General features: G+C 45.5%; 6 protein-coding genes, 1 long non-coding RNA gene and 1 pseudogene across 15 annotated transcripts; 6 read left to right on the plus strand and 2 right to left on the minus strand.

Moving 5' to 3' along the window:
* Positions 1-1,707: 1,707 nt before the first annotated feature.
* LOC149874121 (protein Aster-C-like) lies at positions 1,708-54,869 on the plus strand. Its single transcript, XM_090040994.1, has 7 exons — positions 1,708-1,812; positions 2,865-2,993; positions 8,176-8,241; positions 33,741-33,825; positions 52,067-52,170; positions 53,919-54,014; positions 54,855-54,869. The coding sequence occupies exons 1-7, from the start codon at positions 1,708-1,710 to the stop codon at positions 54,867-54,869; spliced, it is 600 nt and encodes a 199-aa protein (XP_089897120.1).
* Positions 54,870-63,545: 8,676 nt separating this feature from the next.
* LOC149874122 (protein Aster-C-like) lies at positions 63,546-98,851 on the plus strand. The gene is made up of 13 exons (XM_090031589.1): positions 63,546-63,980; positions 67,105-67,223; positions 68,501-68,624; positions 74,397-74,559; positions 85,920-86,060; positions 87,374-87,492; positions 88,140-88,282; positions 90,593-90,696; positions 91,271-91,447; positions 93,014-93,071; positions 93,750-93,860; positions 95,646-95,751; positions 98,271-98,851. The coding sequence occupies exons 2-13, from the start codon at positions 67,180-67,182 to the stop codon at positions 98,346-98,348; spliced, it is 1,368 nt and encodes a 455-aa protein (XP_089887715.1). The 5' UTR covers positions 63,546-63,980; positions 67,105-67,179; the 3' UTR covers positions 98,349-98,851.
* A 2,910-nt stretch (positions 98,852-101,761) lies between these two features.
* ZDHHC23 (zDHHC palmitoyltransferase 23) lies at positions 101,762-111,503 on the plus strand. Of its 3 annotated transcripts, none has more exons than XM_090056488.1 (4): positions 101,762-101,918; positions 103,320-104,030; positions 104,896-105,063; positions 106,580-111,503. In XM_090056488.1, the coding sequence occupies exons 1-4, from the start codon at positions 101,779-101,781 to the stop codon at positions 106,845-106,847; spliced, it is 1,287 nt and encodes a 428-aa protein (XP_089912614.1). In that variant the 5' UTR covers positions 101,762-101,778; the 3' UTR covers positions 106,848-111,503. The 3 variants fall into 3 exon arrangements, with proteins under 3 accessions (XP_089912614.1, XP_089912624.1, XP_089912630.1); XM_090056498.1 differs by having other exon boundaries at positions 103,320-103,997; XM_090056504.1 differs by having other exon boundaries at positions 101,769-101,837.
* A 448-nt stretch (positions 111,504-111,951) lies between these two features.
* Positions 111,952-158,823, minus strand: CCDC191 (coiled-coil domain containing 191). 2 transcript variants are annotated; one of them, XM_090056454.1, is made up of 16 exons: positions 158,676-158,823; positions 153,979-154,120; positions 152,162-152,308; positions 151,452-151,630; positions 150,737-150,960; positions 139,274-139,424; positions 134,456-134,646; positions 132,686-132,935; positions 130,690-131,153; positions 130,024-130,121; positions 127,075-127,157; positions 125,004-125,105; positions 123,661-123,804; positions 119,352-119,504; positions 118,819-118,973; positions 111,952-114,100 (listed from the first exon to the last, which is right to left on the minus strand). In XM_090056454.1, the coding sequence occupies exons 1-16, from the start codon at positions 158,730-158,732 to the stop codon at positions 113,968-113,970; spliced, it is 2,673 nt and encodes an 890-aa protein (XP_089912580.1). In that variant the 5' UTR covers positions 158,733-158,823; the 3' UTR covers positions 111,952-113,967. The 2 variants fall into 2 exon arrangements, with proteins under 2 accessions (XP_089912580.1, XP_089912581.1); XM_090056455.1 differs by lacking the exon at positions 158,676-158,823 and adding an exon at positions 154,509-155,467.
* LOC149874125 (uncharacterized) lies at positions 140,053-150,743 on the plus strand. Its single transcript, XR_016443418.1, has 3 exons — positions 140,053-140,528; positions 140,745-140,888; positions 150,611-150,743. It is a non-coding gene; the product is annotated as an uncharacterized LOC149874125 (long non-coding RNA).
* Positions 158,824-158,834: 11 nt separating the features above from the next.
* QTRT2 (queuine tRNA-ribosyltransferase accessory subunit 2) lies at positions 158,835-179,068 on the plus strand. Of its 6 annotated transcripts, none has more exons than XM_090056456.1 (10): positions 158,868-159,008; positions 160,153-160,460; positions 163,842-163,897; positions 165,954-166,030; positions 169,404-169,613; positions 171,062-171,261; positions 174,796-174,947; positions 176,401-176,518; positions 177,867-178,094; positions 178,779-179,068. In XM_090056456.1, the coding sequence occupies exons 1-10, from the start codon at positions 158,871-158,873 to the stop codon at positions 178,795-178,797; spliced, it is 1,506 nt and encodes a 501-aa protein (XP_089912582.1). In that variant the 5' UTR covers positions 158,868-158,870; the 3' UTR covers positions 178,798-179,068. The 6 variants fall into 6 exon arrangements, 4 of the variants coding, with proteins under 4 accessions (XP_089912582.1, XP_089912584.1, XP_089912583.1 ...); XM_090056458.1 differs by having other exon boundaries at positions 158,958-159,024; XM_090056457.1 differs by having other exon boundaries at positions 158,963-159,024; positions 160,226-160,460.
* Positions 179,069-193,718: 14,650 nt separating this feature from the next.
* On the minus strand, positions 193,719-214,565 carry DRD3 (dopamine receptor D3). The gene is made up of 6 exons (XM_090056527.1): positions 214,284-214,565; positions 200,080-200,192; positions 198,654-198,796; positions 197,158-197,354; positions 195,484-195,823; positions 193,719-194,117 (listed from the first exon to the last, which is right to left on the minus strand). The coding sequence occupies exons 1-6, from the start codon at positions 214,563-214,565 to the stop codon at positions 193,921-193,923; spliced, it is 1,272 nt and encodes a 423-aa protein (XP_089912653.1). The 3' UTR covers positions 193,719-193,920.
* Positions 194,752-194,924, plus strand: LOC149874128 (U2 spliceosomal RNA; annotated as a pseudogene).
* Positions 214,566-226,140: the final 11,575 nt, after the last annotated feature.

The following is a 226,140-nucleotide window of genomic DNA, read 5'->3' on the forward strand; positions in this document are numbered from 1 at the left end:
TTAGTGTCAGGTTTACTCTGTTTCTACACAGGTGCCTTTGGCCAATGTTCTCCCTGTGACTGGCCCTTTAAATTGCAGAGAAGGCAGCAGCTGCAGCCCTATGGTGCACCCTTTTAAGGCAATTAGCTTGCGGGTGGCATCTTTCTCCTCTCTATGGTAAGCTGTTTGGTTCTTTTTCTCTTAAATTTTTGCTTCTTAGGTTTGCTAGGTGCCTGCTCCTTTGAATTGCAGCTTTGAAGCCACCTGGCTTTTCAGCCGCAGGTTTCAAACTCTGTGTTTGTGAGACCCAGCACTGACATTGTTTGCTTCTGCCTGCAATGCCAGCTGCTGTACTGTTGTTGCCTTGCCAGCTGGCTACCCAATAGCAGCTGCTAAAGCAACAGGCTGCCCAGGTAGGACCTACTGTGTGGAGGAGGGTATAGCTGGCGGTCCCTCATTTCCACTGTCTTGCAGGATTGACTGGCTGGGTTTGGCCACCTGCTCCACAGAAGAGAGCCACTTTGTTTCATCACCTGTCTTTATGGGCAGGGTGGGGAAGCTGGCTTCTTTCTCCACCTCTTCATCCCATATATACAGATGCTGTCTTCTGAGGAGTGGGTGGCCTGTTTGCACCAGTCTGTTTGTAGCACATTGTGAGACAGTGCTTCATATGGGGGCCTGAGGCTTGCTCATGTGGTACTGCTGTGCTAGGAAATCCCTGGATCCCGGTGGTATGATATGGCGCACTGTTGCTTAAGCCTTCTTGCTGCTGTGTTGCATAGGGTTTTTAGATGCAGTTAGGCCACACCTACATTCAACAGGACTGTTCGGCATTTGTGCTGCAAGCACCTATATATTATATTTAAAATAAATATCTCTTTAGTGACTCGAATGCTGGTGAAGCTATCAGAGGTGTGGTAATATGCTGCCTGTCAAGTGTTCAGCATGGGTACCAGCAGTGTCTGCTTCCCCACCGCCTGTTTTGGAATGAGTGAATAGATCACTTTTTTTTTCTGGTGTAGTTGCTGAGCCAATTTTTTTTGATTTCTGCTGCCCACCAGAGGTGTAACGAACTCTTGATGCCCTGGGCAGAACAGAGAGAGGGGAGAGAGGATGTTGTGTAGAATGGGAGTAAGTCTCCCTTCATCCAAGGGACTCAAAGACCTGGGCTCACTGCATCTTGACTGCAGCAATTGTGGTGGCATGGGCCCAGGGTTTCTGCTGCTAGATGTGGGGTCACTGGCTGCATCAGCTGCCCTGGAAGGGTTTGGACTGCTGCTGCAGCACAGGCTTCATGTAACAGCTTCAGCACCCCTTGCAGCAGGGGCTTCTTGAAGGCCAGCCTTCCCATGCCCACTCTAAGCCTATATCCAGAGCAGGTACCCACCTAGACTTTGCCTAGTTGCACTGATGCCCGCTACAAATGGGCGTGAAATTGTCTGCTCCTTTTTTGGAGGTCATCAGACATCCGGCAGTTGGTGCTGTTGGGTGTTAATGGCTGAGGCTAGATTCTAAACCACCAACCTAGTGGTGAATGATCCCAGAGCCTTTCTAATCTTCCAGGCCACCCAGGCTTCCCAAAGTGAGGCTTTCCATCTTCAGCTGCCATAAGCTGGATCATGAAAGACCCTGCTGTAATAAATGTACTGATGAGAGAGGGGGTGTGGAAATGGAGTCAGGGCATTCAAATTTGTATTGCATAAAGCTTTTGTGTGTGATGCATAGATAATGGCAGTTGTGAATGCGAGTAAAAGTATGTGGGGGAGACATCCGGAGAACAAAAACTTCTTGTATTCTCTCTCATCCTGTGACTCGTGGAATCTCCTCATGAAGGTGAGAGGATCTCTGCTTTCTCTCTCCCCTGATTTCCTCTGCTCTGTTATGAGTTCTTACCTGAGGACAGACAGCAGCTGCCTCTTGAAGCATTCTCTCTCTTATTAAGAAGGAGAGAGCTGGTAATAGGCATTTTGTTCCCCTTTATGCTTGGAGCTTGCGGAACATGCGAGCGCTGTCTGTAGAAGCGAGCAGAGGAAGGAGTGCTCCCATAATTGTTTCTTGGGAACCTCAGAAGAGCCTGCGATTTTGATCAGGGCACCCATTTTGCAGAGAGAATTGCTCAGCAGCTCAGGACCCCCTTACCTGTAGTGTCTACTCCTGTTAAGAACAGAACAGCTTTTTGTCTCTTATGGGCGTTACTGGGTAATACAGATAGTCTGATTTAGTGGGTAGGGTTCAGATAAGGATTCAAGGTCTAGGGTCTAGACCCTAGATCTGCTACTAGTCTACTGGGTGAACTGGAATGCATTCCTTTTTCTTTGTGCCTCAGTTTTCCCATCTGTAAAATGGGAAAGAAACTGTAAAAGAATATTGGCCTCCTTTGTAGAGATTTTGGAGATCTACTGATGAAATGGCACTGTATAATGAGCTAGGTACTACTAATAATGATACAGTTCTACATTCCTGAGTGGCTGTGTTTAAATGCCTGTGTTAACAGTAAATAACTAAGATTTGATCACTAAAATTACACCCTTTCTTTAAGAGTTCCTCTGTATTTTTAAACTTGTATAGCTTTAGTTAGGAAGTTGTATGGTATTTTTTAAAATAACACTTATGACAGTGTTTGTAACTTTCATGAAACGTGCATAGCCTGAGGGGTGCTGAAGAAATAAAACATTGATGTTCAAAGTATAAAGAACATCAAAAAGGGCCATTTATTAGTTTATAAATCAGCAAGCGCGAAATGTTTTCCCATCACTTATTCCTAGCAAATCTAGGCATGTACGGTTTTATTTATATTGTCCACAAATGGAGCAGCTCTCCTGATTATTCCAACACCTTTCACCTGCATTGTCAAATTTAAATTTTGCTTGCTTGCTTGTTCACAGGAAGTCTATGAAGAGGATCATGGTCTTGTTAACCCATTGGAGGCAGACTCGGAGGAGACTCTTGGCATGTGTACAGAAAAAATTCAGGCCCCTACTCCATACAGCTGGAGTACTGATTGGAGTTTTTGGGTAAATGAACGAACTTTTCTTTTCCCTTCTCCCCAATTCATTTTATATAGCACTTTTCATCCAAGGATCTCAAATTGCTTTACATGCATTAATTAATAAAACCTCCCCACCCATCTTGTGAGGTAGGTAATTTATCGTTATCACTTTACTGAAGGGTAAACTGAGACACAGGGAGGTGAAGTTATTTACCCGATATCATGTATCAAGTCAATGAAAGCTGGGTATAGAAGCTGGGAGTCCTGACTCCCTGTTACCTGCTTGGCTCATTAGACCATACCAGGTCTCTGTTCCAGGCTTCTGGAAAATGGTGGTGGTTAGTTTTTCCTCAGTAAGGGGCAAATTTCAATTCCTTTCACAAGAGAGCTGTTTCTGATGGAGTTGTTGGGGCATGTGACTAAAAATGAATATTATAAGCCTTCTTTGTGAAAAAGGTGAATAGGCTTGCCATGCTTAAAGGCAAGTCATTGTCTGTTGTGTGTCAGTGGGATTGTGCGGGATAGTTTCCCCCCCCCCCCCCCCCCCCGTGCCGGATGACTTAATGGCAGGGGAGGGTATAATAAGAATTGATTGCTTAAATATTTTCCAACCACTTGCTGATTGTTGAAATAACATCAACAGAAAGGTTGAGAGGTTCAGAACTAGTGTGCTAGTTTGCAGGAAGGTCATAGATAGAGGCTTCCTATTAAAGGAGGAAAGAGGAACATGCAGTGTACCTCAGCCAGGCAGATTTTTCTGGGGGGAGATGTCCTGAATTCCCAAAGGGCCCAAGTTTTCACTGCAGACCTCTGTTGCTCCAAAACCGCTCATGCCCCACATCGTGTGGCAGTGTAGCCTGAGCAGTAAACAAACATCCTATAGCTCTAGGTTCAGGGAGAGTATCTGGACCAGTCCTGACAACTTCCTCGTGAGCTGAGAATGTTGCTCACAATTTTCATCTGACAAAATTGAGTCAAAGGAGGTAAGTGACTTGCCTAAGGCCATGTAGTGAGTCAGTGGCAAAGCCAGAAGCAGCAGTGAGGTTTTTGATTGCTACCTCCATATTTGTATGTTTATCCCTTTTGTTTGTTTTACTACTTTCTGTCTGATCTGGAATGGGATGTTTTAATGGCCAAAGCATTGAGCTAACTACCTAAAGATTTCCTTGAACTGGTAATTCTGAAACCAGCCAGGGTTGACACTGTTTAATACTCCATTCCTCAGCTTCCAGAAGAGACTTGTGTACTGTACTGTACTGTACTGTACTGTGTATCCAGTGAAAGCATACAAAGGGCCTTTGTATTCTGCGTGAACGTCAAGGTGACAACTGTGTTCTCTGGTAAAGTTTTATGCAAAGTGCTTGCTCCATGTTTATCTTCCCTGTGACTTGAGGTCATGTATTCAGTGTAGAATTGTTTTTCTGATGGTCACCCATGGCCTTAGAGGACTTTGAAAACAAAAGCTTGTCTTTGGACACGTTTTTCTTTCTTGTCCATTTTTGGTCTAGTGTGTGTTGTCATTTATGCACAAATTACTGCTTTCTATCTTGGACATAGTTGGATTTTAGTGCTGCTGTACATTTATAAATTGTACAGTGGTTGCATTTCTTGCTGTGATAAAAAGTATTAAGAAAATATGAGGTATTATGATATGTGATGTGCTTATGTTTTGCCTAGTGAGAAGTCAGTTTCTTCTTATAACTTGCATAGATATTTTCCTGACCCTCTTTGTATAGTTAAGTCTGTATTTCATATTTGTCTGTTTTTATATGCCTGTTTTTCTTGTATTTAACTCCTATAAGTTGAACAGTATTTTAGTATGCTTCTTCTCTGAAAGGCATTGCTGTGGTTTATAAAATGATAGCTGTGCTGTAAGAGGTTGGTATGATTATAGATTAACACAAAAGACTCTTATGTAAATTTCAAATGGGGCATTTTTCAACACCTGCTAGGTGGCTGTGGGAATGAGAGATTTTATTTTCCACAGCCAAGGCAATGGCCATAATTGGCATGGAGAGGTAACAGGAGACAGAAAAACTATGTTATGAGTTATGAGCTAAAATGAAGGAATTGGAAACCACAGCCACTAAAATGTTATACCGTTTTCTGCTTGCTATGTTGTTGCTGAATGATCTGTTGGACTTTCAAATTCATTTATCTTGGATGCTGAGAGGCATAAACGGATAATGCAAGCAGTTCATGACACTACATAAAGTGTTTGTCATTAACATTCAGCCAAAGGTGATTCAGCTTCTTGTGACAGGTATCGACATCCAGGAGGCTCCCTCCCACTGTCTTAATCAATCGAAAAAGGAGGAAACTTCAATAAAAGCAGGGCTGGTTCTTCAATGTTGGTACCTCAGCACTGCATGGATGTCACTTCTGTTAATTGGACGATTGCTGTAAGAGACTGTACTTTGCTCACTAGGCACTGACTTGTTCCATAGGACTCTCCTTGGCAAGCTAGGTATCACAATTCCTTTGAAGAGGAACACCTGGCACTAGTGTGTAGATCCTGATAGATCTTTTTATGTTTAAATCATAAACTTTTATAGACTTGAGTGAGAGTCAGAGTTGATCAGCAGCTCTGAAATTCACTCCAGAAGTACCAATTAATTCTATGGAGGCATCATGATGTAGCAAACTAAGTACAAGATTCAGAATAGGGTGCTCCTTGGTTCTTGTTTTTGGAGGGGGTGAGGGGAGGAAGACACTGCACCTCTCTGTGCCTTGTTTTCTCTATTGAAGACTAGAATAAAACTTTAAGAGGTATTACGAGGAGGAATTGGCTAGATACCCTTCCCACTGCTAGTCATTTTAGGTGAGTAATCCTTTGGACTGCTCTCATGATTAAGGGTTTGTCCTTGGTATCTGAATCAGTCATTTCCTATCTGCCTAATATTCTGTTGCTACAAATCAATAAGAGATGTTTAGTTGACTCACATGCATTGTTTGTTAAAATTGGTGCACAACCTGGTTTGGAGGAAACAAATACTGGTTTATCAGCTCCTGCCTCTGATCCAAAAAAGCCTGTGTGTGTTTAATTTCCAGGGTTCCATTTTTATCTGAATGTACATACTTCTAGGTTCTGGTTCGGGTATAACTTCATGTTTACCTCATGAAACAATTTTATAAGTAAAGCCGGTGACACGCATCATCCCAAAATCAGCAGTAGCTCCAGGATTCCTTCCTTTTGATCTTTTCTTTTTTTCTTTTTTTTTTTGTTTCCCCTCCTCTAAGGATGTTGAATTTAATTAAATTACGGTGTGAACATATCAAAAACCCAACACTCTGAATACTTAACTTAATTATGGAGATCTCAACAAAAAGGAGGAAGCTAGTGAAAAGGATTATGAAGTTAAAAGTATGGACACTAAAATCTGTAGATTCAGCAGAGTCAAGTTAATCATAACCTGATGGACAAAAGGTGTATATATTTCCTAAATGAAAAAGGAAGCAGGTTTGCAAAGAGGAACAAACACCTGGTACTCTCCAAGGGCAAGGCCTGTGAAATTTATTTGAAGCAATCAGGCATGTTTCATAAAATGCAAATCCAGTGGTAAAAAAAGTAGGAGATTCAGAGGGAATTTAAAGAGTAAAGAACCAAATATGTTAAAATAAAGAACAATAGATCAGCATATACCTATAGTTTATTTAAAAGAAATCTATAAGAATGGATATAATAGAGCTATATAAAGTAACTATACAGAAAAAGTAAACCAAGTTGCCTGTTACCCCGTCTCATAATTTTAGAACAAATGGATGTTCAATGCTGTTGAAAGCAAATACGTTTAAAGGTAATAAAAATAAAAGTTATCTTTATGCTATCAAGGATTAACCAACCTCTGGAATGCTGTAGTAAAAGATAACATCTAGGCCAAAGATATGGCAGAACTGGAAAAGAATTAGATGTTTATATAGATAATACAATGTCCACAATTACATTGGGTGGGATGACTTTACTTTTTTTGTAGCAGGGATATGAGTGCTCATGTTTTGAGGCATGAAACTACTACTAACCAGCCAGCATTGTTGGCTCATTGTTGTCATTCTTTGCATCTTCTCCCAAAGACTAATACTTTTCCTAGAGACTGCAGGTTGGACTACTTTTGGTTTAGTGAGGTACATCTGCTCCTGTGTAGTATGGTGCTAGAGGCCTTCAGCTGGTTCCCCTCACATGTTTTGTTCTTTGTGTACATAACATGTACATACGTTGTGTACTTTGTATAGATAGCATTTATGGATGCATATATGTGCTCTGTGTGTATATATGCACTGTGTATATATGTACTGTTATCGAAATTTGTAATGATGAGAGAAGCTATTGCTAGTCTAATGGTTGCTTTAACTTGGATTTGATTTTGATAGTTTGCATAGTATAATATTAAAAAAAAAAGGGGGGAGGGGAGCAGGATGGAAAGATATAAGAGGGTAGGAAACTAGAGATCCAGAGGCATAACTGTTGGTTTTGTATTGTGAAACAAATCACCCCAATATGTCAATCTGTTGCTGTGGCTTCCAAACATGTTTATACTAAGGCAGAGGCAGCATGTAATGTAACTTAATTATTTGGAAGTAATATTTGCTTATCTTGGCTATTGAGTGAGTGAGCATTTTAATAGTTTTATATGATGGCATCTATCCCCAAGTAAGAAGAAATGGCTTAGTTAGCTGTCTCTGCATCAGGCTTTTTGTAGGAATATCTCTGTTCTGCCATTAGTGCAACTCCAGGGATAGTAATGATGTAACTCTGCATTTTTGTCTGTTATTGAATATGCTCTAAGCAGAGTTAGGAGAGTAAAATGGTAAAAATACTAGTGCCCTATCTAGCACCGATGGCAGTGCACTGGCCATGTTGCAGTGAGGTGTGTGTTTTACTTTAAAAAAATAAACAAACTGGTGTAGGCACTACTCTTGGAGAACTTAATATCAGATTTTTAAGTTTTTTAAATAGATGGAAAAATATTTTCTAGGCTTATAGCTTTGTTACTTTTTCAAGCGCGGCCCTTGGGAACGAAGATCCATCAGAAATATAAGTTATTTTCGGAGACAAACGGAGTTCTCTGAGTACTCTTGTTCCTTAGTAATAGGATGAGACTCCAGAACTTATCAAAGAAACATTTTAAAACAGCACTGAATATGTTTTGCCTCTGTGTAAACTATTTATGTTTGCAGCTTAATTAAAACTTTAATATTCTGTATTACAGCAAGGAAGCAGCAACAAAATAGCTTCCCATTTAAAAAACCAAAAAACCCAAAATGGATCATTCCAGGTAAGCAACCTGTATCCCATTGGGAAAGCAGACAGATAAGCAGAGAACTGCAGCAGATGTGTTTGTTTAGTGTTACTTTTCCGATTTAATGATGTGTCATTAGCAACTAGAAGCAGTAGTCTCAAAAGATAGGTAGAAAAGATGCTGTTTTTCTGACTGTATATTGAGAGGAGTTGAGGTGTATACCTACTCTGTGATACAGGTAAGAACGTTAAGACAGGTTCTTGGCTTTTAATTTTTATTTATTTTTTAATATGTGGTACTCTGAAATTTTATTTTTACATTGGGTAGAATTGTTTAGGATATTCTCTGTGTAGCTTTTCTGTAGTACATGATACACAGATGTTTCTAGTTTTAAAATATTACTAATATTACAGATTGTGTGGAATAAGTAAGGTTTTGGGCTTTTTTAGGTTTAAAAAAACCCCCTTTGTTTTGTGTTTTAAGATCAACTGCATTGGTGTTACCTTTTGAATCAATGAATGAAAGCCCAATAAGTGGTCTGTTTGCTATAGCAGTAAGCAATAGAAACCTTTCTGAGACCTGAATTCAGTTACTAAGCCAGTCTGAGGTTTACAGATAGAAATTTTCATCCAAACTTAAATGTACAGTTAACTGCTGTGCTGCATATCCCACTGCTGAGTCCTAAAATGCAAGGAAGCTACCTTAACCCTTCAACACCCAATTTACAAACCTCCTCAATCCATTTCCCTTCTCATTCCTTGCTGCTTTTTTTTACCTTCTATCATTCCCAGCCCAGGTATTTCCACACTCCTGAACAATGAGTAGGCACCCTTGAACTCCACCAGGTTTCAGTTGTATGTTTAGATGACTGCTGTCACGTTGCTTTTGTTTTTATAAGTTATGTCATATGCAGTTCTGCTTGTTATTTGATATTGGTGTATGTAAGTAGGGTGGCTGGGAGACCTGTTTTTTCCTGCAATATTTAGAAAGGGTTCTATACGTTTGATCACAATTATAGTGTTTGATTGATTGATTTTAATTATTTGTTAGCAATTTTTATGAGAAGTCAGGAATTTTAAATTCCGTTTTTTAACTCTGATATCTTAGGAATATTGAAAAATATTCAGTGAAAGATGATAAATATTTGTGAATAATCAAAATATGCATTTAGCAAGGAATGCAAGCCCAGGCCCAAATTGAAATATATGAGTAGCTTGATGGAGTTTTATGGGGTTAAACCTATTGGATTGCTCTGCTGACCTGGGGCCTAAATGGAAAACACAGATTATGGTTGATAAAATAGAAATCCTTCAGTAAACATTTTTTAAATGGTAAACTGCATTGATGTGGCCTTGGATTGATGAATGAAAGCTCAATAAATGGTCTGGTCTAAAATTAACCTCCAAAACATGTTTTTCTCTATATCTCCATAACTTGAATGGGTGTCCCTATTTAATACTGTTATGCTGATATTTGCAGACAGACATTTGTTTGTTACTGAATTCAGATTGCAGGATGGGAGACTATACCATTCCAGCGCTGAGGTCAGCTTACATGTTAGGCCTGTGCAAAGCAACTAGTATTTGCTTCAGTTTTGGGGGACAGTGATTTGATTTGGTGATTAAAATCACTGTCTCAAATTGATTCAGCTACTGCCAAATTGGCTGAATCTCCAAATCAGACAGGCCCCAGCCCCAGCCCCCTGGCTCTTTTAAAAAAACAAACAAACAAAAAGCCTGGCACACACTGGCTCCTGCCTGTTTGGGGGGTGATCCCCGCTGCCCCCACTGACCTGTGCTGCAAGGGAGGTTCTGCCATGACCCGTCCCCAGAAGCCCCCAGGCTGCTGCAGAAGCTGGTGAGTGCGGGTTGTTTTGTTTTGTTTTGTGTTGTGTTTAAGGAGCGGGGAGCTGGGGTGGGGGGGGGGGCAGCAGTGGGGGGGGCTGCAAGAGCAGGTGGGGGTTGGGGGGGGCTTGTGGCAGAGCCTCCCCATATAGCTGGGGGGCAGTGGGGATTGCCCCCGCACCTGGCAGCAGCTGGTGAGTGGGGCTTTTTTTAAAGAGCTGGGAACTGGGGTCAGGTGGGGAGCCATGTGGGGCTGGGAGAGCGGGCGGAGGTATGGGGGTGCTCGGGCAGGTTAGGGGTTGGGAGAGCAAGCAAGGGATGGGGCCTGGCAGGGGTCCCCCCGTGGTCCCCTTCCCCAGGCCCTCCTGCCCACTACTTACCAGCACAGAGTCTGGGTCCAGCTTCCTGCGGCAGCAAGCAGGGTCTGCCTGAATCTCTGAAGCTCTCCAAATCTTTTCTGAATTGATTCAGAGAGCTTCGAATTGATTCAGACCTTTTTACTGGTCTCCTGATTTTGATTTGGATTCAGAGATTTGGCGGCCGAATTGGCCCGAATCTCCTCTGAATCAAATAATCACCCAAAGATTCGCACAGCCCTACTACACATGGGGATGCCTAAGGGGGTGGGGGAAAGGAATAGTGCTGACGTACTTTTGATTTTTATTTCTTTTAATGCTTCTTTCATTGCCTATTTGTGTATATATATTTTTTTTTAAATCATAAAAACAAGGGTGGAGATTTATAAATTAAAGCTTGAGTTGCAGGCTGTACAAGTGTTACAGGTGTTTATCTTGTTGTTTTGTTTACTTATTTTAATCCCTGCCCCCCCCCCCCGGCATTATTTCCACACATGCACCTGCTTCATGGATAAAATATAGCTAAGGGAGAAGTGGAGTTTAAATGCACTTTTTTTCTTTGCACATTTAGTGAAAGAGCAGCTAAAGGAACAAGTCTAGTCACAAAGAATATTGCTTAATAGTCCAATTTGAAGGGCAGGGTGGAACGTGAGTCAGACAGAACTACTATTGTAAAAGGAATTTAGGATTTTTTTTTTTTTTTTTAATTATTTATCCTAAATGAAATCCTGATCTTGACTGAGCTGGATCCCAATGCAATATCAAGTTGTTAGATTTTAAGACTGCCAGAGCCAGGAGTTATATCTATAGGGCATGGAGTTAAACTGAGGATGTGGATACATTTGAGTTATGTCAAATGGACTGAGCCAGCAGGAAGAAGCAAACTGTTTTGGCAGTGAGAGTAAAAGGACCTTTTCTGCCATGCGATGCAGGTAATATTTCAGCTTTCTATACCAATATTGAGGGCTAATGTAGGGATGTGTCTGTGGTCATCTGTCTTGGCAAGTTTTGTTTAGACCTCTGTATTCCGTGATTTTTTTTTTTTTAATTACACTTCTCTAGTTGTCAATAAAAGATTATTTTTAAGATGTCCTGAATTGATTTATTGTTGACAGTTTTACTTGGGGTATTTGCTAAAATCTCATGAGACAAAAAGAAGAGTTCCTTCAGCAGAGGCAAGAAGTATCTGACAGCTCTGATACAAGGTCACAGGCACAGAGAAGACTCGCACTTTTTTTTTTAATAGTACCCCCCTATTGTAGTTGGGGCACAGATTTGGGCTGAATGATTTGCAGGGAGTCAGACTTGTGTTCTGTTTTAGGTTAATACTTAATGATTGTTTCATTTTTGTCTTATGACATTTTCAGTACACAGAAGTGTATTCAGAATAGTTGTTTTATGAACTCAGGACTTCTGCTAGTCAGAAGGTTTGTAATGGGATAATGGAGCTTTTTTATCTTGGTTAGGGGCACATGATGCCCTGTAATGGTTGTCAGAATAGTGGCTTGTAGTCCAGTATCACAGTGGTTGATGAAATAAAGGAGAAGAATAGGATAGTTAGATAATGCACCCACAGGTGAAACCCTTTTGGTTTGAATGAAAGATGCAGAATCTGTTTTTCACCTCTTGTTGACTCTGAGTTCTCATGATTTCAAATGATATTGCAGAGCATCTGAGCATTATGTGTTGTGGCAGTTAGGAGAAGTCATGTAATTTTTTTTACTTGCACATGTGTAGCAGTCTGATTCATAGAGCCAGTTTTCAGACTTGAGTTTTGTTTGTGTTGTGAACATCAGTGTTATTGCAGTATGTGTAGGCATACTCAAACTAGTGCTAACCTTGCTACTTCTATACAGATAGCAGTGAGACCATGGTGTCTTGGGTTATGACCACCAACCGACTGTCAAGAATTGTGGGTGGGCTTGGATGTCCTGCACTTCTTCTCTGCTCTTGGTACCAAAGCTAGCTAGGTTTCAGCTAACTTGAGTACACTTACACATGCCATAATCGCATCTCCACATTTGCAGAATTGACGTAACCTGAGCCCAAGTTGGTGCTTATTGCTGTAGGACACGGCTGTCCAACTTCTTGGCAGCTGGGGCTCCACACTGCAGGGTTCAGGAGGCTTCCCAGACTATGCACCGCACACATGTATGAGTGGGCACTCTCCCCAACCATTGCCTCTGCCTGGCACAGTGCCCCATCTCCCCACAGCTCCCTGTAGCACTGTGCTGCATGGTTCACCTAGCACCATGGACTGTACCATATCATCCTACCCTATCCTATCCTTCCCCCTGGAAGCTGGGAGGGGGAGACTGAGTCCCAAGACCCTTGGGCAGCTGGAGCAAGGGGCAGCGGCAGCTAGGTAGTACCCCGACAGCCACATGTTAACCCTGCACGGGCCATCAGTTAGACAGGCCTGCTGTCAAACATGGAGGCATTTAACAATTTTAATATGCTTTAAGGGAAAGGGTTGAAATCAAAGTATAGAAGTTGCATGGTTCTCATTACACTAGAAACTAATATATATTTCTTGAGCTTACATGGGACCCTTATTCTAGAAGATGATTTGCTAAACCAGATCACCTCCACTATAGCTCACATCTATGCCAGAGGAGATGGAGAGGGGTTTTGCCGTGTATCAAAGCACCCCAAATTCCATAGGATGGTGGTCTGAAAGCCTGGATGAAGAGACTTTTGGTGATACTTGTGCTGGAACATATTTTCACCCTTGACTGTGCCTGAAAGCTTGCCAAAACCTTTTTTCAGAAAAAGAGCAGACTTGCACTTGACCAAGCCTTTCACCTCTACTTCTAGTAAACTTCACTCCCTTCTCTAGCTTTCTGGACATGATAAAATTGTGGTCTGTTGGAGATGGAGACCACAAACTTGAGGGACACTGTACAGCTACTGTAGCACCGCCTGCAGCTGGTGGTGGCCAACCACACTGAGGAGGCAGCAGCAGCAAGGGACTTTGTGTTCCCAGGGCAAGTAAGGCTGACCTCCCTCTACACGTGCCCACCAGTGCTCTCTGGCAGGGTTTTACCGAAGGCTTAAAACTTGTTGGATAGCCCTCTGTAAGATACCATTCAAGTGAGGAAACGATCTTGGTAGAAAGCTGCTGGTGTCCTTTTGAGTGCTGACCAGCTGGTGAGACATAACGCTACTTCTCCCTTATACTTGGGCAGTTCTCTGGTATCCTGCCAGTGAAGAGCAAGGGTAATGATGTTTGTTTCAATGCCCCCAAGTGCATTAATACTATTTCTCCAGGCAGTTCAAAACTTCCTCATCCAATGACACATCTGCCTTCCTTACATTTGGGTGATAACATCTGGCAGGGTTTTAAATTCTCCTTTTTGTATAAGGTTTCTGGTTGACCAGTTTTTTTTTTTATACAGCCATTTTTATACAGCCTAAAGGGAGCCCTGTAAAACTCAACATGGTTATAACCAGCTTTTACCAGTTTGGGCTCTTTCTTTTATATTGCTTGTATAAAATTCTCACTTGGACAAGTGAGGTTATTGAAAATAACACTGAAACTAAATAGTCTTTGCACTCCTGATGCCTACAACACTATGTTGATTTCTAACCATGGAGTCTTCCCCTGCATTTTCAAAGCCCACTTGGAGACTTTTTTTCTTTTTTGGAGTCAAATTAGTATTTGGACATTTAATATTGATATAATACCCTGAGGGTACTTTGTGCATACAGGTGTGTTTATGAACCATATTCTTAGGGAATAAAATCCTCAGACTTTCACCTTGGAGTTAGCTTGCTTTAAACACTTCATGCTGGGAGGTCAGATGGGCATAACTGCCTGAGCACAAGCGAGAAGACATAAACAGGAAGTGCTCTCAAGAAGCTGTCATTATCCCCATGCTCGTGGCGTAATTGTATCACATTGGTGTCCTGGTAATAATAGTTTTGTTTCCTGAAATTTAACTTCTGGATGCCCAGCACCTTCCCAAAATGAAGATGATACCAGGGCAAGTATTTCCTGTAGATAAGTCTTGAGTCTGCCTTCCTTGCTGGTAATGCACTAAGATTACATGGGATGTATCCAGCCAGGCTTTGTTCCAGGAAGGTGTTTATGGATACCCTGTTTACCTGGAAAAACGAGTTCTTGTCATTGCATAAGTAACTGGTTCTGACATCAGAATAAATCTTGATCTATTAAATTATCACTGCTTTGTTAAATATAAATCATTGTGGATTTAATTTAAATCAAATTGATTTTTAAATTGCAGGTCAGGAAGCCTCAACTTAATCATTGTTTTCTATAAAAGGTGTATTCTTGTTTGATACAACTTTAATGCATGTTATTCACAACTTGGAGAGAGATGTAGATTTCATTTTTAGAAGCTGGATGCCATACATTTTAAAGCAATGATTTATTTTGATATTTTTTCAGATCAGTAGCTTTAAAATTAAATTGTGATATTTAAATTTGTTTTGTATAACTAAAATGAGCATATATATCTTGAATATATTTCTTCAAAAACAAACGTATAATTTTAACAAAACAAGCATATGTATTTATGATTTTTTTTTTTTAAACTATTTTAGTTGTGTGAAAGATTATTTCAGCCAGGTCAACATGAGAAATACTGGGTAATGCAGCAAACTGAGTCTTCAACTTCCTCTTTCTGTTTGTTCATAAACTGGAAGAGGCAGACAAACTTCCCTGCTTTTTCAATTCCCAGGTGGCTTCTCAATTTAGAATGAATTAGTCCAAAAGAAGAAAATATACTTTCTACATCTGCAGAAGAAGCTACTGCTACTGCTGTTAAAAGCTGAATCATTACTTCAATAGGCTCTGGTGGATTCAGGTGCTTAAGTGGCTTCTACCAATTCACTAGTATGACTTCCTTTAAAACCTCATCAGCAAACATATATATATATATATCTTGAATGGCTCACCCTTAGCCCTAAAATTTACTCTAGTTGGTATTATTGGCATTCAGCAATCATCCCTCTGTCAGCCTTCTCTTCTTCAGCAGTTAAGGACTGACCCTGGTACTAAGCATTGAGAATGTTGGCAAGAAAATAAGCTGGAGACGGGGGAACATGCAACCCCTGAACATGGTGGTGCTCCCCTACCAAAGTGTCGGTGGTGCCTTTTGGGCAGTTTCCACTTGCTGCCCTTCTGCCGATACTGCTGGCAGTTTCTGTTGGTGGTCAGCAATCCCCGCTGGTCGCTGCAGGTGGCCGCCAACCCTTGGCTGGCACTCGCCACCCTCCCCTGCTGATAGCTCCAGCGGCATCTGCAGGAGCTCCCCCACTTACTGCCATCATGCTCCCGCATCCGCTGGGGGCATGTAACATTTATGGCTGGAGATTATGGTTGATCCATTATTGTTATATATATATATATATATATATATATTTTTAACTTTGTCATTGTATATTTCTCTCTTCAAAGTCTCACTCAGTTTCTTCCAAATTTCAACAACATCAGCAGTAAAACAGTGATTTTTCCCTGCACTTTGTTCAAGGCTATGGAAATAGGCTTTAAGATAGCCAGCATATGTTCTACATTTCTCTTTAGCCCAATATTGAGAACTTTGGCTATGACTGTTCCATCTCTTTTGTCCATGATTTTGTTTGCAAATTGCTTCCAGTTCTCAATATTGCTCAAAACAGTCCACTGAGTTCCATTGCACATTTTGTGGGAGAGTTAGTTTGATTCCTCCTGCTTTCTTTCAAGCAACTGCTGCAAAGTGGTTGTTTACGGAAGTATTTTGCAATTTCAACCACATTAGCCTTTACTTCTATTGCACCGAAGTCTTTGCCTAAGAGGTGCATCAAATGAGCACTGTAGCCATATGTTGTTAGCTTGGGGCTTGCTTCTAGATTTCTTCTCATCATTGGTACATTTGTAGTATCATCTGTGATAAAGCTGCATATTAGACATTTTGATTTTTTTTTTTTCCAGTTTGTTGTAGCTTTTACTGCTACTTGTAAGTACTCTAAGATGTGTGCATTTCCTGATGTATCAGTTCTTTCTGAAAGGTAGATGGTCCCTTTTTCTGTCACACAAGCACGAATTACTGGATTATCATGGACACTGCTCCACCCATCAAGACTCAGGTTAATAATTTCCCCTCTAGACTTTTTGTACACTGTTCAATTTTTCTCGTAATTTATCCAGCAATATTGTCTCAGACAGTATATAATTAGTTGTTGTTATCCCTATTCCACAATGATATCTTTGAGCTTTAATGTGTCTTAAATTAAAACCATCTGTATATAGGATTTTTTTAAAAAAGCATCTTAACAAAATAAAATATGATTAAGTAAAGAATCCTGATTTAAAAAAAAATTAAAATTAAAATCGTTGATTTTTATCCACCTTGATATAAATTAATATTTAGATGATAGTAAACTTCAGTTATTGTCAACCGAGTGATGATAAATCCAGCCCCTTTTTAATACAATATCTGCCCTCTTTCCTTAGTTGAACCTGACTATTGCAGTGATTTAAAATAAATTGCACTGTTTTCCTTTTTTTCCTATGTCTACTAGGAATAGGGAGCTGGATATCCTTTTTTGTCATGTGCATTATAAACTGTTGTGTGTGTGTGGTTTTTTTGGGGGGTTTTTTTTTTTTTGGTTTTGTTTTTTGTTTTTAGCCAAGTCCTAGAAAGGAGTTGATCCCACCTGGATGTTCAAACATATTGATGAGTTAGAGCAGAGACAGCAAACAGAGCGTTACTTTTTCTTGTAGAATTTAAAAATGTAGATTAATGCACATGTGTGCGCACACAGATGTGCGCTTATAATGGGGGTGGGTCTTTCTGTGCTATAATCTTGGCCCAGGTGTGGTGGGGGGTAGATGGTAGAGGTGTACTGATATATTGGTCCATATAGGATTGGCACTGATAAAAGAAAAATTGACATTATTGGTAATTGGCTTTTTTTTTGGGCTGGTGTAGCTGATAATGTCACTGATTTTTAAATGCTGCCTGCATGCGTGCAGCTGCACTTCTGCACATGGCTAGGAATGCAGTGTGGCAGCTTGGAGAGCAGTATCTGACCAGTGAGTCAGTGGGGGGCAGGGGAGGGCCTGGGGGAGGGAACAGGCATGTGTGGGAGCAGATTAAGGTCCCCACAGTGAGGGAGGGATTAGGGGTGGAGCAGGGGCAGGCACTGCCCATCTAGGGTGGGGCAGAGCCATGGGCAGCTGCCCGACCCTATTCCTACCAGCACCCGGTGGTGCTGGGCTCTACCTGGTGCAGATGTTGGGTTAGGGCTGCACGTGGGGTGGGTGGTGGCGGTGCAAAGAGGGGTTACGGTGAACTTTGGGGTGACTGCTGCTCAGCCCCCCCCCACTGGTAACAGCTCGATTGCTGCTCCAGCCCACAGCAGCAGTCCACCCATGCCCTGCGTGCAGATCTGGGGACACATACTACCCCCCAAACCCCCTCAAGGTGCACATAGCAGTGGGACCCCAGGAAATCTTTCAGTGCACTCCTATTAATGACATTGTAAGGAGGGTGGGGCAGATTTCCAGAATAGCATCAGTCAGAGTTGGCAACCTGTGTGCGTGCGAGAGAAAACTTTGAGCTGGGGAAGGATAATATAATCTTGACCTGTGTGTGTGTCTGTGATATAATCTTGGGTTGTGCTGGGTAGGTGTGATGTACTCTTGTTTTGTGGATGGGTGGGGGGGGGTGCATAATGTACTGTATTCCACATGCATGTGGGTGGGTGTAATGTAATATTGGCTCACGTGTGTATGTGTAATGTATTTTTGGCCCACAGGTGAGGAGGAGTGTGGTATAATCTTGGTGTATGTGTGGGGGGAATATAATCTTGGCTTGTGTGTGTGAGATGCAATTTAGGCCCATGTGTGTAATATAATCATGGCCCAGGGTGTGCATGCGTGTGTGTGTATAATAAAATCTTGGCGTGTGTGATTTATAATCTTGGTTCAGGTGTGTGTGTAATACAGTTAATACACCTTGCCTCCCATTTCTTCTCCCCCCCACACGCTTGGGCCATGATTATAGATTCTCATAATGGAGTGTGAGAGAGAGAGAGAATCTTGGCATGTATGCATAATATAATTTGGAGTTTGGGGGGGGGGGGGGGGGGGGGGGTGAGACATGATCATGGCCCAGGCATGTGGACCTGCCCTCTTACCCCCAACACATGCCTGGGTTATGATTATAGGTTCTCATAATGGAGCTTTATGGTGGGTGTCTGTATCATTGTACAGGAATAATATATAAATATAATCTTGGCTGTGGGGGTGGTGGGTATCTGTGTTTGTAATTATAATCTTGGGTTGGCGGGGGTGGGGAGTAGGGTGTAATAGTCTTGGCCTGGGGGGAAGGGTGTAATATAATCTTATTCTCTGTGTGTGTGGGGGAGTTAATATAGTCACAGTTTGTGTGCATGGTTGGGGGGGAGAGGGGAGTTAATACACCCCAGGCCTGGGGCCATGACTATAGCTTCTCCTAATGGCACTTAAAGTGTGTGTGTAGTATAATCCTGGTGTGTGGTGTTTTATTATATTTATATATATCGTGCACACTTTTTATTTATTGATTTTTATATTTATGTGCATACTTTATATTTATTTATGGCTTCCTGGTACACCCACTTACTTTATGTTTATAATCTTGGCTCAGGATTTCATTATGGTAAGCACTATCTGAAAAATTTAAATACATTACCCACATCATAAGCCACTCCCTGAAATGCAAGACGGTAGACAATAAGTGAAAATGGTAATTTGATGGTGGGGGGAGGTAGATGTAAGATAATGCTGAGGCAAGGAATAGTTGGATGAACAGGGAATATTTAGTTGGGAGAAGAGAAGACTGGGGTAGGGAGGAGACTTGATACATCTGCAAATATGAGAAAAGGTACTGCTAAAGAAAAAGATTTATGAGTATTCCTAAGTGCACTGGACCCTGTAGAGCAGTGATTCTCAACCAGGATGTTATCAAGGCACCGCAGGGTGCCACATCCTTTCAGGAGGTCCTTGTGGGGTGGCCATTGATTCTGTTTTATACCTGACTCTCCTTGTTTTAAACCCTTTGTACCCTATCAATTTCTAAATGAGGAACAGGCTGTAAAAAGTCCTGTTTTTCAGTTCACTGGTGGAAATACAAATTGGTGGTGGTCCCTCCCCGAGACCCAAGGGGATGTCCTGTATTCTTAGGATGCATCAGTGGCTACTGTAGTGCCTTGAGATCCTTTTAAGGGTGCCACAGGATTCTATGCAATGTTAGCCCTGTTAGGTGTATAAACATGATTCACAAGATAAATGCAGATTTTTTTTCAAACAGGAATCCATAGTGTTCAAATATGTGGACCTGCTGTCATTGCTCTACAGGCAGGCCTGAGACTTATGACTTGATTGGTTCCTGAAAACCATGTCTTAAGTCAAAACGTTGTAAATTGGAACCAATTTTCCCATAGGAACAATGTTATAAATGGGTGATTTTTGGTTCCTTTTACTGTGCTCAATACAGCTGCATGCAGCTGATAAGTCTGGAAGGGGAAGGAAGGAGCGGGGGACCAGATCAATGCCCCTGTAGCAAAGGGGGGGGTTGGGGTTGGGGCAAGTGCTGCCCAGCCGGGGCAGGGAGATATGACATGAAGGCACAGCTTGTCTCAGGGGTGTGGGGAGGCAGCTCCCACAGCTTGTCTGGAGGCTCCTGCTGCTTGTCTGGGAGGGCACAGGGTGGGGTGTGTGCCCCCAAATCTGCATGGGGTGGGCAGGGCCAGTGCTGCGTCCCGCTGTGCCCTGCCTCGGCTTGCCCATCTGGGGTGGAGTGCTGTGCAGCTTCCGGATGAACAGTGTGCACCCCTGCCACCCCCCCCCCCCGACAAGCCATGGCTCTGTCCCACAGCTGCCCGACTCCAGCTGGGCGAGTGGTGGGAGGCATGGAGTGTGTGCGTGTGCCCCTGGATCAGGGTGGGGTGGGCGGCAGAGCGGGGGTTATGGCGGAGCTGCAGGCACCCAAAAATTCATCGTAGCCTGCCCCTGTCATTCGCCTGGAGCACATCATGGTGATGGCCCCCCCATGCTCTCCTGGATGAGTAGTGAGAGCAGCTGCAGGAGGGACCAGCAGCACATAGTAGTGGGAGCCGCCCCCCCCCCCCCCCCCATACCCCTCAGACGATCGTGCCTTCTTCCTGCACACTTCCCCCTGCCCTGCTGGACAACACTTGCCTTAGCCCCAATCCCTCCTTTGCTGTGGGGGCGTTGATCTGCCCCCCCCGCTCAGTCCCCTTCCCTCCCCACTCCCCTTCCAGTCTTACCAGCTGGACACAGCTGTATCTAGTGTCATAAAGTCCAAACCCTCATCAAAACCTCAAGACATGGTGTTAGTTTATAAAGGTTGTAAGTGCTGTTCGTCATACCTTTAAGTTGTAAGTCAAGGACCGCCTCTGTGTGTGTGTGTGTTTATTTTAAACTACAGAAAAATAAAAGTGAAAAGTAACAACTGGCACTTCCTACAGAGTACTTTGTGTCTAATGAAGTTGAGAACCACTGCTGTAGGCATGCCCGCATGGAAAGTGGGTGGAAATGGAGATTGGCAGAGTGCTCCCATTTCTGGCTGTCATCCAGTGTCTTAAGAGCAAGTGGCTGACAGTCGAGATTTCTGAAGCACTTGGGGCCTGTGTAGATTCATAGATTTCATAGACATCAGGGCTGGAAGGGACCTTGGGAGATCATTGAGTCCAGCCCCCTGCCCAAAGGGCAGGAAGTCGGCTGGGGTTATAGGATCCCAGCAAGATAAGCATCCAATTTATTCTTGAAGGTGTTTAATGTAGGTGCTTGAACCACCTCCACTGGCAGACTGTTCCAGACCTTGGGGGCTCGGACAGTAAAGAAATTCTTCCTTATGTCCAGCCTGAAACGGTCTTGCAGGAGTTTGGCCGTTCGACCTCGTCATCCCTTGGGGTGCTCTGGTGAACAAACGTTCCCCCAGATCCTGGTGGTCACCCCTGATAAACTTATAGGTGGCCATCAGATCACCCCTGAGCCTATGCTTTTCCAGGCTAAAGAGTCCCGTGGCTCTCAGCCTGTCATCGTAAGATCTGTTTTCCTGACCTCTGATCATGCACGTGGCTCTCCTCTGGACTCTCTCAAGCTTCTCCACATCCTTTTTGAATTGTGGAGCCCAAAACTGGACGCAGTACTCCCAGCTGTGGCCTCGCCAAGGCCGAGTACAAGGGGAGAATGATGTCCTGGGATTTGCTCAAGAAGCATCTATGGATGCAAGCCAGTGTTTTGGTCGCTTTACTAGCCACAGCATCGCATTGCAGGCTCATGTTCATCTTGTGGTCAATGATGACCCCCAAGTCTCTTTCTTCTGTAGTGCTATCCAACGTAGCACTGCTGAGCCTATACGGATGCTGCAGGTTTTTCCTCCCAAGGTGGAGAACCTTGCATTTTTCAGTGTTAAACACCCATCAGGTTCTTGTCTGCCGATTTGCTGAGCCTGTCCAGGTCAGCCTGGATCACCCGCCTGTCTTCTGGCATGGATGCTTTGCCCCAAAGTTTGGTGTCATCGGCGAACTTGGCCAGTCCACTCCTGACTCCAATGTCCGCATCATTAATGAAAATGTTGAACAGGATGGGTTCCAGGACAGGGCCTTGAGGGACCCCACTGGTCACAGGGCACCACGATGAGTGACTGCCATCAATTACAACCCCCTGGGTCCGACCACGGAGCCAGTTTCCCAGCCAGCGGATCGTCGTGGAGCCAAGGCCACAACTGGGCAGTTTGGCCAAGAGGTGATCATGGGATACCAGATCAAAAGCTTTTTTGAAGTCAAGATATATGACATCAATCTCTTCTCCCTCAGCAGTCATCAGCATGTTCCCTGTGCTGTGTTTACTTTTAAATTAGTTGAGGCACAATTTAAATTTTTAAAAGCAAGCAAAGTTTTTATGTTCCTCCCTCAGGTTAAGTGTGTTCCAAATATGAAGTTTTATATCCAAATGTTGAGTTATCAAAACACAGCAGTATCTATTTATCTATATATTTGTATCTTTGTAGGGTATTGTTTTGGGGGGTTTTGTTTTGTTTTTTTTTATCCACATAGAAAAAAAATCCTATGTGCTCTTACCTGTGTGCCAATCTCATGTTTGTGAGAGAGCGCTATAATATTCTTTATAAGAGGTTTGAAAGAGTGCTATTTCAGCCATGGTTGAATCATCTCTATCATGTTCCCAGCAGGGCTTAGTACTTGTATGCATGTGGAGGATAACTTTTATTTCTTAGGATCTGTATTCTTATCCTTGGAAAGGGGTGTGGGTGTGGAAATATACAGTGAAGTGCCATTAGTATTAGTGGATATAGTTTCATACTTAAATTCCACTTGCGTTGAGCAGAGAATAAAGCCCAATGAGGTTACTTATAGAGCTAGTCAGAAAAGCTTTGGCAGAACCATATTCCACTGAAGTCTAAATTCTTTGTGAAATCAGGTCACTTTAATTAGAATTGCATGTAGGGAAAGAAGACTAAATTTTAAGTTCTGACCATCTTGTTCAAGAAATGAAATGTTTGGGCTTTTTTTGTTTGTTTCCTTTTTTTTTTTTTTTTTTGAAATTGGCTTTTCATATACAAATATTTAATTTTGTGATATGCTGTAATGTGAAATAAAAATGGAAATATTTCTTTTCAGTCAACATAAAGCAAAAGGTTGGTTGGTTGGTTTGTTTTAATTTCCTTTCAAGAATTTTTACTTCATTCCAGATTGAAAGAGTTTCTTCCCTGCTCTCATTTCTTTTTTTTCACTTCAATCTCATGCATTTTACAAAATGCAACTCTTATTCTCTGTTCAGTGTAGCTAAGTAGCCTGTTTTTTTTGGCCACTTGCTTTTATTCTATTAAGCAAGGCGTTTTCTCTCTGTATATGTGACTGGGCACCTATGCACAAGCACAGAGGCTGCTTTGATGCATTGGAATTCCAACACATCAGAGCAGACTTGATTTAGTTCAAGTACTCCCACTGCCATTTTGTGGCACTTTAATTAGCAGCTCTTGGAGCTGCTAGGATGCCCACAGTGCCCATAGTTGATGATGTTCTTAAATATGTTGTTGAACCTTAGAAGCTATGATGTAAGGCCTGGTGAGCTATGTGAGGTAGGAATTGAAAAATCATGCCAAAAAATACCTTTAAGGATCAGAGCCTCAATCCATCTGATCTAGAAGTTAAATAAGCTTGAAAATGGGTTGTGCCTACATTGGCAACAGTTATGACCTTTCGCACCACATCCCAAGATAGCTTCCTTTTAGCAAAAGCATAATCCATGGATGGGTACAAACTGTTCAGGAATAACAGGCAGGGGAGAAGAAGAGGAGTTACACTTTATATAAAAGAGCCATATGATTGCTCAGATCTGCAGTATGAAACTGGAGATAGGCCTGAGAGTCTTTTGGTTGGGGTCAGAGGGGAAAGCAACAAGGGTGATGTTGTGGTGGGTATAGGTAGTGGGAGGAAAATATTGGTTTTTTTTTTGGGGGGGGGGCTGAGTAAATATTTGAGGGGGCTGATCCCTGCCCTTCTTCCTTCCTTCCTGCAGGGCTGTTGTGGGGCTGGCGTGTGCTGAGGCGCAGCTCTGGCTGCATGCCGAGTGGCACCATGGTGGTGCTGCTGTTGCTGGCTAATGCAAAATTAGTTGGGGGGGACTAAGCCCTGTTAGCCCCAGCTTTCCACTCTGGTGGGTGTCTGCTACAGACCACCAGACCAGGAGGAAGTGGTCAATGAGACTTTCTTCAAACAACTAGTGTAAGTTTCCTGATTGCAGGCCCTGGTTCCCAAAGGGGACTTCAAGCACCCTGACATCTGCTGGGATGGCAATACAGCAGTGCAGTCAATCCAGGAAGTTTTTGGCATGTATTGGGGACAGCTTCCTGGTGCAAGTGCTGGAGCAGCCAACTAGGGACTGTATTCTTCTTGAACTGCTGCTCACAAGCCGGGAAGAATTGGTGGGGAATGTAGTAGTTGACGGCAACTTGGGCAGCAGCAACCATGAAATGATTGAGTTCAGGGTCCTGAGGAAATGAAGGATGGAGAGCAGAAGAGTAAGGACCCTGGACTTCAGAAAAGCAGACTTTGATTTGCTCAGGGAACACATACATGGGCAGGATCCACTGAGAAGCCAGTCTGAGCAGGAGAGGAGTCCAGAAGACTGGCTGTTCTTTAAAGAAGCCTTACTGTGCTTCCTGCACGTCAGCATGGCTTGTTCGTACATCCAATTATGGCAGAAAACCAGCTTGGCTTAGCAGGGAACTCTTCAGTAAACTAAATTACAAAAAGGAAGCTTGTAAGTGGAAACTTGGACAAACAACTGGGACAGACTATAAGAGTATTGCTCAGGCAGGGATGAAGTCAGGAAGGCCAAAGTGCAATTGGAGTTGCAGTTAGCAAGCAATGTGAAGGGTAACGAGAGGGTTTGTACAAATATGTTGGTAGCAAGAGGAGGATCAGGGAAAGTGGGTCCCTTTCTGAATGTGGGAGGCAACCTAGTGACAGGATGCAGAAAAAGCTGAAGTGCTGCTCACTGCCTTTTTTTGCTTTAGTCTTCACAGGTGAGGTCAGCTCCCAGACTACTGCATAGGGCAGCACAATTTGGGGAGGAGGTGAGCAGCCCTCAGTGCTGAAAGACCAGGCTGGCGACTACCTAGAAAAGATGGACATGTCCAATCATCTGAGACCTCTCCTGATCACCATGAGTTATCAAAGATAATGGCCAGTGGCTCTGCAGTCACATCAGCCAACTCCCTCAGCACCCTTGGGTGCATCCCATCTAGCCCTATGGACTTGTACAAGGGCAAACATAGTGTCCATATTTAAGAAAGTGGACAAAGGAGGATCCAGGGAACTACAAACCAGTCAGCCTCACCTCAGTCCTTGGCAAAATCATGGAGCAGGTCCTCAAGGAATCCATTACTAAGCACTTGGAGGAGAAAAAGGTGATTAGGAAGAGTTGGCATGGATTCACCAGGGGCAAGGCATGCCTGACCAACCCGATTGCCCTCTATGATGAGATGTCTGGCTCTGTGGATGTGGGGAGACCAGTGGATGTGGTGTACCTTTGGATTTTTAGCAAGGTTTTTGATATAGTCTCCCACAACATTATCACAGGCAAGCTAAGGAAGTAGGGGCTGAACAAATGGACTGTAAGGTGGATAGACAACTGGCTAAATCATTGGGTTCAGAGTAGTAATCAATGGATCAGTGTCTAGCTGGAAGCTGGTATCAAGGGGAGTGCCCCAGGGATTGGTTCTGGGTCTGGTTTTGTTCAATGTATTCATCAATGACCTGGAAGATGGCTTAAAATGCACCCTGAGCAAGTTTGCAGATGATGACAACAAGCTGGGGGGGAGTAGTAGATATGCTGGAGGGTAGGGCTAGGATTTGGAGTGACCTAGATAAATGGGATGATTGGGCCAAAAGAAATCACATGAGGTTCAACAAGGGCAAATTAAAAGTCCTGAACTTAGGATGGAACAACCCCATGCACCAGTACAGGCTGGGGGCTGACTGGCTGGGCAGCAGCTTTGCAGAAAAGGACCTGGGGGTTACAGTGGACAATAAGCTGAATAAACAGCATGCCCTTGTTGCCAAGAAGGCTAATGGTATCTTGGGCTGCACTGGTAGGTATGTTGCTTGTAGGTCAAGGGAAGTGATTGTTCTCCTTTCTTCAGCATTGGTGAGGCCACATCTGGAGTACTGTGTCCACATCCTTTCTGTAGTTGGGGGGGAGGGGAGGGTCCAACACTGAACAAATTGGAGAAAGTCCAGTGGAAGGCAACAAAAATGGTCAGGGTCTGGGGCACATGATTTATGAGGACAGGCAGAGGGAACTGGGCTTATTTAGTCTGGAGAAGAGAAGACTGAGGGGGGATTTAACAGCAGCCTTTAACTATCTGAAGGTTGGTTCCAAAGAAGATGAAGCTGGACTATTCTTAGTGGTGGCAGATGATAGAACAAGAAGCAGTGGTCTCAAGTTGCATCAAGGGAAGTTTGGGTTGGATATTAGAAAGGATTTTCTCACTAGGAGGGTAGTAAAACACTGGAATGGGTCACCCAGAGAGGTGGTAGAATCTCTATCCATGGAGGTTTTTAAGACCTAGCTAGACAAAGCCTTGGCTGGGCTGATCTAGTTGGGGATTGTCCTGCTTTGAGCAAGGGGTTGGACTAGATGACCTCCTGAGGTCCCTTCCGACCCCAGTTTTCTGTGAATCTATGAATATACTGTAGAGTTAGGACACCGGTGCCTAACAGGGCTGTTATAGCATTAGTACTCAAGCTTAAGAATACCTAGAGCACATCACTGTGTGTGGACACCCCAGGGATGGACTTCAGAGTGGTACTAAGCTGAGGATGGAAGTGCATTAGTAGAAATGATGTAGTTGAATGAAACCTTTGAATTCTGACTGGAGAATGTTCCACCAAACACTGAAAAGTGAGTCAAAGTCTGCTTTTTTTTGACTGAAGGAGAAAACGATTTCTCTCGCCACTTTCTCTGCGTAGTTAATCTGAAAACATTTAAAATCTTTTTTCTCCTTCAGCCTCTGCAAATAAGAGGGGGGCTGGGCCAAAGAAGGGGACATAATGACACTAGTGCACAGACCTGTGCCTGTCAGTGGCCTGCTGGAAGAGTGCACTGGGCTTATGAGACACTCCTCTCCTGAGCAGCTCAGGGTGAATGAAGAAGGGCAGAAAATGAATGTAAGTAAAAGGGTCCTGGTTCTTTAAATGCTCCCTTGAGTGGGTATTGACATGCTTGCATTTTGTTCAGTGCATGTGATGTTCTGGTGAACAGGTTTCTACACATCGTACAGGGTATGTCTACTGCTACCATGGTGCTCTCAAGACCACAGTTAGGAAGTGGACTCTGCCAATCCTACTCCTGCTGCATGCATGCCACACCTGGAATAGAGGCGATGGAGCCTCCCTGAGGGCACTTCTCAATACCACTTCCAAGATCTAGTGGGAATGGAAGTCTTCAGAGCAGTCATGGCTGCATTTGTTGGGCTGGTGTGTGTGTGCGTTTGGGGAGCTGGAGCAGGTGGATGAAGTGTGCGTCTCAGCAGTTTTCAAGAGTGCCCGGAAGTAGAGTAGACAAACCACTGATGAATGGGAAATCCTGTACAGCAGTGTATTCTCTTTCCTTCTTATGGGTAAAAAACTGTTTTGTTACTGGTTAAATTTTAAGATGGCACCTTAATTTAAGAAAAGGGTTAAATCATGAGTATATTGCCTCTCCAGGAGGATTTTGGTACCACCTTTGGTTTGTGTGTGCCATGACAAAATCATGCTCACAAAGGTATCCATTCCGTCTGGGGTCCTACTGTTCTGTCTCTGATATTATGGAAACTGCCATTGTCTTGGAAGTTAGGTAGAAAGTTAAAGAAATTTTGAACAGGAAACGTGTTTTCCCCCCCTTCACTGGAGAGTGGGGAGAGGGGGTTGGTTGGTTGTTTGGGGGGGGGTGTTGGTTTTTGGTGTGGTCTTTTAGCCAAGTTTCTGTGTAGATTTGCATATACAGGTGATGCTTTGGAGTTAATTGTAGTTTGATCCTAAGTAGTATTTTTGAATTGTTTCTAGACAGTATCCAGGAATTACAAACGAATGCATTTAACCTCTGCTTCATTAACCCTGAGAACTGGTGTACATCTGGTCTCTTCAGCCCACTCTTTTCATACTGGATCACTCTGGGTGGTACTTCTTTCCTGACTTCAGTGCTGTACTCTTCCTTGCTTGACTTGATGGCCTTAAATTCCTGGTGGGGTGGCATTGCTTTGCTTGACTGTAGGCAGAGGAGAAGAAATGATGCAATGCAAGCCTGGTAACAAAAATGATGAGGGGGCTGGGGCACATGACTGGTGAGGAGAAGCTGGGGGAACTGAGTTTTTATTTCTTCTGGAGAAGAGAAGACCGATCAGGGGGATTTAACTGCAGCCTTCAACTACCTGAAGGTGGTTCCAGAGAGGATCCAGCTAGACTGTTCTCAGTGGTGGCAGATGACAGAACAGGGAGCAATGGTCTGAAGTTGCAGCAAGGGATGTTTAGGTTGGATATTAGGAAAAACTCTTTCACCAGGAGGGTAGTAAAATAGGCTACCCAGAGAGGTGGTGGAATCTCCATCCTTGCAGGTTTTTAAGACCTGGTTAGACAAAGCCTCGGCTGGGATGATCTAGTTGGGGCTGGCCCTGCTATGAGCAGGGGGTTGGACTAGATGCTCTCCTGAGGTATCTTGCAACCCTAATTTTCTATGACATCTTCATGGCCAAGTGGCTGGCTTAGCCCTAAAGAAAGAATAGCTTAGGCTGCTTGCCTGAGGTCGTGATAGAAGCTGAAACCCAATGAGCAGCTCTGAGTTCTTAGCAATAGTTGGCACTAAGGTCAGAAAGTTCAGTTGGAGGGGGAAGAGAGTATTCAGTTCTACTGGTGAAACCTGAATACCTGTCAAATACAGGTCCTACTGGTGCTGGGGTCATCCTATATTCATTGAGATAGACTAAGATCTGTAAAATAAAATGCAGAGAACACAAGATGCCAGCTACTGTGTGTGATGTGGTTTGTCCTTCTGGCTTTGGGACACTAAAAGTAATAATAATAGGCAAATATTAAAGTAAAGGATTCTTCTCCTAGGCCCAGTTTCATCAGAGTTCTTGTGTGTATTAAGGACAGGCAAGCTACTTGCATGCTAAATTTACATATACCTAAATCCTTTCCTAATTTCTTGGGCTTTTTCCCCCACCCTTAATTGAAAGCATTGCATCGTACAGAGACTAGTTTTTAAATAATTTGGGTTACTTATGGAGTGCGATTGGAAGAACAGCATGGAAAACAATGTGCAAGTGTAAACAGTGTTCATTTTAATGAATGGAACCTTTTACACCCTACATTAGTGCAAAGAGTCAGTTGTACACCAGTGCAAAGACTGGTTGTGGAAGCTTTGTTTTAGAGTTATATATTTTATGTCATATAAAAGGGTGTATGTGTGCACACATGCATACTCTTAGGTAAGTAATATAACATGAAAGCACAATTTTTTATTTTATTTTTTTAATCTTCAGCTCACTTTTAAATAGGAAGTTTGGCAGGCTCCTAGATTACTTGAGTGTATACTGAGGCAGCTGGGTACTAGAATATCTTCTTTAACTTGTCAGTTCTGGAGAGACTGTTTGACCACAGAGTCCCTACAAACTGTGTGGCACACTTAAGAGAATGTATGTAAGGGCTAGAACAGTGTCATTAAAATGTTACTTGCCCTCATTCCTTGTAATTATTAAAAATGGTGGCATGGCAATACATAGCTTAGTTTTGTGAGCTCTTCTCTATGTATAGCTAGCTTTTATTATGGTATTGTCTTAATACCTGGCATTATATGATTATTAAATTGGGGGAGGTCTGGACTTTACAAAGGAACATTCCCAATTTTGGCATTCTCCCTGTAAGTGGACAACTTCTGCCTTATCTATGCCCATCTTCTTTGGAACTTCTGTAGTTGTTTTGAATCCTAGAGTGGAAGCTCCTCTTTTTCTAAACGTATAACACGCATGCATACATGTGTCTATGTGAAATGTAGTGTTTGCTGAACCTGAAATGCCTTGAGATTTCTGTGTTTGGTTTATAGATATTTATTTTATTTTGTGTCCCAGTTGCCGTTTTCCAACCTAACTTGCCTCCTGTTTGTGGCCCGATGAAAGGATTCCAGTCCTAGGAATATAAGTTAATTGCTGAATGAAGTGAGGAAAGAATAAGATTGAGAAGCCAGAATTTCTTCTACTGGAACTGGACTGACCAGGATACAAGTGCAGAGCAGTTTTTGTCAGTTGAGAGTAGCTCAGTGTACAGTCTGCAGCAATCAAAATTATCTCTTTGTTGCCCTTTGTTTGCTGACTGGAAAAACAAATGTGATTTTTCTTTTATACCAACAAAGGAGTTTTGGGTGAGAGATGAAGAGGTAACAGGTTTTATGCCCAAGAGATAGAGGTTATTTAGTGTGCTAGATTCCAGAGACTCTCTAGTTTTCCATCTCGGGGTTGTTGCTAGCATTGAGGGAAGCAGTGTTCAGCTTCTACAAACATGCCCACATTTTGCTGTTTATATCCTGGTTCCCTTTCTTGAATAACTTCGGCAGCAGCACCTAGCTCTTGCACAGCTTGCATCTGGTTTGTTTGAGGAAAGAAACAATGGTTCTTTAAATCAGTGCTGAAGCCTGCTTGAAGGTCACTTAAACACCTGTCATGTGTACAATCCCCGAAGTTTTATTCTATGCCCCCTAAATTGAAATGGTGGGGGATAGAATAAAACCTAGAGGAATAAACCGGTTCAATTTTTTCTGTCGTGTTATGGTGAGGGGCCCGGTCATTTTCTTTCTTTTTTTGTCAGAGCTGAAGCCTGCCCTTGGTGGGGTGCAATGGTGGGCTGAGTGGCCCCTGAGCTACAGAGGGCCCCAGTCCTTCCCTCTGCAGTGGCAGTGCTGCCTGGGGCAACCTGGGTGGGCTGCTAGTGGGCACTTGGGGAACACTTGGATCCCAGCTCTTCCCCCACCCCCAGGAGAGGCAGGCACGCTCTGCTGGGGGGGAAAAAAAGAAAGATGATCAGGCCCCTTACCCCCTTTACCTTCAGCAAGCTGCAGCTGAAGCCAGAAGTGGGGAGGGGTCTAATCTTTTTCTTTTTTTCTGTGGAGCCTGCCCGCCTCTCCTGAAGCCAGAGGGCAAGCTGGCAGCTGCATTGTTGCAATTTTGAGTGCTGCAAAATAAACTACATCCAGATATAGTTTTGAATGCAAAATTGCTTAAAACCCCCAGAAATCTTGCATATGTATGCTGTGATGCCATTAAGACTGATCTTTTCATCAAGTGTACATATTAATAGCATCATGTGTACAAGTGCCCATCAGCTGCATCTTGTTTTTTGTAAGCCATTTAAGCACTTTTTTTTTTTTTCTAAATGCCCTAGTGCTCCCTCTTTGCAAGCTCAAATTCTAAGTCCTTAAGCATCAGGTTTAAGGTTAAGCTTTAGGTTAAGCGTCTTGTGGCTCACTCAAAATCACAGCAGGGTTGACATAGGTCTTCTGGGTTCATCGATAGACAAATTGACTTCCTTGCCGTTTCCATCAGAATCAAACCTTAAACGGAAGTTCTCACAAAGCATAGTTAGAATCTTTCATGTGGTGATTTTTAAATCCATGTCCTTTCTGATACAGGGGACCAGATTCTGGGGCAAGGATACCTACTTCTCTAATTAATGTTAATCTTTACAGGCTCCGACAAAATAGCCAAAATAGGCAGCCTTGTAATCATGTAACTTTAAAGGTTTGTGCTTAAGTTTGTTTTGAGACCTGCCCCAGTGATTTCCTTTGCCATTTTTTGTGATTTAACAACATACAATTTCTTGTTGTTGTGTTTGGGGGTTTTTTGTTTGTTTTTAAGAACATGCATGGGTAGTTTTGTGAGTTTTTAATCCTTTTCCCTACTGCATCCCGAAAGCCTCTCAGGAAAGAAAGGGAGAAGCAAGCTGTAGCTGAAGTTTTGTCGCTTGTATACATTAAAAAGACTGAAAAAAATATCCCTTTAATTCTGTTTTTGGAATAATTGTAGGTGATTATCTAATGAAAGAGAAATGAAAAATATTGAAAAGAAGAAAGCTTTTGTGAACTTACACAGGTTTTTCTGTGTTTTGTTTTTTTCAGTTTTTTGTTTTTTAACCTATCACCTCAAGGTAGCTTTTTATTACCAGCTACATGAGAAGAAAACCTTTGTCCTGAAAGTAGACCTACAACATGATCCTATATATTATATAGCTAACCAAAGACTTGGTGCTTAGGAGCAGGAGTCGCAGTTGTGACTATCCAAAATCAGAAGCAAGAAGACTTGCCTAGAACTAATGAGGTTGGGCATTATCATGTGAAGAAGAGACTTAAATCTAGTTTTGGACTGGAATTTGCTTTGCAAGTGTAGATGGAATTTACAGCCACAAGGTGGTGGCTGTTAACTGATAAAGCACACAATGTAATAAATGTTTGCAGGGAGGGAATGAAGGTTTACATAGCTAACTGGGACTAAAAGGGCAAAGCTGCATATGCGGACATGTGTGTTGTATTGTAAGTATTTATGTTTTGTGTTGGCTTATTTTACCAGGATTGTTTGGGTTCTGTACCATTGTAGCAATGTGCAGAACATGTTGAACTTTTGTTGAGGTGTCTCTTTGTTTAGAATAATTGGCAATGGTCCTGTACTCATTTAATCCCTTTGGGGTGGGGTTGGGGGGAAGTACTAATTAAATAGAATGAGTTTTAATGGTATATTTATACCCCATTATTGGGATACCTGGAGGTGACTTTTTTTTTTCCTGTTTCAGCTGTAATGCTGCTGAGGCATTAAATTGCACAGCAGAGGTTTTGGTTTTGTGTACATTTTTAAACACCCTGTCCTCCACTTGAAGAAATGTGACCTTGCTATTTAAAATGGAGTAGAGTACAATGTGTTTTTTTTACACTAGAAGCTTATCCTGGAGATGTATTAATGTTCTTCCTAGGCTAATGGATATGAGGTCCATATTTAAAAGCCACCATCGTTCTTTGTACCAGCTGGCCCCTTTACTTCCAGAAAAAGCTAAAAGTTGAAAGGAGTCTGGTGAGTGAATCGCCATGTTAGCCTTAGAGCTAGGCCCTTTTAAATATGGGGTTATACATGTACATTAGGCAGTCTCGTGGTGGGAGCGCCGGTGCTGCAGCTCTTGGTGTTGTACCCGTGTTCTATGATGAGAATGCTCATACAGAGTTTTCATAAAGTCCTTGTGCACTTTAAAGTTTAATAACTTAAGTTGTGCACAAGGACTTTATGAAGACCCGGTATGCAAAGTCTACAGCCCAAATCCTACTTCATATCTAGGTGCTGTCCTATTCCATCATGCTAGAGATCATAGAGGAAAAAAAATAAGTATGTCAACTTTTTAATGGCAAAGATATTCGAAAAATACTTATGAGGGGAGGGAAAAAGGAGGGCAGCCACTTGCTGTAGAGGTAAAATAGGATTTGAATCTACCAGTAAGTACTGAAAATGGCCAAAATCTGGGTTGAACTGTCCTTGGCTGTCTTTCCATGACAGTATTGTGCATGATGCTTCAGATTTGTTTTAGGTTCTAGAACCACATCATTGCACCTTACTAGCAGGGTGGCAATGACTAATGCATCCTGCTATGACCTATCCTTTGCCAGATTTCTGGTAGTAATTTTCTTTCTTGGAGAGACATTAGCACAGTGTTCTGCTAGTATGAAGATAGTGGGGATTGAAATTAAACTGACTTGCTCTAACCTTTACGCCTTTCATTGTTGCAGCTCTCAAGTTCCACTTACAAGTATAGGAGTGAAGAGTTTAAGAGACAGTTTTCACATCTGCCAGATTTGGAGAGGCTCATAGTAGGTAAGATGTGACCCTACCAATAAAATTCTGTTTCCTTACTGATGATGTCAAATTGTAGCAGTAGTTATTTGTACAGCAAATAATTTAAGCAATCACAGTGAAGTCTGTTTCTCTGCTCCTTCCTCTGGGCTAGCAGCAAACTGCTTCAGAAAGAAGAGCATCCCAGCTCTCTTTGTAACACACATTTCTGTAAAAGTAGACTCATGCTGGAAAGCAAACATCCCCCAGCACCTGGGAGTGGGGGGAGTATTAAGGTAAAATGTCCTACCCGTTGCCATTTCAACTTCTCTGCGTTCAACTTCTCTCTTGTATACTCAAGTACTAAATTAATGCACAGTAACTGGTGCATGCCTTTTTAATAACACTACTGTATAGTGGCCAATAGCTTATTAGCACTGTATGTTCTGTGATGCACTACTATGTGGTATTATTAGGTTACTGTGCAGTTAGTGTTTCAGTAGATGTGCCCTATAGGTGGCAAAACCTATTTTGGCAGCATTGGGTATGTAACTTAGCAGCTGTTGCAGACCGTCATGACCTGAAAGGTTTGGACAGCTTGCTGAACAGATAGACTCTGAAATATGTAGATTATTACAGGCGTGCATCTCAGAGGGAGCATGACAAAAGCAGAGTTAGAATCAAAATGTGAGAATGCTGGGCTGTATTGTAGGGCTGTCTTTCTGATGTAGACAGCTGATTTCATCTTAAGCTTTTGCTGCTTTATAAAGTAAGTAGGCCTAAAATGAGAGGGAGGAGAAGGGGAGAAATTTAAAAAAAAAAAAAAAAAAAGAAGAAAAAAAAAAAAAAGAAACAAGGATTTTTCTATTTAAATCAGGATTTTTTTTTTTTTTTTTTTTTTGCTGGTAAGATGCTTTAAAAAAACTTTATATAAAGATAGTTTATAGTTTGAATGTAAGATATGTTAAAACTCAAAGATATCATCATGGAATATGAATTGCAACTTCTAATTTATATATTTGAGACAATATATTCATGTAACCTTTTTAGAAGTTTTATAAATAGGTCACAACAGGACATAGACTATAGTAGGGGCCCAATCTTATGGGGTTCCCAGAGGTTCCTTCTATAGATTAGTAAAGATTAAAGAAAACCACTCAACCCAGTGGGACTCAGTGCTCAGTTTAGAAGATCCCATTAAGCATCTGTATGATGTTTAATTTTAGTTCTCAAACTGTGGATTTGTGTCTCCAGAGAGAACATCCTTGTTAACAGCAGTATATGGAGATGAGAGAGAACAGACCAGATTACCTACCCAGCAGCCCTATTGTCTCTCTGCAAGGTTGTGTGCACATGATCAAACTCTTGCCTTTCTCTAAAAGTGCAAAGTTTCAAGAAGTTAAATGAATAAAAGAGATCAAACAATAAGAATGTACAGGTTACCTTCACTTTTTTTATGTGGGTTCTGTATATGCAATTTTGCTTGTATGCAATGACCCTTTTTACAACCAAAATTTGTTATATGCAAGGTAAGTCTGTAGGACAAGGAGCGGGGGAAGGTATATGTTGGCCTCTCCCGGGGTGGCAGCAGCAGGGAGCAAAGCAGAGGGAACTGTCAGTGGGTGCAGGGCAGGAGGGCATGGCTCTTGTGCTACAGACACCCTGGAAGGGGTGTGGGCTAGAGGGCTGTGCTGGGCTCTTCCCAGGGGGTGGGGTGTGCTCCTGGATCTGCGCGTGGGACAAGAGCAGGCTGCCACCGCAGGCTGGGGCTGATGGTGGCACTGGACTCTTCCTGGCACTTGGGGAAGGCAGGTTGGGGGGGGCTATGGTAAATATTGGGGTGGCTGCAGCCCCCCTCCAAGTGCTGCCACTGCCCACCCTGAGTGTCGGGAAGAGCCTGGTGCGACTGCCAACTCCAGCCTGCAGCAGCAGCTTGCTCTCATCCTGTATGAAAATCTGGGGTATGTGCCAGCCTGGAAGAGCCTGGTGCAGCCTCTCAGCCTGCATCCCTCCTGGGATGTGCATAGCAGCAAGAACCATGCCCCCCACTCCCCTGCAGCCACTGCCAGTTCCCTCTGCTTTGCTCCCTGCTCCCGCCCTGGGAGCGGCCAATGCCACCTGCCTGCAGCCGTAAACTGGGCTGCGCCATGCTCCTCCCCCCTCCCTTTCCCTGGCCCCAGCCTTACTCCCTCCCTCACCACTGGGAATGTATCCCTCTTTGTTACCTTATAAACTGGGTTCCCGTTATGCAAATTTGGTTTATTCACAGTTTTCCAGGAACACATGTACTGCATAAAGTGAGGGAAACCTATACCTATACCTATAAAGTGAGGGAAACCTTCTTTGTGGAAACCAATGTTTAAATTGAGGCTTCCTGATTTAGCAGTTCAAACTAATCCATCCTGATAGTCGCCAAGTTAAATGCGTTTAACAGGCTGATGCAAAAATCTAAACTTTGGGTGTGTACGGAAGTTGCTTTCTTGCCATGATTTAACAGAAGTGAATGGCTTTACAGGACTTTAAAAATGGTTACAGAGCTTTTAAATTAACCCTTGTTAAATGAGGTATTACATCTGAAACGCTGTATTTTACAGCACTTTAAAAGCATTGCAGGTTGATAAGTAACTTATCATAGAATTACTGAGTCGGAAGGGACCTAGACAGATCATCTAGTCTGACTCCCTGCCATGGGCAGGAAGGAGCACTGGGGGTGACAGGGGTCATAAGGCCCCAGCCAGGTGCCTATGCAGTCTTTTCTTGAAGATCTCTAGGGAAGGAGAGAGCACCACCTCTCTGGGAAGCCTATTTCAGGCTCTGGCCACCCTTACAGTGAAGTAGTTCTTCCTGATATCTAACCTAAGCCTATCCTCCCTCAGCTTGTGGCCATTTGTTTCTAGTGACTCCAAGGGGGGCCCTGGTGAATAGACTTTCCCTGAGTCCCTGCTGGTGGCCCCTGATAAGGTTGTAGGCAGCCACAAGAGGCCCCTTTAGTCTCCTCTTGCAGAGACTGAAAAGATTCAGGTCCCTCAGCCTCTTCTCATAGGGCTGGCCACAGAGGCCCTCAACCATATGAGTGGCCTCCTCTGGACCCTCTCCAGGTTCTCCACGTCCCTCTTGAAGTGTGGCGCCCAGAACTGGACACAGTACTCCACCTGCGGCCTGACCAGCGCTGCATAGAGTGGGAGCAAGACCTCTCTGGACCTGTTAGTGATGCCCCTGGTGATGCATGACAGGGTGCGGTTGGCTCTGCCTATTACTTCGTCGTATTGGCGACTCGTATTCATCCTGGAGTCAATCCTGACTCCAAGATCCCGCTCTGCCTCTGTGCTGCCAAGAGGGTCAGCCCCTAACCTATGACCATAATGCTGGTTCCCTCTCCCCAGGTGCAGCACCCTGCACTTGCCCTTGTTGAAATGCATCCTGTTCAGGTCCACCCACTTCTCTAACCTATTCAGGTCTGCCTGGATGCAGTCCCTGCCTGCTGGTGTATTCACTTTACCCCACAGCTTGGTGTCATCAGCGAACTTGAACAGGGTGCACTCCACACCCTCGTCCAGGTCGCTAATGATGTTGAATAGCACCGGCCCAATGACTGAGCCCTGCTGCCCACACCCTCCCAGGTCAACATCGACCCGTCCACCACCACCACCCTCTGGGTGCGCCCCTGGAGCCAGTTTGCCACCCACGTGACTGTGCATTGGTCAGTGCCGCAGTCCCTCAGCTTGCCCACCAGAATTGGGTGGGACACTGTGTCGAAGACCTTCTGGAAGTCCAAGAAGATGACATTGACTTCCTCATTCACATCTAAGCTCTCTGTTACCTGGTCATAGAAAGAGACCAGGTTAGTCAGGCAGGATTGGCCTGGCACAATTCAATGCTGGTTACCCCTCAACCTCACTTCCCCTGCAAGGCTCTCACAAATGTGGCCCTTGATAATTTTTTCAAAGACCTTCCCCAGGATAGAAGTGAGGCTGACTGGCCTGTAGTTGCCAGGCTCTTCCTTCTTCCCTTTCTTGAAAATAGGGACCACATTGGTCCTTTTCCAGTCCTCAGGGACTTGGCCTGAGCACCAGGAGTCCTCGAATAGCCGTGCCAAAAGCTCCGCAATGACACCAGCCAATTCCCTCAGCACCTGTGGATGAAGGTCATCCGGGCCCGCCGACTTGGACACATCTAAGCCCTCCAGGTAATCTTTAACTAGGTCTGAACTAACAGTTGGAGGACTCGCATCCTTCCTGGGCCTCTCCATGCTATCACCCAAGAGCACCCCATTGTCAGCGGACAGGAACACGGAGGCAAAGAACTTGTGAAGAGTTCTGCCTTCTCTCGCGTGTCCGTCACCAACTGCCCTGCCCTGCCTCATCGGGGTCCAATGTTACCCCGAGACTTCTTGCTACCTGTATACTTGAAAAAGGACTTTTTGTTATCCTTAATCCCAGAAGCTAATCTAAGCTCCAGTGCTGCTTTAGCCTTCCTTACCAAATCCCTACAAGCTCGGGTCAGGGAGGTGTACTCGTCCTTTGTCCCTGCCCCCTGCTTCCACCGCCAATATGTTCGTTTTTTTTCCTTGGCCCTCAGGCCAGCCTGGATATCCACGCTCAGCCATGGAGGTTTCTTGGACCCTTTTCCCGCCTTCCTGCGCAGAGGAATTGTGTCCTGCTGTGCCCTAAGTATAGCCTCCTTGAGGAAGGACCACCTTCCCTAGACCCCCATACTAGCTACCCCCGGGCTCCGAGTGCCTCCCTGACTACTGCCCTGAGCACATTAAAGTTGGCTTTCCTAAAGTCAAGCATTTGCACTGTGCTAGTTTCCCTCCCCACCCTTCTCTGAATAGCAAACTGGATCATTTCATGATCACTGTCCCCTAGCCTCCCTTGTGCAAGCAAATTCCTGACTAGTGGAGAAGTCCAAGGAGGCTGCAGAGTGCCCCCTGCCTCCTAGCCTGGAAAGTGCAGAGAGGCTTAGAGCTGCCGCCCCTCTCCCTCCTCCCCCCAAACACTGCAATTCTGTCCGTTCTTCCTGATATGTGGCTTTAAAATAATTTTAAAGATCAGAAGTCTGATGTGACAGGCTGGCTGGCAGTGACCTGGCCCAGGGCTTTTGAAAGGGCAAAAGGTGATTGGAGGACTTGGGATTCCCTTTCCGCACCAATTGGGCCCCAGAGACGACTCCTTCGCGCCCCCCCCCCCTCCCCCCGATTTGGCCCCTTGGGTCACCTGGAGGGGGATAAAAGGGGCAGCGTGGGCTGACTCAGGAGAGACCAGCGAGGGACAACAAGGAAGGAGCTTCACAGAGCTGGCAAGAGCTGAGCCAGCGGGGCAGGAGCAGTGCCCCAGAAGAGCCTGAAAGAGCAGGACCCGCAGGCAGCAGTGGGACCCTCAGCAGCGCGGCGTGTGGCCAGCAGGAGAGGCTCCCCACTGGGCTCCAGGATCCCCTGGGAGAGGCTGCAGCCAGCAGGAGAGGCTCCTTTCTGCTTCAGCAAGGATCTGAGCAGCGACCTGAGAAGTTCCCAGCTCTGCCTCCAGCTCCTCCAATCAGATGCCAGGCAGCTCGATGTGAGGCCGGGGCTCTGGGAAGGTCAAGACCCCTAGCAGGCTGGAGCAGTGCCACTAGTGGTGGCTGTGTGGCAGCTTCCCTTGCTACCACATAGATTTGGGTTTGAGTCCTAGCTGAGGTGACTTGGGGTGAGTAAACTAACAAGAAGCAAATCTGGGAACGCATGTAGTGGAAAGGGGCCATTGTGTTCGCCCCCATTTCTCCCCCTCCAGGTACCAAGGCCCTATGTTTCCTTGTCATTTGACATTTTGTGCCTTTTTTTTAATATTTCACCAACCCGTATCATTTGTTCTGCTGTTTGTGTCTTGTATTTTGTTAACCCTGTTTTTGTCAATGATTGTAAGTGTCTAACCTTTGTTGAATCCTGCCCCTTTGGGGCATTGCAGTGTCCACTATACCCTCTGATTTTATGCCTGTTCTGTTCTCACTATTAAAAAGTATATGGTTAAATCCCCATTGGTGGTCTGGCTCCACTCTATAGGGGGAGGAGAGTCCCTACACCTCCCACAGTGCTTGTGCACCTGCTTTGAGCCCTTCAGTTGGAGAGAGGGTACCTCTTGAAGTACTGCCCAGGTTACACTAATATTTGTGCTGGATACTTTTTCCCAAGGTCCTTTCCATGTTAAGATAAACTGTCTGTCATACATGAGCTGATTCTGGCATCTGCAGGTCAATGGTGGCTTTGGCAGAAGGAGGAAAAAAGGGAAATTTCCCTTTGCAAAATGATGTCCTGTGGAAATGTGTTGCTAAATTCAGCTCGCCTTGAGGCAGAATGGTGAGTGGGGAAAAGATGGAGAAATATACTACTGAGGTCTGGAAAGACTGGAAAAAGAGAGGGGGGCTGATGTGACAATTAATTAGATGGTTAAAGGGACACTTTCAGCTGAAGAAGTAGGGAGTACCTGTTTTCCAGTTACGTGATGCCAAGCTAATGTTAAGCAGAAAAGAGAACTTGAATGCTTTAAATTCATACTTGTGCCCATAGAAATAACTTGTCAAATCCATATGGGTTTAAATATAAGGGTATTTTCATAGTTTCATAGTTGGTGATCTGCTCAGGTCCCTTCTGACCCTACCAAGTCTGACCCCCTGCCATGACAGGAAAGAGTACTGGGCTCAAACGACCCCAGCCAGGTGTTTGTCTAGCCTCCTCTTAAAGACCCCCAGGGTAGGAGCCAGCACCACTTTGCTTGGAAGTTGGTTCCAGATCCCAGCCGCCCTGACTATGACGTAGCGCCTCCTGATGTCTAGTCTGAATCTACCCTCTGCCAGCTTGTGAACGTTACTTCTTGTCACTCCTGGAAGTGCTCAGGGGAGCAAGGACTCCCTCAATGCCTGCTGGTCCCCTCTGACTAGTTTGTAACAGGCCACTAGATCCCCCTCAGCCTTCTCTTGTGGAGGCTGAACAGGTTCAGGTCCCGTAGCCTCTCCTCATAGGGCCTGCTCTGCTGCCCCCTGATCATGGAGTGGCCCTCCTCTGGACCCTCTCCATGCTGTCCACATCCCTCTTGAAGTGTGGCGCCCAGAACCGGACGCAGTACTCCAGCTGCGGCCTGACCAGTGCCGCATAGAGGGGGAGGATCACCTCTTTGGACCTGCTCGAGATGCATCTGTGGATGCGTGACAAGGTGCGGTTGGCCTTCCTGACTGCATCCACACACTGCCGGCCCGTGTTCATTTTGGCATCAATAATGACTCCAAGATCCTTTTCTGCCTCTGTACTGACAAGAAGGGAGTTCCCCAGCCTGTAGGTATGCTGCTGGCTCTTCCTCCCCAGGTGTATCACCTTGCACTTGTCAGTGTTGAAACCCATCCTGTTCTCATCTGCCCAGCCCTGTAACCTGTCTAGGTCCAATCGTGGCCTATTTCTTCCTTCTAGCGTGACACTAAGATGTGGGGAGAAGTGGGCATCAGCAAATTTGGACAGGGTGTTTTTTACCCCCTTGTCCAAGTCACTGGTGAAGATGTTAAACAGTGCGGGCCCGAGGACCGAGCCCTGGGGGATCCCACTGCCCACATCCCTCCAGGTCGAAAATGACCCATCCACCACCACTCTCTGGGTGTGGCCCTCCAGCCAGTTGATGCCCCGTTTGACTGTGTGGGTGTCAATGCCACAGTCCCCCAGTTTCTTAATGAGAATGGGGTGAGAGACAGTGTCGAAGGCCTTCCGAAAGTCCAGAAAGACTATGTCCACTGCTACCCCTGCATCTAAGGATTTGGTGACCTGGTCATAGAAGGCCACCAGGTTGGTCTGACAGGACCTGCCTTTAATGAACCTGTGTTGGCTGCCCCTAAGCATAATCTCCCCTGCTGGCCACTCGTGGACATGCGCCAGAATAATTCTCTCAAAAAGCTTGCCCAGGATCAAGGTAATACTAACTGGCCTATAGTTTTCTGGGTCCTCCTTCCTCCCTTTTTTTGAAGATGGGAACCACGTTGGCCCTCTTCCAGTCCTCTGGCACCACATCAGAGCACCACGAGCGCTCGTAAAGCCGTGCCAGGGGTCCCACAATGACCTCAGCTAATTCCCTCAGCACTCTGGGGTGGAGATCATCCGGACCAGATGATTTAAATGCGTCCAGTCCCTCCAGAAGTTCCCCAACTCGTTCCTCACTAACCCTTGGCCTGGGTGCACCTCCCCTGGGGCCTAAGGGGGTCCTGGTGAGGGGGCTGATCTGGTCTCTGCTCAGGAAAATGAAAGGAAAGAAGTTGTTAAATAGTTTAGCTTTGTAAGGGTGCATCAATAAAGATTTTGATGGCCAATACCAATAGCTGATTATTAGGGCTGGGCGAAGCTTTGGTGGCTGATTCGATTTGGAGGATATTAGGTCTGATTTGTGGTCTGAATCCAAACAGAATCAGGAGACCAGGTAATAGCTCCAAATTGACTCAAAGCTTCTGAATCGATTTGGAAAAAGATTCGGTCATAGATTTGTCAGCTGCCTGTTTTATTCTGTTGGGACTGGGGGAGAGGGTAGGGGCAAGGGTGAGGGAGGGATTCGGGCTAGGACAAGCTGCCCATCCACAGTGGGGCGGGGGGTGCAGGATGTGGGCGTGGCAGCACTGGGAGCGGGGGTTCTGCCCTGTGGGGCCGGGGGGAATGGGATGCGGGCGTGGCTTGCTCCAGGCAGAAGGGGGCAAGTGGTAGCAGGGCATAGCCTCTGCTCCCAGCGCTGATGCGGATGTGGCAGCACTGGCAGTGGGGAGTATGCCCTGCTGCTGCCTGGAGCAAGTCGCACCTGCATTGCACCGCCCCCTCCCCCCCCACCAGCTGGGCAAGCAGCAGCAAAGCAGAGCCCCTATGGCTTCCCTGCTGGGGCAGACACAGGCACAGCCAGAGGAGCTGTGGGAGAAGCCCTCATAGCTGTGCTGCCTGGCCCGATTCCCCCACCTGGGCCCAGCCTGGTCCTGGTAGTTTTTTGTGGGTTTTTTTGTTTTGTTTTATTTGTTTTTTAAAGCCCTGCACCCACTGGCAATTGGGGCCTCTGGGCACTTGTGGCAGAGCCCCCACCCTGTGCAGTGGGAGAGAACAGGAATCGTCCCTCCCTTCCCTGCCTGGCTGCCCCATGGCCTGGGTGCAGTGTGGCTCAGCACGGCACTGCGTGCTGTCTGGGAGCTGGGGCAGCTCCACCTGTCAGCCAGAGCTCCTAGTTTGCTTCCCCAGCTCTCTGATCATTCTTCCAGCTCTTCCCGTGGGGTTTCAGCAGGCTGCTGCTGCCAGCTGGAGAAATAGCCCAGAGCTGCTGCCTTCGCCACCTGGCAGCAGCAGCCTGCTGTCATCTGGGGGCCCATGCCCCCTGGGAGGGGCTGGGGGAAGTGATCGGGAAGCTGGGGAATCGAACTGGGAGCTGGAGGAATGTTCAGGGACCTGAACACTTATCCAAGCCCCTGGTTTGATTCATCTGGGAGCTGGTGTGGCTCCACGTGTCAGCCAGAGCCCTGGAGCGCACGGCCCCAGTTCCCAGACAGTGCACAGTGTCCTGCTGAGCCGCACTGCATCTGTGCCACGCAAAGCGGGGGCAGGGGGGTCTCTCTGCTGTGAGCACCCAGAGGCCCCAGTCGCCACTCCTGCAGCTGGTCACTGTGGGGCTTTTTTAAAGTTCCAGGATTAGGCTGGGGCTGGGCAGGGCAGCCATGGGAGCTTCTCCAGTAGCTCCCCTGGCCTGGGGAGAGGCAGCCACAGTTGGAGGAGCTGTGGAAGAACCTGTAGCTGCCCAGCTGTGCCCGTCTCTCTCTCCAGCCGATCTGAATCACCAAATCTCTCTGAATCAGCACCGAATCTTCCAAAGCTGATTGGGCCAAATAGATTCAGGATAGTGATCTGAGTCTCTGAATTGAATTGCTGTCCACTGAATCCGAATCCAAATCAAATACTTCCCTATTTGCACAGGCATACTGATTATTAACCAACCATGTTGGCTGATCCAATAACTGATGTACTTTAGAATGCAAAGCATAATACTGACATAAATGCACTTCTTTTTTTGGCATGCTCCAGCAGCCTCCTGTATCACATTTATTAGTGTCCTGGCACTTAAAAATGGTGGTGGGGCTGCCTGAACTAAAGCTTGTCAAATGAGCTTTAGTTTAAGTGCCACTGCCATCATTTTTAACTGCAAGGATGCTTTTAAGTGGAGCAGAGCCAAGTGGGGCGAGGGAGGATGGACTGTCTGATGTTGGCTCAGGGCTTTCCATTGCCTGGCTGTATTCCCAGCCATGTGCATGCATGTGGCTATGGCCATGCACATACAATTGGCAGGCCTTGTGTCTTGCTCCTGGCAGCCCCAAGCAGGACCCCTTGCAAGCTAAAATGCTTCCTGCCTGCAAGGGGAAATCTGCTGTTTCCTGAGGGCACTCAGCCCTGGCCCCACAGGGGAGAGGAAATCCAGGTGGCCAGAGCCTTGGCCAGAAGGCATAATTATTAGTAAATATGGTTTGCAATGGCCAAAGAAAAGCCAATAGCCAATAATGTTATTTCCCTTTTTATCAATGCTGTTCTAATAGTCAACTAATATGTCAGTGCACTTCTAGTATTTTGGTTTTCTTGAGGTGACTCTTAAGAAAGCCACAATTACCATGAACGCTTTCCCTGCTTCCTAAAAATCAGCTTCAAGCCTGAATGGAAGAGCGGGAACTTCCCTGTGAGGTGATCTGAACAATTTGAGGCCACTTGAAGGAGTCTTCAGCCAAAAAAACATGAACTGGGACTCAAACAGGGAAAATAAATGAACTGCAGTTGCCCCCAGCTCACTTGCCTCAACTGCTGACACAGAGCATAGTGGGGAGCCAATTCCAGTTGTTTTATAGAAATGGAAAGAAAGCTGAATGTGTATAAACTGCTCTAGTATTCATTGTTTGGTAGAAATTGTAAAATGGATAAGCTTTATGCTCAGCAAGGGGAACTCCAACCATTTATACTGTTCAGTGAACAGCAGTGGGATGGCAATAGCAGGACTACTATATTGCTCAGGTTATACATGTACCTTTTTTTATAGTTCTTTTGGAAGGATAAATTTTATACTATTTGTATGTGGGGTTGACCCATAATTGGGCCCCTGGCAGTCTTGACTCACAGAATTTTTGTATGCACAATAAAAATATTGAGCCATTTTTTTTTTCATGCTGTTTTTAACCTTTTTGGGGTTTTTTTCCTTGGTGGTTTGATTTCCACCCCCCACCCCCTCCAAGGTCCTGCTTTGTAGTTATTAACTTGTATTCTGTTGGGATGGTAGGGCAGGGGAGGAAGGAAAAACTCTTTCCTAAAACTTAATCTGAAAATGTGGGGTTGGCCTTTGATAATTGGTAGCAGTACTGTACAGAGAGGAGAAAAAAAGGGCTCAACTAGAAGAAAGCAAAGGTTAATGAGAAGTGTGTGTGTGTGTGGGGGGGGGGGAAATATCAAGCTGCTGGCTATGCCTGATGGCCCTGATGCATATCTTTTGAACCCTCATTTCCTACTTTGCTAGACATTAACAAATGGGAAATAAAACCAAGGAGTCAGCTCCCACCTGGCCCCTTGCCCCTGCTTATGTTGATAGCTATATCTGGTTCTTTCAACTTTTTCTTATAATTCATGTTTCCTAGACCACTAATCACTTTTGTTGCTCTCTGTTAGCCTCTTTCCAATTTATCTACATCTTGGCAGTGCCCAAAATTTGGATGCAGTATCCCAGGGAAGGCCTCACCAGAACTGAATAGAGAAGAATTTATTTTTCCTGACTTACAAATAGCTTATTAGTAGAGCCTAAAATGCTGTCTTGTTCCTATTAAGTTGATGGTCTATTATAACCTCCAGGGCCTTTTCTGCAGTACCATAGTCTTTCTCAGTCCTCCTTATTTAAAAAAAAAAAAAAAAAGTTTTGATACATGGCACGTTCTTGATGATAGAAACAGGCCACTTCTCAGGAGAGAATTCAGTGCTAAAGAGACAAAAGTACCTAAGAATTTTTCAGGTCTCTAATATAAAGTTGCTCCAGTGCAAGTATGATTAAGAAAGCAACTGAACAAATTCTGTGCAACATAAGTTCCATGAAAAGATTACCTGGGATTTGCAGACCAGGCTTGCTGAGGGTCTAAGCCAGCCACTGTTGCACCTGCTCAGTCAGAAAAAACCATAAAGCCTTTATTCCAGGTAACTACTCCATAGGTGCATCTGCACTGCAATTAAGTCAAAGCAATAAATGCTGGTGCTTATCATGCTGGAATGTTTCCCACGCATCATGTTTACGTGTGCACCCAGGACTGTAGTGTGTTGAGTTGGGTCAGAACAGCCTGGCTGGCAGGAGGCCTAGTGGGTGGTCAGTGTGCCAGCCATGGCTGCTTTGGCCCAGCTCAGCGTGCAGTGGAGGGGCTGACTGGGGCATGAAGGTGGTACCCCATTGCATGGCTAGCCAGCAGGTAGCTGCCACAGTGCAGCACCCTTGTGCCTGGGTTGGCTGCATTGGTGTCTACACATGTACTGCTGCAGAGTTATAAAACAAACAAACTCTGCAGCAGGATAGTATTTGTATTTGCAAGTACTATGCTCCTGTGGAGTTAATTTACTCCTGCCTAATAGCATTGCATGTGTAGATGCAGAACTTTTATGCTGAATGTATGTGCGCTAGTGGTACTGACTACTTTACCCTTTGAGTGTATGTTGTTATACCACGAATGTCTGTTTACCTATATTTATCCCTCCTCTCTGGCCCACTGGCTGGTGACCATAATCCCTAGGATTTTCTATATCAAAGTGAGAACTGATTTTGGCTGTGGAGTTTGTGCCTGACGCAGCAGGGGTTTGGTACAACTGGTGATGGTAGTGGGATTGGCAGTCACAGGCCATAGGGCACAGAGTAAACTGTTGCAGTGAGTGCATAATTTTGTGTGGGCTTTGAGCAAGGGAGTTGGATGCTGCAAGGGGAGGAGCAAACTGGAACACCCCCTGTGAGAGGGGAAAACACATGTGCCCCATCTTTTTGGCTGAAGGCTACTATTCAATCTAGCACCCTATGGTAGAGAGGAACAAGAATGGGATGACTGGCATGAGCAGTTTTGAAGTGGCAACTGAGTTAGCTGGTTGGGATGAAGCCACTAAATTCCTGAGACTCTCTTGCTCACAGAGAATGCTAGGGCTGTCTACTGTGGGCTCAGTAATGAAGCCAGGCAAGGTTACAAGCACCTGATGGGGGGCCTTCAGGGATGCCCTGGAACCAGATGCAGGTCTTGGCTGAGCCAGTACCACTTTTCTTAATGATAAGAGGATGTCAACTGAGTTGGCACAGGAGTTTGGCCTGACTCTAAGACGGCTAGCTGTAAAGGCCTTCCCACAAGCCAGCCCAGAGGTACAGGATATGCTGGCTCATGATCACTTTGTCAGTGCCTTTAGTGGGGAGGCACGGGCTCAGCTTTGGCTAGAAAAACCCCAGAGCTTGGATGAGGCTATCAAGCTAGCCACGGCGTTGGAGTTAGCAAACAGCTGAGGGCACTAAGTACCTAGGATACTGAGAGAAGGGTACCTATACATGCCAAGGAGGAGAGAGGCAATTCACACCCAAAGCCCAGAGTTGTCATTCTTACAGATGATGATGGAAACAATGAAGAAAATCCAGGGTGAACTGGATCAACTCAAGAGTATGGAAACCCAGCCCCAAGGTAGACTGGTCAGTAGAGACTTCCCACAAACCATGTTGGCTGGGGTCCCATTGGGGGGTTGCTGACGGATGTTGGCACTGTAGTGACTGCGACAATTTCCTGAGGTGATGCCCAAAAAGAAGGTGGTGTTCTGGGCAGGGAAACGAAAGCAGGCAGTGGAGAGGGGCCCATCCACTGCTGGTGAACTCAGAGGCCGACAGGATGAGGTGGTAACTGTTGGTGCCTCAGGGTTTGGGGTACTAGCTGGAGGAGAAGCTGAGAGAAGTTCCTTTCTAATTTCTCCTGGACACAAGTGCTCTGGTATCCTTTGTACATTGCTGAGTACGGAAACAAGGTACAACAGGAACAGAAGCCTAGTAAAGGCTGTCAAAGGGGAGGTGCTCCCAATTCTGGGGGAGTGGAGTGCAACCATCAACTTCCAAGACCTGCAGCTGCTATGGACATGTGTCATATTCACAGAAGTTAGGGGCTGGAAGAGAACTCAGATTATCAGGTCCAGCCCCCCTGCTCAAGGCAGGAAAGACTGTTGAGGTCGAATGATCCTAGCAAAGTGCGTGTCCAGTCGTCTTTTGAAGATCCCCAGGGAAGGTGATTTGTACCACCTCTGGGGGGAGTCTGTTCTGTATTCTGGACATGCAAACTATTGAAGGATGCTGGTCGAGATGCCCTGTTGGGCACTGACTTCCTAAAACAACTGTGAATCACGATAAGCTTTGCTGACTTTTTTCCTGTTCATTTCTGGGATGACGATTTCCCATGTATACCACAGATGGTCACACTGGAGTGTGTGAAGTGGTAGTGGAGGAGAGTCTGGCAATACCTCATAGAAGTGAAATGATGAGCACTAGCAAACTGAAGAGATGGTGCTGCAAGGATGAGGGCGGCTTATTTGAACCTTCAACGGAGTGACTTGCCTTACTTGGCAGTAAACGCCTTGTGTAGACGTGTCCCCTATGTAATTACTTTCTACTCCATGGAAGCAGCATTTATTTAAAAGGACCTTTTTGGACCTCCAAGCGTAGAACTGTTCCTTTGAGTGATGGAGGAGTTTCACAGGCTTTGTAATAGCTTATTCATCTACAGATACTTAAAGTAGCAGTTACCTGCTCGTGGTTATCAATACAAATGTGACTGCTGCTGTTTATTGCGGTGGTTTTCAACCTTCTTTGGACTTGAAGCATCTCTCATTGTACTAAAGACATACCTCCATAATGTTAATGAATTGAGTGGCACCCAATTTAAAAAAACAACTAATTTTTAAATATCCGTGTTTACCTCCTTGCAGAGGGCCGGGTAGTGGAGGAGTGGGGGGGATCCATTCATCAGGCAGGGACGAATCTGAGTCTGTATGTATCTGCTCATCTTCTCGCACCTTGTGGCACTCCTCAAAGGATCTGGTAGCATCCCAGTGTGTCCCACCACCCTGCCTGGAAATTGCTGCTTTATTGCTTAGTCTTTTATTTGTTCTTATAGCTACTGTTGTGCATTTTATGAGAATGATAAAGATTATGCAAAATAAACAGTTCCTCATCTAGAATACAATATGTTAGTACAGTCACTCACGGTGTAGGAATCTAATTCAAAGGGGCACCGTTATTTTCTCCCTTCCTCCTCAACTTTAGAAGTGTATCTTTTTTTTCATACACAACTTAGCCTGGTTTTAAAATTCTGTTTATTTCTGAAACAGGCATACAAGCTGTTTTTAAACTGGTTTAAAAATTCCTGGAAAGGTTGAAAAGTGTACGTGAAAAATCAAGTCCATTCTTTTGTTTTGTGTTTAAGGCAGTTCACTATGAACTCCTTCACTCCCTACTTTTCTACTTTAACTGTGCCCCCTCATTATGCCCCCCAGCCCATGGGATACAAAAGCATAGGCCCAAGTATGCATCACTACCTCCCTTCAAAATCAGGCAAGCACTCTGCATTGTTTGGTCACTTGCAGGCTATTGAAATTTATTGAATTCATGTTTAGGGGAGAAGGGAAAGCAGAAAAGTGAAAGGGGAAAAAAAAAAAAGCAACCACCCCCCAGCCACAGGTCACGCACCATGTGTGACTTGCAAAGTGTGGGTGCAAGCATACCCTTTCTAACTTGCCCATTGCAAGGCATGCTGAACTGAATGCTCACTTCTACCCTCTAGTGTCAGAGCCACAGCACCTTGCCCACTATTTAGTTATGTTTGTTTATTTAGGTTTATTTCCTATTGCATCAAAAAGTCTCAGATCAGCTTACAATGAGCGAACAACTCAGGGAAATGGATTCCCTAAACAACACCCCAACCCCCAAGACTACCCCTACCTCCCAATCACGACCTATCTGCCCAACCCCAATACAAGCAGATCCTTCCACTGATCCCAACCGCTCGCATCCAGTTTCAGGGAGCCACTGACAGATACGATAAAAACAAACCTAGTTTAGTTAGGTGTTCTCACCCTTCAAACTTGTAAAATAGAGATGACCTTTATCTTGCAATGTCCAAGTTGCCTATCTTGTGTGTTTTGACATCCCTTTGTGTAAAGTCAGTTGCACTGTTCTGCTGAGGATCACTTAGTTCACTGTCATTCATGTGACACTCTAGGGCAGAGTTTTTCAACCTGTGATCCACAGACCCCTGTGGGCTGCAGATTGTCTAAGGGGTCTGCAAAAGATGAGTGATTAATCAAAATTGTGCGAATACCCACACTTACAATTCAGAGGGGTCTGTACCTCTACTCATTTTTTTTGTAGGGGTCTGCAAAAGAAAAAAGATTGAAAACCACTGCTCTAGGGGAAAGCTCACTTGCCTTCTCTCTGCAGGCTCTGAAGATGGTGTTTACCAACAGCAGCAATCCTGAAGTTAGTGACTGCTGGATGGCTTGTGCCAAGAGACAGGAAAGAGGCATTGAGAGGTGGTCCAGCCATGTTAGGGGGGTCAGTCTAGTCTGGTCTTTTCCAAAGATTGGTTGAAAAGCAGCAGACGAGCTGTTCCAACTTTTCGTTTTCGTTTTTGTTTTTGTTTGTTTCTGGACTCACTGTTTAAAAGTTGCTCCGTCAAAAAGTGCAGCTTAGAAAACGTCTATTGTTTCTGTCTCTTTCTATTTTATTTTATTTTTTGCTGTTTAGGCTGCCTGTTTCAACTGAAAGAATTTTGAGTTTTTTAGGTTTTGTTCCTTGGCATTTCCTCTTTCCAGTTCTTTGCATGCTTGGGTTGTAGGGGTCACTTTTATTTCTTCTCTCCCTGCTCTCTCTACTCCTCCCCACCCCCAAGTTTTTTGGGAAAACCATTTTTATTGGCCCTCCATTTGGAAAAATCTGTCTTGTACAAAAAATTAATTTGGGCTTCATTTCAATCTGATGATTTTCCTTTAAAAACCATGCTTCTGTCAGTCTTATGTACTTTTGTTTTGGGATGGGTGGCACATTATCCAAATAATGGATAACACTAACATCCTACATCTGAAATGGAACCAACCTGCTACTTGTATCATTACTTACTTTTTAGTGTGTGGCTTTCGGAAGGGCTCAAGTTTGACCTAACGTTGCTTGCTCCAGATAGGGCTAATAAGAGAGAGAGGGACATGCCTGTGGCAGACCACTTTAACTTCCCTGGACAGTGCATTGCAGATCTGTTTTCAAATAACTCTCCGTTTTATATGCTGCTCTTTGCATGTTATTTATCAGCATTGAATGTGTATGTGTATGTATCTAGATCTGATTCAGTTATTTTATAAAGTGCAAATCTACCCTGCCTTTTGCCTGACTTCATTCAGGCTAATGTAGCTAACTATATCTCTGCTAATAGGAATTTTACTATTGACTTTAATGGGGTTAATTAGCTTGATGCTGAGATTTCTGAAAATTACAGATTCTCTCTCTCACTGCATCTATTATGAATTTTATGCAGCTTTCAATCATAGCTTTGCCACCAAAGGGAATGAGGGGTGGGGTGGGAAAAGTTCTTGCTTTAATTAAGACACCCATTCATGGAGCATTTTAAATGCAGTGGATTCCTAGCAAGGATATGTCAGCCAGTAGATGCTTCTTACTGATAATGAAGATTGAATGAATGCTTGAAAATGTACTCCGAAGAACAGAAATGGTTTCAAGCTGTCTGTTGGACATTAATTCCCTACTTAACAGATACTAATGATGTGATCTCTGGAGTGGAAAATTACTACTTTAATGTATAGCGCAGTATGTTATGGTGTATGCGACCAGTTGAATATATAATATTTGGTACTGTGAATTGCCTCTGTAGTATGCCACTTCATTAAAATAATGACATGTAGCTTTGACTTGCAGTATACGCTTACAGTGCTTTACTTTAAAAATTAGCTGGGGACTGATAAACATACCTGGTAAGGCACAAGTTCTACTTCAGCACCATAGGAAAATAGTAATAGATTGAATGATGATTGCTTTTGTTTTTGTGTCCTGATCCCCACACAAGTGGATATATTTGCATGAATACAGTGAACAGGGTATATCCTAATCAGAGTTTAATTTTTCTCAAGGTTTCATTTGATTTCTAAAAGAGAGATGGCATTATAAAAAATATGATTTAATTCTATAGACATGAAATAAGGGAATAACCTCTTCCTGGTCTCTTTATGTAGATTATGCCTGTGCCCTCCAAAAGGATATCTTCCTGCAAGGACGCCTTTACCTCTCCGAAAACTGGCTCTGTTTTCACAGCAATATTTTTCGATGGGAGACCACAGTAAGTTGTTTTATACATTTTTGAGTATCTGATCACTTAATCCTTCATTTCTTTTGGTTTTTGGGGAACCATACACTGACTTTTGGGCATCGTATCAGTGAGTCTCATGGAGTGTTGTCCTTTGATACTATAACTGCAAAAGGCAGCTTGCTATCCTGACTGGAGTTTAGAAAGCTCTGTTGCATGGTAAAATTTAAGCAGCAGCTGGAAAGACATTTGTTAGCTAAAAATCAGTCCGCTGAAAACCCTCTCTTACATTTGATTGCTTGATTTGATCTAATCCTTTAAATGTTTCCCCTTGAGCTGTTCTTTCATTCACATTTTCAATCATTTAACTTCCTCTTCCAAGAAAAAGGCCGTCATGTGGATTATGTTTTCCTTCTATATTTTAGAGAGGTATGAGTGTATTTCAGTAGGTGTGATGGGAAAGGTTCCCATCTTTCCCCCGTGTGTGTGTGTGTGTTTTGTTTTTTAGCTGGTTTGTTTTGCCACTTTTCTTGTTGCACTGTTGCTGATTTTGTGGTTAGCTGATCTTGGGATACAGGCTTGTTGCTCCAGAAAGATAGATTCCCTGCAGAATAAAGGACTTGATTTTCACAAAAATAAAGGCTTCTGAAATACCAGTCTTCAGCTTTCTTGTGAACTGAGGAAGTCTAGATGCTCATGTGTTTCTGCCTGCTTCTCTTTTATTTCCAACCACAACCTTACGTTCAAATGCAGTTAAATAGCAGGGATCGATCTGACATGGGACATGTTCATGTGACAGGTAAGTTTTATGCCAGGCATCAAGTGTGCTGTGCTACTCTTTGTGGACTACTTCCTGAGCCACAAGTAGGCATAGCCACATTTTGTGTAGTGTCACAGGCATGCTAGATAGTGGTGCTGAGTGACTGGGCAAGTTAGCCTGTTTGTGGCACTGTGAACACAGCTACTTTTGCTGTTTATTCAGGGGCAGCTTAGGCAGAGCATTGTAGTATGTTTGAAGGTGCCTGTGCCTGAGCATAAGTTTGTCATGCAGACACATTTAGCCATTTATTTTGAAACATCTTCTAAGGATCATGATGGAGTATCGCTAGTCCAATTTCCATGTTCAGATCTCAGACTCCAAGTGTGTATAAGCCATGCAAAAAACTATGTCTAGTTGAAGTCATACCATACCTAGTGACTGAGATGAAACAACCTTCCTTCTGACCACTGGGTAGAGCAGCTGTGCTTTTAACATGCAGGACACATACATACAGCCTGATAGGAGGACTCGGTCTCCATGCCAGCTGGCAAATGCTCCTACCATTGGACTGCTAACTACCATAAAGCAATTTTATAGATTGCTCGATTTAATTTTGTCTGTCCCTTGCTTCTTCAGACAGGGTTAGCATTCAGTTGTGGGGCCCTAAACTGTGGATGTGGGGTTCATGCCATGAATCGCCCAGTTCTGCTCTGTGGGTGGTAAGTGGGCACTGCTGAGTTGCCTGAGGAAACTAGACTGAGCTGAATTGCAAGGCACAAGGGTCCTCATGATTCAAGCTGGTCCTGGTGGCATTATTCTCTCCTTTACTTCATTCCAGTATTTTGGGATGCTTTTGATGTTGAACTCCTTTTTTGTTTTAAGGGGGTGGAGGTATGTGGGTGATTTGCATTCAGTGGTTTTCTGGAATCTAATGACTTTTGATATGGCTGTCTTTCTTTTTTTTTCTCTCTCCCTTCTTTCTCTTTTTTTCTATCTTCCTTTTTATTTAATCTTTGCTCAGATTTCTATTGCCTTGAAAGATATTACTTTTATGACCAAAGAGAAGACTGCTCGCCTCATTCCAAATGCCATCCAAATTGCAACAAAAGGAGAGAAGGTAAAAAAAAAAAAGAGGGGAGGGATCCCCACTCATTAGCATTTTCTTTGAAAATACAATTCTTGTCAGAGCATTTGTCTGTCCCCTTTAGCTGAGGTACCTACCTCTTCCAGTTGCATTCTTAAACTGCAGCCATAATTAGAAATGTAACTTGAAAAAAACTTATTCCATAGGCCTGCTTCTTTGTGTAGCAGTCGCATCAGCCAGCCCAAGTAACTGAACTGGGTGTGGATTGCATTTTATTTGGTTCAGCATTGCTATGTCTGCTCACCTGTGATAAGGAAACACAGAATGTATTTTGCATCATAAAAATAGTCAGCTAAGCTTTTGTTGAAAAATCTTTGGTGACATATATGAAGAAATGAATAACCAAAACCAAAGTATTTTGTCCCCTATGCAGCTAGCAGAAAGCTAGCACTTCATACAACCTGTGCTCCTATTTTTTAAGTGATCATTAATGCCAAGATTTTTGAGAGGGTGTTTTATTGGGTTTTTAAGTGGAATAGGCCACATCATAAACATCCTAGGACTGTTTAATTTTTAGATGAAACTGTACATTTCCTCGGGCAGAAACTCAATAAATCAAACTGCATCTTTTTTTCTTTTTTCCCCCCCCCTTCCCTGTCCCCGCCCCATAGTTTTTCTTCACATCATTCAGTGCTAGAGACAGAAGCTACCTCAGTATCTTCCGCTTATGGCAGAATGCATTGCTAGACAAGGTAAGTTTTTGTTTTTGTGTCGGAATCAATGCCGTTAACAAATTATGAAAGAGATTATTTTCTGGAATAGACTGACGATACTTTAAAGGGTAAGTATCATTTTTTCTTTTCTTTCGTTTAGAAAGAGCAGTTTTGATTAGAACACTTCATTAAGAAACAGGAGTCTCATACCAAGAAGAAAAGTACTGGTATTCTCCACACTCCATCCTCTTGATATACCAGAGTGAAACTCCAGTCAAAGTAGAGCTTTATAACATGTCCGTTCCTCTTCCCTGTATTGACGCTAGAGGCATAACAGGGCAGCTGGGTGCCTAGAGCAGCAGTGGTTGCGGTGACGGTCATTATTTTTCTTCTGGTGTCACACCTAAGTTACACTACTGATTTGATGCTTTAAATGTTGTCACCTCTGCAGTTAATGTTCACTCTGCTTAAAATTACAGGACCTCTTTACACCTAGCTATGAGCTGTTACTTAAGTCTCTGTAGAAAGTTGGGCATTAACTGAATGGGGGTATGTTTGGGTTCCATTGTTAAAAGGCAAAAAACTTCTGTAAGGAAAGCTTAGGTGATAAATAGTAGCATCTTTTCAAAGATAAGGTAGCTGAACCCTTGCCAACCTGCTCGGTGTGCATGCCCATTTTTGTTGAATAAATGCAACAAGATGATGGTTGATTTATGTGAAAGTATGTATTGGCAAATTCCGCTAGTTAGCAGTGATTTGTATGACGGTTGGTGTATATTTTCTGGTTACTGGACATGCATAACACTTTTTGTTGTTGTTCCAAATAATCATTGTAAATAAAAGTGCATCTGTTGAATGGTTTCTGTTCTGTTTTATAGTTCTCACTGTTTTCCATGTTTGAAACCTGTTGCAGCTCACTACCACCTAGGTATGCATAGATAACTTTGGAATGAAGTATCCCCTAAAGAGTTTAAAAAATCTTGAGGGCCAGCTCCTGCCTGTCTGGTAACTTATATAGTTATTTACATCTGTTTAGTGAGATGCTACCAAATCAGAATGGTGGCAGTGCGCCTTCAGTGTCATCAATTATTCTAGCTCCTCAAATTCTTGTGGACTTTACCACTCTTGGAATAGACAACATGGCCTAATGCAACTCACCATTTTTTAAAATAGGTGTCAGTACAAACTGAAGAAAACCAAGTTGGCAACCTTGTAACAGAGGCATTATCTATCTGTCTACATGTCTCTATCCTCACAGGCAAGGGCAGCTCCCAGACTACTGCATAGGGCAGCACAGTTTGGGGAGAAGGTGAGTGGCCCTCATTGGTGAAAGACCAGGTTAGGGACTTCTTGGACACATCCAGCTTTTCTAAGTCCATGGGGCCAGATGGGATGCATACGAGGGTGCTGAGGGAGTTGGCTGGTGTGATTGCAGATCCATTGGCCATCGTGTTTGACAGTTCATGATGATTAGGAGGGGTCCCAGATAATTGGAAAAGGGTAACCATAGTGCCCATACCTAAGAAATAGAAAAAGGAGGATCCAGGGAATTCTATAGACCAGTTAACCTCACCTCAGTCCTGGGAAATATCATGGAGCAGGTCCTCAAGGAATCCATTTGTAAGCACTTGGAGAAAAAGGTGATTAGGAAGAGTCAACATGGATTCACCGGGGCAGGTCATGCCTGACCAACCTGATTGCCTTCTATGATGAGGTGACTGGCTCTGTGGATGTGGGAAGACTGGTGGATTTGGTGTACCGAGATAGAGAGATCTTTTCTTTTTTTTTTTTACCAAGGCTTTTGATATGTTCTCCCAGGCAAGATAAGGAAGTATGGACTGGATGAATGGATTGTAAAGTGGATAGAAAACTGGCTGGAGCATCAGGCTCAGAGTAGTAATCAATGGCTCTATGTCTAGTTGGCAGCTGGTATTAAGTGAGTTGGTCCTGGGGCTGGTTTTGCTCAGTGTCCTTGTCCCATTTTCCAGATCAGTGATGGAGTGCAACATCAGCAAGTCTGCAGATGACACCAAGCTGTAGGGAGTAGTAGATATGCTGGAGGGTAGGGCTAAGATTCAGAGTGGCCTAGACAAATTGGAGGACTGAACCAAAAGGAATCTCATGAGGTTCAACAAGGACAAGTGTAAAATCCTGCACTTAAGAGGGAACAGTCCCATGCACCAGTTCAGGCTGGGGGTTGCCTGATTGGGCAGCAGCAGTGCAGAAAAGGACCTGGGAGTTGCACTGGACAATAAGCTGAATATGAGCCTGCAGTGTGCCCTAGGTGCCAAGAAGATTAACAGCATATTGGGCTGTGTTGGTAGGCATGTTGCCAGTAGGTCAAGGGAAATAACTATTTCCCCCTCCCCATTCAGCACTGGTGAGGCCACATCTGCGGTACTGTGTTCAGTTTTTGGGCACCCCACTACAAAAAGGATGTGTGGATAGAATCCAGCAGAGGGGGACAAAAATGGTGAGGGGGCTGGGGAACATGGCTTATGAGGAAAAAGTGGAGGAACTGGGTTTATTTAGTCTAGAGAAGAGGAGACTGAGAGAAGACTTAATAGCAGTCTTCAACTACCTGAAGGAGCATGGTTCTTGGTGGTGACAGATGACAGAACAAGGAGCAATTGTCTCAAGTTGTAGTAAGGGATGTTTAGGTTGGATATTAGGCAGAATTTTCTCGCTAGGAGGGTAGTAAAACACTGGAACAGGTTACCCAGGCAGGTGGTGGAAGCTTCATCCTTGGGGGGTTTTAAAACCTGACTAGATAAACCTTTGGCTGGGATGATCTAGTTGGGGATGGTCCTGCTTTGAACAGGGGATTGGATTAGATGATCTCCCTGAGGTTCCTTCGAACTCTAACTTTCTATGATTCTAATTTCACTTCAGTATGGTACCTAGAAGAGCATGCAGAAGGGACCTTATGGCACTAGAGAACTGGGGTGCTCACTGGAGCAAATTTGTTAGATGAAGCAGTAGGCCTTGGGGACCTGTCCTCAATAAGTCAATCCTTTCTCCACTTCAGCCTGCTGCCACCCTCTGTACACCTTCCCTTCTCCATACCAATCCTCCTGGTGACTTTTCCAGGGAGGTAATGCTAAAATAGGGTGTTTTGATCCCAAATTTTGCTCAGTTCAGTCTCCCTGGGGTTTCCCTCTTCCCTCTATGCTTATCCAAGGGAGGCACTGATGAGCTGAGTTTTTAAATGTTCCTAATTATGGCTTCCTTTTTTGTGGCTCCTGAATACTACTGTGAAATGGGTCAAGTGTATATGTACAGTAGGGCAGGGGGAGGGAAGGAAAGGCATTGGTGAGATTCACAAGTTCAGATTTCCAAAGACTTGGCTCCTGTGGCTTTCTGGTACAGGCAGCTGTGATGTTGCTGAAAGGAAGCAGCTGATGGATCTGTCAGGTTTTTTTTTTCCTTGGCAAAGAGCATAACATTTTGAAAAATGCCTTGTTCCTTAAAGTGAGTGTGTTTGTGTACTCACGTGTATATACCTGAAATCTGAAGTCTGTTGCCAGGAGGAAGGGATGGGTTGGAATCCTTTGAAATTTGAATGCCATGGCAAAATACAAGCTAAGCTCTGTCTGTAATAAAAAATGCAATGTTTAAAGTGTTTCCTCTGTGAGTGAATAAATAACTTTGTAAGATTGTGTGGAACATTCAGTTGCCCTCTGAAGTACTTGCACTAATATGGAGACCAAATTGTAAAATGAAGACTCTTTTTTTTTGTGGTTCTGTTATAAGTACAAATTGATGCTTAATTGTCACATTCCTGGTGAAGGCTCCACTCTGATTCCCAGGCGCTACCCACAATGCTCTGTTTGTACCTGCACACTTGGGAGTGCTTTTAAACTTACCCTTTGGTCAGAAGTGGCATTAGTCACCATCTCTGGATCTGGCATCTAAAGTAACCTTCCTGAACATTAGTGTCTATCTGTTAAATCTTCATGAAAGTAGAACCCTACAGCCCAGGTACCTGTGTCTCTAGGAATCACATTGATCAACTCCCCCTCCCCATGAAGACTCCCCAGTAGTCTAGGCACACTGTCCCAGACCTCCACCTTGTAGGCACTTTGGTTTCATTGGTTAAACTGTTAAGAACATATGATAGTTGAAGCAAATGGATGGGAACTTTTTCAGAAGGATTTCCAGAAGCAATTCCTCTTTACTTTAGACCAGTGGTTTTAAATCTGTGGTCCATGTACCCCTGGGGATCCACAGACTATGTCCAAGGGGTCTGCAAAAGGTGACTATAACCAATCAGATGTATGTGAATACCCACACTTACAATTCAGATGGGTCTGTCCCTCCATTCAAAATTTTTTAGGGTTTCACAAATGAAAAAAATGTTGAAAACCATTGCTTTAGACCATCCATGAAGTGTATAGATTGAAATAAAACAGTCAATGTCTGTATGCCATTCCCTCCTTCCACTTCCTCACCAGTTTTGAGCTGCTTTTGGGATTTGGGGTCAGGGTCCTTCTCAGGGTTCTGGGTTGTCTTGGCTGATTTGTGTTTCTCCTTCCAAACATGGAGTCACTTATTTTGACCCTGCAAGTCAGTGTCCTTGAGCTTTTTTACTAGGCTTAAGAGTCAGCAGTTTCCTTCTTCCTTCTCAGGTTGTACTTTTTTTTTTAATTTCCCTTTCTTAGTAGAGTGTTTTAAAAATAAAAAGACTAGTACCTTGGCCCTCTTTCATAGTTTCATAGTTGTTAGGGGCTGGAATGGACCTTGCAGATCATCGGGTCTAGTTCCTCTGCACTTGGGCAGGAAAGACTGCTGGATTGGATGACCCCAGGTAGGTGGGTGTCAAGACACTTTTTGAAGATTGCCGGGGGGAGAACTGTACCACCTTTGGGGGGAGCCTGTTCTAAACTCTCGGCACTTGACCTGTAAAGAAGTTTTCCCTTGGGTCTAGCCTGAAGTGATCCTCAATCAGCTTGTGCCCATTTTTTTTTTTTCCCTCCCTTGGGGGAGTCTTGGTGAATAGATGCTCCCCCAGGCCCTGAAGTATGCCCTTGATTATACTTACAGGCTGCCACCAAGTCCCTTCTGAGTCTTCTCTTCTCCAGGCTGAACAGTCCCAAGTCTTTCAGCCTCTCCTCGTATGACCTAGTCTCTAAGCCTCTAATCATGTGCATGGCCCTCCATTGGACTCTCTCAAACTTTTCCACATCCTTCCTGAAATGCAGCACCCAGAACTGGACACCCAACTCCAGCTGTGGTCTCACCAAGGCAGAGTACAGAGGGAGGATAACATCCTCAGCCTTTGCTTGAGATGCCTCAGTAGATGCATGCCAGTGTTTGATTAGCTTTGCTGGCTATGGCATCGCATTGGTGGTTCATGTTCATTTTGTTGTCTGTCACAATGCCCAGATCTCATTCAGATGTGGTGCTAGCATGTGTAGCACCACCGAGCCTGTAAGTGTGTTGTGGATTAGTGCTCCCCAGATGGAGCACTTGTCATTTAATACAGAGAAATGTAATCAGGTTGAGGTCTGCCCACCTCAAGAGCCTGTCCAAGTTAGCCTGTAGTGCCAGCCTGTCTTTGAGCGTGACCACACTCCCCCCATAGTTTGGTGTCATCAGCAAACTTTGCTTTTTAATACCTGAATCCAAATAATTAAACAAGTCAAAAAGCACTGATCCTAGTACTGAACCCTGAGGGATGCCACTGGTCACCTTCCACCAGGATGACTTGGTTCCGTCAGTTGGTAGTCTCTCGGTCCTACCACAGAGCCAGTTACCTAGCCACCGAACCATGAAGTAGTTGAGGCCGCATTTTTCCAATTCTTTCATGAGGACATTGAAGTCCAGGCATATGACATCAACCTCATTTTCCCCCTATCTAGGTGTTGAGTTACTTGATCATAGAAGGAAATGAGATTGGTCTGGCATTACCTGCCTGTAATGAAGCCATGTTGGCTACCTTCAGCATACTGCCTTCCGCTAGCCTGTCTGTATTGGATTCTTTGATAATTTTCTCCAGAATTTTACCAGGGATTGAGGTCAAATTGATTGGCCTGTAATTTCTCAGGTCTTCCTTTCTTAGACAGACACCACATTGGCCTTCTTCTAATCTTCTGGGACTTTTCCTGAGCGCCATGAGTCTTCAAGTAATTTTGCTATCGGTCGCACAATGACATCGGCCAGTTCTTTTAGCACCCTTGGGTGTAATTCATCTGATCCTATTGACTTGCAGACATTTAGACTTTGTAGGTGCTCCCCTGCAAGATCTGTGCCAAGTTTGCGGGGGGGTGGTCACTCCCACCATGATCATCCTGTATCCTGTCAAGCAGGCTAACACCCTTGCGCTGGTGGAATACTGACGTGAAGTATTAATTCAGGAGCTCGGTTTTGTCCTGAGTGTCGGTTATCAGTCATCCCATTTCATTCATCGGGGCCCTATGCTTTGCTTTTTTTTTTTTGCTTTTTTTTCCTCTGACTTCCTATGAATCTAAAGAAGGACTCTTTGTCCTTGATTCCAATTGCCAATCTGTATTTGGTTTGTGCTTTTGCTGTCCTGATCTGCTCCCTACAGAGAGCTGTTGCCGAGTACTCTGGCAGCTATTCCTGACTTCCATCCTTTGTAGGCTTCTTGTTTTAATTGCAGGAGGTCCATGACTTCCCTGTTGAGCCAAGGGGGTCTGCCCCTCTGAAATTCAGTTTAATCATTGTGTGTTTGTAGAATTACTGCCTCTTCCTATTACTAGCTCTTTTGAGCTATGGGTCTGGATTTGTAACTGGATGGGTTTATTGCAGGAAGGAAGGAGTCAAATAGTCCCTACCCTCATGGGACTCCTGAGACCTTGCCAAAGCAAGAGCTCTACTACCTTTGCGGACTGACAAGTTGTCAGGTAGGGTGGGAGATGAATGGAGAGAGGAGGAGTGATCTCTTTCTGCTGCCCTTTGGGCTGTTGTAGAGAGCAAACGGGGAGTAGAGCAGAGATTGCTGTTGTTTTCAATTGTGCCCTTACACAAGGCTGGCCAGTGGAGTGGTAAGTACTTGTGCTGTGAGAGGGAAGGAGAGGCCTGGCTGGCAAAAATCTGACCATTAAATTCTATCTTGGAAAATGGTGTAGATACACCAAACAACCCTTTGTTTAATAAATTTGTCCAAACTCCTGCACCTGTACCTATACAAAACTTCTCTACGTACTTGCTCCAAAAATATCTTGTATTGCAGAATGCAGCATGTCAGGCAATTCAAGGGGTGTTGTGAATTTGGAAACTATATCCTTCTAATGCCAAAGGAGGAAAAGCATTGTTTGAGCTGCAATTTGGAACTAATTCAGTCTTAAACCAACCTCCTCTTGGTCCCCGTATCCCTCTCACCCCCAAAAAACCCAACAGAAAACCCCAAACCCCTCACATATTTGTGTTAGTCTGGCTTTTTGTATGTGGTGATAAATCATGGTCAAATGGCAAGTGCTTTGTTGTCTTCAGAATTTCATCTACATTTTACCCCGCTGTATCTCTAGTATGCCTGGGTCTGCAGGTAAAGTACAAGTGAAATAAGGAGGAAACTCAGAATTTGAGGCATTAGAAGTAAGCAAATCAAAGAGCTGTTCTTGGAAGAACAGTACTGTGGCCCCAAAACTGTCCTCTTCTGAAACATAAAGCAGGCAGGAACTGATATTGTGGGGTAGGGGCAGGTTTGATATCTTGTGAAACATGAGGGTTAGATGCTGGAGGGTTGAAAGTCTCTCCTTTCCAACTGTGTAAAACTTATGCTTCCTTGATGTAGTAGATTGTAATATCAGCTTTTCGTAGCACAGGGTATTATGTAGCTAACTCTGTAATCAAAGAGACTTGATATATTAACTAAATATTTCTCCTTTCCTCAGTATAGTTGATTTGCTCTAGCACCTCCTATAAATTTATGGGTCTTCCTGTAAATTATGGCATTAAATAAATGCTGTGATATGTATGTATAAATAAGAATAAAAATCATAGTACATCACTAATTTAATACTATAATATACAAGTATAATATTGAAAGTTGTTAGTAGAATTGGCTTCCTCCCAGTTGTGCCACATAGGGATGAAAAATCCTGCAAACAACCTAAATCTGGATATGTAATGTAAGGAGGTGGTGTTGCTATATACAGCAGGGAAATAGTGTGCAGTAGGGAAATGGTGTGCTTTTTCTCAAGACTCAAATAACTGGTTTCTGAATATATAAATAAGAGATGTAATTTTAGTTCTGAGCAGGTGAAGGGGATGAGATGCATGGAGGATGCTCACTCTTCTTGTGGGGTTAGACATACTTATGTGTCCTGCTTTTTGTTTAAGATCTCCTGCCTGTGTGCATGGACTGACAGTAGTGAGGGGGTTAATGAGGACTCCTGATAAGGGATCTCTGGACTGTGGAGGAATGTCATTTTTTTAAAAAAAGCTTCTCCTATTGCCATAAGCAGTGGCATAACCTGCTCTCGGTGAAGCAGTTAGTGGCAAAAGTAGCCCCTTCTGAAGTCACTCCCTTGAGGCACTGTGTGTGTTTGTGTGTTAACACTAAAAGTATTCTCAAATGTCTTCATACTTTAAAAAAAATAAAATTTGTGGCCTTTTTTAAACAGGGAAAGGAGTTGTCTGTCTCCAGCTGTCCCATGCTGTAAAGGAACTTTTAAACAGTAGCTTGATATGCCATCTCATAGGAAACCCAAGCTGTGTCTGTTTAATGAATCCTGCTTACCTGAGCTTTTCCTGAGTGGGAGCGGCCTAGAAACTGGTTGGGAGCTGAGTACAACTACCAGTTCAACAGGCAGACCAGCCCACTTGTGACCGGCTCTGATACTGCCAAGCAGGAAGTCAGGAGAAGCAGTTTCGAAACGGCAGGAGAGCTCGTCCTCAACCTGACAGTTTAGTTCAGTAACTAACAAACAAAGCTGCCTGTTTTAACCCCAGGAATTTTGCTACTACATAATGGACTTTCCATGGTGAGGACTTGAGGGGCTTTTGGTCTTGGTTAGAGCCAAAGTGGACTACTTGGGAATCACTCTTCTGATTTGGAATCGGCTGTCAACTCAGCCTGTGGCTCTCATGGCTCTCTGAAAAGATGATAAATCCCCTTAAGGTGAAATGACATGCTTCTGACAGGATGGCTTCTGCAGCCCTGGAAGCCCACAGTGCTGTCCGTCTTCCCTGAGGATGTGGGCAGTTTCCTGAGCATCAGTGTGAAGTTGGCTGAGTAGAAGAGGAGTTCTCATCAGTTTCACCAAACAGGGTTGGAGATAACTAAGACAGAGTGAATGTGATCAAAGGCCATTCTTCCATAGTAAGAAACCTGCTAATAGTTTTAAGTAGTTGGAGCTCAAAATGCGTTCTGCATTGGCTGAAATCATGTGGCATAAGAAATGTATTCAAGAAAAGCCAAAATGCATGCATGTGTGGTGTGTATATCCACTTATATTGGCTTGTGTTGCCTCTTATGTGTTTAAGTTGCTGTTAGTATAATGCAGTTCTACTATTTGCATAAGTAAGACAGCAGGGTTTTTAAAAATGTCTTTAAATAATGCATGATTATTTAATGGGATCAGTTTGCGTAAACAGTAAGTTGGTCTTATGTTACTATTTCATTAGGAAAGTTCAGTTCCCTCCATCTATCTGTATGAATTGTGGCTGATGCGTGTTTTCCAGTGCAGTAAGTTTCTTTAGAAATCATCAGTGTCACTTTCTTTCACATTTCATTAAATCCTTAGCTCTTTCTTGTTCTTCGAGCCTTTTTCAGCAGGGCAAGAGGACTTTGAAATCAATTGTAAACCAGTATTTGCAATGTAAACATGTCCTAATCCTTTTACTTTCTTAATGCTCTTGAGTGTCGGAGAGGACTTGAATTGTTTGAAGTATTAGGTTGATTAGGGGGTGGTGAGGGGCACTTTTTTTTTTTTTTTTTTTTTAAAGCAAAAGAGAGAAACAGGTTGCAGGGTTTTTAAAAGATTTGAGCCTGTTCCCAAAATCTAAAGCCTCTGTTCCCACCCTAACTGTAATATTTTGTATTTGTCTAATTGCATTGCCACCTCCTATCAGTGTCCCGCCATTCCAGCAGCTTGCCTCTGGTTTTATTGAGGGCCAGATACTATTAGGGACACAGATCCATTGCTTTTCAGCTCAAAACACTTACATAAGTGGGTAAACATTGTGGGGAAACTGAGGTGCTGAACTTAAGTGACCTGTCTGGCAGAGTCAAGGAAAAAGTCCATGTCCAACTCGAGTCTAGTGCAGTGTTCATTGGGACTTCAGGAGGGTTGCTGAGAGATCCTTCTGCCCTGAGCAAGTCCAGGGGAACATCAGTGATGAGTGAAGGGAGATGAATGTGAATGTTAATATGTTAATTGCTTTTTTTAAACCGTTTTAAATTGGCTTTTTTATTTGCAATTAGCTGGGTGTGCTAACAGTGTTTTGATGGAACATGGAGCAGAAATTTTTAGAGAACATGGAGTAAAAATTTTGCAAAGTGCCAGTTTCAAACTTGAGGGTAGATACTTGTGTTCCATAGCTGTGTTAAATGCTTCTGAAAATTTTAACTTGAGGTACCTTCCTTAGTCTCAGTGTTTTATTAATATTACAATAACAGGCAGAGACTTAGAGCTCTATTATAGTGGCCTTGTGCTATACAAATATATAGCAAGTGGAAAGTCCCTGCCTGGAAGAACTCATCATCCAGTACAAGGGGATTTGCCACCAACAACTTATTCAGGCATTGCGTCGTTAGTACACAGTGGCCAGCATTGGTCAGGGCCATGGATCCTTTGACTTGGTACCCAGTGCACTGTGAAAGCTACCAGAACCAAATATAGCTACTTAGAAATAGTAGAGACTGAGGGGATGCAAAGTAAAAGTGTTTGTGGGAGGAGGTGTTTGAAACATGAGGGAAGTGTTTTGTTTCCCTGGGATAGAGGAGGCATGGGCACTGTAGGCAACTCCCATTAAGGTGCTGTGGTATATGAAAGGGATCAGAAGAGAGCCTCGGGTGGATTAATGAAACCATTTTTTACCATTCTCACATTCACCTTGATCACACCTTTGTACCCAAGGCCAGCCTAAGAATTGAGGGAGTTATCAAATAACTCCCCAGAACATGTCATTTTGCTGAGCATGCTTCCAGCACTGTGCGTTGTGGGTTTTTTTAGCAGTCTCTGCAATAGAGAGGGGCCAGATCCAGTTTTTAAACTGGTGGTAATAATACTGTATAAAGAACTGTGTGCTTTTGTTGTTACTGATAATGTGCATTTGATTAGACTGGAAACTTTTGAATGCCGGCAGTCTCTTAATTTGTTCTTGTACCATGCTTGAAACAATAGGGGCTACGTAGGGCCTGTGATACAAACATCAATTCCTAGAATTGGGGGAAGCCATTTGTCGTGCTCTGTTTTAGTACAGCATGAGCACACAAGTTAACAGCATGAATGCAACTTTAAATGCATGTGCTTGTATGTATAATATAAACAAACGTTCAAGCAACGTTCAAATATTCAAGCAACGTTCAAACCAACACGTAAAAGGGGCAGTTGTCCAAATAAACTGGGTTTGTGTGTATGATAGAAGGAAGTCTAGCTCCTACAGTGCTTCCATAGTTAGTCTTTGCTTACTACTTGCATCTTCCCTTGTGAAGTAGGTTAAGTGTGAGCATCTTCATTTTCTAGATGGGGAAATTGAGGCACAAAAAAAAAAAATTGGCTTGGTTGTGGCTCATAGGTGGTCTGTATTGACCTGTCATTTTGAATGCAGAGGTCCCTTGTTCTTTGTCTTAAAAGTTGCTAACTAGACCATTCTCTCTTGTACTGCTGAATTATCTAAACTTGTGACTGTAGCATCTGATGAAGTAGGCTGTAGCCTATGAAAACTCATGCTTCTGAACGAGATAGCAAGGTGGGGTGATACCTTATAGACTGTCTTCTGCTTATAGTTCACCCTGGCTAGTCAAGCAAGGTTTGCTGCACACAGATGGCTAGCACCCTGCTGTCCACAGTGACAGCCTGTATGATTCAACTCTTACTAAAAAGCTGCAGAGAAAAGTCAAGGGTCCTACATCTGTACAGTTTTCATGGGCCACCAGAGATCAAGCTCTGAGTCATAGGTGAGGCAAGGAGAAGGAAGTAAATCCATTTTGTGATCTTGAAGGAAAAATGAGTGACAGTTTTTCTTCCCCAGGTCTCCTTGACATAGGGTTACATTGACCTTGGCTAGAAGGTTACCTCTTCTCACTCGCAAGCAAATATTTTTTTCTTTTCCCAGGGGGCTAGCAACTTCAGAGGTGAGGGCCAAATGCTGTCTCACTTTCAGTCTTAGCAAATAGTTTGCTTCCAGATTTGTTATCATGAAGTGTGCTCATGAGCTCAAGAGCTGGCTCATCACTGCTATTTTTGACTGATTTTTAGCAGTACTTTATCTTTTTTCAGAGACTGACAAAGCAGGAATTCTGGCAGCTGGTCCACCAGAGCTATGGCTCTGAGCTGGGCCTGAACACTGAGGAGATGGAGAGTTTTCACTCATCATCTGAGGATAATGGGCCATCTCGGTAAGAAAATGCTTTTATGGATGTAATATGCTACTTCCATGAGTTTTGCCTTCAGAATCTTCATTCAAACCTGCCACCATAATTGACGAATTTTGTATCCTTTCTAATAGTCTTAGCATAGAGACTGAGTGAGCAGGCAAAGACTTGATTTGCCCTCACACAGTATTGTAGATGGATCACAGCTGAGGTTCCTTCATGAGGAGAGAGATGAGCAAATTTGCATTTCCACTGCTCTTCCTGGATTGGTTCAGGTAAAATAATCTACGAATTGCATATTTAAAACCAAGATAACACTCCCCCTTCCCCTTCCCCTCCCACCACCACATCAGTTATTGACACCTAGATCTCAGCCTTGCCTGTGAAAGATTTTCACCATTCCCCAGTTCCACTGTGCAGTATGGGGAGAGCAAAATGATAGTGACTCAACATCTCTTTACAATGCCCAAGGTGAGACCCCCAGTTGTTGAGACCTGAAATATTTTAATAGTTAAATTTAACAAAATATAAATATTAAAACATCATCTGCTTTGTTTTATAGGTGTTCTTAATGCTTGCTTTGTCTTCTAGTAATTTATTCAGCTTAGCCAGCAGACCTGTCAACATCCCTTGCTGGTTTTGATAGTTTCTTGGCTGACTTCATATGCCTTTGAGCTAATTTGTTAATGGTCCACATTGTACTGCAAACAAGGTGTCTTTAAATTTTGCACATGCACTTACATAAACATATATTCAGTAAGGACAGAACTACTGCTCTAGCACTTAGTGCTGTTACTTTTAATCAAAGCAGTGGGGGAAGTGTGTATCAAATTATCCTATTCGCTGCCAGTTTTAAGGCATGCTTTCTTTTATATGTCCTTATATAATCTGTAAAATACTCTGACATGGGACACTCATCTCTAAAACAACTTAAATCTTTCCAATTATGAGCTTATGCTACATGTCTCGAAACCCCCTACAACCTTAATTTTCTCTTTGGTTTGCCAGAGCTTGGATTGTTTGGTTGATTGTTTTTTGTTATTTATTGGGGTTTTTTTATTTATTTGGGTTTTTTTTTTTTTTACCCTAGGCATAGTAAAGGGCTAGTGAAGAGGTGGTTTGACCTAATGAATGGAAAGATTAAGCTGGAATTTGTATATGGCAATTCAATTCATGGTTGGAATATATTTTGTGAATGATGTGTTTGATTAATACATTTTTTAAATTCAGCAATCTAAACTAAGTAAGGCTGAGAAACTGAAATAAATTAATTCCTCCTATATTATCTTTGGCTTGGACAGATCCAGTGTGTGTGATGATTCTGGGGAAAAGGATGAAAAATTACCCAAAGCAATCAGCCCCACTCGAGAACCTGTCGCGCAGATGATAGAGGTTGAGCCACAAAATGGAAATGTGTTGCCGGGGGTAATTATGTACACAGCTTTTCCTTGTATGTATTAAATATGTGTATATGGATTGTATGTGTCTAGGGATTGCTTCTCAAGAGGATGCGAAGGGAAAGACTGTCTAGAAAGCTAAGTGAACAGTTCAAGGATTGCTTTTAACTGTTAAACATTTTAGGAGTTTTGCCCTTCTGTACGTTACTGGTTATGAGAAATGAATTGCTTGCAGGTCTGCAAAACCTTTTATTTATTATTGGCGTAGACCATAGGGGATCAATGCCTGTTCTTCCATTAGTTCATTGCCTGACCTTGGGCATGTTGCATCTCAAGTTCCCCCAGCTCTAAAATGATCATAATTGTAAAGCATGTTGAGCTACAAGTATAAAGTTTATTCTGTGTTTCATACCTTACATTCCTACCTGCTCTCCTATGATATTTTTTCCAGTTATAGTTTATGCTCAAGCTATCCCTTTGCAGTTGTCCTAGGTTGTTAAAAGGAGCTTTGTTTTGAATCTCACATTTAATGAGGTTAGTCCAGGCCATTGTAGCAGGGGAAAAAAACCCTTTTATTTTCAATTTTAGAAATTCAGATAGAGGAAACAAATTGAGGAAAGCATACTGAGCAGGTAATCAAGATGGATTCTTTTCTAGTTCATCAAGAGAATTGAAAACGAATAAAGTGCTCATGTTACTCATTAGGATGAGTGAATGTAATGAGTTGATGGGAAAGGGAAATAGAGTAGTAGCAACATTTGTTGTATTTATACAATGCCTAGCACAAGAACCAGAACTCTTAGGTGCTACTGTAATACAAAAAAGAAAAAGCATTCCTTTGGTTGGTCCTGACTTGAAAGCCTGTCCCATATAACGGATGCCAGAAAGCAGATTTTCAAAGCAAAAACAGCAGTTAATACAAAACTCTAGAACTCTTGGTTCAGAGGTGATACCTTTTATTAGACCAACTAAACTCGAAAATAGGTTTTTTGCTGTTTTCTAGTTGGTCTAATAAAAGGTATCACCTCTGAACCAAGAGTTTTTTAGTTTTGTATTCCTTCTGGTCTCAAACCAACATGGCTATAAAAACAGATCCCTGAAATAGTAGTTATGCATCTCTCACTAAAAGTCACTGAAGCTTGGTCTCTCACTAAAAGTCACTGAAGCTTGGCACCTTGTTTCTTGTTGCCAGTAAAGAATATCGGGGTTATTTGTGATATTCTTCAGGACTATTTATTATGTGACCCTCAGTTTACTCTGGTGTTTGCTAATGGATAATGAGGCCTTGCAGGAATGGAAAGTTAATGCCTTAAGATAGCTAATCTCTGGTACTTAACAATGTAGGTGTCAGTTCCTTTTAACTTTACATGCACGTGCTCTCACCAGATGGTTGGGAGGGAAGGGAGCAAAAGGAGGGATTCCAAATGTGGGTAATAAATAAGAATTTTGGAAGGGTTTAAAAACCTTTGCACTAGTGGGTGGGGTGATGGGGTGGGGAGAAACTGCCTATCCACAACTACAGTTGTGGGGTATCTGTGTTTACTCTAGGAATGTGTGGAGGTTTCTTTGTTGGTTTAACCCTTTCTCTGATTCCTGTCTTACTATGGATAAATATGTAGAAGAGGCTGTTCTGTGTTGTGGGGGTCACAGCTCACAAAGGGAAGTATCTTGCTGGTGACAAATCCAATTCTACCCTGATTGAGTGCCCCCTTTCCAAAGATCTTAGAGGGGTAAAAGGTAGAGCTTTGACCATGGCATTGCCCTTTGAAAATTTGACCTGAGTGTCATTGTGTAGTTATTGTGTGTCATCACCATTTGCATCCCCAGTTGCATGTTTGTTGAAGTATTTCATAACATCAGGGCTCACTAATGTTTGTCTATGAACCTGAGGGGTTTCTTTTTCTTTTATTTCTGAATGCAGCTTTCAGAAATATAAATGTAACATTTATAAATAACTAAATGATAGAACTTCTGTATCCTGGGAGTACAGAAGGAATAGAAAAATTACAGTAGGTGTTAAGAGTATCGCTAACTTAAGATGTATGAGTAAAGTCCTAAAACTTGATTAGGTGGTTTCAAGGTGATATACAGAAGACAGGTGAGGGCAGGGAGGAGGAGAAAGGTCTTATTCCATTTGTTGATGTATAAAGTGTAGATTAAAACTCTTTTTAAAACAATAGTGTTGGAGGATTCTGCTTGGGTTTGTTCCTAGAAATTCAAGTCATATCCATTTTGGCAGAACCTATGGATGAAGGGGGAACTTGGTTGGCTTTTATCATTGCTGCCACTGAAGTAGCAAAACTTTGATTAATCTAGATGGGAAGCAGTTTTCATTTAGTTCCCAATGCACAATTTGGGTCATCCAAGAAAACTGCAAAAACAGGCAGACAAGAGATTTGATAATCCTGATATTAAATAGATTTTTATTTTGAGGCCAGAAAACACCATTAAATTATTTACTCTATTTAATACAGGATATGGAATTTCATATAGTTACCCTTGTAACTTGAGGGAAGAAGGGAAAAGGGAGACTTCATGCCTACTTTATTCCCCCTAGAGAAGAAAAACAAAGGGTATCAATCCCAATCTCTCTCCCTTTTTGTAGGTCATATTTGCCAAGAATGTAACTGTCGCCTTTGTACCAAGACAGAAATGGTTAGCTGTGTTAGTCTGAAGTGAGGCAGAAGGCAGGGAGGGGGTGGCACCTTTTATAAACTAACTTGTTCAGAGAGGCATGAGTTTTCATAGGTGACAGCCTACTCGTAGCCAACAAAAGTTCGAGCCTCTCTGAATGAGTTAGTCTATAAAGTGCCACTTTGCCTTGTCTTCTGTCTATTGTACCAAGTTTATACCCTGGACTAGAATGATTTTTGCTCCTGTCATTCCAAGTGGCATTTCCAGCTTGATGCAAGTGTATCCAGTATGTCTTTTTTTAAAATCCTAAATGCATCCTTCAAGTATGTTATCATAGCAGTTTATTCAGTAATCAATAATTCAATAGTCATACAGAATCAGGATACTGCCACTCAGCACTGCTGAGGGTGAAGATGGGGAGATGGTTGGGAAAGTGTATCTTGCTTCTATTAAGGCATTTGACAAAAGATTCCAGAAAGAAATAATCATCATAGAAACTGCTATGAACCCAAATGATCTTTCTTTTTTGCCAACGTTAGAATACAGCAAATGGTACTTGTCAGGCTCCTGAATAACCATCCATTTCAATTTCTTTGTCAAAAGTATTTCTAGGAATTTTGTATCCCCTAGTAATATTTTACAATGGCTGCTTGGAAAAACTAGGAATTCATTTTCATTATGTTGTTCTTAAAGGAAGTGCGTATCTCATGAAATGTACGCTTCCTTTAAAATATATAAAAACACCAGTGTACTTCTTAAAGCACCAAACTGCTTTAAAATTTCCCCATCTCCAGAAATTGGTGCAAAATGACCTTTATTTTGTTTGCCTGTTTATTTTAAGCACTCACACAAATTGCCTAAATAGATTCCCACTCCTGGACTTTATTAAGTACAAATAAAATGAGGAAAGGTGGTAGAGCAGAGCTTGCCAAAATCAGTGCCCACTTTGCTGTTAAGGGTATATGATGACTTGGGGAACTACTTGTATGTTCCTCTTACTTAAAATTATTATTTTTAGCAAAAGAGGACACTTTTTTTTTTTTTTCCCTTTTGGAGTGTGTGTGTAAAACATAAGTCTGCTAAGGCTGAAAGGAAGAAACAACCTTTAGTTTAAAAGGTTCATGTCATTATGCATAAATACTATCTCAGATGGTCCAATACATCTTTAAAGAGCTTTCTTCTAGGCAGCGTGATGCTTGTTGATCAAGGGCCTTTGTACACACAGCAAGATTGGCCTTTAAAGCAGGTTAATTGCCCTTTTGCACTGCTTTAATGGTGTTGCTATTTACATGCTTGGCAGCGTATTTCACTTTAAATGACTGTTACATAGCAAGGTAAAACCTATCTGAGGTGTGTTAGTTTGCTACGTAGTGAAGTGCAACAGTGCAAGGGCTCTGGAAGCTAATGTGCTTGGGGAAGCTTGGGTTTGGCGGGTTTCCAGCACCTCATGTACTGTTCCCATCACCACCTCCCGCCTCCCAGCACACCCAACCACCCTCCTACCACCTTGCAGCTCTGCTGGTCTCAAGTGATGGGGACGGTGCACAAGGTGCTGGAGCTTATCTGCCTCTCTCCATGGTGGCAGCACTTGCCCACTGGCTTCCAGTCTGGGAGGTCCCGGGGTACACTTCCACTGTGGAAGGAAGCGCGGGGCTCTGTGCAGCTCAGGGGCTGTGTGACCCGGCAGGAGCCTGTGCAGGCAGGCTTGACTGAAGGAAAAAAAAAAAAGCGGCGAGAAACTCCCCACCCCACCTCCTCCTTCCATCCTCCCAAAGTCTTATCAAGCTAGCCCACAGAAAAGACATGAATTGGCTTTAGCTCCTCCCTGTTCTTCAAATCTATAGCTTTTCTCCAAAAGGCATAAGAGATCCTGGCAACTATCACATTTGAAAGGTGCTGGGTCCTATGTTGCTCTTTGTAAGTGTGTACTGCAGACAGCTATGAGGTCTAGTCATAGTTTCTGTGTCTGTGTAGCACTAGGCTCATTGGTTGTCTCAGATTCGTGACTAGAGTATAATAGTCTCCTCCAAAGAAGTCTTCCATTTGCTTTGGCCTTGGAAAAACCTTGCCTCTTCTTGTTGAGGGTCAGAAATTCAGCGATAGCTCCTAGACTCTTCAGTCATCCACCTTTTTATATTTCAAGCATCTCAAACAAGGCTCAGGCCTTCATTTTGGTAGAAGACCTTCAAGGAATAAATGGCCTAGTGCTACAGGAAAGCAGGGATGATCATTCAGATGAATTCCTTGTGAATCATCTCCCAGAGATTTTGATCTCATTAAGTATAGCCAGGATTATAGCATTTAGGGCCACATTATAACTCTAGATCCACAGCTGTTTCATAGATTTCATAGACATAGGGCTTGAAGAGACCTTGCAAGATCATCAGGTCCTGCACAAGGGGCAGGAAGCCAGCTGGCGTCAAATGATCCCAGCAAGATAAGCATCCAATTTACTCTTGAAGGTGTTCACTGTAGGTGCTTGAACCACCTCTGGCGGGAGTCTGTTCCAGGCCTTGGGGACTCGGACAGAAAATAAGTTTTTCCTTACGTCCAGCCTAAAACGGTCCTCCCGGCAGCTTAAAATGGTCTTCCTGGCCCACACTATTGCCCCGTTGGAAGATGTGTAGTTTGCAAGGAGACCAACTGTTGAATCTGGTTCTTATCTAGCATGACTGAACTTTAGAACCACCATTATCCTTACTGTTTGTGCGTTTTGGTCATCTTGCATAGAGTTGGCAGGTTTGTGTGCACATCAAGAAATGTGCAATAGTGTGCCCAGGTTATGACACTTGTGGGCCCAGATTTTTATATGTTAGGCACCTATCTTTTGAGGCTTCTGGCTGTATCAAATAATGATACATTATTTCATTTTTGAAAGGTTACTTTCATAAGAATAGCAATTAGGCACTGATTTTAGGTAAAGCTTCCTTCCGTTCAGCAAAATATCTCCTGGGAGCTTCATAACTTTACATCAGAATGACTGACTGGCTAGAAGCAGTGGGATTTGAAATCCAGTGTTAAGAACAAACAGAATTTGAACAGCTAGCTTGTTTGCTTTACTTGACGTGTGTGACTGTATGTATATACATATACAAATATATACATTTAAGTTATTAAGCTCAGTTATACCATATGCTCATTATTGTTTCCTTTGGGGTCTGAATAGGAGGAATCCCAAAATGAGAAGCCAGACAAGAGAAGCCCTTTTCTGGCTTCAGAAAGAAAACTTCTTAATCTAATCAGAAGCCAGTCCTCAGAGAAGTCCCTGGATCTGAACGAGAATGAAAACCTCCAAGAGAAGAGCAGTGCTTCAGATAGCAATGACGAAGGCAAGTCTATAAATCCAACTGGGAACTTGTAATATGAACAGTACTCTCACTCTCTGAGTACTCTCTGTTCTTACTACCCCGCCAGTGAGGAAAACAGGGGGAGTGGAAAACTTCTTGGGAGATTTGTTTTCATTGAAGAATAAGGCTTTGTAAATCACTCTAATTTTTTCTTCTACAAAAAAAAGTTTTTATTTTTTATTTTTCAGTTTAACTGTGAAAATATTTTGGAAATTACTTCTTAGGAGTTTTTTGCGAATATTAAAATATGTGGTTTTGAAATGGCTCCGTTTCCTCATATTTATTCCCCATTATGCCCTCCCATCCAGTTTTCTGAGTTGGGAATCAGTAACAGTGTCAAAAGTGGCTTTCTGAACAGTGGCACTTATGTTTTAAAAGTAAAATGTGTTTTCTTCCACTTTGGGGGGTGTTGGTTATATCCATGTTGGTCAAAGGACACAGGCAGAAGGTTCTCTGGGTAATTGTGATATCTTTTATTAGACCAACTAAATAGTTGGAAAAAGGAAGCCGCGAAGAAGCTTCCAATGATTTTCCAACTATTTAGTTGGTTTAATAAAAGATATCACAATTACCCAAAGAACCTTGTCTCTCTTCTTCCACTTCCCACTCCATTCTCTATTCTTAACTGTTTCCACTGGAGGGCAGAGAGAGTGAAAAAAACACTTTTCCATACTTTATCATTGGGAATTTTTTTTTAAATTTTGAATAGGCATTTTTATGTCAAGTATTTATGCAAAAATACATGTTTTCCAGCCTATTGGTAGTAAATATTCCAGTCTTACTGGGTGGAGAAACTGCAACTAAGGGCAAGCAATTGATCTGTGAAGCATCAAGACTCTGTAACTCAGATAAACTAGATCTCCGAAATCCTAAAAGTGCAATACTTTTACTACTATTCCACATTTCCCTTTGAATCTTTCCCATCTTCAAAGAGAAGGAAAAAATGGTAGGAAATCTGTGGAAAGAAACTACACAAAATGTTTGAGACTTAGTTTATTACCTAGTAGCAAGCTAGTGTTGCTGTCTACAGGTTCTGGTAATGTGTTCATTTTCATGGTATCTGAGCACCTTCTAGCACTGTACTGTACTGGGAAGTGTAGCTAACATCTGTTCCATGTTTGCTCTAGTCTTCATCCAGGAAAAGAAGCATATAGTTGATTGTCTTGCTTTGGTAGAGCTTTTTTTAATATGTCTGTTGCTAAGTATTTATATCAGTGAAAATGATGTCAAAGAAGTGAACTTAGGTCACCGTCTTCTCAAGATGGCGTGGAGTCTCTTGGCCAATAAGAGATAGTGATAAAGCATTGCTTAACACCAGATAGCAGCAGCCTTGAGGATCCAGTTAAGGATTCAAGAAACACTTCTGAATTATAGGTTGAACTGTTCAACTTGGGGATCTGTACTTTCAACCAGAGCTGACTCCATCGTATCTGGAAAGTTGTCAAAATGCTTTCTCTTGCCCACCAACTTCATCTCTCCCTAGCCTTGGTTTTCAGCTTATGCTCCCCAAAAAGGTGTATACAGTATAGTGGATATATGCTTGTATTATGAATGTACAGGCTTGCACAGGTTGTTATAGTAATGCTTAACCCTGTACACTTTGTGCATTCCCTAAGTCACCTGCCTCCCTCATCTAGAGTTGTAAAGAGTTACAGCCTCTAACATGTTTGAGTCATTTGGCAGTTTCTTATAGATCCTGAGCTTTTTACAACCGCTGGCATTTTCCAGTGCAAAGATCTTTCCAGTGTAATCAGTTTCCATTTGTTCTGTTAACTCCAGATAAGCAGAAGACATTTAAAGACATTTTTTCTCCTGAAGAAAAGAGGCACTTTTTTAGCAGTGGCGTCATGGGCCTAGCTGTGACTTTCATTTTCGGTATTAAGCAAACAAACTTTGCAAAAGCAAACTTAATTAGAGCTGGGACCATCTTCTGTTTTAAAATGAGTGAGCTTCCTATTCATGATACTTTCTGTGCTACTTTTTGTAGCCTGTCTTCTTTGAGACCACAACTTTTTGGCCTCACTACCTGGGTTGGAAAGATAATTAAGAATTACACTAGTCGTTCTTGGAATTCCTCCCCCTCTATTTCCCAACCTGGTCTATTCTTGTGCAGTGTTGCACAAGCTCTTGAAAGCTGAGTCTCCTTCAGGAAAATTGAAATCAATTGTACCAACCTTCAACCCTAGCACATGACAGTACAAGCCGTACCTGTCTTGCTTAAGACATCTTTTGTGCCTTTTGGCTAATCTTGTTGACTCATCTGCACTGTGGGATGGAGGCCTGCTTCATGCTGTTGTAGCAGGTGAAGTGAGAAGTGGGCCCACGGCTATGTTTCCACCAGCTTCTGGGGTTTTGTTTGTTTGTTTTTTCTTTAAAGCTGCATCAATGAAACCTGAGGGTCCAGAGCCTTGCCTACACTAGGACTCCCCTTTGTTGCTATAACTTGCTTGCTCTTATTGGTAGTAGCAGCAATGGAACTTTTTTAAAGATTGCCCAGTGCGTGTTTGGTAACTTTACAGTGTGTGCTTTTACTTGGTGTCAGAAGCCCTGAGCCTAAATCCTGAGAGAGCCCAACATATTGCCCACAGTTGTATAGTTTTCAAAGATTCCAATCTCGAGCACAGTGTTTTTGTCTGTTTTTGTTTTTGTTTTTTTACCTCCTCAACAAGGGAGAAATGTGCCATAGACTCCATGAATTTCAATAGGGCCGTTACTTTTTGCTGTTGATTTTACATGGAAGACATGCACGTACTACCACGATTTCATAGACATTAGGGCTGGAAGGGACTTTAGAAGATCATTGAGTCCAGCCCCCTGCCCAAGGGCAGGAAGTCAGCTGGGGTCATAGGATCCCAGCAAGATAAACAAACATCCAAATTTCTCTTGAAGACGTTCAAAGTAGGTGCTTGAACCACATGTGGTGGCAGGCTATTCCAGAACTTGGGGGCTTGGACAGTAAAGAAGTTCTTCCTTTTGTCCAGCTTGAAATGGTCTTGGAGGAGTTTGTGACCATTTGACCTTGTCATCCCTTGGGGCGCTCTGGTGAACGAACATTCCCCCAGGTACTGGTGAGCATCCCTTATAAACTTGCAGGCAGGCATCAGATCACCCCTGAGCCTACGCTTTTCCAGGCTGAAGAGTCCCATAGCTCTCAGCCTCTCATCATAAGGTCCGTTTTCCTGACTCCTGATCATGTGCGTGGCTCTTCTGGACTCTCTCAAGCTTCTCCACATCCTTTTTGAATTGAGGATCCCAAAATGGGATGCAGTACTCCATCTGTGGCCTCACCAAGGCTGAGTACAATGGGAGAATGACATCCTGGGATTTGCTTGAGAAGCATCTATGGATGCAAGCCAGCATTTTGCTCACTTTACTAGCCACAGTATCACACTGATGGCTCATGTTCATCTTGTGGTCAGTCATGACCCCAAGTCTTTCATCTGTAGTGCTAGCCAGCGTAGCACTGCCGAGCCTATAAGGATGCTGCGGGTTTTTCCTCCCAAGGTGGAGAACCTTGCGTTTTTCGGTGTTAAACATCATGAGGTTCTCATCTGCCCATTTATTGAGCCTGTCCAGGTCAGCCTGGATTGGCCTCCTGTCCTCAAGCGTGAATGCTTTACCCCAAAGTTTGGTGTCATCAGCAAACTCGGGCAGTCCACTTCTGACTCCGATGTCCACATCATTAATGATGTTGAATAGTATAGGTCCCAGGACAGAGCCTTGTGGGACCCCACTGGTCACAGGGCACCATGACGATTGACTTCCGTCAACCACCACCCTCTGGGTCCGACCATGGAGCCAATTCCCCAGCCAGCGGATCGTGGTGGACCCGAGGCTGCAGTTGGCCAGTTTTGCTAGGAGGTGATCATGGGATACCAGATTGAAGGCTTTTTTTAAAGTCAAGATGTATCATATCCATCTCCTCTCCCTTGTCCAGGTGATAAGTCACCTGGTTGTAAAAGGAAATAAGATTGGTTAAGAATGGTCTCTTTTGATAATCTTTTCTAAGACCTACCCTGGGCTGGAGGTCAGGCTGATAGGCCTATAGTTTGCCAAATCCACTTTCCTCCCTTTCTTGAAGATAGGTACCACATTGGCCTCCTTCCAGTCTTTGGGCACTTCACCAGAGCTCCATGAGTTCTTGAAGATCCATGCTAGGGGTTAAGCTATGATGCCTGCCAGCTCCTTGAGTATTCTGGGGTGTAAGCTGTCAGGGCCGGCTGACTTGAAGGTATCCAGCCTCTCAAGGTGTTCCTTCACAAGGTCAGCATTGATGGAGGGTAAGGAATCTCCCTCACCCTGGCCTTCCCATCCTGTAATGGGCAGGGGCGTCCCTTGGGACTGGTGAAAAACTGACGTAAAGTACCCATCTGGCAAGTTGGCTTTTTCCTGGGCGTCGGTTGTCAGTTGTCTCATCTGGTTTAGCAGGGGTCCAGTGTTTCCTTTGCTTTTCCTTCGGCTCCCCACAGATCTACAAAAGGACTTTTTACTGTCCTTGATACTTATAGCCCATTGGAGTTCCATCGCAGCCTTGGCTTTCCTGGTTCGCTCCCTGCAGGTCTGGACCAGAGCAGGGTATTCCTCCTTAGTGATGGATCCTGTGATGGGCTGCTTTTTAAAACCTGAAGATCAATAGTACACAGAAAATACTCCTCTCTCTCCCTCTCTCTTTGTTAATGGCTTCATACAACATGGGGATAACTGAATTTTTTGCTTAAAAATTGTGATGCATGTAATACAGTTTGATTTTAATATTCATATCTAAAATTGCTGGTGACTAGCATAACCCCTAGCTTTTCCAGTTGTGCCTATTTTGTACAGAATATTCACTCAAAAATAGCCCCAAGGTATTTTAATACATGTTTAAGTCTAGAAAAATATCACCTGTGGGCTAATTCACATAGTCGAAGTACAGGGACTTAGAAATGAGTGCCCACCTTAACAACAATTAATGTTGCTGATGTGACCTGAATCTATGGTTTGCTTGGGGTGTCTATTTGTATGACCGAATGCTTGAGCGTTCCTGTATATGAAGTAGTTTCCATTTGTTTTCATGACAGAATCCAAGTTGTATCTGGTTGTCAAGTTCTCTGTTCAATGTATACAGCATGGGTGACACTACTGCTCCATTAGGGTGAAAATCTGTTCCGCATCTTTTCCTTAGCCATTTCTGGTTGTCAGGGTCCCTCTGTGTATAGAGTGCAGCTGATATATTTTTCCAGCCAAATGAAAATCAATTTCTTATTCCGTTGATTTGATATACCCTATTTTTCTTACTTCAGCTTCTTTTGAAGCTCATTTGGGTGGTTTGTATTGGGTCTCTTGGGTAGCTTTTAGTAGTTAATGGGATTTGAGTTAAGACTTGGTTTGAAAGAGAACAATTACATTGTGTTTTTTTTTTTTTTTTCCACTGCTTGAGTTGGTTCTCAAATGTCTAGCTTTTACATGAGTTTTTTCCTCCCCTCTTCTCTCTTCTGCTTGACTTCATGCAGCAAATCTTTTGAACAAGAGGGAATAACAGCATAATGGTTCTGAGTCTCTATTGCCTTGCGCCGTATGTTTCCCTTCATGTAGGTGGTGACTTTGCACTGTTGTAAATGCCCCCACAAGGCGTGAGGCAATTGAAAAGTTGGGTCATTAGTGGTTGACTGCACCAGGATGTTGGCAGTGATGGGTTGCTTCAGGCTTTTGTCACAGGAATCTGGTATCTTAAGCCCCCAAATTAGTGAGGTTCTCTTGTGTTATGTCTGCATGGTAAGTGTACTCTTCCTGGCAGTGGTGCCCTCACATGTGTAGTGACAGGAGTAGTTAGCTTTTCTGCAGAGCTAAGCAGACACAATGTGCAGCTTCTGGTTTAGAAGTTGTCTTTGGAAGAGTAGTGTGGCCTGCCTGCTAGTGCTGCTGTTGAATTTTTATAAGGGAGGTACAAGAGCAGTGATCAAAGCTGTAGGGGTCGCTGCCCCCTTCCAGTCTCTTCCTCGCCCCTCTCCCCCAACACTGGTAGGCAGACCATACTGTGGGAGTAGCAGTTTGAGATTTCTTGAAGTCCCCAAAGCAGGTAAGAATCCCCCCACCGCCCCCCTCCCGCTCAGAGACGCGTCCCTATCCTTCTCTCCCATTTCTGTATGTGGGGCTGGGCTCAGTTTGGGACAGCAGCAGTGGCAATGGGGGGGGGGGGGCTGGTTTCCCCTCCCTGTGCCCGTTTCCAAACTGGTAGGAAACACCCAGGGGGGTGCGACCAGGCTGGGGAGGGGGGAACCTGCTTGCCCACAGCTACTGGTGGTGTGGGCTGAGCCCAACCCCTGGGCAGCCCAGCTGGAGTGGGACAGGAGCTCCCCTCACCCTTGGGACAGTGAGGATGCAGCAGCAAGTTGGAGAGTAGACATTGAGAGGGAAGGGAACATGGAGGGGGAGGGAAGGGGGCAAGTTCTTATTTTCTTTGGGGACTTGATGTTCTTGGCTTCTGTTCCTGTCAAGTGATCAGGAAGGGGTGTGTGGTCATGGCACCTTCTTAGATTTGCCCCTGGACAGGTACATTATCATAAAGTAACTCTTCCATGTAAATCTGTGTGGGCCAAAAGAACTGAACAACTGAACTTGGTCATAGTGCTGAAGTGGTGATGTAGCTATGGTGGTCCAGGAAATGAGGCAAAACATTTTGTGGATGATTTCATAGATTCATAGATGTTAGGGGTCGGAAGGGGCCTCAATAGATCGAGTCCGACCCCCTGCATAGACAGGAAAGGGTGCTGGGTTCAGATGACCCAGCCAGATGCCCATCCAACCTCCTCTTGAAGACCCCCAGGGTAGGGGAGAGCACCACCTCCCTGGGGAGCCCATTCCAGACCTTGGCCACTCTAACTGTGAAGAAGTTCCTCCTAATGTCCAGTCTAAATCTGCTCTCTGCTAGCTTATGGCCATTATTTCTTGTAACCCCCAGGGGTGCCTTGGTGAGTAGAGCCTCACCAATTCCCTTCTGCACCCCCATGATGAATTTATAGGCAGCCACAAGATCGCCTCTCAGCCTTATCTTGTGGAGGCTGAAGAGGTCCAGGTGCCCTAGTCTCTCCTTGTAGGGCCTGGCCTGCAAGCCCTTAACCATACGAGTGGCCCTTCTCTGGACCCTCTCCAGGTTATCCACATCCCTCTTGAAGTGCAGTGCCCAAAACGATGCAGTATTCCAACTGCGGTCTGACCAGCGCCCGATAGAGGGGAAGTATCACCTCCTTGGTTCTGTTTGTCACGCAATCTGCTGATGCATGATAAAGTGCAGTTAGCTTTGCTGATGACTTCGTCACACACATTTCTTTTTACTGAATCCCAGCCATGCAGTTGGTCAAGTCAGACAAGCTTTTGGGTATGACGGACCCAATTCTCCCAATTCTCCCTTTTTAAGCTAAACCTTGGGACTGGAGTCATAGCTGAAGTTGTAAATTCACCTTTTGCTTCTAGAATATATATATTTTTGCAAAGCTCAGTTTGGGCTGTGAGTGTGGTGGTTTGCCAGCACTGTCCTAGCAGACATCTGTGCTACAATTGCCACATGGATTTGCACAGGAGAAACCAGGGAGTAGAAAAGCAAGGATTTCTACAAACAAGTATTGAGGAATGTAAGCAGACCTGAATGGACAAAGGCTGCCCAGCATTCTGACTACCCCACACCAGTTCTAAGATTGCCTCATGGATATCAAATTTGCAAAATCCCTCTTCCCGTCCCCTGACAACCCTTTCACCCCAACACATGCTATGGCAAAGAAAAAAGGCCTCTGACCTCCCCAAGAAGAAAAATTGCTTGAATCCTAATGCAGACAGTGGCTGATGCTTCATATTGCATCAAATTAAAAAGTGCATTTTCTGAAAATGTTTTTAATTAATTGGTGTTAGAATAACACCAAAAGTACAAAGAGCTGAGATGTTTTAAAAAACATTTTTACTTCTACTCTCCTTTTTTTTTTTTTCTTTTGAGTTGTTTCCTTTTGTGTAGTTGATTACCTTTTTGTGTTTTTTAGGTCATGTCTATATGGGAGTGCACAGGAAGGTTGAGGCAAACTTAATGTACATGCTTGGTTTTCACACCTTTATTAACATGAACCAAGCACTTATCAAGCATGTGCTCACATTCAGGAGTAAAATGTTTTTTATTTGCTGTAATTGAAGCCCCACAGTGTTGTGTGTGGATTTTTCTCAGCAGTGGAGGGGAGGGCTATTTTTACATCCTGCTGCAAAAACCACATATGGCCAAGGTTTTGAGGCAGGGGCAGGACCTGAAACCACTATTTGCTTTAATTTTAATAAAGTAGATTTTTCAAGAGAGAGTTTCCCTTGAAATATTTGGAGGTGATTACTCAAGGATGTTCCAGGCCACTTGAGTATCAGGAACTCTTATCTCAGTTAACCAGAGTTTATACTAGGGCTGCGCAAAATGGCACTGTTCCATTTCAACTTGAGTTTTGAGGTTTGGACAGAAGAGTGTTTGTTTTTTATTTCACGTTTCATTTCGAGTTGAAACAGCTGTTCCATTTTGCTTTGTTGAAACTGAGACTGTTTCGACGTTTTACCCATTGGCTATAATGGCGATGCTCGAAACAGCCTCTGTCATCTGGCAGGCAGATCGAGACCCAACCCTAGGAGGGCTGCCAGGGCTGTGCCACTCCTCCCGGGGCGGAGGGCCCCCGATCTGCCTGCTAGATGAGGGAGGGAAGCCAGTGCTGTCTCCTGGGACTGGGGAAGGGAACTGAGCTCGAGTTTTTTGCTCAGTTCCCCTCCCCAGCACAGAGATGGCCAGCTGAGGTTGGGAACTCAGCTCAGCTGGGCTGAGTCCGTTTCCCCAGCACGATGGTCTGGGGAACAAAACTGAACAATCCAGCTCAGTGCCCTTCTCCAACCCGGTTTGCAGCACTGGGGAGGGGAACTGAGCCAGGGCTCAATTCCCTTCCCCTGCACTGTGATTGGCTTCCCCTGTGAGAGGTGGGGAGAGCCAGGGCTACGCTTCCTGCCTGGCTGAGCCTGGAACTGTTGGGAGCACAGCCCTGGTTCTCCCCTGTCTCTCACCAGCTGGTGGCTGGCTGCTTTGAAACTCAAAACGTTTCGACTAGCCTTGTTTTTGTTTCAAGGCTGTTTCAAAGCCCTTTGTTTCATTTAGATTTTGCTGTTTCAAGCTTGAAATGAGTCGAAACAGTGTCAAAATGAAACGGCTGGTGATATTTCATACAGCCCTAGTCTGTACCCAAAGATTACAGGTCTTATCTGCTGTACCGTTGTTCATGTCTCCACTGAAAAAGCTGACTCCATGTAGATGGCACTGGCACCCCCTGTGGTTAAAAGGAATTGTTATACAAGAGTGGTAAAATATTCAGACCTGGGATAGGCTTAGATGTTAAAGATGTTTGGTCTCACATCACGTACTTGACTTTACTAGAGTCTTAGCCCTCGTGAAACCTAGGTTGAATACTGCACCTGAAACTTGCACTGAATATTGTTGCACAAGCTAAAAATGCACTCAGAATTCCTGGTTCCTTGCCATGTGTTTCACCACAGCAACTCTATCACAGAGAATAGGCATCCTAGCAAATTGGTTAGTTACATAGACATCTTGTTAAATACAGCCTGCACTTTCTGGTTCACCCTGTAATCATGAATGGGAAAGCATCTCTCATAATCAGAACATAACATGGTAAAAGGAGTCCTGGTGTTGTGTAAACCTTTGTTTTCATCCAGGTTATAAATAGGGCAATTATGTTTGACTTTTTTGTTGATTTTTGCTCTGCTTTGCTTGCTTTGCTTTGGGGTGGTTTGTTTGCATGTCACAGAGTTGGTGGGGGTGTGTGTGTGTGTGTGTGTGTGTGTGTGTGTGTGTGTGTTTGTTTGGTGTTTTTTGAATGGAGCAGGGCCAGGACTGGACTGGTGGTTTACTGGGGAGCTTACACAGCGTTAGTTTGCACCAAAGAACAATGGACAGGTGTTGACCAACATTACCATGCAGCAGTCCTTCAGATTATTGCAATATGTGTATGCAGGCAGACTGAAATATATCTTGGCATCAGAGATTCTTTTTTTTTTTTTTTTTTTTATGTGACAGTTACTGGTGGGTGTTGATATTTTAGTGGTGCCAACTGTGTGACCTTTTCAAATCGTCAGTCTTACAACTTTGCAGAATTAGATTCATATGACAAATTGTATGTTCTGTGGGCATTTGCATGTTCAGCTGAAACTACTCTTCCCCTTGCACCAAGAGACCAAACCCCCAAAACTCCCTCATAATTGTAATCAGAGAGGCAGAAAAAGATAGTTTCATAATAGAGTAAAGCTGTACAGCAGCTTGGGAGCAAAACTAGGACCTGTGAAGGTGGTACCTGGAAAGTTATGCTTTAATGGGGAGAAGTAAATAAGGGCAAGTACCAGTATCCTTCCCAAAAGCACAGATTTGGGAGGTGAGGGGTTGTCTTACTGGCAAGGAAAGAATTGGATCTAAGAATAGGAAACAAAACTACATATTGAAAAAATCCAATAGGAATATCTTAATTTCCTGCAATGTTGCATACTGCAAGCACTGCAGCATCCTGTTTAGCATTGCAAGCTAAGAAGGTTGCTAGAAAGCTTCACATTATAAACAAGTGAAAGTGAGTCTGATTTTTTTTTTTTTTTTTTTTGTCTGAACTGCTGTGCACATGTATGCCCACTATTTGAGCAACATTATTCAACTGCTTTATTTATTAGGAATTAAAAAAAAAAATCTGGATGTTTCTCATATGGATGGTAAAGAAGGTATGCTAGATATTTTAACATAACAGGAACTGCAGTTGAAGGGCAAGTGGGCTATTTGAAAGGCCCAATTGTTCTTAGTTGACAGTGGACACTAGGTGAAAATAATGGTAAAATGAAATGAAAAACAGGTTAGATTAGCTGGGAAGTTTGGGAAAGCGTGGTTGAGGTTTAGCCAGGGAGTTTATTCTTAGGGGTGATGCACAGAGGAGCAAGAGTTGTGGGGGGGGAGGGGGAACATGCTCAAGTTTTGGGGTGTTTAGGGAGTCTATATGTTGTTTCTTACCTAGTGGGTTTTGTCATCTATTGTAAGTTGCCCTCAGCCTTTCTAGGTAAGGTTGGATATGTGGTTAGTGATATTAATAAACTCTGGGCTGTAATTTTAAGGGCATGCTTATCAAATATTGTACATTATCTACTGTTGGATATATTGAAAACCTGTATTGGTTTTTTTGTTGTTGGTTGTTTTTTTGGTTTCTGGTTGAATCTTAAAGGTTCCAGCATTAAAATGTCTCTTTACAGGGTGCAGCCCAGGGGACTGCCTGTTTCCTTAACATGTTCTTTCTGCATTACCTTAACAGCCAAGGACACTCCTGAGAATGACCTCCAAGGTAGACTTGTTATAAACAGAGTTTTCCATATCAGTGCAGACAAGATGTTTGAACTCCTTTTCACCAATTCCCACTTCATGCAGAGATTTTTCAGTTCCAGGAACATAGTAGGTAATGTATTTTTTTTTTCCCCTCATTTCAGTTCAGGTCAACATTCTCACCCTTTTGAAAGAAAATAAGGATCAATAAGCTAAAAAAGTGAAGAACCCAAGATCAACAAACTGTCCCAAAAGGACTTGTAAAGAGGAACTAACTCTGCTTTGAAAGATAAACTGGTCTTATCCTTCTTAAGAAACCAGTCACTTTTTCAGAACAGAACCTCACTTCATGGTGTACTATAATGTTACAACAGTGAAGTCCATCACACTAAATTATTTAAATGCTCTGTTTTACTGGTTAGAGAATTGGTTCAATAGCTTAGGTAAATCAAAATATATGCAATTTTATGCATAGACTAAACAGTTGCGTTCTCGTAGATGATGCTTACTGGGTTCTAATTTTCCAGGCAAGATATGTTTTAGTCACTGAAGGTGCGTTTACACATTCATTAATGCGCATTAGTTACTGGACATTTGAGTGCTTGTATAATCAAGTACTCAAATGTGCAGTACCATATTAGCACAATTTATGCTGTGATGTGCTACTGCACAGTGTTACAAATGACTGCGCATTAAGCATCTTGTGTAGGTGCACCCTGAGATCACTGGAACAGAAAATTAAAATCCTAGAGAAATTAATACTTGTTCAGTGACAAACTTAGTCAAAGCAGCAAGAACTTCCAATAATGCCAGATTAACTTTGTAGTCATTTTAGGCAGATGGGGACAGTGTTTCAGTTTCTTTACTGGCTATTTTCCACTGGTCTGCTCTGCTCTGCTTTTCCAGCAGACATGGAGGCACTGGCTATGATCCCTTTGCTCCCAGGTTCAATAGACTACAGTTTCCCTTTTCTTTTTATAAACTGCCTGAGATCTGAAATGGTTTCATGCAAGTCTTTCTATGGGAAAACACCCATAGCACATCTCAAGGCAGTATTGGGGATAGTCTTATATCCTGCTTCTTTGTAAAGGTATTCCCTCCTGCCCCCCTGCATGGTCTCGCAGACACGCTTCTGAACTCTGACCCTTGAAAGCCTCTGCTCCCTTGCCCTCATGCCTTTGCTCACCTCTCTGATCAGAATGACAGCACTTTGCAGTCACTGAAAAAATGACACAAGGTGCAGTGTGAGAGAGAGTTGGGCTTCCTCATGAATCCCTCATTGAGTAATATCTGATCCTGCATTCCTACATGGCAAGTAGTAAAGATGGAAACTTGATGGTGGGTGGACCTATACAGTGTTCTTTATGCTAACATTGATGTTCCCCAGTTTGAGGGCTGAAACAGCTCTCAGCAAGCACACTAGTCATTGTGCATTTTGTGACTTAGATGCAGTATCCACTCCTTGGAACAGAGATGGCAGTGGAAATCAATTGAGGACTATGACCTACACTGTTACGATTAATAATCCACTCTGTGGCAAGTTCACAACAGCAACAGAAAAGCAGGTAGTGTGTGTGCGAGTATGTCTCTATGACACTCTTGTCTTCACAAACTAAGGGGAAGCTTCACCTCAGAATCTGCTAACTGGACTGCAGAATTTAGGAGTTTGAATGTTACTCATGAGTTACATTTGGTATTTATGAAGCAGAAATGTCATCCTTTCTCATCTTAAATAATCAGCTCTTTAGTAATGCCTTCCATCTTCACAGAAGATTATGCCCCCTCCATTCTACCTCTGTCCTATGGGAATAGGCAGTAATATTATTTATGGGTGAAGAAGCTATGGCTACAGGGAAGTGACTTGATGAATTACTTTAACAGTGAGTTAGAGGCAGTCAGGGATAGAATTTAGGAAAGAGTGGCACCCAACCCTGTGTTCAGGGATCCAAATAAGCAGTGCTCATCCTTCAGTCTAGCAATGTGGAAAAAATGGATGTTTGGTATGGGAGGGTGATGGTCAGTTTTTGCAAACACTTTGGGTTCTTCAGACTCTGACACTGACTTATTTTGTTTTCTCCAACTTGTCCAGAGTCTCTCCCCACTTCCAGGAATTTTTAGACTGGCTGGTCTACTGGAATGAAGAATCCAAAGCCCACAGGAGGAAGAAATAAGCATGTGTATTTAAAATGTCTTTTTCTCGTTTGATGGGTAGATCCTGCATAAACAGAGCCATAAAGGACAGTCTTACCTGGTAGATGCTGAGGTGTTGACGCACGATGTTCCTTATCATGATTACTTCTACACTGTGAAAAGATACTGTATCACCCGCACAGCCAATCAGAAATGCAGATTACGGTGAGCCAGAGCAATAAATATATGGAAGGAAAGACTATACTGTAGGAACTAAAATTTTTACTGAAAGACTTGCCATGCAGCATGGCAAAATTTAATTCCTTTGCACAAATGTCTTCTTTTGAACTGTAATTCCACTTGGGTGAAAAGTTTTATATAGTAATGGTTCTTTTTGTACCATATTTGCTTACTGTGAACTAGGAGAATCAGAGGAAATGAGGGTTAGAAGGGACCTCAGGAGGTCAACTAGTCCAACCGCCTGCTCAAAGCAAGGCCATCCTCAACTAGATCATCCCAGCCAAGGCATTGTTGAGCCAGGTCTCAAAAACCTCCAAGGTCCACCACCTCTGTTTCAGTAGTTTACCACCCTCCTGGTGAAAGTGCTTTTCCTAATATCTAACCTAAACCTCCTTTGCTGCAACTTGAGACCATTGCTCCTTGTTCTATTATCTGCCATCAATGAGAATAGTTTAGCTCCATCCACTTTGTAACCCCACTTCAGGTAGTTGAAGGCTGCTATTAAATTCCCCAAGTCTTCTCTTTTCTAGACTAAATCAGCCCAGTTCCCTCAGCTTCTCATCAGTCATGTGCTCCAGCCCCCTTACCATTTTTGTTGCCCTCTGGTGGACTCTCTCCAATGTGTCCATGTCCTTTCTGTAGTGGGGAGCCCAAAACTGGCCTCAGTACTTCAGTTGTGGCCTCATCAGTGCAGAATAGAAAGGAATAATCACTTCCCTCAATCTGCTGGCAGTGCTTTACTAATGCAGCCCAGGATGCCATTAGCTTTCTTGGCAACAAGGGCACACTGCTGGCTTATATTCAGCTTATTGTCCACTGTAACCCCCAGGTCCTGCAAAGCCATTTGGTCCCCAGCCTGTAGTGATGCATGGGATTTGTTCCATCCTAAGTGCAGGACTTGTTCTTATTGAACCTCATGACATTTCTTCTAGTTCAGTCCTCCAGTTTGTCTAGGTACCGCTGAATCCTAGCCCTACTCTCCAGCTTATCTACTGCTTTCCACAGCTTGGTATCATCTGCAAATTAGATCTGGTTATTTTAGTAACAAACACACCAGCTTTGCCCTTCTGTCTTGCAGGTCCAACCTAGCTGTAAGGGTGAGTCTGGGTTTTAATCCTCCTTGAGCATTTTAAATAAACTGTTCACCAAGGTTCGGTCAGTAGACCTGTGCAGGTGCTCAGAAGCAGAGGGTTGCATAGAAATCTGTCTGCAGAATGTTTTTATCATGGGTATTGCTGGTGGAGTTTCATAGATGGAACTAACAGTGGAATGTATTCCCCAATGACGTATATTCCTGAAGATGGTGCCCAAGAGAGAAATGAGCTTGTGTGACACAGATTCTAGGCTGATTTTTGGAGTCTGGGAGGTCTCTGCCCTTTTTTGGAGAAAAAAGTGTATGTGTGCGCACATGTGGTATGAAAAAAATATTGAAATAAAGGAACATGAAGCTTGAAGATGCCATCTGTATTCACTTCTCAGAGTTGAGCTAGATGCCATAAGATTAAGTCTAGTATCAGTTAAACTGAGCACTGCTATGCAGAAAAGCTTGGTTGGATTTCAGTCTGTGATTTGTGGCCCTAGCAGGTCTTAAAGGGTGAAGGCTTGGGAAATGGAATGCTTTGAGTAAGTCTGCTTGCTGATTTGAGAAACAGCATTGACCGACCCAGAAGGGGGATCCTTTTGATCATGACCTCTTAAAGGGAAAAGGATATTTGGTTTGAAAGCAACTTGGGCAGGGTGTATGTGAAAGACAGATAGCAGGTGTTATAATGCAGGATTATTTGTTGAGGTAGTAGAAAGGTTGTTTTTGCATTGGAAAATGCTTTTTTTGTCAAACTGATGCTTTTCATGCCAAAACCGGGAATGTTATCAATAAAAAGATATCCTTTGAGGTTGAAACACTCTGTTATGACCTATTCAGAACAGAATTCTGACTTATTTTATAATTAATTGTACATTAAGAAAAGCTTCAAAAGTTTTGCAGAAAATATGACAATTCTTTGCTTTCACTTTGAAGCAGAAATGAAAATTAAGTTCAAAATGAGGCAATTTCCCATGAAAAATGGTACAGGGATCAGAATTTCCATTCATGGCTCTTCTGGAACCATGTTTCTTTCGTAACATTCCAGTGTGAGTGGTGTGGATGGCAGCGCCTTGACTCCTTATACTCGTTGTTTTGGATTGTGGATACAGGTTAAAAGTGTGTTCCTGGTAAGCAACAAGAACCTTGCTACTGGTGTTTTTATAAGTGATGCATTTTAGGTTGCCTTACCATTCTGTTTTGTTATATTGCAGGGTATCTGCAGATGTGAAATACAAGAAACAGCCATGGGGCCTCATCAAGTCTGTAATTGAGAAGAACACTTGGGGAGGGATACAGGAGAATTTCAAACAACTTGGTGAGGGTTTGTCTTTTTTTGGTAAGAAAGGGTGATAGCAGCAACTATGTGAATCAGTCATGTAACTGTACATTTACTTCTAAGAGGGTGTGAGTACAGGATTTTGTCTCCTACAAGTGAAAAGTTTTTCTCCTGACTTGGGGGTATAATAAAATTGGATTGCAAGGGCTCCCAGAAAAACATTCTGAGCAATAGTGTTGTGTTATGGGGGTATATACACCTAGGAAGGTATGCAGAACAGAAACATTCATTAACTGGGTATTGAATTTTTAAAGAATTTTAATTGGTGCTCTGGTTATGAGAGGAGATGGCCATACTTGGTACTCCTTAGCATGTTTGTCTTGCTGGAGAAATGTGTATTTCTTCCCCCCCAACCTGTGATCACGTAGAAGCTTAAGTGATCTTATGTAAATTTACATGCATTTCCATGTAAATTTACATGCATTTCCAGAAAATAACACCATCATGCCTCATCGTCTGTTGTATCCTCCATCTCAAACAGACAGTGTGAGTGTTTCCATTTTAAGAAGCGAAGGGGGAAAAAAACCTTTTATTTATTTATTTTAAACTGTAGAATCAGATCTGCTAATGGAGGAGTATGCAATAAATCAATCTCTAGAAGATCCCGGCAAACTTGTTGCCATCAGACGACGACGACGGACTTTACACCGGACTATGGGGGAGTTGCTTCCCAGGCGTTCATCCCAGCATTCCTCAGGAGATGTACTGGAGTCCCAGGGCAATGCAATAGGTGGGTATAACTAGGTGCGACAGGAGGGCTGAGGAGGGGGAGGGAATGTGCCATGGCAGCTCCTTGTCCAAACTGTGCATACTAGAGAGGATGCTTAATCAGTAATGGAAGTTAAATGCAATGCTGATTGAGTTTACTAAAAAGCTAGCGGTATTTATTTTCTATTACTAATCCTCCAAATCCTATGTGTACAAGCTTTTCTGATCCCTTTGCTGTGATCAGTACAGGGAGAATTCAGGTCTAAGCTATAGTGCATTCTGCTCCAGGAGAATGCTAAACGTGGTACAAAGCCTGCATGGGCCAGGGTGAGAAGAGATTCAACTTGGAAGGGAGAAAAGTGGGAGAACCCTATTTTAAGCATGCTGTTGGTGGAGGGGGAGGAAAAATAATTTGATGGTTTTGAATCTGCAGACATGTACCTGAGAACAATTACTTTAGTACAGGTGCCTCCTGGTCTCATCACTTATGTCTGGTTTTCATTAATCTTGCTCCTTTTTTTTTTTTTTTTCAATCTCTTGTCTGCTTCAGTGATTTCTGGGGCACTGATGCTTTTCCTGCAGTATCTTGCTCCTTACAAACCAGTAGGCAGAACAGATTGACTTGAAAGTGCACATGGTGTTCAGTAGCTACCTCTGCAGAGATGAGGAACATCTGTGCTCTGAAGCATGCCAGAATTGCTCTGAATTGTATGAAGCAACTTTTTAAATCATAAGCACTGAACCAAGAGTGCATGCTTCATGCCAGGCAAAAGCCACTGGAGACCCAGGAGACTTTTTGGGCTAGCACCATATGTAAATATTTTGTCAGTGTAGGCCAACTTCTACATTTCCAGTGTGTCCACCAGTGCTCCAGCTGTCCAGGTGAGCGCCTCTGCCTTGGTATACAGGGCAGCCTGAATATATATGTTCCTTTGTCAGGTTAGGAAATCTGAATGTTAGAAACTATTTTAGAGATTGGCTAACTTACATGATTCTAGGTTGACCCACCTGCAGTGGTGAATGATACTCATTACATCTGAGATGATGTGCATGACACTCATTGAATTCAAGATGATGTGCACACTGTGTCCTACCCCTACCCATGTCTAGGTCCCCATGCCTACAGACAGGGAGCTGGTTTTACACTCACTTGAATGAAAGTGATTTCTTCAGGAGGATGGTTACTAAAACCAAGTTGACTTGGGGATAGACAGAGGAAAAAACTGGAGTGATGACTGGGTAGGTCAAAGTGAGGCAAGTTTCTATTGGGTACTGCTTTCTCCAAGGTAGGAGCAGTATGTCACAGTGCTGCTTAGCAAGTAGCAGAAGAGATTGCTATGTGAACCTGTCTCCGTCAGCTGATTTCTCCCTTAGGACAGGTACAAAAATAGCTTTTGCTTTGTGTCCAAGTGGGCACGTGTAGCATGTTGTATGCTTCAGATGTCAACACGTATACAAAGCTAATCTGTGCATCCATCAGGGACTGCCATCTAATTTAGTTTGCATTGTTGATTTATATTCTTAAATCAGATTTAGGCAGATTAACATTGAGCATTTTCTAACCTGGTCTCTCTTCCATGCCCTGTAGGAAGGAAAAGGGCTGCCACAAGTAGGACCACAGCCATCATTGTGGCAATGAGTGTCTTGTAAGTACTCCCTGATGCTAAACCATAATTGAATTGATGATACCTGAGAACTTGATCTTGGTTATGGCTGTACAGAAAGGTGGGAAGTGGAGATGGGATAGACTTCATAAAGTCCAGGAGTTGCCAAACTGTTGGCACATGGTCCATCCACTGCAGAGTAAAGCTTTTTGTCATCTTTGATTGCAAGGGACTGTCTTTCACGTGTCATGCAGTGGAATCCTAATACTTTGTAGGGTTTCTGCACAGTACTGGAACACACAGTTTAAATACCTGAGCCACAGCTCTTGGGTTGCTGAAGTGTAGGTTGAGGGGGTAGGGATGGGAAATCCATGGGAGGATTTGCATGTTGTGTTATGTGCAGAATGAGAAGCTGAATCATTAGAGTAGTCCATCCTCCTGCTTCTGTGGCATAGTTTCTGCCATTTAGCCACAAGGTTTAAAAATCTCCAGTGATAGGACACCTTAGCCACTGCCATCAGTGGAGACTGTCCTACAGCTTAATCTTACTATGAATTTCTTGAGTGACTTTATGTTTATACATGACTTTCTCATGCATTTCCCTGAGGACTTGTTCAGGTGGCATTCTCTCTTCATTTTAGCAGTTATATGCCATCTGTTACAGAAACAAAATGGTACAGCAAATGCTTAACTGATTTTTCTTTTTATTTCTTTACCCAGCTTGCTGCTCCTAGTTTTGCTGAATGTGACACTGTTCCTCAAACTGTCAAAGATTGAGCATGCAGCTCAGTCACTCTACCATGTCCAGCTTCAGGAAGAGAACTCTTTAAAGCAAGTGAATTTCTGTCTGAATTTTCCCACTTTCTAGCCTTAATATCAGAACCAGATAAAAATTGACCTGTGATGCAGGGGGCAAATAGACAAAGGTTTTGACTTGTATTTATTTCTGCAGTCCATGGTGGTGTCCAGCAAATGACTGTATATTGCCTCACTGGATTTATTTCTCCCTCACCTGTTTTGGAATTAGCTAGCTCCAATCTGCATATTGTACTCTGCCCTACATCTCTTCTCCCTTCCTGGAGACTTTCACAGAATTGCAGTCTCCAATTTCTATTGGTCCCGACAGGGTCATTGTTTAATAAGCCCCCAAAATAGGAGTTGGGGGAGAAGAAAATGGAGACAGAGAGAAAAGGGTTGAGAGAACTAAATGTGTTTATAGTTTTGAAGAAGAGAAGAGTAAAAGGTGGGTGGATCGGGGGAGGAATGGGGCATGATAGCAATTTTCAAATACTTGAAAAGCTGCCATAAAGAAGAGCCAGAACAATTGTTCTTCCTTGCTGCAGAAGGCAGGAAATGAAGTCATGGATATAAACTTTTAAAAAGAAGATTCAGATTGAATCTCAGAAAAAAAACTTCCTTACTGTCAGAATGCTAAAATAACAGAATAAGCTGTCCATGGAAATCCTGGAATCTCCTTTTATTGGAGGCTTTTAAGATAAGGATTTGTTGGGGATAGTGGAGGAATAGTGTGTCGTCCACTTGGGCAGGGGATTGAACTAGGTGGACCTTGAGAGGTCCCTTCCAACCTGATGATTCCATGAAAGGTCAAGATCCATTTTTTCTTTTCTTTTTTTAAAAGCTTCCAATCTGGAAGCATGAAGTCATTAAATGCTTATCACTTCCATTGTACGTTACAGTTTCAAATCCTGAACATGCAATCTAATTGAAATGCAGGCTGCTGTTTGCAAATCCACTTGATATTCTTAGTAATCAGGCTTCTGAATTTGACTGAGTAAATGCTCTGGGAACTGGTGTGCCCTTATAAAACAGGATTTTTAGAGCTGGACAGGGCTGATATGCTAATGATCTTATGATGCTGTTGGTTACTCCTCTTTCATTTGTGTAAATGCAGACTTTGACATCTGTCTTGCTTCAGCTGAATTGGATTATATTAATGGCAGTTTCCAAATCTACTTTGATTTTGAGGAGAAGGGGAGAGAATGGCTAAGGGGTTCAGGCCAAGAAGGACCTTTGCAACCCAAGACTGGCAGAAATAGATCATTTTCACTTTCCTTCTGATGACAGATGTTACTCCAGTTTTAAAGTCTGAGGGAAAATGTATTGGTGGGCATGGTAGTCCTTAGTATGTTTTAGGCAACAGATATTAAAAGCTAAGCTTTTAAGAAAGTGGTCACATGGGGCCAGATCCTATTCTACTTATTAGGCATCCAAGTGAACTTACATGCATATGTGCTTTTCTGTTTCGCTCTACTTGAGTTCTGAAAATCCATTAATGCATCTACTTTTGTTACATATCTTCATCTTAGCTTTAAGACTTGAGTCACAACAAAGCAGTGAGGAGGAAGTAGAACCCACTTTTTCAATCAACTAGTTTTCAGCAACTCTAGCAGAGTGAAATGAAATCTCATGTAGGTGCCTAAGTCCACTTATGTGCCTAAGAGGTGAAATAGAATCTGCCCTATAGTTTCACATAAGTATAGATAGTTTCATACAGTTCACACTACCGGTTGCCAACAAGAACTGGCACAGAACAGTGATCATTGGATATGGATGAGCTAATGTTCCCTGAAACTGAAGATCTTGTTCTCTTTTCAGCTTGGCCCCTGATGTGATATCCAGAGAAGAAATCCCTCAGTATGACAAGGAACAAGTTCAGCATGTGAAGGGGGTATTGCGGGACTCTATTGCAATGCTTGAGCAGGTAGAGCTCCATATTCTCTCATGGACTCTCTCCCCCCATCAATGCAATTTTATTGCCTTTTGAGATCTGTGAGAAACAAATGGGTCATTTGAAAAGGGTTTAACATCCATTTGAAAGAGTATCCTGCTCCATGAAGTAAAGAAAGCATGCTGCAGTAGCACAACTTCAGGAAGAGTATCATTGCAGCAGTATGGGCAAAGAAAATGCAGTTGCATCTTTGCACCTTGCTTTTCCTTTGGAAGATGCTGCTTTCTCTTCCTATGCACAGTGTTTCCTTCCCTCAGCACTACATATTTCCAGAGATGTGGCAGTAGAATAATAAGTCCTTGGAGTCTTACAGTCACTTTACTCCTAAGAATTAGAAATGGAACACACCTATTAAAGAACATATTCCATTCTAATGCCAGGGCAGGAGTGTTCCCTGTACTCCCTTGAAATGAAGCAAGCCATCAGGGTTGGTCACTTCCTTTGGGATGACTGTTCCACAGCTTGGTAATGACAAATGTGGGTGTCTAAATTTACTTTTGCAAAAACATCCAATAATTTTTATAGTTCTACTTGCTTGGCACAAGGGAAATCCAGGCAGAAATCCAGTCTGCGAGCACAGAGAATGTTAAGAGCTTGATATGGATCTGCTTGCAAATGGCTTTAAAGGGAGTTTAAGGAGGGAAGCTTAAATTTGCTTTAGTTGGACCTAGAAATCAAGTCCTGGCAGAAGGAACCAGAAGCTGCTGGATTTAAATGACTTTAAGAAGATGGTAAGAGACTTGAATAGAGAGTGAAAAGTTTCTTGCTCTAAGGAGTTACCTGCATACTTCAAGATAAATGAATTCAGACTGGATTGGCTGCCTTCCTGATAGCAGTTTGTGCTGGAGTAATGACAAACCTGACTTCCTCTCAGGCTAAAACCTTGCTAGCTTTGCTCATTGAATTTCTAGGAGGTGTAGGAGGACTCTGAGCAGTAAATTCTAGTGGGAAAACTTTTGTTTTTTGCTGATGGGATGGAGTAGAGATTAGAGCATCACACTGACAATGGTTTAGGCCCATATTTAAACTCTTTCTTGATACTGGCAGTGCTTTCCAGTGATACCCTGATTTCTAGCTTTCCTCCCTTGCTTTGAGGAAAGTAATAGTGAGGCAGCCTCCTGTGTGATCTGGAGTCCTAAGATGACTTTACTACCTTCTGTTTAATTTACAAAAATGGTGCCAGTCTTCCTGGTGGATTATGATGGACAAAGAAAGATCAAGTGTCCATGCCCATTTGGTCTGTCAAGAATTTTTGTTAATTCATATAAGGTGGCATGGGTATATTTATAAACCCTGGACAAGTTAAGATTAGGTTTCCTTTTTGTATGGCTTCATCCTCTTGTCTGCAAGAGGACTCAAGGGACAGTACTAGACAGTAATTTCTCCCTCAGTGGCTTGGCACTGTTCCTCCCCCTACCCCCCTCAGATTTTCCCTATACCATCTTATACTATCTTACACAACAAGTGTTGGGTTTGTTTTTTTTTCCCCTCCCTGCTCCTATGAGATGGAGGCTGCAGATTTGTTGCTGGGTCGAGAAGCAGTTGTTCACTGAGGAAAGGACTGAATCAATTGATTCTGATTTTGTAATCTGTAAACCCTCTGACTTGAGTTCTATCACCATTTTCTAGCACTTGTACAGAAGTTATGTTTGTGATTGAGGGCACCATGGAGGAGCATGTAACTCCTATTCTCCTCTTTAGTACCTCACTTTTCCCCCACACTCCCCGGGGAGAATGAAGATAAAATAATTTTGGGCCTGTGTCTTACTACCTGCCTGTAAACTGCTGCTGCCCTGATATTACCTACTTCTAGTACAGCTGGAAAATAACCTTTATTGAAAGAGGATAGAAATTTCTTACTCTTTCCTTCCCTCTCCCCTTTCTGAATCTCCAGTGTCTGCTTTCCGAACTCTCTGCCAGTGAAACAGTAACTAATTCCAAACTGTGAAGATGCTATTTTAAAGAGCAGGCAAAATGAAATATTTAAATGTATGGAGCGTGAATGTTAACTACTTTTCTGATCTGACAAAAATCAGCACTTTTTTTCAAACTCCCCTCTAGAAGTCCTGACACATTTTAAATCCATATTATATCTTATCCTGTATAAGTGGCTAGTGCCTCAACATACAGCAGGAGGCACTACTGTAATGCCCACCTTGTGGTGGGCTTACAGTATTTGCCTTGTGCAGGAGCAATATCAAGAATAAGAGTGGTGTCACTTATTTCTTCCAAGTAGCTAGTGCAGCTTCAGTATAGTTTAGCAGGGTACAAATGCAAAGAGTTTAGTAGCTGTATAGAAATGATGATCTATATTGTGGATTGTGCTTGCTGGGCAGCTAAAATGTGATTTAACTACAGACTACTGTTAATATGAAGGGGTGGCAGGGAATTAATTTGACTGAAAAAAAAATTAATAATTGATGTTCAAGTTTTTTTATTATTGTAGCCTTGTAACTTAAGTGTTTTGGGTGGCGGGGGTTGTATCTCCACAGCTGAAGAGCTCCCTTTCTCTGCTCCAAAGAAGCTTTGACAACCTGAACAAGACCCAGAATAGCAAGACTGAGAGTTAACCTCACAAAAGCCTACAAAAGAATGAAGATGCGAGGGGTGGGGTTGGTGAGGTTGGGGGTGGACATTCTGCTGTCTCAGGACTTTTTTTTTTTACAATTTTTGCTCAGCAGGTGCCTCTAATAAAGGTCTCGGGATAAAACAAGGTGGATTTGGATCTCCCCTAGCTCTGAGAAACCTTCCTCAGTGTTCCCCTAAATATGCCTTTTGTTTTTTCTTGTGAACAGTGCACAGCTTGGAATTCCCTAGTGTGAGTGAGAACTTTTTGTACTGTACAGTAACTGTGATGTGCAAATTACAAGATGAAAACCAACTTTGGCAGAACAGTGTTTGTATCTGAATGAAATCTAAACTTCGGCTTGATATGAAGAATCTTACTCTGACAGAGAGAAATAATGGGGTGGTTTGCACCTGCAGGATATTTGTATGCTTCCTCTGATGCATCCTGTACAAAACAAGACACCATTTTTAGAGGGCTTTTCAGTTTCACTCGGCATCAGCTGAAAAATTCCCTGACTTTTTAGGTCTATCTCTGTTCTAGCCCATTTTCCCCTTTCCTGTGCCACACCAGTCCCCAAGAAAGGTTTCTTCTCCTCTCCTTTTGTAATTCCTATCAGAGGTGATGTTTTCTTACCTCCTGGCCTAAGCTTTCCCAAATGGCTTGAGTGGGGAAACTGGAGGAGCATTTTGGTCAAGGAAACAGTGTTACCAACTTGGCGGTCTTTTCCTTTCTCTTTTTGGTGCCTTTTTCTTGGTCTCTTTCTTTTCTTTCCTCCTTGGTCTCCTTCTTTTTTTTTTCTTGGTTACAGTCTGTCTTTTCTTTCTTATCACGTGGGTGTTTCTAGAATAATGCCAGATCTACATTACAGAAACAGCTAAGTGTAATCATCTTAGGCTGGGCTGCAAACAAGTTTTTTGTAACTTTATAAGGATGGGCTTTCATGCCAGTATAGACTTTGGTGGGGAGGAGCATGACCAAGATGCATGTAATTTCAAATACAGGTTTCCCTCACTTTATACAGGTTCTGTATTTGCTGTTATGCGATGACCCTTCTTATACCAAAAATTCGTTGTATGCGAGGTAGATTTAGTGTGGTGGAAGGCCGCAGTCAGCTGCTTTGTGCGGTGCATTGTGGGAGTGACGTGCACCAAAATAGTTTCCTGTGTGGATCTGTGCTCTTTGTTTGTTGTCTGTGAAGTGTCTCTGTAGTTGCCATCTCCACTATGGTAACATTCACCACCACCCTGTGCTTATGTGTCCTGTCTGCTGTTGGCGAGTACCAAAATTGTCTTGTAAAAATGGTAGAAATGGGTCTGGGGGGTCAGTCGAAGTCTTGGAACGTATCCCTATTTGTTGCATTGTAAAGTGAGTTTCCTTTATGTAAATTCGAGTTGTACATGTGTTCCCGGAAAATGGTGCATAGCATAAAGCGAGGGAAACCTGTATGTTGAAGATGGCTATTTTATAACATAGGCAGGGCCACTGTTTTCTTCACTAGTGTATGTTAGGTTTGACTGGAACAAACCTGTTTACTGACCTGATGCGTAGTATAGTACTTGAATTCTTTTAAAGCAATATATCCGGTTGAAACTTAGGCCCTCTTTTAAATAACATATACATTTCTCCCATAGTCAAGGTTTATCACTGTCCTCTCATCCTCTCACTTTTAATTCTTTCCAGTGCAGATAAGATTGCTTAAGTGATTTTAAAATTAGAGTAATTTGGCTATAATTTATATCTAAACTAACAGAGCTGCGTTACAACCTTATTGTCCTAGGATTCTTGCCAGGTCTTCTGACAGGGCTATAGTTGTAGTTAATATGAAGTAGAAGACATGGCACTGTGCGGCCGTGGAAGTGTGAGCTCAATGCTGTGCTCCGTATCCACTCACCGGAACAGGCCAAGTTGGTGACACTTTTTTATTAAGGTATTATTTCCTGCTGTTGCTATATCGGTGTGTCCTTTCGTATGTGGGTGGATATTAGCAGCTATGTTTAGCAGCTAAGAGGCGAGGCTGCGGTTTGTCAACCATTGCTTGAAACATTCTGGCTTGTTTTTTTGGCCATACGTTATACATGCATGCCAATATGTTGTCACTATGAAGAGTGAAACAATCTGCTAGCAATTTTTATTGATCAGGAAAGATTTTTCTTTTTAACTGCTCTCCTTCCCCTGTACCTCCCCCCCCCCCCCCTTTTTTTTTTTACAGACTTTGGAATGTGCGCCTGCTTCTGTCTTTTTTTATATAGAAGGTTGTTTTAATAGATTTTTTTTTCTCCCTATTATAAGTTCTTCCCAGAATGGTAGTGTTATTTGGGATGTTCTTGTTGAGGAGCTGCTGCTGCTGTTCAGGTCAGTTTCCTAGGTGTCTTTTGAATGTCATTAATGGAGCCATTGTGTGGCCTAGTTTACACTCAGCTGAATCTTTTATTTTTGGGTTTTGTTGTGTTGTCTTTTTTTTTAACAAAAGTGGGTAACGTTACAAGAACTGTATCTGGAAGAGTTTTGTGCATGGCTGTTGATCCACTTCTTGTTTTGACGCAAGAGGCAGCATCCATACAAAAGCAGTTATCTCAGTTTAACTGGATCCATGAAACAGCACACCTCGTGTGAAGAGGCAGGGGGTCAGCTGTGGCAGGCTGAAGTTGGGGCAGAGCAACACCATGGAGACGAGCTGGTTGGGAGACGCACGAGCTTTCGTCATTGCAGCCACCAAAGTAGGTCGTTGCTTACGAAAGGCTTGAAGGTGCTGCCCTGCCATCTACCTTTTAGACAGACCCCGACTCTGGAAGGAGGACGAGGGTCAGTTGGGGGTGGCCATGAAGAAGGCTTTAGGTAGGGAGAGGGTGAAGCCCTGAGGGGCTACCTCCTGGAGGTGGGTCAGCATGGCCTCCATGCACAGGGGCCTGGGATTGACCCCAGTGTTGTCAGCTCTCATTATTTTTGGCATTAAAGTCTACGCTTCGGGAATGTGAGTTAGCTCTTTCTTTTATATGTCCTGCTGGACTCGGTGTGGCGTCCGGAGGAAGCGCCAGGGGCAGAGGCCTTGAATTCTGGCCAGGCGTGGGGGGGGCCCTTGTGACGTAGCTCTGGCTGGAATGTGCCCCTGTGACGTAGCTGTGCCTGGAACGTGCCGGCCGGGATACCTATGTGACGTCGTTGCGCAACAAACTGGCACCCTCTGGGCCCCCCCCCGCGGTATAGCCCCCGCAGCCTGACACTCCCCTAAGCTGCCAACTGTTGCGTTCGCCCTTCAAGCCGGCTTGTGTGACGTCACAGACGGCCCAGTCCCGCCTCTGCAGCGCTAGCATTGGCCCGGGCAGTGCTCGGCGTTCGGATGGGCGGGGCGGGGACGGGGCCCGAGCCAATCGGCGCTTCCCGTGCGTTCCGCGGGGCGCGGCCTGGGTGGGGTGGCCGGGCAGAGCGGGGCCATGGCCGGCGGCGCGGGACGGGCTGGCCGCGGCCCGGAGGAGTCGCTGTGCTGCTGCGAGTACGTGGCCCGCGGCGGGGAGCGCGCGCATCTGGCGGCGGCACTGTGCGACTGCCAAGACCTGGACGAGGGCTGCGACAGGTAGGGGAAGGGGCAAGGGGAACGAAGGGCAGCAGCAGGCAGAGCAGAAGATCAGGCAGGCTGTGTGGGGCATGGAGCAAGAGGGAACAGGAGATCAGGTGGGGAGCAGGAAGCAGAGCAGGAGGTCAGGCAAGGCTGCGTGGGGCACAGCAGAAGGCGGTGTAGGAGATCAGGCAGGGACGTGAGGCAGGGAGCAGCAGAAAGAGGAGGAGATCAGGGAAGAAGTAGACAGAAGAGCAGGAACTCGGGGAGCACAGGGCACAGTAGAAAGCAGACCAAGAGATCAGGTGGAGAACTGAAAACAGAGCAGAAGATCAGGTAGGGAACATGGGATGGGGAGTAGAAGGCAGCAGCAGGGTGTATGGGGCGGAGAGCAGAGCCAGAGGTCAGGCAGGGAGTGTGAGGCAGGGAGCAGAAGGCAGAGCAGGAGATCAGGCAGCCTGCAGGGCATGGAGCTGTCTGCAGGAGATTAGGTGGGGAGCAGAAAGAAGAGCAGGAGATCAGGTAGGGAGCATGGGGCAGGGAACAAAGCAGCAGCAGGTCAAGCAGGGGCATGAGACGGACAGAAAGCAAGAGATCAGGCAGGGAGCAGAAAGAGCAGGTTGGGCAGGGAGCACAGGGAAGCGTATCAGGCTGGGGAGGGGGATCAGAGGGAGGGGGCAGGGCTAATTTGTGGTACGCCTTTGCAAAAGGCTGGCTGCTGCCGCTCTAAGCAAAGCCCCATGCCCCACTAGCGTGGCGGCTGGGCGATGGGTGCTGGAGGGCAAAGCCAGCCTAGCCCCAGCCCCCCCAGTTCTGCTTCAGGAGGTTTAGGGTGGTAATGTGAGGCTGCTGGCGTTGGGCTGGAGTCTCTCTGCATCTGGAGGCCAGAAGCCTGCTCCCTTGGGCTACTGAGGTGGCCCTGGGGAGTGGGAGGAAAGGGCTGTGCTGGTCCTCTCCTCCAAGACACCCACCAGTTGCTCTGAACAGGCACTGCAAGGTGACGAATTGGCTGTGAAAACACCCTTGCGTTAGAACTGGTTTCTGGATCCAGGTTGGGTTTGTTAAAGTTCACGGTTGGAATCGGACATGATGGAGACTAGGGGAAAAATGGGGATCTGGTTTTAATAGAGCAATAACCTTGCATTGATCTTTTTAGAGAGGGTTTTTTTTTTTTTCTTCCCCAGAGGCACAGTCTGTGTCCCAGAAAGATTAAATCTACAGCAGAGAGACTCAGGCTGTGGAAGTGGGGAGGGATCTGTGGCATGAGAGTTAATGTGAACCATTTACAAAGCACTGGAGCCTCATGGTGTTTGCCAGGTTTTGAGGAGAGGCTGAGCTCCGGGAGGAGCAATCAGCACAGAAATGTTCTCTTGGCTCTGGAGTGGGATGTGAACAGATGCCTGTGCTTTCCTCTAACAGGTTGCTGACGTGCAGATCTCTGCCCCCGGGAATGCTGGAACGAATCGCAGACACTGTCTCAGACCGCTTCCGCATCCCCTGGTTTACAGGGGCTGTAAAGGTCAATGTCAGCCTCATCCCCCCTCTGGTCTTGCTGCCCGTCTTCCTCCATGTTGCAGCTTTGCACTTCCTGTTGGCTTTTGTCATCCTGACATCCCTTCCTATCGTGGTGCTGTGGTACTACTACCTCACCCACAGGCGGAAGGAGCAGACTCTCTTCTTCTTAAGCCTGAGCTTGTTCTCCCTGGGCTACATGTACTACGTGTTCCTCCGGGAAGTGGTGCCCCGGGGCCACGTGCACCATGCTCAGGTGGCTCTCCTCACCTGTGGGCTGGTTCTCATGCTGGTGGCCTTGTCTCGAGCCAAGAGAGACCCTGGCTACCTTCCCAGCTGTACAAGCAGTGACAAATCACCGTGTCAAGGCAGCACCGAGTTGCCAAGCAGGAAAGTCCTGGGCATTGCCAATGGGCTCCAGGGAGCAGCTGGGCCTGGTGTCCCCAGCAGCCGTGTTGTGAACGGGGACACCAAGGGCTATTCCCGAACACCTGCTGAGGGATCCGCCGAGGCAAAGGAGGACTGGTGCCCCAAGTGCCAGGTGGTTCAGCCAGCCCGAGCTGGGCACTGCCGGCTGTGTGGCAGGTGTGTACGGAGACTGGACCATCACTGTGTCTGGTAGGTTCTGTGAGCTGCTGAGATGGCTTTTTGTGGTCTCTGGTCTGCATGACAGATCAGGCTGCTTCTAGCGAGGGACTCAGACTTTCCTTTCTATATTCAGAGCTGTTCTTTGCCCCATATGAGGTGACCAGGAGCCACTGATGTAGCAGACTAGTGTTTGGTCTCTACACCCTTCTTTGCAGGAAACCCTTCAGCTGTCACCGAGAGCTGCACTAAACCCTCACAGTGGGATTGGACAGAAGGGACATGGGCTTCTTGCTGCCTTTCCAATGTGCTCTGAACAGGAGCAGATGTGACCTGCTCAAGTGCCTGCAATTTGCACTGCCCTGGGAGCTGCCTTAGTGTTACTGCAGTAGAGGGGAGAGCGTAAAGCACAGGCACCTCTGACAAAGTTGCCACCTCCCTCTCTTAGGGCCCCCTCTGTCAGGCAGTCTGCAGTGTGTGGATGACTCCCATAGGAGTCCTTTGTATCTAGATACCATGGACCTAGATGAGTGGTTCCCAACCTTTTTAGACCGTGGACTGGAAGTGACCATGGAAGCTGCAGTCCAGAAATGACCGGCATACTGCGAAGCAGCAGCCAACCTTTTTTTATACTTGGTAAAAAAAATTGGGCTACTGGTCCACAGTATGCTGGTCACTTCCAGACTCGTAGATGAGCAGCCAACCCTTTATGGCCCAGTTACAGGGCTGTGGCCCGGGGGCTGGGAACCTCTGACCTAGATCGCTGCCCAAGGCCCATAAACGATTTTCTTTGCCTGTTGGCTGTTTATATAGATGCACCTTGGAGCCAGATTTCCTGACAGAAGAGAATGAGGGCGATGCAAAGTATTTAACCCCTTCCTTTCTTTGCTCATTGGAGGATTAACAACTGTGTTGGGGAGCAGAACCACCAAGCATTCATCCTCGTACTCTCCTTCTTCCTGCTCACTGCTGTGTACGGGATCGTGCTGACCCTGAACACCATCTGCAGAGGCCAGGCCACATTCTTGGCGCTGTTCTACTGCCCAGGGGTCTATTCGGACTACAGGTGAGAAATCTGCTCTGGGCCAGGATGAGGGGTGGGGACTTTAGGCTTTTCCTGAGAGGTCGTACTGTGGAGCTCTGCTCCCTTTTCTCCTGCAGCTGCTGAGAGGTTGCCCCTCCATCCCCTGTGGTCAGCATCATGCCAAACATCCCATGTATTTACCGTGCCACAGCTCCAAGCAAGCACTCTGCTCATTTTACAGATAGGGAAGCTGAGGCACAGTAAATTTGCTGGTGTCGTATAAAAAAAGTCTTTGGCAGGATTTGAAAGTAAGTCCCCTGTGCCTTAAACAACTTGGTCCTTTCTTCCTGCTCTGTCCTTTCTCCCATCCTCAATGTGTGAGGCTTCCAACCCAATGTTTTCTCACTTAATTCCTTTATAGTCCCTGCTCCTAAAGTCCCAAGCCTTTCCACCATCCCCCCCACAGCCTTGGCGTCTTCACCTTGGCTGGCTGCATCTTATCATCCCTTCCCCTTCTTTCTTAGTTTGTCAGTATGTGTGTTCCAGTATCTCCTAAAACCTTAGAACCAGATCAGGTTTTCAGTAAGCTAAGCACCTAGGAGGAGTTAACCCTAAACATCTGTGAACTTAGCTTCAAAGGGCTTATGGTCTGAATAAGAGGGTGTTGGGGGCAGGAGGATTGGGTTGGAAGAATGGAAGGAAGTAGTCAGGGTGACAGTTAGCAAAGGAAGTACCAGGCCCAAGTTTTGGTAGGGTTTTTAAATGTGTGGTGTAGCTGGGCAATGCCCAGGAAGTAGGGAAGAGAAGGGTTGATTGGAATGAGGAAGAAGTTGTAGGAAAGGCTGTGAGAGGGCAAGAGAAGGGTGTTGCCGTGACTAGATCAGAGTCCAACACAGATGGAGGTGACAGTGGCTGGTGCTGGCTGCCGCCAGGTGGGGTGGGACCTTTCTGTTTAGGATGACAGTCAGGTAAGTCAGGTGTCCTGGTTCTTCTCCCTGTTTCCCCCCATGACTTGCTGTATAACCCATGGCATATAAGTTCACTCCTGTGGGCATCCGTGTGTCCACCAAGAAGGACGTGGAGTTAATACCCCTCTCTGTGGGAGGTGGCAAAGGGGCTGGCCTAGTAAGAGAGCACTGGGCTGCACCGCAAGGGCACTTGGGTTCTACTTCTGGCTGGGCCACTGGCTCCAAGTGCCTGTGGGCAAGTCGCTTCACCTGCCTGTGCCTCAGTCTCCCCATCTGTATAATATGGGTCCGAGTTTTCCTGCAAAGAGCACTGTGCGAGAGCAAGGCATTGTTTCACCTTTGCCCTGTGTCAATTTAACTTGTGATGCAAATGTCATTGCATTGTTATGGAGGGTTGCTGTGAGGTTTTAATGTTTGGAAAGGCCTGGGCTCATCGGAGGCAAGGGGCTGCAGAAGAACAACACCTGGCTGTTGTAAGTGGTGAGGAAAGGGGTTGAAGGGTTGTGTTACAAAGGGAAAGCAACTGTGCCAAAACCTAAAAGGCTGCCATCTCCCATCTCTCTTTCTCTGTCTTTTATCCTTGCTGCCAGTTCTGCTCTGTCGTTTACCTGTGTGTGGTACTGCACCATTGTGACGTCTGGCATGGGCTACATCCTCCTCATCCAGCTGCTGAACATCAGCTACAATGTGACCGAGAGGGAAGCTCGGATGGCTCTCCGGGACAACACTGGGCGTCGACTTTTGGGCGGGTTGGTGGTAGATACGGGTCAGTATAACCGAGGTTTCCTATGCAACTGGGGCCAGTTCTTGAGTCTGGGGTCACCTGCCCCACTGCGCTGTGCTGAAGACATTGTGTGAATGCAGCCTTCCTGCTGACCACATCGACTTGCAGTGGAAGCGAATGCTGCCTTCCTTCCACTGGGCTCCCAACACCATTCCATCCTGGGTTGACTTGCGGGCTGCTCATATCATCAGCGTCTAAAGAGGCACCGAAAGGCAGATGCTTCTCACAGGCTGGCAGCCAGCAGCAGGTAGCATAACCAGTTAAGCCATACACACAGACTGTGGGGTTGGGGAGAAGACACCGTCCTTCTTTCCTGCTTATCTCCATCATAAAGTGATTTGTGCACAAGGTTCACCAGGCTGGCACAGGACTTAGAGCCCGGGGTCTGGCAGGTCTGCACTCGTGCATCAAGATCGATGCCATCCAGTGCCGTACTTCAAGGCCTCATTGTAGAGGTCAGGATGAAGTCCCTTGCTGTTCCTCCCGCCCCTTTTTCACCCACATGCAATATTTTGCAGCTGAGTGGATGCCTGGAGCTGAGAGCAAACCTGCCCACTGCCTGGGGTAGGGTTTCAGATAGCTTGGAGGATATTTAAAAAGGGCACCATCTAGTGGTTGCTTTTTTTTTCCTGTTGGACCCCTCCCTTCTCTCTTGTGCATCATTCTCCATCTTTCCTTCCATCCATCCGTGTTAGTGCTTCTGTTAAGTGCCTTTGTGAGCAACACAACTCTAGGGTTGTCTGAAACCGTCTCGGCTCTTAGCCTGCCAAAAAGTGTTATTCTGTCTCTGTCTGTGACAGAGTGAGAAGGGAAGACCAGTCCCATTTCATGCAATAGTCCTTTATCATCTCTGTGGCTCCCTGGGGAGACTGAGTTAATCCCAGGACTTGACTTGACTTCCTTGAAATATTTTTAGCTCCGTTGGCAACTTCAGTCATCAGAGAACTGGTAAATATTTTCCAAGGAGGAAAGCTGTCAGTTACTTAGGAACTTAGTAAGTAGTATGTTGTAGCTGTAATGGACCAGGGAGATGACAGAAGCAAGATTTGTGACATGAGATCATTTCTTTTCTTGGCCCACCTTGTAGAGATGGAAAGATGACATTTTAGGCTAGAAGTGTTGCGTCAGGACTGGCAGAGCAAGTCACATTCCAAGCTAAGGACAAGCAATTAAAATAATTGCTTTAGTTTAACCAAATTTGGTTAATGAATTTGACCATGTGAAAAGGAGGGGGGGTGTTAGTCAACCGTGGGCCACTTCCCTCAGGTGGTAAAGTTCATGAACAAAATTCTTCTAACATGCTTTCTGTTCTTAGTTCCCTCTTGGAGCGTGACTGCCTCTGCCTCTTCCCCAGACATGATGAAGTTTGCATCCTATCTCTCCCAACTGTATAAGTAGGTCTAATAAGTAGTTCTGGAGAGGAGCTGATCTTTGAGGGTGGGCAAATAGTCCCTTGTCTGATGATGCTACTGCCTTTATAATGACCTCTGTCCTCATCAGGAGGAAGTGTGTGTGTAGAGGGTGGTGGTGGTATTGGGGTTGTCTTCTCCTGATAGCATTGTTTCGATCCTTCTGTTCTATGATTTGCGGTAGATGGCTCCCCATAGAAATTCTGCATTTTTGGCTCCTTCTCTTCCATTCATTGAGAACTTGTATGGGTCCTGATAATCAACCTGTTTCTCAAAAGAGCCACAAAGGTGAGAACAGAATGATCCCAGAAGCAGGGCCTGAAGGAAGGACCCCAGAGGAGGCATCTGAATGAAAACACCAGCTTGGTGTGGTGCTAGATGATCTGATGTCTTGCTTCACCTGCACTTCCTTGGGCTCCTGTTTCAGGCAAAATGTGTGAGCTGGTGCGTTTTCAATCGGTATGTGTATGTTTATGAAACACCTTCATAATTTGGCATATGTGGCTAGAAAAGCCCAGGACTTTAAGAGCAAAGCAGTACCAATGAGCTGAGCAGAGCTGAGACGCAAGAGTAGAGATGGGAGGAATTTTGCTCTAATTACTAATAAATGTCCACTACATTACTTAGTTACCTGTGCTGGAAGATAGCATGGGGCTGCTTGGAGACTGGAATTTGGCACAAGAGGCTGTCCCTTCCAAACAGCTGGTTAGAGGCCTTTGGTAAAGAATCTGGAGGGCCAAGTTTGTCTTACTACTGTAACTTTGGCCCCCAGAACTGTCAGCCCAACACCTTTCGCAACCATTGTACGTACTTGCCAACACACTGCCTAAATTAAGTTGAAATAATGACACTTTGCACTGTTGTGTTCCTTGTAGCAGCGTGTGTGCTTTCCATAACACAGAGGTAATTGGTGAGTCTTAGCAGACTGCTGCGCTTGGAGCCCAGAGATGTGGAAAGAGCTTTTATTTGATTTCTTTTTTTTTGTGAATAGTTTTCTCACTTCCTTCCTCTGACTGGGGATGACCCAAGGAAAATGGAGACTCCAGCCCCCTGCTGATCCCTGATGCAAAATGAAGATCAGTTGCACATCTCGTGTTAATCCCTCCAGCAGCTAGGAGGGGCTCATTTCATCAGGGACTGGAAGTCAGCCCAGGGTCATGCTTGCATCAAAAGCTTTATGTCCATGCTAATTAGCTGCAAGTGTTTCCATAGCAAGAATGTGTATAGAGGGGGCCTGCTGGGATATGCTGAAATCAAGGGGGAGCCTGTAGGGAGGGGAATCTTTATGGCACTGCACTGATCTCTCTACCTTGGCTCGACCAGCAGGGAAGTAGTTTGGCACACCTCTTTCCTGTTGGGACTTTGGAAAGGCTTGAGAGAGAGATGCCTTCTGAGCCAAAAATTTTAAAAAGGTACTTTGAAGCTGCATAGTTTAGAGCACAGAATGGGGGGTGGCTTCTCTCAATCAAATGGGGGAACCAGTGCGCTGGTTTGTATGCACAGCATCCTTCTGTAGTGGGAATCAGAACTGCCTGGACACAGCCTGGACTTTTGCAGCAGCAGATCTGTGGACTCTCTGTATGGAGCAACAAGGCCATAAATTGCACCCTGTTTTTGTTTTTTTTTTTTTTTAATGGCCACTGCCTTGTTTACAATCCAAGCCTTTCTCTTGGAAGATTACCTCATGAATGCCTTTTGGAGCTGGAAAGCACAGTCTGAGCAGAAATAGGCAGAAGAATGTGGCCGCATTTCTGATTGTTGGACCTTCCTCTGAATACCCACAGCTATTAGCAGCAAGTCAATGAAGGGCAACTACCCCACAACGTTGGTAGGGATGGTGGACCGTCTCGTGTGAAGAATGCTATGTTTTACTCATCTTGTCTTGTTTGACCCCATGTGGCCTCACTGGTAGCAGAAAGCTAATATCTGGTACGGTGTGGTGGGATATCAGGGATTGGCTTGGGGTCTGGGAGGAAAGGGCAGCAGCATGAGACTAACAGCCTGTTGGACCACTGTGGTGTAGTAAGCTGGGTCACAGAGGGAGGTTGGCTGGAGAGGTGGGCTTCAGGGTGAGATCAACTGATGCTCAAGTAGAAGCTCCTCAAGGCAAGGTCATGCTTTTGTCTGAAGTATCATGGATACATGTATAGCAATGAAGAAATATAGTCCATATATAGTAATATAGGCCCTTCAGAGTTCTTCCTGTGCAGTGGCGGAATTTAAAGCTGTTCCAAAAACCACCCCCAAACAAACCAGGGAAGGACTTCAGCCATTTTTTTCCCTTTTAACTTGCTTTTCCCCCATCAAAATGTTGGAATGGATGTTTTATCCTCCCCCCACCCTTGAGGCTTGTACTGTTACTCTGTGGTGGGCATTGTGCAGGCCAGGGTGAACCTGAAAGAGCCAAGACTCTCATAACACTTGCCTACTGTTGTGGTATCCAACCCATGCACAAATACTAGTGCCCTATTGTTTGGTGAGTTCAGTGCTGCTGATGCACTAGTTGCATGTTGTGAGCGATAATTTGGCATTCTGCCTTAACTGTGTCTTCTCAACCATGTGTTTGTTCTGTGGCAGACACTCTTGTAGACCAGTCCTAGGACTGTATGTAACCCATCCCCACCACTTAACCTTTAGAGTTTTTTTTGTTTTTCAAATGACAGAAGTCACTGCTGACCAAGAATTGCCACTGCCAGTGATTCTAAACACATTTCTGCCTCCATGCTGTAATGGTGCTTTTATTTTTTTCAGTGTAGATTGTTTCAAGTGTCTTAACCTCTTACAGCAAATTTTATTTTTTTTCTAGAGTGGATACTACCTGACTGCCTAGTACCTTAAGAAAGTCAATGAGCATATTATTGTCTATGAATGTATATTGCCTTATTAGGGCAGGAAGCGTACATGCGTTTGTGTATGTGTGTGTTTGTGTGCAGTCATGAATGTGTGTTCCTTCTACTGTTTTCAGTGAAGCTGTTGGTTCCCTAAGACTTTCTTCCAGCCCCAGGATGTTTGTAAAGGGATGATTCTGCAAGAAGCAGATGAGGTTCTTCCTGAAATTGCAAATTGGACTTCTCAAGAGCTTGTGTCTTTATAGAACTGTTTTTAATGATACAGTGAAAGATACAAGATCTACAAAAATTGTTTCTACTGAAGTGCGTGTTGGGTAGGTTTTTTCCTCCCTAGGTTTTGGGAGGATTCCTAACATGAAATGCTGTACGTGTGAGCTTTATTGAAAGAAGTGTGTTATGTGTCCACTTTGTAACATGGCCAGCATGTTGAGATGGATGCAGTTCTGATTTTCAAATAAATAGTTATCTATTATCTATGGCATGGTCTTGATTAATATACCCTCTATTACAGGGGTCAGCAACCTACAGCTCACGGGCTGGATCCAGCTGGTTTGAGCAGTGAGGGATTCTGCTCATGCTGCAGCCAGGTTCCTGGGCCTTGATAGAAGGCCCTGTGGTAAAACGCAGGGGGAGGGCAGCAGTGGTGGCCAGGTCCAAGTGCTTGCGGGTCTCAGACCCAAGCTGGGTCATTCTGGCCCCCTGCTGGAAAAAGCTGCTAACCCCTGCCCTATTACCTTACAAGGCAACTGCGTGCTTCAGGGCAATTCTGCTGTATTCCAAAAACCTACATTTCCATTTAGATTCAGTAAAGCCAATAGTGACTGAAAGTTACTTACTGGCCTGTGGTATTTTCAACTCAAAAGGTAATTTTTAGAGAGACAGAGATATTGGCTGATATATTTAGAAAATAGGAAGTCTCCTTGAAGGAAAAAGAATAAGTTTTAGTTTTTGGTTTTGTTTTACATTAGGACACGGCCTGGATTTTTGCAGCAGCAGATAACTGGGATGTTTGGGGGTTTTTGCACAGATTTTTTCCAAAATATAGAGTCTGTTACCATGGTGTAACCAGGTGACTAGAGTACTTACTTGGGATGTGGATTTTCTGAATGACAGTGTGGTCCTGAACCTGGGTCTCTTGTATCTTGGGTGAGTTAGTAACTTCAACCTTCAAAGGGAACTAACAAAGGGAAGATAAATGGGGACTTGATTGTGCTCATGGCTAGGCACAGGTTGTGCAGTCTTTATAGCTGTATCATGGAGGAACCTTTAATGTACACTGAATTCTCCATATGTATGATCTCAAAAATAGTATGGCATTTCTTTCTCATGAAAGAAATATGGAGAGGCCTAAAGGCCAAGGCCAGGGGTAGGGCACTTGCCTGGGTGATAAAGGGGATAGGCTCAGCTCTGGTTGTTATGCCTTCAACTTGGCTATCCAACCTATAAGACTTCTTTTGAAGTCCCGTCAAGACAGTTTCCTTCATGGGCATATAACTTGAGAATTGTTGCATCTGAGTAGATCCCTCCAATGGTTCCGTTTTTGTAATGAATTTTTCAGACAGGCATTTTTAGCCTGGCTTTTTACCAAATGTCCAATGGACAACTGGCAACCCTGCAGCCTAGGGGAACACTTGCAGAGGCAGGGGGATCAGCTGACTCCTTCCCTGCCAGTATCAGCCCTTGTGACCCACCCATAGCACCTCCACAGCCCACCATTGCGAACCACTGCTCTAGAAGACTGAATCTTCATTCTGTTTTAACTCCTGTGTTATAGGCTTATTTTGACTAGGTGGTTACATGCAGTAGTAAATCACGTGAAATAGCTCCTAGTCAAAAGCCTTAATCAACAAAAGGCTAGCTGTGTTCAGTGCTAAAATGCTCAAATAAAGCCTCAGCGGGGAGCCTAAGCTTTAGCATGAGCTGTGCTGGGGGAATTTAAAGTGCAATTTGCCCTGTCCTAGGCTAGCTGTCTAGGTGTTAGACTTTCATAGCTCAATCCTCCACCATATGCATCTTTAAGTCCAGGCTAATTTGAACAAGCTGCCTGAGGAACCAGAAGTCTTACCTACATTAGCACAACACTCCACCCAGGATATATACTAGCCCTTGTATAGATGGCACTGCTCTGACATGGTAACATTGCTTCTGGGACTGAAGCAGCTTGTTCAGAGCTAGCTCAGGTACCTCTGCATAGCACTGCACTGAGCTATAGGGTTAACCCTCAGTTAATTATCATAATTTCTATACAAGTGCTGGGTGGCATATATAGAGTTATGTTAGCTGTCATAAAGGGTACCATTTTCCTCACCCCAGACCCTGTGCCTACAAGTTTTTAGCAGCTGTCCCTCATGGGCTGGGTTCTGTGCACTGTTCCACAGCACAAGGGCTGTTCAATGACACTGCTGTCTTAGATTGTCAAAGGACTCTGTTTATTTATCCTTGCATAAAGCCACAGTGTGTCACCTCATAGAGGTTATGAGCTACAGAAAGGTACTTAGGACTCTGCTCCAGGATATAAAGGCACATTTTGGTTCTAGGCTGGCTTTGCCTTAGGGCAGATGTTCGAGTCTCACTTCTACAGCCAGAGTCTAACTACAGCAAAAACAATCCCCCTGTGGACTGCATTTCAGCTGGAATTTATCCTGCACAATATCTCTCTACCTATCAAGCAAGGTGTTGCTGTTCCATTGTGGGGCTCAAGGTAGAAAGCAAAGCCAACAGCCTGGTTGCCAGTGTTACTCTCAGTCTGGAAACAGAAGAACCAGAAAGAGGTTCTGGTAGCTTATCCATCAGCCTACCAACCCTCCTGCCCCACATGGGGAAGACCTTGGGTCCCTCAGACGTGTGAGTTTGCTCCCTACAGATGCAGCCTTCCTCTTGCGTTTGTTCTGCTCATCATAGAAGCCGCTCTTCTGTCCCCGTTTTGCCCTAGTTTGTCATGTGCAGAAGTCGGGGAGAATTTCAGCAACTCTCCGCCGCAGCTGCTCCCTCCTTGCCTCTTTCTCTCTTTCCTCCTTCATCAGGGCTGGGTATTGTCTCCAGGCATGGAACATGGTCAGAGTCATTCTCCTGTGAGAGACATAAAGATAGAAAGAATGGAAATGAAATGGGGGGGAATGGAATGGATGGTCTTGTGCCCACAGGCATCAAAAGCCTCTGCGCTATCACAGTTTATCCATAGTTCTTCCCATAAAACACAGAAAGGATTAATCTCTATTGCTACAGCTAGGGCAGTGAGAGGTTACAGTGACCTAGTGCAGGTGTCTTAATTGTACCTGTCAGTCATTCCAGAATAATAATGTACTACTCGGTCACCTGTCCTCAGAGGACCTAGCTCATCTTTCCGGCTGGATTCATTTGACAGTGTTTACTCAGTTCCCTGAAGAGAGAGGATGCTACAAAAAGGCTAAAACGGGTCCTATAAAGTGTAGGAGGCAAGAAGGACAACTTTTCTTAATGTAAACTGCTTGCTAACAAGCCCACTTACTTTCCCTTGGCCTGGGTCCTTCTCCACACCTCCAGTTTACTATGACTGTTATGCTGATCCAAGCACCTTCTTAACTCTACTTATTTAGCCATGTAAATCCACTCTGATGTTGAACTGAGAGAGTGCTCTTCATTGACAACACAATTTTTGGGTTTGGTTTCCCTGGCTTGTCCCAGGACCCAGCAGTGGAGCTTGTCTAGGCTGATCCTATGTTTACTATTGTAATGCATCTGTCTACACTCTAAATATTATTGGTGTAATCTAACTTGGTGTAAAAAAAACAAAACAGTGTAAGTTACGGTGATGTCCACAGCCAAGAGGTGACCAGCTCTTCCCAGGTAGTTGCCCACAGCAGGCAGTAATACAGTACCTTGCTACCAGGGACAGGTAGCTGATTCCACTCTGTTTGCATCAAGCAAATGACTACCGTGGAACAAAATTGATGAGAGCTGAAGCTATGCCAGTGTAACTTAGGTTGCTGTATCATTATTCCAAACTCTGAGTAACTCCCCCAGTGTAGATTGATTTACACAGGTATAGGACTGTACACTATGTCTACTCCATCTTTACACTGGCCTAAAGGAAGACTACACTACTGTAATTGTGTTGTGTATCTGCATATAGAAAAGTGAATGTGATTTCTACATCTCTGCTCTGTATGGTCTTTGGCACTGGACAGGTAAAATATTTAAATCAACATTATCAGCATTACACCAGTGTAGGAGAAAAAAAAAGTGAGCAAAAGATCCAGGCCTCTAAACTTGGGTAACTTTCTCCTGAAATAATCGGGATAAATCTTTACTACTGTAAGTTACACCACTCGATGCTGTCAGTCCACATCCATCCTGGAGTAGCTGTTAGCTACAGGTAACCAAGCTGTTAGCTCATCTGCCCCCTAGTGGCAAAGCACATTAACAGCCACCTATTGTGTATTTTACCCTGGGATCTATGCACATCTGTCTGTTCCTAATCCAAGTGTAATTCAGATGTATGTAAAAACAATCTAACCTACAAAGAGGTATGTGTTAGTCTCCCATGGCTGTTGACATTTTGTTACAGCCAGTAAAGCAAACTGCTCAGGGCACACACCAACTAAGCTGTGGCCGTTCAGCTTTATCATTAACAAAGTCATTATTTCAGATTCCTTTGCAGAATCAGGTACTGGCAGAATCGTGCAAGAGCAGAAAAGGCAGAGAGAACCAGCTGGATTCTCAGACTGCAAGTGGAGGTTACAGCTAAGCATGTTTGCATTTGTAAACTGGGCCTACTTCAGCCTAGGATGTTGCTGAGTAAGACCAGTGCTGGAGATCACATAATATTATTCCTTGACACATTCTAATGCCACTTTAAGGATTCTCTAAAATATCTTTTTAAACAGAAGCCATGCAGCCAAATCCATTAGTGGGCTTTAAAAGCTTTAACCATTCACTTCCTGCTGCCTTTTTCAGCAAATTCAGAACTGCTGGAAAGGGTAGGGGCCACTCCCTCCACTCATACTCATCTGCAGGTGAAGCCTCACCTGAGGCAATCACTGCTACTGGCAATTCAAGGCAAGTCATGAGCAGGGCCCTGAGGAAATTGTGGATTTTTTGTAGAAAAGTCATGGCATATGCATTGCTAAAGTACAACTTTTTTTTATGGAATATTCATGAAACTACATTGATCTTGGCAAATGGGTCCCAGTAGTTCTGTGAATATTCTATGAAAAATGATACTTTAGCCATGCATGTGCAGCAGGTGTGCACACCATAGGCACTAGGTCAGGGCTAATGGGGCTTAGCCTCCCTCAAATGCAGGGCAGTAGTGGCACAGGCTCTGGGTAGCTGCAAGGGGGGGTGGGGGGAGGCATGCACTGACAGAGCTGGGATCACAGCCCAGCAGCATGCAGAGCAGCACCCACCACAGCAGGCAAGTCTGTGAAGGGGAAGGGGTGTGGTGGGGGAGGGGCAGGTCGAGGGCCCCAGAGTGAGGGGGAGTGTGGGGCAGGGGTGAATGAGGCCCTGGGTGGGTTGTGGGAAGTTTAGAGCCTGAGCAGCTTGTCCAGGGGTGTGGGGGGGAGGGCTCCCACCACTGCACATGCCTCAGGGGAGGCACAGGAGGCACATACCCACAGGGTTTGTGTGGGGTGAGGATGGGCTACTGCTGTGAACTGGGCTCTGTGCCCTGCGCCCTGCTGCCACTGCCTCGGAAGCTTTACGAGCACTTGTGGTGCTCTGGTGAGGTGCCAGAGGACTGGAAGATGGCCAATGTGGTCCCCATTTTCAAAAAAGGGAGGAAGGAGGACCCAGGAAATTATAGGCCTATTAGTTTTACCTCAGTCCTGGGGAAGCTCTTCAAGAAAATTATCTAGGAACACATCTGTGAGGGACCAGCATGGGAGTATATGCTTAGGGGCAACCAACACGGGCTCATCAGAGAGAGGTCCTGTCAGACCAACCTGGTGGCCTTCTATGATCAGGTCACTAAATCCTTAGATGCAGGCATCACTGGATGTAGTCTTTCTGGACTTTAGAAAAGCCTTTGACGCTGTCTCGCACCCCATTCTCATTAAAAAATTAGGTGATGGTGGTGTTGTTCCCTAGATGGTCAGATGGATCACTGATTGGCTGCAGGGCCATACTCAGAGAGTGGTGGTGGATGGGTCATTTTCAACCTGGAAGGACGTGGGCAGTTGGGTCCCCCAGGGCTCGGTCCTTTGGCCCACACTGTTCAACATCTTCACCAAGATGATGTTGAAGATGTGACTTGGATGAGGGGGTGAATAGCACCTTGTTCAAATTTGCAGCTGACACTAAGATGTGGGGGGAGCTGGGCATGCTAGAGGGCAGGGACAAGCTGCAATCAGAGCTGGACAACTTACAGAGGTGGGCAGGTGAGAATATGATGGGTTTCAATACTGACAAGTGCAAGGTGCTGCACCTGGGGAGGAAGAACCAGCAGCATACCTACAGGCTGGGGAACTCCCCTTGCCAGCACAGAGGCAGAAAAGGATCTTGCAGTCAATAATGACTCAAAGATGAACATGGGCCACCAGTGTGGGGATGCAGTCAGAAAGGCTAACTGCACCTTGTCATGCATCCACAGACGCACCTCGAGCAGGTCTAAGGTGATCCTCCCCCTCTATGCAACCTTGGTCAGGCCCCAGTTGGAGTACTGTGTCCAGTTCTGGATGCTGCACTGCACTTCAGAAGGGATGTGGACAGCATGGAGAGGGTCCAGAGGAGGGCCACCTGCATGATCAGCAGGCAGCAAGGGAGGTCCTATGAGAAGAAGCTACGGGAACTGAACCTGTTCAGCCTCCACAAGAGGAGGCTAAGAGGGGATCTGGTGGCCATCTATAAACTGACCAAGGGAGACCAGCAGCCAATGGGAGAGTCCCTGTTCTCCCGAGCACTACCAGGAGTAACAAGGAACAATGGCCATAAGATAACAGAGAGCAGATTCAGGCTAGATATCAGGAGGCACTACTTCAGTCAGGGCAGCTAGGATCTGGAACCAATTTCCAAGAGAAGTGGTGCTGTCTCCTACCCTGGGGATCTTTAAGAGGAGGCTAGATGTACACCTTGCTGGCGTCAGATGACCCCAGCACTCTTTCCTGCCTGTGGCAGGGGGTTGGACTTGATGATCTGCTCAGGTCCCTTCCAATCCTACTAACTATGAAACTATAAGCCATGTGTGATGCCATATGCGTGCCACCTCTGTGCCTCTCCTGGGGTGTGTGCAGCAGCAGGAGCCCCCCTGCCCCCCGATGAGCTACCCAGGTTCCAACCATCCCATGACACACCCAGGGCCCCACTCCTTCCCTCACTGTGGGGGCTTCGATCTGCCTTCCCCCCCCCTCCCCCAATCCCTATAGACTCACCTTCATTCGGCTGTCTGGCTGTGTCCTGGCTGCACCCCCAGCAGCCGTCTGCAGGCTGCAAAAGCACAGGTTTCCCTTTGCAGGCTGGAATGTTGCTAGCCTGCAAAGGGAAACCTGTGCTTTTGCACGTTTTTCTGGCACCGGCTTGCAACCCTTAAAAGTCACGGTGTGGGGCTAATTTCACAGTATCTGCACAGTCTGTGAAATCTTGATTTTTTTTTTAATTTTTTTTTCCTCAGGGCCCTATTCATGAGAGCAGAATATCAGAAGCAAAACAGCAGGCCTTTCTCATGGTACTGAGGGCAAAGTACTAGTTTCAGGACAGTAGGATGAATATTGCAACTAAAATAAGACTTGAAAAGCCCAGACACTCAAAAATGCCTACAAGGTGTATTAAACACAAGTTGAAACCATCTCTCAAGAAGGAAACCTATTCACCTGTTGTTGTGCTCAGCTGCAATCTTCTGCTTTTCCCAGAATGCAGTCCTTTCCTCATTGACTAGATCAAACCATGCCCAGAAGAACAATTTCTTCAAGGAGGCTGCATGAAACTTGCTTGCTTTCTCCTCCAGGATAGAGAGGGAAGCCTTGTACTGGGGAATGGATACAGAAAAATAGGTGAGAATGTTCTCCTGAGCCCAGGGTTGAGAAGAAAAGGAAGGAAGGGCTAGGATTAAGTGGGACAGACAGCAAAGAGAATGCAGAGATTGAAGGAGTGAGGAAAGGAGTATTAGGAAGGATAGCGATGAGTGGGGAAAAGGGCTGGCAAGTGAAGCCGGAAGTGTTGGGAAGCAGAGGAAGTGGATGACGAAGCTGAAAGGGACGTCAATGAGGCAGCAGACAGACTGCGTGTCCATGTGAGGAAGAGTTTACCTGGAGCCTGCAGGTGCTTATGGGCTGCAGCTGGGCTCTGGAATACAAGAGCAGGTGCTTAAATGAATAACATCCCCACCCTTTTGGCCTGAACTTACCTTTAACCAGCTCCTGAAGCCCCTTCTGAGTAGCATACAGGAACAGAACTCCTCAGCTCGAGCCATCTTCCCAGCAAGGATCTCCTGTGTGTGTTGAAGCCAGGCCATAAGGCATTTCCTTTGGAGCCCCAAGCAGTGGTGCCTTTGTGCCATCTGGGCAGAGTGAGAAGAATGGCCTGTTATCCAAAAAAACATGTCCTGGGGCTGCAGCTAGCTCTGGAACCTCTGCCATAAAACTACCCTGGCTTGAATGTAAAGATCCCAGTGGGGCCCAGCTTATGTGGGGTTTTACCCAAACTGGAAAGCTTCATATATCTTCTGAAGCATCTCTCTCCCCATTGTAGCTCAGACAAAGTCCTGTCATTAACAACGACCATTTCTGGGCATGACCTCTGAGACAGAAAGGTGAGCAGCTTCCTGTGAGGAAGTAGGCTATAAGCAAGGTCTATTAGACTAAAGAATAGTGCCATGAGGAAATAAGAAGCCTATCACTGAAGGTGTTAAAACTAAATTGGACAGGATGCTAGTGAGCATATTGAAGGGAGGTTGTCTGTTACCATGTGCAAGGACTGACTGGCTGAAGTTTTGTGGGGTAGGGTTAGGGGTAGTAAGTAATGGCTGAGCTCTGAAAGTGTCACTCAGGTCTTGGAGCATGTCTGGGGAATAGGTCTGCTGCAGTTCTGAAAGGCCATGTAACCTAGGCCACAACTCCAGCAGGAAAGAGAGTCAGTCCTGCTAGGAGAGCCTGGTTTGGTCACACAGCTTCTCCAACCCTGAAAAACTCTGTATCCTCACTCTGTATCCTCAAAGCTCATCCTGGCAACAGCTTGCTCTAACTCGGTCTTATTTTAGCTGGGAACGATACTGTAATGAAGTTGCTGTGGGATTCTTTATAAGGAAGATACCTTAGCAACTGTGAGACCTAACGTTCCAGAAAGTTGATTTTTTTTTTTTCGTATTTTTAATGTTCCTTGTTTTTCTGCTTCCTTCCTCTTCAGTCTCTTAACAGTCCACAACATGGACCTATCAGACTGCTGGTTGACAATGTTTGCTAGGGTACCAGCTTTTACTGCCAAGGGAATGGACTGGACCTGGAACCTTATCAGTCTGTTGCATCACTGGCTTCTATGATACTGGTCACCAAGATGGATTTACAGAGCAGGTGCTTGCCACTCCCTCTCCCTCCTCACCAGATGCTCACACGTGTGCAGCCAAATTCAGCCCTGCTGTAAGTTGGTGCAACTTGATGAATTTAAACAGAAGCTGTCTGCTTCCAGCAGAAGTTAATCTGGCCAGTGTCCTTCATGATACACTTGAGTTTTCCCATTCCAAGAAGCACTTCACGGTATGCCATGGCTTGGCATACCGCCATTCAGACACTGGTTTCCTTAGTGCAGTGTATGTGGAGGACTTGGAAGCTGCTTCCTACTGTTTTCTGGAATTCTCCCTGCCTGCCTAAAGGAGTGGAGGGATGATCATATTGGAACAGGCCAATAGTCAGTCTGGCCCAGTCCAGATTTGATATTTTAGAGAAGAGTAGAGGTCCCATAACACAGTTTCTCAACCTGTGGGTCGTGACCTGAAAATGGATCACAAGAATATATGAGAGGGTCGCGAGCAAACTTTCAAAATGTATCATATGTTGCATACATTTTGAAATGCATGCTTGTGCTTCACCATATGATAATGCTGGCATACTAATAAACAGGAATCCAGGTTTTCTGTTTGCCATGGAAAAATGTGGATTTTCTCCTTTAAAGGAGAAAAACATTGAAAACTGGGTTTCCCTTTTCAGGCTGGCAGAATTCCAGCCTGCAAGGGACTGCTTAGGGCTGGGAGGAGGGCAGTCAGGCAGGGGGAGCCATGTGTGTGTGCATGCGCACAAATACATGCGGCAGCCAGGCAGCATGGGGAGCAGTTTGCATAGTTCCCTGCAGGTAAGTCTATGGGGTATTGGGGTGGGGGGACTGAGGGCACAGGCAAAATGCATCGAGGAGCATGTTCCCCCTGCTCAGATGTATGTGCCCACAGCAGAAGCAGGCCTGCAGCCTAGCCAGACCAATACAGCCAGGAGGTGCTTTCACAGCCCAGTGGGTTGGACCTGGCATGGGAGGATGAAGCACGGCAGTGAGATTTATTGCTGCTGCTGCTGCAACAGAGACTCCTGCACTAGCTATGTTGCCAGCAGCACAAGGAGTAAGGGATGGGGGGGGACGAGGCACACTGCCCTTGCTGCCTCCTGCTACCATGTGCTCATGTGCTGGGCCTCAGCTGCACCATGCCGTCATGCCCTGGCCGCTGCTGCGACCACCACTGCTCTCCTTAGGGCATCTGGCTGCCAGACACCCCATCTCCCTTCTGGCGTAGAGCTGCACCCTGAAGGAACTGGTGGTGGCAACAGCCAAGAGATGGCAGCAGGGTAGAGCTGTGGCTCAGTGTGCAAGCAGCTGGTGGCAGAAAGAGGTGAGGGCAGAGTGCCCCCCCATCCATTACTCCTTGTGCTGCTGGTGGCATAGCTGGTGCAGAGGTCCCAGCGATGGCAGCAACAGTCTTGCTGTCCTGCTCTGCCTTCCCATGCTGGGTCCTGCCCATTGGGCCGTGGATAGCTTCTGCCTGTGCTGGTCTGGCCAGGCTACAGCCCCATGCCTGTTGTGGGCACACATCAGGGGAGGCATATACCCTCCACCCCCGTCCCACACACCCCCTCCCCCATACACTGTGGGGCTGGGGCCCAGGGGTGGGGAACTGTGGGTTGGAAGTGAGGGGCACTAGCAGGGCCAGGGGGCTGTTTTCTATTTAAACTATTTACTGGGTTGGGATTGGCAATCAATGGTTACAAACAGGTCCTGGTACAAAAAAAGGTTGAGTAGCACTGCCATAACACACCAGACCCAATCATACTAGATCTGCATCAGCCTGACAATATCTTCTTGCACAAGTGGCTGACTTGCTTTGCCCTAAGTTTTAAGGACTGGCATGTTTATGGTGGTATAACTGTAGAGGTTCTCTTGCCGCATACATTATGCCAGACTTATTATTTAGTATAAGCTTGACCTCTGATCACATGGCAGTGAGTCCCAGGGTGAACAGCAGGACAACCCAAAATGACTTCTTTTGATCAGTTTTTAAATGAGCTGTTTTGGGTTGTGGACAGACACAGTTTTCAACTGCTTTGAAAGGGGGGAGGGACTTGCCCGTTGGGAGCAGGCATCAGTGATTAGGATGCAACTATAATTTCTGTTTCTAAAGCCATGTACGTGAGCTAAACAACTGTAGCTTTAACACTGAATGAAACAGGGTTAAAATTACAATGGCCTTGCACTTATGTAGGAGCACGCAGATTGAACAGTTAGAACAGCTTATAGCAATATCATTCCATACTCATGAAACCCTTATGTCTGTATATACTCCTTCTTTCATGGCCTGCTTGTAAGTGGGGAAACCTTTTGTTATGTCTACACTTCATTATCTCTTTCACCTCTGCTATGTTTCCTCTTGCTCTTCCTTTCAAATTAAATAAGTGGAAGTCAGATTTGCAAAAGGTCTGCATGTCACCAATTTTCAAGAGGACTTACAGGGCTAGAATATTTATGATGTTTGTGAAATTGGACTTAGACTCCTGAGTAACCTAGGCACCTTTGAAAATGTTCACTGTCCCCTACCCCACGTAGCCTCTCTCACACCCACATGCTTCTCATCTCTCTCTCTCTCTGCCCTTTCTTTGACCAACTGTGCCTTGTTTTATCAGGAGAAGGCAGCTAAATTGGAAAGCCATATTCAGAGATCCAAAAAAAAATCAAAGTCAAAGGCTGGCCCAAGCCTAACAGCCCACTGAATTAGCAGAGTTAAGGCCCACCAGTTTCTATATCCAGAGGACGTAGAGTACTAGAGGAATGATAGGGTTAGCAATGCATCCAGCTGTCTTGGATTCACCAGCCCCACAATGATCAAGCACCTACTTAGAGCTAGGTTTGATTAAGGGGGCAGATTTCAACACAAGTCCAGGGTACAGCTTCAAGCTCACCCCTCTGGAGCTCTAGCAGGATGCACCACACACTCTGCTACTCTGCCATGCTACAGTCAAAGATATCACATGTAAAACCTACTGCTGCTTGAGTGTACCATCAGAAATGCACTCTAAGGGGTGAGAAGGCAGGATAAAGCTCCTGCGTGGGGATGGACTTAAAGCAGATTTTCTCTTGGTCTTGCAGTCCATTACTTTTTCCCCATCCCCACTAGGCTGCTGCTCCCTTCCCTTCTCTTCCCCAAGAGCCTGGTTCCTCCACTTTGTTCTCAGTTGGCACTTTACCACCATGTTTTCCTGGGCTTGTTTTCTCAGCCTCTTCCAGGGATCTAATCCCAGCTTTCTCAGCAGGACCTTCTCATAATATGTTCTGGCTTGTGTATGAAGCTGCTGCTCTCTCTCCAGCCTTCTCTGCTTCTCCAGTTCTTTCTGCAATTCAAAGAGCTGAGGTTTAACTCATCCTGGTAACCTACATAACCATAGTCTGTATACGGGGAGCCTAAGCTGGCAGGAAATGGGACTCTGTGGCTCATTTTAGTAGTAGCATGAGAGTGATCAAATAGCTCGGCAAACACACACATCAGCTGCTTCTGAAATGAGTCAGCCAGCCAGGGCCATGTGTTGCAAAGGCATCAATCTCTCTTCCTCACATCATTGGGAAGGATGGTCATGTCTACAGAAAGAGTTACTCCAAACATTTAAGTCAAAGGAACAGAGAACCCAGGGCATGGGCTATGGACCCTGATTGCTGCTGCTGTAGTATCACTTGTTTGTTCAGGTGCTACCAGGGCTCACAGCATCATGACAGAGTGCCCATGGCATACAAGCTTACTACAACTTGCTCATATAATAAGACCCTATTTCTATTACTTGTATGGACACTGCATCCCCACTTGCACGTGTCTGTAAGCTGCATCAGAATTCTGCATCAGTTAAGTGCCATGGATCAACTATGAACCTTTATGAGGAAAGTTCCTCAGTCTGAACATTAGTTCTGAAATCTAGGCCTAGCTGCTTGGGGGATGGTAGACATTTTTGAAATGTACAGTGGTCTGATATACAGGAAGAGAGGCCAGCATGCCTCATTTTTGCTCTATGTAGAACAGTGCATCTAGGTCAGATTCCTTTGAGATTTAAAGCATCATGTTATTTGAGTTTTTGGCACAGCTCATTTCCTCAGCAATAACCTTGAGGTGGCAGCACCTGGGCATAGCAGAGGAGGTGCTCCCATTCATTGAAAACTTTCTAGGGCTTATTTAGCGTGGTCTACACATTTAGGAGTGATACAGCTGTGTGAGAGTTGGGGACATGAGCAGAAGAAAACAACCCAAGTGAGATGGAGTTATTGCACAGCCCACCACACAACCTGGTTTACTGGTGTACCTCACTGGAGAGAACATCTGGGGACAAAAGGGCCCTGTATGACCCATTCCATCCTCAGTACCTCTACCGAGACTGCCAGGAACAAGCTGACAACTGTAACACATAGCTTTGTTCTGCAAACACCAGTCTCTCCACGAAGATCTTCAACCTATTTCAATCGGGCCCCTGAACAGCCATGAAAGAGTTACAGCACTTGCTCTCTAGTGTTGTGACTGTGGGCCAAATGCATGCCATGTTCTGTTCACCAGTTTCTGCTGTCTCTTCTCTTCTCGCCTTTTCTCCAACTGGGCCTCTTTTTCTGCAGCCTCCTTTTTCTGACGTTCTTCTTCTTCAGCCTTCAGTTGGGCCTTAAAAATAAGGAAGTGGGTAGGTTTGAATTGGCATTGCCATATTTGATTTTTTTTTATTTTATTTTATTTTATTTTTTAGAGGGAGGTGGTACTTTCAGACTACAAGTCTACCAAGGTAAGCACTTTGTCTCTAATAGGGACCAGTAATGAGCTTCAGAGGAAGGCAGAAAACCCCTCTGAATGCACATGGCCTTTTGCGCAGTGATCTGTAACAAGGTAGGGAAGAACACAGCATCAAACACCCTGGAGTAGAATATTTGACCACATGTCTCTAGGACTGGTTAACTTTACATGTTAGTGATAGTTACTCAGCTCTAGCCTCCCATCCAGCAATGAATTCCACAGTCCATATCTGCAACCTGTGAAGTTCCACTTTTACTCCAACGCAGAAAGCTACTGAAGTTATGGTTTCTTAACTGTCTTTTCCCCAGTGCACCACAACTGCTAAATCAAAGATGTTTAACTGAGGCAGCATTCATGAGGTGCCCTTCATAATACTGCTTATTCCTATCGAGAATCTCTTCTGTCTGCATCATGGATTGGTTTCAGTTCAACAGTAGTGCTGCCTTTGGTTCACACATCAAATAGCTGAAAACCACACTACAGCTCCCATCTCTACCACTGCACTGCCTAGTCCCTTTAAGCATGTTAATTGTAGATTGGCAAGCTGATCTGGGTCCTCGCCCGCCTCCAAGTTAAAGCCACTTCTAAGGGTTGGGTTATCTTCCTGCATCTGTCTCTCTCTTAGAAGGTACAAAACACCTCAGTTGCTGGTGGATCCTTATTTTGGGTGTCCTGATGTTTGTGCAGCTAATGTCACCACTTTCAGAAGGTCACGCTGTTGAAGGAAAAAATTCAAGCATACTGCACAACCTAAGGAGAGCCCCTGGGACAGAAAAACTGACATGGCCTCCTTCTGTTGCACCTGACTCAGATCCTTGGATGTTCCCCTCCTGGGAGGTAGCAGGGCCAAGGATTTCGAACAGATTACCTGCTTTCATGGTTTTCAGCATGTATTTCCCTTACAATATGGTATTTCACAACTGAAAAAGTCCCTTTCCACTCCAACATTGCTGTAATTTGTTCAAAACTGATACCTTGTGTGTCTCTTAGATCTAAGATGCTTAGGGTAGAGTGGGGCTGACCTTATTAATTGCAAACACCCACAGTGTTGCTAAATCATCTTTTCACTTTGGGAGAGGTTTAACAATAAATAAAAAGGTAGGGTTTGCTGTGCTGGATCAGATCAAAAGTCAATCCAATGCTGTGTTCCCCTGATGCTACAAAGGAAGGTATGAATGTGTACAATGCACGTGGCCTGATGTGCAATGAAGCATTTAAGTGGGTAGAGGAGAGAAAGGATTCCTACTCAACACCTGTTTATGACACCAAAACCCAGAAACCTAATGACACTGTAGGGGAGATGAATAGAAAGAGATTACACCACCCTGGATAAGTGCAGATCTTTACTAACTTCCCCAGAACCATTATACCATTTCTTAGGTGGGTTGAAAATGAAACAAGTCCACCCTTGGACTGTGGAAGGCAGAGACTAGTGTTCCTCTTCACTCAATCGTGAGCCCTGAAGACCATTCAGGAATGGCACTGATAGGCTCTGAAGAGATCCCATGCAAACCTCCTTGGATGAAGGTATAGTTGCACAACATGGGGCTTTAAGTAGAAGTTGGGAAAGAATGGGTTTCCAGTGCTACAGAAAGGAGAACACCAACTCAACAGGTTGCATTTGTGTATGTCCTGTTGTAGTCTAGCAGGGTTAGAGACATGAGGGAATGCTCCTGCAGAAACTTTTGTGGGGGTTCTTAGTGCGCATATCAGCCACTGACCATTTCACGGTGAAAGCCCTTCAAGCTCAAGTTTGCAATTGCAATTGCGATGAAGGACCTTTTCCAGCCCTTGACTATGAAAGGCTTTCTTTTACAGTAGCTCTCAGCTCTGCTTTACTTACCAGTTTTTCCTCCTCTCGTTTTCTCTTTGCCTCTTCCAGTTTCCTCCTCCGTTCAGCTCGCTGAATTGCTCTCTCTTCCATGGCTAGACGGTAAGGAACAATGGTACATAGAGTAAATAAATGTCAGGGCAGAAGTTTGGGCCAAAATGAAAATGTCTCACACCTCCCACTTGTGCCTGGCCTAGCAGTGTTGGTGTGGAGAAGCTCAGGCCCCACCAACTTTTTAGTGGAGGAAGAATGCTCAGTCCTTTATGAGAAGAGTTGGGGTACCTCACTCTGACTAAAACTGACCCTCACTCACAGCAACAGTGGTAGGCTGTGGAAGCAATCATTGCTACCACATCTAGCTTTTAAGGGGATGAGGTAAATGCAGACAATCCCTGCTCCTTTCTTTCTCCTATCCCCCTGAGACACACAAGAGCCTTAGGAAAAAGACATATGGGGCCAGGATATGATAAAAATCTGGAGCAGAAAATATAACATTGGAGGTTCTATATTAGCAATAAAGACAGTTTCGCCAGCAGCATCTCTGGGAATGGCTACTTCAGAAGCAGCCTGGAATTTCCACTGATTTCCCTTGAGAAGGGAACCAGTGCTTTTGTGCAGCACTTGAGGGAGTCATTCAATCAGGTTATGAATCTTTCCAACATTAAAAACAGTCCAACATATCTAGTCAACAAAAATTATTTGCTTTCCGGATAATTAATACAAAATAAGCTTTCCAATCCCCACAATGTCTTTTGTCTTTACAATACTGTATTTACTAAAAGGCCCATTCATGAGAACAGACTCTTCGTGCCATGGTCAGATTGGTATGGACCGTGTGGGTTTTTACCTTCCTCAGTAGCAGGGGACATGGCCCTTTACCTGGGATCTCCTGAGCACACAGGTTGTTAATAGAAGCAGGAGGTTAGATGTTATGGTCCCTCTGTTCTACCTGCAGCAGGTAGGGTGTTATGTCTTGTGTTATGTTAGGGCTGATGGTAGTTTCATGAATAGTTTAGATTATGGATCATACAGGGTGGTTTGGATAGGGATGATCCTGCCTCAGGCAGGAGGATGGACTAGATGACCTCTGGAGGTCCCCTACAGCCCTGCTTCTATGCAGGAAAAACTATGCCTAAATGGTCAGCCAAAATTCAAATCCTGGAAAGCCCTTAGGGGTATTAGAGTGAAGAACTGCTACTAGATCAGAATTTATTCCATGGCAAAGTATGAGAACTGGGTTTTGCTCTGAGTCATGTAGCAGTAGACTCAGCAGAAAGCCTGAAAAAGCCAAGATAACCTCCCAGGAAAGAGCAGTTTGATACAAGCTGTGATAGCAAAGCTACAAAGCTCTTCCTCAAGTAGAATGGAGTAGGTTTTAGACATGACTGGTGAAGTCTTTTCTCTATAACAGCATCAAAAAAGTGTCCAGGAATGAAGTGTACATAGATTTGTGTTCCCTTTGTAGCAAATTAAATTATGCACAAAAGGCAAGAAGCACAGAGGGTCAGAATTCCTAGAATTACAATCTAAGGCTAGCCATGGAAGCCTGTATGAGCCCCAAGATCTAAAATATCTTCAAGGGCCAATCCCTGCACCAACAACAGCTGGGGCAGTTCCTCCTTTACCAATATTGGTCAGACTTTGAGAGTGTTGGGAAAGAATTTTCTCCATGACTAATCTGGATGCTGAGGCATGAGGCAGCTGATTTAATGGCCACTGCAATGAGGTTTCAAAGAAGCCTTGACAGCTAAGCTGGTAAGAAGGGCAAGAGCCATGATTAGTGGAGTGGAGGTCCAATCCTCAAGTAAACTCAGTGGCTTACTCAAAAGAAAACTTCAGGATGGAGTTATTCCTCTTGATGCATCACAGAGGTAACTTGTGCACATCTGCCAAGATTGAGATATTACTGCTCTTTAATGCTTCTTTTGTGAGATCAGTTGAAATGAAGTGATCTGATTGGTCAGCACAGGGTAAAACCATTAGAAGGATGACACAATGCTGATGACCTCATCCCTTAAGTGAGTTTTGTGAGAACACGTTCCTGCTCCTTAGTGTTATCGTAAGGCAGGGACAGGGTTGATCATAACAGGCCAAGAGCAAATTAAATCTTTGCCTCACAGTAAAGAAATTGCCTTCCCAGGTCTGCCAGGGTTCTCCCAGACAGGGGAAAATGGTCTCGGTGACAGTTTACCCACTGGGATCTTTGCAGAGAAATCTTCAGGCAGCCTGGGGTGGGGCTCACTGGCCTAGAGCACCAGAGATTCTCAGCAGAGCAATGTGTGGAGTATCACAGCTGATGCCTTGTGGAAGTTGAAGATACACTCTGGTGAGAAAAAATAGCAGGCAATGTCTCTTCTCCAAAGCCAAAAAAATCTGGAGATTCCCCAGTCTGTAAAATTATTAGTGTGCCCACATTTAAGGTGACCTTTCAAGTGTAAGTTAATACAGAGCAAAAGGCTTCAGAAACAGCCAAAGGAACCTGATGCTGCTACCCTAAATGGAAAAAACCCAGATATGCCCTGGTGTCTGACATTTATATACCATGCCAGGTTGTCGGTGGGGGTGTGTGATATCAGCTGGGCTGGCAGATGGAAAGGGGGGAGTGAGACTACTTTAATCTGTAGCGAAAGGAATTAAGCAGAGAGAAGAAAATATGCCCTCTCTTGAATTTCTACAGTGGAAAATAATCCAGCCCTTTCTTTGGGAACAAAAATTACTGACCCCCAAGCCCAGGAGATTGCAATAAACCATATTCTACAAAGCCCTGACCTGGATATTAAGGGGCCAAGCCAATCTTGCTTAAAACAAACACAAAGTTAGTAGCTTTGATCTTGCTGGGAGAAGTTTTGCTCATTACACAGTGTGGCTTAACACTATGGAGGAGAGGTGTGGATGGGAAGGAGATGCTGTTTTGTGGAACAGGAAAATGAAAGAGGCAGGGGTAGCCCAGCAGTATAATACCTTTCAGTATGGGATGGGCCAAGACCAGCCGGCTCTGGTTCCTCTTGTTCTGAGCTGCTGCTGGCTTTGGGCACTCTGGTTCCAAAGGGACAGGTGAGCTGTGAAGTGAAAGAGAAAAGATACTAGCGACATTACCTAACATAGGTCTTGGGTCTATGGCACAAGGCTACAGTCAGGATTCAGCATCACTATGCTCAGTCCTGCCATAGTCTCCTCATGCGAGTCTTGGCAAGTCCCCCAGCTCCACCCCTCTGTAGTACTGGGTTAACGATGTGTTCCCACTTCAGAGAATAAGTGGCTGGTCTGGGTTTTGAGATCCTTGGATGGAAGGCATTACAGAAGCATGAAGTACTAGATGGCGCTGTACTAAATAAATACATTTTACTCCTATTAACAACAATGTAGCATCTTCTGTCCTAAACTACCTCACAAGTTTATCACAGAACCAATGCAAGTCAAAGAAACTGGAGCAGTGTTAAAGGTCTGGTCTAACTAACAAACACCATAGGAAGAATGGCACCGAATGGGTCATTAACACTGCTTTCAAGAATACCGAGGTGTTCCCTGGAGGGCTCCCATGCAAGCGTTGACCAGCTTGTGAGAAGGAAGAATATGCTATGGAGACTCCAGTTCTCTCACAACCATGGCTCGTGAAGGCCACTGTACCTTAAAGGTGCCATATTCTTGCAGCTTGATTGCTTCAGCTTTTCCTCCCCTGCTTTTGGGACCAGATTACTGAGTGCCCTGGTGACCGCTGTGGCTTGCTCAGCTTCTTCCTTAGCTCTCCTCAGCCTCTGCTCTTCTTGAAGTTCAAGAATCAGCTCCTGCTGTTCTTGCAGCTGCCTCTTCTGCTCCTCAATCAGCTGCTGCTGAACGGCATGGCGGTGCTCAAAGCGACCTCTGACAGCAGAGGCCATTTTGTGTCCAGGTGCTGCAGACCACTGGGTAGGAAGGACTGTTTGACTACTGGGCTCACCCTGGCCTGGCACATCCAGAGCAGTATGCTGAAAGGTGATCGGTCTGGGCTGCTTGAGTTTCTGGCACGAATGAAGATGAGGTGTCCGGGTAGCCTCCCAACAGCAAGGTTCTGCACTTGTCATGGGCGCCTCTTGAAGTGGTGTTTCAGTCACCTGAAAGGAAGGGCTTTGATACTCATTTGAGTCAAGCTCTCTGTTGCCCTTACCGAGTAAGGAGCATTTTTAACAAAACAAAACAACAGTGAAGCGAGTCTGAGAAGGAAGATAATTCCGCATGTGTACTCTCGACACAGCTGCTAGCAATCGTAGAGATGTCCAGAAATACATGCCAGTGAGTCTGCATCGTCTGAGGATTTCATGAGGCATAAAGGATCCTAAATCAGCCAGCTCTACCTATATGGTAAGTAAATTACCCCAGGGGGACTGGAAAAGGGCCCTACTGGGGAGGTGCTTCAATCTGGATTCCTACCCTAACACTGGGTAACTAAAGTCCAAGGTTATGAACAATCTCTTTTGGATTCATTCACCGAAGACTAAGATAATAAGAAAAGCAGCAGTAAAAATGTGGCCTACGGGACCAATCTATAAGGCTAATTTAGAGAAAATCCTGTTTTAAACAGAGGAAGTCTTAAAGAGCCATTGCTCCAGCTCTACAGAACTGCAATGATAACAAAATAAATAAAGCATTAGAAAACTGGTCCCCAATTCTTTGAAATGTGGTTTTTCTTCTGGGAGGTGTCCAACCTATTAAGCACGTAGATCTGCTGTGTAATTCCCAAGCCAAAATCCATCCTCAGATATATCCTTTGAATGGATAAACCAGTTTCACTGGTGTATCTGAAGGAGGGAACGGATCTATAGGGGCTGTATAGGTGTAATGGAGGAATTCTCCCTTTCCTTACTATCATGTAACCCCATGTGACAGGATCTGTCTTCATCTTGCATGTGAGGGTTCAGCCTTCATGAGGATTTTCCCTGCGTGCTGCACCCACATACCCAGGCCCTGAGGGGTTACCTTGTCATTGATGCCCATTGGTCTCTCTCATACAAGAAGTCACTCAGACATTTGAAGGACTCAGAGAAACAGCAGTGTGCTCTCCCTTAAGATAGGCTATGACTGTCCCGTATCTGATACTTGCCCTTCACAACACAGGCTTCATGGAAGCCAAAGTTTGATCCACAGTGGGTTTCTGTGTACATATTATTCCTCATTTGCATGCTGTTAGTGCATACAGGCTCCACTCAGGATCAGGACCTTGTTATACTAAAAGACACACACGTATGCACGCACGCACGCACGCACGCACGCCAGTTGGGTTAGGGACAAACTTATTCTTGAACTTCCTCATGATGCGTCTTGCCTCAAAACTTCCTGAGACAAATTCTGCTCTGCTGTACTCTTTAAAAGTCAATGGGGTGGCACTTGTGTAACTGAAAGCAGATGCTGGCTCCTTTTTTTGTAATGCCATGGTTGTAACTAATGTATTTTTGCTGTTCAGTATATTGAGACATAAAACCTATAACTTTAATTCTCCCTTGAAAAGCAAGCCAGATGCTGCAAGTCTCAGTATGGTAGCTAGTAGATAGAGAAATTATATTCTTAGAAATAACCTCCACAGCTGTTAGACTCCTCCACCCTTCTAATTTGCCTGTGGGCTTTAGAGGCTGTCTATTATAGAATTTACCTTTTCTTGCCTCTTTCGTTGATCCTGGGTCATTTTTCTTGCCCCAGGCCTGCTAACATGGGATGATCCATCTGGGCCTATCTTCCCCAGTAATACTGCCCCCAGCAGATGCTCCATCCTCTTTCTGGTCTCCTGTTTTCTGCATTGTAGCTTCCTCTTTTCTGCCTCTGCTTGGCTCCAGCACCGCCACGCTACAAAGCAGCAATGCAAAACCCGTCTCCGATTATACTCAGAGGCAGACTGTTTTTTCCTGGAAAACAGAAGCACTTCCATCAAAATCAGGGAAGAGGTCAATTAGCCAGGTTGGAAAACCTCTCTCCTAGTCTACCAGAGATTACCAGGGAGGGGAAGCAATATAGAGCATGCCATGGATGAGGTTTCACACTTTCCTTAGTTCTGCTTGACATTACTACATTTGGGAGATTTCTGAGCACTATTTCCTGTTCCCATTAAAGGTGACAGGAGGCTTGTGGCTGACAGAGACTGTACTTTTTTCTTTAAATACTTTTGTCCCTGCTTGCTGTTTTACAGTCCCCACCTTCATCCTTGTGCAATGGGGCAGGAGTTAAGAGGATGCACCCTTGTCTTCTCCAGCCCCACCTACAGGTTTGCCTACAACAGACTTCTGCTGTCAGTGGGAAATCCAACTAGTGGGCTCCTCAAAACACTGAGCCAAACTAGTCCCTGATGTAACCCCAAGAAGTTAGTGGATGGCTGGATTTATCAGAGACAAATTTAGCTTGCTGAGACTTAGGGGCCTGGAGGAAGGACGAAGTCAGTGAGAGAGGCCCTAGGAAGGACACTTATAGACAGAGCAAAACAGGGATTTTTGGAGAAAATTCTTCCTTTGAACCATTCTTATTTCAGTGTGCATGATAGTGTCTCCAACAGGTGGTAACTGATGAGCAGGGAACCTGGTTTTCCATTTCCCACAGAAAACCAGAGAAAATCATGGATTTCACCTTTTAGCAGAGAAACCCGTGGATTGCTTGCTTTTGCAAACAGCTCTGCAGGCTGGTTGAGCTCCAGCCTGCAAAAACTGTTTGCAAACAGGGCAGGAAACCCACAGCTCAGCCCAGAGGGGAAGGGCGGGGCCTGAGGCTCTCACTCAGCCACAGCTCCGCTCAGCTCAGCTTCACTTTACTTCTGGATCCTGTGAGGTAAGTGGGGCTTTCAGGGGGCTGGGGTCCCCTCTAGCAGGCTAGGGGGTTGCAGGTCATGGCTGGGGGCACTGGCAGGGCTTGGGGGAGGGAGCCAGGAGCTGGCCCCAGCCCCACCCGAGCAGGCAGAGCAGTAGGGGAGCCAGCTCCATGCTGCTTCTGCTGCAGATGCCTGCTGTTGGGGGCAGGGAGCTGCAGACTTGGGTCCCTAGCCACATAGCCCTGGTAGCTGGGGGCCCCCTCCAGCAGGGCTGGGGGGCAAGAGGTACGAGTAGGGCAGGGGGGCTGTTTTGGAGGCAGTGAGGGGCACCAGCAGGGCTGGGGGAAGCACTGGAGGGGTGTGAGGGCCACCAGAAGGGCTGGGGGGCGGGCACTGCAGGGAGCTTTCAATTTTAATAATGGATTTTGGGGGTTTTATCAGTGAATTTGTGATTTTTTGTCAGAGAAAAATCAGGATCCCTGCTGATGAGTAGATTTACTAAGGACAAAGGTTTTCTCATTCTTGTTAATAGACTATCCCATTTTACAAGCTTCCAGTTACCACAAGACTGCTTCACAGCTGTTAGCTTCTCTGTGAAAAAGAGACATTACATGGTCCAGGAGTTGCTACCTGTTTTGATCCCTGAGATGAGTCTCCAACTTCCGAGTCTCCTGCTCCAATTTCTGGGCCCAAGTATAGTCTCTCCAGGCTCGTAGGGCCTTTAGCTGGCACTTCCAGTCAGCGAGGGCCCTGGCTTTCCCGATTTTAATCCTGTGCTCCAAAACGAGCTTGAACCATGCAGAGAAATGCTGCTGTAGGCACTGCATTGGGAAGGTTAACAAAACCAGTGAGTGAGTATACTTTAGCAAATGAATACTCATTGGCTCAGGCCTTCCGTTGGCTTTTCCCTGCAGGAAATCTTATGTTTCTAAACCTGCAGCAAGTGCCCCTGAAGGTTGAGCAGTGATGCGAAGATAAGTTATGCATCATATACAGCTGTGGTTATTCAAGTACTAAATTAAATGTGCAGTAACCACTGCACATTAATGAAAGCGTAGATGCACCCAGTGGCTCCATAGCAAAATGTGATTAGTTTGCAAATGTAAAGCAGAGGTGCTTAACCTTTCAGCTTCACAGGCCAGAGGAGCAGCATGGGACCAGTTCATGTGCCAGATCCTTTCTTGGTTCATTGTGTAGGGTTGGTTCCTATGCCACCCTAATCAGGCCTCACGTGCCCAGATCAAGCCCTGCACTGTCCCAGCCCCATGTGCCCTGTACTACCCCAGCCCAACACATTCAATCTGGCACACTGGCCCATGCTATCCAGCTTGTTTGGCTTTCCCCTGGTCCATAAATTTGACAGCGGGGGGCAACAATTAAGGCTGCCAATGCTCCTCCAACACCAAATTTTCAGACCCATGGGGAGCCCGGCAGGCCAGATGACATGGCTCGGCAGGCCAGATCTCGTCCATGGGCCAGGGCTAGAGCACTCCTGGTGTAAAGTGAAAAATAGAAGTGAATACAAGTGAAAAATAGAACTCCTAGAAGGAATGTTGTCTCCAAACTGGCAAGAAAATAAGATGCCAAAGATGGGACTACCTTTACATGGAATTTATGCCCCCCCTCCCCATTTGTCAACAAGCCGTCAGCTGCTTTTTAAAGACTAGACAAAAATCTAGCCACTTCCTGGTGCTAAAATTTATGACGTGACCTAGAGTTGCCCTCTTTCCACTAGGAAGTTAAAGCATTTCCCTGTGGTGTAATCAGACTCGTTGCCTCCGGGAGTGATTTACATTGCACAGAACAGCAATTTGCTATCTAATCTACCCTATAATTCTAGCCCTGTCACTGCAGATGCTGTTCATTTTGATCCTCTAAGCAGGTCAGCTTGGAGGACTCAGCTGCTTCCCTTTTGGGCATAATGGCCTGTATTAATTGCATTTATCTCAGTCATGGCAATCTCCAAACAGAATTAGGAAGAGGGCAAAAAGTCAATATATTGGTTACTTATTTCTGTTCTAGAAGAGTCAGTGGTGTTATTGCCTATATCAGCTCTGTTACAGTTCCTGCCCTTGAATATGCCCAGCTTATATCATACAAGCCTTGAATCTGTCCACAGTTTCATTTGGACTATTAATGTTCCATCTCAGCTTGTGGTGTAGTATTGTTGTGCGCTATTAAACAATCTCTTTGCTCCGCTCCTGCAGTGGTGGCATACGAGTTGTACAGCAAGTGATCTTCAGGGACAGCTGGTATAAAAGCTAGGGGGTACTTGTGCATGAATTATTCCACACATACATAAGATGATTAACAATGACAAATGATCTATTAATTTAAAATAGAGTGCCCTGCCATTTATGACACAGGGCCTCTGTTATAAGCCTACAGCTTACGCAGTGAGTGCAATACAAATGCCGTTTTTAAAAATTTTTCAGATACTGAATAAACATTTCCATAGTCTCAATAGTGAAGAGATATTTTCCCTACTGTTCTGTAAACTCTGGTCTTTGACACTAAGGAGAAACAGCAAGGGAAATATGGGGGGAAACATAAAATTTCTGTGCCAGGGTTAGTATTTTAGCAAGACACTCTCAGCATAAAACTGTCCTTTTAGTTTAACAACAAGCTGTTTGCCATGACAGATTTAGGCTGTGCTAATCAAATCATATCATCTGAACTATAACTTAGCATTAACAAGCAAGGGGATTGGGTTAAAGGCCATTAAAGAAGACTTACTTCACAGGCATTTGGCACTCTGTTCCTGTAATGTTTGCATTATCCTGGGGGGTAAGAGAATTGCTTCACTGCATAAATCAAACAGGAAAAAAGTCTCTCTAGATTTCTAGTATGCACCCTTAAAACCTCAATGCTGGGTGCTACAGGGCATCTGCCATACCACTATCTCCTTGGTAGCTTGACACTTTGGGAGCAGAGAGCTGGGTAGTGATAGGTGAAGATAAGACGGTGTTGTACCTCTGACACACAGCATATACCTCACAGCCCAGAGGCAGTGTGTTGAGATGGCTTTAAGCCACCTCCTCTCCTGAGCTACTCAGAGGGCTGGAGAGAAGCTTATCTTATACTAAATTATGGCAATCTCTTGAGGCCCTGCTATAGGAACCAGCGATGCCTAGAATCACCACATATGCTCTAGCTCCACAAACCTGATATAATCTTTCAACCCAAGCCCTGCCCTCAGAACATACCCTTCCCCTTGCAAGAGTCTTTGAAGAGAAGCTTTACAGATGTCTTTCATGGTACTGGTGTGACGGGGCTCCTCCCCCAGGGCAGACCTAAGAGCTGAAGGCCCCTTTATGCCACTACAACCCTTTTATTTGGAACAAGGGGCCAGAGAGGGTAAAAGAATCTCACCCTGAGTTTTCAGAGGTGCCCTATGCATCTCTTTTTGTTTTACCTGTCAGAATGGGTTGCTTTATGCCTACAACTGCTTCAAAAGCCTAGTATTACCCACCACTTTCACTGAAGTGCATGGATGGGGAAACTGAGGCACAGAATTTACAGGACTTGCCTGTGGATCCAGCAGCAGAATCTGTATCAGTATTCAGGAGTCCCTTGCCCCCACTGCAGTGTTCCAATCACTAGATCACCAGCCTCTAAAACTTCTCCTTTCCTCTGCTCTCTCCCCCTATCTTACTTGCCCTTCATGCGACAACCAAGAAGAATAGCCACCAGCCAGTGTTTGTGGCTTCAACAGGAGTTTCATAAGTACTGTGTTTACTCAAATCCAAGACAATGTTTTCTTCCCAAAAAAACTAGGGGGGAAAAAATCCTCATCTTAAATTCAAGAACCAGCCCAGGGCAGGAGGTGACTCAGCTCTAGCTTTAAAGTCAGGAGGCAGGCATAGGCATGGGGTGGGGCAAGGGTAGAAGGCAGTTGGAAGGCAAGGATAGGCAACAGGGGTCAGGCACAGGTATGGAGGAGATAAGGGACAGCGGGAGCAGACAATGGTCGGGGGAGGAAGGGCAGACACAGGCAAGGGGAAGTAGCGGGTAGGCAGTAGGGGGGCAGCTACTGCTTTTCCCATCACAGCAATAAGGGGAAAGAATTTAGAATGACTTTCTTGTAACAGGGAACCCTAACTCTTACTGTGAGAGAGAGAAAAACAAAGAGGTTAATTGTATAATGTGGATTGGACCACTAGAGGGTGTACAAGATTGTACAGGGTGATTTGGTTAGGGATGGAAGGGGGTTGGACTAGATGGCCTCTGAGAGTCCTTTCCAGGCCTACTTCTCAATAGCTCGATGAAGAAAAACTAGCAAGTTTTAAGACCAGAACTTTTGTAGCCTGCGGAAGGGAGAGGACAAGTAACACCAGCAGAGAGCAGTCTTGGCTGAGCCACTAAAGCAGAGGAGATTCCAGCTGCCAGGATGAACACCTAGCTGAATAAAAAGGGGCAAGCTTCCTGCTTCAAGTGAGGGCAGCGATTGCCCAGTGAGAGCCAGCTGGCTCTGGGATATGGACTTGGCTCTTGCAGAGCTCAATCTGCAAATGATTGGCTGCAGAATGGGGGGAAATTACTAGCATCTGGGCCCCATGAACAGGAAGCCCGGTCAGCTGACCAGCATGTTGGGGCTGACTAGTATACAGATTCTCCTCCAGGACAGAGGAGCTGGCTGGCCCAGGTGGTAGAAAAGGACAAAGCACTCTTGGGAAAAGGGAAGAGCTACAAGCCCAGCATGGGAAACTTTTGCTGGTAGAGAGTGAGTGCATTTAAGGGACTAAGGATTTGATTAAGGGCAGTTCCGGTATGCAGAAAGGGTTGAGTTTTCTGTTGAAAACTATTTGTGTTAACTCAGTAAGGGTCTGTTGTCTTTTTGTTTGCTTGCTAACACCTGGTGGACCTGGGCAGCTATGAGGGGAGGTTTGGAGGCTACAGAGCAGAGTGCCTCCCTTTTTGGGAGGGAGGTAGGCTATAGCTTAGACGATGCCAAAGCCCAGACATTCTAGTCTGGGCTCCTGGCCCAAGGCAAGGCTGAAGGCTGGGAGGGGCTAAAGTCCAGGCCAGAGTGAGATAGGGCTAGGAGCCCGGGGGGGGGGGGCAGAGAGAAGCACAGTCTCATTCAGGCTAGTTGGACTAGTAATAGTCTGGGGAGGAGTGGAAGGAGGCACCAACAGCTGAACTCTGGTTGCCTGAAGGCAGCCTCCTAAAAATATTATACTAATTCTAACATCAAGGGCATGGCAAGAATGCCAAACTGGGGGGCTGGCATAGGAGGATGGGTATAGTGTGGCCACCCCTGGAGATTCACCCCAGTTATACTTCCACTAATTGGATTCTGTACATGGAAAATTGAAATTTATCAATTTGCATGTATAGAATCCAATCAGTGGGGTGGGAGGTCATCTAAGATTCAAAGTTGTCTTGTATTCAGGTAAATGTGGTACATAACAGATAGAATACTGAATAAAGGAGGAGGATGCTCACTCGCTGGTTCTGTATATGAATCCTAGTCAACCACTCCTTCACTTTCCTCTGTTTTTCTTTTTCTTGCTCTTCCTCCTGATCAAAGGGGGTTGGTGTCTGTTCTGCCACCATCAGCTTCTGGGTTTTTACTGATTTTTGCCTCTGCCTCTCCCTAAAAACAAAATAAACACCAGGAAGCACAGTCAGATAGATAGTAAGTGAATAAGACACTGCAGTATCTTTAACAATTTTCAGAGAATGACCTCTGCTGTGGGAAGATGATAGCTACCTAAACCCAGCTCTCTTAGCAAGCAAAGTTAGCTTTGAGATTTAAAGACCAAGTGAGCACAAACCACACAAGATTCAACCTGCTCAGGAAGGGGGTCCAGAACATGGCAATATTAAGAACACAGGTCTGGATGAGGCCTCCTGAGCCATCACTTTCATTCTCCTGCCTTCCCATTCAAATGTTAATGCAAAGCATCCTCCTCGGGAGCCAGGAGCAGCGGGGAGAGGAGGGATCCAGGCACACGCATGTCCTGCACGCACATGTGCCCCCTTACCAGACCCAAGGCGGAGGCAGACGCAGCAGCACAGCCAGCAGCAGCTGATCCCCTTAGGTAAGTGGGCAGAGGGACCAGACGCAGCTGAGCCGGATCCAGAGGGGAAGCCCCCCAGATCCCTCCTAGCTGAGTCGGTAGGGAGCCATGCTCCAGAGCCGTGCCAGGAGGAGGTTAGCAGGCTGAGGGGAATCAGGGAGGCAAAGGATGAAATTGATGGCTATTTCCTTTCCCTGCAGGGCCACACACCCAAGGAAGAAGCACCTCAGGAAGTGCCCTCCACTGCAGAGTGGCAGACGGTCACCTCCAGAACCAGGGCTGCTCGCAACACAGCAGTCCGGCTGGAGAACTGGTAAGAGGCCCTGGCAACCCTGGAGGAGAAGGAGGGAGAGGAGGCAACTCCACGCTCTCCACGCTACGAACAGGCCAAAGGAGCTAAGCAGTCCCAGAGGAGTAAGCGTTGAGTGATCGTCATAGGCGACCCCATCCTGAGAGGTACAGAGGGCCCCATCTGTCGCCAGGACCCCTCGACATGCGAGGTCTACTGCCTACCCGGAGCAAAGATTCAGGATGTGATGGGGATGATCCAGGCCGTGATCCAGCCCACCGATTACTACCCCATGGTCCTAATCCATGTGGGTACTAATGATGCAGCCAGGAGAAGCCCTGATCACCTGATGGCAGACTACCACGCTCTGGGGGGCGTGCTGAAGGAGGTAGGTGCACAGGTGGTATTCTCCTCTGTTCTACCAGTGAGCAGACATGGAAGACGGCATGAGACGTGCATCGCAGAGACCAACTGGCGGCTTCGGGAATGGTGTCTTGAGGTGGGCTTTGGCTTCCTTGACAATGACCCGCACATCACGATGAGACATGCTCAGGTGGTATGGGCTCCACCTTTCCCCTAAAGGTAAGCGTGTGTTCTCTTCTAGGTTGGCAGATCTCCTCCAGCAGGCTTTAAACTAGGCTTGTCGGGGGAAGAGGAAGACAAGGGCGGAAGAAGACTTGGACTGCCAAACTAAGCAACACCCACAAGTATAGTGCAGTCTAGACTGACGAGCGGAACATATACATAGGTAAGCAACAGGGGCCAGGGCAATGCTGTGATTAGGGGGCCAGTGCACGCATCCATAGGAGGCCTCTAATGCCTCTACACAAACGCTTGTAGTATGGGAAACAAACAGGAGGAACTTACTCTCCTGCTGGCTGACCCCAACCCAGACATAGTGGGGCTCACTGAAACGTGGTGGGACGCAATGCATGACTGGGTGGTGAATATCAAGGGCTATAGTCTGTACAAGAGGGACAGGACAGGGAGGAAGGGCGGAGGTGTGGCACTCTACATTAAGGAGGAACATACATCCTCACCAGGTAGCAAAGTCAGAGGAGGGGCACACGGAAGTGCTCTGGGTTAGAATACAAGGCAGTCGAAGGGAAAGAGACTCAATGGTGGGGGTCTACTACAGACTTCCCAACCAAGGGGAAGAGCTAGACCAGGAATTCTTGAATCAGCTTACGGAGGTAGTTAGGTCAAAGGACGTGGCCATCATGGGTGACCTGAACTTTCCAGACATCTGCTGGGAAAAGCAGTCAGCCAGGTCTGACCACTCATGTAGGTTCCTAGCCAGAATGCAGGACCTCTATCTAACCCAGGAGGTGCACAGCCCCACCAGGGGAGATGCCTTGTTAGACCTGGTGCTGGCCACCAGTGACAACCTGGTGAGGGGGCTGCAGGTGCTCGACCACCTGGGCAACAGCGATCATCGCCTGCTGGGATTCACCATCCAGCGCAAGGTGGCAAAGGCCCGCAGCAAGGCAGCAGCTCTAGATTTCAGGAGGGTGGATTTCAATGAGCTAAGGAGAATAGTCAGGGAAGCACTGAGGTCCAGGAGAGGAGGGGAGCCAGGTGTCCAAGAAGAGTGGTCGCTCCTTATGGAGACGATCCTCCAAGCCCAAAGGGAGGTAATCCCAACACGGATCAAAGGGAGCAGGAGGGCACAAAAGCCCCCATGGCTCACCAAAAGTATCTGGGAGTGTCTCCTAGCTAAACGGGAGGCGCACACCCAATGGCAGGGAGGGGCCATCACCAGGGAGAACTATACTGCAGTTATTTGGGGATGCAGGGGGGCAGTCAGGAAGGCCAAGGCAGAGATGGGACTGGGATTAGCTTTCCGGATCAAGGACAACAACAAGTCCTTTTTTAAATACAAAGGGGGCAAAAAGAAGGTAACGGGTAACATGGGGCACCTGCAAGACATGCTAGGAAATTTGGTCATCACACCAGATGACAAAGCTAACCTATTTAACAACTTTTTTGCCTCCATTTTCCTTAGCAGGGACCGGATCAGTCCCCCCACCGGGCCCCACCCCCAGGCCCCAGGGGACATGCACCCAGGCCAAGGGTCAGTGAGGAACTAGTTAGGGAACTTCTGGAGGGACTGGATGTATTTACATCAGCTGGTCCGGACGATCTCCACCCCAGAGGGCTGAGGGAATTAACTGAGGTCATTGCAGGACCCCTGGCACAGCTGTACGAGCACTTGTGGTGCTCCGGTGTGGTGCCAGAGGACTGGAAGAGGGCCAACGTGGTTCCCATTTTCAAAAAGGGGATGAAGGAGGACCTGGGGAACCATAGGCCAGTTAGTCTTACCTCGATCCTGGGCAACCTTTTTGAGAGAATTATTCTGGCACATGTCCACGAGGGGCTGGCAGGGGAGATTATGCTTAGGGGCAATCAACACGGGTTCATTAGCGGCAGGTCCTGTCAGACCAACCTGGTGCCTTCTATGACCAGGTCACCAAATACTTAGCTGCAAGGGTAGCAGTGGACATAGTGTCGAAGGCCTTCTAAAAGTCCAGAAAGACTGTCTCTCACCCCATTCTCATTAAAAAACTAGGAGACCGTGGTGTTGACACCTACACAGTCAAATGGGTCGCCAACTGGATGGAGGGCCGCATCCAGAGAGTGGTGGTGGATGGGTCATTTTCGACCTGGAGGGATGTGGACAGGGCTTGGTCCTCGGGCCCGCACTGTTCAACATAGATTTCATAGACATTCGGGCTGGAAGGGACCTTGGGAGATCATCAAGTCCAGCCCCCTGCCCAAAGGGCAGGAAGTCAGCTGGGGTCATAGGATCCCAGCAAGATAAGCATCCAATTTACTCTTGAAGGTGTTCAATGTAGGTGCTTGAACCACCTCCGCTGGCAGACTGTTCCAGACCTTGGGGGCTCGGACAGTAAAGAAATTCTTCCTTATGTCCAGCCTGAAACGGTCTTGCAGGAGTTTGTGACCGTTCGACCTCGTCATCCCTTGGGGCGCTCTGGTGAACAGACGTTCCCCCAGATCCTGGTGTTCACCCCGATAAACTTACAGGTGGCCATCAGATCACCCCTGAGCCTGTGCTTTTCCAGGCTAAAGAGTCCCATGGCTCTCAGCCTGTCATCGTAAGATCTGTTTTCCTGACCTCTGATCATGCGCGTGGCTCTCCTCTGGACTCTCTCAAGTTTCTCCACATCCTTTTTGAATTGTAGAGCCCAAAACTGGACGCAGTACTCCAGCTGCGGCCTCACCAAGGCCGAGTACAAGGGGAGAATGATGTCCCGGGATTTGCTCGAGAAGCATCTATGGATGCACGCCAGCATTTTGGTCACTTTAGTAGCTGCAGCATCGCATTGCAGGCTCATGTTCATCTTGTGGTCAATGATGACCCCCAAGTCTCTTTCTTCTGTAGTGCTATCCAACGTAGCACTGCCGAGCCTATAAGGATGCTGCAGGTTTTTCCTCCCGAGGTGGAGAACCTTGCATTTTTCGGTGTTAAACACCATGAGGTTCTCGTCTGCCCATTTGCTGAGCTTGTCCAGGTCAGCCTGGATCACCCGCCTATCTTCTGGCGTGGATGCTTTGCCCCAAAGTTTGGTGTCATCGGCGAACTTGGCCAGTCCACTCCTGACTCCAACGTCCACATCATTAATGAAGATGTTGAACAGGATGGGTCCCAGGACAGAGCCTTGAGGGACCCCACTGGTCACAGGGCACCACGATGAGTGACCGCCATCAATTACAACCCTCCGGGTCCGACCACAGAGCCAGTTTCCCAGCCAGCGGATCGTCGTGGAGCCAAGGCCACAACTGGGCAGTTTGGCCAAGAGGTGATCATGGGATACCAGATCAAAAGCTTTTTTGAAGTCAAGATATATGACATCAATCTCTTCTCTCTTGTCCAGGTGATAGGTCACCTGGTCATAGAAGGAAATGAGATTGGTCAAACAAGACCTACCCGCAACAAACCCATGCTGGCTGTCCCTTAGGATGTTAGCTTGGGCCAGTCCCTCAAGGATGGCCTCCTTAATAAACTTTTCTAAGATCATCCCCAGGATAGAAGTCAGGCTAATGGGCCTGTAGTTAGCCAGATCCACTCTCCTCCCTTTCTTGAAGATCGGCACCACATTGGCCTTCTTCCAGTCTTCGGGCACTACACCAGAGCCCCAGGAGTTTTCAGAGATCCGTGCCAGGGGCTGGGCTATGACACTTGCCAGCTCCTTGAGTACCCTGGGGTGAAAATTGTCAGGGCCGGCTGACTTGAAGGTATCCAGCTTCTCAAGGTGTTCCTTCATGAGGTCAGCATTTAGTGAGGGTAGATCCCCATCACCCGGATCTCCCTGTCCCATAGCAGGCATGGGCATCCCATGGGACTGATGAAAGACTGATGCAAAGTACCTATTTAGTAGGTTGGCTTTTTCCTGGGCATCAGTTGCCCCATCTGGTTTAGCAGGGGTCCAACATTGCCCTGGCTTTTCCTCCGGCTCCCCACATATCTGAAAAAGGACTTTTTGTTGTCCTTGATGCTTGACGCTAGTTGGAGTTCAGTTGCAGCCTTGGCTTTCCTGGTTTGCTCCCTGCAGGACCGGACCAGCGCAGAATAATCCTCCTTGGATGTGAATCTTGTCCTCCATCCTTTGTAGGCTTTCCTTTTTAGCCGCAGGAGGTCTGCTAGGTCCCTGGAGAGCCAGGAGGGCTGCTGTGCCTTCTTGCTGCCTTTCCTCCGTGTTGCAATAGATTTAGCTTGTGCACTGAGGATTGCTTCCTTGAGAAGCAACCACTCTTCTTGAACTCCCATCTCCCTGGGGTCACGATCCCTGAGGGCCTGACCGACAAGCCTCTTGAGCTTGTCAAAGTTGGCTTTTCTGAAGTCAAGGACTTCTGCGTTGCTGACTGACTTGCCAGCTTTACGGCGGATGGTGAAGGTGATCAGCTCGTGGTCGCTGTCACCCAGCTTCCCATCGATCACTAGGTCGCCGATTAGGTCGTCCCCCGTAGCCAGTACCAGGTCGAGCAGCGCTTCGCCTCTCGTTGGCCCATAGACTTCTTGAGTCAGGTAGAGGTCATCCACGCACGAGAGAAAGCTTTGCGACCGCTCGGATTTTGCTGAGTGATCTTCCCATGAGATGTCCGGGTAATTGAAGTCCCCCATGACAACCAAGGTCCTGGAGCAAGCGGCCTCAGTCAGTTCCCAGGCGAACTCCTGGTCAAGCTCAGGACCTTGAGTGGGAGGTCTGTAGTAGACTCCCACCATTGTGTCCCCTGTGCCGCATTCCCCAGGAATTTTTACCTAGAGTGTCTCTAGCTGTCCATGCTGGTTGCCAACATCAGCTTGCAGGGACATGTAGCTTTCCTTCACATAGAGAGCTACACCCCCGCCCCTTTTGTCAACACGATCCCTCTTGTACAGGGTATAGCCCTCTATACCTGTGGTCCAGTCATGGGTGGAGTAGGTCTCCGTTATCCCAATGACATCATAATTCTTTGCATCAGTGACTTGGACAAGGGGATAAAAAGCACCCTGCTCAAATTTGTTGATGACACTAAGATGTGGGGGGATGTGGGCACACTAGAAGGGAGGAATAAGCTACAATCAGACCTAGACAGGTTACAGGGGTGGGCAGATGAGAACAGGATGAGTTTCAACACTGACAAGTACAAAGTGATGCATCTGGGGGGGAAGAACCAGCACCATACCTACAGGCTGGGGAACTCCCTTCTCATCAGTACAGAGGCAGAAAAGATTTTGGAGTCATCATTAATGCCAAGATGAACATGGGCCAGCAGTCAGGAAGGCCACTGTCACTTCACATCTTCACTCTAAACTACCCCAGTATGTAAGTTTCAAGAAAGCCCATGTAAAAGAACATAGGTTACATGACTGCCTTCTGGCGATAGAAGTGGCAGTTCCAGCACCCAACAGGAACTGTGGTTCTGAGGCAAATGTGAGACCCACTGATCTCCTGAGCTCAGTGGAAGCTGGGCCCAGGCTCTGCAACACTTTTGAGGTCTACTAGCCAGTGACATTTCTGTCTCTCTCTGAAGAAAGCAAGTCACTGATTTTTAAATGACATGTACAATTCTGTAGGTGTTGGCATTTGAGTTGTCATATTTTTATCTGTCGGTTTCTGGGTGATAAATTTCATAGATTTCATAGACATTCAGGCTGGAAGGGACCTTGGAAGATCATTGAGTCCAGCCCCCTGCCTGAAGGGTAGGAAGTCAGCTGGGGTCATAGGATCCCAGCAAGATAAGCATCCAATTTGCTCTTGAAAGTGTTCAATGTAGGTGCTTGAACCACCTCCAGTGGCAGGCTGTTCCAGACCTTGGGGGCTTGGACAGTAAAGAAATTCTTCCTTATGTCCATCTGGAAACAGTCTTGCAGTAGTTTATAAACATTCAACCTCATCATCCTTTGGGGCACTCTGGTGAACAAATGTCCCCACACATACTGGTGGTCACCCCAATAAACTTATAGGTGGCCATCAGATCACCCCTGAGCCTGTGCTTTTCCAGGCTGAATAGCCCCATTGCGCTCAGCCTGTCATCATAAGGTCTGCTTTCCTGACCTCTGATCATGTGCGTGGCTCTTCTCTGGACTCTCTCAAGCTTCTCCACATCCTTTTTGAATTGTAGAGCCCAAAACTGGACGCAGTACTCCAGCTGCGGCCTCACCAAGGCCGAGTACAAGGGGAGAATGACATCCTGGGATTTGCCTGAGAAACATCTATGGATGCAAGCCAGCATTTTGGTCACTTTAGTAGCTGCAGCATCGCATTGCAGGCTCATGTTCATCTTGTGGTCAATGATGACCCCCAAGTCTCTTTCGTCTGTAGTGCTAGCCAGCGTAGCACTGCCAAGCTTATAAGGATGCTGTAGGTTTTTCTTCCCAAGGTGGAGAACCTTGCATTTTTCGGTGTTAAACACCATCATATTCTTGTCCGCCCATCTGATGAGCCTGTCTAGGTCAGCCTGGATCGCCCGCCTGTCTTCTGGTGTGGATGCTTTGCCCCAAAGTTTGGTGTCATTGGCGAACTTGGGCAGTTTGCTTCCGACTCCAATGTCCACATCATTAATGAAGATGTTGAACAATATGGGTCCAAGGACAGAGCCTTGGGGGACTGGTTACAGGACACCGTGATGAGTGACTTCCATCTATTACTACCTTCTGGGTCCGACCACAGAGCCAATTTCCCAGCCAGCGGATCATGGTGAACCCAAGGCCACAATCAGCCAGTTTCGCCAAGAGGTGATCATGGGATACCAGATCGAAGGCTTTTTTGAAGTCAAGATATATGACCTCAATCTCTTCTCTCTTGTCCAGGTGATAGGTCGCTTCACTGTAAAAGGAAATGAGATTGGTGAAACCCGTGCTGGCTATCCCTTACGATGTTGGCATCGGCCAGTTCATTAAGGATGGCCTCTTTAATAAACTTTTCTAAGATCTTCCCTGGGATAGAACTCAGGCTAATGGGCCTATAGTTAGCCGGATCCACTTTCCTCCCTTTCTTGAAGATTGGCACCACATTGGCCTTCTTCCAGTCTTCGGGCACTACACCAGAGCCCCAGGAGTTTTCAAAGATCCGTGCCAGGGGCTGGGTTATGATGCTCACCAGCTCCTTGAGTATTCTGGGGTGTAGATTGTCAGGGCCGGCTGACTTGAAGGTATCCAGCTTCTCAAGGTGTTCCTTCACGAGGTCAGCATTGATGGACGGCAGGGGATCTCCCTCACCCGGAACTCCCTGTCCCGTTGCGGGCATGGACATCCCATGGGACTGATGAGAGAACGACTCAAAGTACCTATTTAATAGATTGGCTTTTTCCTGGGCGTCAGTTGTCAGTTGCCCCATCTGGTTCAGCAGGGGTCCAATGTTGCCCTTGCTTTTCCTCCGGCTCCCCACATGTCTGAAAAAGGATTTTTTATTGTCCTTGATGCTCAAAGCTAGTTGGAGTTCAGTTGCAGCCTTGGCTTTCCTGGTTTGCTCCCTGCAAGACCGGACCAGTGCAGAATAATCCTCCTTGGAGGTGAATCCCATCCTCCATCCTTTGTAGGCCTTTCTTTTTAGCCTCAGGAGGTCTGCTAGGTCCCCTCTCCCTGGGGTCGTGATCCCTTAGGGCCTCACTGACCAGCCATCTGAGCTTGTTAAAGTCAGCTTTCCTGAAGTCACTATTGCTGACTGACTTGCCAGGTTTACAGTGGGTGGTGAAGGTGATCAGCTTGTGGTCGCTGTCACCCAGCGACCCAGCTTCCCATCGATCACTAGGTCATCGATTAGGTCCTCCCCAGTAGCCAGTACCAGGTCGAGCAGCGCTTTGCGTCTCGTTGGCCCATAGACTTCTTGAGTCAGGTAGAGGTCATCCACACACAAGAGGAAGTTTTGTGACTGCTCAGTTTTTGCAGAGTGATCCTCCCATGAGATGTCTGGGTAATTGAAGTCACCCATGACAACCATGGTCCTGGAGCATGTGGCCTCAGCTAGTTCCTGGGTGAACTCCTGGTCAAGCTCAGGACTTGGGGTGGGAGGTCTGTAGTAGACTCCCACCATTGTGTCCTGTGCCATGTTCCCCACGGATTTTAACCAGAGGGTATCCAGTTGTCCACCCTGATCACCAAGATCAGCTTGGAGGGATATGTAGCTTTCCTTAACATAGAGAGCTACATCCCTGCCCCTTTTTAGCTACACGATCTCTCCTGTACAGGGTATAGCCCTCAATACCCATGGTCCAGTCATGGGTGGAGTCCCACCAGGTCTTCGTTATTCCTATGATATCATAATTATTTGCACTGAGCAGGAGGACGAGCTCCTCCTGCTTGTTCCCCAAGCTCCTGGCATTTGTGCACAGGCAGGAAAGTGTCCCCTTGGAGGCTCATGCCTTGCCCACAGATTGCACCAGGGCTGGGGCAGGGGTGGGCTCTCTCAAGTGCCTTGGCCTGCTGGCTTTGCAAGGGTTACTCAGCAGGCCAGCAGTGGTAGTAGTCCCCATGTCCCCTAACGGGCTTAGTTTAAAGCCCGATGCAGCAGGTCAGCCAGTCTGGCTGAGAAAAGCCTCCTCCCCAGGGGAGAGATGTGGAGATCTCTTCCCAGCACCTCGCTGTCTGTCTCATCAAAGAGCGGGCTGTGGTCATGGAAGCCAAAGCTTTCCCGATGACACCAGCGCCGTAGTCTTTGGTTGACTATGTGGATCCTCCTCTCCCTCCTCAGCCCATACCCCGAGACTGGGAGGATTGATGAGAACACCACCTGTGCCCCCAGACCCTTTAGCCCTGCTCCCAAATCCCTGTAGTGCCTCGTGACCTGGCTGGGAGCACTCCAAGCCATGTCACTGGTGCCCACATGAATAAGGAGCATGGGATAGTGGTCTGTGGGCCGGAGGAGCTTAGAGATCTTCTCTGCAATGTCCCAGATGCGGGCCCCCGGGAAGCAGCAGACTTCCCGGACTAAGGGGTCAGGGTGGCAGATTGCCCCCTCAGGATGGAGTCTCCCACAACAAATACCTTACATTTTGTCTTGGGGAGAGCGAGGGCAGTAGCTGCAGTTGAGCCTGTGTTGCCTGTGGAAGCCAGCAACTCAGCAGGCTCTGCTGGAGCAGCAAGAGGTGCGTACCTGTTGCTAAGCTTTGGTGGGGCAGGGGCCTTGGTGTGGCGGGCCTTAGGGCCCTTGACCACCTTGGTCCGTGCCCCTGACTGGACAGAGCGGGAGGTCCCAGAGTCCTCCTTTGTCCTGGCAGGAGACTGTGGTCTACCCTCCAGCTCCCGGGGGAGAAGGGCCTGGCACTAGGAGTCGATCTCCTGCTCACAGTCGCTGATGGTGCGCAGTCTCTGGATTGTGGCCTGGAGCTTCTCCAGCTGGCGTGCTGGAGCCCCCAAAAGGGAGCAGACCCCACAAGGGGAGATGGCCATGCTCCCGGGCCCCAGAGCCTGAAAAAGTGACAGGCAGCCCCCGCAGCTGAGAGCTGTGTGGATCCTGGAACCCTGGGCTCCGTCTGGGTGGCTGTCTCTGAGGTGCCGGGCGGAGGGTGTCATGCCTCTGGTAGGCTAGCTACGGCTGGGACTATCTACCCTGGGGGGTTCGCAGGCAAGGTCTCGGGCCCTCCTGCGTGAACTCTGCGCTAACTCACCTGCCAGCAGACAAGCGCGCCTGTTTGTGCAGCCTGTTTGAGCGGCTTTGGTCGCATGGCTCCCTGGGGTCTGGGCGAAGTACGGGCCTGGGTGGGGCTTGACCCAGCCTGGCTCCACTGAACCGCCTCCTTCCACTCACTCAGGGGTTAACCCCCTCCCACCACAGGCCCCGCTTGCTTCCAGCTGTGCTGGGGGTTGGCAAGGGGCTCCACAGCTACTGGGGGGTCTTTGGGGGGCTTCAAATGATGAAGAGTAATGCCTCTGTGTCCAGAACTATTTAAAAATATAGATGTTAGGAACATACACGTCTCCAAGAGAGCTGACTCTCCTTTATAACCACAATGCTTTATATTTTTTAGGCAGAGTTTACTGCAACCTGGAGTTGGTGACAAGAGAAACGTCCTGTCATTGGGATTCAGAGCCCCTGTGAAAGGCATGATTAGCTGCAGGGGTTGACTTCCATGTTCTCCCTCCTCCCCTCTTACATTCTTTGCACTTCTCCCATGATGTGCCTCTTCTCCGCCATTTCCTTCCGCAACTTCACCATCTCTCTCTGGATCTCCTCCTCCTTCTTCCTCGCCTTCAGGTCCTTCCTTCTGTTCTCCTCCTGCACTAGCTGTTTAGCTTCAGACAGAGCTAATTTCTTCAGGGCCTTCTCTTGCCTCTGGAGCTCTAGCTCCTTCTGACGCTTTATGCGGTTTTCCTTGACCTGGAAAGAGAAAATACTGCAAAGGGTCAAAGCAGTTCCTCCTCTCTGGAGGCTTGAGGATGGTGTTAGGCTGAGAATGTGGGTCTCGAGCAAGTTCCAACTGAAAAGTATCCAAAACACACAATCTATCATCTCTATAATAAAAAAGAACTGGATAGGATTATGGTCTCTGACAGAGCAGAGGACGACTCAGGAGTTCTATTCAACAGAGTGGCATTCCACAAGTGTAAACTCAGTGTCTAGCTGTTGTGTCTTTTTTCCTGTCAGTCCTGATAAAGGAATCAAAATCTTAATGGATCTAGAAAAGAGATGGTGGCTTAAGTAGCTATGAAATGACTGTATTTGTTATGCATATTCCTTTTGAGAAATGCACTAAACTGCTTGTGCCCATGATATGATGTTGCATGAGATTCCATGGGTTAATTATAGAACTCCTGCAGCAAATGGCATTGTTTCCTTTAGCACTTTTAGGTGTGGGGCCTGTTCCTCACCTGCTTGTGTCTAAGCTCCATAGTAACTCGTGGATCCCTTGGTTTTTGTTTTTCCTTGAGGTCTTCAATCCGGAGGTCTTTCAGTATACCATGGTCCACCATTTCACTTTGTAAAAGATGGTGCAGAAAGTCTTGAACAGTAGTGCTCTCCAACTCCTGTTCCAGATAGCCACACAAGTCTGGAACAACAAATCCAAATCATCTTGACCCCCCCTGAAATGCATAAACCCCACAACTTACAGCCATCAAGCCTGAAGTAATCAGAGATCCATTTCCCAGATTAATTGTGATGAAAGCAGCCACAGTGTCTGCATTCAGTGTAGCTCCAAAAAGCCTAAAACATCCTCCCATTCACTAATTTAAGAAGTAAGATTTTGCTACCTTTTCTCCCTTGATTGTAAAGATCTCAAACTATTGTACAAACCTGACAGGCCTTGGAACATCTCTGTGAGTCAGGAAAATGTTAGCTCTATTTTATTTGTGGAGAAACTAGGGTGCACAGAGTTGAAAGGGCTTGCTTATGCAGTGACACAGCAAGTTGGTGCAAGAGCGAGGAAAAAAGTCTAGGGCTCTATTAACCTAGGTTATTCCTATTGCCTGGTAACAAAGAGGATTCCTGCTTTTCAAGCCTATCATCTCAGCAGCAGGCCAGTCTGCCTGTCCAGAACAGCCTCCAAGGTCAGCTAGGAATGGTTTTGTGATGCTCTCACCATCAAACCGCTCATACTTCATAAAGTCAGCCAGGGGCGCTTTAGAAGGATTAGAGTCTCCTGCAGACTCTCCAACATCCTCTTCTATGTCACTTGCCAGCTTCAGTCTCAGTTTGGAATTCATCCAATCATTGAGCAGCTCCTGGGCTACAGGGGACAGACAGAAAGATGGATGGGTTTATTAGGATGGGAAGTATTGTTGTAAGCATACAATAGCAAGACTCTGTCCCCTTGGAAGAATTGCATAACAAGCTGTTTTGTGCATTTGAAATGACTGCAGGGTGATATGTAAAGGAAAATGTAATTAGATCACTACTTCCCCTGATCCCTTCTTCTCAGTATACAAAAAACCTAGAAGGTGATTGTTTTTTTATTCCATCATAACTGAGCCCCGGAATAAAAAGCCATAAGTCTTTTTTAGGGGAACAGGGCTATAACTTTTAGCTTTTTCATTTAATTCAAAGGCCTAACAAACCCTTGGAAGAAAAATTCTTTTGTAAAAACTCTTCTTTCTAGTGTGAGAGACAAGGAAACACCCACACCAAATCTCTGGTATGGCAACTAAGTTATACAACAAAATAAAAGGGTACTCAAGCAAATGTATTATATATATATATATATATATATATATATATATATATATATAAATACACAAAGAAATGGGGAAAAAAGAAGGCAAGAGCAACAAAAATGTAATCTGTTACCCTGATTTGCAATCTGTCATTAGGCTGATTCATAAGCAATGCTGTTTATCTAATAACAGATGAAGTCCGCTTATCTTATTGGGGCATTCTTTAAGAGAGCAATGTGGACTCATCACAGCTGGAGTAAAGGAGCTTTACATTTTCTTTGTCAGTATTATTGGTAAATAGTTACTGCAGATGATAATCTTGGGTATTATAATTCTGGCTTCTAGCTAAAAGCTTTCAGGTTGTGCTCGACTGCTCAGGAAAGATTATTAGGTGTAAAAGGATGATAAAAACAAGACAAACAAGAAACAAAAAGTGCTAGGAAAGCACTTTCAAATTTCAGACACTTGTCAGAAGTTAGCTCTATTTTTCAGATATAGCATGACAAGTGAAACCGCTGACTTGGACATTAGCAGAATATAAGCTCTTTCAAGGGCCCTGCCTTTCCATCTGTTCTGTGTGGCGTCTTGCTGGCTTGAGTGCTGTAAAATAATTAGTCATGTGTAAAGATCCAAGTTGCTTCTAACATTTCATGCTGCCTGTGCAGCATCTGCATTTCCTTTACTTAGGACAGCAGAGATAATGGAAATCACTTCCTTTTCGCTTGCAGGCATTTGTCACATTCAGGTTGGTAATACTGCATGGTTTGGGCTGTAGCTGCAATACAAAGAGCTTTTATTAAGTAAACTTTTCACTGGAATTCAAGAGAATGAATAAAATTATTCATAAATATTTTTAGTGCCAACTATAGCGCAGGCCACAAAATGCCTTTCAGCTCCTTCTACAGTGAGGCCAATAACTTGTGTTTGATTAAAGCATGGCTTCCAATAAAGGCAGCTGTCCAGTCTTCATCTGAAGTGTCAAAGAAATAAATGGAGGATCTACCATTTCCTTTAGTAGTTTGTTTCAGTAATTGTCTAACTTCAGTTTCAACATGTTGATTCTCATTGTGCCTTTCTCCACTAGGCTGTACAACTGAAATCTAACCCAGTGTATGAACTACTCCTTTTGGTCCTAGATTCAGTAAAAGCCTATTTATAAAAAATAAAAAAAAATCCGCTGGGGGACATGTTGAAGCTGACAACATGCAGAGTTGAAGGGGGAAGAAGGGGGGGAACTTAAACTCACCTTCTGCATAGGCCTCGTCATGATCCTGTAGCTGCTCTGTTGTTTCCAGATCCAACACAGGACCATGTAGACCTTTACGGTATGCTGACTTGTTAAGGGAAAAAGCTTCAGAAACAGCAAACTCAGAGGCTTGTTCCACTCTCTTTAAAATAGATAAAGGAGGCAAGAAAAATTGTTCATGACTGATACATCCTCCTTTTCAAACATGATACATTCTAGATTCCGATTCTATGCTCCATGTTAGGGTACTCCTGCAGATTCCCAATAACTTCAGCAGGTGTCCACATGAAGAAAGAGTTTATCTATACATTATTATAATCTCATAACATCATGCTACCAAGTAGGTTTATAAAGCACTTAGACCTGTTTTTAGGTGCTTGCAACTTAAAAAAAAAATTTTTTTGGATGTCAGTCAAGCTTTTGGGCACACAGTATCAGAGATCTGATGTGCCCGGAAGTTTGTCTAACATATCTCCTAAATATACCGTTGGTCCAATAAAAGATATCTCCAAAAAACCCTTGCTTCTCACCTATTTCCTGCACCATTACAGCTACTATAATGCAACCCTACTACTAGTTAGAGGGAAATTTCTGAACTTTGTGTTCAATCCGGAGGTAACAGTAGGCTTCCTTGTGTGTGATGGGAGATAAACTTGGGCACATTCCATTCAGTTGCTTCTAAGATAAAGAATGGAAAAAAATGAGTTTAGATAAGGCATTCATTCAGTGTTTTTTGTGTGCTCAGATTTCTAAAAATGACTATTTTATCTCATAGCAGTGCTGCATCCCCTATTCTGAAAAAGGACAGGGGACTTTACAGATTGTACTAAAGAAATATTTCAACCATCATGCATCAAGCTAAACTGCAGACCCCTCTCCTTGAAAGCCTTAAAAATGTAACTTGGCATCTGACCTCATTTCTTTTAAACAATAATAAATGTTTAGATCTTGGGAAGATCTAGAATACTAAAATCAATTGTTCAGCTTGAGAGAAACAAGCCCAAGTGCGTTTCACTGTTGCAGCAAAGGCCTCGAGTCTCCTACACACTCAGAAGTGGGGCAGCCCTACCACAAACTACTGATACTGCTGGGAACCAAGATACATTTACCAAACTGGTATTTGGGTAAGACACTGGGTTTAACGTGTATTCCTGCCAAAGGTATCACTGCATTTTTAACACTCACTAGCAGTCAGGACCTTGAAGATACATTTCGCATAAAAGAAGGTGCTTCCAGTAGCACAGAGACCCTAAGCTTCTTGCTAGACTAGGGGAGAGTACTGACCCTAAGGGAACAACATGACCTATCTACTCAACAGCATCACATCCTTCATTACCTAGGTGAACCTTAAAGGCCCTCTATCAGAATCATAACTGGTTTAGCCCAATCAATTTAGACAGGATCACAACACAAGGCAATATGGCCACCACAAGCAATCATTTTCTTTGGCAGCTTCACTTTTTTTACAGGCTTATTGTCTTTAACTGTTTTAAGGATTCTAGTTCATAAATAAGTACTGTATTTACCCAAATCCAAGATAACTTCAAATTTAAGATGAAGTCCCCAATAATTAAATTCTGTGCATGGAAAATGATAAATATGTTATAATTTTCTACATATAACATCTAATTAATGGAAAGTCATCTTAAATTTGTACCCACCCTCCTCCCCCACTGCTGTGGCAGGGAAAACAGTGATGTGGGGCATGGGACCAGATTCTTGCTCCCCTGCACCACATGCCTCTGCCAGTCCTTCCCCCATGTCTGCCACCACCTGCCCCTCCATGCCTGTGCCTGTCCCCTGCCCCTGTGCCTTTATCTGCTCCCCCACTCTGCCTTCCCACCTCCTGCTCCTCCCTGTGGCCTGCCTTCCCCACCTCCATGCCCATGATTGACCCCTGTTGCCTACCCTCCCACACTTACCTTCTGCTGCAGTTCTGCTCCTCCAGGGCAGTCAGCAGCAGTGTGGCCCTGGCCTGGCCACAGTCCAGCCCAGCCCAGCCCAACCTGGCCAGGCAGAAGCTGTACCCAGCCAGGTGAGGTCAGGGCTGGAGAGACCAGAGCAGAAAGTAAGGGGGGAGGGAAGCAGCAGGTGAGGGGGAAGGCACAAGCATGGGGGTCAGGCTGCAGGTTCTCTTTTCCCTGCATGCTCCCCTTGGCAATGGGCCTCTTCCTTCGCCCAATGAACCATTCTGACCTGGGGCAGGTGGCAACTCAGCTTCAGCCCTGAGCCACTGCCTGCCCCAGTACAGTACTCAAATTAAAGAAAAGGCTTTCTTCCCCTCACAACTCTGCCACCACCGATACTGATTGGGCAGGGGATGGGCCTCATCTTGGATTTGACTAAATACACTAAAATGAATCTTGGTGGTAGATTTTAGACATCTTCACTGGAGACTTGACAAAGAGCTATCCATTTATGTCCCAGAAGCTACTAAGCAATTATCAACAGACACAAACTTTTTATCATAAGCTCTACCAGATGCAAACTTAAGGATGAAAGACTTTTAGTCTCATTTTCAACCTGCTGAGCCATGCCGTTCCCTGACGCCGGCATGTCCCTGTTTCATAAAGTCCTTTGTTTATGGGTTTACCTTGATCCAGTGCTCCACACTGTCAGAATCAAACTTTGGCTAGAAAGAAGATGCAAAACATGAATGTAAAAATATCTCTGCTTATATATTTTTTAAAACTTGGTTTAATGTGATCAAGCCTAGGACCAGTCACTTGAGTCCCATGAAAGTTTTTGCTCTTTCACCAGTGATATCAACACTCTAAGCTTCCTTTTCATTTCTAACTCAAATGCTTCTGTGCTTAAGAGACATGGATTCACCTCAAATATTGCAAAGATTTCCTGTGTTACCTTGTGCAAGTTAACTGATTCTCCAAAGAGTTGATGTTATGAGTATGACTAGTCCACCTAACTTCAGTAACACCATTCATCAACACAAACTTTGCAGGATTGAAGTTCACATCTTTCTTTTTCTCAGTTCCCTCTCTGCAAATAGAGATGGCATTTCTATTCCTGCCATCCTTCCTTCCTCCCACTCCCCACCTTTGTTTGCAGTCTATTTACACCAAAAACTCCTCAGGGCAGGGGATGCCCTTTTCCTAGGTATTCTCTACATGCATGTACATGACTAAGACAATAACTAAAGACTCTCTGTATGCTATAATTCACATGTCAAATAGGCCTCATAAAGGTGCCACTTCTGCTATTCTAGGGGAAAAAATACAAGCTTCCCCCACTTACAACACAAATTACAATTTCAAAAAGCTAATTTTGGAGGGAAAGTTGCACATGGCATGTAAGCAGATACAGTAACACCAAAAGTCTAGATTTGCCTGCCTGGTTTATAACCCCCCTGCCACCCTCTATTGCCGCAATTCAAGGCTGGAGCTGCTTTACTTATTCTTTGTTGTTTAAATTTCAAGTCCCAGGTGAAATCAGCCAATCAGTTCCAAAACCTATCAATTGAGCAGAACTCAGGTGTTCAAATTCACATGGTGCTACCACCAGCAAGTATCCTCCCTCCCAGGCTCATCAACCTGGGGTTTCAGATATGTCCAAAACCATGGCACACATCCTACAAGCAGGCTCAAGCCCAGAGGTCTTGGGGTTCAGATGTCCCCCAGGTGTTGCTTGCCCTGAACCAACGGGCCAAAGAGCAAGTTAGGGGGAAATCCCCCAGCTCCATAAAATAGGTGTGTAGTCAAGATTGCTCATGGTGGGGAGGGGGCTGCCTGCAGCACAAGGACACATCTCCACTCTATTCTACATATAGACGTTGAGAGGTTAGGAAGAAGGGAATCTTTCTTTCCAATCATGTCAGGAAACCACCTGGACTGATTTTTTTTTAATTAATATATTTTGTGTTCCTGGTCAAATCAGCCAAATCATAATGATTAAGCAGAACTCAGTTGTTCCATGAACCAGACCAATTCAGCAGGTGGAACTCAATTGTTCAAAACACCATGTATGGCGCTACAACTGGCGAGCATCCTCCATCCCAGGCTCTCACCCTTGGACTTCAGATACTCCCAAATCCACTGGCGGGCATCCTATATGCAGATCCAAGTCTAGAGGTCTTTGGATTCGGATGCCCCCATTTGATCATGGTATCTTCCTTGCCAGGCACCTACTCTTGCAACTCTCACCTCTTGCTGTGGCTCCAGCTCTTGGAGTTCAGTAATGGCCAACTCAATGAGAGCTTTCCTAGCCTAACGGTAGACAAACTCTTGCATCCTCATTGCTACAGAACAAAGCTGAAGGCAGCAGGGGCTACAGCCAGCCTGAGCCACACAGGGACCAAAGCAAAGGAGACGCACCCCAGGGCAGGGGAGTCATTGATGACAGTGGGTTCCCCTAGGCTCTTGGAGGCTGGGCTGAGGCAGGGGCTCAGCTAGGTAATGCCAAGCCCAGGAGGGGTGGGAGCAAACAGATACTAGTGCCATTGCCCATGCCCTTGCTCATGCCCACACAGCTCCTCCACCGAGCGGCATTCCCCAGGGGCTGTATAAAGCGGGGGATGAAAGGTGTTTTCTGATTGGCCAACAGTGCCCCCGATGCCCCCTATATGGACAGAGCCCTCTAATTGGCCGCGACAGGGAGGCGGGTGAACCCCATTGGTGGAGGGGGAGGTCCCCTCCATAGGGGCCGCGAGAGGCTCGTAGCTGCCCGTGGGGGGTCACGGTTACCTTAGGCCGGGCCGCGGCACCGAGGCGCTGCCAGCGGTACAGCCCCGAGAAAGCCATGGCTGGGGAGGGTGGTGCTCGCCGCCGCGAGGTATGCCGGGAAGCCGAGTCCCCCGGCGGGCGACACCGCGGCAGCTCGGGCTGCGCGGACTACGCGGCCCACAATGCACTGCGCCGCCAGCGTGCGGCGGCTTCACCATGGCAACGGCACCCCTACGTAGCCACCCCAGAGGGGAGTCCCCAGCGTCCCTTAGTGATGACATTGCGGGCGCTAATTGGGCCAGGGCCGCGGCCGGCCTGCTGCGACGCAGACATGTGGGGCCCTGGGAGAAGCAGGTAAAGAGGGTCTGCGGTGAGTTCCCTCCGCGTGAGCCCAGAGCCAGTGTCTAATCCCGGGCGACGGGGGCAGAAGGGGGCGGTGCCAGGCCCAGTGACTAATCCCAGTGGGGCGGGACCAAAATCCAGGGCCGTGCCCCAATGAGGGGGGAAGGGTATGGGGGGTACCGTGCCAGATGCCCTGGTCCAGTCCTGCTCAGGGGCCCACAGCTAGAGCAGCAGCCCCGAGGCTGGTGCTGAGCAGTGCCCAGGGGGTGTGGGACGGGCTTGAGGAAGGAGACCAAGAACTGTGCCACTTCCCCAAGTGCAGCGCCCTGCTCTCCTGAGTCCCAGCAGTCAAGGGCCAGTGGGTGCTGGCTGGTGGGTGACCCTGGAGTGCCCATTACTAACCTGTGACTCTGTTTTCGCACGGGCTGTCCCATGAACTCATGGCTGTGTCCCCTAATTCAGCTTCCCTAATTAAGGAAGGCTGAATGCTTCCCTAGTCGTCCTTGTCACTGCTAAAATGGGGCAGCACTTAGGCTGGAGTCCTTCCAGACTTGGGCTGCACACATGCATTCAGATAACCTTGGAGAATTTGCCCAGGTTTGTTCTCCTTGTAGAGAAGCTTACCTAGAGCCATGAATACAGAGCAGAGGGCTTGCCATGCTGACATGGTGCAGCCAGAGGGACCCCTGTGCATGCATCTCCATATGTTCTGCAGGCTCCCTTAGTCTGCCTGGCAGCAGATGACAGCAATGCATGGGGCAGCCTTGCTTGGCTAACAGATGGCCCATGGTCAGCCTGTGTTGTCAGCAGGCACAGACAGTTGATCCCTCAGGAGACACTCTTCTGGAAGTGGTTTAACCCTGATTGTGCACAGTTTATTTTTTTTCCCTTAAGCAGCCATTTTTTTCCCTTAAGCAGCCATTTTTACTCTAAGAGAAAAGCTTGAATATCTGTACATTTGTGCTTTCTCCTGGGAGAAGAGCAACTCTCCCAGGAGAAACTGAATGTCTGTACAAGGTCTAGGATACCTCTTTTGAGAATGACTTCTTATTTGGCAGCCATAATGGATACTCCATTGGCAGCTGCATTGCACAGGGAAATTGCTATTAGCCCTAAAAATAAGTGGTTTAATTTTCCATTTCCCTCCATTTCCTAGCATTTACAGAAACAAATAGAAACCCAGCCTTTTTGCGGGGGAGAGCCTCCCTCACCGATCTCTCTGCTTAAAGAACCTAGACGCAGTTGGCCAGGAGAGTTTAGCAGGATGAAGTTAAATCTTTCCAAGGTGGTCGACAGATGCCGTCTTGGGAAACTGACTAATCTTGGCAAGAAAGGGGCTCAAGTTCTGGAGTTTCCAGGTTGCCTGCTGTATACCAAGACAGGATCCCCACCACATCTCACGCATGACACGCTGCAGGTGATCAAAGGGGTTCCCACTGTTGCACAGATCACGCTTTCAACCCTGTAAGTACGAAGCCCAGATGGACACCTGCTTTTGTGCAGTTAGCTTCCCAATTGGAAACAACACTTCATTTGGACAGGGGTGGCCAACCTGTGGCACAAGCAGCACAGGCAGTCTCTGGATATGGTAGGTGAGGGAACGAACAGTAAGAGCAGGAGATCGGGTCAGGAGCTGAAAGTGAAACAGGAGACCAGGCAGAGGAAGGGGGTTGGAATGGCACTCAGGGAGGGTGCATGGCTAATTTGTGGCATGCCTGTTAAATAGGTTGTTGCCCCACCCTCACCCTCTCCCGGTTACAGGTTTATCTTATTAAAGTGTGTGAAGCGAGAAGCATCTCATCTGGCTCAGCCCAGTAGCACCTCTAGCCCAGCATCTTGTTCTCCCCAGTAATGGTGAGAGTCAGATGTTCAGGTTAAGGTGCAGGAAATCCTAGAATGAATGATTATACAGCCCTAAGCAGTTCTCAGGAAGAGAGAACCTGCTGCTTTGGAACTATGAAGGGCTTGGCCTATAAAACACCAGCACCTAGCTATGGCAATGCTCTTTGTAAAATACAAAATTTGAAAATGCAAACAGAAAGCTTGCAGGATAGTTGCCAGTGGGATTTCTCACTGAGGACTTGTTGGCATTATGGGGCTTTTGCTGCTGTAGCTGTGCCAACAGAACTATGTTTGCAGAGTCCCCTAGTGGAGACAAGGCATATTGCAGCAAAAGCTACACCAATATTTTTGCTGTGCTGAAATATTGCAAGAGAGCCACACAATGGATGGGCAAATGGGGTCAAGAGATCTGGGTGTGGCTTAGGGTTGGAGGGTGCCAGAATGGAGCTAGGGTGTGCCTCCCCTCCTGCCCTTCAAGCTCACACCCTGCACCTCACCTACAGCAGCTCTGACAGTGGGAGGGCAGAGCATCAGCAAGAGACAGCAGTCAGTGTTTAAATGGCTGCTTGACACCCATTTGCAGCAAGGGTGACACTATAAGCTTCCTTGCTGGTTTTCTGGTTCTGACTGGCTCCAATTCCAGTTTCCAATCCTGGTAAGACCCTTGATATTCCATGATTGCAGTTCTCAGTTCTTGATCCTGATCAGACTTTGACTTTGGTTTTTAGCTCCTGATTCTGGTTTACCCATGGCTTGACCTGTCTTTGGCTTCTAATCCTGGCCTGCTTTGACTTTAGCTACAGCCTCTGAATCCAGTTCTGACACCAGACTCCTCCATACCCCCAGCTCCCTGGGGAAACAGTTGGGACCACACTAGTGTTTTACGCATTTAACCACTAGGCAAAACTGTCCACGTCCTGGTTTTCTAATATATAATATAATATAATATATAATAATAACACTTTGACTTGTACAGAATCCTCTTGTAACTGCTCTGGTCAGGATGCAAAACAGATCTTTCTCATTCTGATCCACAGACTCCATTACAGTCCCAGCTGGGGATCCTTGATGCCTGTTTAACAGTAATAGTAGCTGATTGTTTTAGGTCTGAGGTCCCAGGTTCTGTGCAGTATGCCCATTACAGTGTCAGCCATCACATTCCCCTTGAGGGTTTAGATCAGGGAGTGCCAATTAGCCGCACACCCATCCCAAGTGCTCCTTTCCCTCCAGTCACCTCCTTGTATCTGATACGTTGCTTTGCTTTCTGCTCCCTGCCCTGTGCTCCCAGCTTGATCTGCTTTTCTGCTGCTCCTTGCTCAGTGATCCCCATCCTTTCTGCTGCTATGCTTTCTGCTCTCTGCTTCATCTGCTGCTGCTGTGATGCCTGTCCCCTCCCCAGTCTGCTGTGTGCCACTTTACTTGTAGCATGCATGTCACAGTTTGGTCACCTTTGGTTTAGATCCTTGGGGTTGAATAGGTTCTACATGAATTATGTATGCGTGAGAGCTCAAAGCAAGTGTTGTGTTTTTTCAGTTACAGGTCAAACTTTTTTTTTTTTTAACTCTCCAAAAGAACCATAAAAATCACTTGACTTATGCGAGTGTAACAATAGTTATGACTCTGACAATCTTGACTTTTGTTACCTGCAATATTTTTATACATGGAACAAAAATACTAAGAACTATTATTTTTCACATCTTATCTTGTATATAGCCTGCACCCTTCTAACTAAAACTGGCTGGTGAAACTTAGTATGCAGTATATGCGAGAGATCCAGAAATTTGGTAGTAGGGGAGTGTTGGCAGAGTTAATTGCCATGGCTAAGGGAGCCATGGCAGTTGATGTTGTCATCATTCCTCTGCTGCCAATTTTCCAGACTTGTGGAGATCACCTTGGCCAGACGGCTTCATGTGCCAGTGTGGGGCAGTGCACAGGATCATTCTGTGTCTGGGCAGTCACGAGGCCCTGGACCCAAAATGTGGGGTCAGAACCAGCACATGGTCCCAAACTCTGTGCTGGGTCACAGTCAACATATGTATATTGACTGTGTGTGCTGGGTATTGGCTCAGTTTACTGGATCCATCCGCAGGCCCCATCTGGCACAGGCCTTGGGAGCAGCCAGAGACAACCATAGGGGAGTGTGGAGCCCAGGGCAAATCAGCCTGTGCAAGACCCCTTTAACACTGCAAGGGGCGGGACTGCAGCCACTCTGCCCAGCTCTGCGGGGCCCCCAAAGCGTAAGGCCTGGGGCGGTTGCCCCAGTTTGCCTCTCACAAAGGACAGAGCCCTGGGAGTAGGTTTGTCTCCCTAGCTGCTGCTACTTGGTGTCTCCTAGGAAAATTTTATTATCTTCACTCTGCCTCTTAAAATCAATGTGCGTATTATGTATGTGGGTGTGTTGTATGCAAAAATTCAGTATTTTAGCATGTTCAGTACATTTAACCCTTTGGGCCTTTTTCTTAATTGTTTGATCTTCCCTTTGATTTTGTAAGGGCAAGAGCAGTTTAAGGTCTTGTTCTGTAGTTATCAACTTTTATTCAGGGAAGAAGTAGTTTCTCCTAAAATCCAGCCTGAAAATGTAGGGTCCTAGCAGCTTGCTAAGGTTGCTCCTACCTTGGCAAAAACAGGCTCTATAGCTCCCTACCTGTGCAGGTCTTCTACCATGATGTGTGGTAAGTGATGTTGTGTGGATTGGCATTGCCACATAGTCTAATCCAGATTTAGATGGCACTTGTGTTGACAAGATGTAGGTTTCTTTACACAGCAGCTCTATCTTGCAGGCCCTGGGGCAGTATGATCTCGTGATATTGGCGTGGTGCCCATGTCATTCCTCCATCTCAGTCTGTTCTGTTGCTGAAAGCTTCTGCTCATCTGGTAAAAACTAAAGTCCTTTCACCAGGATGCTGAGTAATTAACTTGTCCATGCTTCTTTCTGCAGACTTCTTGTCGTTGAAGCTGTTGTTTATATATCTAATACGTGTGTCCTTTTATCTTTGGATACAGTGTGGAACTTCACGAGGTCTTGGAGGAGTACAAGCAAGGAATTGGGAAATTTATAGGTAAAAGTGTGTGTGTGTGTGGTCTGAGCCCCTTATACTTATACTTCTTATACTTCTGTACATACTGAGGCAGAGGGCTAGGGTGCAAGTCTTTCACTGCTTATAGCTTGTGTATCAGTCTTTTTAATGCCCTGTAAGCCACATGGGCAGCTTATTTATTATTAAATGTGGACATAGGATAGATGCAAAGTATTAGACACACCACAGAGCCTGTAGTTCTTTTCTTCATAAAAGAGACAGTGCAACAGTTATACTGTAATTTCCCCCAACACTGTCAAGAATGGGCTTCCATACTGGCTTGGAGGGGCCCTCTTCTGGATCAAGAAAGGCAGCTGTCCATGGTCTCTCTTTTTTTTGGCCTTTGTGCTGTGAGTGAGTGTTGACAAGTACCATTTTGGTGACTTTTTTGATGCAGACACTTTCTACAATTCAAACCTGCTGAGAACAGCCTTTCCCATACAGCCTACCAAGCAGTCCCTGGAGGGTAACATCTCTTCAGTCACTGCTCATATGGGACAAAGTAGACTGGGTTATTCCACCCCCCCCGGCCGCCACGAAATGATGGCATGAATAGGCAGTATGGAACGCCCCAAGTATAGTACACTCTGTTAGAAAGGATTTCCTGGCACGTCATCAAGCCTCTCAAGTCACTATTCTGATTTTTTTTTCTAGGGAAGGTGGCATTCAGGATGCATAGACCCTTCAGGGCCAGAGAAATTTGTCTTGCCCTCCTTTCAGGCCCCTCCCAGTCTTCTCTTTCACTTGACTTGCTCCTCAAATTCTTTCCTTTGCTCTGTGGAAGGTTGTGGGCCACAGATGTGTTCGTTTCATTTCAGAAGGAACCGCTCTCAGGCACTGAGCTTGATTGAACTTTTTATGCCTCACTTAGCCAGACAAAGAGCCTTTTCTACCAGGGCACTCCTTACCAGACAGGGAGCAAGACCTTCCTCCCTAGATCTGCCTTTCTGTTGACAGCAACCCTGAGGCAGCGTCATCTGTTTTAGTCCTTTATATACCTTCTTTAAGGAGCACTTTGTGCATGAAACCTTCCCCCTGGTTTTTCTTGTGTCTAGAATAATTAACAGCACAACCTTCTTATTCCTCATGCCATAGCTGTTGTGAGGCATGCACACAGATTTATTGTGTACCCTCTGTTGATCAGGGACATGTTTAATAGGGGTAAAGGCCTGCCTCAGCCTTTCTTGTGCTTCCCAGACTCCAACTGGAGTAGGAACATGTGTATAGAACACACACAGATAAGCTTCTGTGCGGCCCTGTTCATTATTGGGCATGTTCAATTGTGTACCAAGTGACCTCAGTTCAGTCAAGAGGATTTAGACACATCTGTCATTAACTGTAATTGGAGGTATGGCTGGGATTTTCAAAGGAGTCCAGAGGAGTTAAGAACCAAGCATCCAGGGAGCTTAAACGGGATTTGAGCAACTGACTCCCTTAAGTGCCTTTGAAAATGCCAGACTGTGCATCTCAATCTCTTCACTGGCTTTGAAAAGTTCAGACTTTGCCTACAGAGTGGGGAAGCCCATATTGTATTAAATGCTCTCAGCTTGTTCAATAGTGGATGAGACTGTTACTTAAGAGGATGATAAACTTCTCACTGCTGCTGCTTCTCAGTCTGTTACCATAAAATATGTTGCCCTTCCTTTAAGCCTTGGGCCTGAGATGGTTTATATAGCCCAGACTAAATGGTGTCAAGTGTCAGATGTCCCCCATGTACACGCTGAGTGGGAAAATGAATCAACTGTTGTTGTGTCTGACTTCTTTTAGCAACAATAGACATTAATCAAGTGAAATAGAGGCCCATAGGCCAAATGTAGCTTGTGAAGTCATAAAAAGCAAGTTCTTCCACTTTCATTTCCCACTCCATTTAGAACCTAGCTGTCTCACTTGATGTTTCATTGCCGTGGAAGTCAAACAAGTGATGTTACTGATGGAAGTAATGTACATGGAGTTATCTTTTTTTTTAAAGAATCACATCTGCCTCTTTAGTGAGGTTCTGGTGCAGCCTTCCTCATGTCTCTTTCTGTTGTGTCTACAGGTATGCCAGATTCAGTGCTGTACTGCTCAGTTCAAGACCCTGCCACCTCCTGTCCATCTGGCTACAATACCAACAAGGTATGGTCCCAAAGCTCCAAATACAAAGGTCCAAATTAAGTCCCTCAAAACCCAGACATCTCCCGGTGCTAGAGAATCATTGTCTCCCATTTACCAACCGGTGTTCCCTGTTTAAACAACAGAATGCCATCATGGTGCATCGAGCAGTACTATTCAACCCTGTTAGACTCAAGGCACCCCTCAGAAAATGCCAGATTTTAGTTTTCACTTGTTTCTTGACTACAGAAAAATCATAGAACAATTCGTCTGTTCCTAAGCACTCAGAATCCACAACAGGTCATAATATTTTTGACACTACAGGTTCCTGTTTAATATCACTGGCTTTATCTTGGGAATCATGTGGAAATGTTTGCGTACCTAACAGTGCTAATATTACATAGCACCTCACAGCACCCCTAAAAGCAACCTGTTTAAGAATCACTGGCACAGCAGAACATAAAGCACAGGGCTACAGTATCCATCTATATATCAGGCTTAAAATAGGGGAGTGTGGTCAGATAAAGGGCCGCAACTGATCTGTCCATTCCAAAATCATGTCTTCTGACTACATAGAGCTAAACTGGGTACAGATGAAATTAATTTGACTTATAAACTGCTCAGATTTCCTCAGGAGCCACTGAGTGGCAATAAACTTAGAACCCCTGGAGGCCAAGTAGCTGTCACTTCTTAGATAGCCAAATATGCAGGAGGATGACATGCAAAAGCTGAAAGGGGCTGGAGTGATCACTGGGGATCTGGGTTTTCTATTTCCCATGGAAAAATGGAGTAAAATGTGGATTTTCCCCCTTACTGGAGTAAAACACGGATTTCTCATTTTAGCAGAGAAACCTGTGGATTTTACAGTTTTACAGTGAGCTCTTTGCAGGCTGGCAGAGTTTCAGCTTGCATGGCACGGGGAGGGAGCAGGAGGAGGGCAGTCAGGCGGGGGCACTGTGTGTGTATATGCATATGCCCTCAGGCAGCCTTGAAAGCAGCCCCCATAGGTAAGTGAGGGGAGGGATTGAGGCCCCCATAGGGGGGGAGGGAGGGAGGGAGGAAGTTGGGCAGGGTTGGGGCTGGAGCTGCTGCCTGGCTGGGCAGTGTGTGGGGCTCCAATGCATGGCATCAGGGCCCCGGCAGAAGGCGGGATGGGGCTGCAGGCAGCTTGTTTGGGGGTGGGGCTGGCTCCCTGCTGCCCTCCCTGGGAGTCTCCTGCATGCATGGAGGCAGTGTGGGTGTCAGCACAGGGTTGTGACCCTTGCTGCTGTGGCACATGTGGGAAACACATTGCCAGGGCAGCACAGAGATCAAGCTGCAGGCACCTTTCCTGCGCAGCTACACTCTGCCCTGGAGCACCGAGTCGCCACCATGGGCTGTGAAGGCCCCAGTGGAGTGCAGTGGGGTGGGAGCCTGCAGTGCGCACTTACCAGGTCGTCTTGTGTATAGGCATAGCTTTTGCTCAACTGCTCCTCAAACACATTTTGCTTATTAGACTACTACAACCCTGGGTTGGAAAAGCTGTCCCTAGGATTGGACTTCTGTATCCATGACAATGTTGAATGTTCCTAGTGAAGAGTTTAGCAAAAGCAGGTGATTCCTGTTTCTTTCTGACGTGAGTACCCGTCATTTACAAAGTAGGCTGAATCCCATCCAATTCATTTTGCACTGACCGCAACCATTTCTCAGTTGGCAGGACTTTCTGTTACTATTTCTGTCCTTGTAGTCCATGGGAATTGTGCTGTTAACCTCTTGACATGTTAGTGCATGTGTGTGGACAAGTGCCTTTGCCTGAATAGAATTCATTAGAGGCAGTGAAACGGAATGGTTCCCTTCACTGGACAGAAAGGTCCTGCATTCCAGGCTGCAGTTGAACCAATGATCAGGCTCCTTAGCCTTTTACCAGTTCCTCAAACTATCTGGTTTTCCTGCAGTTAGCTTTATTGGATAAAATGGGCATGCTGCTAGGGGGAAAATAATTACACTGTTCACATTTTTTATATCTGCTTGAGAAGTGAAACTAATCTGATTGGTTTTGCTTTGCAAGTCTTGTACGCTAGCACAGCATGGGTTATTCTGGGTTTCTGGTGCAGCAAGAAGAGCATTTGAATACACAAAAGCTGTTTGGCATACCAAAGAAAAAGCAGTAAAAGAAGAAATTCATGATAATGCTTGTACTCATATTGGTGGCTGTAAAACCCTTTGATTTTAAATGTGGAGGTCTAAACCATGGGAGTGTTTCTTTCAAAGCAGTGACTCTCAGTCGTTTGGCCCTGCAAACTAAATGAAGGGTGTGGGTCTGGTCCATAGGCCAGCTCAGAACTCAACCACCAGGATTAGGTCCTGGGGGCCCTGTGCTACTTCCTCCTGCCATGGTCAAGTCTCGGGGGCTCTGTGCCATGTCCTGGTATGCTGGGGTCAGGTCTGGTGCTACCCTGTGGGCCCAATCTAGTGCACAGGGCCACAGTCCCACAGGATTCCCTATGGACTAAATGACAGAGTGGCAGGAGCTAAATTTGGCCTTCAGGCCAGGGCTTGAGCACCCTTTCTTGCAAACCTTGTGAGACTCATAATTATCCAGATGGAATGATCCACATGCAGGGAAGAGGCATATTATGCTAGTAGCTACAAACTGGAGCGGTCAGGTCCGCATATGACACTAAAGTCAGTCAGCATTTGAAATATGTCCCCTTTGTTTGCTCAGGAGCTAAAACATAAGAATACTGTTGTTTGGACCAATGCTTTGCCTTCCTGCCATAAAAGCTGTAGATGGGATGGTACATGAAAGTACAAGATGGAAGCCTAAGAACACAGACATGATGGGAAGGATCTGATCATTTGACCACTTGGCAAATGGTGGTAATGCCTCAGGGGGAAATGAGAATGCATGTGCACACAATATCTGAATTTATTGCTCAAGAATCTAAGACATTTTTGTGTAAGCCTGCACATAGCAGAGATTCCTTTTCCAACATTAGTTCATGTGGTTAGAGCATAGTGTTGGGTTCAGGAGACTTAGGTTATTTTTCTAGCTCTACCACTGATTGGGCCTAGCATGGAAAAGTCACTTTGCCTTTCATCCCAATGACCATGAGAAGATGTCATTCTCATTTTACAGATGGAGACACTGAGGCACGAGGTGAAGTGACTCACCCAAAGGTCCCCGGAAGGGTTTGTGGCAGAGATGGAAACAAAACTCAGTTCTGCTTCCCAGTCTCGTGCTTGGGCTGCTACATGCCAAAGACAGCTAGGTTTTCTGAGCAAATTTCTTTGACAGTTTGTCCAGAAATACTCTTTGACTAGCTGGCATTTTACCAAGACTCCATAGAATCCCTGGTGGTCTCTTACCCACTCCCATCAACAGCTGTCCCCGTATTTTTTTGTTTGCCCACTACAGACCGTGTCCATATGGGGATGCGGTGGGCGGATGGAAATGACACCTTCCAAGTTCATGAGCATGCAGCAAGCTCTTCAGCCCAACTGGTTCCAGTGCCTTTCAGATGGAGACACTGCTTCTGGTGAAACCAGCAGGAAGAGAGCTAAGAAGTCTGTGGACCGATCACTTTCCTTTCTGGACAAGTGCCTTCAGCTGCTAGAGAAATCACCGGTAAGGTCTCAGCATCTCTGAGGCAAGTGTTTACACTGAGCCTGGTAGGTGCTCCAGGGCAGGAGCAGTAGAGCATCTGCATGCATAGTCCACTCAGGCCTGAGTCATTCTTGTGCAGGAGAAACAAACTGAGGTCTTTCGCCTCTTGCACCATGTACAGAGCAGGCACAACATGAGGAGCAGCAGAGAAAGGATTTTCTTGTGCCTGTCCTGCGTTTGTGCCTTGTCCCTGACGAAGGGGAATCAACCTCTAGAAGTGAGAGAGGAATTCAGTCTTTTTAGTGTTTTGGGGTTTTTTTTGAGTACAGCTGCCTCTCCTAGGCTTGTGTTACCTTCTGTCAGCACCAGTTTCCACCCAACCTAAAGCTTCTAGGGAAGCAGACTTAGTTATCAAGGGCCTGAGATCTGCTGAAATACCAGTCCATAGACAATGAGAGTCCCTCCTGAAGGGGGTCTCATGGAGGGGGGAGCAGGGATTTTTTCCCTCGTCTAGAAGTCAGACAATCCCTCATTCACCTGCCCTATTCATTTTATTTTTTCCTTATTTAAACTCCTTGGAGTACCACAGTCTTTCTAGCTAGTGGGGACTGAGTAGGTTTCACCCATGCTACTCAAGCACCTCCCTTACTGGCAGACTGAATTACACTCCTTTTTTTCCTAGGGAAGGGGTGTGTGTGGCTAGAGCTGTGCTGGCTAGGAGCCCATGGTAGTAGGGAGGGGGCCAGCCTGGTCCTGCGTAGTGCTGACATTGGGGCAAGTCCGCTTGCCTTCATGCCCCGAATAGGGAGCACTGCAGTGAAGTATGCTCACTCCTTCTCCATGTGTGTCCAGTCCCAGAAATAGTGTCGCAGTCATAGATTGGTGCTGCACACGCACCCCACACTGTTCAGCTTTCTTATGTGCATTTCTTGGCTGGTTGCTGCAAGAAGACTGTTCCCTTGCACACAGGGTAGGGGGAAGGGGTCAGGGTGAACTTCATGGCAGTCCACTGGGTTCAGTACAGAGGTGGTGTAGACATGCCCTGAGAGGTACTGAAGTGTAAAGTGTAGTGAGTAGCAGTCATGACAGGAGGCTTTCCTCAGGTGTCCTGCAGCAACACTTGGCATTTCTGCAGTGCTATCTGAGAATCTAATGCGGTGTCTAAAGGTGTGTTGGTGGTTTCTACCCTCAAGGGAGGTGGGTAGCTATGGAATGAACTGGGGGCAGAGCCTGGCCCTTCATTCTCCAGTTCCCTGCTCTAGGCCCTAAGCTGCACTGTTTCCAGACCAGAGCCTTATCAGCTGGTACCAAATTCCAGCAATTTTTATGGGTCCAGGAAGGTGCAGTTCAGTTTCCAAGGGCCTGGAGGCTGTCACTGGTCCTGTTTCTGGATAGTGAGGTACAGGTCTTGTTTCTGGACCAGCTAAGTTTGCATTTTTTGTAGTGCTTGTACCTCTTGCCTGACCCAGGAGCTGCAGGAGAGTGTGCTGATTGGCGCAATCGAAGGTGGAGACGTTCTGGAGGAGAGGCTCAGGTCAGCCAGGGAGACTGCAAAGCGTGCTGTGGGTGGATTCCTGCTGGATGGCTTCCAGGGCCATGCTATGGCCAAAGAGACCAAGCTGAGCTTGATGGAAGCGGTCACAGCAGAGCTACCGGAGGACAAACCAAGGTGAGATTTAAGTGGGGGATGTATTGCAGGCAGTTATCAGGAAATGCCTGTTCTCTTGCTGATGATTGTGTGAATCACATGCTGTGCCCTCAGATATCGAGAACCTGGGTTACGATAGGTCTGATCTTGCTTGTTAAGGAAAAGGTGGCACAGGACTAGACCTATAACTGTTAACAATATGAATCTGAACTTTTGCAAGGCTTTTAGGGAGATGCAGGGTTTGGAGTCAGGCTTATTTCTAGACAGAATCCTGTTTGGGATAGGTGTACGCTGGATCACAGCTAGCCTGGAACAAAGCAACAAAAAGGTCATTCTACTCAGGAGGGGGTGTTTATTCTCACTACAAAAACTACTACTTGATACATTATGGCTGTCACCTGTCAGGCTTGGAACAGCAGGGGGTGCTGCAAGTCAGGAATGAAGGGCATTGGCAGAGCTGTGTGGGGAGCCTGAGGCTGGAAGAGCAGAGAGGGCTGCAGGATAGGAAAGGGGCAGTGACAGCAGAGAGGATTGTGCTTAGATGGTATCCATGTGGCAACCACTGCTTGACCAACACTGAACCAGGGCTAAAAGCATGAGCTTGTATAGCATAAGTCAGAAGGTCTGAATTCTGTAGCTGTGTCCGGAGATCACAATGGCCATGGACTGGCAGAGTGCAGGAATTGTAACACTAACCAGTGGGTGCCACCTGACTGAACTGCACCTGGTTCTAACCATTAGTAGAAAACCATGAAACCATGATGACCAGTCTTTCAAGATTCTTCTAAGCAAGCCCCTGGGCCTGTCAGCAGTCCCAAGATGGTACAGCAGGCTACAAAGCGGAGCTTTCTGGAAGCAGAAGTAAAACCAGCCCCTCACTGATAACTCTTATGAGGCTTTTACTGAGCTCTGCCTATCTGCAGAGGTCTGCTCTCCTGCCGCACCCAAGTCTTGAGATCAGCCAGCTTCTAGTAGTAAGAGGGGAGCTCCATGATATCTACTCTTTGCTCTCAAATCTTCCTTTGCTAGGAAAAACACATTTACCTTGATGGTTTGTCTGAGTGTTTGAATCTTGCTTCCCTGAATTATCCCTGTAGCTGCCATCAGAGAAGCTATTCTACTTGCTCTTTCTCCTTTCAGAAATGATGTCCTAACATTGGTGAAGAGCTGGGGGAGGGTCTTGACAGAGTGGGGCAGATGCCTTTGTACATCTCCAAAGACATGAATTTGAGCCCAGCTCTGGACTCGTGCCAAAGGCTGCTGTAGTCAACCCAGCTCTACAGAGGCACAAGCCCTGCATGGGTACCCATCCCAGGCAGCCAGGTGTGTTGCCATGTGACTCCCTTCTGTAGCTGATGTGTTTTAACCACATTAAACTGATATGCTGCTTATGCTTGGGCAGCGCTGGACTTTTACAGATGGTGAGGAACAGCTGCCACAACCTGCTTTGGAGGTAGCTGCCTTTTTGTGATTTAGCATTCATCCTAGGCGGAAAGATGCTCCCCAGATCTATGGGTACAAGGGTTTTTCGTCTCATGCTGGCCAGCGCATGCTCAGAAATCTCAACATGTGCAAGACAAAAACTGTATCCTCCCTCTGTATGAAGTACACATTAGTCTGGGAACTGATCCCATGTGTAATTAGATACCAGTTGTTTTACTACTGAGGAGCATTTTCTCCCAACGGTGGAGGCATTAAATGTAAAAAAAATGAGTCAGTCGATATCTTACCTTTTTTTTTCTCATTACCTTAATTAGGGTTATAAAAGTGACTAGATTTGCCCCCTTGTTCCTTCACTTCTCAGCCCTGTGTATTTTCTCAATTATCTCTTTAGTTCATTACCCTACATTAGCTTACCCTGCTGTCAGCACAGGCAGTGCACCTGCGAGAGATCCAGAAAAGCTGTTTTCTCTCTGGCCTTGTCTGTTCTCAGTGAAGCTGCCAGCTGAATTTGGATGGCAGCAGACTGTTGTCACTGACTGGTGTTAAGAGGTTGGAAGACCCCAGCTGGATTGCCAGGTCCCAAGAAAAGCAGATAGTCCTGGCTGCTGGGGGAAATTGCTGCTTTTGTGTTTAAGTGGGTCCACCTGAGCAGGAAGTGGTGGGAGACAGGAAGGAAAGGGAAACTAAGGACTCATTGCATTGGCCTTTCTCATTTGTGTCTTTAATTTCAGCAGTCCCCCTGCATACTTATTTTCATAATAGTGAATGCATTACTGCAGAAGGGAACCCTTCCCCCAGCATTGATGTGTTATTACATCCTCCTCCTTCTCTTTTATAGAAACAGGACATTGGCTGTCATAGTCCCCCTGCTTTACCTATGGCAGGCTAGGGTGTTATGTCTTGTGTCAGGGTTGATGATAGTTTTACAAGATTTTAGATTATGGATTTGTATAGGATGATTTGGATGGGTATGATCCTGCCTGAGGCAGGGGGCTGGACTAGATGACCTCTGGAGGTCCCTTACAGCCCTACTTTCTGTGATTTTAATTGACAACCTTTACCTTAAGTGCTGCTGTAGATTGTTTTCCCCTCCTCCCCCTCCCCTCTTCCCTCCCCCTCTTACCCCTCTATAGACCCTTTTGGGTTAGTGAGGTGAAAGAAGATGAATTCCTATAGCCCAGTCTAACCACCCATATTCTGTATGCATGCATGACCTTACTTGTAGAAGCAGTCCTGTTGGCTTGAGATAGATGCAACACGATGGCTTGAGACAGATGTTTGAAGGTTCAGGCTTTGAGAATCCACTCAACTCTCTCATCCTTTGGACCATTTTGTGATGTTGCTGGTGGTTTCAACGAATGGCCACATTCACCTGAAATAGTGCTTTCTGCACCCAAACCAAGCCACAGGGAACAGTTTTGAAAATGGCTAATGAGAAAGGGAATGTTTGAATGTGACCTGGGAAATATTAGAAGGATGACTGAAATGGAGGTTGTGCAAGAGGGTTAGGGACCTGGTGCAGCCCCCTGCCCCCTACCAAACAAAAATGCCAAGCCAAAACGAAAAAAAACCCTTGTACCCTGACAATGTGCAATGAAGTATGTGATCTGTAGAATCAAGTGTAGTGGGTGGGTTATGAACTAGAATCAGTTTACATAAGCACCAAGGAAGCTAAATAGCTTTAAACACTATACATAAGATTTAGAGGTTGTTCAGGGTTTAATGAGAAGTTGGTGTAATATTTCCAATAGTAACATAACAGAGAGCCTGGGAGATGAGGGAAATTTGGACGGGCTGTCACATGCCGTGTGGATGGAAAACAGAAGTGCACGGCCTCATGATTGGCAGTAGTCTATGTGCCAGCTTGTCTTCACTTGCTGCTGCTTTCACTGCCATAAGTGTAGTATGCCGAATATTTATATCATTACACTGGTGGACTGTCTAGTGTCTTATCTTAAAGCTCCTAGTCATTACTGGGTACGTGTGGCTAACCTTACTGGACCACTGGTCAGATCCATTATGGCTGTCCCTGTGCTGGGGGAGACTGCAGTTGCCCATTCAGTTCCATTCTGCACACTGCAGACCTGTATTTTTTGTATGTTTCTTTCACAGACTCATCCATGGTATTGGCAAACCTGATGAGGTACTAGAGTGCATTGAAAGAGGAGTGGACATCTTTGAGAGCGCTTTCCCCTACCAGGTGACAGAGCGGGGCTGTGCCCTATCTTTCAGCTATGACTACCAGCCTGACCCAGAAGCAGCAGGTAGATTTCTGCATAGCTGTATTGTTGTGGTCATTGGCTGATGTAAAGTGGGAGGTGTCATGGCCAGCATAGCATGTTTTAATTATTCAAGGCAGGAGTGAGGTTCTTTTGGGTGGTCCTAAAGAACAATGTCAGCCAAAGAATTTGAGACTTAACCTTAGCACCTGGAATATCCAAATGAGGTCAACTGGACCATGGTTAAAAGTACTGTAGAGTTGAGGGTATTCCATGGTTTACTGCGTAGTTGGCTTTATGGGCCCAATACTATTACATGCTAAGTGCCCTCAAATCCCATTGGGCCTGCTTCTGTTGAAGCAAAGCTCCCGTTACCTTCAGCAACACAAGATTGGCCCCGCAAATTTTAGTGGGAGCTGAAGGCACTTGGCTCCTTGCAGTGTTAGACTATGTAGCATCACTCCTCTCTCCCTCTCCAGCTGGACAATGTTAGGGAAAACCTTACTCACTGGGAAGCAGTTTTTCCCTGCCTTACCCACTTTGCTCCTTTAATATCAGCACTAACAAAACTAGTGCAAGTTAGTCAAATCCTTTGTGAACATGGCACTTGCTTAAATGAGTGAAGGCTTGGTACCTACCCAGAAAGGTTTCAGATGCAAGGAGTGGTGTCCTCCCTAGACCTGGTAAGATTTTTAATACCAAAAAACTCCCCATAGTAGTATCTTCTTAATGAATCGAACTTTGAATCACTTTTTGTTTTTTTATGCTTGGAAAATTCAAAACCAGCTGTTCCCTTGTGCTCACTCTTAGGTCCTGGCCCACAACTAAAGCCTTATGGTAGCACTATGCAGCACTAATAGTGGCTTGCCACAATTGTCTCCTTTTTGGAGAAAGAAGTATGAGAAATTCCAGGCCCAAAAGCCATGGCCTTGTGGAAGTTGCAAGCAGCTGCATCTCTTGAGTTTGGAATCTCCATCTGTAACTGCAGTATTGCTACCACCACAGTCCAGCCTTTTGGATTTCACTGGTATGGAGGAGAGGGGGAGGGATCTTTAATCCCAAAAGTACAACAGGAAAAGTAAAATGAATGTAGATGAGTCACTTATCACTTTCACTCAAATCTAAATAAATCAATAGTTCAGATGATTTCCTGCTGTATAAAATGGAATTTAGGCTGAAAGTATTTTGTATGACTTAATAAAAAGGAATTAAACTCAGTAGAGCAGCAAAAGATGTGCAGCTGTTTGGCTGTAAACTTTTGTCAGATTAGTTAATTCCTTGTTACATGCCTTGCAGTCTAATTAGGTTTGATCTCATACATGTATCCAGTTCTACTATCTTAGGATAACCAAAGAGGGATGATGATGATTTTCATAGAAAGGAGTTGGAGATTTTGGTTTGTAGCAACAGAGAAACTAAGATGTCTGGTGTCAAGTTACTTCCTGCCCTTCTTTTTCACTGCTGCCTCTTGAAGAAGTATTGTTGCTTTTTGCCACAGTGTTGAAACAAAATTGGACCGAGGATGCTGGGGGAAATGGCAGCAAAAAAGACAAGGATGAAACCTCCAAAGCTGATTTGGAAATGACATCATTTGAGATATTTTTGAAGGACAAAAGGTAAATGGGCAGGGGAGAGACTTTTAAACGGTGTCTGCAGCCATATTGTTTTGAGCTAATATTCTTATGCTGTGTCATGCTTGGTCAGTAGCTGGATGGCAACTACCCAGGGAACACCTACAGTCCTGCAGAGAATGCTGGTATTTACTAAGTGCATAATACCCTCTGAGGTGGTTTTGGACAAATGCCCTAGCCTGTCATTTGGAGACAGTGCCAAGATACCATTGTTCAGGTGACATAAAGCCAAGGGTTTTTTCTTTTCTTCACTGTTTAGCAACTAAAAGTGCCACAGCACTTTTCACAGCATGTTACAGCCACATTCCAACTTATGGAAAATAGCCTGTAATGAGGAGTCTTATTAGTGATTGAAAGTTTTTCAGTTTTTTTAGTACCTGATTTGAGACATCATTGACAGATCCAGGTTTTGAGCAGGGGGTTGAGACCTCATCCTTTGTTAATCCAGGTCTTTTTTCACTGTGTGTCAGGAAGGGCACAGATTGAGGGGTAATTACTAGTCATTTCTCAGTCTTGGCCTACATTCCTTCTCATCTAACTTTCATCTTCTGTAATGTTGACTGTGCTAATAGTAAGTTTGTGACTGGGCAAGCAATATTGTGGCTCTTTAACGTATTACCCCAGAGAATCCAGACCTTCAGGCATGAATGAAAAGATTCCCATTCAGAAAAATGTTTAACATCACCCTCTGAAACTTGGTTGCATTATTCAGGCTGACTAGGGCAGGGACTCCCAACCACCGGGCTGTGGCCCAGTGCCAGGCTGCGAAGGGTTGGCTGCCAGTCCACAGGAGGGCTGGCTGCCAGACTGGAAGTGACCATGGACTGGCAAACCGTGGACTGGAAGTGACTGGCACGCTACTGCAGACTGGCAGCCAACCTTTTTTTATGCTGAGCGTAAAAAAAAGTTGACTACCTGCCCACAGTATGCCGGTCACTGCTAGTCTGAAGTTTGCCGGTCCTCGGCCTAAAAAGGTTGGGAACCCCTGGACTAGGGCCTGAGTTGGAAGCCCTTGAAGACAGTGGAAAGATTCCCGCTGATGGTTTCTGTGGGCTTTGGATTGGTCCCTTAGGTGTGTGACATTATTAGCAAGAGGCTGTTGGCAGGAATGGTGTGCTAGAGCATGAATAAAGTACTATGTTGTGATGCAGGAAGAGCTTTGCCCTGACTTATTTCAAATGAGAATGTAATGTCACTGTTTCACTGTTTGCAGCCTGCTGACTAGAGCAAGGTTTCATTGCACACACTTCACAAATCCTTTTCCTTACTACTTGATACTGGACTTTTTTTTTTTTTTTTCTGATGGTGGCTCTTTTGCCTCCCTCTTCCTTAGATACCAGGATGATTTTGGTCCCCTTGTGCAAGGCTGCTCCTGTTACTGCTGTCAGAACCACAGTCGAGCCTATGTCCATCACCTCCTGGTGACCAATGAGCTACTTGCTGGTGTCCTGCTCATGATGCACAACTTCCAGCATTACTTCAGCTTCTTTGGCGCTATCCGGGATGCACTAAGAGATGAGAGACTCGATCAGCTGAAGATAGTAATCTCCAAGCAGGCACTGTAAGACCCAGAAAAAGCATAGCCAGTCCCTGTGAGGTCAGGGGAGATGTAGGGAGAATAAGAAGTTGTCCAGAGAGAACTCATAAGTATAGGGCAAGGGAACTTTTAAGTGGTTTGGCATAGAGAGGGAAGAAGAGAAGCACATGTGCATGAGTGCAGATAGATCCCTGTCCAGCTGCATCATGGGAGACTTTTTGGCAACTGTGGTTGTTCACTTCAGCCTCAGTGGGCATTACAGCCTGATGTCAGCCTGGTTAGAATTTGTCTCTCTGGGGAAAAAGGGATGGATCATCTGTGCATTTGCTTTCTGTGAGATTCTGTCCTTTGCACCTCCCTCCTCAACGTTCAGTACCAATTTTGTCCCCCATATCAGAACTTCTTGGGGTACTTTTGTAGATGTCCACCAGCTTTTCTTCCTGCCCTCCGTCTTACTGCCTCAGCATCATCCTAGGCTAGGAAGAGAGGAATCACTGATAGTTATCTCCATTGTGGCAAACCAGAGCACTTGCCCCAAAAACAATAGAACAAATCTCCTTATGCAGTCAGAAACTAGGTCTGCCGATGCCATGCTCCATCCCCAGAGTTGGCCTTGTGACAAGGCACTTCAGTTAAGTACCCTCTTTTCTTCCTTGCTCTCTGTGTCTGCTTCTGGGTGTTCTGACTCTTTTTAATATTCTGTACTAGGTGTTCACCCCTGTATTAACCTCTGGACAGTGCTGAACAGGCCTCAGTCTTGCTGGTTGTGTATGGCTGCTCAGAGCTCCCGTGTGAGATGAAACTGCATGAATGACTAAGACCCCACAGGAAAGAACATATATCTTTTTTAAACCACATGATTTTTTTTAATGCTATTGATCTATTTTAAATGCAGTTGTCATTTCTTTATCAGACTTTTTTAAATGTCCCATATACTGGAGTAACTGATATATTTATTGTATTTTATGAAAATATCAATAAAAACATTTTTCACATTCTTTGAATTGCTTCATTGAAGTCATAGACATTTTGTTTGAGTTTGAATTCAGTTACGGTCCTTAAAACACACCTTACAATTAGTAACATGACCTGAGAACATAGGGCTTGTTAGAACAGATCAGATTGGGTTTATCTGCCCAAGTGTCCTGCTATAGATAATGGCCTGGCACTAGTCACCCTGGAGGAAGGCTTAAAAATTCCACAATAGACAATGAAATGGGAGTGGGGGAACTTTAATATAGTACAACCTCATTAAATTGAACCCTTGTTCATAGCGACTCTAACTTTTAACAGTCCCAACCTCAGGAACTGACTCGTTCACTGTTGTAATGCAGTAAATTGACCGGAATCCTATTATAGTGAGCATACTTTTTTTAATGTACTTTTTTAATGAACTTTTCTTCTGGTGCCATAGAGCAGTGATCTCCAAACATTTTTGATCGCGCACCCTTATCAATAAAAATTTTTTAAGCACGCACCCCCAATATATGTATATTTATATAAATAGAAGTTCTAATATTTTCTTCCCGCACCCCAGTGGATCATCTTGCACACCCCTCTTCAGAGACCACTGCCACAGAGGTTTGTTATACTAAGGTTGTTCTGTATTGTTATGTAGAAGCAGTTAGGATTGTTGTATTTTCTGGATTGTTTTATTAAGTCATTTGTCTTATGAATATTTTTAAGGGTTAATCAGCAGCTGACTCTCTTCCTCCCCCACCCCTTTAAATACAGTGCTGGTATCATCACACAGTGCCTTTTACCCCTCCTCTTCCCCCTCCCTCTCCCGCAAGCACTCCAAAAAGAACTAAATCAAAGCATTGCCGCATGGTCTGAGACTGCAGCAGGAGGAGTTCAGGCAGGAAGAATGTAGGTATCTAGTGTAGGCTGAGTGTCAGGACTAATGTCTTTTCTCTTCTGACCAGTGTCACAGGATTGCTATAGACCAGAAATGAATGACCCTCCATTGTACACTTCATCTGAAAGAGGGCTCTTCTAGCAGCATAGGGCTGCTTCTATGATGCTGTTTTGGAAACAGCGTGATGCAGGCTGTGCAAGATGAAGGGCAGATACGATTAAAGACAGATTAGCTCCTGTAGAACAGTTTTCTTTCTCCAAACCTCTTAGATGGAAAAAACAGCAGAAGACTTGTCTGAGTGCACACGCTAAAGTTGTGCAAAAGGAGCAGAAGTTGTGTTGAATATTTTTTACTCTTTGTTCATTTGGGTAAATATTAGTCACATCCAAGCTGCATCTCTAATAGAGTTGCTCACACATGTTAGGGAGATGAGGCAGCTTATCAAAATCTGCATCAGCCATTTCCAATCTATCTATGCCAGTCTTCTTCATCTAACTGCTGAGAATTATTTTTTCAGTTAAGGTTTTGTGGCGCATGGTATTAAATGTTTGTTAAAATTCAAATGATTAAGATCTTACAATAAAATATTCATATATCTTGTAATTCCATCAGGAAAAAACAATCGCTCAAGTTTCTCTGGCTTTATATAATGCTCTGCTACTGTTGCCTGCTTACAATTTTTTTTTGCCCACTTATGTTTTTAGTGACTGTTACCACCCACCCAAGAATGAGACCTATTTTTCTTATTTAATAGTAAAGGAACAGAGGTGATTAGGATGCATTTTGCATGTGTACAAAAACAGACTAGTCTGAAACTACTCTTACTGAATGCCACCTACATATAAATTTCAGGAAGTGGGGAAACTTCCAGTGCAATTAAGCATGAATGTCACTTTTTTCTTTTGGGGGAGAGAGAGTTTTCCACATGCAGTACTATTCAGTGAGAGTACAAGGTTGAGAGGAGAAAATACTTTGCTTCTTGCTTTTACTAGCTTCATTAGGAGTTCAATTTACATGCACAGATTCCCATTTATTTCTGTAAACCCTCCATGAGAAGCTGCACCTAACTTATTTATCCATAAGATGGTTTGTCAGTATTGGAGGGTATTTGTAATTCTGATTTGTTTTCATCCCACAAGTCCTTATTTTTCCTGGCGTTATGGATTTACAACTTGTTTTTAAATGTTCCATTCAGATACACTTGGGCCATGGGGCAGTTTTTAATTTCCTTTAGTATTAGTCTGTCTTTTTTCTTTTTCTGAGCTGTTAGCTTGTGGTTTCATAGCAATAGTTTTTCTCTTCTTTAGCAGAAGAGATGGATTGATTATTATTTTTCACCTGAGCAAAACTAGGCTTAAAACCAAAAACTAACAAGTATGTTTGTTCACATTCTTTCTCTCTCTCTCTCCTTGTACTTTATTTCTGACTGCTCCAGATATCTTATGCTCTCTACTTGCTTCCAGCACTACTTTAATACTCAACAATTTCAAAGATCTGTTTGCCTATGTATTTATGAGGGTGTTTTTCAAAAGTAACACCAATTTTTAAAACATAGCCATTTTGTGTGCAGTGATCATTTATTAGACCGCATCACTTCTCCATGTAGGCATAAGTGATGGGTGCATCAGTATTCCCTGCTGCTGTGTAGTTTCCCACTCACTGCATGCAAAATGGTTTTATTTTGAAATTACTGTTACTTTCTGAAACACCCTCATATGCATGGTTGTGAATGTATAGGTAATCAGTCTGTCCTGAAAACGTTCCCTCCATGATGTGCAGATGTGAAATTTCTCCTTTCTTGACCCCATATTACCCTGGCCCAGTACTGCTGTTGGTAGTGGGTCACATTCAGTCCCTCACCACTGACCTGTTTTAAGGTTTGAGAGCTTGAGATCCTTCAGGTTAAAAGGAGTTAGACACCACCGGACAAGGGAGAGTCCCACTTGCCCAACAAGCATGCCATTTACTTCTAAGCCTGATGAGGCCAGCATGCGTTAAGACCATGGCACATCTTATGCACAGGAAATCAGTGTCAGGTGCTTTTCAGATGAGTGTTATTTTTTTTTCCCTTTCTGAGTACCTGTTCATTTTGATTCATGACTCAGCTTTCTAAAGGAGGATTATAGCAGGAAGAGGGGAAAAAAACCCCCCAACCCTGATGGAAGGTGGGGAGAATTTTAAATCCTTTCTAAATCATTCCTGAAAATCTCTTATAGATTGTAGATGCAGAATAGAGAAGGATGCAAGGCTGGATACTGGCTTCGACCCACATAACTGGTAGTTTCATCTCCAGGGAGAAAGGCAATTACATTTGGATCATGGCAGTAATGGCATTAGACCACATGCCAACATCCTGAATTCTCTTCGCTGAGGCTCAGGGGATGATAACCCTCTTCAGGTAAAGGCCTGGAATTAAAACATTTTGATAACATTATCAGAAGTCAGAACTGACTCTGTCATGAAAGCAGCTGGGTAGTAGGTGACGTGCTACCATAGCAAAAGGTGGCCACTCCTTTTTCTTTGGAGTTGCCACTGTCTCGAGGGAATCTCAGGGCCCAAGATCAGTGCCATGTTAGGGCTTGTTGGCTGAGCAAGGTAGTAAGTTCTGTGGCACTCTGAGAGATGGACAGGATGACCTCTCCTTTCAACATCTGTACCTTTAATTAAAACTGGTAAGGAAGGAAATCTGGGAAGGTAAGATACCAACTGATGCTATCTCAGCCTCCCTCTCCTCTGAATTTATCATACATCTGTAGCCATATAGCTATTCTGCTGAACACTTTTGGGACTCGGTTTGAATGAAAGGGGGGCCTGCTCTGTTGTTAACTGTTTATTTAAACTTTGAGACTGATATTTAGCAAAGCTCCCTATGAGGGGATTTTTGGATGATCCATTCATATTGAAATGAACCGGTATGATATCTGTTCTCTTCCTGCCCGCCCATGCATACCCCCCAGGGCCTTCCCAAGTACCCCCAGGGGTACACTTACCCCTGGTTGGCAACCTCTGTACTAAAAGGGCATCTTCCATCTTTCTTGGGAGTGTCACCTGATAAAGTAACATAGACCAGATATCATGGAAGAGACAGGGATGGCCTTCATTCAGTTGAGCAGGGAATGGAGATGAAGTAACTGAAAGACAGGCTTGGGGTTGACAAGGCCATCTCAAAAGAGAGTGGGTACTGGCCAGAGGGCCTGTGATGAGAATTGCCAAGACTTGAATAAATGCACTACGTGAGGGCATTCTCAAGTTCTTAGTATGCGTGCATCAGGTTTTGTAGTGTAATTATTTAGTAGGAGGGAAGGAGCTCTTCTCTCTGAGAGAGAGCTGAGATGGTGCTCTTGGAAGGACTAAAGACTCTGACAAAAGCAGTGATCTTCCAGCCTGGAGCTGCAGGGAAGCTTGGTGCTTTAGAGTCTAGACTCATACCTGACACTCCTGCCTTTTCTTGCCAATAAAAATCAATGCACAACCAAGGTTATTTGGGTAAATATGACATCTTTTATTAGACCAACTCAAATAGTTGGAAAAATTCTTCTTGACAAGCTTTCAGGCACAAACACCCTTCATCAGGCTGAGAAAGCATCTGCAGATGGTCTGTGCTCTTCCTGGATGGAGTGGTAAAGCAGTCAGAGGCCAGTACGTATGTGAGAGAGCCAACCAGTTAAAATGTAAATTGAGGTGGTCAGTAGGTGAGAGACCAGTGGGGATTTTTTTCCTACTATTTGAGTTGGTCTAATAAAAGATATCAGATTTACCTAAAGAACCTTGTATGCACAACCAAGACACTCAGCCCTGCACATTTGCCTGGGTGGAGATGCTGCCACCCCTTGGTTGACACCATACACTGGTTCATCTGAATCAGCTTCAGGTTCTGGCTCCGTCACTGCTGGAGGTGAGGCTGGGCAGTTGAGTAAGCCGTGGGGTCAAGCAGCAAGCCTGTCCCTGCCTGATTAAAAACAGGCCCCCGTTGTACTGTTCAATTAGTCTTGCTCAAGCCTACAGGATAAGGATAATTAAAATTGACAGCAATCCCTGGGGCAGTGAGCCCAAAAGGTCATCCCTGCACTGCTGGGCACAGCAGGCTGGTGTAGCCTCCTGAAAATGTTTAAGTAATTACACTGAAATTAATTTTTAATGGTGTTAATTCTCTTGTTGGTTGTGGGCAGTTTTATTTATTTTTCTGCCTCCTGTTCCTGGGAGTTGAGGGAATGCAAAAGACACAGCTGCTGCCTTCTGTTTGGCAGGAAGAGATTCAAACTTGTATAACCAAGCTCATGAGAGAGGCTCTCAGCAGACTTACCTGCCTAGTGCCAGGTGGCCACGACTCACCTTCACCTTGCATGCGAGATCTCAGCTGCGGGATATCTCTTGCTCACAGCAGAGATGGTTTATCCCATGTGCTAGTTGTCTGACTGGCCACCCTGCCCTTGCTCTCCACTGGTCCATGTCATGCAAGAACCACTCATTTCTTGAAAGGAAGCAGCAGCAGCTTGCTTAATTTTGCACTGTGGGAGGTGCCTTTTGTCTGGTACTTGGCCTTGGCACTGGTGGGAAGCAGCACTGCCAAGTGGGTGAAGCAGAGTGGAACTAAGGGGTCTGACCACATGGGTTATAATCCTCGTGGTGGGGGAAGGCAGAAAACCAAGGATAGGCTCATAAGCTGGAGAAGTGACTGCTCTGTTCCAGGTGGGAACAGCAGGCTTGAGAGACCAGAGTTGGACTCTGTCAGCATTTACTGTTGAAAGTCTGGACTGACTGAACATGAAGCAGAAGACGCCATTGCTCAGAATCTGTCCAATCTGCCCAACTATATAAGTTATATCAATAGGCTGAGATAACATCAGTTGGTATCTGGCCTTCCCAGATTGAGTAACTACTAGGGCAGTGTCAGAAGTAGTGTTGGGGGTGGGGAGCAGCATGAGACCTCAGGTTTTTGATGTTTTCTTCAATGCAGTGGCAGGAGGCCAGATGGGAATTCATCAGCGAGTGCCCAGTGACACGCAGACTCGGACTCATGCACAGTTGTGAAATAAAACACTTAAAATGCTTGTTTGAAGGCTAGTTTATGCTCTGAGCACCTCACTGACGTGTGAGATTGAATTGACAAGGCTCTTCTAACTGGGAGATGAGTCACTTGGGGCACCAGTGTTTTAAAACCCATTGGCATGACAGGTCAAGCTGAGATGGGGGGTCGTGTTATGTTGGGAGCTGCTAATGGCTATTGTAGATAACTGCAAACCTGCCTAAGTTTAATATGTGCACTAGGCAGATAACCACTAAGTTATGTGGGAGCATGGTCATGCTTATAGATATACTGCAGATACAGGCGCACCTAGACAGGCTGGCAAGTTGGGCGGATTGGAAGTAGATGAAGTTCAACATCGAGAAATATAAAGTGCTCCACCCAAGGACAAACAGTCCCCTACACACCTACAGGATTGGCAATGCCAATCTGACTAGTACTACAAATAAAAAGGACCTGGGGGTAGTAATAGACCACAGTATGAACATAAGCCAGCAGTGTGATGCTGTAGTCAGCAGGGAAAATAATACTCCGGTGTGCATCAATTGATGCATCTCCAGCAAATCCAAGGAAGTGATTTTTCCACTCTACTCGGCCTTGGCAAGACCCCAGCTGGAGTAGTGCGTCCAGTTCTGGGCACCACACTTCAACAAGGACGTGGTAAAGCTTGAGAGAGTCCAGAGAAGGGCCAGCCATATGATCAGAGCCTTGCACGGCAAGCCATATGAGGTAAGGCTGAGGGACCTGGGACTCTTCAGCCTGAAGAACAGAAGTCTGAAAGGGGACTTGGTAGCAGCTTACCGCTATATCAGGCATGTACATCATGGGCTTGGTTAACAGCTGTTCACCAGGGCACCCTTGGGGAAAACCAGGAGCAATGGTCACAATCTCCTAGAAGACCGTTTCAGGCTCAACATTAGGAAAAACTTGTTCACAGTCAGGGTGTCCAGACTGTGAAATAATCTCTCTCTAGAGGTGGTGCAATCACCTACCCTGGACATCTTCAAGAGGAGACTGGATGGTCACTTTGCTGGGTTACCTGACCCCCAATTGTCTTTCCTGCCTGGTGCAGGGGGCTGGACCTGATGATCTGCCAAGGTCCCTTCCGGCCTTACAATCTATGAACCAGTGGTTCTGGCTGTCACCCCTTCCCTTTGCTGCCTCTAGTTTTCACCAGTTTCTGCACCCCTCCCTGAAATTTTGGAATTGATTGGAAGGAGCCGTCAAGAACTAGTGAACTCCAAAAAACCAGGCAGTTGCATGCAGGCACTCATTTCCCAATAACCAGTAAATAGCTTTGGTTGTGTTTAAGACTGACCACAGTTAGAAGGGCTGTGAGTGCAGCTGGCAACCTCACCGGGCTGTCTCAGCCCTGCGTGTAAGCAGAAAGTGAGGTTCCAGTAGGCAACAAGGCAATTTGTTCTTCCCTCAGCATGTCCCAGTTGGGTAGGTGGTGGATTATTTTGGAGCTGTATGTAGTGATTGTCTAGTGGCAACTCTCTGAAAGGGGAAAATGCCTATATAGAGCTTTGTCATAGGGTCCTGCTGAACTCCGTCAGCTAAATCACCTGATCAAAACATACACAGGAGTGAGGCATTTGCTGCTTGGTGAAGTAGTTTGGTTTGTTTTTTTTTAATTCTTTTCCTTTTCCTTGGCCCTGCTCCATATTCTAGAGGCAGCTATATTGAAGCTGGGATGCAATAAGAATTACAGGGATGCTCATAATCACTGCTAACCAAAGAAGTAATTGAGGTCATCACTCAAGCAGCTGCAGCAGCTGTGACAGGTTCCAGGCTTGTTGATGAAATCTGTCACCCACCCCCAATTTCTCACCCGGGCTGCCAGCAGCAACTGCTTCCTAAAGCTTCATTCACATCCTCCTCAGGGAGGTTTAACCCTCTTTCACTTAAGAAAAGTCCCAGAACGCTGATGCTGTGGTTCCTGTCTGCACATGTAACCTCCACATCCCCTCTGTTTCTGACTTGCAGAGGATCCTGGACTGTTGTTGCTTCCCTTAGAAAACTGTAGCAGCTGATGCTCTTTGCTTTGGAAGTCCGTGTCATGGTGGCAGTCCCAGAGATGTCTGGTGCTTGTTACTGCGTAACTCAGGGTAACAGCTTTTGGGCTTCAAGTAGCTAGCATAGAGCTTATGCCAAGATAGTATGAGCTGGAAGTCATAAAGCACCTGGTACAGTAGGGCCCTGATTGCTGCTACTGCAGTTCAGAGCAATGGAGTGTAGTGACAACACCTACTGTTTGATGCGCTGAGTATAAAACGTGGGCTTATGAGATGGACAAGGGGTAGGGTGATGAGCCAGGTCACTGGTTCCAGTCTGGTCCACTGAGAAAGGGATTGAGACCTGTTAGCACCTGGAATGACTTTGCCGAGTCTCATATTAGTTTGCTTTTTGTAGGCAACCACACAAGGAACTATTGCTACTGATTGGCCCTCCTGATGGAGATCACAATGATAGACAGGGATTGAATGGGACCATCAAGAGTCAAGACTGACTTTTCCTTTTATCTGCAGATTAAGTGGTAAAGTGCATGCATGTTTGTGTGCATGTGCGTGTACGTGTGGAAAGCGTGATGCTACTATGTATACTGTGCACATTCAGATGTCTCCCTCTCACCTGGGGGTATGAACATTTTGTAGGTTTGGTGAGTCAATGGCAGTAAACCTGCTGTCTGTCTAACTGTGCAGCTGATGGCCTGTTCATAACTAGTACCCAGTATTGCAAAGATTAGCTGAAGCTTCTCTTGACTGACAGGGTAGGGGAAGGTAACATTACAACCAAGTACATTCGGCATTAATCTTCCCTTCCCCAGCAGGGCATTTGGCTGTAGTGACTGCACAGGGCTCTCCCCCTCTCTGGCACCAGGAGCTGAAATTATAGCCCCAGGCAGGAAGGCTTGTAGCTCCCCTCACCAGGAGACAGAGAATGAAAGAAATGTAAGTGATTGTCTCCTCTGTCATGATTATCTGTATCTAAATGAAAATCAGTAAAACAGCTAGGCTCCCTGAGCAGAGAACATTCTTGTGTGGAGCGCAAGATTGCTGTTCATCTCTTTCCTGTCTTCTGGTTTAAGAAAAAGTGAACAACAAGGACAAAAATATTACGGGCTGGCAGTTAAGAGAGAAGGCAGGGTAGATGTGCATCTTATAAACTAAATAAATAAGATATATATAGAGAGAGAGAGCAAGAGCACAAGCTTTTGTGAACTCACTGGATCTGATGAAGTGAACTCAAGTTCATGAAACTTTGTGCCCTCTACATATATCTTAGTTAGCCTATAAGGTGCATATCCACCCTGCCTTCTGCTTGACTTCAGACTAACATAGCTAACTACCTGTCTCTGGTTAAGAGAGAGCATTTCCTTTAAGGAATTTTTTTTAAAGAAAGTTTCCATATTCCAACACAAATCAGCCAGGTCAAATCCAAATCCATAAGTCATTCCAGAACCATAAGTGCCCTACAACCAGCAAATATCCTCCACCCCCACCAGGGGCTTCAGATATTTCCAGAGTCTTGTGGCAGGCATCCTGTGTGCAGGTCCAAGCCCAGAAGCTTGGGGTTCAGATTTCCCTTAAGAATTCTTTTTTCCGTAAAAATATGTCTTTTTCTATATAAGATTATATATATCTACACTCTACCCATTACACCACAAAAGGATTAAACCTTTCCCATTACAGAAATCTGCACCTGCACACCCGCACACCCGTACAAAGGCCCACTGGCCACCTGAACCTGTTACAATATCCGCAAACACACGCCACATACACAAAACACAATAAGTCCATGCTTCCGCTGGAGGACTCGCTGCTGCTATCGTCCTCTGTTCTGTTTGTCTGTTCCTCTTCTCTGCTGCCTTCACGCCCTTCTTCGCTCGAGGGGTGTTCACTCGCCATTTGCACGCAGCTCACTACCTCTGCGTCCATTTGTCTGTACAACAGGAGGTTCCTGGCCTTCCACAGGGCACTCCTGATGCAGGATGCAAACTGGTTGAAACGGAGTGATGGGCCCCCAGCATTTGGCGAGGTGCCCATACAGCACTGCTTTGCTGGTTAGCCAGCTGACACAGTTGCTTCGCAGAACTGTTTCACCCCTTTCCACACCTCCTTGGTACAGAAGAATTTCCCTTAAGAAATGGGAAGAAATATGGGCTGGCAATCAGAGCAAAACAGTATAAAGCAGGACTCTGGGGTTCTCTTCCCCTCAACGTCCGCCATCACTTCTCTTAGGGTTACCATATGTCCAGGTTTCCTGGACATGTCCTCTTTTTGGGTCCTCCCATCTCCATCCAGATGTTTTTTAAGCATATTAGTAAATGTCCAGGATTTTGCTCTACCTCTGCTTTCCTGGCACTTCCCAGCTTGCCCTAGCAAGGAGCTGCTTGGGACTGGGGGGAGTGAGGAAGTGTGGGGTGGGGGAGAGGGCAATTGGAGGAAGGGCCATCATGTATGTCTGTGCAGGCCCCCAGCAGCTGCAGGCAGGTAAGTCTGTTGGAGGCAGGGATTGGAGGGCCAGACTGGGGGGCTCTGTGTGTGTGTGTGTGTGTGTGTGTGTGTGTGTGTGTGCACTCACACATGTATAAGTGCCTGCTGGTACTGGGGCTGCAGCAGGGTGGGGAGGTGGGGGAGGTGCGTGCCCCTCCAGCAGGGGAAGGGAGTGGGGAGTTCTTTGGGGCTAGCAGGGAGCTATGCGGACAGCAGCAGGGGGCAGAGGGCTGTGGGCTAAAAGTGAAGGGCACAGGCAGGGCAGGGGGGTGGTAAGGGGCTGTGGGTCAGGAGTAACGGGTACTGGTAGGGCTGGGGGGGTGGGGCTGTGGCTTGGGAGTGAAGGGAAGGGGAAGGGCATGTTTTCTTGCTTTCCCCTCCCCCTCCACAGGTGTCCTCTTTTTTGAAACTGGAAATATGGTACTCAAGTTCAAATATAGTTAAAAAATGTGAACTTTACTGTCAGCCCCTCAGTTCAAATTCAGGTTATTCCTGTTACTTCCTGGCCCTTCCTCCCTTCATCATTCTCAGTCCTTCCTCATTTTAATTCTGGAGGGCTCTTAAGGTCCCTAGCTTGCAAACAGCTTGATTCTGAACCAGTGCTGCATGCACCAACCAAGAGACTGTGGGCCAGGTTTGTAAATGTATTTAGGTGCCTAAGTAGCTTTAAAGCTCTGGCCCTGTAGGCCCAGTATTCTGGGGATCCAATTATGAAATATTTGGACTGCAGCACATAGGAGCTCCAGTTATGGACCAGGCTCCCATTGTACAATGTGCTGTGCAAACAGAACAAAAGCAGCCAGAGGCACCAGCTTCCATCCTAATGAAAGTAATTAAGTGTTATGAGATGTCACAGGAGCAGCAAACTTCTTGGCTCAGAGCAAGAACAACAACACAGGCTGGAGGGTAAGTGCACCACACCTGTCACACCCTGATTGTTCTGTTTCCTAAAAAATGCCTTGTAGCCCTAACCAAGCAAGGAATAACACCATAGGCCATGCATGACGCATGCCCCTGGCAGCTGGGAGGTATGGTGGTACTGGCAGTGGCAGAAGCATGGTGGCGATAAGTCGGGGGAGGGGGTGGCAACTGCCGACTAGCGAGTGCCTTTTTGTAGGAGGTGCACCACCATGCTCAGGGGATGCATGTGCACCTGTGTGCACCCCCTATGTGTTGCCACTGCCATGGGCTCATGTGAGCCAAACCCAATAGCCAGGATTGCCAATTGTCCGTAAATTTACTGACTGTCAGTAGAAAGGTTAAAAATGGCTGTCAGTAAAAAAGTTTAGTGATCAGTAAAAATAATAAGCAGTTGTAGCTTGATTGAAGCTCTGGCAGACAGAGCACTGCAATGCCACCTGGTGTTCAAACAGGAATGCAACATCCTATAGGGAGTATTCTCTCAGCCACGTGTCCCAGGCTGCCTGTAATACTGCTGAATTGCAGGTGGGCTTCTTTGGAGGATTCATGCAGGGATGTGAGAACAGGTCTGGTGAGGGTAAAGCTGGGGAGAGGGCTGGGTGGGGGCAGCAGGATGCAGGATGCAGTCAAGTACATCAGGGTATGGGGGTGACTAGGCAGCCTCTTGTTGGGGAAAGGCAGTGGCACAGTATAAAACCATTGCTGCAGTCAAACAGGGTTGCCAGCTCATGAATTTATTTTTTTTAGTGCAAATATTTTATTGACAACCACATTTAGCATTTTTTTTTTTTACTATGGTTGACATTAAATGCTTAAATTTGGCCCAGCCCTTCTAACTAGGGCCAGGAAGCAGGTAAGACCTGGAAGAAGCATTACATTTACATTATATAAAACATATATAAGTAAAAAAGTTAGGCCATCAGTAAAAGTTTGGAGATTGTCAGTAAAAGAAAATACTTGGGTGGGCCACCCTGCCAGTAGCATATTGGCCATGTTTTTCAAATAACACATATTGATAGCTAAGTCCCTAATCTTTAGAACAGAGGCTACTTATTTTTTTTTACCCAGCCGTGCCACTGATTTTTTTTTTTTTTGGTTCTACATCCCCTCTCTCTGCCTCCACTTCCTTATCTGTAAAATAGAGGTTGTGAAGCTAATTTGTCACAGGGCTGAGGTGAAACTTTAAGGTTTTTCAGTAACTTCAGATGCAGATTTCTACAGAGGTGTCAGGGATGTGTTTGTGTGCTGAGTTACAAAAATTCAGGTACAAGCATGCTTTGACAATGGTTTATTTGGTCAATGCAGTTACAGCATGGTTTTTAGGACACCTCCCCATGCAAACAATATGAGGATGCCAACTGCTAGCAGCCAAAGGGAAATCAATTGCTCTTGGCTATGTGTCCTAGAAGCTAAAGAGTTTTAATCTTTACAGTTGAAGAACTGAGAGGAAGCACTTCCCAACGGGGCTACATCATGGGTTTGGGGCAAAAATAGATTAGTGCTTTCAGATGACAGGTGTATAAACAAGTGCAGTTAGCAACACAACTGAGTCTCTTCTTGGGAACAAAGGCAGTAGCCTCAGCTGGAGCTCCTGATGAATCAGGCTGGATACAGTGAGAAAAGCTCAGAGAAATGTGTGAAGATCAGCCCAGATAGGGATCCCTGTGCAAGGAGAAAAAGCTTGGTTGTCTCTTGAGATGAGAACAGTGAAGCACAGGACTGGTGTGGCCAGCTTATGCTGTGCAGCAGGGCAAGTTTAGCTGTTTCATCCAGGTACTACTGTGTATGCATATACTTAAAAGCACTGGCAGAAGAAGATAGTGTAAAGAGACTGAAGCATAGTCAGCAGCCTGTTCTGTGACTGCTTACTTCAGGCCAGGAGGACTTGGGGAGATCCTGTGTGGTGACAATAGGCAGCAAATGCTTTGTCTGCTTGGAAGTCAGAGATGCCCAGGGTCTGTCAGCATCTAGCAGGCTCAATCAAGATTTCCTTCATAACCCTTATGACTGAGTCCTGCCTTTTCTCTAACATGAGGGGCATGACAGAGGTCCCTGCCAGAGCTGTGTGCACTTGAAGAATTATTGCAGCTGTAGGAAGAAAGCCAAACTTTCCCTATAGATTTGCTCTTGCTGACAAGGAGAGTGGCGTGAATTGAGAGTGGTTCACAGGGGTTGGCGACAAGTAGGATCTGTGCCTCTGTTAGTTCCTAGCTGTCAGTTTTCAGATGACAGCTAGACAGAAGAAAGTCACCCATGGCAAAAGATGGATGCATGCAGCTGTCATCCACATGGTAGTAAAAACTCCACCTATTTAATGGTCTTAAAAACAGCAGCATATACAGTAGATTCATAGCTGTCAAGCTCAGGTTGATCCTTAGGAAGAGAAGTGGCTGTGTATGTATGGCAACTTGGGGGGCCTCTGCTCTAACATGCTAATACAATCTGATGTCATTAAGGGAACGATTATCACCTCTACCTGCGTAGAACAAATCCATACTAAACTGCCTGTGGGCAGTCACTACTAATCTGATGTCACAGTGGAGCTTTTACCAATTCTAAACTACCTTAATTTTTGGCACAGTAGCATTAGTCTGTATTAAAAAAAAGAAGGTATAAGCAACAGAGAGTGGAACAAGCTCCCTGCTAGGACAAACAGACCAGTTAGAGCTTGAAATCTACATGGGCCAGCTCTTCAGCCCATGTGAATGGGCACTGCTCTGCTCACTTCTGTGGACCTATGCTAACTTATACCTGCTGGCACTTTGGCCTCTGTTCTGGTTTAGTGCCTCATCTGTCCCCTTTATTTGGGGTTGAATTGTGTTTCCCATCATGGTCCCTCCTCCCATCTAAAACCAACCAAAACGTAGAGGGCCACTCCTGATAAAGACCACAGGGGAACATTGTTTTCTCTGTAAATTATTTGTGTAATTCACACACACAGCCTCCTTGGGCAATTTTGGACACATTCCCTGACAGCTTGTTGAGAAGATTTAGTACAAACCCACCAGCTCTGAGAGACGGCAAGACAATCCATCAACTAAAGGCTGGGTGAAATCTTAAGATGCGTAGTCAGAGGCTAAGACATCTGTGCTGAGCAATGCATGTGTCTGCTGTCTTTTGCAAGGCAAGAGGTCCTGGTGAATTCTCAGTGATGATATACTGTAGTAGATTTTGGTCTAGGAGCCACGTAGATACATGCTTACGTGTCTTCTTCTGTGACACTCTGTTGCCTCCCAGATCTGGCTAGTGTGGGTGCCTTGTGCTTCCTAGGAGAGAGAGCCTGATCTCCTGAAGTGTGCATGGCCATGTCAGTCTCCAGTGGTTACAGCTCCCAGAGACTAGAGATCCTGATGCTGCTACAGCTAATGCAGATTCTTCTTTAGCTGATGAATGTGGGACGCTATGCAACAGAAGGTCCTGGTTTCTCTCTCCATTCATGGCTGATAGGATCTATCTTTGTGGGCCAGAATTTTTCTCAGTAGGCCCTTGAGTGCCATGTCCAGCTGGGTTTACATCAAAATGATCCCTTGCCCTTCTTCCCTGCTGTCAGCAGCACAAGATCTTGAGGAAAGCTTTCCGGAATTCACTATTGAAAGTGGTGTAGATGATGGGGTTGAGAGCACTGTTTACATAACCCAGCCATGTGGTGGCACTGTACAGCTCTGGGGGCACATGACAGGACCGGCAATGGGTGTTCAGAATATGAGTCAAGAAAAATGGTAACCAGCAGACTAGGAAAGCCCCTAAGGGTGAAAAGATATGAGAATACATCTTTACTTTGAATAGATGCTGCTTTTCAGGGCTAAACTCTACTCCCATGCAACCTCCATCTATGCCCCTGGGGCCCCTCAACACTTAATATTAGGGAGGATGTCACCTCTCAGTTTGGGCAACCAATAAACACTGAGGCCCACATGTCAAGACCCTACCCTCCTCACAGTCTTCATAACTCACATGCCTTTGAGCCTAAAGGTGACTCACCTCCCTGCATATCCATGTTCAAAGGCTGAAGATGGCCTCTGCTCTCTAACCTGTAACCCGCTAAACTTTAGAAACCAAAAGAGGGAAGCAGGGGCCTCAGCAATGCAAAGAGGTATTATCCAAAGGGATTTTTCCTGTTGGCATTGGCCAGGCCTGGTTGAGAGTAAGAGTGAAGTTGCATGTTACACTTAGACCATACTATAGCCACTTAAAATGTGAGCATTCACATGTTTTAAAGCTTGTTAACTCATGCTAAGTGCCCTCTGAGTGTCTCAAAGGTGTGCCACCTCAGGTGAAGCTTAACTCTGGGCCATGCTACCTGGCTCTTGTTAGGGTAACTTCAGTCAACGCTTGTGGTTTTGGCCATTGTTCTTAAAGTCTTACCTGGCAGGGGAGATACCATGATCTGGAAGGTGGTTTTCCCAGGGTAATTGTCTCTGATATGTCCTCCATAGGAGGTCTATATTGAGCAGATTCTTTTTGGTATTGGGTGGTGGAACCAGAGCGTGCTCCATCCACTCCATGCATTGACCTGGTATTCCAGTGCTTCCAGGACCGGTGCAAAAAAACAGAAAAAAAAAAAAAAAAAAAAGGCTTCACAGAGATAAAATGATCAATTTGCAGTCCTCCAACATCCCAGGGTGTACTGCTCCCAAACTCCCCCGTCCAACCCACCTCAGGGAGAGAGGCCAGGTCTCCTGGCTTCTAGCCATGCCCCTGCTCACCAGCCCACTAGTGGCAAGTCAGAACTATGCAAGAAACAGTGCAACTTCTCACAGCATGTTCTATCTTTAATGCTTCTTAATGCTCCTTAGATTTAGTATGGTCTAAGTGTAATGTGTAACTTCACCCAGATCTGCTCTGTACACAGGGAGATCCCAAAAGCTGAGTGAATGATCCCAAACTTGCTTTGTCCCTGTTTTTTGCTCTTGTAATGGAAGAGCCTATGCAGAGAGCTTGGCTAGTTTGTGCCAGCTGGAATTGTGCCCTTGGTTAGAATTCTTTGAATACTCTATGTCACCCCTGTGCATTTCAACAGCATCTGCCATGTGAAGATCACCCAGGGTCTTGCCAAACACACCCTTAGCTCACCCTATACGTGGGGTAATCAAAGCTCCTCTCACTCACCCAGGACGATAGCCAGCATTTGCGTGGCCTTCCTCTCCCTCAGCTGGACCATCCGGGGCTGCTGGTGCATGAGCTTCAAAGAACAGATGGTTTTGCCATTGTCAAGTCTGTGCACCTCCAGGCCCTGCTGCCCCTTGCTTCTCCTCCCTTCCTCTAACTCCTCGGTGGTCGCTGTTCTGGTGAAGGAAGCTTCACGGCAGAAACTGCAGTAGCGCTGCAGGCTGAAGGGGGGCAACAGCTTTTTTAAGGAGGAGAGTCCCTGGTGAGGGGATTTTAGTGGTGGTTGAAGCGAGAGGGACCCTGGGCACTGGTGATGCAAAGCTTTCCTCTTTCCATGCTCCTGTAAGGGAAGAAACCACAGCAGAGATGGGACCCTTTTATGCAGTTGGCCCAGGCCACATGCGGGGAGAGGACTCCAGGACTCCTTGACACCAGGGAATTCAGTAGGCTTGAATCAGCCCCCTCAATCCAAACTCACCCAAACCTTGGGAAGGCTAGAAAAAAACCATCCAGGAGCTGGGGTTGAGACTTGCCCCTGAACTCATCTCCCAGTGGGATGAGCTAGAACCCTGTAATGCAGTGGTTCTCAAACTTTTTTGTACCAGGACCCGTTTGTAAACATCAATGGATAGTCCCCACGCAGTGCCCCTCATTACTGTCCCCTGTCCCCAGGCCCCAACTCCCCCAGTGTGGTTGGGTGTTGGCAGGGACATGGGAGGCTCCAAGCAGCCCCAAGGAGTCCCTTGCTGGCTGGAACTCTGTCAGCCTACAAGGGAAAAGCTATAGTTTCCCACAGTTTTCTTCTTTAAAAGAGAATCATTTTTTCAAGTTTGTTGTTCAATTTTTAAAGTTTGTTTGTGACCCTTCTATATACTCTTGCAACCCACTTTTGGGTCGCAACCCATGGGTTGCTTAAGCGCAGATGCATTACAGCAGCATTCTCATCTGGCCCCAGCTCTACTAGGATGAGTTAGAGCCCTGGATTTGAACCTTCTGCTTCCAGAACTGTGAAGCATATTGGTATATTATCCATATCAAGGACTCCCCCTTTTCCACCTTATGTACAATGTAGTATCATCAAGGAAATCACAGTGGTTGGTGTAACACTGGGGTCCCATATATGGAGTAAAGTGAGTGGGAGCTGCTCCAACCTTTGAGTCTGTGAGTTAAGAACATTTTTAATGGCCTGAAATCAGTGATGTTCCAGTACTCAAAATCCTTGTGCTAAAAATGACTTTAAAGTCAAGCTAAAAGCCTACTAGGTCTTTCTGCTGCAGAGACACTGGTGAGGTGCACCTGCTCCCCCTGCAACACCCAGGGAGGATCTTGGAGATAAAGGTTACAATCCCTGTGATATTAACCTCTCCTTTGCGTGTCTGTAGAAACTTCGGTGTGAGACCTCAGGTTACTGAGGAGTGTCTGCTGTGCAATAGCATTCATGTTCCTCTACCTCATTAGCATTGACTATCTGTACTCACTTTCCCAGGAGGTCCCCTATCAGTACTACATTCCTATGTCTTAATTCCCAACCCTCCCAGACAGGGGAGCAAGATCAAGCCTACACACTCATGGAAAGTGATGAGCATTAAGCTACACTCAGGCTCAGGGGGAAGGAGCCTGACCTTCCCTGCCCTGCCCTTTGATATGTTCATGTGGCTTTCACGTGGCCCTTACTTGCTGCGTGTAATGAGGCTTGCAACTGATGCCAGGACTGCCCTGCCTGGTGAGAATTCGCTTCCTCTGCCTCTGCCTCAACACAAGATAAATCCGGATGTAAAGCAGCAGGGTTACCATGAAGGGAAGGTAGAAGGATACCACAGAGGAGTAGATGACAAAGTCAGGGTTAGATATGGAACAGACACTGGGATCACCTGGAGGGAGAGAGAAAGAGAAAGAGCACATGCCTAGAGCACCTCTGCAGTTCAGGAACCACAGGGATACTTTAATAACACAGCAAGACAAGCCCAAATGTGCCTCATGGACCAAAGGCGGCCTGTACTGAATGAAACTGAGTGTCTACACCACGAAGCTGAAACTCCAGATGAAGAGGCGGATGCATGCAAGTTACACCTTTACCTGTAAGAGGTTTGAACAGAGGTCAGAGAAAAGGTGGTGGATATCCATCATCACCTTCACATCTGTCTGTCTGTCCAGCGATAAATTATGTACTCAAGCATCACTTCAATTCTGCCCAGTTTTCCCATCCCCCCATCACTAGTTCTGCCTCTTTCAGCCTCACCTCTGCAGCTCCTGGAGCCCTTCATCCCCTTCTCCCAGGCTTGGGAGAGAGCTGTAGCAGGGTCCCCTGCTTCCTCTTTCTAGGCTGTGTTGCTTATTGGGGTAGGGGAAGCCATCCCCATTACTCAGATGGAAGAGGGACCTGAATCCCTTTGAGCTGCTGGGCACTTTCTCTGCCCTTCTGTCCCTACCTCTCCCATAAGAATAGGCCCCTGAGGGGGTGAGGAGTACCCAGCCTCCTGCTTGCATCAGCTTTTAGTGGCTGCTCTTCCCTAGGAGGCAGAAAATCCAATCAGAGGTCATTTCCCTCTCCCCAGACAGTACTAAAAATCTGTGCCCTGCAGCTACCTAGATTGCTATTGATGTCCTTGGTTGGTTTCTTAGGGCTGTAGCATGTTGCAGCCTCACACTCTCCAAGCTTTGCATCACTTTAACGGTCCTCCACACATTAGTGGGTGGATGCCCCTTTGTGTGAGCAAGGCCTAGGCTGAGCTGGCCAAGTGCAATGCGGTGGGCTAAAACAGGAGCAGGGCCTATGGCCCCATGTCAGACTGAAGACTGCTCCAAAACGCAACCCATTCAGGAGGAAGTTCCCTGCCCCACTCCTTGGATGCCGGGATCACAGATCTTAAAAGCTATCTGATCATGGTAGTGGCAGCAGTATGTCTCAACAAAGACATCCCCCTGCATGCCTTGCCCATCTGCTTCTGCTTGCATACTCCAGACCCAGAAATACACTGGTGAATATGCTCTGGGTACACTCCTCTGCAGTCCCTCTGCAGATAGTCTCTAATGTGCTTGGAATGTAGAGCGGTGGCTGCAGCCTGCTGGGAAATATCCTCCAGACACTGTCCTACACCACCACATCTGGCAGCTGAGACAGCCTCTTCCCAGCCCTTCCCAAGCCATCTTGCTCTGGAAATCACTGTTACCTGTTGTATTGAAGCCAAATAGGAGAGGGCAGGAGACTGCAAAGGCCAGCATCCAGACAATGACGATCATAATGGAAACCCTCCTGCAGGCTCTGTGCCCCGTGTTGTGCTGATACTGGACTGGCATCACCACAGCAGTGTACCTGAGAAATGAACCAGCCTCACAGTGAGGGAGAAGGAAAATGTTGTGGAAAAACTGGATGGGGAGAGGTGGATGAAGATGGGGAAAAGAGAAGGAGCGGGGAAAGGAGAAACTTTTCAGAGAAGTGGAGAAGTGAACTCATTAACAGGGGATGTGATGGTGGGCTGTGAGAGAGAGAAAAGGAGAGAATGAAGTGATTGAATAACAAGAGTGAAGTTTGGGGCTTTGTGATGGTTGTGATGATGGTGAGGCCTTGGGTACGTGACAGACATGGTTGGTAACTCTGGGCCTGGGGCCACAGCCCCAAAATGCTCTTTAGGTGCCTAACTCCAATTTAAGCACTTCAACTGGCAGTGATTTCCCAAAGAGGCATCTAATAAGGGTTAGGCACCTACATACCTTTTTGGACCTGGTCTCTGTTCTAACAAGAAACCATTGAAATCATTGGAAAGACTCTCATGGATTTCAGTAGGTCTGAGTCACAGTGCCCTGAGGTTGGCTTGGCACAGTTTGCTATGAATCACCTATTGGAAGGGGACTGGCAGGGTCCCCTTGTCCTGCACTTTCTGAGCCAGGAGGAAGCTTGTCCTGCTTTATCACTGCACACATCTTGAGATCTCTGTATAGCTCTGTGGCCATCCCTATGGTATCCTAAAAAAAGACCCTAAAATTGATTTAAACACAATTCCTTTGTGTCTCACAATGCTGCTGGTTATCTGCTCAAGGTTTAAAATATGGCAAAGTTGAAGAGTATGCATGGGTAGTCCCTTTCTCTCTCTCTGTCTCTAGATAGGGATATACATATAAAACTGGGTTTTCTTAACTATCATAGGGGAGATTTTCATAGGCATACAAGGTACATATGTGCCCAAACTCACTGCAAATCAATAGGGGTTAGATTGCTAACTCCCTCTGATAACTTTGAAAATCATTCCATGTGCAGTCACTACTTGAACTCCTCCATTTCATGCTGTGCTTCTTTCCTTTCCCCCTTTATATCTCTCTTTTTTGGGTTCAAGATCTTGGCATCAGGAACTGTACCCTCTTTTGTGCTTGCAGAGTCTGGCATGGGGTAAGCATAACCATAATGGCAGCAATAATGGTGATGATAATGGGAGAATTTCAGGAAAGACTGGCTTCTCAAAAGTATTTGCTTTACCTTTGCCATTTAAGAGGCATTAATACCCAAACAGTACCTGTGAATACCCTAAGCTCTGTCTCTGTCATACCCAGCCCTAAGGAAGACCTACCCCAGCTTCACGAAGAATACATGTTGGTGCCTACCTGTCAATGCTGATTGCACAGAGGTTTAAAATGCTGGCGGTGCACATCATCACATCCATGGTGACAAAGATGTCGCAGCAAATGCGGTTGAAAGTCCACACACCTCCAGTCACCTAAGCATCAGTTATAAAAATGTCAGCCTTGCCTGGGATGGAACACTTACATGCTGCTTTTCTACAGACCCTTCCATCTTAGGATCTCAAAGCTCGTTATAAGTACTGATGATGTATTATTATGCCTTTTTAATGCAGCACGGAAGCACAGAGAGTTCGGTCAATTGGCCCCAAGGTCACACACAGCTAGATCATAAGGAGAATCCAGGAAGCCTGATTTCCATTTCATAGCTCTGAAGTACAGATGGTGACATACACAATTCTTCCACTTAAGAAGTATCGTATACACATAGACCCTGCTCGTACCCAGAACCTCCTCCAGAATCATTTGGAGCATTACATTGCTTGCTCTGAAGAGAAGCTAGACTAGCAACCTTTGAATATTGGATCTGGATCCATACTCTTGGCACATTGAAATTTAGGCTTTTTACAGATTCACAGAAATTTAGGGCTGGAAGGGACTTCGTGAGATCTTTGGGTCCAGCCCTCCTGCTCTGGGCAGGAATGCCTGCTGGGGTCAAATAACCCCAACAAGGTGTGCATCCACTCTCCTTTTCAAGATCTCCAGGTGCCTGCACCACCCCCACTGGGAGTCTAGTCTCTACCTCTTCCCCTCCAAACTCCCCTATTTCTCCCCTTCCCCCCTGCTTCCCAGCCTATGCTTCTTCTCTTCCCCCCACACACCCCAGCCTGTATCTCTTCTCTTCAAGGTCCCCTCAATCTCTGCCCCCCGCCCCTTATTGTCAGATGCTGCTTGGGCTGCTCCATCCTGGAACACAGCACATTAGTTTGATTCCTTTTCTATTGGTTTTTTGCTTGCATTTAACATAAAAAGTAAAATATTATGACAATGTCCCAGAGGTGGCCAGTATTTGTGATAGAATAGATTAAGGCACGTGTTTGATTCAACTTTCAAATTTTGACAAAGGTCCACACCTACTCAGAGCAACACTTTGACTTGTCAACACCTAACCCAGTGCCAGTGTGAAGAGCCAATTGCTGGGTTTGAATGTCCTGTTTGAGGGCTAATGTTAGCACTCAGTCTGGAATCTGTGTGGGTGAAACTAAACAACCACTGTTCTCCAGAACAAACTCTCACAAAAGATAGTGAAGAACAGAAGCGCCCAATGACCCTTGGGAGAAAACTCTTCAAGAAACAATTACTCCTTCTCTGACATCACAGTCTTTGTCCCCAAAAGAAACCTTCAGAAGATGGGCCTGGGGATAAAACTCATCACCTTACTGGACACCAAAAACCACTGACTTAACACAGGCAATGATTCTGTAGCTCACTACCTGCTCTCTTTGCTAACCATTCTGTGCTCCACAGGGTATAATGGACCTCTTCCCTTTTAAATTGTCTAATTCTTTAACTTTAAAGGTTTCTGTATAGCAACTGTACTTCATTTGGTCTATAATTACTTCTGAGAACATCTTTTTGCTCCACAGGTTTCCTGCATATTTCCCTTTTTAAGTGTTCAATTTCATTAACGTAATAGGGCTAAACAAAAGCAATTATTTTTACCAGTATTTAGCTTAGAGACTGTATTTGCCTCTTTTCCAGACTTGAGGAAGGACATTTAGTGCTTGAAAGCTCACTTAACATCTCTTCCCAACTATAAAGTTGGTCTAGTAAAATCTATTGCTAAGTTAAATTTTGTCTCTTCAGTCTAATATGGACAGATGGGCATACAGAGCCTTCTAAGAGAGAGACTTCTCTTGGATTACTACCAGTGTATAGTCAGGACCTGTCTCTCTCATTTTCCCCAGCTTTCTAACCAAAGCTCATGTTTCTGACTTACCCATGACATTGATGCCAGCGAGATTTGCAGTCATATGAACTGTTTCCTCTGCTAGCTGAGCTGTAACGAACTGGGGAACAGTGAACTGCTCAGAGCCCTTAATTCCTGTCTTTACAGGATCCCTCATAAATTTGCTGTCAAGTGCTGGTGAAAAACGTTGGTCTGACAGTTGTTGAGAAGGTGGCCTCAGAAAAGCAGGGGCAGCAGAAAGGAAACTTTCCCCCAAACTGCCCATTCTTGACAAACAGTGGAAGTGATGCCAGCTCTTTCCAGAAAGGGAGTTTTCCCCTTTCTATTACAGCTGAGGGCTTCTATAGGATTCTCGTCCGCTTCTGGAGAGCTAGGCAGCAGCAACAACCAAGAGCACTTGGCCAGGTGGCTGCAAACTTTCCTTTCAGATGCACTGACAACTCTGCCATCATCCCCTTCAAGACTGGATTACTACAAAGTGCTTTGCACCTAAACAACGGTTGGACACAGGTAAGGATCAGATGAGGTCTGCTGGCTGAATGGGGGGCTTCACAGAGATTACATCATGCCATGCATCCGGTCAGCTGCCCTAGCTTCCAGGAGCAGCTCAAAATGTTGTTTTAATCCATATATCCCAAAAAGTCTGGCTGGGTCCTGGTTATTATGGAGGCTGCGTCTCTCCCTGTGTGCTAAACTGAGTATCTGTAACTGAGCTGAAGTACTTAGTGTTACAGTCCCCTGACTGAAAAGAAAAGGGGCTGGAAGCAGGGTGCTGGACTCCTCTCCTAGGATGGATATCTGAAAGGCCAATTGAAAGGTCAAAGGAGAATTTTTTTTGCCTGGATGTGCTTGAGAGGTTGTTAAATGTGGCTATTGGGTCCAACACAGATGCTTTGTTGTTTGTTGTACAGATGCCCAGAGCTCAGCACAGCTATACTTCAACAAGCTAAGGAGGATCGTTGGGGAAGCGCTGAGGACCCAGAGGGGAAGGGAGCCAGATGTCCAAGGTGAGTGGTTGCTCCTTAAGGAGACGATCCTCCATGCCCAAAGGGAGGTAATCCCAACAAGGGTCAAAGGGAGCAGGAGGGCACATAAACCCCCATGGCTCACTAGGAGCATCCGGGAATGTCTCCTTGCTAAAAGGGAGGCATACACCCAATGGAGGGATGGGGTCATCACCAAGAAGGACTATGTTACAGTCGCCCGAGGATGTAGGGGGGCAGTCAGGAAGGCCAAGGCAGAGATGGAGATAGGACTAGCCTCCCGGATTAAGGACAATAAGAAGTCCTTCTTCAAATACATAGGGGGTAAAAAGAGGGTCCCGGGTAATGTGGGGCCCCTGCAGGACACGATGGGCAACTTAGTCGTCATGCCAGATGACAAAGCTAACATATTTAACGATTTCTTTGCCTCTGTCTTCCTAAGTAGGGACCAGTTCAGCCACCTCCCTGCTGGGCCCCCCTCGGGCCCCGAGAGAGACACGCCTGGGCCAGGGGTTAGCGAGGAGTTAGTTAGGGTACTTCTGGAGAGGCTGGACGTGTTCAAGTCCGCTGGTCCGGACGATCTTCACCCTAGGGTTCTACAGGAACTGGCCGAGGTCATTGCGGGACCCCTGGCGCGGCTCTATGAGCACTCGTGGTGCTCTGGTGAGGTGCCGGAGGACTGGAAGAGGGCCAATGTGGTCCCTATCTTCAAAAAGAGAAAAAAAGAGGACCCGGGAAATTACAGGCCAGTTAGTCTTACCTCAATCCCGGGTAAGCTCTTTGAAAAAATTCTCCTGGCACACATCCAGGAGGGCCTTGCGGGGGAATGCATGCTCAGGGGCAACCAACATGGGTTCATCAGTGGCAGGTCTTGTCAGACCAACCTGGTGGCCTTTTACGATCAGGTCACCAAATCATTAGACGCAGGGGTTGCTGTGGATGTAGTCTTTCTGGACTTCCGGAAGGCTTTCGACACTGTCTCTCACCCTGTCCTCATCAAAAAGCTGGGAGACTGTGGTGTCGATGCCCACACAGTCAAATGGGTCGCCAACTGGTTGGAGGGCCGCACCCAGAGGGTGGTAGTGGATGGGTTCTTCTCGACCTGGAAGGACGTGGGCAGTGGGATCCCCCAGGGCTCGGTCCTCGGGCCCGCACTGTTCAACATCTTCATCAGTGACTTGGATGACGGGGTAGAAAGCACCCTGTTCAAGTTTGCTGATGACACTAAGATGTGGGGGGATGTGGGTGCACTAGAAGGGTGCAATAGGCTACAAGCTGAGCTTGACAGGTTGCAACGGTGGGCGGATGAGAATAGGATGGGGTTTAACACTGATAAGTGCAAGGTGTTGCACATGGGGAGGAAGAACCGGCACCACACTTACAGGTTGGGGAACTCTCCTCTTGCCAGCACGGAGACGGAAAAGGATCTTGGAGTCGTCATTGACTCCACGATGAACATGGGCCGGCAGCGTGGGGAGGCAGTCAAGAAGGCCAACCGTACCCTGTCATGCATCCACAGATGCATCTCGAGCAGGTCCAGGGAGGTGATCCTCCCCCTCTATGCGGCACTGGTCAGGCCGCAGCTGGAGTACTGCGTCCAGTTCTGGGCGCCACACTTCAAGAGGGACGTGGACGATATGGAGAGAGTCCAGAGGAGGGCCACTCGTATGATCAGGGGTCAGCAGGGCAGGCCTTATGAGGAGAGGCTACGGGACCTGAACCTGTTTAGCCTCCACAAGAGAAGGTTAAGGGGGGACCTTGTGGCCTGCTACAAACTGGTCAGGGGGGATCAGCAGGTATTGGGGGAGTCCCTGTTCCCCCGTGCGCTGCCAGGAGTGACCAGGAATAACGGTCACAAGTTGGCGGAGGGTAGGTTTAGATTAGATATTAGGAGGCGCTACTTCACAGTCAGGGCGGCTAGGGCCTGGAACCAGCTTCCAGGGGAAGTGGTGCAGGCTCCTAGCCTGGGGATTTTTAAAAGGAAGTTAGATGAGCACCTTGCCGGGGTCATCTGACCCCGGTGCTCTTTCCTGCCAAGGCAGGGGGTCGGACTTGATGATCTACCTAGGTCCCTTCCAACTCTAGCTACTATGAAACTATGAAACTATACTTGTTAGACAGCTAGAAGATAAAGAAATGGATTTTGACCCTATAGAGACCAACTTTAGCCATGAAAGATGTATTCAGGGGTTGTCTACAATGGTTCTACACTGCTTTGGGGGCTACTGCTGAAAAATAAACACCACCTACCCATGCCCACTTGGCACAAGCCAAGCCCAGAACTGAGAGAGCAGAGACACTCCAGGATCACCCCGTGCTCTTCTTGAGATCTCCGTCTCCTGAGAGCAACAGGCCAGTTGTGCCTCCCAAGCAATCTTACCAAAGTGTTTCCAGGCTTGGCATGTGTGGGGTGGCAATGGGGGAGAAGGGTGTAGGCATCTCCTCAGTCTCCACAGCCCATGGCCTCTGTGCTGAGACTGCTAGCAAGGCTAAGGAGAGGGGATTAGCTGTGCTGTGACCTCTACCCCCTAGAAAGCATAGAAAGTGCACCAAATCACCAAATGGTAACTGGAGTTAAAAGACTTTATGTTACTCTTGACCTGTTTATGGCTTTTTCTGATGTGCTCATCATTGTCATAGTTATCTCTAGTTGTCATCAGGGTCTGTCTTTGGCATAGACATGCACGCACTCCATTTCTTTCTATGCTGACAATAGGAGGAAAAGCTTTTAAAAATAAATGAAAGCATCAGCTCGACAAGCATTTTATAACTGTAACAAAGGCCTCCAGTTACCAGCTCATGGGATGGCAGGAGGCCTCACTCATAGCTCTCACTGTCTGAACAAGCTTGCTGTGTAGGAGGAGAGAAACACAGAAGCAGTATCTCCTCCCTGAGCTAAGTATACTCAGGGCTTCAGAGCAGGGCCTGAATTTACCCTGCAGCAAAAAAACTGGTGATTAGGGGGAAAGAGACTGGATTCTTATTTCAGTTGGGTAGTTTTGCCTCCCTCATGCAGAGCAATTGGTTTTTCAGCCTTCAACTCTCACAGACCCTCCAGGCTCCAAATGGGATCTGGATACCTACCATCACTGTCCAGGTTCCTGTCCCCCCTGACAGCTCACTTCACCTTCCCAACAGAGCCATTTTGGGGCTCTACAACAGAAACTTCCAGCCCATGGGACATAGGGAATGGGGAGAAAAACACATGGCAAAAGAGAGGCTTTGCAGCAAAGTGAATGCAATATCTGAGGTTAGTCATTTTCTCGATCATTTCCCATGGGGTGTGTACAGAACCAGGGGCTCCTCCCAAGGCCATGTCTCCAGCCTGCACTGTAACACCATGGGTGCAGGGCTGGGGGAGAAGGCACTGGTTTCCTGAAGATGGTTTCTTGCGCCTCTGGGTGCAATAAAGGGGGTACAATTCCCCCTTGGAGATACTCTTACAAGGTCCAGCACCGGGTGGCACCATTACTAAGTGCTACACCTATGGAAACAGGTCCATCAAAAGCAATGTGGAACGTGGAAACACCTTAAAAATTGACATGGAAGCAGCTCATTGCAATGAGGAACCACTGGGCTGTTTCCTGAGTTAGGGCTTGAATGAATGAAGAGTCCCCTCATGGCCTTACACCCAATTGTTTAGTTTGCTCATTGTTATTCATTATTGCTTACTGCATGCCATCATTTCTACAGCAAGGTGCATCAGCAGGTTGTGGTGAACTGTATCTTAGAGAGGCTTCCAGTTGGGTTCAGTTGTCCTGTTGCACAGAGGGTCCTGTTACACAGCGTTGATCAGTTAGGACTCAGAAATGAAATGAAACAAACCTCTGTTGGATGCCTTGGCTCTGAGTGATCATGGAATAACAGACAGATTAGAAACAGCTATGTACGATGCAGCACTGTGATGCAGGGTCAGAGCAATTGCCACATTTGAGATCAGGAAGGAATTTTACTTCACAGTCAGATTGGTGCAAATGGTGGGGGTTGTTTTTCCATTCCCCTGTACAGGGGGGGTGGGGGCAGGAGGAGGAGGGGAGGGAGGGGAAGGGGAAGCATGGCCCTCTTCTTTGGCTCTCTTGGGTGCATTTTAAAAATCCTTGCAATGGTGGGACACTAAGAGCTTTCATTCCCCTGCTTTACCTGGAGCAGGTTAGAGTGCTTTTGATGTCTTTGGGCAATATGTATTGTAGCTGTGTGACAGAACTGATTGTGTTTTTAGGAATAGGTTAAACAACCACTTGTATGGAATAGTTTCAGATAGGGGGCAGGGGCTTGGACTAGATGAACCCCTGAGGTCCCTTCCAGCCCTAGTTTTCTATGATTCTATAATTTTGCTCTGAGTTTTATGCTAGCTTGTGTCCCAGTTCCTGGAGCCATGTGATTGTTGAGCTCCATTAACCAAAAAAAGTAAATTGCTATCCCTCATGATTGTTAACTTTAAGAAAAAAATTAAAAATAAAAAAACAAAAAAAAATGCCTTCAAGATATCAATCTTTTTTTTAAATCTCATGATTTTTAAGCCATTCTCAAAGGGAGGGTTTTGGGTGCGGGGAAGGTCTGATTTGGAAATTTTGAACCTCTAAAGTTGGCAACACTGATAACGTTTGTAACAGAAACATACAAAGGGTATCTGCTTTCCTAGTTAATACAAACCTAAAACACAATACAAATGTGTCGTATGGTTTGGGAAGGTTCATGAATCTTTCTTGGTGCCAGAAGTTTCCATCAAAGCCAGACGCAGGTGACACAGCTGATGTGTAAGTATGTCAAACATACTAGTTTCCAAGGTTTGGGGCTCATTAGGCCATTAAACTCAAAAGGAAACTATGGGAATGTGAACAATTAGAAGCAAAGCTGAAGAAAATGCTGGCAGCAAATGCTCTGAAGTGAAACCTCTCAGGATGACACATTCAAACCAGGCCAAAGGCATGCTGAGTCCTAGCATATGAAAAGGGGATGCTTGACAGATCAAAATGATGGGCTGAAATTAATTTTCCTTTGCCCCAGTCATAACTTCTAAATGTAGTAGAACTCCACTGAAATAAGAAGGCTTACTCAGTATTTTAATCTGAGGTAGCAGAGTTCAGAATTTGATCCTGATTATTTCAGCTACAACAATTTGTATTGATCTGATTTATTATTTACTGTCCCTGCTGTTACTTTACTTCCTGCATTTCAGTCATCTTTGTTACTAAAGCTAGAACTTGCAAGGTTGCCTTTCGGGTAGGATACTTATGTTTGATCTTGCTGTTACCTTTCATCTGAGAATCTCAAAGCTCTTCACAAACATTAATTGAATTAATTCTCATAATGGTCCTTGAGAGTTAGGTGGGTAAGTAACATCCTCATTTTTCATATTGTGAGTCTGAAGTACAGCAAGTGAGGTGACATAATTTTTATGAGATCACACAGTGAGTCAGTGATTGAGCTCAAAATAAAGCCCATGGATGAAATCCTGGCTCTACTGAAATCAAGAACAAACCTCCCTTTGACTCCAGCCGGGTCCAGATTCAACCCTTGGGTCCAGATCTCTTAACTACTGTGCTCTACCCAGTGGCAGAATGCAGATCTGTTTCATTTTCCAGATGAAAGCCAAAATAAGTGAGTAACAAAAACCGTGACAAATCTGAGTTTCATAGGGTGCCTGTAGACTTGCAGGGATGTGCCCCCCGCCCCCGCCCGGAGCATGTGTACTTCTTGTAGTTCTGACTTGTGAGGGGCTGGAGTGGATGAGTTTCAGGATGCTTTGGATACACGGTTGCCTTTGAATGTAAAGGTTTACACTCAGGGGTCCATAAGGCTCCTTCGAGTCCTCTGTTCCTAAACCATTCCTAATCATGCATCCTTCACTCCCCTGCAACTCTTTTAAAATCACAAGACACGCAGAGGCTGCCTATGCCAGTTGCAGCATACGTGCTGTAGGTTGGCCTCTCCTGTTCTAGATATACCCTGTTCAATGCTCTCCCTCTAAAACAGGGCTCTCCAACTGGCTGCCCAGGGGCCACATGCAGCCCGCAAGGGGCTACCATGCAGCCTATGGGCTCTTGCCTGCACTGCTATTAATGCAGCAGTGGCTGGAGGCTCTGAGCTTTCCTTCCCTTCCTGGTTTCCACTCCTTGCCCCCTCCTGGGGTCAGGGCAGCATAGTGAGGGGGGCCAGGGTGCCTGTGCTGCAGTTAAGGTGGGGAGGGAGCTGGGCTCCTCAGCCTACACAGGCCTTGGGAGGTGGCTGGTGCTGTCTCTGCTATGTGTAGCTGCCTGAAGCAGGAAAGCCAGTGTGCCTGAGGGGAGGGGGCTGAACTGCTCATGCCGGGCATGCAGCCAAGTAGGGAGCCAGGCTGCATATGCCACACTCAGCAACAAAGAGTAGAGCTGCCCGCATGGTGCACCTGGCCTGGAATGAGGTGAAGCTGTGCATGTGGCTGGTGGGCAGCCAGGCTGCCCATGGTGTGTGTGCAGTGGGGGCAAAGCAAGTGGCCTGCGTGCCTTGTGGCCCCCAGCCACCAAGAAGTTGGACAGCTCAGGGGAGATACCCTGAGCAGGAGAAAGCTTAGGAGGGCATCTGCATAGGTGCCCATTGAATTAAACTAGTAAGAAAAGGATACTACAGACTATGTGTACTGATTTTCAGGTTTTTGGATTTGGCATCTAACTGGCTACTGGGTCCTTTGGATTTAAGTGGCAAGTGAATTTGGATTGTTATTAAACTTCAAAAAGACAAAAAATGTTGGATAGCTCTGTTATGAAGCATCCACTCCTGCCACTGTCAGGGTCAGGCCTATTTGTTGCACTGAAGGTAACATGGGCCTAGGCCTACCAAGAAAAACTGTAAGCCCCCCTTAAAAAGGGGGGCTCCTGGGAATGCAAGAACTAATTCCTTGGGACAAGTAAAAAGAAAACAGGGAAAGCAGTCAGGGTCCTAGGTTCATAACAAGGAAGCTGAAAGGGGGCACAGAGCAGTGGTCACAGGCCAGTACCAAATGCCCCCTGAATGACTCAAAGAAGTCTGTGGACACTGACCAGGGGAAATTCTGTCTGGAGATGTGAGCAGAGGAGTGAAGGGAAAACAGCCCCACACTCACCCAGGGTCCCCCCAGCCAGAGCCTCCTTCCTCTTCTGGTAGATGGCCAGCTTGGCTAAAGCCAGGAGGAGGTTGACTTCCTGGGCTATGGGTGGGGAGTGCACAAAAGAAAAGGTACATGGAGAAGTGCAGAACCTCAGCAAGATGCAAAAGGACCAGACACAGCAAAATGTCCCCACAGTCCCTGGAGGTCCTCCTACCTACAGCCTCCTTCCTGGTCAGGTACGTCCCTAGCTTAGCTATGGCCAGGAGAAGATTGACCAGAAGGTCCTGGGACTTGGTGTGGCCACAGATGGAGAGTGCATAAATAAAAAGGTGTGAGGAGAAGTGCAGCCAGAACCTCAGCAGAAGGTTCTGGAGGAGGTGGTGGAGGGGCTGTAGCCTGGCGCACTCCTGGTAGGCATACACCATGGTCTCTCTCTGCTTGCAGAAGGAGCAGGTGTCAGGGGAGTCCATGAAGTGTGCTGTCAGGGTCAGGATACTGGGCTACATCTGTCTGACCCAGTATGGCATGCTTATGGTCTTATATAAAAACCCAGTTCCTGCAAATTTTATACATTATTTCTAAGCACTGATGCTGTCTCTTGGAATCCATGATCAACAATGAATTGGATATGAACATGAAGTGGAGAATCACTTTGATAGTAGCTTTATACCCACATTCAGTTGGAAGATCTTTTGTAGATCTTACCATTCACAATATTGTGCTTCCCAGTGTTGCTCATTATCCTGATAGTTCTTCAGCCAGCTGATTTGCACCAAGATTTCAAATCCTGCCACATACAGGTAATGTCTACCTTGTACATTGGAAGGAAAAAAACTTCAGAACGTGGGTACCATCAACTCAGAAAGGACAGTACACATAGTCCAAGGGGTTCTACATTTTCTTCCACTGGCTTTACGGAGATAATGAAAATCAGGAATGACAATATTTAATCCTGCAGAATGTCGCAGAGGAGAGATATTTGGAAAGACAAGGAGCTGTCCAACAATAGTCCATGATAGCTCATCTACTCTACTGGCTCCAGAAGTCAGATTAGCAATGGAACATAATTAATAGTATCACAGGCAGTGAAAGATTTATAGTAGCAGTGTCAGTAAAAGGAACTGAGCTGTGCTCACTGCCCAAAGGCAATATTCAATCTCTGTGATGAAAAGTATTTCTATACCAAACAACCCAACTGGTTAGGAGATAAGAAATTTGAGACTATCAGATGTTGTTATAGTTGGCCTGCTACCACCTTCTCAAGATCTTTCTCAGACAGACATGGCTATAGGCTGAGCAACAGCTGGCTAGGACATTAAGGTCCAAGCTAAATTTCACAAGCAAGGTCAAAGCCTCAGATTGTTTAAAGGTTCTCTGTAGATCACACAGTAAACTGTTTAGCAAAGGATCTGCTTGAGGATCCTGCAAGGCAAATGATTTGAGAAATATAAGGCCTTCATCTGTTTTTGGTTGCTCCATAAATTATGAGCAGGTTCCCGATGCCTTTCTTGGCAAAGCGGGACCACAGAAATAGTGATGGTGGAGAATCGTGATTCTGCAGATTGAGTAATCCATTCCAATCTTCTTTGGGAATAGTTGGCTGCTACTGACTATTATATAGAAGCCCAAGAGATAATGAAGCCACAAGGTAAGATAACATATTTTGTGAACAAAGGGAAAAAACAAATAACCCCTTGTACTTAAGAGTTTCATCATGGTGCTACTACAATCTCAAAAAATCATTTATTTTATAGGAAGTGCTGTGTAAAACTCAAAAAAGTAGACTAGGATGCAGGACTCCTGGGTTTCTTTCTGGCTATTCCACTGACTTTAGCTTTTCCTTTAGAAAAACATTTTACTTCTCTGTTGTATATCAGTTTTTTGCTACTGCAAGGTGGGATGCCTTCTCACTCTTGAAGCAGAGCCATTAAAAAGCACGGGGGTGGAATTTGATTTCCTTCTATGTTTCAGTTTCCTAGTCAGAAAACATTTGGGATAATAAGACTTTCCTAATTCACAGTTTTTTTGTAAACCCTCATAAATACATTAAGGTTTAAAGTACTTTGAAACCCTGGGGTAAAAGGGATCCTACATACAAAGCATTACTTATTTGGCCTGAGGTTAGATTTCTGAAAGCATTTTCTTTCACTATTAAAACTCTCTTCACTCTAGTCTCTCTTAACCTATTGTTTATCTTCACGTTATTGCTTATGCTTTCTCATTCCTCCCCTCATTTTGTCTTTCTCTCCATCTTTTTTCTCTTAGCCCTCTAAAGATAGAAAAAATCCACCATTTTAATTCTTCAGATTCCTTGTGTGAGCTACAGAATAGCTCTGTATAGATTTTTCTACATTTTTCTATTGACTTCTAGCATGATCCAGCACGGAGCATGGTATTACTCTTATTTTTGCTCCATGATAACATTCCATGAATAATTAACCATCAATGTCACTATTAATATGGCCTACTCTTACAACAGATCCATCATTTGTCCTAATCACAGCTTCACTGTGATTCTACAGTGGACACAGTGGACACCAATTTAGAAGAATGACAACATAAAGAAAACATTAGTGGAATAATAGGTCTCTGAACTGCTCACAGGTCTAACCAGGCTTAACACCTACTAGCAACAGTCATTAGCTGTAATTGTTGCTTATCTCGGATAGGGACTTTATTTGCATTAGTGCAAAAACAGTTTGTAATAGCCCTGCATGTAACAACCTTTTATGTATTTCCATCAACAAAAAAACCTGAGCACAGGCTTTGCCCAGTATTTGGGCTTCACTGTTCTGTGGGAGAGGTTGAATTCTGCAATGCTTTGCACTATGTATGGTCATTTACCTCAGTAAGAACAGTATTATTTTACCCCACTTTGCAGTAATTGACTGCACACAATACAGAACACCATGGAGCTGGGGCCCTGGTCTTCCCTCCCCTCATTAGGCCAGCATGTATGAGGAGGTCAGAAGAGGCTAGCCCAACTCCCTGGCCAGTAGGGCTCTTGACCACCTTCTGGAAGACATGCATTCAACTTTCCCAGCCTGCTTCCTAGGCCAATGGGGGCATATCTGAGCACTAGGTTCTGCCTGTGGAGTTGTAGGAATGGTATGAGACAGTGTAGCACAGGGTGCAACTGCCTGATTCAATAGCAACCATTCAGACTCTGCCCGCACTGCTGTAAGGGTCAATCCGAATGTATCCTTGAAGTTGAAGCCCGCTGCCCATCTTCACCATAAAACTCTTAGGCCTCAGTAGCCTGTAAGCTCTACTGAACTCCTGGGTACCAGCTCACATCCTTGCTCCACTCTTCTTGGCAGTGAACTTACCCCTGCACTGGAGGCTTTGAGCATAGGAAGTCCTCCAGTAATGAACCTGGCATTCTCTGCTCCTGCCTTCTGGCCCTCTGCATCCCACTTATTGTCTCTGCTGCCCATAATTAGAGGCAAGCCCAGAAAGAGAGACAAGCTGTAGGCACAGAGAGTCCTAGGAGGGGACTGCTTGAGGAGCAGGAAGCACAATATAGGTGACTGCAATGTAGGCCAGAAGGGCAGGGCAGGGCTCACGTGGTTGGGCTGCTTGAGGGTTACCCTTACATCTCAGTATAGACTGGGGTGGGCACTTATTTGGGCTGGCCGTCCACTTAATAAGTTTTGGTAACCTGTTGAGGGCCACACCTCTCTCTCTCTTTCTCTCTCTCTCCCTCTTCCTGTTCTTCTCTCCCAGGTCTGTGACCAGTATGGAAGCCTGAACCTGCCCACAGCTCTAGCATGCCCCTTCCTTCCCCCCAGCATAGCAAGAGTCCACCCACCCACAGCTTTGGCACTCCCCACACAGCCCTGAGTCCAGGCCTAGCAGCTTCTGGCCACATCCACAGCTGCCCAAACACAGCTGGCTGCTTCTGGGTCAAGGGTCCGGGCATGTTGGGGTGAGGGGGTGTGCTATAGCTGTGGGTGGGTTCATGCTTCCACTTCTGCACTAGTGGCAGCCCTGACCAAGACAGAGAGAGACCAAGCACTTGGCACACCAGAAGCAGCCTCAGCTACTTGGCACCACACAGCTGCCAGAGCCACTGCCCAGCCATGGGCCAGATCCAGTCACTTGGTGGGTGCCCAAACACAGGCCAGACGCAATCCATTAGTGGGCTGGATTTGACTCTTGGGCCATATTTTTCCCAAACCTGATACAGAAAGACCCTGACTGCATTTTATTCATGTATAAATGCAAAGATAGTATTGTGGCCATTTAATCTGGCCAAGCATGTGCTTACCTCCAGGTATACCACCCAGGGCATCACCAAAGTGGCCACCAACAAGTCTGCCACAGCCAGGCTCACCACCAGGTAGTTTGTTGTGGTTTGTAGAGTGCGTTCCCTCAGCACTGCCAGGCAGACCAGCACATTCCCGAAGACAATAGCCAAAATCAGGATGCAGTAGCAGAGAGCATAATAAGTATGGGACGGTGGCAAGCCAGGTTCTGTTGAGTTATCTTGGCCACAAGGGGCAGAGCCAGTCATGTTGAGGTAACTGCCAAGTCTGACAGACAGTGCCATTGGAAAGGCAAGAAGAAGCTGGAAAAAAAGGAAGGGGACAGCATAAAATAAAAACTGAGCCACTTCAGTAAGCTACACATTTACAAAGGATTTGTATCTTCCGTGTTTGACTTGGGAAGCTGCAGCCCTCTACAGGTTAGGAGCATCTTTACTCCCAGGAAAGGTAATGAGGGTTTTGCCTAAGTAAAAACAAAATATGAGGCTCAGGGTGTATATGGGGCTCAGACATACTCTGCCTATGTATATCTAGTTGATGGTTCATCTGCTAAGAAAATATAGCTGTGTGGAAGGTGACTGCTGTGTAGCAGCATGAAGCAACATGGCTCGATGATGTAGGGCAGCTGGAGAAGAACACACCATATGAACCAGTAGAGCAGGGTTAGGAAAGGAGAGCAGTTACCGCAACTAAAATTTGGTTAGGTCCCTGGAGCTAGGTTCATTTTTTTGTCCAAAAAAACTCCCTCCCCTGGATTTGTTTTAATGACTGCTTGTCAATTGCCCTTACAACTTGGCAGAAAGAATTTCCAAAATCAGTACCAGATTTCATGGTGTATAAGTTGAGGTTTGAAGCCAAGTATCTACCCTTGAATTTCCACCTCGACTTATATACCATATCAATACTTCACCTAGACACTGCACCAGCACCCTGCTGCATGGGGAGATGGTATACTGGCATCTAGGGGCTTTCCTGGCACTGAGTGAGGGCAGGCCAAGCTCCTGCCTCCCTCTTGCCCCTGCCCAACACTCCAGAGCCAGACTGGGTGCCCAAACTCTGCATCTGTCAAGTCTGGCTCTGGCAACTTACCCATGGCCCAGTGGCTGCCCTGCAGGTAGATCTTGACAGGCAAGGTGGAGCTACCTCCCAACAGTACAGGAGCCACAATGCCACTGCCAGCAGCACCAGGGTGCAGCATGACAGCAGTGAGCAGCCTGCTCACCAGCACTAGGGTGCAGATCAGCTGCAGTGTGTGGTCTGCCACCAGCAGCACCAGGGTGCAAAGCAGCAGCAGTTAGTGGCCTGCCATGCTCCACTGCTGCCCACCCAGCTGTGGCAGTGGCTCGTGGGCTCTGGCCACAGCTGTGGGGTTGACTTATACACTGGATCTATGAAAATCCTAACTTCTTTATTGGAAATATGGGGTCAACTTATACGCTGCATCAACTTGTACACCATTAAATATGGCACATCTTCCAAAAATCATAGTTGGCTTTTGGATCACACTGAACTCTGACAGAATGGTGCCACTTACTGAACTATTGCTGCTCAGGGCCAGTCATTCAAGTACTGATAAGGTCCATTCCTACTTACCTTGCAAGACTGTTTCTGCTTATTGTGGTATCCATATGGTGCTGTACATGTACATTCCCAACCATACTGGAATGCATAGTCCCTGCACTAAGTGGCTCCTGTCACAGTTTTACTCCTTGGAGTAATATGGCAAGGGATAGGGTGCTTCTATTGCTTCCTTTTATAAAGGATCTTCCTCAGATGCATGCTTTTCTTTTACTTTTTCCAACTATAGTTATGGAAGGTACTCTGGTAACCTGCCCTGTAGCATTCAAATCTACTTATTGACATAATTGATTTTCCTGATGTGCCTATCGCTGATGTATCTGGGCATACACTATGCATTAAAAGCAAGTATAAGAACAGTGAATTGACACCAGAGACAGCAGACTTCCCACCAAACCCCTCCATGTGAGAGTTCCCAAGAAGCAGGTCTTACTCAGGCAAATACTTAATCAAAGGCTCTGTTGTGAGCAGTACCTATAGTGGGTCTTTTTGTCAGAGGTCCACATGATTAAAAACTGACTTATACAATTAGTTCTTCACCACCCCCACTTTCTTTACCAAGGACTGTATGAGCAATAGAAACTGAATTCCCTTCATTTCCCTAAAGATGGGTCTCACTAAGCTAGTGTTGTAATACATTAGGTCTCTCATTCCACTGCCTTTGCCCTCTCTTCTGGGGATGAAGCAGCCACTCAGAGGCTTTAGTGCTACCCATGGAATAAGAACCAATAGAGAATCAATCTGGCTTCCAGTGCCAGCAGCCTGGAACTGCCCATCAGCAAGACATTTAGATTTCTTTTCTTGCAGAAGGCAACATCAATCTAAACAGCTAAATGAGCTTCTTTAAATCAGGTTTAGTATTCATTTTGAGGATGGGATGTAGGGGTAATATTCAGACTGGTAGTTATTTAAAGCAGATCAGTTTGGGTCACTCATTGGCACAGTTCATTTGGCTAGAGTGCTGCTGGATCTGTAAATGCTGTATCGAACTCATAGCAATAAATCAGTGATGAGTGTTCTCCTTGACTATGAAATGGTAACTCTTTCTTTTAGTGAGGGGGCTGCTACTAAAGGACCTGCCCTTTTGATAAGCAAGCCACATCTTTTAGCTGTATAGACAATGGAAAAGTCAAGAAAATTGCAGTGTCAATGGAAAGTTGAACAAAACTGCATTGGGAACCTGTTTTTCTCCATGAGCTAGAGAGCTACTCTAGTCCTGCCTACCACACTTTGCCCCTCACTCCTTCCTTGAAGCACCCCCTGCTGTTCCAGTCCTGGACTCCATGATACCCTACACAGTAGTCTTAAATGTCCTTCTGATCTGGCCTGCAGCATGCCTTGCTATTCCACCCCAGGGACCCTCTTGAGACAAGATCTGCATGCGTAACCCATGCCAGACGGTGCTGTGGTTTATAATGTGGACAAATATCTTCTAGGCACTTACACAGAATTAGCATTTTGCTCTATAGCTGCCCTATATACTAAGAGGACTACTCTGAGCAAGCCTGTGGAGAGGACAGTTGACCTAGCAAGTGGAAGGAGATAATGTGGCTGGACAGTGAACATATTTTTCCTGCCCAAGATCCATTGCTAGTAAGGCATACAGAGAATCACATCAAAACAAGAAAGCAGCAAGCAGCATTTTAAAAAGAAAGTTTCTGTGTAGTAAGCAGTATAAAGGCAAGCTGAGAATTCAGCTCTCAGCCCAGTTTCTGTGGCAATAGGTCTCAGCCTCAGAGCACTGAGTGTTTCTCCTTGTTGAGCTGGGTACAGATCCTGCCTGCTGCAGACTATCATAACCATGGTCCTTGGTTTCAGAGACAATTGGTCAGAACAGAGCTGATCTATTGTTAGGTCTGATCCTGCCACTTTCACTCCTGCTCCCCTGCTTTCCCCACCCTAACCCTTAAAAATACTTCAATTTGGAGGCTGAAAAACAACTTTGAAAATCTTTCTCTGCTCCTATATTCTCTCTCTTTTTATCTCCTTCTTTCAGGCCCCTTCCCTATTCCCTCTTGCTCTCAGAAGAGGAAGAATTTTCACATTCATCTTCAAAGTTATAAACCTCAAGATAACCTAGAAGAAGCAGAACCTAGAAGCAGAACCCCAACAATCCCAAACAGACACTGAAGTCTTAATATCATATTCATGTGCTGCTGCTCTCACATTCAGTTATGCGTGTGTGTGTGTGTGTGTGTGAAACAGAGAGAGAGAAAGAGAGAGTGCATGAGTGAAAGAAATAAAGAGCAATTTGTTTAAAACAAATACATATCTTGAAAGTAAAGTCTAAATTACCTGAATTTTGAAAATCCAGAGCTCTGAGTAAAGTCATTTTCCCACCTCACTCATATATTTTTAAATGCTGACATTAAAGAAAGCCCCATGAAAAAAATCCCAACTCAGTTAACATTTTTCTGTTGGGAATCATTCTGTTCTGCTCATAAATCTGCTTCCTTTTAAGCAAACTGTACTGCTAAGTCTTTTTTTTAAATGAAGCTCTATAAGCTATCTCAAAGCAGCATTAAAATCAAGGAATTTAAACTATCAGAGCCTCAAACATTACACAAGCCAGTCCTCCCTTACAATCCCACTCCCAGAAAGGAAAAAAAATACCAACTTACTTATGCAATAATAGCTCCTTTTCTCCAGTCTCCTTTCAATGCGTTGTCCGTGTGAAAAACCCAAGAGGTGAGAGAGCCTGAGACAATGCAACTGAATTTATTAGGGAAAAGGAAATATAAGAAGGAAAAAAGAAAGGTTGGTTCCCCTAAACACTCAGATACAAAAGAAAAATATTTTAAAGGCTGGGTGGTAAGTCAGGAATAATGTTCTTGGTGCCATTTCTTTTTTGCCATTGGTGAGGTATATTTTTAAAGCGTTGCAGAAAACCCTAAGCCAGTTGCAGAAGATCATCATAGACACAATTAAGGAAAAAAAGAGAAAGAGAAATAATGACTTACTTTTGCAGTCTGATTTTGCTCCGGGAGGATGTTAAGCCAAACACTTCAGCCCCTGCAGCAATCTGGAGCTGAAAAGACATGTCTGAGAAAGCCAAACTTTGCCCTTCCCAGGACAGAGAAACTGTGCAAATGATTGAAGAAACAGATCTCCCTTGTTCACCTCCAAGGTGAAGCCAGTACTCAGAATGTATCGTGTGCTCTCCATCACATCTCCCTTTGTGCCCTGGAGCTGATTTTAGATCCATATATTCCCCTCAATGATTTTGGAAAGGTCTCCCCAGGCAAACATGGACCAGCTGCTCTTAGTCTCTGTCCTTGGTGCTGACACGATTAAAAAGTAAAAGGTTCATTCTGTTCTTCTGCCCTCTCCTTTCCCCCCTCCTTGTTCCCTCCCCCATCTCTCTCCACTCAGCTTTCACCCATCATTTTACTTTTTCATGTAAATCTGCATCATCTTCTTCTACCTTTTGCCTAACAATCTCTTCTCTTTTGCAAGTGGTTCTATAGCCATTTTTACGTCTTTGTTGTTTTCCTTCCTTGGCTTGAAAAGTTTGGGATAAATTTTTGTATGGACAATTAAGATGTGAGCCTGCATTTGCTGCTGAAAACCCAAAGTGTCCAATCAGACTTTCTAGACTATAAACCAAAGAGTTAAAAGGGGAAGAATTTGATGGGCTAAGCCTTAGGTTTAGGCTATGTGGACTCCTTGGGAACACAGATTAACATTATCAGAGAGTCATGCCAGGCTCAGATCTAGCCAGACCTGTGGGACTATATCAGCTGATCCTCTTTTTTTTATCTGTGTGGATCTTCATACTGAGAACTTGCCCACAGAAGCCCTAAGTACTGATCAGAGACATTAGAACCAGTTTTCAAACCTGGGTGCCTACAGTTAAGCTTCTCCACCCACATTTAAGCAAATGCACAGAAGAAGCCTGATTTTCAGAGAAGCTGAGCAAGTCCAGCCTTTTACTGAATATAAGCAGTGTCAGGGCTCATCTCTTGTAAAACTCCAGCCATTTTATGTAAACACTTATACAGTAATTTAAATGTAAATTGCCATATTTGAACATTTTTATCCTAAGGCATTCACATCATGTAAGAGTAGGGAGGTTTGGCCTGGACAACATTTCCCTTCCCCTAACAATGGTGATGTGTGCTGTTTGCCTGTCATTTTTCAGCTCACAGGTGGCTGCCCTTCAGACATGCTCTGTGTATATAGCTCTCAAGTGCTTTTAGATTAAAAGCACCATTTAAATGTTATTTAAAATGTTGTTTTAAAATTAAAAGAAACCTAGCAAAAGAGAAATATTGTTCCCTTCCACAGGAAAAGGGAAAGAGTTAAACAAACAAGTTCATGAAAATTGTGAGTGTGTGTGTGGGGAGGGGCGGGGGGGTGTCCAGGACAATACACTAAAATAACAAGAAGAAAATAAGGAGTAATTTTAGGGGGGAAAATAATCCCAGCTGTACCATGGCCTATATGATTACCAGTGCATGCAATTGAATTAAATAATTCTTCATTGGCATGGCAAGCTATACAAGCAGTGACAGAGTGAAAACAAAACCAGAGCCTCAGAGATCCATGCAAATCTGCCCAGGTTCGCACTTTAGAGAGTTTGTGGGATTGATCCCCTGTGTCTCCATGCCATTAATATTTAGCCCTGATCCCGGCATTAATGTGAAGCTATTGGCTATCACACTTTTTTCCCAGCATTAGGTACATCTTTCCCTCCAACAGAAGTGAATATATATTAAGTCATGATTGATTTCTCTTTTACTGGACATGGGAGTGTTGTGGTAGTTGTGCTGTTGACCCAGCTCAGAGAGGGCATGTCTACACAAAATGCTTTACCTGAGATTAAATTACTGCACAGTCTATGAATCTATAATTTGCTCTAATCACATGTAAATTTGTTACCTGCAAATACAAGTTGCAAATTTACTCATGAGTAATTACTATGTAATATAGCATATACAGATAGCTAACCAGGAGCAGAGGGCAAGAGATTGCTCCCAGGAGATACCTGCTGCCAGGGTGGGCTGTGCCACCAGAGGCCAGGTGAGCACAATGTCCCCCTGGCCCAGAAGCAGGGAGCTCCAAGCCCCACTCCGTCATGAAGTGGGGGCTGGGAGATTGTAATTTACTCTAGAGTAAACCCACCCCACAGCATTTGCATCAGTAGACATGCCCAGAAAGTTTGTTTCTCCTCTTATATGTGCACAGATATCAGAGTGACACCAGTTCAGCTGAAAGACAGGGGAGAAGGAAGGAAATATAATGCATCATGGAGGTCCCAGTGGCCTATTTTGAAAGGTGTTCTTTGGAGCTGCCATCTTCTGGGCACTGTATTCAGGCTGGTGACACCTAAGAGAATCTTTTCCTAGGACAAGAATAGGAGAAAACGGGATACAGTTGCAGAGAGGAGTCAAGTGTAGGTAAGCAGATGGAGAGCATGTACACCAGACTGTTTTGGACAGACGACCAAGTGAGGCAGATATAGAGAATGTGTGTTCAGATTCCAGATCAGTAAACTACTAGGTGCCTCAGTGGGCTGTAGGCAGAACTGCAGTGCCCCAAGCCATACTGACATTGTTTTCATGATGAGGGGTGCCATGAAACATGCCCCATCCACTTGCTCCCACTTAGCATGTTCCAGCTCCCAGAAAGGAGGGACCTTAGAGTGGACCTGAGCAAGCACCCTGAGCTGCTACCAGGCTGCTGGCTCTTGGGTGTGCTTACTGTTGTGTGCACCCAGCTTCTCTAAGTGGCTACCCTGTCTCATTCCTGGGATTTTGGAAAGCATGGAGAAGGAGAGTGGGGGGAGTGTTTCATGGCCACGTTCTTAGCATGGTGCAAAGGTGTCAGAGACATACCCTCAGGCACAAAAAACAATCCTGATCAACTACGTTTCAGGGGTTTCAAGAGCCCTTGGGCATCTAAATTGATTTGGTGCTTACTTTTTGACCTGGAAAGATCCCTGAGTGCCTGAGCTTAGGCTTCTGAGGATGCACAGAGGTACCTACACTGTGCAGCAGGATGCCTAACTCCTGCTTAAACTCCACTGCAATCCAGAATGGAGCTGGAACAGAGCCTAAACTTGTCCCTATGCCCCCAGAAATGCTCAGTCACTTAGGTCTGCTCAGATGGCACCCTTCAGTACAAAGCACATAGACAACTGTCACTTGATAAACACAGGAGGTTGTGATGATACCTACTATTTGTATAATAGCTTAGCAGTTAGAGCACTTGCCTGGGCACCAGTAAACCTGGGTTATAGGCTATTCTTAGCTTCAGAGGATTCAAACCACATCTTCCACTTCCCACCCAAATAATTCTCTACCCACAAGGCTATGGTGTGAGTTGGGGCACACACCCTCCACCTTCCTTTTTACACTGGACAGCCAAAAATGCAAGCTTGTAGCAGGACTCTTAATGCCTGCTACTTGGGGGGATAGGAAGTCAGTATTGGAGGGCTGCTACAAGGGGAAGCTATAAGGAGTTAAAGTGCAATGAGGGACTGCTGGCATACTAGTTGCTTGGACACAGGCAGAAAAGGCTCCAGGCAGGTGAGTGGGCTGCATGGGGCTAAAGCTGACCAATTTAGCAGCAGGAGATAGCAGCCCTCAGGGACTCAGGTGGGCTAAACCCAGTACAGGGCCAGGAGCCCAGCATGTGTGTGTGTGTGTGTGTGTGTGTGTGTGTGTGTGTGTGTGTGTGTGTGTGAGAGAGAGAGAGAGAGAGAGAGCGGGACAGAGACTGAGAGAGAGAGAGAGAGAGGGTCAGAAGTTTAGTGAGAGAGAGAGAGTGGTCCAGCCAGGGTTGAGGACCCGGTGGGCCAGAGCATCAGGGCTGAGGGGCCCAGAATACAAGAGGGCATGGCCAGGAGGCCCGCTGTTCAAAAGGACAGGGTACTATTCGTGAGGTGTGGGGTAGCTGTGAGGGTGGCAGGAGACCACGATTTTAGCCTTTAAGGCAATTAGGGCTAGAGGGGTCAGAGCCACACAGGAAGAGCTGGTGTCCACAGGGGTTCGAGCCCTAGATAGAGAGACTGTGTGCAGCAGGGTCAGAGCCTGCTGCACACAGTGGGCCAAGTTGGTCAAGTGGGCCAATCTGGGCCAAGACTGAGAGGAGGAAGAGGAGTTTGGCTCAAGACAGAGAGTCAGTCCTCAAGAGGAGCGGAGCTAGGTGAAGCACAATGAGGGCAGCCTCTCCACTCTATTTTTCACGTCAAGCTATGTCAGGCACCAGTGACAGACCCTGGGATGCCACCATGGGCAAGTTGGGCAAGATTAAGGCAACAAGTTTGGTTTTAATTCCACCTGGCTGTCCTCAGAGCCCATCTTGCTACAGAGCTACAGAGTTTAATAGGGCCAGACATAGGCAGGTCTAAGATTTTGAAAAGGGGGATGGTGCAGATGGTGAGGTGCATCATCACCTATGAAAGAACACATTTTTTCTCCAGTTAAAAATAAATGAGAAACTCTACTAATATGCCAGGGGCCGAGGGCTGTATTGAAGCAAAGACCAATATAACTTCATTGGAATGAGTTAAAAACCATCTACGGGGCTGTGCAATAGGAGCTTCATTACCAGGAGCAGTTACTAGACAGCAGAACTTCAGAACAAAGGAAGGCTTGATTGGATTTATTAAAAAGAAGAGAGATGTGTTGACTTCATGGCTCTTTATAATCTCCTTGACCTCTTCTAAACTCCTCATTCAATGAGTGTTAAGTGACTCCCTCAGCGCTGCCTGACTAGAAATGCTGCCGCCACTGCCAGGCAGCTGATTTTCAACTTTGGTTAGAGAAGGACTCAAAGGGGGGTGCAAGTGCACCAGTGCAGCCCCACCTGGATCTGCCCCCGGGGGCCGGAAAATGAGGCTGCAAGAGGGAGCATAGCTTTGTAGCTCAGGGATGATGCTGCTCCCCTGGAAAGTGGAAAGTCCTGGATTCTGATTGTTGCTCCCCCAATTATTAATGAAATGAATGTCTACCGTGAGATGCATGAACTATCTTGAGAATGCCTACTATTTGCTGGGATCCAGAAGCCCAGTTCTTAATAGAGAGATTTTCACAGCACATGCATTGCCATTACCACTGGCCTCCTTTTTGAGAATCTAAAGACCAAATGGCCCATGGAGACCAAGTCGTCTCGTATCCCCACCACCCCAGAGAGCTCATCATCATTGCGACACCTTGGTGGGTTGTGAAACAGAAGATGTATTGCTTGTGTTGTACTGATTCTGTTGGTTAACACAGAATCACCTGTCAGAGCTGCCAGCCTTGTGCAGCAAGCCATCAGGGAATTCATTTTGTAACTGTAGAGAGAGTACTGGGAAAAAAAATCTAAACAGTGCCAATACACCCACATGTCTGTGCTAAAACCAATGGGAGAAATGTAGACCATTTCCACATGTTCCAGGAGCATGGGGAGAAAATGGTTCTGGTCACGTCCTGGTGAGTTCCCTGAATAGTGAAAGGCTAGAGTTTTCGGCCAGGTCACTCTGGGAATGAGTGCAAATATTGGAAGTATTTCATTGGTTGGCTGGAGGAAAGGAAGCTGCTTTCACCAGCAGGAACTCCCCTGCTTATTGCTTTTGTATGCAACTGTACCACCTCTCTCATCCCACTCTAGCCAGTGCCAGCTTTCACCATCCTTTGCCTACTTCTCCCAGAAATACATTCCCTCTGTATTCCATGACACTCTTTATGCATGGAGCTCTCTTCCCAAATTGTAGCCATAAAGACACTTCCCTATGCTTCTCCAAATCCCTCCTCAAGTCCCACTTCTGCTAGGAGGCCTACAGGAATCTGCCAATTGATATTAACTAGGCAGATGGCCAGTAGGTGCTTGTGAAATGTATTTTTTCTGTTTATTTTTAACTTAGATATTATTTTTAAAATATTAATCTAACTCAAAACATTTCCAGCCACGTGCACAGCTTGGTCTGTTTGTAAACTCGTTTTGCACTGTTTCCCTTGTCTTTCCTCCCCAGTTTCTTCTGACTTTTTTTGTTACATTCACTTTCTTTGCCTCATCTTCATTCAATTATAAGCTTTTAAGGACAGGGACTGCCATCATCTTGTGTTTTCGGTGTGCTCCAAATTAGATGGGGCTCTTGCGGAAGAAACTAGTACTTATGACCATAAGTCTAAATGGCAAAGTGGTGTAGTGTGGCTGTAGCTATGATGGACCATGGATTACACAAGATTCAAGATCTGTGAGGTGAAATATATATTTTTTAATTAGGCCACCTTTATACTTGGGGGAAATGTTAGACAATGAGGCCATTTTGCACCCAAAAGGTTGTCTAACATCTTTCCTAGCTATACAGTTGGTCCAACAAATAATATAACATCACCTTGCAAATCTTGCTTCTTGCATACAATTAAAGACTGCATTGTACTGTGTATGAACCAAGCAAATGAAACAAGAAAAAGCAGGCAACCTTAATTCTAGCATTTCCAAACTTTTGTGGGGTTTGGCTTTGCAACCTCAATTCTCTTTTCATATATTTTTGTGTAGAATTTCATATGTTCCCCCTCCCACATAAAAAAAAAAAAAATCAACCAAACCCCACCCACCAGTACCAGGAAGTGGTATCAGCAGGGTTGCAGCTATTATGCACACAGCACAGACCTCTGCTGTTTGAGTTAACAGAATAACTGATAGCAGTAGCAGGTTGTCATCATCTATGTGAACCAGTCACTACAGGGAAATAAGACATACACTTTGTCCATGGGTTTCACAGGTATTGCTGTCAGTGTCATGGCTTGACCTATTCAGATTCATGGACCTGGCATCCCAGGCCTGGCTCTAGGGCCTTCAGTGGGCACAGGCCTTATGCACCAGTAATCCCCACACTGACCTCTTCTGCCCACAGTCCACATGACTCAGGACTCCAGTCTCAGTCTCTCCCATCTCCTTTACTGGTCTCAGTCCTTTCTCCCATTAGCCTTCATTCCCAGTGCCCTGGTCTGGAGTCCTAATCTGATTTCCCTGATAACTCTCCAACCAACATGCAGTTGTCATGGTCTTCCTTCCAGAGCTCCTGGTGCCAGTATCCTCCCCACTGTCCCCGTCCCCATCCCCATCCCCATCCCCATCCCAAATCAGACGTTTTTCCTCTCCCAGTTCCTTGATGTTTTCCATTTCTGCCCTCTCCTCTCATCACTCCATACAGTTTTTCACCCTTCCACATAACACCTCACTTCCACTCCACTAAGTAACTCCCCATTTACTTTATACTGTTTTAAAATAACATTTGTATTAGTTTAATGTAAAATAATAGCATGCAAAGTGCAGCTCATAACTCGT

This window comes from Crocodylus siamensis, chromosome 1 (assembly GCF_052110815.1).
Source record: "Crocodylus siamensis isolate JL-2025a chromosome 1, ASM5211081v1, whole genome shotgun sequence".
NCBI lineage: Eukaryota > Metazoa > Chordata > Crocodylia > Crocodylidae > Crocodylus > Crocodylus siamensis.

Coding starts and splice junctions, on each gene's coding strand:
- LOC149874121 (XM_090040994.1), top strand. CDS start 1,708: ATGGCAGTTGTGAATGCGAGTAAAAGTATGTGGGGGAGACATCCGGAG. Junction 2,994..8,175: donor GTACTGATTGGAGTTTTTGG/GTAAATGAACGA, acceptor TCTGTATTACAG/CAAGGAAGCAGCAACAAAAT. Junction 52,171..53,918: donor TTTTTCGATGGGAGACCACA/GTAAGTTGTTTT, acceptor ATCTTTGCTCAG/ATTTCTATTGCCTTGAAAGA.
- LOC149874122 (XM_090031589.1), top strand. CDS start 67,180: ATGGAGAGTTTTCACTCATCATCTGAGGATAATGGGCCATCTCG. Junction 67,224..68,500: donor GAGGATAATGGGCCATCTCG/GTAAGAAAATGC, acceptor TGGCTTGGACAG/ATCCAGTGTGTGTGATGATT. Junction 90,697..91,270: donor GGAGAATTTCAAACAACTTG/GTGAGGGTTTGT, acceptor TTTAAACTGTAG/AATCAGATCTGCTAATGGAG.
- ZDHHC23 (XM_090056488.1), top strand. CDS start 101,779: ATGGCCGGCGGCGCGGGACGGGCTGGCCGCGGCCCGGAGGAGTCGCTG. Junction 104,031..104,895: donor CTGGACCATCACTGTGTCTG/GTAGGTTCTGTG, acceptor TGCTCATTGGAG/GATTAACAACTGTGTTGGGG. Junction 105,064..106,579: donor GGGGTCTATTCGGACTACAG/GTGAGAAATCTG, acceptor CCTTGCTGCCAG/TTCTGCTCTGTCGTTTACCT.
- CCDC191 (XM_090056454.1), bottom strand. CDS start 158,732: ATGGCTTTCTCGGGGCTGTACCGCTGGCAGCGCCTCGGTGCCGCGGCC. Junction 154,121..158,675: donor GTGCCGCGGCCCGGCCTAAG/GTAACCGTGACC, acceptor TCTATTTTAAAG/AGAGTGGAACAAGCCTCTGA. Junction 125,106..127,074: donor AACGAGAGGAGGAAAAACTG/GTAAGTAAAGCA, acceptor CTTATTTTTAAG/GCCCAACTGAAGGCTGAAGA.
- QTRT2 (XM_090056456.1), top strand. CDS start 158,871: ATGGCAACGGCACCCCTACGTAGCCACCCCAGAGGGGAGTCCCCAGCG. Junction 159,009..160,152: donor TGGGGCCCTGGGAGAAGCAG/GTAAAGAGGGTC, acceptor TCCATTTCCTAG/CATTTACAGAAACAAATAGA. Junction 166,031..169,403: donor CTGGCTACAATACCAACAAG/GTATGGTCCCAA, acceptor TGCCCACTACAG/ACCGTGTCCATATGGGGATG.
- DRD3 (XM_090056527.1), bottom strand. CDS start 214,565: ATGGCACTGTCTGTCAGACTTGGCAGTTACCTCAACATGACTGGCTCT. Junction 198,797..200,079: donor TGTGCAATCAGCATTGACAG/GTAGGCACCAAC, acceptor TTCATTTCTCAG/GTACACTGCTGTGGTGATGC. Junction 197,355..198,653: donor ATTTGGCTTCAATACAACAG/GTAACAGTGATT, acceptor CTCTCCCTCCAG/GTGATCCCAGTGTCTGTTCC.